This window comes from Planococcus citri, chromosome 4, assembly GCF_950023065.1.
Source record: "Planococcus citri chromosome 4, ihPlaCitr1.1, whole genome shotgun sequence".
NCBI lineage: Eukaryota > Metazoa > Arthropoda > Insecta > Hemiptera > Pseudococcidae > Planococcus > Planococcus citri.
In genome coordinates this window covers 50,427,406-50,664,893 of record NC_088680.1, presented here as the reverse complement: position 1 = coordinate 50,664,893, position 237,488 = coordinate 50,427,406, and the positions used below count along the sequence as shown (strand labels likewise).

The window sequence follows — 237,488 nt, the reverse complement described above, 5'->3', positions numbered from 1 at the left end:
ATTCTGATCAAATATTTGTCGATGTTTTCGATTAATGTTTTTCTTGTGATTCCGGCTCTGGATAATGAGTTAGTCCTCCATCTTTTTCTTCTTTCTTGATTATTGGTAATCGCTAAGTCCACTAAGTCATGTACTAGGCCATCGCCCATACACATGACGCCGTTTAGGAAGTAAGTCGTAGTACTGCCAGATGGCGAATTTGCTAAATATCTCGTAACGTAAGCGTAATCGTGATCTCGTTCGAATGAGTTGGAATCCAATAACGTCTGTGGTATTTTTGTACAGATATGTAAATCCAGTTCCCGGATTACTTCCATTACATTACGTAAAGTTCTTGGTAAGAAATGATGGCAGTCGGCAAGTACGTCACGATTGTCACAGGGTCTGTTTTCGTTACGTTGTGTCCTCGGTGCTTCTATTGACAATTGCTCAATCTGGAGTCGCAATTCGTTAATCGTATCAGCTTCTCTACGTTCAGTAAGTAAGTTTCGATGATTAGCTTCGTGAAGCTCTATCATTAGTTGACTTCTCTCTCTGCGGATGTTTGTATGCTCAACATGTAGTTCAGACAGTTGTCGCTCGAGATCTATCATTCTTTCTAGGTATTCCGATTCGTCAATCAATAAAGGAAACCGCTGTACAGTGAAAGTCACTGGATAAATGGTTCGATCGTCCAGCTGCCCAGTGCACAATGGGACCATACACGGCGTAGGAATGCGGAACTCGGGTCCGAAATCGTAAATTATTTCCTTACGGCAACGTTCATGGAGCACATGTGAGCACGATGAAGTCCTGACGAGGGCTTGAGTTGGCAGAAGGGCAAATTTACAAATGCCACATGTTGGAAGAGAGATAGAATAATCATTCGTTGAGTTGTCAGCCATCTGTAGATTTACACATGTGGTCAGATTTTCATAACGTAATTACAACGATGATAATTATATGTATGTGAGATTATGTTACCTTGATATTGCTGGAACAATTTACGCAAATAATAACGAACTGGAAACTGGAAGACTTTTACGCAAGCGAAATTTAACACGTTCAATTAGTATTACGTAAAGTGAACTTCGAAACAAAATCAATCTTGAAAAATTCACTCAGGTTTTCGCACAGACGAATATAACTTGATGAAATTAGTACGTTGAGTGTCAGAGAGGATTTTCACAACGAGATAATTGATAGCTAGGAACCGCTTTCTGTATTGTTTGGTTGAAACATGCGCAATACTCTCATCATAATTTAGTCTCTTATTCCGCTTTCGTAGATTGTATCTCTGATTAGCAGTGGATTTGATCAATTCTCGTTCTGTGTCGTTTTTTACAACTTCTTTCAGGATTGAATCGAATTCAGTTTGCTTATCAGTCGCCAGATTATTACGTAAACTTCTTTTTATCATTTTGAAATCATCGTTGTTATCGTTGTCTTGTTTGGTTGGAGATTTGGCAACAAATTCTTCGAGAAGTTCTTTCTGGTTTGTAAATTCCAGCATTTTTTGTTCCAGCGTTCTGTTGTTGAACTTTGAACGAAGTTTTGGCTCTTTACGCAGCATCTCTTGTTGATGTAACGTTAGGTAAGATATAATTTGTCGAACGCTTATCAGTTTCTTATCTTCGCTAAATTTGATGTGTACTAATTCATAACAATTTTTTCCAGCACGTACGACGATCAGATATGGACCAGAACGTTTTGTATACAATTTTTCGGTTGTTCCTTTATCCGATGAAGATTGCTTGTGATTCGTGATCATCACCAGTTCACCAGGTTGGTGTAATCGTAAATCTCCTCGTTTATCATTGAACTTTTGTTCTTCTTGTTGTCGTTTTAATTTACGTTTTTCTGCATTTAGATTGATTAATGCCTGATGATCTGTCATTTCATCAATCCTGGAATCGTCAAAATCATCTGTATAGACGGCTTTACGAGCCAACTGATCAGCTATGCAATTTCCGTAGTCGGTCTGTCTTGCATACGTGTGATGGAGTTGGAAATGTTCAAATTGTATCTTTAATGCTACGATTTCTTCAAATAATTCTTTATGATACACAGGTTTGTTTGACGAATTTTTCCATTGATTAGCTTTCCATTTATTGTATTCTGTATTGATTGCAGTAGTAAGGTATTGCGAATCCGAAAATATCAGTAGTTTGGTGACTTTATTACGTAACATTATTTCCATAGCAGTTTTGAGTGCTATTAATTCGGCTAAATTGTTCGTATTGATGTATTTTTCATGATTGATTCTTTCAGATACGTTTTTGGTGCCTTCTGGATGCCAGCAAATTCCGATACCAGCTATTGCGTCTTCGCTTCCGTTATCAGCGCAAGCTCCATCCACAAAAATCCACACATATCCATCGCTGGCAGTGTACACGTCGTTTAGCATGTCTAATGGCGTTTCCATGAGCTCATCACTGGTTACCGAAGGTAATATCTTTTCTTTAATTTTACATCTGGTTGCTTTTAATTCAAATTTGGCATTAATTGGTACATAATGTACAGGTAAACCGGTTTCAAATCCTGGTAATTGCCACAATTCATCTGGGATTATTTCAACTTCATTTGGACGATGGTTAATTTCATTTTCGATGGTTTTGATATGCTGGTGCCAACCATGGTGAGTATAAGCTCCATCACTATCAATGTTGATTTTTACTCGAAGATGTTCTCCAATTAACCTCATCGTTCTTTCTACAATATTCGATTGAGGATTGTATGGAGTTGATTTTCCATTTTGTATACGATAACGTTTGAGTAACTTCTTCCAAATGTTGTTCTTGAATTGTACTGCATTGTCAGTGTTTACTTTTCGTATTTTATGTCCTAACGTTATAATTTCTTTGATGACTTCCTCCATGGTGTCCGCTACCGCTTTTTGTTTGATACTAATCAGTAAACGTAACCATATTTTTCCAGAGAAAACGTCTTTAGCTACGAATACATATTTTGGTTCGTCAGACTCGTTCGCGATAGGACCTAATAAATCAACTGATAAGACGTCTGCTAGTCGATATGCATTCACGTAAGCAAATTCAATTGGTTTCTTCATACCATAATTTTTATTCGCTTTACAGTATAAGCATGCACTAGTGAGATAACGTACGTAATGTTTTGAATTCGCAGAATAGTACATTCGTCTGAAAAGAGTATCCAATTTATTCGCACCTACATGCCCAAATACTTCGTGTAAATGTGTCATCGTATCAGTGAAAAGTTCATCGGGAAGAACTGGAACTACTGTTTCATCTTTGTTATTGAACATCAAGATTTCTTTGCCGTTTTGAGTATGTATTGAAAATCGCAGAGCTAATCTTTTCTTAGCTTCTAAATCACGTCGGTTTAATCTCTCATCAGGGACTTTTAATCGATACGTTATTCCTTTGCAGGTTTTATCCTTCTTTTGGAATTGATCAATTTTACGTAAGCTTGATATGAGACGTTCTCTGATTTTATCTCCAACATTTTGTTCGATGGATACTAAATTGGCAAAGTTGCAGTAATTTAACGTAATTTCAGGAGCTTGAATTCCAAACCAGCGTTTATGTTTCTTACGTAAGTCATAAATCAAATTGTAACAGTTCAGTTGCGTAATCCAAATGGCCGCTTTTCGGTGTATTTCGGCCATTACTTCAAAATTGGCTACGATTGATTTTAAATCACTTCTTACATGGATTGTTCTTCCATGTAGCCACAGTTGGAGTTTGCGAATTGTTTTTGTTAAATTATACATCTCACGTTCGATTAACGTATACGATTTTTGGTGTTCCTTAAAGCTGAAGCTTGTAAACATAACAATCTCGTCTTGACCTTCGACAGTTTGGTATAATACTGCATTCATTGCATCAGATGACGTGTAGGTGTCTAGGTATAAATCGTACCCTTTTCGAGGTGAAATTAAAACAAAGTCCTTGATGTATTCTGCTCTCAATTTTTCAAAAGCTTCTTCTTGATCGGGTCCCCAGACGAATACTTCCCCTTTTTCGGTTAGTTTGTAAAGATTACGTAAGATTTGCTGATAGCAAGGAATGAAACGCCTGTAGAGTCCTGTTAATCCAATTAGTTCTAGTACTTCGTTGGCATTTTTCAACTCAAATTTACCGGTCTTTTTGTTTGTATGTTTTTCGACATATTCTAAAAATTTCAATATTTTCTTCGATTGTTTCTTGATAATGCCTGGTTCCAAATCAAATCCTAGATGATCCGTTGTTCTTCTGAAAAATCTGGATTTGGTGGCGTTTAGTTTGAGTCCATTCTTACGTAATATTTCAAAGACTTCAACCAGTAATTCCAACATCTCCTCGAAGGTATCTGCACGAAGCAAGATATCGTCGACGTACTTGGTTATACCCTTTCTGTCTGGAATGATATCATTAACGAGATTTACGAACAACGCTGAAGATATTTTTAGGCCATACGGGAGTCTTATGAATTGATATACTCTACCATCGATTTGGAATGCGCAGTATTTACGAAAACGTTCCTCAAGTACTATTTGCCAAAATCCAGCAACAAAATCTAATGTGCTGAAAAATTTGGCTTCCGCGTATTCCGTTATAATACGATCCAAAAGACCTGCTTCATTGTAATTTTCGTTTAAAATTGGATTAAGATCCACCGGATTTAAACAGATTCTCATTTCACCGTTCTTTTTTATATTGATTACAATAGGATTGATATATCTTGAATTGGAGGGTTCTATTACGTCAATTGCTAGCATAATTTGTATCTCACGCTTAACAGCTTCCATCATTTTTTTAGAAGGGTTGTATTTTCCACACTTGTAAATGATTTCTTTTTCAGGTATGTTGAATTCCAATTTCTCCTTTTTTCCTTTGAAACGACCTGGAAATTTGCTGAAAATGTCTTTAAACGGAGCTAAAATATTGTACGCATAATCCGCTTGTTGAGGAGTAATTCAATTCTCAGATACAGCTTCATCTAAGTCAGCTCGTAATCGATTAAGATAAATTTCTGGACCTGTATCAGTAACACCCTCAGGCAGTTTGTAATATTTTCGTAACGTATTGGCTCGATTCAATAGCATGTAAGTATCTGGAAGATGTGACTGTTGGATTGATACATGATTTAATTTCAATTTCGTAACGTATTCTTCTGGTTTTAGAAAAGGTATTGAATCAATATCGTGTTTTGGTGTAGGCTGGCAGTAAGCTACTCCTTCGTGTATTCTAGGATCAATCCCGAGTTGAATCATCGTTTGCATTCCAATCAAGAATACTTGATTACAATTTTTCATCACGTAAAAGGGAATTTTCAAGGTGTGTTTGCCAAATCGTAAGGTTGGTACCAATGCGTAATGAGCAGTTTCTACGATTTGTTCATTAGCTAATACACAACTCACTGGTTCGGATAATGGAATGTAATCCATATCTTCGGAGTGGTTTTCCATCAAATACTTAGCCGTTTCTTCAGATATTACGTTAGGGGTTGCCCCAGTGTCAAGCTGTGCTGGATAAATACCTTTTCCAATGCCTACACTGACTACTGTTGTTTTGATCTCTACTTCAGTTCGGTCCAGTTGAGATAACACGGATTGATCATTTTGAGCACCTTTTTGGGTAATATTTAGAATATAATTGATGTTCGAATTGCGGTAATCTAACGTGTGTTCATTATGATTTTTCCATGGAATTTGTCCATCACCTTTTCTAACGCTACGATAGTCGTGAATTGTAAAGTTACTCGTTCGTTGAATAAATGATGATAACAGATCTTTAGAATCAACGGTATGATAGTCCAATTTTTTACGATGTCTGCTTAGCGCTACTATTACGTGAGATAAACTTTCATAAACGGGATTGCGTTGTTTATTGAGGCGTACGATAATTACGTAATCATTTTGTTTACCTTGATACTCGTGTACCGTATTAACTTTGAACTTTCTATTTTCCAATATAGATTTTTCGTATTGCGTAAAAACAAGATATTGTGCTCCAGAGACCCGTGGAATAGTGTCTACTGAGTAATAGTCGAAGATCTCCATCTCAGAATGGACCACAGATGTTGAATACATGCCGCCATCGTATAAATCGGTGAGTAATTTAGCTGTAGTAAGTGTACATCGGTAAGATGTTGATAGATGTTCTTTTTCATCAATTAATTGATCGGGTATTAATTGGTACTGTGTTTTTCTCAAAGGTGAACGGTTAATGTATTTAATTTGACGATCATCTCCTATCAACACAGCACTTTTAGCTCGTGACTTCATCATAGCAAATAATACGGCACCGTAATGGACTAATAGACCTTCATCTATGAATATACGTTCATACTGATAGTCGTTTCCGTGCATTAGATACGAGTCAATCGTTCGATAATTACGTAAAAGTTCAACATCATCACTTGACAGTCCTAGTTTCTTAGCTAAACGTGTACGGAAGTCAATAGCTGCTTCTTTTGTTGGAAAGAGTACTAAATCTGATCCATTGTGGCGAATATTGTTTAAGATATATGTTGTTTTGCCACAACCTGCTACTCCTTGAACCAGTTTAGTGTAAGGTAATTCAAAGTCGTTGATATCGATATTTTTACACCTAAGATACAAATCATAATCGCTTAAAACTCTTGATTCCTTCGTTACGATTAATGTTTCAGATGCTGGTATTCGCTTGTTATCCTCGAGATCCTTAGATTTGATGAAGCGTTTTCCATCATGCTTGTATTTGTGATCAATTACGTTAGAAGAAGGTACGTGTTTGAAGAAACCGTCATAATTGTTATAAATACCAATTTCCAGATCATCGATATCGACTAGCTTTTCAATATCATTTTCATCAGTGTTAATTATTTGATTATGGATCCGTTTGGCATTAAGATGTGCTGTTTTATACGTGTGGTACCAAATTGCTAATTGTTCACGTGTTGAATTGATAATGTAATCAAATTCATACTCAGGTTCTGGTATAGGTGGTCGGAAATCAATCGTGAAAGCATCAACTGGTAAATCAAACGTTGGATCGAAGTTATCAGGTTTTGAATAATCGTAGTCATTAACTCTATTAGCTTCTATTAGTTCTTCGTTGATAGTTTTGCTTTTTTCAGAAGTTTCCTTTGATTTGGGACGAATATTGATTGGACTGGAATCGGAAGTTACATCAGTGAAGATTTCCTTTAGTTTATCATTCAACCGTTGAATTGGATAATAAATACCTGCATTGTTCCTGAAAAATTTTGTTATGTCTGGTTTTACGTTACCGTTCATATCTTCATCAACAATATAATTACCATCAAGAGAAGGATGTGGATTAACTGAAGTGAATATTAACGACGTTTCAAAAACAACGCGTACGTTACGTAATTTTCCCAGAACTGAAAATAATTTTTGAAATGCATGCCACCGTGTTGTTGGTACTTTATGTAGGTCGTTCTTCGGGGGTAATACTAATGGAAACAAAACGACGATATCTTTGAATTTTTTATCTATGAGAGCTTCCATTAATTGATCTGCGAGATGAGTAAATTGTCTGAGGTCCACCCATTTGCTATTTAGTTCGCGTTGACCAAATGAAATAATAGCGTGTTTTTTATCGTATTTATGATTCTTTATTTGATGTAATAAATCGCGGAGTGCAATATCGTTACGTAAATAAGTAGATGGTGCAATATCACAGTCGGCAATTTCAGACAATTTTTGTGCTAAAGAATCCCCGAAGAACTCGTATTCCGAAAATGGGAATTCTTTTCTCTTACGTAACTTGATATCTACTCTTGATCGTTGTTCCCCGTCCCCTCCTCTGCGTCGGAGGAGTCGGAGTCTTCCCCGTTTTTTGAACTTTCGTCATTTTGGTGCTGTTGGAAATCATCACCGTCATTTTGTTGAGAGGATGATGGCTGGGAGATTTCCGTGTGATTAACTTGTGTTCGAAACGATTGAGTACCAGAGTTTCCTGCTGCTGGCTGATTGGATGCCCCAGTGGTGTTCTGATTAGGTTTGGAGTTAGTTTGTGAACCTTTGCCAAATTTGTTGAATTTTTTATTCTTTTTAACTGGAAGAATTGGAGTGGATTGATACAATAACGAATTAGGTTGTCGTAACGATGTAGGCAACTGTCGAATAGTTAGATCTCGGATACGTTTTTCGAATGCTACTCTATTGCATGTGATTTCAAGACCAAAATGATGTTGCATATTGTTAGGTACAACTGAGTGTAGGGTAGAAATAAGATCATCATCGGTCATATTAGTATCTCCCAAGATAGTGTACCATTTTAAGAAATCTAAAGCCCAACTCTTAGTTGAATCAGTAGCCAAATGGATCGTACGGAAGTGATTTTTTGCGCTTTCGTGTTGTTGTTGATTCCACATGGTCAATATGAACGACGTACGATGATTATAATAAAAAGTGAACTGTCGTTTCAGTGAATCTTTCCAGTTGATCGCAGCCTCACTGATCAAGAGTTCGTTAAAAAATTCAATATATTGAGAATTGGAAGCACCTTTATTGCACATTTGTTGTTCAAATTTGAGGACAAATGAAATTACTTCAAATAGGTTAGTGTTGGTTAACCTGTGTCTATTGTCAAAAATATTCTTTGATTTCAATTTGTAATTGTTTTTCTCTGCGATGTCTAATTCATAACTTAATTGCCGTTGCCTGGGATTAGCATCAGGTGTTTTCATTAGATGATTCGTTCCAAGCTGGAATTCCACAATTTGCTCTTCTCCATTAGATTTTTTATAAATTAATCCCGAATTATTAATCATACTTTCCATGACTTCCTTAGTCTGAACTAACCTTCCACTTTCTTTAATGATTTCGACACCTGGTGGAGTTTGATCTTGGGTTAAATCAATTAGGTTGTTGGTGATAGTAACGTTATTAGGAGTTGATACATTTGTAATATTTGGCATGGCATTCGACGTAACGTTAGAAGTTGTATTGTTCGGAAGAACTGCATTATTTTGCACTGGAGGCGGTTGGGGATACATAATTGCTGGAATCGTCGGATTCGTAATCTGAGGTTGAGGAGTAATTGGTGGTGGATTGGGTATGCCATTACGTGTAAATAACGGAACTTGAGCAATTTCATTGAAACGTTGTATCATGGGCTGAAGAACCTCATAAGTTTCAGCTGCAGCATCCAATAAATCTTCACACATAGGTCTGATCTCAGCCAATTCGTCAGTAGCAGCAAGACCCGTTCTCATGCCATTTAATGCTATATGGTTGATGTATTGTGTCTGTTTATACGATTCGTGAAATAGATTCTTTATTGTTCGAGTATCTTTAATCATGGCTTCGCGGAAATATAAAAATCCTCTTTCGATCTGGGTAGATAATCTCTTATAGACATCTTTGATATCCTCTCTCGTATCTGACAGTTCTTTCTCAAGGGAACGTATTCGTAATTGCATATCTTCAGTGGATTTGATACGGTCATCATTACACTCTAGGGACCATTTGATGTGATCTTGTAGATCAGTATTCTCAGTCGGAGTTGGAACCGTTATTTCAACACCATCGAATCCTAAAGAATGATCCAGAGCATCAAAATTATATACTCGACGAGCTGCCTGACCTTCTCTTCTAGGGGGATCAATAATCGCAGCTATTGATAAATTTTTGTTGGATACATCCCTGCCTATGTTTTCACATGCAGCTCTATTATCAAAATCGCACCATTGTAAAGTTTGCTCAAGAGAAAAAGCTTCTTCTTCTCTTTCCTCATGTATGGGACCGGAAACATTAGGGGGTGGCGTAGCTTGATGTTGCTGAGGAGATTGGTTTTGAGTATGTCTGTTCATAGACTCGTGTAATTCATCTAGTAATCTGTTATGAGCTTGACTAGTGCGAGATTCCTCTTCATTATTACGTAAGTTAATAGCTTTAGAAACGTTTTTGCCTATTTTATACCCTCGAGCTGATACGAACCTAGCACAGGCTTTTACAACTGGAAGATCTTTAGTTTGATTGACAGCTCTTAAGTCTTCTCTATATTTGGAGAAATTACGTGATTTAGGATGGAAACTATGACCTTGTCCGTCAATTATGCGTTGAGGGGTTGGTTGAGGTTGAGTGGCTTGGACTACACTTGTATTCTGCCCCTGAGTACTCGAACTCGTTTGTATATTTTGAGTTGAGGTACTAGGTTGAGAAACGGTAGGATTCGGAATTACTGTGGTATTTCCAGTTTGATTGCCATTTGAAGTAGTCGAATTATTGGCTTGGCTCGGAGTTTGGCTCGGAGGATTAGATTGAGCAGTACCTTGAGATGGCTGGACCGACTGAGGATTACCTTGAGGAGGAGCCATGTATTGGATCGGTTGAGGTGGACCATAAACCATAGATTGATTCGGAAAGTAGAAACCAGGGGTTCCATATGGCACCGGAGGTTGACCATTCGGAGGCATAATCTGAGTGGAACTCGCAAAGTATTGAGGATGAGGCCACTGAGTCACGTTTGGATTGTAAACTTGAGGTTGAACATAATATCCAGACTGATTTGGATTGGCTGGAACCATGCCTTGGCTTTGACCATTGGATTGTCCGTTGACATTTCCCACGTTATTAGATTGGTTGGAATCCATTTCAATAAATTGAACCGTTTGACAGGGACTGGAATTGAACTGGAACGCAATTAATTACGCAAGAGACACAATGTATCTGTAACAAAACTAACGAAAAACGTAAGTTTGGAAGTATAACGAAAGCAAATGCTAAGTTACGCAAAGTGAAACGATATTGAGAACTTCTTCATACGAGAGAAATAGACATAATGATTCGAATATTGTATCGATTGCTCGGAGCTCCGTTGAAAGTGAGAGATAAATTATCTCGGAGGTGGGGATTATAGGCCAGAGTACAATGCCTGTAGAGTTAGTATTTTCCCATAAAAACTTGAACACAATTTCTATTGTATTAAATTCAGCAAAAATCACGTTCCTCCGTTATCATGGTAACATGTTTGAACGTAATTCCGTTGTAACAATGCTGAATGCTCGAATGTAATCGCCGACTCGTAGGTAAGTACCTACTTCGCGTTGTTGAACACATTGAAATAATGTAATGTCAAAATCCCCATCTATTTATAGGTCGAAAATGTTCGTGCAGTAAAGTGCAAATATGAAACTTGTATTTTACTGCCATATCACTGCTTGATAAATAGGTAATGAACTCGCATTCCTATCTTCTCGAAACATGAACTTTTCTCGAACTGATGAAATAACTGGTTCATTTTCCATTACGTAAAAATACATATGAAATAAATGCGAACCATAAATGATACCATATTTCCATCCATTGACTGCTGGATCAAATCCTTACGTAAATGACTTCTTTATGGTGATTTATGGTCCAAGAATCTTATTGAATAACATCTTATGAACTAAACACACACATGTGAAAAGTAGGTATGGGTGTTGAAGTTGACCTTGGTTGATGGTATTTGGTCCTTGGATCTTCGTGATTTCTATGGAAATTTTATGGCATTTATGGCACTCGGGCCCCACGTTGGGCGCCAAATGTAAAGACAGTATTTACTTTTTATCCGCACCTATGTGCTACATGTCTTACATGGTCTAACTTCACCCTAACGACCTAGTTAGACCTATACCTAGTGCTATGCACAGATAGGCACTGGCGATTTACCGCCTCGTATACCTACTCTTCGGAGATAAATATGAGATGAGAAATTATACACATAGAATAATATGAATAAAATGAATACTCGGACGACTATAACGTTACATTAGCTTTATTGGTTATTAAGCATTATATGTACATAGTCTGATTATATTACGTAAATAGAATTACGATTTGATTTAAAGGAAGCGAGTACATGTAGTCGCAAATGTGTGTTAAAAACACCACCCAGGGACAAGGGCATTCATGCCGGATAGGGCAGGTCCAGTATGAATGACTCTAAGAAGAGAATTTAGAGATGCTGCAGTTCATCTCTTGAGTAACCACGATCCGATCCGATAGTCCATTACGTAAAAGATATTCCATATCCCAGTAATTATAAGGTGGAAAGTACGTGCTCCATACGTCGAACGTACTGATAGGGCTCCGCACCTCGACCTATCTATCGAATGGAAACTAAGCTCTCGCTTAGTGAGTCCGTGATTGACTGAAGTTGTGATCGGATAACGTGAAACACTTCACTAACGCGAACTAAACCGCTAGATAGCGTGGTTACGTAAGAGAATTGAGCGAAAGGTAGAAGGAGAACAATTTTCCCTCACCTAAGCGACGGAAAATGGCGCAATTCCTCCCTTTACAAACAAATCCAGTTTTAAATCAGCTGCGGTGCAATCTTTTGCGATTATGACGCGGATTATAGGTGCATACCTACGTACATACGAGATCCAAAATAGCCAATTGACGACAATATACATACAAAGTACGTAAGTAAGAGTACTCCAATACGTCTTAACACTCGCAAATCGTGTATGAGGCGATAAAGATGATAAGACAAAATATTTAAAGCATAAGTATAAAATGTAGGTGACTGAAAAAATTACAACAGAGTTGTTTCATGTGTATGTACTTAAGTTCATAGTGCAGTTAATTAATTGACATTTTTTTTTTTTTTAGTAAGATGTTCGCTGAAACTGAAACATTTCATCAAATTTTAGCCATAATACCAGGTTGGTATTTAATACACATACCTATGGTAAATCTCATTATTATTGTATGTACCACTACCTGCACAATTTTTTCTCAGAAAAAGTAAATAATTGATGTCTATGGAGCAACATATTATATAGAGGTTAAAATTAAACGTTTTTGATCGAAGGCAAAAATCTGATCCAGAAAAATGAACGAATCACTAATAAATCAAATCAGATCAAAGATTAAATAGGTACTCGTACCATAAAAACTAGATGTAAAAATTCATAAACAATTGAGTGGAAAAAATCAGGGATGTTGGCTTTCAGCTTGAAATTTCAAAATTGAAACTTTTGGCGTTGGCTTTCAGCTTTTTTGATCTTTACGGCTTGCTTTAGCTAAACTTTTGGCTTTCAATGGCTTTCCCACATATTTTCTATTTAACAGCTTTCAGCTATATTTCATTAAGCTTTTAGCTTTAGGCTTTTGGCTATGCTTTTAGGTTTAAACTTTTAGCTGATTTGCTATCAAAACTTATGAAAAAAGCATCAACTTTTTGGGATTTCTGTACCAGAGAACTGTGATTGCTTGATTAGATTAAATTGATTTCATAATTATGTAGTGATAGTGAAGAACATTTATTATTTAGGGTTAATTTCTTTCTTTTTTTTCAATTTTTCATTTCAGTAAATCGCATTAAAACAAAATTGAAAAAAAAATATATTTTTTTGTTTCTTCTGAATTCAAAGAATTCAAGAATTCAAATTTGCAAAAAAGTCTTTGAAAAAGCCAAAAAAAATGAAACTTTTGGCTAGCTTTCAGCTTGGGAAAAATTAAACTTGCAAACTTTTAGCTTTTGGCTCAGTGCAAAAATTTCCCCAGCTTTTGGCTATTCGGCTTTAAGATTTCAGCTAGCTTTTCAGCACTGGAAAAAATGAATCATTTGAAAACGTCCAAATAACTTGGTAGGTATTTAACCTATCAAAAAAAAATTATGAATGATTTATTCGCGAACGATTTGCTCATAGGAGAGAAATCGTTCGCGAACAAACAAATCACTAGAAAATCAAATCAGGTACCTACAATTAATAACATAACGAAGTTCAGAATTTTAAATCGTATCGTCAAAAATCTCATTCAAATCGTTCGCGAACGATTTGCTCAAAATCAATAAATCATTCGAGACCGACTGAATTCACTTTCACTATAGTGGCAAAATTCGAATTTTTCAAATCCACCGATGAGAACTGAAAATGATTCGTTCGCGAACGACTCGATCAAAAGTGAAAAAATGATCGAGAATGAATGAATAACTAAACCAGATAAAAGATTAGATCGTAAAACATGTCATTACAAATCAATTTGAAGTATCAACAAAAATTGGAGTTGATTCGCGACGAATTAGATAAAGATGACAAGAAAAAATTTGACAGTTTTAATCTCATCACCAAAATTGCACTCAATTTGTTCGCGATCGATTCACTTTTTGATATTTCAACAAGAATGCGACCCCCCTCCCCCTCCACGGTCTTCCATCATATGTTTCAACTTTTTAATTGTTTATTTGACAGCTAAAGCATTAAATTATAACGTCATTCATAAATCAACATAACTTATCTGCGAACCATCATACCAACTAATCTTTAATAACTTTGCAGTGTGCTACAATGAATTCACAATGGGAATAGGATATGGCTGGATAGCGCCAATACTCACCAAGCTGCAGAACAGTGAATATTACAACCATGAAGAGTTATCATGGATCGGCTCGATTCACGAGTTCGGCAGACTCATCGGGCCATGTTTCGCAGTCGTGCTTTTAGATCGAATCGGTCGCAAAAAATGTCTCATCATATGCTCTCTTCTATTTCTAGCCAGTTGGTTCGGTATTATTTTTTTGAAATCTGTTCTCTGGATATCCCTGTTTAGATTAATTTTCGGTATCGGAAATGGGATCAATGACGTCACCTCGTCCGTGTACCTGGGTGAGAATTACCCCGCAAACGTCAGAGGTATATATTGCAGCGTCGTCACAATATGTTTTTGTTTGGCCGAATTGCTGGTACATATTTATGAAAGCATCTTGGCTCGACTATCGAGTAACAGCCATAATCAATTGTTCAATCGCCTTCATCGGTGTCCTGGGTTGCGTACTGTTGAAAGAAACTCCGCAATTCCTCCTCATGAAACACAAACCCGAAGAAGCGTGCGAAAATTTCACTTGGTTGCGCGGTGTTCAAGACTCCACCGAAGGTAACAACGAATTTGCAAAAATTAAACAAAACATCGAAGAAGAACGCACGAAGAAAGCATCTTTCAAAGACCTTTTCAAAGCTCGAGCTAATTATAAAAGTCTCATTATCGTCTTCATGTTGAACGTGTTCACTATGGGTACAGGATATGCTGCAGTTTTATCCTACATAACTATGATTTTTTCAACATCTTCTGGTGTATTTTCCGAATATGAGTTCACGATACTGTATGGAGTCATTCAGTTGATAGCTAGTTCCGCCACATCTTTACTCATTGAACGATTCGATCGAAGGGTACTGGTACTTTCATGCTACGCATCCACGGCCGCTGTACACACTATTACTGCGATTCTACTTTACGTCCAGCAAAATGTAACTTCGATTGAGTACTTTTCCTGGCTAATTTTCAGTACAGTCTCCATCTATGGAGCACTTTACGCGATTTTGTTTCCTGTCGTGCACATGATCCGGGGTGAATTATTCCCTCAAAGTATTAAAGCTATAGGAGGCTTTGTTGCTATCACCACTCATTCGCTTATGGCTTTTATCACAACTAAGATATTTTTATTGTTAGCCAATAACTACGGAACGTATTCTAATTTCTTACTGTATGCTGTGTTGAGCTTAATGGCGTTTGTGTATAATTATTCCCAACTACCCGAAACCAGAGGTAAACTGTTGGTAGATATACAAAAACATCTAGAGAAGTGATAAACCTCTCTTTTTAAATAGTAATGCTTTAGACGCTTCCAAAGGGCGTAAGTTAAAACTGCTTCGAAATTTGAATCAATAAAGGGTTGGAAGGTGGAGGGAGGGTAGGTCAAGAATAGAATGCATGTACATGGTATCTAACAGAATTCTTTTTGAAAAAACCACTACTTTTTCACTACTTTTTTCACTACCGTTCTTCAACCAAATGTTCAGAAAGTTCTCGACTCGACCCCCCCCCCCACACACTCAATGAACAAGATCAACTTTTTCACATGAAAATTTCCAACAAAAAAATTGAAATTGGAAGAAAATTTGTATACAAAGTATTTTTTAATTTCAATCAATTTTTTCAATAATTCGAATATCTTTGTTGGTCGTTTGAAGTTTTTCATTTTTTCACTACCTTAAATTTCACTACTCTCACTACCCATTTTTGAAATCACAACTTTTTCACTACTTTCACTACTTGTTAGATATCGAAAGAAAAAATACGCCAAAGTAGGTAAATTGAAGGGTTTTTAGTTCAGAAAATCCGCCAAAATATACTCGAAGGCTCCAAAACAGCCTGACACCCCCTCCAATCGATTCAGCATATTATTAAAAATGGGGTACTCGGTAAATTTCATTTCAACAACTCAATCGGGTAAAATGTTATGGAAATTTCAATTTTCAAAAATCTGCTAAGGTGCTCCGGAATTACCACTCAAAATGGTTCGAAACCGTTTCCAATCGATTTGGAGGATCGAAAACAGGACGCACGCCAAATTTTAGCTTTCTTGGTCTATTTGGTAAAATTTTAATTTTTTTCCCATTTTTGACCCGAGTTTAATTTTTTTAAAATTCATTAAAAATCAAAATCGTTTGTGAACTGAAAAATTCGATCAACTGTTTACAAAATCGTATTCGGAAAATCAGATCACCTCAATTCAAACCTGATGAACAATATTATTTCAGCTAATTTTCAAATTCCGTGATTTGACTGATTTTAGAATTTTTTTTGACTTACCATTGAAAATAAAAGGACACAGGTGTAGAAGCGACTTAAGTAAATTTTCTAATAAGGATTTTAAAATTACTTACTTACTTATTCTCATACGCGAGTTCATATTCTATCATTTTTGGAAGGAAATTTGTACTCACCTGAAACAAATTAAAATTAAGGTGGATTAGTTAATTATAAAATTATTAATAATAAATCAAAAATTGATGAACCACTAGAAAACGAGAAAAATTTCAGAAATGCCTCATTTGGGTAAAATATTGCAAACACTGCTTAAGTGCTTAGATTACTGAAAAATACCAATAGAATTAATCGGAAATTCTCAAAATTGAATGATGATTTGTAAAAATTGCAGAAAGTGTCATAAAATGTTGTCAAATTGACCCCCCTCTCCATAATTGAAAATTACCAGAAGTTGAATTCGTAGTAAGTATCTAACGGATTTTTTTTAAATCACTACTTTTTCATTACCTTTTTTCAACCAAATTTTCAGAAAGCTCTCTACTCGAGCCCCCTCTCCCACACACAATAAAAATTAACAAAATCAAATTTACACAGTTTTGATTGGACTCAAACCTCGTCTCTCAAGTTTCTGACAAACATCCAATAAATTAGACATTAGCTATAGCGATAGCCCACCTTTAACACTTTAACTACTCCCAATTCAACTCAAATGATCAGCGCTTTGGGGAATTTTTTCAATTTTTTGTAAGTTATAAAAAAAAACATAGATACTGGTAACTTCAGTTTTTCCAGGAAATGGGAAGGGGTAATTTAATAGGTATATTAGAAATCGATAAACACCCAGTTTACATGTAAGTACAAAGGTGCAAGTGTATCCACTAACACTTTTCCTAAATTTTGTCGGTGGGCCGCGGTTAAAATTCTGAGAAATTCATAGAAACGTTGGCAGATTTAGGTAATATATTTATAAAATAAATACTCAAATGAGTTTAGTTCTTACTAGAAATTGGAAAGTACTTTTATTTCTTGTTTTGGTTGTTTTTGTTTTGTTGAATAATACATTTTTTCATGAATTAGATGACTAAGTATCTATCTATACTATACCTTTAAGCTTAATTCATAGACCTATCATTTCATCATTTTCCAGGGGAAAATTATTAGTCTGCCCAAATACCTACTTAGATCTGATCAGGTATGAACAGATCTGATTCCATAAAAATTTTGATCTGAACAAATAAGTCAAATAGGATCCATGGAATATCCGGATATGATCAGATCCAATCATTTTCCTCTGGGTCACTAGCTCACTACTTTCGATTTCGATTCTAAAAAGGGAACTTTTCGAAGTGAGAGTATATGGTCTGAAACCTCCATAACCAAGTTGCACAAATGACGGAAATTAATCCAGAAACTATATTTATATCAGCTACCTCGAACCAATTTTCATCATTTTTAGCCATTTTGGAGCCTCCAGCGCGATTATTGATTTTTCCACAATTTTCAAATTTCTCCAGCAGATCCGGAAATTAATTTGGGTTGGGTCTCTTTCGAAAGAGTAAATTCTTCAGATTACGAATCCACTGCCCCCTTTAAAAAGACATTTACAGCTCTTTGCAAAATTTTCAAATACAAAAATCTCCACCCAAATCACAAGAAATTGACCAAAAATTCTTCAGAAGGTCTGAAGAGTTCAGAGAATTTTTAAATGTTCCTATTTTCGAAAACTATTTTCACAAAAATCAGAGTCTTCTTCCTCAATGAGAGCAAATTTTTATGCTTACTTTTTATGGACCATCAAAATTTCAAAAATTAAGCCTATATTCGAAAAATCTCGGCATGAATGACGTCAGTAAGTACATATATTTTCAGGACGCTGTTTCAATATTTCTTGCTACCAGAAAAGATAACAGTCGCGTCTACACAACACTCGAGAAATGATCCAACTACATACACACCTACATTCGTCCTTCATTATAAATTACATATGATAAAAAAAAACTTCACTAGCGACACTATAAAACGGGATTTTTTTCAAGTCGCCAATAAATTACACGATACGACCGAATGAAGCAGGCTATCAGCATTGCGAAAAGTTCATGGATACGAAATAATTGTATCTACGTTTCGTGTTGCGGTAGAAGTGCACTTCTTAGCTCTGAAATTGTCAGTTTTTTAAAATGTCCAACTATCGCGCTATTTATCATCAAACACTATCTACAATACCAGGTAAGCTCATTTCAGTTTATTCTTATTACAATACCTATTTCTAGAAAGAAATGAAATCTCAAAAAAATCAATCCCTTGTGTTTTCCTTCTAGTATGTCTGGGTGAATTTTCGCTGGGTCTAGTTTGCGGATGGATAGCTCCAATGATCAAAACATTCTTGGAAGACCCAGACTCCGAAGTCGTAGCAACCGAAGAAGAATGCTCGTGGATCGCCAGCTTGACTGAATTTGGACGAATATTCGGTCCTTTGTCCTCGTTGTTACTTCTAGACATCATAGGACGAAAATCCATGCTACAAATCTCATCGATTATATTCTTCGTCGTATGGGTAGCTATTCTATTCACTCGTTCTCCGATGGTCTTATGCGCGACGTTTTTCGTTTTCGGATTAGGTGTCGGTATTTGCAACTCGGCATCGGCAGTTTACCTTGGAGAGAATAGTTCTCCAACGCTTCGGGGTATTTTTTGCAGTATCACAGCAACTGCGTTTTACGTAGGTGTTCTAGTCCAGTACATAATCGCTGGCTACTTATCGTATCACAATTTGTCAGTTGCGAATATAATAATGGCGTTCGTTAGCTTAGCTAGTACGTTGTTCTTAGTCGAATCTTCTCAATTTCTCATGCTAAGAGATCGCTTCGACCGAGCCGAAAAGAACATGATGTGGTTGAGAGGAACCAGCAACAAAGAAGACATTATGGTAGAATTTGAAGACATTAAATCGAACATAGCGTCGGAAAAATTGAAGAAAACATCGTACAAAGAGTTATTCACATCAACGGCGAATTATAAAAGTCTGATTATAGTCTTGGTTATGAATATGGCTCATGCAGCGACTGGAAATGCAGTCATGTTCACGTACATTTCGGTTATATTCCCAGAGAACGATTTCTTCACGTCGAATCAAGTAACCGTGTATTTTGGAGTCTCCCAGATGACTTTATGCCTCTTAGGGTCGCTGATCATTGAAAACTACAATCGCAGAACACTGACGTTGCTATGTTACGCTATATTTATTTTATGCCATGTAATTGCATCCTATTTTTTGTACGACGCTGTCAATAATGAAACTCCTGTGACATACGGTGTGTGGATAGTATTCGCATCGGTGTGTATTTTTTCTGGATTCAGCGCTGTTTTGGATTCTGTGATACATATACTCAGAGGAGAGCTATTCCCTCAAAGTATCAGACCGATTGGATCAGCGTTGTCGATATCAGCGCATTCTTTCATAGAGTTCCTAACTGTCAAGATATTTTTGTCGATAAAATCGCAATATGGCACCCATGTGAATTTTTTGGGGTATGCTGTCGTCAGTTTAATTTCCTTTTTATTCAGTTATTTCGCATTACCAGAAACTAGAGGTAAAACTTTGATTGAGATACAGAAAATGCTGGAAAGATCAAAATAGTTTGTATGAATATATTCGCATGCTGACATTGCTTATCAATGACCATTTGAAACGTACGGTCGGTTGAAAATATGGTAAGGGGTTTAAATTCTCAGAATTCTCAAAATCAGTACCTACTTCATTTTCATACATTCTGTTACCACATGTGGACACTTCATTTAATTCAGGAAAAATTCAGGTGCATGAACTCTCAACTTCAAGTAATAGGTACCAAGTCTCTCATGCTCCAAATCAGGGTGAAATCATTATTGAAATTTTAATTTTACCACCTTCGAAGGAAATGTTGTTCATTTTGGAAGTCATGTGAATTCCAAAAAGTGACTTCTACTTCAGTAATTTGGAATATAAGTGAACTGGGCATAAGATAAACGGCTTCGTCGAATCAATAAAGGGTGTGAAGGAAGAGGGGGCGGGGTCAAGAATGGAATGCAAGTTCATCTAATAGGTAATTTCATTTTTTTTCTCATCTTCAGTTTAGTTGATGAGTAAAAATTGCTCAAAATCCAAAAAACGCTCTCCATGATTCAAAATTCCAGTTGATAAGAAATCTTTCTATACCTACACTCTTTTTGACCAACACAATTCTGATTGGACCAACACTTTTTTCCTATTCGGATAATTCTCTTGTTGGGTAAGCTACTTGCAATGAACTTGTTTCTCAAGTTTCTGACTAAAAGTCAATAAATTTGCATAAAAATTAGACATCGGTATGAATGGTATACATCTCTGGCTATTGCTTATCTTTGCTCCCATTTCTACTCAAGTATTCAGCCCTTTGGAGAATTTTCCCCGCAAATTTACCAATTTTATATCAGTTGGGAAAAAAAACATAATAACTGGTAATTTCAGTGAAGAGTTTGACTTTTTCCAGGTGAGAGGGAGGGGAAATTTAATTTAATAAAAATCCATAAAGACCCGGTTTATTTGCAGATTTATGTAATATCGTTATAAAATAAATACTCAATTAAGTTTAGTTATGACCAGAAATTGGAAAGTGTTTTTATTCCTTGGTTTGGTTGTTTTTGTTTTATTGAATAAGTAATAAATTTTTTTTATGAATTTAATGATTATGTGCCTATCCTCTATTTAAGTGAGTTTGGTCTAATTATTATAATTTTATTATTTTTCAGGACAAAATGATTGGTTCTTATAAGAATTAGGTCTCTTAACAGGTCTCATTCGTTCAGAACTCTGATCTGATTCTTTTCAGAAAATGTATACGAATATATTCATTTAAACTGACGGAATTAATCCAGGTAAAATATGCGTACCTACACTAACTACCCCGAACCAAATTTCATCCTTTTTTAGCCAATTTGGAGCCTCCAGGGCAATCCAGAATTCCAAAATTTCTCCACAAGACGCGAAAATCAATTTGTAGCCTATGTATTCTCGACCTGTTCAACGAGTTTATCTACATTTGGACCGATTTCCACACGAACACCAAATTCTGAAGGAATCCAAAATCCCACTAGAGGCTCCAGAATGAACAAAGATGCTGAAATTTGGTTCCAAGGGTTTAATTTTACAGGGCTCGTACTCAATTTTTACCAAAAAAAAAGTAAGTTTAAGGACCAAAAACGTTTAAAAAAGTAACCAAAAAATTTACAGAACGTGAGCAAAACATGTTAATTGAAAATAACTTTTCGACAATAAAGCAAGGCTTTTTAGTAATTTTCAACACAGAAGTAAAAATTTTTGACATTTTTAGCAAAAGGCAAAGTTTTTTTTTTTTGGAAATTTTTGGCAAAAAAAAACGAGACTTTCAAGCAATTATTGGAAACAAATCTCTCCTGTACTCCTGCACTGTGTAGAACGCATATATCAGACCATGATGGGGTCATCCTACATCTAAAACTTGACCAACTCAAAACTACTCCCCCTACATCCCATTTACACCGCAAAATTACCCCAAATAGCATGTTAATGTTTATTAATTCCTTACAATCACAGGAATGGGATATGCTACTATGTAGCAAAGATGCAAACCTAAAATTTCAGTACTTCCTAACAATTTTCTTAAACTTATATACCAGTATATTCCCTCTATCCAAACCAAAAACTTATGCTGGAAGGAAAACACCATTTGCTCTCCTCAATACAAAAATCTCAAAACTCAAAGGGGAACTTCGAAATCTATGGGACTTCTGTAAAACATTTCCAACTTCCATATACTTTAAGGACAAGTACAAACAAAAAAAGAAGGAATATTCAATTGCCATTACTAATGCAAAAAAAACATATAATGCCAATAAGATACAAAACTCATCCAATAAAAATAGAACTATATGGAATATAATTAATGGTACCAAAAATAAACCCTTGATTGGCGAGCTAATGAATAGGACAACTGATGAGAAATTAGCCAATGATTTCAATAGGTACTTTACCCACCTTCCCCAAGACACCTCTAAAAAACTAAACTCTCCATGTACCCCTCTTTCATACCTACCTGAAAAGGTGCAAGGCTCCATATTCCTCCACCCCACCACACCTATTGAGGTGTGTAAAACAATAGAAAATTTAAACAACTCAAAAGCAAAAGATATATACAACATAGATGTAAAGCTGGTAAGGGATGCCAGATATGCTATTTCTGAGGTTCTTTCTTCACTATTCAATGATTGTTTAGCACAAGGGGTCTTCCCAGACTGCTTGAAACATAGCATAACAACCCCAGTATACAAGAACAAAGGTCAAAAAAATGATATCTCAAATTTTCGGCCAATATCTATAATACCAGTCTTTGCCAAAGTTTTTGAAAAAATCATCTATACACGAATTTCATCTTTTGTCAACTCCAAAAATATTCTAAACCCAAATCAATTTGGATTCAGACCAAAACTTGGCACTTCAAATGCCATCTATGAACTAGTCAACACGATTTCTGACATGCTACAAAATAATGAAAAACCTATTGGCATATTTTGTGATCTCTCCAAAGCTTTTGACAGAATAATACATAATGTCCTTGTGGCTAAATTGGAACATTATGGTATTCGGGGTGTTGCAAAAAAACTTATAAAATCTTACCTATCCCAAAGGACTCAAAGGGTAAAACTTGTTTCAAAAGAAGGGATCGCAATATCTGACCCAGAATACGTTACAACGGGAGTACCACAAGGATCAAATCTAGGGCCATACTTTTTTCTCATATATGTAAATGATTTTCCCCACTGCACAAAAAATAAAACTATACAATTTGCAGATGACACCACAGCAATAATAAAAGGAATAACTTGGACCCTAGCATTTGAGGAAGCTGAAAAAACCCTCCTAGAAATGCAAACTTGGTTTACAGTCAACAGCATGGAACTAAATCTAAATAAAACAACAATTATGCCATTTTGTTCAACTAACACCCAACCCTCAACTTTTATCTCCCCAGACATCTTAAATTATCTTGGTCACACCCATACTTCAGAAAATACCACATTCCTTGGCACTGTAGTTTCTAATAACCTAAGGTGGACAGTGCAAACTGACAAGCTAGCAAGTCGCCTCTCCACAATATCATATATCATGACCCAACTGCGCTATATCACATCAACTGAAACAAGAAAAATTGCTTATTTTGGACTATTCCAATCCGTTGTAACTTACAATTTGGTGTTTTGGGGGGGTTGTCCCAACCTGTTGAACAGAATATTCCTAATACAAAAACGAATTCTACGTAATATTTATGGCCTAACTTGTACTGAAACATGCAAAGATCTATTTTTGTTAGAGAAAATCTTAACCCTTCCCTCGTTATACATTCTTGAAATGGGAGTCATGGTGAAGAAAAAAACAATAAAAACATCCACAACATCCCATCAGTACCCCACACGAAATAGAAACAACCTTACAGTAAATTACTTCAAAACAACAACTTTACAATCCAACATTGACACCATGGCAGCAAAAATCTTCAATGCTTTACCGCCTGACCTAAAAACCATCAATTCTACAAAAACATTTAAAAAATATCTGAAATCATGGCTAGAGACGAAGGCTTTCTACACAGTGCAGGAATTTCTTGAACTTTGTTAACACTAAGATTATAAGTTTAAGATGCATATGTGTACCTACCCACATTAACTTGTACAACGCCGAAAGGTGACAACGTACGCAATAAATAATTGAATTGAATTGAATTTTTTCCCCCAGAAAAGCGACAATCAAGTAAAACTTTATACCAATTTTTAGCTAAAAAGTGAAATTTTTAAGCAATTTTTTTGACATTTCTAAGTAAGTACATAAAAAAGCGACTAAGTAGGTATTTTAAGCAATTCGGTTGAAAGGGATGAATTTTTGTCAATTTTTGGAAAAAAGCAAGACCTTTTGAAAATTACTGGCAAAAAAAGACGTACTTACTTTTTTACATTTTTTGTCAAAAAAGCGATGCTTTTTGTAATTTTTTGTTGAAAAAATAATTTTTTCACAAATGTTCAAAATTTGATAAGACTTGGACAATTTAAGCAAAAAAGCAAGGATTTTGGCAGCAAAGCGAGACTTTTGGGTAATTTTGAAAAAAAAAATGAAATTTGTCGTCAATTTTAGCAGCAGCGAGACTGGGAAAATTTCAGCCAAAGGCAAAGCACAAAATCGTGACGCTGAAAGAGCAGTGTAACCAACTTAAAAAGAATTTTAAAAAAGGATAAATTGTCAAAAATTGTTCACATGTTGATATTATCAGCATTATTTTTTCATTTTTTTCTTCAAGAAATGACATAAAGATTTGGGAAAAATGAACTTTTGAAAATGTTTAAAAACGTAACTTAAACAGTCAAAATTTCAAAAAAGTCTTGGTCACTTGAAAAGTAGGTACCTATTCAAAACTGATTTCCATCATTTTTACTGAATAAGCAGGTTCAACCGGAACTGCATTTCTGTAATACTTGAAAGTGTTCAACTTTTATATCCTTTTTGAAGTATAACAATTTTTTTGCGAAAGTTGATTGAGAAAATTGCTAAACAAGTTTAGAAAAAAAGGAGTGAGGGAAATTTTGATACAGTACATATATCGAACGAGGTGAGAGCAAAAATAGCATGTTGAATTTTTGTGTTTTTTTAGCGATTTTTTTATGGTTTTTAACCTTAAAATCGCTATATCTTCGTCAGTATTATTTGAGCTAGAGAAATGGGCGGAATCTTATTCGAAAGAGTAAATTCTGCACAGAAAAAGCTTTGTTTTTATGTTCATTTTTATGGCCCCTAAAAATGTTTTATTCAACGCTCGAATTCGGCATGAATGACGTCAGTAAGTTAAGTATTTTTATAGGCACTGATTCAATATTTTTTGTCACCTACCAACATTTTTCTAATTGACACGCCTCCCTTGTCAGCAAATACGCTTGCTGAGGAGGCAATTTTCGCAACTCATCTTTATGTTTATTTGTATACATAACGCTTATTTATTTGCCTACACGGAATGAACAAAAGGTTTCGTTGTTCTATTACACCTTCAGCTTGTCGATGAATTTTATATGACCAGAAAAGATAACAGTCGCGTCTACGCAACACTCGAGAAATTAATCAACTACATAAATATCTACCCATGTCGTTCCTGGTACGAGCAATCCCAACTTGAAAATTTCACGTAATCCCACTTTAAATTATGATAAAAATGATAATTAAATCATTTCTATATTTCACCAGCGGCAGCACAGAACGAGATTTTTTCGAGTTGCCAATTAATTACACCATATGACCGAATAAATCTGCCAGCATTGTGAAAAGTTCATCAATTTGAAATTGGATCTACACTTCGCGTTGTGGTTAAAGTGCTTTTCCGTGCTCTGAAATTTTCGGTTTTTTAAAATGTCCAACTATCGTGCTATTTATCATCAAGCAATATCTACAATTCCAGGTAAGCTCATTTCACTTCATTCTTATTAAAATACGTATTATCAGAAATTCAGAAAGGAATAAAATCTCAAAAAATCACCCCCTTGTGTTTTTTTTTCTAGTATGCCTGGGAGAATTTTCAATCGGTCTAGCTTTCGGATGGGTAGCTCCAATGATCAAAATATTCTTAGAAGATCCAGAAACCGAAGTCATAGCAACCGAAGAAGAATGCTCGTGGATCGCCAGCTTGACTGAATTCGGACGAATATTCGGTCCTTTGTTCTCGTTGTTACTTCTGGACGTCATTGGACGAAAATCCATGCTACAGATCTCATCGATTATATTCTTCGTCATATGGTTAGCTATTCTATTCACTCGTTCTCCGATGGTCTTATGCGCGACGTTTTTCGTTTTCGGATTAGGAATCGGTATTTGCAACGCTGCATCAGCAGTTTACCTAGGAGAGAATAGTTCTCCAACAGTTCGGGGTATTTTTTGCAGTATCACCACAACTGGGTTTTACGTAGGTGTTCTAGTCCAGTACGTAATCGCTGGCTACCTGTCGTATCACTATTTGGCTATTGCGAATATAGTAATGGCGTTCGTTTGCTTAGCTAGCACATTGTTATTGGTGGAATCTTCTCAATTTCTCATGCTCAAAGATCGCTTCGACAGAGCCGAGAAGAACATGATGTGGTTGAACGGAACCAGCAAAAAAGAAGACATTATGGTAGAGTTTGAAGACATTAAATCGAACATAGCGTCGGAAAAATTGAAGAAAACTTCGTACAAAGAGTTATTCACATCATCGGCGAATTACAAAAGTCTGATCATAGTACTGGTTCTGAACATGGCCCATGCAGCGACTGGAAATGCAGTCATGTTCACGTATATTTCAGTTCTGTTCCCAGAGAACGAGTTCTTCACGTCGAATCAAGTGAGCGTTTATTTTGGACTCTCTCAGATGACTTTCTGCCTGTTTGCTTCGCTGATCATTGAAAACTTCAATCGCAGAACACTTACTTTGCTGTGTTACGCTATATTTATTTTATGCCATTCGGCTGCATGTTATTTCTTGAACGATGCTGCCAATAATGAAACTCCTGTGACATACGGTGTGTGGATAGTATTCGCATCGGTGTGTATTTTCTCTGGATTCAGTGCTGTTTTGGATTCTGTGATACATATGCTCAGAGGAGAGCTATTCCCACAAAGTATCAGACCGATCGGATCAGCGTTATCAATATCGGCGCATTCTTTCATGGAATTCGTAACTGTCAAGATATTTTTGTCGATAAAAGCGCAATATGGCACCCATATGAACTTCATGGGGTATGCTGTCGTCAGTTTGTTTTCCTTTTTATTCAGTTATTTCGCGTTACCAGAAACTAGAGGTAAAACCTTGATTGAGATACAGAAATCGTTGGAAAAATCAAAATAGGAGGTTCAAAGTGGATACAAATAATGATCATGTTGACATTGCTGACGAACAAAAAGACACCTTGAGATGGTGTGAAACATGTATAAGTTTTACGAGTGATACTCGAATTATTAATTTACGTCAATACCTATCTGTGCTAATAATAAGTTCACTCAGGTGCTTATGAGTTCATTTACAAGTGCTCAATAAAAAAACAACCGAGAATTCATAAATAGAATGATTAGGCATCTTATGATGAGATGATTATCCACACAATGGAACTAGAAGTGGAATAATTTTATGCAAATAAATGGATATTTTTTTTGTTGCACCGACTTTCATTTCAATAACCCTCCGTACTCTTAAATTATTCCAAGATGCTAAAAAGTTTTAAAAATTGAATAGTTTACTGAAGGATAGGTTCCAGGAGAGGTGACATTTTTTCACAAAGCAAAACTCAGGATGCCGGACCATAAAATAATAAAAGTCACAATTCTTCATAAAAATTTTCATCAAGAAAAATAAGTATCTAAAAAATCAATCATTTAGACAACTTTTAGGAACCTTCTGGGAAGTTTCTACTGGGTGTTCCTTAAAATGTACCTATCGCAAATTACCTAAAATACAGCAACCTAAATGTTTGAAAATTAATATTTCAGAAATCTTTGAAAATTATGCCATCGCTCTTCAACTCAAAAATGAATTAAAAATACATCAAGAGCAAACCTGAAAAAATAATAATTTCAATTTCATGAGGACTCATTTTAACAGATTCATACGCACCATAAAAACTCAACTTCAGGCAATGCCAAGTCTCTCATGCTCTAAATCAAAGTAAAATCATTAAGTAATGAAATTCTAATTTTTGAAATTTCTTAATTTAAAGGCCATACAAACTCCAAAAATTGATTTGAATTTTCGTCAAATTAAAATTTCACTGTTTAGCCTGTCAAGATTGCCTATCTGGTCTCTTGAGGTCGTTGACTCATTTATCAGGCTTCTCGAAGTCGTCTGTCTGTCAGACATTTTAGAGTCACTGACCTCCAGTGTCTGGACTCTAAAGGTCACTGACCTTATTGTCTAGTCTTTCAAGGTCGTCTGATTGGCCTCTTAAGGTCATTGACCTGTCAGGATGGCTTCTCAAGGACGCATGCCTGCTAATCTGACCACTCAAGATCATTGACCTCTGCGTCTAGGCTTTCATCAAGGTTGTTTGTCTACCTGTCTGGCTTCTTCAGGTCATTGACCCGTCTGTCAGGCTTCCTGAGATCGTCTACTTGCCCGTCAGACTTCTTTAGGTAAACTGGCTGCCTGTCTGCTCTCGTGAGATCACAGACCCATCTGCCAGGCTTCCCGAGATCGTCTGGCTGGCTTATCAAGGTCATTGACCCGTCTGTCTGGCATCTTACAGACACTGCCTCTCCAGCTTTCCATCCACGAAAGTCTTCCATAGCTACCAATAAAACAGTACAAAATCCCAATATGCCCTCTGATTTTTTGAAAAATGGAAAATTTTTCATTCAGTTTGCCTCTTTAAAACAATCTCAAAAATATGATATTTTTTTCAAAATTTCAAAAATTTAAAGAACGTTGAAAAATTGTACATTTTACATTTACTTTACAGAATCTCGTTTAAAAATAGAAAATATTTCGTCTCTCGAGTGCTCCTTGAAAAAATTTGTAAACACTTCAAGATTCTAGACACCTGTAAAATTTATTACTTACGTATTACGTAAGTAGGCACTGATAAAAATCTGCCCACTTCCATCGCCTCAGTATATCTACACATGAATCACGTGACCGTTGGGGTGTTTCAATTTCTTGTAACAAATTGCAGTCTCATATATTAACGTTATGTGAACGAGGGAAACATTTCGAGCTAATTTTTTGAAAATGAAAATACATTTGTCACAAAGCAAAATGCAAGCGCTAATGCTTCAATTTATGAAATGAGTTCCTCAATGAATGATATGTTTATTACTATCCACTGCTATCCACTTAAGTACACTACCTATTTCGCACTCGTATAATTTTATTGAATTGTTCAATGAAATCCCTATGTAAGTAGATTGCAGGTGATGAATTTTCGAAAATTTTCAAGTAACGAGACAATTTTCAATAGTTCAATACACCTATACCTACCTACTCTAACGAGAATTTTCCACACAAATTCACGCGCTAGGCAGCTTTTCGACTCACTCTCGCAGAAAGCTAGTCACTTGATGTGCACGATGCTTATAAAACATGATAACATCAGTGACAATTACAGCAACATATCAATATCTTCATAAAATGGAAAATGGTAACACCGTTTTTTTATCAGACAAGCCTCAACCATAATCCTTGGTAAGTTGAAGTACCTTATCTGGTGCGATTACTAACGAGGATTTGCACAGAAGTGTTGCGGTTTTGTCCCTTCATATGTATTACTCGTGCAAGATAAAAAATTGATTGCACGTCATTATAAAATCACTTCAATATTTTCCCCAATTTTTAACTTGTAACCACAGAGGCAGGAAAGGAGGTGGGAGATGATCGTTTCAGTACATCTATGTGAGAAACCTTCCCAACAGATCAAGATTTTGGAATTTTTTTTGTACCCACCCCACCTACTATTGATTCTCATGATTACGAAATATTTCATCATCTCAATCTCAACAACTTTTGAAAAACATTAATTTGATAAGGTAAGATATCCCCCTATGAGTTCATAGGTAAAGATACCTACATCAAATAAAAAAACCTAATCTAAGGTTTAAAGCATTCAAAAGTATAGGTATTATAAAGATCTAGATAGGTACAGCAAATACCACGGATTAAAAGACAATAAATCATGAAAAACTGATGAAAATCTGAGTACTTTAATGACGTCATTAGTCAGTTAGGCTTTGCGATTAACACAGCGAAATTAAATACTGCAATAACTCGACACCTAAATGCTCCAAAATTTCCCCATAATTAGTTTGCATTTGTATTAGCCATTTTTGAGATCTAAAATAAGCATAAACAACATCACGTAGATGAGTGCTTCAATAACACTCCACTTTCAAAAACTGTAAATCGTCGATGAGACGACAAAAAAGATAAGACAAATTTTAACATGAGCTGAAACTGAAAAAAATTTGTTCACTTCGTTTGGTGCAGAAGTTCATAGTCGAGAGTATAATTGAGAATTTTTTTCCCCGGTAAAATGTTCGCTGAAAGTGAAATATATCGTCAGATTTTAGCTGTGGCACCAGGTAGGCAATGCATTCTTTGAACCTATCTAGCATAAACAATTTTACCCATACTACACATATGGCTTGATCTCGATCTCATCACCGAATTGAAAAAAAAATTATAAACGTCTTTTTTTCAACCGAAAATTTAATTTCAACATCATCACTTTTTTCAGCTTCCAGTCAAATTTTTACCGTATTATCATTTAGAAAAAAAATTTCCAGCATTGGATTGTCCCTTCTCTTGTGACTCTCGTCAGCAGTTCAACTTATTGAAATTAAACTAGAATTTAAACGCTCAAATTGATGGCTAAATAAGTAAATAAAAAAAAAATTATCATCATTACCTAATTCAAAAAAAAAAATGAATAATAAATAAATAAAATTTAAAATAAATAGGAAATGAAATTCTAAAAGTAAAAAATGTATTCCAAGTGAGAAAATTTCAAAAAAAATTGAATTCGTGAATTTTTACGAAATCTTGTCACACAAAATTGATCTACCACCATAAATGATAGCACTTTTCTGCACACCGTGTATCGTCAACCAACTAATCCTCTAATATACCTTCACAGTGTGCTACAATGAATTCACCATGGGCATGGGATACGGCTGGACAGCTCCGATTTTGACCAAATTAAAAAACAGCGGATACTACTCGGTTGAAGAACTATCATGGATTGGCTCAATTCACGAGTTTGGCAGGGTGATCGGACCTTCCCTAGCTGCCGTGCTTTTAGACCGAATCGGTCGCAAAAAATGTCTCATCATATGCTCTCTTCTATTTTTAGCTAGTTGGTTCGGTATTATTTTTGCAAAATCTGTCCTATGGATATGCCTCTTCAGATTAATTTTCGGTATTGGAAATGGCATCAATGATGTCACATCTTCAGTCTACCTGGGTGAGAATTACCCTTCACACGTCAGAGGTATATTTTGTGTCGCAGTCATCGTGTGTTTTTGCGTCGGCGAATTGTTACAATTTGTCTTAGCTTCTTGGATCGATTATCGAACCATAGCCATAATAAACTGTTCAATCGCCTTCGTCGGTGTCCTGGTTACCGGTCTGCTGGTAGAAACGCCTCAATTTTTATTAATGAAAAACGAGCGCTATGAAGCCTGCAGAAATTTCTCTTGGTTACGCGGAGTCCACGATACTTGCGGTGGCACCAACGAATTTGCTAAAATTAAACAAAACATCGAAGAAGAACGCAGGAAGAAGGCATCTTTCAAGGAGCTATTCAAAGCTCGAGCTAATTATAAAAGTCTGACTATCATTTTCATGTTGAACGTGTTCACTATGGGTACCGGATACGCTGCGGTTCAATCCTACATGACCATGGTTTTCTCATCTTCGGGTACTTTTTCCGAATACCAGTTCACAATGATGTATGCTGTCATTCAATTGATAGCTAGTTTTTCTACATCTTTACTCATCGAACGATTCGATCGAAGGGTTATGGTGCTTCTATGCTACGCTTCCATTGCTGGAATCAACACCATTACAGCGATTCTACTCTACGTGCAACAGAATGTCACCCCAATGGAGTGTTTTCCCTGGCTCATTTTCAGTGCTGTGTCCATCTATGGAGCAATTTACGCGGTTTTGTTTCCAGTCGTGCATATGATCCGGGGAGAATTATTTCCGCAAAGTATTAAAGCTATAGGAGGATTTGTAGCCATCACTACTCATTCGATTATGGCTTTCGTTACAACTAGGATATTTTTATCGATAGCCAATGATTACGGAACGTATTCTAATTTCTTGCTGTATGCTGTGATGAGTTTGATGGCGTTTGTGTATAATTATTCCCAGCTACCCGAGACCAGAGGTAAACTGCTGGTAGATATACAAAAATGTCTAGAATGATAAATGACCTGGTAAATTTTTCAGGACTGATGTAGGTAGGTACTCATGTAATTACACATTCGTGGATTGAAAAGTGAATTAATATTTCGAATGCAATTAAACGTACCTAAGTAAGTAAGATAGAGATTGAAGATGGAACATGAAAATACTGAAAAACTATGAACAATATTGTAGACTGAGAAAAATAAATATTTTAAGCTCAGGATTACTCTGAAAAACAATCCTCACAAGAGAGGTATTCCAACCATCATTTTTTTCTGTGTTTCTTGAAAAAATGTACCTACTTGTTTGAGCACAATTTATCTAAATGTTGTATTTTTTTTTTTTAATGAAATATTGCTATGTACTTTATTGATACCTAGTAAAACAATTTTCGTCAAATTTCTATCATTTTTAATGGTACCCTAATTTTTAAAATCTTTTACCATTTTGTGAAATTCTTAAATTTTCGAATAAAAAATTCTAACATCCAGGCTAAGAATTATCGAAAAAAAATGAATTACCTAATTAAGTAAATGAGAAAAATAATTCAAAGAGTTCAGCCGTTGGAGGAGAAAAGTTCCTATCCTCGGATTTTAAAATTGCTTAAAGGAAGTTTATTCATATAATATGGTCTGAAAACCCGCAATTTCTGTTATACATACAAGTAAGTTGACATTATTTGACGGAATTGATTTTTTCACGATTCTTCCCTCACAAAGTAGTCAGATCTGGGCAAACAAATATTCTATCACAGAGCATCATTCATAAAATAAGTATGTATTGTATGTAGTGTACTTACAAACTCCTGGAGAGTAATCAATCAAATTTCAATTTTCAACAAATTGTCTAAAAACGGAAAATGAACCAATTTAATCGAATTTACCTGATTGCTCATTTCATCATTTTCATAGAAAATTCCCATAAAAAAAGGTTCATTGCTTGGTAAATCTATCACCAAGAAGTGACCTGACAGTGAAATTTGAATTTTTCATGTGTCGGTGAGTTCTTGGTGTCAAATTCACCAGAAGTCATCATTTGAATTATTGACTTTTTTCAGGTGGATTTATGATGAAAAATCACGAGGATGTCCTCAGAACCGTTGAAAATTTTTGTGAATGCCCAGTGACTCCTTGGTGGATTCTGGTGAATCTGTCACCAGAAATCACCAAGTGAGTTTTTGACTTTTTATTAGGTGTTTTTACGTTGAAAAAATAACGAGCATGTCCTCAGAGCCTTTGAGAATGTTTTTGAATGCCTGGTGACTCCTTGGTGACTCCTGGTGACTTTTTTGACTTTTTTAAAGGAGTTTTTATCATGAAAAAATCACGAGGATGCGAATTGTTAGTTAAAAACCACCAGAATGTCCTTAGAGCCTTTGAAAAATTTTTTGAATGCCTGGTGACTCGGTGGTGACTCCTGGTGACTTCTGGTGTATCTGTCACCAGAAGTCACCAAGTGAGTTTTTGACTTTTTTTTGATGAAAAAATAACGAGGATGCCCTCAGAGCCCTTGAAATTGTTTTTTGAATGCCTGGTGACCTTGGTGGATTCTGGTGACTTCTGGTGACAGAGTCACCAAGTAGGTTTTTGACTTTTTTTTGAGGTGGTTTTTTTGGTGAAAAAATCACAAGGATCTCCTATGAGCTTTTGAAATTTTTTTAAATGCCTGTTGACTTCTTAGGGGATTCTGATGACTCCCGGTGACAGATTCACCAGAAGTCACCATGTGGGTTTTTGACTTTTTTTATGGCGAATTGTTAGTTAAAAAACCAATAGAATGTCCTCAGAGCCTTTGGAATTTTTTTTGAATGCGTGCTGACTCCTTGGTGACTCCTGGTGACACGATTCACCAGAAGTCACCCATTGAGTTTTTAACTTTATTTGCGGTGTTTTTATGATAAAGAAATCATGACGATGTCCTCAGAACCTTTGAAATTTTTTTTTTGAATGCCGGGTGCTTCCTTGGTGGATTTTGGTGACTTCTGACAAATCTGTCACCAGAAGTGACCAGGTGAGTTTTCAACTCTTTTTGGGGTGTTTTTACTATGAAAAAATCACGAAGATGTCCTCAGAACCTTTAAAAATGTTTTTGAATGCCTGGTGACTCCTTGGTGAATTCTGGTGACTTCTGATGACAGATTCACCAAAAGTCACCAAGTGGGTTTATTGTCTTTCTTATGACGAATTGTTGGTGAAAAAACCACCAGGATGTTCTCATGGCCCCTAAAATTCTTTTTGAATGGCTGGTGACTCATTGGTAACTTCTAGTGAACTTGTCACCAAGCGGTCACCAGGATTCACCAAGGACTACCAGACATTCGAAAAAAATTTCTAGGGTCATGAGCACATTCAGATAGTTTTTTCACCATAAATTCACCTAATAAAAAGTCAACAACTCACTTGGTGACTTCTGGTTCGAAAAAATTTCCAAACTCTCTGAGGACATCCTTGTGATTTTTTCATAATAAAAACGCCTCAAAAAGAGTTGAAATCTCACCTGGTGACTTCTGGTGAATCTGTCACCAGAAGTCACCAGAATCCACCAAGGAGTCTCCAAGCATTCAAAAAAAATTTCAAAGGTTCTGAGGACATCCTCGTGATTTTTTCATCATAAAAACATCCCAAAAAGAGTTGAAAACTCACCTGGTGACTTCTGGTAACTAAGGAACTAAATACCAGGAAGTTCCCAATTTATTAATAATACCGCGCGCCAATTTACGTTATTTTTTTACTTCATATTCATTTCAATATGCAAAATAGACATTTTCCCACCATTTTTTGGATTCCATTTCATTATATTATATGACTGAAATGAAAAAATCACATCACCGTCAAAACTACGAAATCTATAACCAAAAATGGCGTATTTCCATACCTGGTATTTAGTTCCTTACTGGTAACAAATTCACCAGAAGTCACCAGAATCCACCAAGTGGGTTTCTTGTCTTTTTTGAGGCGAATTGTAGGCGAAAACCCCACCAGAATTCAGTCACAGACTTTGAAAATTGTTTTGGATGTCCGGTGACTCCTTGGTGGATTCTGGTGACTTCTGGTGACAGATTCACCAGAAGTCACCAAGTTGTATTTTTGTGTCGAATTATTGGTGATAAAACCACCAGCATGTCCTCATGACCCTACAATTTTTTTCGAATGTCTGGGACTCCTTGACGAATCCTGCTGACTTCTTGGTGACAGATTCACTCGAAGTCACCAAGTGAGTTGTTGAGTTTTTTTTAGGTGAATTTATGATGAAAAAACCACCAAAATAAGTATGGCTTTTTGAAATTCTGGATGGTTTTCAAACATTTATAATTATATTCCTCGAGATGTACAATTAGACATAGACATACCTACTTTTCATATAAATCCAAGTTTTTTTTTGAAACGAATAAAATGTCTACCAAGGAGTTTAAAATTCACCTGAGGTTTTAAAAAAGCTCAGAAATGTATTCAATGAATTTCGAAGGTCAAATTTTTTTCAAGATCAAGTATAAATAATCTTCTTCAGTAAATTCTCACAAACACAATAATCGTAAAAAAAGATCTGAATTCAGGCAAGTAGGTAAATACTCAAACATTGACTTTACGTATCGTGGCTAATGTTCTCTAAAGTAATTAATTGTAGGTACGAGTATATAACATCCATGCATTAGCCTACCTTACATCATCACAATTAAAAGAATCTTATCTTGCAGAAAAATTCACAATGTAAATAAATACACACGTGCAAAATATACTGCCTAGTGCCTACTCGTCTTTGAAAAACAATTTTACCCAATCAACTATTTCATCTAGATCCTCATATTTCAAACTACATACGTCATCGGCTCAAAAAATTAAGCTTTTACTCACACCACAACAATGCTTCGATAGAAAAAATATTTTTCGGGTGTGTACCTACTTTTAGTTCACAATTCGCACGTCAAAAGATTACCTACGAGAGATTTCATCCAAATAGTAAATCATCTTGACTTATAAAAAAATTTTCCAAAAAATGTACAGCGCTACTTGAAAATTAACTGTTGCACAATGAAAGATTTTAATTAAATTATGATGGGGTGATTTTTTTTCTTCTCACTTTACTATGTAAGATAACAGTGACTTGCCGAACGTACTTATAAAACAACAATTAAAACAGTACGCCAACTTGTCAAGTTGTTAGTGATTATTTAACGTCGAACACGAAGTATAACAAAATTGTTTTTATCGTGTCGCGAGTTCAATGATAGAATATGGCAGAAACGATTGGTGTATTACGATCGAATTCTTTCATATTATCCGGAACGTAATGATTGATGATTTGAAAAAACCAGTATTTTTGTTGAATTTTATAGCTGTAGAAAATGATCCTGGTGTAGTGTTGTGTTTATATGGTAAAGTGGAATAAAAAATGGCACCGTTTTTGGAAACTTTTCATCAAACGCTGGCTATTGTGCCAGGTGAGTAAATTGATCACCTACCTAAATTAATAACGCAGGAGTTCATTCGGTACCTAATTTTATTTGGGTGCCATTTAATCGCACGACCAAAAAAACAAGTATCACGACAAGCGTTTCAAAGTTTCACGGCTGAAAAATGCATTCCCGACCAAAAAAGGTTTACCCGACCAAAAATGGTTTCGCACGACGAGATAAGTCATTCAACAACAAATAAATAAATTCACGACATTTTATTACTTTCACCTGTCATTTAAGGCGAACAACGACGACATTTCAAAGTCAGAAAAATACATATTACCGACGAAATTAAAAATTTAAAAAATGCTAAAATTTGATTGGAAATACAAAAAAAAGGTTAAAAAACCAAGTACGAATAAATATTCATTGAAGTAGAAGGGCTTTTGTAGCCTTTGTGGGTCGGCCCCTCTTCCTTTTCTGCCCCAATGGAACGCCTATTATTTTTTTTCAAATTGGCATTTGAAAGTTTCGATCCAGATTTAAGGTACTTGAAATTATTTTTTCGAAATTTTGAAAATGTGTATTGAAGGTCCACATCAGGGTCTCGGAAAACATTTTTATCATATTTTTAATTTTAAGTCATTCCCTTTTTTATCCATATGCATTTGAAAAAACAAAATTATAAGACCTTTTTGCAGTGACTTTTTTTTTTGCGTAATTTTGGTCAAAACTAGTCAAAACAGCTGGAAATAATTATGTGAAAAATCATATTTTTTCCAGTACTCTTTCAAAAATGATGAACAAGTTGAAGAAAAAGACTGAAACTAGTACATTTTCTCGCCAGATGAGTAAAACAAAGACTAAAATTGGAACATTAAAATTTGCGGGAGGGAAAATATTTTAAAAATAGCAGTGAATTGGGTTTTCATCTCTTGAAATCATGATAATTTGGGTGAAATTTTATTATTTTTTGTTCGTCGTGAATAATGTTATGCAGTCGTGTTTATTGTTATCTCATACTACATCCTCCGTCGTTCCTACCTACTTTACTGTCGGGCTTTATCCTGGCGTGAAAGTTGATATTTGATTGTCGTTCATTCAGCCTTTTTGGTCGTTACGTATGCTCGTCGTGATACTTGTTTTTTTGGTCGTGCAAAATATTAGTACCCATTTTATTTTAGATAGGAATATTTAAAAATGGCAAATTCATTTTTTTATAGCCATTTAATATAAATAGGTGGGTACTGGGTAGTATTTAATGGGTTGGAATATACCTACGATAATTTGGCTCTTGACATTGTTCAAGAACGCAATAATGTAGATATATACTCAAAATTAGCACACATGATCTCAAGTGCCATATCGAATTGTACATACATCGAAGAAACCCTTTCCAATGTGGTTCTTTGCAAATAAACTCAAAACTAATAATAAATTAAGGCTAATCGCCCATGGCTCATTTTAATTGTTTGTATTTCAATTTCAGTCGGTTTCAATGAACTAATAATGGGCTTCGGATTTGGCTGGTCTGCCCCAACTCTACAAATACTCACAGATTCCAATGGACCAAAACCACTCACAGTGACCCCAGAACAAAGCTCCTGGATAGGATCCCTAATGGACTTCGGTAGAATCTTCGGACCTCTGATATCTGCTGTTCTGCTAGACAAGCTAGGTCGCAAATTACTACTGGGTAGCTGTACTGTGATATTCTGCATCGCGTGGCTCATGATCATACTTTACAAAGAGGTCTGGGCTATTTACACGATGAGATTGCTATTTGGCATCGCAATGGGAGTAAACGACGTATCATCGTCTATCTACTTGGCCGAAGTTAGTTCGCCTAAAATTCGAGGCTTTTTCTGCGGTGTAACGATGGTTGCCTCTTACAGCGGCGAACTATTCGAGTTCATTATAGCGACGTATTTTTCATACAACGCTGTTGCCATTGTGAACGCAGCTTCGAGTTTCGTAGGCGTCTTGTCCACATTTCTATTAACCGAGTCGCCTCAATTCCTCATCATGAAAGGGAAACTAAAGAAGGCCGAAAAAAACTACCTCTGGTTAAAAGGTACCAATAAATGGGACGAGGTGAATTCAGAATTCGAGAAGATACGTCAAAATATCGAAGAAGAAAAAGTCAAACGAGAATCGTTCTGGAAGCTGCTGAGCGATAAAGCGAACAGGCAAAGTTTAATTATAACCCTGATATTAAATTCGTTAACCATGACTACGGGATTCGCTGCCATAACGTCTTTCGCATCTTTAGCCTTTTCATCTTCGGATATCCTGACGCCTAACGAGTTCACTATTTTATTCGGCGTAGTCCAAACCTTGGCTTCATTCGTAGCTATGCTGATTATAGACAGATTTAACAGAAGAACGTTGATTCTAGCATCTTACGCGTTATGTGTATTATCTCATATTGCCTCGGCAGGTCTGTACTTCGTTCATGAGAAAATCACCCCCATAGAGTATTTCCCATGGTTCATTTTCGTCTCGATTAGTTTATACGCCGCTGTATACGCTTTACTCTATCCAGTGGTGCATATAATTAGGGGAGAGTTATTCCCACAGAGTATTAAGGCTATAGGGGGCTCGGTGGCTATAATGACTCATGCTTGTACGGGTTTCATGACAGCTAAAATGTTCCTACAGGTGGCCGAGCTTCTGGGCATGTACGCTAATTTTTTATTTTTCGCCTTAATTAGCATAACCGCGTTATTCTACGCGTATTTCAAGTTACCAGAGACCAGAGGTAGGACTTTGGTAGATATACAGAAATCTATGACGACGTAGTTCTCATCTGAGTATTTGTACTTTTCCGCAGTTAGGTACTCTTTAGTTGGCACGAACAACACGAGGATTTATTCGACTGCATCTTTCGAATCCATTTTCAAGGTGATTGATTCAAAATTCGTACTTACAAGTCGTAGTTTAGGTACTTAACTTACCTTCACTAAAAGTTACACCTGCTCTAGGAAACTTGGTGATGATACACGATTTATTCATCTGAAAAAATAAAACGAAAGTGTGATTTAAAATTTCAGACAAGAAAAATGCAGAGGTAAATTATTAAACAAGGTGTCTCAGCATGATATCGCCATCACAAATTATTGAAAAAAAAAAATTAAATCAAACACGACGGAAAATTTTTAAAATAAAATACATACCTAGGTATTTTTTTGTAACTGAAAATTCATTTGGAATAAAAATATTTTCGTTGAATTCAGCAGTTCATTTATTTGTATGTATTTAAGTTACCAAAGAGGGGAAATAGAACGAATTAGAGGCAGATACAAGACGTCATTAGAACTTGAGACTCGCTGTTGAAATTTTTGAGTTTACAATCAACTTTGGAAACAAGGGTGGCTCCTTGTCTACTTTTTTTTCTTCTGAAATTTGATGGAACTTGGCAAAAAAATCTGACCAACTTATCTCAACAAGACATTTAAAAAAATTCAAATTTTTATTTTTCAGATCAATATTCAACTTTTTCTCCACTCAAAAAGAGATTAAAGTTGGAAAAATTTGGACAAAAAATTATTTTTAATGACTCAAGAGAACTTTTCTGAACTTGATAAAAACAAACTTTGAGTTTTCACATTTTTTGGCTTTGATCCATAAAATTTGAAGAAAAAAAACTGAAAACATCCCACCCGATTGCACACTTTCTTCTCCTCCTTTTCCTTTCACAAAAAGGTAATTTATCTTTTTGAGCCAGTGTCTGTATTTTTCAAACAGAATATCGATTTTTTCCATGATTTTTTAAAACTCTCCCTAAGAGTTGGAAATTGATCGACTTGAGAAGCTGGAAATTTTAATTGCAATCAAAAATCTACACGTTTTGAACTGCTGACGAAATTCTCCACATAATCTTTGAACTTTTTCTAAGAGCAGTGACTTTGACGGATTTTGGTGAAAATTATGGTCAAATAATCTTTGACAAGACAAAGAAAATATTTTAAAATTTCAATTCCTCCCCTGTCCCCTCGCCCTGGCAATAGCTTAAAACTTGAAAAAATAAAAAAAAATTATTTTTACTTGTGTGAGAAAAAGTTTAATTTTTGTTGTTGAATTCTTATTTTACATTTTCTCGAATGGAAAAACACCGAATTGCCAATTTTTTGAATGACCACTTCCCCGATTCCACATTTCGTAAACAAACCCTGTAACCTAAAATGTACAAAAGTTGTCAAAATGTTAATCATTTTTTTGGTCAAACTTTTCAAAAAAAAAATGTTCTGCAAAAATTAGAAAAAAATCCTACTTTTTTGTGAAAACTGTAAAAAAGACTCGCGTTTGATTAGAATTGTCAAAGTCGAAAATTTCAGAAAACACTTTTTCAGTCATTTTATTTTATTTTTTTTTAATTTCATGGATCAAAACAAATAATTGTGAACGCTCAAAGTTTATTTTTATCAAGTTCAAAAGTTCTCAAAATAATCTCCTCAAGATGGTATAATATTGGAACTTGGCGACCAATTTACATTTATTTGTGATAGTAGACATCAAAAGCTCTACTGAGGCATAGAAAAAATGATTTTTTCCTAAATTTTTCAAATTTTGACCTCTTCCTGAGTGGGAAAAAGTTTATATCTACATATTGGTCTAAAAAATAAAAATTTGAATTTTTTAAAAATGTTTCGTTGAAATTTGTTGGTCAGATTTTTTGCCAAGTTTCATCAAATTTCAGAAGAAGAAAAAGAGACAAGGAGCCACCCTTGTTTCCAAAGTTGATTGTAAACTTGACAATTTTTTTGCTTTTTTTGGTCGCAAAAAATCGAACTTTCAATAAAATAGGTAGGTACTTAACAAAAAATCTTACCAATTTTTCCAAAATTTCAAAAAATCCTACTTTTTTGTAGAAATTGTAAACAAGACCCATGTTTGGTCAAAATTGTCAGACAAATCCTAGCAGGAAAAACAACTTATTTTTTGGTCAAAATTACTAGAAAATCATGCTTCTTTGTTCGCAAAAAACTGCTTTCTTGACAAAATTACAAAACAAAAAATAAGTTTTTTTTTAAACAAAATCAGCAAGAAATCTTACTTTTTTGCCAAAATTGAAAAAAATCCTACTTTTAGTCAAAATTGCAAATGAAATTTTTTTTTAATCAAAATTATTAGAGAGTCTTATAGATTTTTTGTTGCCAAAATCCTAAAAAGGTTCTTTTTTTCTGATCATAATTTTTTCTTACATCTTGTAAAGGTCGTTTGGTTATAATTTTTTAAAAACGTTCCACCAACTTCAAAAAAAAAAAAAAAAAAAAAAATGGAAAAAGAACTAATTTTAGTAGACATTTTTTAGAATGAAAATTGCCCTTTTTTTGATGCTCTAACGGGTACCATTTTTTTGATTTTTATACTGCAAAAGACTTACAATTTTTTCCAAAGATATCTCACATCTCTCTCCTTGTGTTTTCAACTTCTACATAAATTAGAGGTACCTAATGTTCGAACGAACTACCCCTAAAAATCGGCTGGTCTGATTTTATAGTTTTTTTCTTAAATTTCCTAATTTTTTATAATTTTTATTTGAAAATGTATTCAGATTTTTCAGCCTTTCTCCTCAACTAAAAATTTAGCTTGAAAATAAAGTTCCTAATTATTTAAATCTACTGCTGACTTTCAAGAAGTACAAAATTTAAATTTTCAATACATTTTGAAAGCAGTAATTTTTTACCATTGGCCATTCATTTCTAAAACCAGACCTCCGAGACATCAGGGTTAGTTTCAAATTTCATCTTTTGCCCCTCCCACGAGTACATAGACCTGCCCTCAGAATCAGTAATCAGACTATTCCATGCATCTCCTCCCCTCCCCAGCAAAACAAGTGCGATAAATACTCGTTTGGTAGCTTTCCCTACTCATATGTACCACACAAAACAACTCAATTCACCCAACATAACCCCTTCACAAATCCAACATACGCAACCCAAACAACACTACAAAGTATATTTAGCCATATCTTGGCCACATCAAAATACTTCACCGCATGCAAGTAAGACGATCGAGTAGAACATACACAGAACAAACGATAAAAATTATTATTCTATTGTTTCTCATTTTAAACAAAATATTCTAAAAATATTAACAGCACTTGACGCGCATTAAAAATTCATTATACACGCGCGTATTGCGCTTTACAAGGTTACAAAAAAAAAAAAAAGAAGCACATATTGCGCATAAAAACACGAATAAAAATATGTAATACAAACGGTATAAAAAATTATTAAAATCTATATTTATAAAACAACGAAGCGTCGAAATGCGAACACAAGGCATTATCTACCAGACAAATCAGCTCTACAATGAAACTTCGTTGTACTCGTAAGGCTTTTTTTTATTCTCGAGTTGATCTTGTATCTCTATAAGAGATTTATTCCTAGTCTCGGGCAATGTGAGATGCACGAATATGGCGCAAAGCACGCAAACTACAGCGAATGCGACGAAATTCACGTGAATACCCCAAGTTTTATTAATGAGCAAATATACCTTGGTGGTTACGAAGCTCATAGCCGAATTGGCGATCAAAGAGGCACATCCGCCCGCTGCTTTTATACTCAACGGGAATAATTCGGTACGTATTAAAAATATGGCAGGATACATGAATGAGTAAATGCTCGCAAATAGAGAAATACTACCAAATATAAGCCATGGGAAATAAGGCAGTGGGGTAACATTCGCATTCACATAGTACAGTGAAGCGGTACAAATATGAGTCAGAGCAATTAATATAGAGCACGTGATGATGATGAATCTACGATTAAAGCTACTGATGAAAAAGGCCGCCAAAATAGCGACGATAAATTGCAACAAACCGAATAATATGGTGAATTCGTTCGACGAGATGTGCTCAGTTTTAGGAAACAGTGAAGTAGCAGCGTAAGAAGAAATAGGACCAAAACCCATAGCTCCCGCTAATAAATAAGTCGTAACTACGATTAAAAAACTCTTGTAATTAGCCGACGAAGTGACTAGATCGTTAAACGAGGACTTTTTGGATTTTTCCAACATAACGTTCTCTTTAATATGGTGTAGCTCGACTTTAACTTTATCCAAATTGTCTACACCCTTCAACCATAGGAAATTCTTCTCGGCTTTTTCATATTTACCTTTCATCATTAAAAATTGAACCGGTTCCTTTATCCAAATTATCGACACAACTGTTAAGAATCCGACAGCTGCATTTATAGCAGTGTATGTTTGGTATGACAGATACGTGGCGATAATGTATTCGCCAACTAACGCTCCGTAATAGCAGATTGATCCTACGGTACCAAAAACACCTCGAAAAACTGGCGATGTATTTTCTCCAACGTATACAGAATTCGTACAGTCGTTCATTCCTTTAGCTACACCGTATAATATACGTACTATGTAAATTACCATTACCGAACTGCTGCACAGAATTGCCAACCAGATGAGAAAAAATATCACGGCGCAAGTGCTAATCATTGATTTACGTCCGATGGTATCGATAAACATCGCTGACAATATAGCACCTAGAATTCTTCCTATACTGTCTAGAGAAGCGATCCATGACATTTGATTACCAGTGACTCGTACGTGCGATGAGGAGCTATTGAAGTACTTCAGTACTGGAGATGTCCATCCGTCGCCGATACCCAGATCCATTTCGTTGAAGCTGACTGAAAATTCGTAGAATAGGTTCTAGTTTTAGTAGCCATCGAAGTAATGAAATGCAGACTTGGTTGCTGGTAATGCTGGTATGTTTCCCAAATATCAATAGGTACTGTATCAATAATCAATTGCCATAGACAGGTGGGAGATACCTATTTTCAATTTATAATCATTTGTTTTGTTGGAAATGATGATTTTTCTTTGAAAGCTCAACTTTCTTGTGATTTGGCTAATAGGGTAGGGTATCCTGTTACACTCTTCGAAGCAATTTTTTTCCTTCACATGGAAACCCAGAGTATTTCCAAAGCGTAAAAAAGTTGAACAACATATTTAAGAACTTTTTGATTAAAAAAACAAGTTTTTTTTTTGAAAATTTTTGGTAAGAAACGAGGCTTCTGAACAACTTATGAGGAAAAATTGAAACCTATAGGATGTTTTTGCAAAGGACTCGCACGAAAATTTTTGAACTGTACAAAGGTAGATTGGAAGAGTAGGCAAAAATTCATCACCTGTCAAAATTTCAAGTGCTAAAGTGATTTTTTCGATTTTTGGTAAATTTTCAAAAATCAAATTTTGGCCAAAAATGTGGGAAAAAAATTAAATTTTACCAAGTTTACCTAGAAAGCTGAAATTTGAGATATACCCTATTTTCGACCTGCCAAATCGATTGGAATTTGTTACAAACCGTTTTGAGCAGTTCTGAAGCCTCCAGTAAATTTTTGAAACTTTAATGGAGTTGGAAAGCCGAAATTTAATCTGCACTCCAATTTTAACACCCTCTGAAGACAACTTCAGGTGGGTTCAAATCATCTTAGAGCCTCTAGTGCCTTTTTGAAAGATTTCATGGCGCATTTAGAAAAATTGAAATTTCCAAAAAGTAGCTGGAAGCTTCAAAACTACTTGAAACCACCATGCAGTCTACTTCATATTGTATTGAAATAAGTTTGCAGAGTAAATTTCGGCTCTTGCTAACTCCACTTGATGAAATATTGTGAAAATTTCAAGTTTTAAAAATCTAATGAAGGCTCCAGTAATTTCCAAAAAATCGCTGGAGGCTCCAAAACGACTTGAAATTCACTTGCAGTCGACTTCTTAGCGTATTGAAATTAGTTTGCAGAATGAATTTCGGCTTTCCAACTCCATTCAATAAAATGTTTGGGAAATTTCAAGTTTCAAAAATTTACTGGAGGCTCCAGAACTGCTCAAAACGGTTTGAAACAAATTCCAATCGATTTGGCCGGTCGAAAATAGGGTATATCCCTTTCAGCTTTCTAGGTTAATTTGGTAAAATTTTGATTTTTTTCCACATTTTTGGTCAAAATTTGATTTTTGAAAATTTACCAAAAATCGAAAAAATCACTTTAGTACTTGAAATTTTGACAGGTGATGAATTTTTGCCTGCTCTTCCAATCTACCTTTGTACAGTTCAAAAATTTTCGCGCAAGTCCTTTGTTAAAATGCAAAATCTGCGATTTCGGCTCACCGGTCAATCAAAATGGCTGCCATTTTGTAAGTAGGGCTACCTTTTTTTTGAGGACAAGGGCTAGAAATGTTCTTTGGCAAATTTCTGGAAAAAAGCGGGACTTTAGGGTAATTTTTGAGGAAAAAGATGAAACTTCGTAACATTATACGTAATTTTTGTTGGAAATATGAGGTTTTTTGCAACTTTTTTGTAAAAATTTGAGACTTGATAGTAATTATTGAAAATTTCTGTCAAAAAAACACGACTTTGTACAATTTTGAATAAAAAATAAATTTTCAGCAATTTAGCTATAAAGCGAGAATTTTTCAAAATTTTTAGCGAAACAAGACTTTTGGCATTAATTTTAGTCAGAAATAGTAAAAAATCTCGCCTTTGGAAAAAATTGTCAAAAGTTTCGTTTATTACCAAAAATTGTCTGTTTTTTCGCAAAAATTACCCAAAATGAGAAGTCTCTCGTGTTGTTTTATTAACACAGAAAATTGCAAAAATTCTCGTTTTAACATAAATCGCGACAAAATATCATTTTTTCAAATCAATCATTACCAAAAAGTCTTCTTTTTTGGTTGAAATTTTCAAAACCTGTTTTTTCATAAAATTTTTTCATTTTTGCTACTAAAAAGTCTCATCTTTGTTTTCGAAAAATTACTCAAATCTTTCTCTTGTTTACAATAGGGTCCAAAAAGTTCGTGTTTTGAAGTATGGCCTTGCGCCAAAAATCGTCAAAAATTCTCGCTTGTCCAAAAATTGACAAAAATTTTTGCTTTTTCAGAAAAATGGTTAAAATTTTTCATTTCCAAAAAGTTTCAATAAAAAATTACTTTTTTCCAAAAATTGTCTGGAAGTCTCGCTTTCTCGAAAATGGTCAAAAAATTGCGCTTTTTAGAAAAATGGCAGGAGATTGCCCTTTTTTCAGAAAATTCCAAAAAGGCCCAATTTTTTCCTGAAGTTCTCCAAAAGTCTCGCATTATTGTTTGACAGAAATTGGAAAGAATTATAATTTTTTCCCAATAATTTACCAGGAAGTCCTGCTTTTAGGTTGAATTGTCAAATTCTTGCTTTTTGCCAGAAAATGTATATAAGTAAATTCTCGCTTTTTGGGAATATTGCTGGAAAAAAGTGTACTTTTTTCAAAAAATTACGCAAACAAAAAGGTTGCAAAATCTACAATAATTGCGAAAAAATACCAGTTTTTCCACCAGTATAGTAAAAAGTCTTGCGTTTAGCTAAAATTGTCAATATCTTGTTTTTTGATAACAATTTTCAAAAATTCACAAAAATGTTTGCTTTTGCAAAAAAATGGCCAAAAATTGCCGTTTTTTGTATAAAATTACAAAAAGTCTCATTTTTTCCCCCAAATTGCCCAAAGTTTCGATTTTTTCACAAAAATTGCAAAAAATCATATTATTTTGCCAATAATTATATCTAAGTATCATTATTTCCAGTTTTTTTGCTGAAATTGTCAAAAGTTGCACTGTTTTGCCAGCATTTGTGCCGAAAAGCCTTCCTTTTCGCAAAAATTGATCAGTTTTGCTTTTTAAAAAATTAAAAATGAAAAAAAAATTGTTTTTTAGCAAAATGGCAGTAAAAATTTCCAAAAAGGTCTCGCACATTTTCAGAAATTGTGGGAAAATGTTATTTTTTGGCACATGATTACCTCCATTTTTCAAATTTTGAGTCTAGAACCTATTTTTGAAAATACTGTTCTCCTCAATCATGTAATTGTGAACCCTCCAGACTTCAGTAGACAAAGCTTCAAGCAGTTGATTCAAATTTGGTAATTTTCAACCTCAAAAAATGTGCGTTTTTTTTAGATAGATTTCGCCAAATTTCAACTGAATGAAAATTTGATAAAATTTTTCAAGGCTACGCATACAAGTAGGTTACTTACAATGCTGGTCATAAATTGATACTTGAGCATTCCAAGATTACGAATCATGATTAAAATAAAGAGGAAAAAGAGCACAGAAGCTCGTTTCCACACATGTAATATGTACTAAAAAAAAACTGATAAGAGGAGAGAACACTTGATAGATAAAAATGCATACGTATCTCTACGTATTCAGTAATACATATGTATCAGCAGAACAGACACATAAATCAAATACAAGATACCGTATTGTTTCATTCCTGATATTATACAGACCAAAACGATTTCAATTTCTACCAAAAAAATGGGTAAACTCATTCTTAAAAAATCAAAATTGGGAAAATATCGATAAAACACGATATGATATTTGGAACAGTACCAGCAACACAAACTAAACCTTCGTGGGCTCATTACATAGTACATGCAAAACAAAAAAATCGAGTAACTACTTCTCAAGTAGGTAGGTATAGTAGTAGGTACTTATTATTTTAAATCATACAAAAAAAAGTAACATAATAAGCAAACCAAATTATAAAACAATCGATACCTGTCAGCACAGCCAACGTTTGATGAATAGTTCCTGTCATGCCCATGACTAACGAATGTAAGGCACAATGTCAAATTGAATTATTTCCTACAACAGTAAAATATAAGTTATGTAGAAGTCGGTACATAATATGTAAATTTACATACTTCTAGAACGCAAGATTTGGCAAAAAAAAAACACACAGTTGAAAAAAAAAATCGTTAAAACGCAAACGAATTATTTGCAAAATTTACCTATAATATCTTTACGTTCAATCGATCAAAAATGTGTATTAGGTAACAGTTGACATTCAGAAAGAACAGAACACGACGCTAGGTGTGATCTGCGTCTATAAAACTACCGGCGAAATACAACTAGTAAAACCGGTATAGCACTTACCTGCGAAATAGTAACTGCGTCGTCAAAGCCGAATACTAAATTAGAATAGAATTAATGAAAGGTAGCTATATTTGAAAAGCACCGGCCACTTGTTCACTTCACACCAGATGTTGGTTCACACCATCGATTACAATGACATCAAACACATGGATATTGAAAAATCTTTCGACGAGATCTAAATCGAATATTCAGCTCGACTCGAACACGTTTATGAACTCGGGCAATTTTATTTCGCGGTCGCGGTAGCCGGTAAAATAGTCATATCTATTCGTCGTTAGACAAACATAACATAACTTATGGATGAAGGTACGAGATCTAACCTTTACCGCGCCATTATACTTAGATAGCGAAGCGTGGTGTGAGATGTGAGATTTACATTATCAAAAAAAGAAAAAAAAACACGCTGCACTTCGAAATCGAAAGTACACAGGCACACATAATCGCATGAAAATACATAAAATATCGTAGCGTAATATATTAAAATGATTTTTTTAACCTTTTGTTCCCCCGCTCGCGATTTTAATTAATCTCAATCTCACGTACGCAGAAAATCATTTCATTAGAAGCGTTAACGCGGTTGAATTGCTAATTAACGCGGAACGATATGTTAAAAATTGACGCGAGGTGTAATTAGATCGATTACAATATTACGTCTAGCGTTTTAAAAAAATACTCGTATGTATTAAATGTTCGTCGAAATTAATCATTGTTATAATTTTCTTGCATTATTTTTTGGCGCGGAAAATCGTCGATACGTAATATAATTTCCATGCTATGCATATAATTTTAGATTGATATTCGTAGTTCAATAAAATGCATGATTAAAGTATGTAGAATAATCTCAGAAAGAGGAGACATTTTTCACGATGAAAAGCCAGAATCATATCAGGGTGTGCACTGTGTACTATTTTTGGCAAGTCATTTCCCCGACTTCTCCAGATTTTCCAGACCAATTTTCCAAACCATTTTTCAATTTTCTATACTTACAACAAGGGAATCTCTTGAAGCGTCCGGCTTCGATTTGAAGGGGGACAGCGATTTTTAAAAAAAGCATTTTCTAAAACCCCCAAAACCGAATTTTCAGCTGCACAACTTCATTTTTCGATTTTTGGCGAACTATGAAAATTCAAAATTGACTGTTTTTGGTGATTTATGCTTTTAAAAAAAGTACATACTTGATCAGTAAAAATGATCAAAATCTGCCCTAAAACTGATATTAATTCCCCTAATCTAAATTTTACGATTTCCAGCCATTCTGGAGCCTCCAGCGCGATTTTCAATTTCTCCAGAATTTTGAATTTGCTCCAGAAGGTATGAATATGATGTTGGGCAGTTAAAAACCGACCTGTTTAACGAGTTTACCTACATTTGAGCCGATTTTTGGAGGGACATCTCAAGAGTGGTTTTTTGATCAGATTTTTTCATACTTAATAAAAATCAAAAAACCACTCTTGAGGTGTCCCTCCTATAATCGGCTCAAATGTGGATAAACTCGTCAAACAGGTCGGTTTTTAGCTGCCCAACATCATATTCATACCTTCTGAAGCAAATTCAAAATTCTGGAGAAATTGAAAATCGCGCTGGAGGCTCCAGAATGACTGAAAATTGCGAAATTCGCCCTCGAGGGTTACTCATGGACAAAATACAACGATTCGTGCAAATTTCGAAAATTTTCTCGCAAACGGTAAACTTTTGATTTTATGGATATTTTTATCATGAAAAAAGCTGGTCAAAAAACCACTTTTGTGGTGTCCCTCCCAAAATTGACTCGAATGTGGATGAACTCGTTAAACAGGTCGAGTACAACACACAACTCGATTTTTAGCTGTCCAACATCATATTCATACCTTCTGGAGCAAATTCAAAATTCTGGAGAAATTGAAAATCGCGCTGGAGGCTCCAGAATGACCGAAAATTGCGAAATTCGCCCTCGAGGGTTACTCATGGACAAAATACAGCGATTCGTGCAAATTTCGAAAATTTTCTCGCAAACGGTAAACTTTTGATTTTATGGATATTTTTATTGAAAAAAGCTGGTCAAAAAACCACTTTTGAGGTGTCCCTCCCAAAATTGACTCGAATGTGGATGAACTCATTAAACAGGTCGAGTACAACACACAACTCGATTTTTAGCTACCCAACTTCGTATTCACGTCTTCTGGAACAAATTCAAAATTCTGGAAAATCGCGCAGGAGGCTCCAGAACGGCTGGAAATGGTGAAATTTGGATTTGAGGAATTACTGAACAGTTTTAGGACTACTTTTTAAAAAATGTCAATGACATGCAAGGTGTGAGACTTCGGTACAAAAATTCCGAATGAAAATTCAGAAAGGTGGCGTCAAGAACTGATGAGAGCACGAGGCCAGATATCATGTTGGGCCCCATTTCTAAAGTAGAAGCTATTTTTAGGTTTTTGAAAGGTGATGGTGTCGAATGAAAATTTGTGGGTTGATGTGGTAGAAAAACATCAATTTTTCCAATCGATACTCGTATACAATATTCATATGATTTACCTATGAAAATTGTTCTTTCCTTTTTTGGATCTTTGGAGGTCTCAAATGTGAAATTTGCTTATTTGAAAATTTCGCGAGGGCGAGAAATTTTGAAAATTTGTATTTCGAGAGGCATAAAAAACAGTTTTTTTCAACGCGAGGACGAGTAGTTTATTTTTTGGTTTTAAAATTTTAGAATTTGAATGATGATTTTTTTGAAGAAAGTTGAACAGAACAGACCTAAGCGAGAGCGAAAGCTCAAGTATTGTGAGGAGTTCATTTTTTGGCTTCAAAACTTGATTTTTATCATCTAGAAATTTTCATCTGGCATGTGCTTGAAAAAGAAAAGAAAACAAGCCCGAGCGAAGCGAGGGCAAAAGCTTTCAAAAATTTGTGTTTTGAAAAATAAAAAATAATAATGTTTTTCTTTCATCTCAAGCCCTTAATAACAGAAATTTGCAATTGATCGTTTTTTTTTTTAAATTCCAGGGATTTTGCGAAAAAATTACGAAATTCTCTGACTATTCCAGATCGACCAAATTCATTGACTTTTCCAGATTTTCCAGATTTTCAGGAGTGTGGACACCCTGAATACGTATGAACAGAAAACATATCTTGACTTTTACCTTCTTCCTCCTCACTCACAAATAATTTTTTTTTAAACTTCAAAACAAAACTTCCTAAAAAAACTTGTAAGAGTAAAATTTCATGCTTTACAATTTTGCACCCTCAAATTCTTTACGAATGACCTTGAATTTTTTTCAAATAATCATTTTTTTGTTTTCAAATTTTTTGTAAAAGAATTAGGATTGGGGACCCAACGGGGAAAAATGAACAGAAAATGAATTATATAAGGGTTGGAAAAAATCTACTCATCTGTAAAAAAAAAAAAGACCTCCACTCACCTATGGATAAAAGTAATTTTTAAAATAAGTATCAATTTACATCAAAAACATTCAAAAAATGTTAATGGAAAAGGCCTCCTCCCTCCAGATTACAGCACTGTGGGACAGACATTTATCACATATCGAAAAAAATTGAAATCAAAGGAAAAATTTAAAAATTGTTACAGAACTTAACACTCTTTACGTCTCGTTGCAAAGTCAAAAAACTCGGCACACAACAAATTACGAGTAAATCAACAACCAAAAAACTTGATATTGGATTTGCATTTATTTCAAAATTCAATTCCTAAAATCAAAAAATGTAGTTCAAAAAAATATGCTGGGTGTCATTTTAAATATCAGAAAATTGAAGGATGAGAAATTAACAAAATTTTCAAGCTCATTCCATCCATTTTCTCGTACAATTAAATCAATTGAAGTATTTACACAATTCCCTGTTTTTTTTTTCAATTTTTACACTAAATTTCTTGCAAACGACGCGACATCTACTTTACAACAGAAATTTTTAAGCTCGATGAGAAAAGAATGAGACGGGCCTTGGGGCCTTCAATTTGCTAAATAATGAATTGAATCGCAAATTTCATGAATGACGAATATATTTTTCTCATATTAGAGAATGCTAATTACAAATCAAGTGATGTTAAGTTGAACGAAATGAGACAGAATTTTATTTTTTGTAATTCAAGAGCTACTCAAGTAATTATAAGAAATAGGAATTGAATTTTGAGTATTTCAATACTAAGGAGCGAGGGGGTTAAAATCCTTATACACTGCTCCGACCTTTTTTTGGTAGGTACTCTCTGGTTAAATTAAAAAGTAGTCGTATCTACGCAATGTTGAGACACATTCTCATAAAAATTCATTATCATTGACTATTTCAAAGTACATTTATGTACATACAAATATGTACAATTCAACAGAACTGAACACTCATTGAAAAAAACCCCAGCTTTGAATCGCTCACTATATAGACTAAAGCGAAAAGCAAACCCAAAGCAATTAATGGAATGAGAATAGCTGGACGACAACTGCAACATTGCTTATATATATCGTGGTATTTAACCTCGACGACTTTTAACCCGATCTTCTTCATCGTATGTTCAGAGAGACTCGAATAGATGTACTATAATACGCCAAGTATGTCATAAATTAATAGTTTAAACATCGTGTAAGTAACATAATTGTCTCCTACATCGTTACATAGCTGAATAATGTAAAATGTGTTCGATTTTTACTTAAAATTATAGGTATAAGGTGAAAAGTAATCGTTAAATTGAGTTTATTGATTAAGCATAATAAAATGCCAAAATATGCGGAAGTGCTTCATCAAACACTGGCTGTAATTCCAGGTAGGTAATATTCAGATTAATTTTTTTCTAAATTGAGGTCCTACTTCCCTTTACTTCCTCCAATAGGCAAAATTGATTCAAAGTTGATAAAATTGGATTCTGAACAAAAAATTTAAAAATGTGATGACCGATGACCTTTTATTAGAAGAAAAATTGCATACAATTTTCAATATTTGACCCCTCCAATAACTCTTCTTTGGGTCACTAGGTTTCACGTGGACTAGGTTGGACACAGAAATTAGGCAAAGTCAATAAAGTGAGGCAGGGCAGGAGCTTGGTGGAGACACCAATAAGTAGGGTACCTCTGGCCTGGTGTCTCAAGTGACTTTTTTGACGATACTATATTTGAAAGTAATTTTCTTTCGCAAGTATCGCTGATTTACTGTATTTTTTAAATTGGAGGCTCATCAGATCTTTTGATCCGAAATCCAAAATGAAATTCACGTTTAAAAACTTCCTCTCTTAAGGAAATACTTGCATCAATCTTCAATTCATTTTCTTCGAAAATTTAGCGATCAAATGTGCCAGTAAAATACATTTTCAAAATTCTTTTAACCCTCTCATTTTGATCAGTTTGCCTAGATGAATTCACAATGGGAATCGGATACGGCTGGCTGGCCCCTACTCTGCGCCAGTTGGAACATAATTCCACCTCAGTCACCTCAGAAAGCCATTTTTTCCTGACAAAGGACGAATGCTCGTGGATAGCATCGTTACACAGCTTCGGCCGAGCTATCGGACCGATTCTTTCAGCCTTCTTGGTGGATATCATCGGTCGCAAATTCATCCTCATCGTTCACGCTGTCGTGGCATTCCTGATGTGGCCATTTCTACTCAACAGATCAGTATACATCATTTACCTAGTCCGTATAATATTCGGTATAGCTTTAGGAATGTACGAGGTAGCGAATACCGTGTACATAGGAGAAAATTGCTCGCCTAAATTACGAGGCATATTGGGTAGCATAACCGCTGCCTGTTTTTACGCCGGTGTCTTCGTCGAGTTCATTCTAACATCGTATTTATCCTACGATACGGTGATAATAATCAACACGGTTATAGGCGCTCTATGCCTAGCTTCCATATTACTGCTGAAAGAACCAGCTCAATTTCTTCTAATGAAAGATCGCGAAGACGAAGCTCTAAAAACCCTAATGTGGTTAAAGGGTACCAACGACATGGCCCACGTTAAACCAGAATTCGAACGAATCAAACAAAACGTGTACGTCGAAAAGTTGAAAAAATTCTCTCCAAGAACCATCTTCTTATCGAAAGCTAATTATAAAAGTATCACCATCGTGTTGATTATTTACCTAATAACCGCATCTACCGGATACGAGGCGATAACCGCGTTCGCTTCGATGGCATTTTCGTCATCCGAAATGCTGACTCAAGACGACTTCACCATATTATTCGGTCTATTGTCTTTAGTAGCCGTTTGCATATCGTCGTGTATTATCGAACGTATAGACAGAAGATCTTTCATACTGATTTCGTTCTCGTTTTGTACGCTCGTATTGTTATGTACGACTGTTTTATTTTACCTTCACGATAATAACGTCACCGAAATCGCCAATTTTTCGTGGCTAATATTTTTTACCATTACGTCATACGCGACGATTTACGGCGCCGCTTATCCGGCCATTTACATTATTAGAAGCGAATTATTCCCCCTTAGTGTGAAAGCCATAGGTGGATGTTTGTCTATAATCGGTAATTCGGTTGTAGGGTTCGTAATATCGAATATTTTCTTAGTTGTAGCGAAGGATTACGGAATGTACGTGAATTTTCTCATATTTACCATTTTCAGTTTAATTACCGTGATTTATATTTATTTCGTGTTACCAGAAACTAGAGGGAAAACGTTGATCGAGATACAAGAGTTGCTCGAGAAATAGATCTGAATGTAAGGGAGTGGGTGTCTGAAAAATTGGAACCAATGGGTGGTATAGGGGGGGGGCTAGTGAGTTGATGACTGCTTGCCTGTTTGTTAAACTAAAGGGGCAATGGGAATATTTTGAACAATTTATGGAGGGTAAATCACTGGTAAATGCGAGATACGAGACCCCTTCAATTTCAACTTTAGACAAATATCAATACATCATCCTCATCCAAAGACTCATTTAGTATTCAAAGTCTATAGATAAATTCTATACCTTCCCATTGTCAGAAACTTTGTATGGAATCAATTCTTTTCCAAAAGATAGTCACACACTTTCTTCGAATTTTTTTTTCTTGAAAATAAGATACCCTCTCTCCCTTTCCCTTCCACCAACAGCTCAAAGTTTCAATTATTTTGAAAAACTAGCCGCACACAAAAATTAATCTAATATATGAACATTTTTTGCTTAAAATTTTATGATACCTATGAAGAACAATTTTTTGAACAAATTATAATTTTTTTTTGATACTTATTTTCAAGGAATTTTTGGTCTCAAAATTAAATAAAGTCATAAATACATTCAACAAGTCTTGCTTCCCCTATCTTTTTTATCTACAAAATTGATTTTATTTCAATTTTTAGAGAAACAGGGGGGTTTTCAACACACTTTTTGTAAAATTTTTGCACAAAAAAATTCATCGAAAAAAAGGGGCCAAAGTTTTGAAACACTTCGAAGCATCAAGTTGAGATAAAACTCAACCTTTTTTCAGCTTTAAATTTTTTTAAAGAAAACTCATGGCAAAAACAAAATTTTTAGTTCCAGAAATTCTAAATTTTTCAAATTTTCGATGAAAACTTGAAAAAAAAATCGTGCGTTCAGTTTTTTTTTTACGTAAAATGCTTCTTTTTAGTTTTCAAATTTGAAAAAAATCGGTCATTCATACGTACTCAATTTTTTCCAAAAAAAAACAGCAACTCAAGCAACCAAAAAAGTTCTAAAAAATATTCAAAATTACTGCCAAAAAAATATATTTTTCTAAAATTCTGTCAGACAAGTGAGACTATTTTGTAACTCTTAGGTAATAAAGCAAGATTTAGTTTAATAAAATTTGATGAATTTGAGCATAAATTGCAGAAAGTATGTTACAACAAAATCAATTCTTAAAATTCACCAAAAAATAACGAAATTTTACAATTTTAGCAAAAGGGAAACCTTTTTTGGCCAAAAACGCGAGATTTTCAAGTAGGTACCTAATTTTTGAAAAAAAAAAATCGAAAAAAGAGGCTTTATGAAAACTTTTGGTAGTTTTAGAAAAATAGTGGCATTTTATAGCAATTTGGTAGAAAGCGAGGATTTTTTCCAATTTCTTTCAAAAAGCAAACTTTTTGAGAATTTTGCAACTTTTTAATGAAGAAATTGGCTTTTTTAAAAATGTTGACAAAAAGCAAAACTGACGATTATATCAAAAAAGAAAAGCATTTTGGAAATTTTTGGCAACAAAGCGAGAATTTTGGACAATTTTTGAGAAAAAAAGTGGAACATTTGAAATTTTTGGAAAAAAATTGCAAAAATGAAGGCCTTTTGTAATTTTTTGGTAGTTTTTGTAAAATAGGGTCATTTTACAGCAATTTGGTAAAAAGCAAGAATTTTTGTCAATTTATGCCAAAAAGCAAGATTTTTTGAGACTTTTGCAACTCTTTGATGAAAAAAGTTACTTTTTGAAAATGTTAACAAAAAGTAAAATTTTGACAATTTTAGCAAAAAAGCAAGGTATTTTAGCAATTTTTGGCCACAAATTGTGATTTTTGGACAATTTTTGAAAAAAAAAGTAGGACGTACATTTAAAATTTTTGGGAAAAAATCGAGAATTTTTGTCAATTTATGCCAAAAAGCAAGATTTTTTGAGACTTTTGCAACTCTTTGATGAAAAAAGTTACTTTTTGAAAATGTTAACAAAAAGTAAAATTTTGACAATTTTAGCAAAAAAGCAAGGTATTTTAGCAATTTTTGGCCACAAATTGTGATTTTTGGACAATTTTTGAAAAAAAAAGTAGGACGTACATTTAAAATTTTTGGGAAAAAATCGAGAATTGTTGTCAATTTCTGCCAAAAAGCAAGACTTCCTGTGATTTTTGCAACTTCTTGATGAAAAAAGGTGACTTTTTGAAAACGTCGACAAAGAGCAAAACTTTGACAATTTCAGTAAAAAGCAAGGAATTTTGGCAATTTTTGGCAACAACTCGAGACTTTTGGACAATTTTGTAAAAAAAAGTGAGACGTTCTGAATTTTTCAGAAAAAAGCGACGATTTTCAGCAATGTTTGGCCAAAAATAACCTAGCTGACTAAATGCGACAGTTTTCTGCTTATTGTGCAAAAACCAAAATTATGGATAGGTAATCAGGTACGTACGGTTTGCCTAGTTATGGCACAGATAGTTTTAGCGAGTGCTTGACTTTTTTGTGCGTGCTCAAGGAACACATATCAACACTTCACAGGAAAAAAAAGTTTTGGGGATTCATTCGAATTGAAATCCAATTTGCTTGAACCATCCCAGATTTTTTCAAGCCTTTTATGAAATTCTAAAAACCAGAATAAATTCACTCATGGATCGTTACGTATTTTTGAAAAATGCTGTCGCCCTAATTTTCCAAACTCAGACGCTCCACACACATCATAATAGCATACATAGGTCTAAAAATTATTTTAAATTTGTTCATTTTTCCCCAGAAAGAAGTACCTAACGAAATACAAAGCTACCTAATTAATTAGGTATATCGATATTCAGCCACGAAATAAATTACCTATTTTTTAATCAAACCGTTCCGTCAAGTTCCACATCATTAATATTTATGATGAGCGATACATACAGATAAATACACATACGTTCAATTTCCACTTACCTTGCCCAATATTCTGTTACCACGAGAGCATCAACGACTTTGTCTAATGTCTATACTCTGATGAAAAGTTCATTGTCAAGGTTCCACTTTGAAGATCACCCTCTCAACCTCACGTAAGCCGGGTTTTTTTATCCTAAAAACAGAAAAAAATTCAAAACTCGTCAATTCCATGTTTATTTATATTTTTTCGTAATTGTTTTGTAATTTATTATTTATTACGTATTGTTTTATATGTATATTATTTTCAAATAAATTTTCTTAATCCGATTTTTTCTTTTTTTTTATGAACCTCATAAAACATCATTCCCATAGGCAAGTGTACGTAATTATGTACTTATTTACTCAAAACACTTGAGGCAGGTTAGCTCAAGACATGATGAATACGAGTAAATGTGTACCTAATTCAAAAAACACCATAAATAGCATTGTAAAATTTCAGTAGGTAGGATGAAAAAAGTTTTGAACTTGAAAGATAAATCATCGTACACAATAAATTTACTCAGCTCTCATCGATAACAACGTTCACGATAAAAAAATTACACCTAGCTGAATTTAATTATTCAGGTATGTACTTGGTTTTTGACACACGTAGGCACTTATTGTTAAAATATTCACGTCGAAACAGTCGTCAATTATTGTGAAAATTTCAGCGTACAAAATATGATTAATCAGTAATAATTTGTTCAAAATGTAATAAGTCGCAATCGACGAATTTTAAGTATAAAATTGGAGAAGTTGATTTTTGAATTAACGAGTAACTAATTGAAAATTGTTCGCAATGCTTCTTTTCAAGGAAATACTCCATCAAACACTGGCTGTGACTCCAGGTATGATAATTTATTAGCATGTCGTTGCACTAAAAATTCGTCATCCCTACTCAAACCCCTTGCAATATAAGTATAACGTTTTGTTGATTTGCAGTAATTTTTATATTTAATATTTTCAAGTCGTCTTTAAAACGATGTGTTAGGTATGCATTTTTCCTAACATTTTGCCTATTTAACCAAAATGTCTTCAGTTTGAGGTAATTTTCAATGATTTCAAAGTTGTTTTTTTAAAAAATACATAGGTACTTATTATTTTTCTACAGGTCTTCAAAAATTTTTAACGGAGTTTTTGTCAAATCAACAAAAATTTCGCCGGTTTCTGATGATTGGTTTTCAATGTAGCCTATTACCTATTCAGTGTTCTAAGATCGTTTTAACGACGATTCGCCCAATTCCCCCCCCCCCAATTTAGACAACATTTCTGACAAATTTGGCAATTTTCACTGATTTTAGTGATTTTTTTGCTTCTATTCATGTTTTCAAAATTTTTTATACAATTATTTTTGACAAATTCAACTACAATTAGTTTTTATTCATTTTTAAGTAAATACATTTTATCAAGATTCACTAAAAATTTCACCATTTTTTGGTACTTTTCAGCGATTTTACCCAAAATTTCATCATTTTTCGTTAATCATCGAATTTAATGTTTTTTAGCGGTTTTTTTTTATATAAGGTAGGTACGTAGATGCATAATACAAATAGGCATTTCAAAGGAATTTTCACCAAATTTTTCTGAAATTTAATCAGTTTTTGGCAACGAGCCAACGATTTTGAACTGCTTGAAAGGTGTGCCCAAAAGTGCCATTAAGTGCCATTTTAAACTTCTTGAAAAACGCGAGCAATGCCTTTCACAAAAATTTCGTAGTTCTCTTCACATTTTTTCAAATTTTATCGTTTGTTCAAGTTTTACTGATTTTTATTGATTCTAATGGTTTTTTGATATTTTGAAATCATTTGAACACAATTTCAATACTTTTTATACAATTTTTGTTCTAAAAAATATCGACTCACTCAAAAATTGACTGAAATTGACCTTTTAGAATTCTCAAAAAATTGCAAAGCATTAAATATGAGCTTCAGCAATCAATAGTGAAGATCGGGGACTGTTTTGATATGCCCTTCAGATCACATTTCTGCTATTTAAATCAATTTGATCATCACGTGACCTCACCATGTGCGCTTTCAAATCAACTGTCAACGAAAACACTGATAATTTCATTAGGCACATATCAAGTATCGTGTGCACTGTTTGTACACCTACCTAAAATCCCAAAATCTTCTCCCTTTAATTCAAAATAAAAAACTACAACAATTCTACAGATTTGAAATCTACATAATAAATATGGCGAGTTATCTCGGAAAAAATCCACAACATTTAATCCGTAATTTAAAATTTAAGAAAATCAAAGATCATTTCTTAAAAAGTTAGTTACAAATCCAGAAAAGTACAGTTTTTTTTTTGGAATTCAAGTTCAAAAGTTTTACAAAAATGCTCAAAATAGGTTACACAGCTTCAATTTTGAAAAAAAAAATACACAAATCTGAAAAAAGGAACGATCGTAGCGAAAAAGTGATAACAGAGAAAGGAGGCCATAAAAGGCTTTAAATTCGCATAACTACCAGATTTAAACCTACTCATGAACTGAAAAAAAACACACCCTTCCAGCAGTTTTTTCAGCTCATCTCAAAATTTCCTAACTGAGGAGGTGGATAGCAAAACGCAATAACTCCAAAATTACGAAAATTGAGTTTGATATCTATCCTTATGTAAAATTCAACGGGGAATCCATTCCCGGTGTCAGATTTTGTCCATCAGTTGAATATCATAGCGCAATCGAGGAAAACAAGTCTGATTTTAGAGCTAAATGCATTGAAAAATGAGATTTTGTTTGCAAAACGCAATAACTCCACTACTTTTTATACATTTCAGTTGCGCAGATGTGGTAACACTGTTTTTTTTCATCGGGTGGGTACTGAAAATCGTTGGGTAGGAGTTACTTTAAAAAATGGTGCTTTCGTTGTCACTCTCTGAATGCCATATCACACACAGGAATTAATTGAATTTCACATTCCAGTTTTTTAATTGTTTTTTATCGAAAATTCTCGATTAAACATCAATTTTTTCAAATAAAAAATACGTTTTTTTGCTGAAAAACACCAAAAAAAAAAATTTTGCGTTCACAACGCAATAACTTTTTTTTCTTTTCCTCACTGTGCTTACCCAGGTGACCGAAATTTTGAAATTGAGTGGAAATTTTATTTGTGGCACCTTCCCCTTTCATTTGACACCAATTTCGAAACTCGACCCCCCACCCTTCCCCTCCTGACAATTTTTCCTAATTTCCCAAAAAAACACAAAAATGGAGTTATTGCGTTTTGCTATCCACCTCCTCAACTGTTGACTGAAAAAGTCACGCTCATCTCCACTGCTTTCAAAAATAAAGCCAGACCTTTTCATTATTTTCCAGCAAAAAAAAAAAAATAGGCCTAAATTTTCATCAATTGCGATTAGGCAACTTTTCTCCTTCGCTCGCTTTGGACTAAAACTACTAGACCAATAAATGTTCGTTTTCTGATTCGGTAATCGGTATCATGGAAATACTCGCCATATCACACTCGTAACATAAGATAAGAGAACATTCAATTGCGTTTAAAAACAACGGACTCTTTCATACTAATCAAAATAAACAAACATGTGCCCAATTAACATCACGCCATAACACTGATTATACCTTAACAAAATAATTATGTGGCCACACAAAAATTTCTACAACTTTACCACACACATACACAAAAAAAATCGTACAAAAATACACACTCCTGAGTGATCTAAAAAGAGCATCAAACTCTCGAGTAGCTCAAGTGGCTCTATGTGTTTTTGAACTTCGATCACAAATCGTAGTAACATGACGTCCAAATCTTAAGTACCTACCAACTGATAGTAACATACTTGAGAATAACCCAACTAACTACTTCAATTTTAATAATGATTATTTTTAATAATTTGCAGTGAATTTCAACGAATTCACAATGGGTTTCGGGTACGGTTGGATTTCACCAACGTTGGAAACATTGAGCCATCCGGACAGCGTGATCCCTCTGAACACCGAACAAAAATCATGGATCGCTTCGTTGCAAGAAATAGGTCGAACTGTAGGTCCCCTTCTGTCACTCCTGTTACTGGACACGATCGGTCGCAAGAAATCCTTGATGATCAGTGGAGGTGTATTCTTCTTACAATGGATGATCATCCTATTCACCAAATCAGTTTGGGTAATAGGCGTAATTCGACTCCTGTTCGGCATCGCTATCGGAATAAACGACGTCACATCGTCGATTTATTTCGGCGAAAACGCCACTCCGAGCATTCGAGGCATATTTGGCAGCGTTACGGTGTCATTTTTCTATTTAGGAGTCCTGCTGGAATACCTTTTCACTAATTACTTTTCGTATTATACGGTAGCTTTGATAAACGCCATTCTCAGCGGGATTGCTCTAACGACAGCCGTTTTGCTACGAGAATCTCCTCAATTTCTAATTATGAAAGGTAAACTCGACCAAGCCAAGAAAAATTTCGAGTATTTGAAAGGTGACAGAAACGACGAACACGTCCAACGAGAATTTTCCGATATCAAAGAAACATTCATCGAGAACAACAACGTAAAGAATCGCTAGCCAAGTTACTCTCGACGCCATTCATTTATAAAATCATTTTCATCGTTTTCATCCAATACACTCTAACTCAAGCGACAGGATTTTCAGCTGTTCAATCATTTGCCACGGTTTCTTTCCCAAATTCAGGATTTTTCACCAAAAAAGAATTGACTATTTTGCTCGGCTTGGTTCAACTTATAGCCGTGTTTTCGTCAGCACTGTTTGTAGAACGATTTCCTCGTAAAACAATGATGAGAACGTTTTACGGATTGGCAGCTTTGGTGCATTTATGCAGCGCAGTGTTGTTCTACACCCAGCAGTACATCTGCCAGGTACCAAATTTCTCCACTTATATATTCGTAAGCATCGCTTCGTATTCGGCCATCTACGCTGTGGGAATATTGCCGAGCTTTTGCCTGCTACGAGGCGAACTGTTTCCACAAAGTATTAAGGTGATAGGAGGATGTATATCTATAATTGGCAACTCTGTCATGGGTATATTCATCAATTATATGTACCTGATTGTAGCTGAAAAATATGGCATATACGTGAATTACGTATTTTTTTCCGTTTGTAGTTTCGCGACAGTATTGTTTGTACATTTTAAAATTCCAGAAACTAGAGGTAAAACTTTGGTAGACATTCAAAGATCCATTGATAAAAAATCAATCAAGGTTAAGGATGATAAGAACCCTGAAACAGTTTAAGAGTTGAAATAATACATTTTTTTCGAACTCACTAGGTTTCATAAAAGCTTTTCCCCTTCAAGTTCTCAACACACCACCGCGAAAACTTGATCTACTGAAATTGGAATACATAATTTCGAACAAATTTTCAATCAAATGGATTGGGAATAATTTTTAAAACTGGATGCAAGTATCTATTTCAATCCAAAATTTTTTGTTCAAAATCAAATGGAAAAACAATTTCCTTTCAATTTTGAAGTTAGGCAACATGTCTTTATTTAGCGTACCTACCTATTTTTCCTGAGGTATCCGTTTGGGAAATGGGGCATTTTCGCTGGTTTTTGGTCAGTTTTCCAGGTCAATATCTTCAAATTTCAGATCTTTAAAATATGAACTACCTACAAAATAAAAGGAGTGGGGGGAGGGGGAGGGGGATCGTAAAATTTTTCCATACGTCCTCAGCAGTTAATTTTGTCAATTAATTCGTACCACAGATTTTGCCGAAATTTTATGAATCTAAGATCACAGGAGAGAGATTTTGAGAAATCAATACTTTTTTCATTTTGTCCATGCGTTGATCTTTTTCAGCTCCAATAGGATTGTGTGGTGCCAAAACATGTTGAAAAAATTTGGAAGCATTAAAATTGTACGAATTTTCCAGTTTATTCCCGATCATTCGTGATGAGAGAAAAAGTCAATGAGATGACAAAATGTTCGAAAATTGAGGAAATACCATTAGTCCAGTCATTAAAGAAATTTTTACAGGAAAAATGAATATCAAACAGATCTTTCGCAGATATTGTTCACAGTGGTCCCCTCAACAACATACTAAAAGTCCCTGCCCCTACGGGGTCCGGAACCCCCTTAAAGGGGGGTGGGACCTCCCCCAATTTCAGTTTTTTGCCATTTTCTCCCCCCGCATTGCATTTTAGCGAAAAATATGCAATACATAAAAGAATCTACGTCAAATTTCCGATCTAATGACGTATCAACTTTCCTTGTAGGTTCAAGGGGGGTGGAACCACAACCATTTGAAAAAGGGGGTTTCCTGAAAAATACATAAAGGATATAGGCGCCTATGGGGGGTGAAACGGTCCCCGAAAGCGTTCGAGTTGATATTAGCATGGAAGGTGTATAGCATTGAGAAACTTCCGCGTGAAAAATTTCAGATCCACACCCCCTCCCCTTTTTGGGGGACCTCCCTTTTTTGACACTTCAATAACACTTTTCTCAGCCCCATTTTAACCGATTTTGAAAATTTTTCAGTATGTTATGTACATATATCCTTATTAGGTATCCCCACAAAAATTTTCAACCCCTTCCCCTCATATTTACCCCTCAAAATGGCGTTTTTTTCATTTTTTTATGCCTATTAAGAATCAAGATTGCAAGGTACAATTTCAGAAACACGTTTTTTGGATGTATTTTTGACCCCCAAACATCATGTACTTTTTTCGAAATTTTTGCTTTGGTGCGCCGCGCTGAAAAGTTGAAAAAATGTGTCTTAACCGGTTGGGGGGGGGGGAGGTGAAATGAGAATTTTGGGAAACATGAATATCAATGAGTAGGGTGTCGTTTTCTTATGATTCGATACCGCTGATCACGAATATGACGTAAGATTTTGTTTAACACTCACACAGCCCCTCCGGAGCCCTCAGCCCCCACCACAATTTTTGATATTTTAAAAATAAACTTACTTTGATGAATTTGGTGTCGTTTTCTTACGATTCGATACTGCTGAGTACGAATATGACGTCAGATTTTCTGCTACACCCACACAGCCCCTCCGAAGCCCTCAGCCCCCTCCTGAATTTCTACTATTTTTGAAGTTAGGCTAGTTTAACAACACTAATTATTGCTATTTGTGGAGGGGTGGGGGAGGGGGGTCCAGGGGCAATAGTGCGGGGGATTGAATTGAGGCCAACACTAGAAAAGGGATGTGGGACACTTATGCAAATGATTCCCACTTGAAAAAAATGATTTTTGTTTTTCAAAATTATGGATATCAAAACTGACCTTTTCTTGAGAATTACCCATTTACCTATTTATAAACTACAACCAATTCCCTCAAGTTTTTTTTAAACAGTACGTCATATTCCATATGTTGTTATTGTTAAAATAGCCTAACTTCAAAAATAATGGAAATTCAGGAGGGGGCTGAGGGCTCCGGAGGGACTGTGTGAGTGTTAAACAAAATCTTACGTCATATTCGTGATCAGCGGTATCGAATCATAAGAAAACGACACCCTACTCATTGATATTCATGTTTCCCAAAATTCTCATTTCACCTCCCCCCCCAACCGGTTAAGACATATTTTTTCAACTTTTCAGCGCGGCGCACCAAAGCAAAAATTTCGAAAAAAGTACATGATGTTTGGGGGTCAAAAATACATCCAAAAAACGTGTTTCTGAAATTGTACCTTGCAATCTTGATTCTTAATAGGCATAAAAAAATGAAAAAAACGCCATTTTGAGGGGTAAATATGAGGGAAAGGGGTTGAAAATTTTTGTGGGGATACCTAATAAGGATATTTGTACATAACATACTGAAAAATTTTCAAAATCGGTTAAAATGGGGCTGAGAAAAGTGTTATTGAAGTGTCAAAAAAGGGAGGTCCCCCAAAAAGGGGAGGGGGTGTGGATCTGAAATTTTTCACGCGGAAGTTTCTCAATGCTATACACCTTCCATGCTAATATCAACTCGAACGCTTTCGGGGACCGTTTCACCCCCCATAGGCGCCTATATCCTTTATGTATTTTTTAGGAAACCCCCTTTTTCAAATGGTTGTGGTTCCACCCCCCTTGAACCTACAAGGAAAGTTGATACGTCATTAGATCGGAAATTTGACGTAGATTCTTTTATGTTTTGCATATTTTTCGCTAAAATGCAATGCGGGGGGAGAAAATGGCAAAAAACTGAAATTGGGGGAGGTCCCACCCCCCTTTAAGGGGGTTCCGGACCCCGTAGGGGCAGGGACTTTTAGTATGTTGTTGAGGGGACCACTGTGAACAATATCTGCGAAAGATCTGTTTGATATTCATTTTCCCCGTAGATGGGACAAAATTGGTCTTTAATGACTGGACTACATGTTTGAAAATTTCGGAAAAGACAACAAATTACGTAGGTACTTACCCACCAAATTAAAAATTATAAAAATTCGAAAATATGACACAAATTTTAAAATTTTTTAAAAATTAAAAATCAAAAATATTTGGGAAAAATTTTACCAAAATTGCTGAAAATACCAATGAAAACAATTTTTAAAAAAAATAATAAAAAACAGTTTAAATAAATACAAATTATCGAATCAAAATTCTCGTAAATTCTGACAAAAATTACATAAATTGAGGTTTAAATTTAAAATTGACTAAAAACTGATGTAATTTTATAAAATTACACCCCACCTCGTTCAAACATGAAATTTTTTAATGAAATTTCACCAGTTTTCGATGATTTTAAATAATTTAAGTGATACATATAAAAAAATATTTTTAAAAAACAATTCAATCAAATTTTGATCATTTTTATGGATTTTAATGCGTTTTGGATTTTTCGAAAATGGAGTCCTTGAGGTATGTTGTAGCCCACATTTGGACGAGCATTTTCGTAAAAAGAGAGCTCGATTTGTTGGTTCATCGTCCGGTGTATGCGAAACACTAAAAGATAAAAATTTTCTCATGCTTATTTATTCCTTCAGTTGGTACATCTTCTGTTCCCGGACATTAAGCGCTCTACAGCCAGGGTTCGTCACCGAATCTGTACCATTCCAAATTTGGTGCAGACCCGGCCAAGGAGTTATACATACTATTGATTTTCGCGAGAAAAAATGTTTTAAAATTATTTGCCAATTTTCTGTTTATTGGCTCTCCTGAAAATTTGATTTTGCGACTTATTGTACCTTTTTGCTTGGCGCATCACATGCGATACTTGATTATTTTCAAATACATTTTCTTGATCCGATTTTTTCTTTTTTTTTTTTAAATGAACCTCATAAAACATCATTTATATAGGGAAGTGTACTTATGTACTTATTAATATTTACTCAAGACACTTGAGGGGAGTCAGCTTAAGACATGATGAATACGTGTAAATAAATATGTAATTCAAAAAACACCATAAATGGCAATGTAAAATTTCAGAATCATCGTACACAATGAATTTACTCAGCTCTCATCGATAACAACGTTCACGATAAAAAAAATTACACCCAGCTGAATTTAATTTTCGGGTACATTACATATATGTACTACTCGTACATATGTACTTGGTTTTTGACACACGTATATCTACGCACTCAAGTATTGTTAAAATATTCACGTCGAACTAGTCGTCAATTATTGTGAAATAAATCAGTAATACTTATTTTATTAAAAATGCAATAAGTCGCAATCGACGAATTTTAAATTATAAAATTGGAGAAGCTGATTTTTGAATTCACGAGTAACTATACATAATTGAAAATCGTTCGCAATGCTTATTTTCAAGGAAATACTCCATCAAACACTGGCTGTGACTCCAGGTACGATAATTTATTAGCATGTTGCACTAATGAAGCTTATTCATCAAATTTTTCAAATTTATATTTACATGTTATCAAGGTAAGATTTCGAAACGATTTAACAAAGAAAGCAATGATATAATAACTGCATAAGCTCAAAGACATTTTCGATCAATGAGGGGTTACTGAATTCTAAGTCTAAGATCCCGGACGAACGAGGAACGACCATTGAGCCCGACAAAAATTGGTCATCTCCATTCAAAGCCCTTGCAACGCAACATAGATAACGTTTTGTTGATTTGCAGTAATTTTGATAATTTATATTTTCAAGTCCTTTTAACGATGTGTTAGGTATGAAATTTTCCCAACATTTTGCCTATTTTACAAAAATGTCTTCACTCTTCAGTTTGAGGAAATTTTCAATGATTTCAAAAAGGTTTTTTCCCCTAATACTTACATATTATTTTAACATGTTTTGAAATTTTTCATGCCATTTTTGTCAAATCAACTGAAATTTCGCCAGTTTTTAATGATTGGTTTCGATGTAGCCTATTATTTGTGTTCTAAAATCAATGTTAACGACGATTCACCCAATTTTCTCAATATTTCTATTGGCGATCTTCACTGATTTAAATGATTTTTTTGTTGCTTCATTTATATAGTTTCAACAACTACGTTTTCAGCATTTTTATACAATTTTTGACAAATTCAACTAAAATTTTAATAGTATTTGGTTATTTACAAGTTTCTGTGTTTCATGTAATTTTTTAATACCTACATTTTATCAAGATTTACTTTTTGGTACTTTTCAGTAATTTCAATGTTTTTTTGATGTTTTGATATCATTTTAACACGTTTTAAAACTTTTCGTACAATTTGTGCCTTTAACCAAAGTTTCAATAATTTTTGGTGATTCAAAGAAAAAGGGTGTGATTTATCGGCACGACAGAAAAAGGCGTTTTCACGACGAGAAAAGGGCATTTTAACGACAAAAAAGGACATTGCACGGGAAAATAATCATTTCACGACGAAAAAAGTTTTCAAACGACGGTAAATGAATTTGAACGACGATGTAAGATATTGCCCGACAGAATAATTTATTGCACGTCTATATAATATATTCAACGACGAAATGTGCACGACAAAAAAATGTAGAAATGAACGACAAAAAAAATGCAAGTTTATAGGAAAACGAACGACATGAAAAATTATAAAAGCACGTCACAAAAAATTAAAAATAAAAAGTTCGTCTACTGAACCAGCAGTGCTTTTTTTGATTTCGCTGACCTTCCAGAAGAACGAAGTATGAAGAATAGGGAATTTGTATAGTGTATGTACCTGGGTAATTCTCTAAAAAAAAAAGTCAATTTTGATATGGTGCGGGGTAACATTTCTATGAGAACAGTCAACCAGTCCTGCCACTTACCAGAAAAAATGTCAGATTGGGAAGCTAGCAAAAATAATTAAAAATTGCTCTAAAATTGGCGCAAAAAGTGTGTGACAGTTTTCAAACCTGTGTGTTCTATGATAATGGGAATATGTCAATTTTTCCCCCAAAAAAATGAAGTTCATGACACTTTATAACATTTCTTTTCAAAAACATGGCGTGTGACAACCAAGTCCAAGGACATTTGGGGTATAAAATTGAATGCACACCAATGAAAGGAGGGGCTAAAAATCTCAATACCAAATGTGAAATGTGTGTGGGGGGGGTGATCCTTCAATGGACCAGAAAAAAAGAAAAATTCATGCTAAAATCTCTGAGAAATTTGCCATGTATACGAATTTTACCTTTTTTTGAGAATTACCCACCTATATATACCTAAATAGTCCCTCGGTGGCGTAGTAGGTAGAGCCGCGGACCTCCGTTCACGAGGTACCGGGTTCAAACCCAGCTACAGAGGCAAGCTTGTGCGTGTAATTAAAAATCTTTCGTGCAATTATCAACATTACACGCCAAGTACTGGGGGACTACCAGTTATTAGCCGAGCTAACAGATAATGCACGCCATCTGTTAGCAGAATCAAAAAGCTGAAACTGGTTCGAGCGTCTATAGAGGTCAACACTGAGGAGCTCAGGGTCTCTAAACTACCCGGCTAGCTCCAAGGTGCTTGTGTAGATGTCACTAGTAAGCAACGGGAAACTACTAGTGGAAGCTCAAAAATAAATTCCCATGAGATACGTCATCAACGCGATAGAGGCAACACCAACATAAAGGATGTTAGCCCAAATACCCAATTCGGCATAAGGGTACGCGTTGATTTGTACGCGATACCACCACGAGCGGTTATACGACTCGATGATGATGATATACCTAAATGTATGATGGGACGCGACGAGGTGGAAAGTTTCACAAACGTTCTCTTCTCGTAAATTCATGTTTACAAGTTGTTTTTTTTTTCAAAAAGAGTAAATTTTTCGAATTTTTTGTTTGGCGGGGAATAATTTATTTTCCCGGGCAATTACTTTTTAGGCGGGCAATAATTTATTTGGATGTGGATTACATTTATTTCGTCGTTTGTATGAAATCAAATTGTCGTTCGTATTACCTAACTTGTCGTGCTGAACTGTCGTTAAAAATCGTCGTTGAAATAGCCTATTTTGTCGTTCAAATGTCCTGTCGGTTGAATCACTTTTTCTGTCGTGCCGATATATATTTCCCAAAGAAAAATATACTGAAACCATAGCAGAATATCATGAATTTATTTTATGCTTCACAGGTGGTTCTAAAAATGAGCTTGAATATGCAGGCTATTATGATTTTTCTATTGATGATAGAATTACCAACTTCACAGCTCACAGATATTCTTCTATTTTCGATTTAGAACTTCCTGCCAATAAAAAATTCCTGATTCAATCAGACTCGCTTTCTGCTCTTTTATCAATTCAAAACAAATTTTCAGAACATCAATTTGTTCATAAGAACCATCAAATCATTTATTAACTTCAGACTACTGATAAAATTATTAGATTCATGTTTGTCCCGAGTCATGTAGGCATCGAAGGAAATCTGGCAGTAGACGAGTCAGCTAAAACAGCTGTTACTCCCTCTAAAATTTTCTCTGTGACCCTGGCAAAACCTGTGGAACTCAAAAAACAGATCATAAATAACTACTTGCCCATAAAAAATCAATCCTTCCTTGGAAACACCTTCATCCTTTAAATCGATCAGAAGAAATACATATAATCACCCGCCTCAGAACTGGCCACACCAAATTAATCCATAACCATTTGTACACCAAATCACCTAAAACCACCTGTCAATTCTGTAACTCTGAAATAATCTCCACTCAACACCTTCTATTTTATTGACCCTCCCTCAAAACAAAACGCCAATCCTTAAACATTTCAGACCTTGACCATACAATTCCTGACAACATCAAACAGATGGAAAACATTCTTAAATTCATCAAAGATCGAAATCAATCTTTCGAACCAAATCTAGATTAACCCCTCGAAACTGGACGTAAAAATCCTGCCAATAACACAATGATACATATACGCCCAGTATAAAAAAAACGTTAAAAAAAGATGTTATTGGAATTTAATTATTATTAGTTGAAATATTTTAATCAAGTGTTAAGCAATTTTCGCATAATTTTATTTGATTTTATTGACATTTCTTCAGTTTTTGAATTTTCATAGAATTTAATGTTTTTTTGAGCCTCACATATTATTTTAAAAGGTATTTTCACCTTCTGAAATTTCATCAGTTTTTGGTGATAATTTTGAACTGCTTGAAACTTCAATAATGATTATTTCTGATCATTTGCAGTGAATTTCAACGAATTCTCACAGGGTATTGGGTACGGTTGGATTTCACCAACGTTGGAAACACTGAGCCATCCAGACAGCGTGATCCCTCTGAACACCGAACAAAAATCATGGATCGCTTCGTTGCAAGAAATAGGTCGAACTGTAGGTCCCCTTCTGTCACTCCTTTTGCTGGACACGATCGGTCGCAAGAAATCATTGATCATCAGTGCCGGTGCATTCTTCTTACAATGGACGATCATCCTATTCACCAAATCAGTTTGGGTAATAGGCGCAATACGACTCCTTTTCGGCATCGACGTTGGAATAAATGACGTCACATCGTCGATTTATTTTGGTGAAAATGCCACTCCCAGCATTCGAGGCATATTTGGCAGCGTTGCGGTGTCATTTTTCTATGTAGGAGTCCTGCTGGAATACTTTTTCACTAATTACTTTTCGTATTACACGGTAGCTTTGATAAACGCCATTCTCGGTGGGATTGCTCTAATCACAGCTGTTTTGCTACGAGAATCTCCTCAATTTCTAATTATGAAAGGAAAACTCGACCAAGCCAAGAAAAATTTCGAGTATTTGAAAGGTGACAGAAACGACGAACACGTTCAGCGAGAATTTTCCGATATCAAAAAAAACATTCGTCAAGAACAACAGCGCAAAGAATCGCTAGCGAAGTTATTCTCGACACCGTTCATTTATAAAATCACTTTAATCGTTTTTATCCAATACACTCTAACTCAAGCGACAGGATTTTCCGCTGTTCAATCATTTGCCACGCTTTCTTTCTCAAATTCTGGTTTTTTCACCAAAAAAGAATTGACTATTTTGCTCGGTTTGGTTCAACTTGTAGCTGTATTTTCGTCAGCATTTTTTGTAGAACGATTTCCTCGTAAAACCATGTTGAGAACGTTCTACGGATTGGCAGCTTTGGTGCATTTATGCAGCGCGGCGTTATTCTACACCCAGCAGTACATCTGCCAGGTACCACATTTCTCCACTTATATATTCATAAGCATCGCTTCGTATTCGACCATCTACGCTGTTGGAATATTACCGAGCTTTTGCCTGCTACGAGGCGAACTGTTTCCACAAAGTATTAAGGTAATAGGAGGATGTATATCTATCATTGGCAACTCTGTCATGGGTATATTTATTAATTATATGTACTTGATCGTCGCCGAGAAATATGGCATATACATGAATTACGTATTTTTTTCCGTTTGCAGTTTTGCAACAGTATTGTTTGTACGTTTTAAAATTCCGGAAACTAGAGGCAAAACTTTGGTAGACATTCAAAGATCCATTGATAAAAAATCAATCAAGATTAAGGATGATCGAAACCCTGAAACGATTTAAGGGTTGAAATTATAAATTTTTTCGAACTCAGTAGGTTTCATAAAAACATCCAAAATATACTTTCGATAACTTTCTCCCCTTCAAGTTCTTAATAGACTACCTACCACGATTTTCGCCAAGTTGAGTCAAATTATACGCAGATAAATTTTTGAAATTCGAGTTTGAGTAAAAATTCTTGGATAGTTTCCAGGGGTGAAGTTTTGAATCTCATCAAAATCGGTTCAGCCGTTCCTGAGAAATTAATTTTTTCATTTAATGATTTTTTCATATGCCATTTTACCACATGGAATTTATCGGTTTTCGTAGCATTTCGAAATTCGAATATACGCGGATGGATTTTCGAAATTCTAGTTCGAACAAAAATTCAAGGATGAATCATTCATGAACGAATTGATGAATTTTTTGAAATAACTATTCGACAACGGCAACGAATTTTAATCAATTCTTCAATTTATGAATCAATTCGTTCACGAATGAGTCACTTATACGAATGGATTCGTTCGCGAACGAATCACTAATACAAATCGATTCGTTCGCGAACGAATCACTTATACAAATCAATTTGTTCTCGAATGATTCACTTGTACAAATCAATTCGTTCGCGAATGATTCACTTGTACAAATCAATTCGTTCGCGAACGATTCACTTGTACAAATCAATTCGTTCGCGAACGATTCACTTGTACAAATCAATTCGTTCGCGAATGATTCACTTGTACAAATCAATTCGTTCGCGAAAGATTCACAAAAAAGAATTCAATCCGTTCGTGAATGATTTACCAAAAAGCAAAAAACAAAAATTGAGCAAATGAATCAATTCGTTCGCAAATGAGTCACTAATACTAATCGATTCGCTAGCGAATGAATCACTAATACGAATCAATTAGTTCGCGAATGATTCATCAAAAATTGAGTAAATGAATCGATTCGTTCGCAAACGAGTCACTCATACCAATCAATTCGTTCGCGAACGAGTCACTTACACGAATCGATTCGTTCGCGAACGAGTCACTTGTACGAATCTATTCGTTCGCGAACGAGTCACTTGAACGAATCTATTCGTTCGCGAACGAGTCACTTGTACGAATCGATTTGTTCTCGAACGAGTCACTTATACGAATCAATTCGTTCGCGAATGATTTAGTAACCATTGATCAACTCGTTCGCGAATGATTCACCTACAAATCAATCGAATGATTCACCAAGAAATCAATCAATTTATTTACCTACTTAATCGCAAATTGTTCGTAAATGATTCGATTCGATTGTAAAGAGATCAATTGCTGTAATAATGTTTCAAAAAAGTGAATCAGTTCGTTCGTAAAAATTTTCATTTAAAGAAAAGTCGCTCTTCTTTAGCGTGAGATAAAATTCATCTTTTGAGAATTCTTTTTTCCTCAAAAGTAGTCGTGTTTTTTTGAAGGAAAAAACGAAAAAATTTCAAAAATCGTACCAAGGTTTATTAAAAATGCTAAAAAAACGAAGAAAATTGCTTTAAAATACGAAAATATGCGCTAAAAATGTTGAATTTATGACCTAAATATACAAAATATGCAAGAACAAATTCGGCTTAATCAACTCTAAATCGTATGAATCGCAAACATTAAAGTGATATGCGCAATCATCTTTGCAGTATAAAAATTTGCAATTTCATAAAAATCCGTTCTCTAATAATTATGAATCAATTGGATTCAAACATTACCTAATGAAGCTCGTGTGGAGAACTATGATTCCCTGCATACCTACTCGCCTAGTAAAGCAAAAATATTAGTGAAAAAAAACAAGAGTAAAAAAAAAGCATAAAAATTCTGATTACTGATACGAGTAAACACATTTCTGTAATAAGCGAAACGAATTAATCGATGATACGTGAATGACGATTTTTGAGAATGTATCAATTTAAATAGGTACTGGCAGGATTCGAAGCATTACATACATACAACAGTTCAAATCATTAGGTATCGTTTATAGTTTCGAGTTTGATTGGAAATGTGCAGTTTTTCGAGAAAATACTTAATAATTTATGCAAAAACGTACATTAACCTTAAACCACTCTACACCAACCTGTAATCTACCTCTTTATATCAGAAAAACACTGAAAACGTCAACATTTTCAAATCTATAGCAATTAGAAAGTAAAAATTATTGGCTATGCACTTTTTGCATGTTTATTTATGCCTGATTTGTTGAAAAAATAAATTTAAAAAAAATCAAGATAAGAGCGATTTATTTTGGAAACACTTCCGTTATTCCTTTTCGGCTTTCAAAAATGAGATCGACACAATGTAGAAGTAAGCTAACTTTTATAATTTATTAATGTACAACACACGTAGGTAGCAGGTACGTAAGTTGTATCTAATTTCGAAAAAATATACTTATTTTTACATCGACGTCAGGTTTTAATTTCTTATCGAGAGAAGAACAACTGTCAAAAACTTCGAGAAAACTCAACCCAAAAGAGTGGAAAAGTTTACCTACACTTGAACGTAGTACGAGTACATCACGAGGTAACAAGCGAACCTAAACACGCGTGAATAAATAGCTACATCAATCTAGATACAAAGCACGCATGTAATTTTTTTTTTTTTTAGCTCTACAAACGAGTAAATCCTATTGTTCGAGGTGTTTATACGTAGATAACCAATTGATAAATCAATGTCAACCGAAAGACGTATTCAATTTGGCGATTACCATGCCTATTAGCATGAAAGAAAATCAAAGCTTGTCTTATCGACAGAGAAGCTCGAGTGCGAACAGTTAGCTCTTGGAAACCTAACCTACTCGAGAGTGTAATTACGAGTATAAAAATAAATATCGTATAAACGATCATAATCGATTGGAATGAGTGAGTTGTTACAGTCGCAGGTACTTTTCGATTACCTAACGTGAAAAGTAATGCTGCTTTTATCTAAAAGTTTACAAAGACAGACAATCACTATATTCTCATGTACGTATTACACCTTTTTCAATTATCTCGCGATGAGCTTTACCTACTTTAGATAAATCGCAATCCAATTAATCGATTTCAGGCGGTTTAACCAATTTCGTATTCGGATTAGGATTCGGTTGGATAGCACCGGCCCTAGATCACTTGCAATCTGACGCGAGTAGTTTTTTAATCAATGACGAAGAATTATCATGGGTTGCATCGACGTATTTCGCTTTGGAAATAACATCGTCGATCGCAGCCGGCTTCTTTTCTGGTTTTATTGGTCGAAAACCATTGATTACGATTGGCACATTCTTGCAAGCTTTATCATGGGTGATATTGATCGTAGCCAAATCCGCAGCCATGGTCGTATTAAGCAGAGCTATTTTAGGAATAGCTGCCGGAATATTCGATATTACTTGGAGCATTTACCTGGGAGAGATAACTACTCCCAGCGAAAGAGGCATTTTCGGATCCATTATGATCGTGTTGGTAATCGGAGGTCAAATGATTGAATTCCTGTTGAGCTTATTCGTTTCTCACGTTTATCTTTCCGTAATCCCTTTGGCAATATCGGTGGTGTCGTTCGCCATGTGCTTCCTCATGGTGGAAGCTCCGCCATTCCTCGTAACTCGAGGGGAAAATGCATACGCTCTGAGTAATCTAGCCTGGCTGCGAGGTAAAGACGACGTCAAAGAGGTCCAACTGGAATTCAACGAGATGAAAGATTACATCGAAAGTGTACAGCAGAGGAGGCACGTACTATGGAACGTTCTCAAACATCCAATGGGTAACCGAGTGTACATATTTTGTGTGCTAATTTTCGCCTTAGCTCAACTTACCGGGTATATGGTAGTTGTATCGTATCAAGCTGTTGTATTGGCTCAATACGACGATATCCCCGATGGTAAATACGTCACGTTGATTTTCGGAATCTCGATTTTCGTTTTTGTCCTCGTTAACATAGGCTTCATCGAAACAATCGGACGCAGGACCTTGCTACTCGTTGGATTCGGCGCATGTGCCATAATTCAAATCTCAACAGCTTTTTCAATCTATACTCAGGATCATAATATTTTTAATGTATCGTTCATACCTAAAATTATCGTAGTTTTGTTCAATTTTTACGGTATTATTTTCATAATGTGCATTTTGCCGACTATTTTCGTACTTAAATCCGAACTATTTCCTCAAGAAATGAAAACGGTCGGCAGTGTGTCATCAACAGTGAGCAATGCTTTTGCCGAATTCGTAGTTACTAAATTTTTCGTATTTGTTTGGTATAAGTACGGACTTTACGTTAATTTCGCGTTTTACGCGATCGTCGATATTGTTTCTGTAATATACGTGTATCTTCTAATACCCGAGACCAAAGGTAAATCTTTGGTACAAATTCAAAATGAGTTAGCTATTAGGAAAAGTTCTGAAGTAGGTTTTAGTCCTTCCAGCACTACCAGTAGGTCTAGGTACGTAAGTTCGCCGGAGTAAATGTATTTAAAGGGTGCTCGAAAAATTGTGTGTTTCCCGAGTTTTTAGTTCTGCAACGTTGAGTAGAATTGCCAACCTCACTTCGTGTTACAAAATCTCAACAAAATGTGCTGGAGGGGGGGAGGGGTCTGAAGCACAATTTTTAGGGCACGACGTAGGAAATCGAAAAGTGTAGATTTTTACATAATAATTATAAGAATCCTAAAATTTTAAGAATGTACATATAACTTGAATAAATGTTTTTTGAGGTAGACATTTTACATCAGAAATTTTTTCAACAACATTTCAACAGATAAATGATAGAATATAATTTCATCAGGAGATCACTCGAAACCACCACAATCAAAATTTCAATTGCTCAAATTGATTTTTCGATTTTTGGAAAATTTTTAAAAATCTAAAATACACCATTTTAGACGAAGTATGCATTAAAAAAAATGTATATCCAGTAAAAATGATGAAAATTAGTCTTGAGCCTTACATCAATTCTCCTGAACCGAAATTCACCATTTCCGGCCATATTTTTAAATTCCTTCAGGAGGGGCAGAAATTGATTTGGGCAGCTAGAAAATCATGCATTTGTGACTTATTCTCAACCTATTCAACGAGTTTATCCACTTTTGGGTCAAATTCCCAGCGATCGTCATCTTTTTTTTTGGTAAAAAAGTAATAACCAAAAAAGCTCGAAAAAATCATTAAAAAACCAAAACTTTTAATTTGTAATTAAAATCTAAAAAAAAAGGGACAAGATATAAACTTGTACAATTTTAGCAATTAGTACCAAGAAATGATACTTCTCTGTAATTTTTGTCAAAAAAATTAATTTAAATTTTTTGATTGAAAAAAATGAAGATTTCTGCAATTTTAGGGCAACAATGAGAGAATTTTCCAATTTCTGGTTAAAAAGCGACACATACCTACAAATTATGACCAATTTTTGGAAAAGAGTGAGATTTTTTGGAATTTTTCGCAAAAAAACACAACTTTTAGCAACTTTTGGCAAAAAGCTACAATTTTTGATGTTTTTGGCAGAAAACAAGACTTCGACAATAATTTTAGTAAAAAGCTGCGCTATTTCAGCAATTTTAGGCAATTTTTTTCAAAAAGCTGGAATTTTCAACAGTAAATTAGCAAAATAAAAAAAGTTGACAACTTTTACCAAAAGCAAGACTTTTTGAGAATTACAGTCAAAAAAGTGATACTTTTGGAAATTTTTAGCAAAAAAGCGAAACTCTTAGGTAATTTTTGGGGGAAATAAACAAAATCGATTAAAGGTCATTCCATGTCAATTGCACCAAAAAAAATCGATTTTGAAAGTCATCCAGCACCTCCCCAAATGGGGTAAAAGTTCAAAATAGGTTTTTTTTTGTGCGACACATCGAATAGTATGTTTTTGGTGACGCTGAACACGAATATGACGTCAGATTTTTGATTGGGCCCATCCACGGCCCCCAAGCACCTCCCCAAGGGGGGGACCTAAAAAAAAATGGTTTCAATCGTGTGACACATGAAATATATAGTATGTTTTAGATATCGCTGAACACGAATAGTTTTTCAAATTGACCTCACCCATGGCTCCCAGAACCTCCCTCAATTGGTAAAAGTCCAAAAAATTGGTTGGAGGCCATAGATGGGGTCCAACCAAAAATCTGACGTCATATTCGTGTTCAGCATCACCAAAAACATACTATTCGATGTGTCGCACGAAAAAAACTCTATTTTGAACTTTTACCCCATTTGGGGAGGTGCTGGGGGCCGTGGATAGGGTCCAATCAGAAATCTACCGTCATATTCGTGTTCAGCGTTACCAAAAACATACAATTCGACGTATCACACGCCTCAGATTTTTTTTTGATTGTTTTGCCTCAAATTGGGGGTCGGGGTGCTCCCCTTCAATTAAGAGATCCCATCTCGAAACTTGAATATTTCGAAAAAGCATCAAAAGGTACGTCTATGGAAATTTTTTCAGAATTTTAGGTAAATGGTAGCTCCCACATACAGCGTCATTTTGAAATTTGAACTGAAATTTTGAAAATTTCAAAATGCTTAAAAAGTTCAAAATTCAATACTCTTTCGAACTGTGAAATCAGTTTTGATCAAAGTATCATAGTTTTGGAGGAATGCGCTGCTGAAGTTGAGTACCTCGAGACAATGTGAAAATAATGGAAGCCCCCCCCCACCCGCCCCCTGAGGGCGCTGGGACCAAACTGATTGCGGGTGTCTTATCTACTGGGTGGGTAGATATTGTAAAAAAAATTCGAGCGAAATCGAAAGACATGACTCAAAAACGTTGGTCGAATTGACATGGAATGACCCACTGTAGTTGAGTAGCAGTCTTGCCAAAAAGCGAGAATTTTTGTACAAAGGAAAGTCTTTAGACAATTTTAGCAAAAAACAAAACTTTCCACCAATACTGGCAAAAAGTGATATTTTTTCGAAATTTTTGTCTGAAAAGTTCAACTATTTTGCAACTCTTTCGCAAAAATCGGGCCTTTTTGGTAATTTTATGCAAAAAAGCTCAACTTTGAGGTGCTTAATTTGGGAAAAAGCGTGAGTTTTCAGAAATTTTGATAAACAGTGAAACGTTTGGTCAATTTTTGACAATTTCTGCCAAAAAAGCGAAACTCTGGGGATTCGTTTGAGGAAAAATGAGATCTGAAGCAGAAACCACGAATCAAGGGATTCAGAACATTTCTCAGTTAACATGTTTTCAATGGCAAAAAAAAAATGAAAAAAAAAACCAGACAATCCAAAATTTGCGTTCCTAAACTAATTTTTAACAATAAAAGTGTACTTGAACGAATCGATCAACGAACTGAAGCCTCTGACTCAACAGAATACTCCTAATCGACTCTTTATAGGCAACCAAACGTACAGCAAAACCTAACAGATGGGTATCAAGTTCAGGAATAGAATTCTCAATAACATTTTGAAAAACAACGTGAACGACACAGCGGCGGCTCCAATTAGTTTTGATTAGTTTTTTCGTGCAAGAACTCGTGTTACAATAATCTCTCCTAAAGCTGATACTCTGATAAAAACACTTTATTCGCATTTCGCACCCATAAATAAATCACCTCTCTACAGTAAGCAGAAGTGTCAACAAAAGGAGGCTGTCAGCTTCGCGTATTGCCCGTCAACAGTTGGTCGATTTCCACGACGTTGTCGGGGTAAAATTTTAATCAACGTGCTCGCAGAAGCATCTATTTTTGTTCATTACATACATCAAATTTTCAAATCTTTGGTCTTACGTCTCATTGGGTAATTGAAATTCAACTTTCAAGTGTGGAAAAGTTTACCAACTTTTTGATAAGTACACCAGTACACTACGAGTTAGAAATTGTCGCTAAATGCGGATGAATGAATGCACTATTCTAGTTCTGAAGCACCAATGACTTTCAATTTTTTTGGTAGTACTAAATAAAACGAGTAAGTAGGTAGGTAAATCCTGTCACTCGAGGTGTTTATGCCAGATAACTATTAGTTGATAAATTAATGTCAACCGAAAGACATAGGTATTCATATGTATATGTACCTACAATTTTACGATTACTATTTACTACAGTCGACCTCTGAAGCTGAAGCACCGACTTTGGTTCTTTGGATACATACTCAACTGTATTCACATAAAATGACGATCGTAATTGACTGAAATTATTAGTGTGTTGTTGAACAGTCTCAGGTGTACGCGTATTTTTCAATTACAGTGAACAGTAATATGCTACTTTCATCAAAAAGTTTACAGAGACAGACAATCACCGTATTTTCATGTAAGTATCACATCGGAGGCTCATAATAAATTTTTTCTAAAATCTTTTTGGCAATTTCTGGTGAAAAGCGAGACTTTTAAGCAACTTTTGGAGAAAAAAAATCGAGTCTTTGGCTTTAGATTACAGTTTTAAAAATGACAATTTTCAGACATTTTTGGCAAAAAAGCGAAACTTTTAGGCAATTTTTTTAGCATTTTTAAATAGAAAAGCGAGATTTTTTCGCAATTTAATAAAAAGCAAGAACTTTTGTCAATTTGAGACATTTAGAATTTCTTGCAAACAAACGACAATTTTTAGCAATTTTGTGGCAAGAAACAACATTTTTTGAAAATTTTGATGAAATCTGAAACTTTCTTTCATTTTTGGCAGAGAACCAGACTTCGACAATTTTAACCAAAGACAGATCTTTGCAACCGTAACGCTGAAATGAAAAAACAGTTTAACCAGTTCGAAAAGGATAAAAAAGTGAATAGGTACCTAGTACCTACTTTCATACATTAAGATTTTTTTTTTGAAAAAATACCTACTTTATGACCAAGATTTCAAAAAAAATTGAATTTTTAAAAATAAAAAAAAAAACAACTTTAGGAACCAAAATTTTGAAAAAGTGACCAATTGGTAACCGAGTACGATTTTTATACGAATCACGTAAGCAGGAGGGTTCGTTTGAATAAAATCTCATCAATCAATTTCAGGTGGTTTAACGTGTTTCGTATTCGGATTAGGATTCGGTTGGGTAGCACCTGCGTTAGATCATTTATCATCCACCTCCAGCACTTTTCCAATCACTGAAGATGAATTATCATGGGTGGCATCGATGTATTTTGCTCTAGAAGTAATCTCGTCAATCGCAGCTGGCTTTTTTTCCGGTTTCGTCGGCCGTAAACTAATGATCACCATTGGTACATTCTTGCAAGCTTCATCATGGGTGATACTGATCGTGGCAAAATCTGCAACAATGGTCGTGCTGAGCAGGGCAATTCTAGGAATAGCCGCCGGATTATTCGATATCACGTGGAGCATTTACCTGGGAGAGATAACCACTCCCAGCGAACGAGGCATTTTCGGATCCATGATGATCGTGTTGGTAATTGGAGGTGAAATGATCGAGTTCTTCTTGAGTTTATTCGTTTCTTACGCCTATCTTTCCATAATCCCTTTGATACTTTCACTGGTATCGTTGACGATGTGTTTCGTCATGGTCGAAACTCCGCAATTCCTGTTCACTCGAGGTAAAAAAACACAAGCTTTGAATAATTTAGCTTGGCTGCGCGGCCAAGATGACGTTAATAAAGTACAATTGGAATTTGACGAAATGAAGAATTACATCGAAGGAGTACAGCAAAAGAAACATGGCCTATGGGACGTCTTCAAATCTCCAGGTGTCAGCAGAGTGTTTGTAATGTGCGTTATAATCTTCGTTTTAGCGCAATTCACTGGGTATATGGTAATTATATCGTATCAAGCTGTCGTCTTGGATCAATACGACGATATTCCCAAAGGTAGATATCTGACTTTGATCTTTGGCGTCTCGACGTTCATCTTTGTTCTGGTCAATATATGTTTCATTGAAACCCTCGGACGTCGGACTCTGCTACTAGTAGGGTTCGTCTCATGTGCCGTAGTTCAAATCTTGACCGCTTTTCTGATGTACTGTCAGGAGCATAATACATTAGATACAACCTGGATACCGAAAATTATCGTCGTTTTGTTCAATTTATACGGTATCATTTTCATCATGTGCATTTTTCCGACTATTTTTGTACTTAGATCCGAACTATTTCCTCATGAGCTGAAAACTATCGGCAGTGTATCTGCAACGGTGAGCAATGCTTTCGCCGAATTCCTCGTTACTAAATTTTTTGTATTTGTTTGGTATCGTTATGGTCTTTACGCGAATTTCACTTTTTATGCGATAGTCAGTATTGTTTCCATCGTGTATGTATATTTTCTGGTACCGGAGACTAAAGGTAAATCTTTGGTACAAATTCAAAATGAATTGGCGATGAAAAGTACCAAAAATTCACGTAATCTTTCAAGTGCTACTAATATATTAAGTTCATCTGAATAGATAATAGGTAAGATTTGCAAACTTATGTACATATAATATGTACTCTGACTGTCCTATACTCCTAAAATATAAATAAAAACAATTTTTTTTTAAATTAAAGAATACTATAATTATATGGATGTTGGAAATTATTTCAAATTTTAATAGGTACTTTCAAGTTTCAATCAACATCGTGGATTCATTACTTAATCCATCAACTTGAAAAAAATCATCTATATTCGTAACTTCGAAAGAAAAAAATGCAATAAAAAATCACTCAACCACCGAATCACAATTTTCAATACATTTCAGATGCATTTTGCAGGTCAGAATCTGCTCCTGTACAGGTAATATCTTCACATCAGCACGTCAAAGAAATAACAGATATTCTCTCCATGCACATGAATCTCCAATTTAAACGTAATAAATACTATATTCAGAGCGTTAGTAAAAGCATCAAATAACAGAAACAAGAAGTTAGTAACAAGAACAGAAGTACAAAGATACAAACACCATCACCAAAAACAATGAGATCTGTTCACCGTAAAATTTAGGTAAAATTCGTAACCTTTTGAACAACTACGGCGGCTTCAAGTTGCTGATTTGTTTTTTCATGTAAGAATTCACGTCACAGTAATCTTTCATTGTATTGGTAACAAGTTCGTACATGATAGGTTTCCATTCACGTTCCAGTTTACGAAGTTTCAAGACCATATTGCAGGCACTTTCTAACGCTGATCTGAGAGCTTCGCGACCTTTCTCACAAGACATAATCTCACTCTGAAAAAAAAATCAAGTTGGTAATACAAAAAATTCATAGAGTTTCAAAGATTACAAATTATGATGGGTCGTCTTTGAATTTTTTTTTGAAAATTTGAGGGGAGATTCGATAAAAAGTTATAGGGGGGCCTCAAAGATTGCAGAAAAAATTTTGGATTCTTGGTTCGAACAATCACTTTTGTACTGGGACTTCAAATTTTAAAATTTTAACAAAAAATCAAGAGTTTAAATGAATGAAGAAAAAAAAAAGGCAATACTTAGTCGATTATGGTTTACTTTTAATTTTTTTCATCTTTCCACAGGTTTTGCATGACTTACAAAAATTATACGAATTTGGACCTATTCAAAAGTAGTGTAAAATGACCTAAAAAAGTGAAAAAAATCATCACAAAAAAAATTTTGATTTTGAATGTAAATTTGAAAATTTGAAAACCTGGTAGAAAAAAGTGATGGTCTGTGCCAGGGATGTATTCTCGCAGTCTTTTGAGGTCCCTCCAACTTTTTATCGAACCCTCTCCTCCATTTTCCAGAAAAAATTCAAAGACGAACTACCTATCACGAATACGAACTTGCGAAAGAGATGATGCAGATCTCCATTGAAGAGCTTCTTTACAAATGACACTACGTAGGGCAGGATCTGCTTTGTACAACCATTGCTTAGCACTCACATTGGAATTTATTTCCAGTCTCAGCTTGTTCAGCAGGGGAGTTAATAATGATTCAGGTAAAGACCATAAGACCATTTCACTCAAGCCTTTGTATTCTTCTTTGGCTGATTTCACTTCGTCATCTGTAACCTGAAAATTGACATTTTTTTCAGCTCTGTGTAATTTTGATACAAAACAATAGGTATGTACATAATTCTGCCAATACCGGAATATTATTGATACACTGAAGTCCCCAATGATGCAGGCGATAAATAGCGTAACTTCTCCAATTTTTCGTGAAAATAGCATTTCGTTCGGGTAAAATTTCAATCGAAGTTAGTCCTTGAACATCAGCTAAAGCATTCAGCTGACCGATGAAATTGAATTCGCATTCGCAGAAAACCAAGTGTTCGACGTTGGGAAAACGGAATTTAATTCGATTAAAAACTGGAGTCAACGAATTGAATAAAACGCAGCTGAATTTGATAGTCGTGACGTCATTGGCTTTCTCAACGCTCCAAGCCTTGTCTATGTACTTCGCACTGTTTTTACCGGTAACCATCAAGTATCGTCCAGAAATTTGCACTAGGTAGTCACCACCTATATGAAAAATCACATAAATAGAGATTGAAAAAAAATCATTAGATTAAAGCAATTGTATTTCAAAAGTCGAATTTCTGGTTACCTTGTTCTTTTGTTTTTTCATTCCGACTTGGTATTGATTTCTGTGGTTTGATAATCTTCGCATCGGAAATGACCGGAGTTTTGACTTCCGAATGCAGTTCTTTTATCAACGGATACTTCTCCGTATTCGAAATTTTCTCCTTCTCAACGCTGACAGGATTCGAAACCGCGTTATTTTTTATAGCAGGAACAGAATCATGATTGACGTTGGGAACTTCAGGTTCCACCGAATCGTCACTCTCGTCATCAGATGAACTAGAACTATCTGTCGATTTATCGAAACTCGACGCGCTTTCGCAACGTACACTACAATAGCTTTTATTCGATTCCAAAGACGTGTTCGGGTCAGCATTCATGACGACGTTACAATCATCCAAAATTCCCAACGAAGAGGTCAATATGGGCGGCAGACGAATATACTCGATGCTGGTTTCGCTGCCGTTACACGAGTCAACCGAAACTGTTTTACGTTTAGTGAAACTCGCACGTTTCAATTTCGCGTTTCTGTCGAAGTTTCTTACAGGTTTGGCCGAACAGCAGCCGGATTTATTCACGTACTTACTGGATGAATTTTTAGAATCAGGCTTCAGTCTGCTGAATTCGGAGTTTCGTTTACGTAAATGCGATATTCTATTTTCGGAAGCTGATCGAGCTCGTTTCAAATCACATTCTAAAGGTTTGTTTAAATTCTGACCGAGTTTTGAAACGTCGAACGAAGCGGATGTTTTTTCGTTGAATTCGCGTCTCAGACGCCATACTTTGGCTACTTTCTTGATATCGTCGGTGATTTTAGTTTGGCCGAAAATCAAAACGCTGGGGATGTACGAGATGATGTAAAGAATACAGTCTTCCGAGCTGATAACAGGATTTCCATCTAAACTCAATTCTTTCAGTTGACGAAGTTTTCGTAAACCACCAAGTTCATCAATTCTGAGAAAAAACACGATATTAGAAATATTGAAACACTTACAGAAAATAACGAAAGTATCAAATATACTTACGAACTGACATCATTATTGCTCAAAAATAATTTAAATAACTGCGGTGTTTCATCAAATCCAGCCAATTTCTTGATCTGGTTTCTTCTCAAGTTCATTTCTTGAAGAGTAGAGAGCCCTTCAAGATCGCGAATACCGATACTTTTGATTTCATTTCCGGCCAAATTCAATACCTTCAGCTCTTTCTGGCTTCTCAGATCTTTAATTTCACTGATACGATTTCCGTGCAAATCCAAAACTTCCAATCGATTCATATTCGAAAGACCTTCGATGGTCTTGATCCTGGAATCAAAATAGCACATTGCTTATCTACAGAATAAAAATATTACGTCAACTTTACAAACAAATAGAATATACCTGTTTTTGCCCAATAACAAAACTCTGAGATGATGTAGACAATCCAACGCCGCCATGTTTTCGAGTTGATTATTGTAAATGTCGAGAAAAACCAGATGAGGTAAACACAATAACGCCATTCTTTCCAACTTGGTCAGTAAGTTATGTTGTAATGATAACAGTCTTAGTTTCGCTTCGCCAACTAATATAGGAAATACAGTCAATCCTCGCCTTCGAAGAACAACAAAAAAATGGTCATCAAAGTGTGCACCTTCATCAACAAGAAAAATATAAACAATGACAACATACCTATCTAATGATAATCTATCAGGATTCCTTTCTCTTTCCTTTTGAGTTCGAGAAACTTGTATTTTACCATCGACAGTAGTTTGGAGGATGATCGTATTACATGGTGTCATGATTACATCTTCGGTATTGTTCATGATATTCGAACTACAATAAAAATAACAACCATAGAATATATCCTGCACTAGCAAAAATAATCGTAAGAATACCATTACTTATTCGGCAGTCTTTTACTGGAAGGTGGTGGTTTCGGTGCGGACGGAAATAATGGAAGAACTGAGCAGTGAGTTGGCGTCGGAATTCTATCCGCTGTACATGCCACAGAACAGCCATTAACGTCTAAGTAATTCTACAACATACAAATTATATCAAAGAGATGAAGAATTTTCAACAGCAGAACCTGGCAGAACCAATGGAACATTACGAGAAGGAAAACTCAAACGGTGAAATACGTTACCTTCTGTCGAGGCTTCATTTACTCGCAGATTCATTCCTGGCCATAAAATCACATCTTGAATATCACTAATATCGAAAAAATAATAATTTAAACGAAATTACACACTCGAATTCATTTTATTGATCACACAAACATGTCGCTATTCGCGAATCCGCGTTCTCTCCTTTGAAGTTTTCAAAAATGCCGCATTGCGTTCGCAGTGTTTCCACTACACCGAAACAAAAAAACACGTGGAATTTAAAACGAATAACTCACCTTGAAAAGACGAATTGTGTTTTTTGATAAGAAATTGGGGAAAAATACCGATAAAACGAGTGAAATGTATTTGAATTGAGTATAAATGATGCAGAATTAATTAATTTGAATCAATTGTTTTATAATCAACATGTTTTCTATAATTAAGACCGCCTGTAACACTTTGTACAGTGTTTCTACTCGACCTCAACTCACCATTACTCCACTTTCTTCTGTGTTATCAAGATCATACGCCGAACCAGGTAATCATCTTATTACATATAGATTTATTTCAAATAAATTTCGTTCTAATAATTCTTCTCGGTCATTAGGAGGAGGAGGAAAAAGAGGAAAACCCAGTGCCGGAGGTAAAATCAAGGAGTTTCCAATTGAAACAGATCCTCACAAACTTGTCAACTACTGCTGTGGCAGTAATATCTATAAAGAAGGCGAAGATATTCAATTAAAACCAGAAAGTGAATATCCAGATTGGTTATGGAATATTCGGACAGGTACAGGTACTTTCATTATCACGTAGAATATATTTTACTATCTATAGCGCGAGTGTTTTTCAGGTCCGGCTCCTAAGTTAGAAGATTTGGATCCTAATTCCAAAGAATACTGGTTGAAGGTTCGTGTTCTTGCTAGAAGAAGGATGAACAGAATGAATAGGTTAAAGTATAGAATTCTTAAACAGTTTTAGTCTGTCAGAACGCTTGATTATTTTATTATGGAATAAATGTTTTTATTTATGGTTAATCGTCGTTTTAATTTTCATACAATATTCCTGTATGGTTGAAATTGTTCGTAGATTTTTATGACTTACGAAGATTACATCAAATCCATTGAAATTTAAATGTTATTGTTTTCAAAAATGCATCCAGAATTCAGCTTCGAGAGAAGGAATCATTTTTATAAAATTTGAAGGGAGAATTATTGATGATGTTTTGGTCATCGTTTCAGAAATGCAACGAAACAGGGTTCTCAAAATTGTACTTCTTCCATGAAAATATCATTTTTAGGAAATAGAAATAAGTTACAGCTTTGATAGTCGATGATTTCAGGTAAATCGGTTGCAAGGGACTAATTACCCTCTAAAAAAAGGGCAGTCTGAGCCTTGAGTTTTGCTCCTACTAGGTCAATTCTTATGAAGCTGTAATACCTCTCAAATTTCAGCAATTAAAAAAATCTTTAATTCATTGTCTCTAAACAAGCTTTTCAACCCTTCAAATCTCACCCTTGGGCAACTGCTCGAATATCTTCTCTTTCAAGCAATTCCTTGGGATCCAATAAAATATGTAGGATTGTAGGTCTAGGTACATCTCAAGAGTATTCCCAGTGAACTGAATGAATCATCGAGACAAACGTTTAATTCAAAATGTATTTTAATATTACCTATAAAACGTAATATAACAATAAAATATCATGCAACAAATTAAAATATCTAGAACAATATTTTTTGAGTATTTAAAATAAAATAAAATTTATAATAACAAAAATATTGCATAAAGCGTAATACCGCGAAGGTAATGATAGTACTAATATTCACGTAGCTAAATGTATTGCGTAGCTGTTGAATAAATATTTTACATATTTTCATCCAAATTATTCATCGTTTCTTACAAAATAAATATAATCATTCAATAAATAACTAAAAATTTGTAAAAATAATTTGGTAAAGTGAATATATCTTCCACATTAGGTATAACAAAAATTGCTTTATCGTAAAGTACAAGTAACTCGCGATCAGTAATAATAAAACCCTTAAAATACCAACAAATCATCCATCCTTCTAACTATCCTATACAATTTTTTCCCCTCGAATAACACGTTATCACAACTAAAAAAAGGTAGCTTTTTTTTAAAAATCAGAGATAAGCAACGAATTAAAATTTTCAAAGGTAGGTATTGGATACCATAACACGTTGAGGTATTGCTCGTATTATACACGAATTGCTCTCCGTCTGTGTTTAAAAATGGTAAAGCATGATTATACGAGTTGGTTAGAATTTTTTTCAAGATATGTACTTCAATAAACTCGACGTCATACGGCACTTTCATATTTCCAATACAATGAGAATAAAATTTGAAAAATGAAAGTCGCGTATTGAAATGAAACGAAAAAGAAAAAACAACAACGTTCAAATATTCGTAACGTGAAGTGCTCAAAACAAAACATCCCTTAACAAGAAAACATTTTTAAAAAAAGAAAAAAAACATGGAAATTAAATTCGAATAATAATGTTATGGTGTATTTGTAACGTACGTAACAAATTATCTAAAATATATCTCACAAATAAAAGCGCACTGGTAAAAACAAAGTAGCGTGGTACTGACAATGAGATTAACTTTTTTTTTTAATTCTTCATTTAAAACAGAGGTCATTTTTACGCCGAAATCCATTAGATTTCGAATTTCGACGCAGACACATCTGATTTTTTGCAGACAAATATCACAGCAGTAACCACCCACAGAAAATGTACGAATAGATGATGTTATGACTTAACGTTAAAATGTTTAAATAACCATTGAATCTATAATCCGTAATGTAACATTATAATCAACTAGAAATAACAAACAATTTAAAAAAAAAAAGTTTCACAAAACTTTTATAATTTAATTAGGTAAACAATGTTCCCAAAATATCGCCTTTTAACTACAATTTTATCACTTTAAAATTTAAAATACTATTTCGAAGATTTCTTATCTTTAAAGAAAAAAAACCATATAAACTTACTGTAAAAAAAAGAAATAAAATAAATTAACAAAAGCTAAAATTGTAACGGTAGCTCAAAAAATTGCGCAAAATTCAAAAATAAAATTGTTCGATTAACGAAATGGAAATGAAATTTTGATTTTTTACAAATTACTGGGAACGTAGGTTACAGGGTAAGTACGTAAAAATAGGTATAAAGTTGGTATAAAGGCATTTGTGTGGTAAATCTAGTCACTATCGAAGCTAAAGCATTATGAGAGCTTTAATAGGTACGAATAAAGGACTATTATTATGCAAAAAAATATTGTACCAGACTAAATTTTTATAATAAAATAAGACATTAAGGAAATAAAAATAGAGAAACGGCGAGAAACAAAAAAAAAAAGATGGAATCTAAAATTATTTCAATAAATCATGAGCGCGCTGGTTCGCAGATGCAATTCGAGACTGGTTTGAATCACCCTGAAAAAATGAACACGAAATGGGTTAATTTTGTATCACAAATTCAACGTTAAAAAAAAAAAATAAAGGGTATCTAAATAATTGCTAGGTTACCTTGCGATTAATCCTGTCGATTTGTGAGTTTTGATTTTGTAACTCTGAACCCATGTCTAATGCCATATTTCTTAAATTACCAACCATTGTGTTTACTTGAGACATGTTATCTTCCATTTCATTTTCACGAGCATCGTTTGTTATTCTGAAATTAAAAAAAAAAATATCAGATGAGAATTGATACATTTGAAATTTTCCATCTAGGGACACGATGTCATTTTCAATTATTGCAAATAATGGGATATTTTACTCAAAAATTTCCATCAAGTTATCCAACCTTTTCTTTTAATACTCTTCAGTTTTGAATTTAAAATCAATGAATAGTAAATAGGTACCGAAAAAACACAAGAATAGGGTACAACATCTTTCCCTACCGAAGATGTCTTAATAAAGTATGCACAAGTTATTAAGGTTAATCTGACTAGTAAAGAGATGTTTACCGAAATGATTTAGGGAATTTACCAATTAATTCCAAAATCTCTTAAATATGGAATAAGACACGAGACGAACAAGGACAGTTGTTTATTTTTCATATCCCTTCGGTAATTTTTTTTTTTTTGGAAAATGGAAAACTGAGATTCACATTCCACATCCAAGTTCTTTAATTTTCTGATCTTTTCTCATTTTTTTTTTCAATTAAAAAACAACATCTTCAGGATGAAGTGGTACCTAATTTTTATTTTATTATTTTAAGCTACCATCATAAATGAACTTGAGAGTAAAATTTCTAAAGAACCAGAAAACAAAATTTTCATTTTGTACGTTTGAGGGAGAAATTCAGAATTATGTTTCCATCACCGAAAAACAATTTCATTTTTTTAAATGAAAACTTTTCGACAACGGATGTCAAACTTGAAAATAATAAGTATTAAAAAAGTAAGCTTACGTCCCTCGTCCTCTAAAAAATCAAAAAAATAAATTTTTCACACAAATAACATCGGTAGAATTTTTGTTGAAAATTACAGAAAAATTCTTTTAATCCATAGAAAAATTTAATTTCTCAGAAATGTTTCTTTAAAAATTCAGTTGGGTACAATTTTTTAGGATAATTAAATTATTAAAAAATATATTCTCCATCATCTTAATAGAGAGAATCAGTTTTTGGAGTTTTTTTTACTCGATAAAAAATCAGTTTTTATTCGATTCCGAATTAAATCGCAAATTTTTGAATAATATTATCATTTTTTCCAAATAGGTAAATAATCTTGAAGAGGAGTAGAAAACATTTGAGGTAATCTATTCAATATTCATGCTCTTCCCTCTTCGCAGTAAAAACAAACGTTTTTTTCAATTTGTGAAATGAATTTTGAAAAAATGTTTAGAAAAATAATTTGTGCAAATTTTTTGTTGAGTTGTTTTTATTTTAATTTTCCTCGTGATGTTAAACTTGATATATTTTCTTTTTACGGATTTTATGCCCCCACCTCGCAAAATCTGTAAAAAATTTATCCCCTCCCCCCTCCCCCCCTTGGAAATGAAGTCGTGTCGAGAGTCTGCTGAAGTTGAAAAAAAGTAATAAATACGTGAAAAAATGTTTCTACACAATTTTCAATTTCTGCCCTCAAACTTTTATGGAAAAACATTTAAAAAAAAAAAAAAAAAAAAAAAAAAGTTTCTCTCAGTCTCTTAAACAATAATTTTGGTCCACTTTACAGAGCTTCCTCATGGCTCATGTTGAAAAAAAATCAAATAAGGGAAATAAAATGAAAATGAAATTGCTGATCCCTTCGTATAGAGCCCTAAAAAGTTGAGAATAATCAAAAAGAATGAAGCAACGGAATTACTGAAGGGGCCAGATGAGATTTTATCTTGAAAAGGAGACATTTACAGCAATTTTGAAACAGAAATCAGGCATTTTGAAAATTTTCTGCTATTTTATTTAATTTTTCTCATTTTTTCATTTTTTTTTTTGGGTTTCTATACAGCGGTTAACTGATTTGTTTACGTGATTTCATTTTTTCCAAACATTGGGAGCTTCATACGAAGGGTCCAACAATGCTCAGTGATCTGCAAGAGATCTTTTGTTGAAAACCAGGATTTTTTCAGTAGAATTTTGGCGCGAAAATCGAGAATTCCCTACAAAATACTTTTCGCCACCTAACTGAATTTTTTTTCTATCGGGAGAAGGAACTTCGAGCACCACTTTTTTCAGAGCAAGGGGAAAAATCGAAAAATAGAAAATTATTTCATCATAAAATTTGACAATTTCAGATGATACATATAAGTATAAAAAATTGAAAATTCAGAAACAGCATTATTTTCAAACAGAATGTTTTCCTAGTAACAAAATCAATTTTTTGACTTTTCCCTTCCCATCCCAATTTTTCAGCTATGTAGACCACTCGTCTCCCCTCAAAAAACCAATCATATTTTTTCTGAATGTAAAAAATTTCATAACATCTTCGAATTCGAAAAAGATACCATATTTAATTTTATTTGTATAAAAATTAATCCAATTTTTTGGCGATCAATTTTTTGGCGAGGGGGTAAGGGAAGATGAAGATACGACAAAATCATCCCAACAAATAACGTGTTTATTTTTGTTTTTACAAAAATTGATCTAATTTTTTTGGAGGGGGAGGGGGAGGAAGCTGAGAATATGAAATATTTTCGATTTATTTTTAAAAATCTCTGAATTAAGAAATGGCATTTTTTGCGATGAAAGAACTAAATTTTTTTGATACTTTCCCATGTTTTTTTCACAGTCAATTCAAGTAAAACTTCCCTTTTTTAGCTCAAAATATCGAAGAAACAAACGCCTCCTAGTCCTAGCAAAAAATGAATCACATTTTCAGATTTAAAATTTTAATCTGTCTTCAGTTTCTTTTCATTTTTAATTCGTCAGTAGATCTCCTTTTTCATAAAAATTGATTTTTCGTGAAAGGAAAACCAAACAAAATTTAATTTTTCATATCAAACAATCCATTTAAATTGAATCTGACCCCCAGAAAAATAAAATAAAATAAGCAAAAAGCAAACAGAAGTCAGGTTGAAAGACCTCATGTAAGTATACTTGCCCAACACCACCCAACACTTCATCGAACGTATCCAAAAGTTTCCAACTTTCAAAACTTCAGCATTCGATTCGAATACTTTTCAGTATAATTTCCTACGTACCCCTATTACATTTGACGTCACAGTATTCGAATCGAATATCAGCGACAATTTTCATCCCACAATATTATCGAGACTCATCATAAGGGAAGTGAGAAGCTTTACATTAAAAAAAAAACCATTAGCAAAATACTTTCAGACGACTCTACGAGCTCAACATTGGTCTAAAATTATAGAAAATTTTCTCGCAATTTCATCCCTTCGGAACATCCATTAAGAAATCTTAACCAACGACACGACTTTAAAATTGCAAGTTTCGGGTATACTGCTACATAGAGCTATCGATTAACGGCCGATAATTACTTGGCTATGTATCCGCTAGCCGGTCCAAGGCCATTACGTTCGTCCATTACACGTTGAGGTTGATTATTAACTACTTTACCATCGTCGTTGCCTTTCCATGTACCTTCGTCTTCTTTAAAACTTGATGACCTATGATCAAACAAACACACGTAAACGTTAGTAAGCTTTAATTAAACACAGACATCATCCTCTAGGCATATACGATTTCATAAAAATAGGTACTCGTTATTTAACGCCGCGGTTTCCGCAACCTGCCCATATCATATCAAAACGAATAAAATATAACATTTTTCACTTCTCACACATTCTCACTCCCAAAAAACTGTATTAAAAAAAATAAACGTAGGTTTACGAAGCTTTTTATTGGTGTTTGGAATCGTCTACCTACGCTCGCAATTTTATATCGCTTGTTTCGAGTTTGTTGAACAAATGTACTTTTCCACACGTCTTTTGAGCCTTTTCACTCTTTTTTTTTTTTGTTATTTTGTTTTATGATTTTACACGTAGGCCTACCTATAGAAAACAAGTGTAGGTAGGGTACGTAGGTATTAATAATATAGGTATAAATAACAAAAGAGTGAAATTACTTGTTACACGGAAGAACACAAATACCACAACATTTTTCCATTCCAGTTAAATTTTTTTCAGCTTCTCTCATATCGGCGTTAATTTGATCCATTCCTTCTTCGATCCTGTCCAGTTGTTCTGTTCGAAGAGGAGAAAAAACAATCAATTAGTAATCAATCGACGATCAAGTTCAAGCACATGAATATAATTTAAAAAAAATGAATATTAGAACCAATTAAACCTCCTTTATACCTATTTACCTCCAATAACCATGCACAGAATATAAAAAAAATTCAAGAGAGAATGAACATAAGAGAATAAAAAATAAGCACCATTATGCCAAAGATAGATTATTAGTATAAAAAGCGCAGTTTTACCGAAGAAGGATAGATTCTGAGAAGTTGAAGTTTTCAAGCGATTAAGAAAATTTTCGCACAGGAGTATAGGTAGGGTACACATAACTACATTGAGATGGCAGAGGCTTCACCCTTAAAGCTTTTCCTGTAAAAGTTTTGATCCGGCGGCATTATACGATGTTAATTCTATACCCAGAAAGGGAAGCTCTAAAGGTTTAGGTTGGTTTTTTTACTCTTCAACTTTGCCAAGTTTCGAGAGTCGATTATATAGTACTACGAAATGAGATGGATTGCGAATTAACTTCTCACTGCGTGGATTCGATTAAACAACACATGTCAATTTTATACAACGGAAAAGGTCCCCAGTGGATGTGCATAATTGCACGATAAATTCGACGTTTCTATATTATATAGGTACCTACTACAACGTGGAATCTACAGAGGGTAATCGATACTTTCCGGCCGCCTATAGGCCTATCGTAAGCGGTAATTGACAAGCCAATACATCGAGCTATATAACGTTGAAAAATCACGCCATTAGAAAATTTCAAATTACATCGCAAATCTTTACCCCTCGTTTGTTCGTCGGATCCGATACCCATCCCCGATGAATCGTATAATATAAAAGTGTACGTTATAGGTTTAGAAAATATTAACCGAATCAATTTCGTTTCGGGAAATAAAAATAGTCCTTTGAACACGTCCCAAGCGTGAGATAAATTTTTTCATCGTCAATGGGACAGGCGACCAACGTGAAACGTTCGAATTTTCACTTACGTCATCGCTGTTCGAAAGAGAAAAAACACCGGACAAGATTTGGGCAACAAATTAGGTGAAAATTTAGTCGCGAAATTTGGCAAAAGTTCAAAATTTTTCCACCACAAAAGACCATTTATACGAGTAAAGGTAGAACGGTATGTTTATCCTTGGTCAATAACGAGAAAAATATTCAATGCCATTGTATGTGTACTATTTCGACCTTGGGAAAGTTTCACGCTGCACGACTTACGTTTAGCGAAAGGCTCGAAGCTGCTGAATCAATAAGCCGAAGCATTGCTCATTGGAAATTCACATCATCTCTCCTTTAGCCTTTTGTTGTATAGCTCATCGAATTACTATATCGTTTGCGTTTACGTATGTATATATGCTCGAGTCTCGAGATTCGATTGCATTGCCTACAGTGATTTGCAACTTTTCTCTGACAGCTTGAACTCTCTTTCTCGGTGGGGTTTATACGAGACGACTCTCCGTTTCAACCAGGCCCGTCAACAAATCGACAAGCTGCTAACTGAACTACCTATAGCGAATCTCTCAATTGTTTTATTAGTTTATCGTACCTACTACGTATACAAAACGATTCGACGGTTTTATTAAAAGCTCTCCGCGAAACGTTCCGTTTTCTTCTTACGTTCTTTTGAATTTTATATCACGTATTTTCGTCTCGAGAGGAAACTCCCCATCGATAACCGGAGTCGTGATGGTGCAGACGATAAAATATTCAAATAAATTACAACCAAAATAACCTATTTTGAAATTCTCTCAGACTTCAATCCTACAACGACGTTGACGTCAACAACAAAAAAAAAAAAAACATCAAAATCAGCCTACATAGTACGTGTTTATACCGGGTGTCTGGCTTGTGAATGTCAAATGACGAGATTTGAATAGCATATTCTCACAAATCTGCAGGAGGAAAAAGTTGCATGAATATATACCACCCATTAAATGAATTGAAAGGGGGAAATGACGAGAAAAAATTACAAACCAGTTTTAGGACATTGAATGGTTAATTTCAAGAGGCTGCAAAGTGTTTTTGAAGAAAAAAAAAAATGAGTAAGTAATTTCTTCAAGAGAAAACATTTTGTGACTTAAGGGAAAAACGATTCTAGCCCGAGGGAAATTAATCTTCTCGTATCTATTAATTTATACAGGATGTCCTAGCAGAAACAAATGAAGCCTTCCCATCAGTTACAGGAAGATTTGTGAAATATCACAGAAGCATCAATAAAACAACACAGAAAAATACTTGGGTGAAAATTCACAGGAAAAGCAGTGAAAAGTCACAGAAAAATCAGAGAAAAGTTGTAGAAACCTCAATGAAATGTAGCAAAAAAAATTGGTGAAAAGTCACAGAAAAATCAATGAAAAATCATTGAAAAGTCACAAGAAGCATCAATAAAATCGGAAATGTAACAGGAAAATTGGTGAAATGTCACAGAAAAATCGATGAAAAAGTCACAGAAAAATCAGTGAAAAGTTGTAGAAACCTCAATGAAATGTAGCAGGGAAATTGGTGAAAAGTCACAGAATAATTAATGAAAAATCGGTGAAAATCACAGAAAAATCAGTGAAATATCACAGAAAAATTGGTGAAAATTCACAGGGAAAGCAGTGAAAAGTCACAATAAAATTAGTGAAAATTCAGTGAAAAGGTCACAGAAAAATCAGTGATAAGTTGTGGAAACCTCAATGAAATGTAGCAGGGAAATTGGTGAAAAGTCACAGAAGCATCAATGAAATGTAGCAGGAAAATTGGTGAAAAAGTCACAGAAAAAGCAGTGAAATATCACAGAAAATCATTGAAAACTGAAAAGTTACAACTGTCACAAGCAAATTAGAGGAAATTCACAGGAAAAGCAGTGAAAAGTCACAGAAAAATCAGTGAAATGAAGCAGGAAAATTGGTGAAATGTCACAGAAAAATCAGTGAAAAAGTCACAGAAAAATCAGTGAAAATTCACAGGAAAAGCAGTGAAGAGTTACAGAAAAATCAGTGAAAAGTCATAGAAACATGAATAAAACGTCACAGGAAACTTGGTAAGATGTCTGAGGAAAAGCAGTGAAAAGTCACAGAAAAACCTGTGAAGAGTCACAGAAACATCAATGGTAAAATGTCAGAGGAAAATTAGTGATAAGTCACAGAAGAATCACCTTAAAAAAAGTCATAGAAAAATAAGACAAAAAGTTATTAGGAACACTGATTGGTGAAAAGTCCCAGGAAAATTAGTGAAAAATCACAGAAGAATCAATAAAAAGATCACAGGATAAATTAGTGAAAAGTCACAGGAAAATCGGAGAAATAACACCAGAAAATCACTAAAGTTTTCACTGATTCTCTTGTGACTTTTCGTGATCGTTTCTCCAGTGACTTTTCACTTATTTTCTGGAGACTTTTCATATTTTCTTTTATGATTTTTTTATGATTTTCCTGTAACTTTTCACTGTTTGCCTTGCCATCTTTACTTTTCATCAAATTTCTATTAACAAATTTTTCCTCGGATTTTCCTGTGACTTTCCACTGATTTTCCTGAACTTTTCACTTATTGTCTTGTGACTTTTCATAAACTTTCCTATGGCTATTTGCTGATTTTCCTGTGATTTTTCAGTTTCACTGATTTTCTTATACTCAACTTTTTTACAAACTTTCCAACAACTCTTCATTAATTTTCCTGTGAATTTTCAATTATTCTCTTGTGAATAAAATACCTAATATTTGATTTTCCTGTGATTTTTCACACATTTTCAGCCAACTTTTTATTCGATTGTAAGGACATTTTGATCCTCAAATGTTATTAATGGGATACTGATTTCAAAATTTTGGAATTCAATGAGAGTTTTGGGTCATGGTTTCTAAGATAATTTTTGAGATAAACAAAAAACGTTCCAGACATAATAAAAATTTTCTAAATGAAAAAGTACAAGTCTCCAAAAAATGTTAGAACTGTGAATTTCCTGAAGTTCAAAGCTCCAAACACTACCTTCAATTCTACTTTTTTAGAGCACTGTTGAGTAACATCAAAATTTTTTGGAGTTTTATTCATTTTATCAAAACTGTAAACACTTTTTGGAGCATATAGATCCAATGAGCAATCCAATTTTACATGATTTAAAGAGCCCAATATCTGAACCGATTGTTGAAGCTTTCTTTAAGAAGAAAAATAACAGAATTATTCGATTACTTATTGGGAACATTGAAGAATTTGAGTTGACAAGGTGTTGCTACCTACACAATTTCGCACCATTTTGCTGAAAAGATTTTTTGAGAAATTCAAGGTTGGGTACAGAAGGAAAGAACAAAAATCCTAACGCGGAGATAGAGGAGATGCCTGTTCTTATGATAGTCATTTTTCAATATCATCATTTATCTAAAGTTTTCTCCTAATCCAACTTACAATTCTCGAAGCTTGACATCCACTCACCAGACATCATATTCAAAAGACAACCTCCTACACACAACCCTACGTCAATTTATGCACCAATTCAGACAACGATTTTAGAATTTATTTTTAAAAAAACTACCTAAAAAACTGTACGACAATACAGAACAAAAACAAAGACGTCTTACCGCCTTGTTCGTCCAACATGACTAGCGTCTTCACTCCGACCTGATGACTCTATAAAAAGAAAAAATAATATGCAAAAAATCAGCTATAGCCATGCCACCTGACATGAATAAGGCCCCTCTTTTAATCACTCCAGTCGGCATACACCATAGTACGTATAAGCTAAAGAAGGGTGCAAAAAGCCACTAAACAATTCAAAGGTGATCAAAAGCTCGAAGCGAGATTACCAAAAAAAAATAAAAATAAAATAAAAATAAAAACCAAAACCAATTAAAATACTTACCACCGGCAGTTAAAATGCAATTAAGTATAGGTACAGAAAGGTTAAATAATACACACACATAAAAAACACACACAACAAAAAACAGAGCAGAAAACATGCGTCCATAACCCTTTTTAATAAGAATTTGTTTCAAGTAATTATTTTAACCAAACCAAAGACTATGATAGCCGTTAGTACACCGTAGATAAGTTATATAAGAGGAAAAAAAAAGTAAGTATTAGTAAAATCCCCACATGCAAATGGACAAAACATAATAATTCCTTACCCCCTTGATCGTGTAACATTGATAGCGTTTTAGTTCCTGCGTCTTCGCTCTAAATAAATAGAAAAATCAAAATTTAAAATTCTCGTTTAAAGTACATAAAATGTAGGTATATTCGTTTTGCGTTATAAAAGTGTGATTTTCGGTGGTGATTTTTCGCGAATGTGCGTGATCGCGTTATCGATTTTACGAGTATTTTTTAAAATACAATTTTGTGGCTGATTTATTTTTTGCTTGTCGTTATGGTTATTATTTTTTTGTATATATCGAGTGATCGAGTGCTTTATAATAATAACAACACGTGTGTGGTATACAAATACTGTACTGTAATACGTACTAAATTATACTATGATTCAAAAAAGCTCGTATATGCTAAGTTTCTGTTTGCCTAAGAAGCTTTGTCAACTACTTATGATACGTTTTTACAAACTAATAACCTAGTTTTATATACCTATACACATGATTAATATTGCGTTAAGCGTCAATGTCTAGATAATTTCCTAAAAAAAAAATTGTAGTATGAACGAAATGATTGGTTTCTTTTTGATCAGTTTGAAATGAATCGTTTGCCAGAACCAAGGGATTTTCAAAGCAAACCCTGATAAAACAGTAGAATTAATTTTAAATCAAAATGAATCAATCGCGATTGACAACTTTATTGTAAGTGATTCAAATGAGTCACGGTTCGTTTATAGATGATTCGTTCGAGTGATGATGAATAAAAATCGATCATTCGCGAACGATTTGGTCGAATAGTCATTGATTTGGTCGTTCGGGTACGATTCTTTAAAATGTTGGATCATTCGTTCAAATGAATCGTTCGCGAACGATTTTTCGAAATATTGAATAATTCGTTCAAATGAATCGTTCGCGAACGATTCTTCGAAATATTGAATCATTCGTCTGAATTACCCGTTCGCGAACGATTCATTGAAAAATTGAATCATTCATCTGAATTAATCGTTCGCGAACGATTCTTCCAAATATCGAATCATCCGTCCAAATAAATTGTCTTTAAACGAATCTTCAAAATATTGAATTTTTTGGAACTAATTCGTTCACAAACGATTCTTTGAAATATCGAATCATTCGTTCAAATTAATCATGTGCGAACGATTCCAATGAACAAATATGATTTGAAAAGAATAGTATATTATGCAACTAGGGAGATAATGTGATCTCCCCAGTTCCATAAAATATTTTACGTTTTTTAGGGAGAGAATCGCTAATTTGTCCGCCGAGCGATTAGCGAGCGGGAGATAATGTAGTAGATTATCTCCCTAGAAACGTAAATAAATTTACATTTCAAGGGTAGATTCACGAACGAACGATTCATCAGATACCGAAATGAATCATTCTGGAATAAATGATTCGTTGTTCAAATGAATCATTCGCGAACGAAAAAACGCGAATTATATAGATTGATTGAATTGTTCGCGAAATGATGAATTACCAGTCACACAAATCATTCATGAACGAATTGACCATAATTCGAGCGAATCGTTCACGAACGAATAATTCATTCAGTGCTGAAATGAATCACTTACGTAGATGTGAGTGTGAACAGTTGATTCTTAATTTCAACAGATCATTCGCAAGAAACAGAATCGTTACAACTGTTTCAACAAATCATTCGCGAACGACTGAATCATTTTTCGAAAGAATCATTCCCAAACGTCAGAATCATTTAATTTTTCGAATAACCTAATGAAAATCTTTTTCGAGCCCATTCCCATACCTTACTACCGAACGACTGAGGAATTTTTATAAGGTACGTGAATCATTCACGAACGACATCACACACGAGTGCGATTCAAAACCTGCACGAAACATTGAAAATAAAACACGGTTAAAAAATTTTCATTAAGAATCGCATCAATATTCGCGTCGTTGGATTTTAACCAACCAACCAAGCAGCCATGAAGCCGTCCCGCGGCACTCCTCTAAGGGTGAGTGGAAAGCCTATACACGATACCCGAACCCGACCCGACCCGTAGTCGAGAAATATTTTGCAACGTAATTAATTAAATTCGCGCCGCGTTCGTCGAGAATATATAGCGCTTGCAGGCGAACAAACTTAATAATTGAAAAAGGCATCACTCAAATAAGAAAACTTTCATCACATCCAGCTAATTTTTACCAACTATCGGAAATTTCAATTATCAAACTTCTTGAAATACAAGTGCTAGGGGTCGAGGACGAGAGACAGGGGAAGCTTTGTTTTTGGCGCGAGCGGCGAACCATAAGGTATATAGTACAGTTGTCTCGCATAGTCGCAGCATTTCGTTCATACTACATTTAAAACGACAATGTGTTCCACTCGAGTGCTCTGCTATTATCTGCTTGGTAAATAATTCGAATTCCGAGTAAGAAGACCGTATACAGAAAAAAATTTAAGAACAAAAAACAAAATTACAAAAACTATATAGGACTACCTAATTCTCTGCAAGAATACGCCTAATACTCCTCTTCTTTTTGCTTTATTTTTCTATAGGAATTGGGAACCTTGCTATAAAGGAGAGGATTTCGGGTTCTATAGCGTTATAGGAAACATATCGTATGAAAAATGCGTGTGTTCTGAGATGTTCTGGTATATTATACAATGTATTGAAAAAAAAATAATATACATGTTAAAAAATTAGGTACGCATGTAATAAAAAAAAATCAAACTACCAACAATTCGAAATATTTTAGACATTCCCATCCCACCCTTTGGAAAAATCCATAATATGAGTCGATGAGTCGATCATCAATCTAGTCCTTTCTGTAATTCACACATAAGGGAGAGATTATTATTTGAATATAAGACACGTTTTGCCTTTACAAAGGCATCATTTTATATACACCTTTGAAGTACTAAAAGAACTTAACGATAGTTGGAAAAATTACTCAAATTCGCTACCAAAAGATAAAGAACATGCAATTAGATCTACCAAAGGCTATGCTGTGTTTCGTCGAATCAAATTACAGACACGAGTATCACGTTCATCGAACGTTTATACAGAAATTGTGCACGTGAAGTCTCATGGTGATCGTTGGCAAGTAAACGGTCCATAAGAAAGAATCAAATTTTGATGGCTTAAAATATTCATTCAGAAGGCGCGAACTCGATCATTCAATCATTTTCTAGACACATGGGCAAAATATTCATCACCAAAGGTCACCTTTTTCATTTCAAAATACAAATTTAATTACCTAGCTACCCTTTCTGTTCGGTACTACAGAAAAAGCCCAATCAGTCAAAATAACTTTCGGCTGAATGAAATAAGGACATTCCAACACACCTAAAACTTTCAATCTACATACAAGGTGTCCAAAAAATCTCAAAATACATTCAGCTCGAGAATTCATTTTTTGAAATCAGTGATCCATTCCCCCAACTCCTCCTCCCAAACTCGGTATGCCACAAAAAAATAATACACACGAAGAAATGGACAAATTTTCCAGCTAAAAAATTATTTTTATCGCCATCAGAGTGAAAAATTCTATCAGAAATACTCAAGAGTAAATTGTAAAATATGTGGGAAAAAACGTCGATCAAAACAAGTTTTTTGGTTTTTTACTTTTTACAAAAAAATCGGAAACAGAATGAGAACCACTGAACCAGTTTCAAATATCAATATTCGCTAAAACTGCTTCAAAATGCACCAGCACCAGCACCACTTTGACAAAAAATCAAAGGGCCCATTTAAACAAATTTCTCAATAAAAAAAAAGTTGTGAAAATTTTTGGGACACCCTGTGTACAAGTCTTAAACGTCGAACAGACAAAATTGAGTAAGCTTATCATACAAAACACAACTTGGTTGAAATTCGTCAGGTTCCACTCACAATACATCAACTCAATTTTTCGAATTTCTCCAGAAAAAAAACATGTTCTGAGATTTTTGGGACACCCTGTACACACGTCCAAAATTGCAAAAGGGTCAAAATTGAGAAATTTTTCATCATAAAAAACACACCTCGGTTGAAATTCGTGATCACTTTCCACTCACAAGTAATTTGGACGAGCAGAACTTTCGGATCATACTGTAGAAAAGACAGGGTGCACAACTCGTATCATTCCAACTTCCAACCATAGTCGTGTGACATATCAAATTCGAATGAAATTCAGCGCTGAATTCGAAACTACCGTTGAAAAATAATTTTACCCACGCTCTTTCACAATTTCGTCCAATTTACCTACACCATGTTGATGAATTTTTCAACAACGGGGAAAAATCTCAATCAAACCCGTAATTTCGAGCTCTTACGCAATATTTTATTTGTAATGCATACGAAAACACAGCTATAGCCGAATCTAAACCATTAATATTTATAATACGCACTGTATGTGAATCGCACACGTTCATATACGACCGTATTTTCAACCCTCTTTAAACCCAATTCGAACGTGCATTTTTGGTGTACACGTACGTAACATGGGTGTTCCGGTGTATATTGATGTGTTGTATACGTTTCATGCTATTATACGAAAAATTTTACTAAAATGAAAATTTTTATGTAACCTGAAATGGATACTCGAGCTTGCGATGGATATAAGAAAGAAAAAAAAATAACTACTTAAAAATTCTATTACGTATTGCAAGTGAAAGAAAAAAAAAAGTAATTTGGTGCATAGTTCGAATATGAAAAAATAATCTCAAAAATTCTCATTAATTTACACAATAATATGCGTAGAACTGCGAATTGAAAGTAAAAAAATAAGAATAAAACGAAAAAATTGAGAAATCATAAAAAAAGCAAAATTCTTGGAGGTAAATAGTCTGGCTAATTTATTCTAATTGAATATAATCATTCGTATACAAATAAATAATTATTCTACGAACATATTCAACATTTCGGGAACAAGGAGATATACTAAATGTGTGAGAGAAATTTCACTGGAAATATGGTAGATAATTTTGAATCGAGATAAATCGCTCAACTATACCTAAGTAACAAGACCATAATAATTCGGGATCCTACGAAGTAGGTATAAATACTTTCGCAGGTTGTACATACAATATGAAAAACACGTGAAAATTTTCACAGTCCTGTTTCAGGTTACATAGGACATATTAATTGCCCTTTATTTTGTACATTATGTATGTATTTACAATACATAAAACAAAACCAACAAAAAAATTACAGGTACGATCGTTTGGAAAAAAATTTCTCAAATTTTTATCACAGAAGATAGAAAAAAAAACAAAAATAAAACTTATGTTAATGTGTGTGCGAATGTTATTATGGTTATGTTACTTATGTGGTTGTGTACGTGAAACTCGGATAAAGGTAATGTAGCAGGTATAACAGGATTAAAGGAAAGGATTACACGGTAAAACGAAAACGTAAAAAGGACTCAAGATAAAATTAACTCACCTCCCTGGTCATCCAGGGCAACCAAAGTGCGAATACCGGCTTCTTTGCTCTAAGCACGCAGCAAGAAAACACAAGACAGAAATGACAATTTCTTTAATTTTCTTTCTTTTGTATTATTTTATTGCGTTTTTAAGACCGTCAACAACCATAAAAATCGGATGACTTTTATTTTTTTCCAGATTTAGATAGGTATGTACTTTACTTTCGTTTTTTTTTTTTTTAGCTTTTCTTTTTCTATACAAAGAATTATAAGAATCCCAAGCAGATGTAAACAGACTGTGTTTGGTGCTATTTTATAACACAGCTAAAAACAATATACAATATTTATTTTCAACGGTTTTTTCTGTTTCGAGTATTCTTGGGTGTTTGAAAATTAAGGTGCTTAATCAGCTCTTTGAAGCGTTTACTTTTTCCAGCATTTAACTCGATCGAAATCTCTCTCCGTGTTTCTTTTTCTTTTTTTTTCATCGCCAAAGAACTGAGTAAGAACCTTAATATATTTGTATGATGTGTTATCGCCTTTTTTTTTCGTCATCAAAAACGTAGGTAGATACGTATATTTCTCTTTTGCGAAATTGTTTCAAAAAAAATAATAAATAAAAACAATTGAAAGGCAACATCAACACATATCATGCAATTAACATTTACAATAATACCACTCCGCAATAAAATATCTAGCGAATCTGTACACTATTCAACATAAATAACGTAATAACGAGCGAATATAAACGAATTTTCCCATTTCAAAGAAATACCTAATTTTGATCGAAAAGGTCGAAAGAATCATTTGCCATTCATATTCTCTCGTTTGAGTATTATTATCTATTCGTTAATTTCTAGAAAGTAAATCTAGATTTGTATTTATAATTATTAATCGTCGTGTAAAATAGACGTCACGTTAATTGTGCGAACTAATTATTTTTTTCCTCCTGAGAAAAGGTCAAGAGGTGAATTTTAAATTGAGAGTATTTTTCATTTTTCCCTCGCCCCTTCACCCAGGAAGTTCAAATACGTCTACAAATTTATCAATTGCCCAGGCACGGAAAGTTTTGGTATAAGAACTCAAAATTGGTGAAAAATCCCCCCTCTCTCCTCCGAAAAAAATAGGTAGTAAATCTATCAAGTTTTGCTGTTGACAGCTTTTTACCTTTTTGGTATTATTGTTAGATAAAATTCCGTTTCCAAAAATGCGTTCACTTTTAAAAATGTACCATTCAATGTTTAGATCATTTTTTGAATTACAATTTTTAAAAAAAATCTATTCGTAGCCCTTTCAATTTGCAAGTTGTGCAAAAAACTCGAATCATGTAAAAAAAGGGGCGAAGTCTCCTCTGCAAGGAAAACTTCAAACTTGATGATCAAAATGTCACTGATAGGAGCCTTTTTAACTGCCAACTGGCTCCCTCTGATTTAAATGAAACCAAGCTGGGTCGAAAGAGCATGTCCTAAAACCCCCGTAATCAAAGTTTTGGACCATGAAGTTCATTTTTGGATTTTTGGCGAATTTTTAAAAATCCAAAAAAAAATTTCAATGGCACTTTTTCAACTTTCTCATGAAATGAAATTTTTTGGAGAAAAGTGAACCAATGTGAATAATTCTTCCGATTCAACTTCCAAACATCAAAATCCAGCAGTTTTGAGCTATTCTGGAGCCTCCAGCGATTTCTCAATTTTCTACAAAAAAATTCAAATTGATCGAGAAAGGCCAAAAATGAACTTCAGCACCTATAACCTTGGTCGAGATTTACTTGACACCCTATTGACTATTTTAGATGGTTATCACGAAATTCCAGGAGCACTAGTTCAAAATTGAATTTTTGATCAATTTGTAAATTCCAGAATGCCAGAAAAAAAATCAAATTTTCGAGGAAAGTAAAAAACGAGCAGTTTTTTCGTTGAAATATTACCTGTTGAAAGGGTTTAGGAGCCAAAGTTCATTTTTGACCGTTCCACAGGCGATTTGAAAATTTTGGAGAAATTTGTACAACTCACTGGAGGCTCCAAAGAGGTCAAATTGCGATCATTTTCGAGTCGGGTGATCGTGTAGATACACCAGACGATATCTTGCCGAAAAACTTGCTCGTTCTATGAAAATTTACTCAATCATTTTTTCACATGATTATTTTGGAACTTACAAATTGGTCAAAAATTCACTTTTTAACTGGCACATGTGGAATTTCGCAATTACCACTTAAAACGGTCGAAAGGGTGCCCAATCAGCACCAACTCAAGTTACAAGTTCTAAAGTTCATTCTTAGCCCCTCTAGAGCGATTTGAAATTTTTTGGAGAAAATTGAAAAATCGTTGGTGGCTCCAGAATGGCTCCAAATCATGTATGTAACTGTTGATGTGTGGGAGTTAAATTGAAGAAATCATACACATTGGTTCACTTTGCTCAAAAAAATTTAATTTCACGAAAAAGTTTAAAAATTGCGCTAAGAACAACTTTTTAAAATTGTTTACACTTTCAAAAATTCGCTAAAAATCCAAAAATGAACTTCAAGAGCCAAAATTTTGGTTACGAGGGTTTTAGGACATGCTCCTTTGATCAAGCTTAACTTTATTCAAATCGAAACGTGTCAGTTCAAAAAGTTCACTTGTAAGATTACAGGTGATTTTCTGAAAGTAGCCAAAAATTTACAGTGATTTACCAAATACGATTTTTTTTCAATTTTTGAAAATTATGCTACATTTTAAAATAATCCAGTGAATTTTTTCTGTACATTTCAATCTGCAATTTTTAACCCATCCATCTTCCAAAATGATAACTATAGGTAACATTGAAAATTAATTTTTCCTACGAGGGGCGAGGGAAGGAAGAAGTCAAACATTCGTTAGATAGAACATAGTACTCCACCTCTGAAACACCTTGTTGATGCAATACAAGTTGCCTATTCCCATCGAACAAGGAATGAGATCTTTTCAGAATGACTTTACCACTAAATTAATTTCTCATGTTCAGAACACAAAAGAGAAAACGGAATAGTTTACGACTGGCGTTATTTTGAGATACCCCAAAAAGCTGATTCACCGAGCGATATACGGTACGTTTTGAATTAAACCCCTATTTATATATTTTTTTCACGACACAAAAACATACTTTTGTCACAATGTCTTTTTCTTTATAGTATCTTTTTTCTGCTCATTTTTACGAAGCTATATTATATCGACTCGAGTCGCACTTGAAATAACGACCTATTTTATAATACGTGTACGTCACAAAACACGGCGATATTTCAACCGTAACTCGCTATATAGCAATAAAATGTCGTAATTTCGATGATTTTTCAACTTCGTATCACGTTTTGACGTTCAAATTGTGGGGAAAAAATGTCGATATATTGAGCCAAAAATAAAATTCGTAAAGGCCCGAATCGACACTTGAAAATTTTTCACCAATAAAACCAAAACTCGAGCGATTGAAAATCATCGAAATTATACCTAAATTATTCGCTAGTAAACGTAAAGAATAAAGTATGAGTAGGTATACTTAGGAAATGGTACTTGAAAAATACCATTCAGACTTATCGTGTAAAATAAAACTAAAAGGTAACATCAGAGAAGAAGACGAAATTATATTCTAAATGCCTTACCTCTTCGCATAATGCTAACATACGTCGGGTACTTTCCAATGACTGAAAAAATGAAAAAAAAAGACAAATTAATAAGATATATATTACGTATACATACGAGTACATGTGTAATATTACTTGTAGGAAGGTATAATATGTAAAATACAACACCGTGTAATTTACAACCCTTAAGTATCTTATTTATGTAACAAGTTGACTGATTATACCATTCAAACGACCTGTAGGTATCGATTTTCTATTCAATTTCAAACCGCTCATATTAGTGAGTAGATTTACACAATAATTTAGGAAACAATTTTGTAAAAAATTACGCAGAATTTGCCAACCTAATGTACTACAAAAAATGACGAACGTCGAACGAGGAGGCTTTTATCGTGCTTTTAAAATATCGTTCTATTTCCAACGTGATACGGATCAAATAATACAAAATCGTGTCATCGCGTCGAACATGAAAAAGGTTAGGGAAATTCGACGTCGAATAATTAATAGCTTTTTAACCCGGGCTAGTAAAAATCGCGGACAATTACGCTGGGTCAGGTTTGCCAACTTTCTTGGAAGTGTGTTTTTTTTAAAAAAAACAAAACACCATCGTGTATATTGATAGCTTGATACTAATTACAATGACATCAGATCTTTAAGAGTACCGTTCACACACATGATTTCATGTTCATGTGAATCACGCTCTTGGTAGGTTAGTAATTAGATAGGGTTTTTTCTTTTCCATTTTTTCAGCGAAATATTTACCAAACCCTTTTTTTAAAACAGATACCTTCTTCAACGTAATTATACAAACGAACATATACGAGCATTGATAAAAACTCATAATACACAGTAGTATCACTGAATTCATTAACAGCTGTTCCTATACGTCTACGGTATACTCGGATAGAATATTAGTAACGTAAAAAGTAAACAATAACACTCGTGCATTAGACTAATTGTATGTAATGCTCTACGTAGAGGTATTCATTACGTCAGACACCTCTCGCATTATGTTTAACGTATGGAAATAACGGTTCAAAAAATCGAAACTATTTTATAAAAGATGGTTTATCGAATCGAAGGTCAAAACGAAATCAATTCATATTTTCAGTCATTTTTCACGTCATTTTCAAAAAAAAAGAGAAATATTAAAAATCGAAACAAATAATTCTTGAGAAAATTTCACTTCTGAGAGACGCGAAGAGCATAACTTGAAGATAGAAGAAGACGTATGAAAAAAATTAAGAATGGAAAATTTGCTTGAAAAGTTGACAATTCTGTTTAAAAAAAAATAACAAAAATTGCTCAAAAAATTTTTAAATAAAAAAAAGTTACTGTTAAGTATGATAGAAATCCAATTGAAATCATTTCAAATTTTAAAAAAATACGAAGGTAAATTCTAATAAGTCATACTGCATTGAAATAATGAAATGAAATAGTACCTAAAAATGAATTGAATTGTCCTTTTTTGCTTCTCGAAAGGAAAATTTTTTGGTCATATTTTTGGATAACACGTGAAAAAATTACGCATTTCAATCAAATTTTTAAAAAAATGTTCAAACTTTTGGACAGTTCGACATTTTTTAGATCTATTTTTGTGATTGAAATTTTTTTGAGTTTCATATTTTTCTCAATGTTCAATAGAAAATGCTATATTTTTCGAACTTTTCAGCAAGATACAATATTACTTAAACATTTTTTTTCTTAGTAGGTAGGTACGTAGTTGTTCTATGCTTTAAAATTTTTAAAAAACATTTTCGATTATTTGCGATAATTTTACAGAACATCAAAAAATGTGAGATCACAGGAAGAATATTAAAAGACACTGCAGAACGATTTTCTCCAAGTTGCAGCAGTTTCGACTAAATGATTTCATTTTTTCATTTTCTTTCACAGATATACATTTTAAAAAATTTGGTTACTTGATTTTCTATTTTTATTTTTGAAAAGAAAAAAAAAGGACAGAAAAAACACATACCAAGGTGTCTAATAAACAAGAGTACTCGTACGTGCTAAAGCAAGACAAATGTTTCAATTTGAGAAAAATAAGAGAGCACGGTTTAAATTCATTCATATCCAGAACTTTTGGGGTCAAAAAGAACTCGAAAAAATGAAAAAAAAATCGAAAATCCGAAAAAAAAGAATAGATGAAAAACACAATGAAAAATCAGAACATTATTAATAATGTTGCCAAAACAGTGAAGCTTTTATTTTAGTAATTTTGGAAAGCAAAAGCAAGATTTCTTACATTTTGTCAGACAATGTGATCTCTTTTTGGCAAATTTGGCAAAAAATAGAACTTTTCAAACAGCTGAGGAAGAAACTGTTTTTTTTTTCAAAGTTTTGGCAAAAAGCAGAAATTTCTTGACATTTGACAATTTTGGCTTTTTATGGCAATTTTGGCATCAAAATAAGACCTTTAACCAGCAATGAAAAGAAATCAATCCTTTTTGGATGTTTTGGTAAAAAGCAGAAATTTCTCAACAATTTTGGTAAAAGAAAAAACTGTCCTAGGTAGGTACCTTTTTTGAAATTTTGGCAAGAAATTTGACTTCAACAGAGTACCTCGATCTTGACAATTTTGGCAAAAATAAGATTTCCTGACAATTTTGACAAAGAAAAAAGAGAACCTTTTCTGGAAATTTCGGCAAGACTTTTTGACAATTTTGATAAAACATGATACCTTTGGCAAATTTGAAAAAAACAAAGTTTTGACAATTTTGGTAGAACATTGAACTTGCGTGACAATTTAAGCAAAAAAAGGGACTTTTTGGAATTTTTAGAAGAACATAACTATGACCTTTTTTTTATAGCAACTTTGGCAAAAAAAAACTGAAACTTTTAGGCAATTTTTAAAAAAAACATAGGACTTCTCAGGCAATTAGGGCAAAAATCAGGATAACTGCATAGGTATTACAAAAAAATAGATAGCACGCTTCAATTTTTAAATTTTCAGGGTGTCTACCAAAATTTAATTTTCAAAAATAGCGACTTTTCGCGACTTTTCGCGACTTTTTTTCAGTTAAAAGTACCCCCCCTCCAAAAAAAAAATTTCCAACGAAAAAATGTTTTTTTCAACAGTTCCCACACCCAATTTTTCAACAAAAAAAAATGGGATTTTTCAATAGTTCCCATGTAACATGAAAAAAAAATTTATGAAGAAAACTTCATTTTATTTCGCGACCTTTTTTCGCGACTTTTTTTCAGTACCCCCCCCCCCCAATTTCCCAACGAAAAAAATTGGGTTCTAATAAAGTTCGCACTTATTGGGTGGTGGGAGGGTGAGGAGGTTTGGACAACTTTCAATAGTTTCCATGTGACATAAATAGTCATCCAAATTTTTGAGCTTTTCTTTTTCCTTTTCCATCTACTTAACTTTCTTCAGTTCTAAAATTTCAATTACTGCGATTGTTCTTTTTCTAGTCATTTCAACCACTAATTTTTCTTTTTGTTTAAGCGAGAAGTTCATTCTTTCACTTTAATACTTTGAAAGTTAAATGATATTTTTTCAGAAATTTCGATGTGCAAAAAGAAAAGAAAATTAAACAAGCCCGAGCGAAGCGAGGGCAAAAGCTTTTGAAAATTTGGGCCCTTTTTTTGTCGGACCCTCCAGAATGAGCGAGTCCGGGATAAACTCTCCTCTTTTCCCTCTCTCGACGGTCCTGCTACTCCAACAATCTAACAATAATTTCCAAAAGATTACAATAGGTATTTCTAAAAATTACACATACATGGTCCGTACGAACCGAGCCAACTGAGGGCAAAAGCACTGATAAAACGAAAATTCACGATTCTCCAGAAGTGAAAAAATATCATTTTTGATGTGAGAAGTCAATTTTTCTATCATCAAGAATCAACTTTTGGTTAAAGAAAATAAAATAATATGCCCGAGCGAAGCGAGGGCGAAAGCTTTTGAAACTTTGAATTTTTATGATTATTTAAAATGCTAATTTGGCAGTAGCATTAACATTGAATAATAATACGAAAAGTTTTTAAAATTTGAAGTTTGGACAATTTATAGCGACTTTTTGGTATTTTTGGAGAAAATCGCGACCTTTTAGCGACTTTAGCGACCTATTTTCAAAATCGCGACTTTTCGCGACTTTTTACGCTATAGCGACCTGGTAGACACCCTGATTTTGTGGACGGGTATGAGCCCCTTCTCTCGGGTTTCGCATTGAATAATATAGAGAAATGTAAAATAATATTCATCTCAGACTACTCGTACATACAAACAGGCTAATGAAAAAGAAAATATTCTATAATGAAAAAAATAAACCACGCTCTGCAATAAAGAAAAACATGTTCTTTAAAACTCTTTTCATTTATTTTTTTTTCGGAAGGCTTGTTTTCTTCTTCAACAATTGACTTTCTTGTAATCAAAAAATTGAAAAATGCTGTTCTCTTTATTTTTTTGGAGGTTCTTCGGGTTTTTCAAAAACATCAAAAGAAACATGTGTTACAATAAAAATATTGTCTTATAGCATTATTTTTCAAATAAATAAAAAAAAACATCATGCTTTCAATTTGATTGCTGTAGGTACTTTTAAATTGTGAAGTTGCTAGTTACATTTTTAAAATATCAAAGATCTTATCACTTTGTTTTTGTTTTGTTTTTTTTTTGCGGACCAAACTTTGAATTTCGTTTTACTAAGGATTGAAAGAAAGGAGAAAATATTATTTTCAAAAAGTGAAAAGTCTGAAAAAATTTTCAAAATGTCATTTGAAAAATCCCAAAACATTCAATCACTTGTTTTGTGTAAAAATACAGATTCATAGTAGGTACCTAGGGACAGCAATTTTACGAAAAAAAAAAAAACAGAAATTATGATTTGGCAATTTTTTTAGCAATTTTAATACTGAATTCACACAAAGAAAATATTCCTTTTGTTGCATTTTTTCATAAACTTTTCATTCATGCTTCATTGGGCTCAATATCTTTGAATAATTTTACAAAATGTGGCAATTTTTTAGAAATCATACCAAATATTTTCGAAGGGTAGGTAGGTGCATTTTTCAAGGAAAAGTTTCCTTATTGACTATTCTCTTGATCATTGATCAATTTTGATTTCAGGTATTCCCTTTTTCAAAACAAAGACCAACATGTTCGAAGGGGCAACGGTTAATTAATCGAACCGAGCAATCAATTTTTCATTTTTGAAATATTCCAATAGAGAAAATTCAACTCTGAAATCTATAAAAAATTCAAAACACCGAATTCGTATCATTACACCGACTCCATCAGCCTTTATCGTCATTCCACAATGACTGCTCCGATCATTAAAACACCATCGTCATCGTCACGGTCACATTTCCAATACGCGGATAAAAACACCCTCCAATCTTACGCACACCGGAACCGAATCATATCCGGCTAAAGCTGCCCTATCAATGGAAATTCTCTCGTATATCGGTGTAGGTATATTATAAAAATAAAAACCCACTCATCAATCATTTGGCGAGTAAAAATTAACGAATGAAAGCTTTTAAAAGCCGCGCCAAAAGTTAACATCCATATAACGGGTAATAACTCGGTCACAGCACCGACTATATTTCATGACTCATAAGGCTTAAAAATTTCGCCAAAATAATCTCGCCCTATCAAATACCATAAAACTTTACGTCAATACAATAAACCGTAATTTTTCATTTTCTGCAGTAATAAAGGCAGCGAAACCAACCAAGTATATGTGAACTTTAGACGATACGAAAACGTGAATTCGCCTTACGCCAAGAAGAATTCTTAAAAACCGACGAGATTTTATCCTTTTTCAAATGCTCGTGCAAAAAAATGGATAAATTGACATTTTGTCGCCACTTCCGTATATAAAGTACATACACGAGAATACGATATGCAATCAATACATAAACATCGAATTTCTCCTAGCGTTTTGTTTCCATTGGTTAATTCGACTCTAAATAAATCTCGGCACTTGAAAAAAAAGGACCTTTTTCTGTACAGGATCAAGTCCGATATTCCAAACGTATAAGGTATTTTTTTGCTGCAGCTTTTTTCCGGTTTCGATATATACGAAGAAGGAAAAATAATATCTGAATCATTTTCAACGGGTCATTTATTTTCAATCCGAACCGTTGAAAAAATAAAGGTCCTGTGGAAATCTATCGAGCGTGAACTTATCAAATCGTGAGACAGATTTTAAAATTACAGGGTAGGTAATACTCGTACTCGAGTATATTTTCAATGCGAGAAAAAAAAATATTCTCTAAAGTACTCGAAATTCGTATCGGTAAGGCTTTTACATAAAAAAAAACAACGAAGTCTAGTAACCGAGAATCATCTAGAAATCGATAACCACTAAAAAGGGTACTTGAGAAAATAATTGTTTACGTCGAAATACAACGCGTAATTAAATTTTACAACCATTTAAATCCGATTTACCATATTAATTATTCGGTCGAGCCAGCCCCGAAAGGATTAATTTTTAAGAAAAAATTTCGCTCGTTAAACAGTTTGGAAGGCACCTTTTCGACGTATCCATTTTGAAATTAATCCCTAAATTAAATATTTACCGCGTCTCTAAGTATAATCGACAAGTGTTAGCGGAAAAACAAATAAACGTGAATTTTCTTTACGAAATGTTTATCGAACGATCGTCTAAACACGATACGCGTAAGTAATTTATATTCATCAGTTCATCACCGGTTGATTTACTCGTAGTAAGTCAAAATATAACAATCTTTCATCAATTAGAAAAATACTCGTTCTTCGAGACCTACATAGAAAAAGAAGACGATTAATTAATGAAAATCGAACCAATTTCTTTTCGATTTCAATTTCAAAGTCGACGTAATTTTTTTTGAAAGAAATGGATAAAAAAAACAACTTATTACTAAGTATCGAGAAAAAGCGTTAAGGTGAATGGAAAAGCCAAGAATTCGACAAAAGGATAATTTTAATCTCGTTAGTCGTCTCATTAGTGGAATTACGCTACGATGAAAAAATATTTACTTCATATTTTTTCTTTTCCCTTTTCTCATATTCTTCGAGAGGATTTAATGTGTTACTGCAGAACGAACGTTAAAATATCAATTAATTACTTTTACTCGAGAAAACCCCCAACGAAACGAACGAAATGGATTTTTTTTTTTGCCAAAGTACGAACTTTAATTATCGATTATAATTTATTCTACGAGACTAACAATTTCGAAATTTCTTACCAAGGTAAAACCTTAAACCTTTCCTTTACCCTTAGGAAAATTTCTCACCCACGGTGTGACCTTTTCAGCTGGCGACTTCGTAGTTTTGAGAAGAATAAAATTCAACATTTTATCGAAGTAGGTAAGACTTAATCCAGCTTTATCCAATTCAAGGACTTTGATTCATTCTTCATTGTGTAGAGCTACCTATAAGACATTTCGTTTTTCCTTCGCCCTACAATCCTACATGGTATTAATTTCACGTCTCGACACTCTTACGTCAAACTAATCGAAATTTTACTTTCATCTCACCTTACTGAAAACTACGGGCGTAAGGTATTTTCATGTTCGGGAAATTCAAAATTTTTTCAATTTTCAGAAGAAAGAGGAAAAGCGGGGAGGAGGAGTGCAGATATGTATTTTTAATCATTGGTCTTCGTTTCTTTTTCAAATTTTCCAATTATTAATTGCTAAAAAAAATTTCCACGTTCATGTTTTGAAAAAATTCTCATCGATTTTAATTCAACGAGAAGTAAGACATTATGTATGTACATATTTAATTTTTTTATTATGATGGAGAGGAATGAGTTGACGTTTTTCTTGGTCATTTGTCAACTTTTTGAAGAGAACTGAAAAAAGAGCAAAGTTATTTTAAAATTCTGAATGTTTAAAAAGGGGAGGAAAAACACGACTTTTTAGAAATTTTGACAAAAATGGAACAAATTCAATAAAATTAGGCTAAGAAAACTGTTAGACACCACTGTAATTAAAATATAGATTTCTTGATAATTAAAAAAAAAAATCAACAGGATATTTCCATCCACTCCCCCACTTCAAAGGTATCCTTGTTCAGCCTAATGCAGATTTTTATGCATACCAGAAATTTCGAAAAACAATGCATATAAAACATGTACATATTTAATTTGGCCAAAATGAATTTGCAGGAACTTGAAATATCTCAGTAAATCGAGTAAAAAAATATTTGAAATGAACCATTTCATAAGAAAAATTGAATAAAAATAGTTTCAACTTTTCCCCTCAAATATTGAAACATTTTTTCATTTTTATTTGGGGGCGGGGATCAAAAACTGTTTTTGAAAGTAGATTTTGGTAAAATTTGGAAAATATGCACAAACACAAGAAAAATGGAGGAAATATGTCGAAATGCGCACTTTAAAGGTCTAAAATATGTCATTCGTATGCGTTTTAACCCAAAATATGCAAAATAAAATCGGACTCAATAAGCTCGAAAAATTACGAATCGCAAAGATAAACTTGATAAGCAGAAGCACAATCATCTTATGGGGGAAAAATGCAAAACATGAAAATCTGCACTTTATATACCGGTATATCCTACTGGAGAGATGGAAAAGATTTCGAATTTTACACAAGTGCTTAACCAAATAAAAAAAGTCAATAAAATTCGATATTTGTAAGTCAGAAAAATAAAAATGCATAAATGAAATAGTTAAAAGAGTTTCAAAAACATCAACTTGAAAAAGAAAAAGAATTTTTTCAAATGCTGAATAAAAAATCCAGAACTTTTTCCAATCAATTTTTCATTTTTACAGCAATTTTGTCAAAATGCATAATTTTTCAGAGCTTTTGACGGTTTAAGATCTGACACTCTAGATTATACCTTTTTTCAATTTTTTCAAGTAAAATAATTTAAAAATTTTGATGTTTTGTCCGTTTTTTTCGATTTTTTTCAAAATAATTTTGTAAAAATTTTGAATGACACTCATTTTATGATGCCAATCTTTCCCTTCCACGTTTATTTCATCTTGATTAGGAAAAAGTTAGGCACTTTTGATGAGAAAAATTCGGGTGTCGAATAGATTTTGAAAAAAATCATGTAATCAACAATTTACTCATATTTCTCCATAAAAGTGGAAAATTTTAAGGTCAATAATCCCCCTCCAATGTTTCCCCAGGACTCATAGTTTGTCATGAAAATTTGAATTTTCAAAAGTTTTTTCGTCACTAAAAAAATTAATTTTTGAGATAAAACCGAGGCTCTTCCTACTAAAGAAAACAAAGAGAAACAAAATTGTCTCATAATTTTTCTCTAGAAAAGACTCTATTTTCAAAATAGATCCATTTTTCATGAAGAATATTTTAAACAATCAACAATTCGAGTTGAATTTTAATTTTTCTCTAGAAAAGACTATTTTCAAAATAGATCCATTTTTCATGAAGAATATTTTAAACAATCAACAATTCGAGTTGAATTTGTCAATATTTGCTACATAACACTTTAAGAACAAAGTTACTCAGAAAAATTATAAACCATCACTTTGGAGGCAGAAAATTCTACACTCCACAACTTTGTTTCTCTTGGATTTTTTTTTAGTACTCTATAAAAATAATTTTTTTAAAAAGGGTCAAGAATGTCAAGATTTATAAAAAAATTTTTCATCACAAAAAATGAAATATTTCTTGGTTGGTATAAAAAAAAAAAAGAAAAACTAAACCGGAGAGCAATATTTTGAAATTTGGCCCCACATTTTTGGCAATTTTTTTCCATGAATAGTACTCAAATACGAGGAACAACCTCTCTAATTAAGATGAAAAAATTTAATTCATGCTAATGAGAGGTTCAGAGGACAATAATATTGAAAGATTTTTACCTGAAAAAAATAAAATTTGTAATTGGTTAGGTAGTAGATTTCTTCTCGAATTTCTCAAATTTTCTTTTCTGTGAGTAAACTTTTAATTTTTCGTTCGTTAATCATGTGTCAATCAATATGACATGGATTAAAAATAACGATTTTTTAAAGAACATTGAAATTAAATGAATCGATCAAGAAATTATTTCTTTCTCCGTTTCAAAAAAAAAAAGGAAAAAAAAAAGGAGCTCAAAACATAAACCCCAAAAAAATATGTAAAAGAGGTAACAACTTTCAATTCAAAGAAAGACTAATTTCAATCAAACTGCATTCAAATGCATTCAAACCTGCATACAATTTTCAGGCCACCTCTTCAATAAAAATCAATCCACCTACTTCACGAATAATTTTATCGGTTTTCGAACAAAAGATTGACTTTACAAAATTATACACCCTCAAGGATAAGAACTTTCGCCAAAAATTTCCAACTAGAAAGAAACTTTTCGCTTCCCTTTCATTGAACGATTCAACCACGTAGCTATTAAAATACACCAAACTTCCACAATCAAATTTCTCAACTAAATATGTACGTACCTTCAAAATTCAAATTTTCGAATCCTCTCTCAACTTACACGTATATAGGTTTTAAACGAATCACACGAGTTTAAAATCCGATTCAAATCACGTATAATATAAGTAAATATAACTTCATCTTCGACATCACGTAGTATAGCCTTCTATCGCACGAGGACTCGCTATATAAAAGCGAAATCTTCAAAACCACTAATTTTAACATTTTTGCTCAACACGAGCGTGATAAATTATACCGCAAAATCTAATACGAGAATAAAGAGGTTTGGTTTTAAACTCAGTATTCCTTGGAAAAATGGCTCGTCGTTGATAAGTAATAAAGGAATCAACTGCAACGTTTACTTTAAAACTTCGAGGTCGACTTTAACGTAATTGGGCAAAATTCTCCATCATATCAGGTTAGAAAAGGCTACCTCTTAACAACAAGCGATTCATTCGAGGAAAAAAAATGAAGAAAATAAATTTTAATTTCTCAAAATTATTAGGCTCAAACACTCGAGGAAATTCATCTCCACACCTACTTGAATGTTTTCGAAAAATAAAACCCACTTCAAGTGGTGTTTATACTAAGCTTGTTTCGAAATTACATATTTCACCTACTACTCGCGTTTTCTTCCTGTGAAAGGGTATTAAGAAGCATCTCAATCTATACAAACGTTTGAAAGATTAACGTTGATTATTTTCGTGTATTTTTTTCTCTCGTCTACTCCGTTCTCAAACGAGGTAAATTAATCCGGGCAATTTTTTGGCTACGAATTTTCCTACACTTGTAAAATGAAAAACGACACGAACGCTCGTAGGCGTGTATATAAGATCAAAAGGTGAGACAAATAATCCCATCTTAGAAAACCTTTTTTTCTCTCTGTGACGTAACACCGAATTGTTATTTTTTCCGTTTTATTTTCCAACTTTCTTCAAACTCGAAAAAGAACCAAAAAAAACAAGCAGATTTATCACAAGGTATAAAGACAAAAAGAAGAAAAAAAAAACAAGCGACGCCTTTGAGAAATCAAAACGTGGCCGATAGCTTTAAAAAGATGCATCGTCGGTCGTCGACCAGTTGAAAATACCCGAGAATATTTTTGTAAAACAAAAAAAAAGTCAATTTCTCTCCAAGTATCCTGCAGGATTCGTAACCGTTGAGGTGAAAAATTCACGAGTCATCAATTCGGGTAAACATTACCTACATTTACTTCATAGAACGCTTTTTACGAAAACAAACATAACTACCCTATTTATACAAGATGTACCAGTATACCTAACTCGTTTTTATTCGCTGCACGATGAAAATATGGTACATTTGATAGGTAATTTCATCCATTAAGCTGGCAACAAAACTTACATTGTAGATAAAATAAAAATGATGAATAAAACAACAACAACAAAGCAGCTGTAATCCGCGTCCATCGGCGGTAAGCATCGCCTCCTCTGGTGTTAGGAGCCAGACATAGGTTATACTCGTATTTTGCATACAACAGAACCACTCGCATCATCCTCGTACTATCCGCTTTTCATCCCTTAACCCTGTACCTCGCTTCGAACCTCCCTATCCGCCGTATTATCGATCGAGTTTCCTTCGCTTTTCCAACTTTTCCTATTGTGGTTCATTTTACACCTCTCCTCAGCACGTCTACGACCTTCAGTCACTCTTTCGAAATATAGAGTAGGTATTCCTAGCTCTCTGTGCGTGTAGTGTGCTATATATACGCGAGACTTCTTGCTCGGTACCCGCTTTAGGTCCCCCTGGTTCCCCCTTCGTTTTTCTTTTTAGGCTGCACAATCCTACCGTACGTCAGAATGGTACACTCTCTACTCTGGTACACACGACACAGCCAACTCTAAGCTACGATACGAGTACGAGTACTATATTTATACATACTATACAGCCAAGCCGTTTTCAGCCTTTTCGTCCCCCTTTAATGCGCTTTTACGTGGCCGTTGTTACCAGGCGGCGGTATAATTTCGCGTAATCATATCCCATTTCAGCTTAACCGCCGGTTTCAAAACAAACCATGACGTCACGAATTTAAACGACAACGTACAATACGTTTACGTATAATACAATGTACATTGTATATAGTACCACAAGTTATTATATATGTGCAAACAGGGCCAAATAAAACGTGTTGCATGATCGTTCTACTACCAATGTACTACACTACTAATAATACGAGTAATTTTTCATTTTCTTAAGTACATCCTAAAAAAAAAAAAAAAAAACATCGATGGTACAACAATTGGCTCGTAACTTCGAGAGCGTCGTTTTATTAAATTTTCAACGTAAAATGAATGATGAGTTATATGCTCCCATATCTTGGAATGAAATTTTAATTTTCCAAGATTGCATTTTCTAAATCCTGCGGAATACCGCGAGCCAAAAACTTGCGTAATTTCTGCAGGTAAATAACGTGAGAATCTTTTCTGTTCATATTACGAACGCTGTGGTGAGTTTTGACTGAATTTTGTGGGCTGTTGGTGGGTAAATTTAAGACTTTAATAACGATTAAGCACAAAGATAAGACGTCGAAATTAGGAAAAAATAATAAAATGAATTTGGCAATAGATTATGGCGAGAAAGGAGGGAGAGGATCTTCGGTTATCTGAACAGCATTGGCAGGTACAATACAGCACGTAAAAATTCTTGGGGCAAAAACAGAACGCATTTCCAATTTTTGAGCCGGAAATTTTTTTGGGGGATTTTTTCAAAAACTGTAAAATCCACAATTTTTGGAGTGTTCAGAATGGCTGAAAACCTATCAATTGATTTAGAAAATAAAAAATGAGCTTTTAAATAATTTTAATTTCAAAATTTTGGGTTTTTAGGGAGCTTTTAAAAATGATTCAAGAAAATGCCATTTCATCTATGCTTTTCTGAAGTAAAAAATAATATTTTTGACTTCCTAAATCGATTGATTGTGGTTTTAAGCCGTTCTAAACACTCCAAAAAATTGTGGACTTTACAACTTTTGAAACCCCCTCCCTCAATGCTCGAAAGTTGATTAAATAAAACTTCAGAAATGGGATAAGATGCCAACTAAATTAAAAAGATCAAAAATTCATCAAAATTCAAAAACTGAAGTTCAGTGTTAGGTACCCCAAGTACTGTATCGTGATGTATTTTTAGATTCTGTCTAATTTTTTTTTTTTTGGGGGTGGGGGTGAGAGAAGATGAAGTTTCACAAAATTTCTACCCAGCCAACTAGAACAATTGTTTGGTTTGAGATACATGTACTTTTGTCTTATAGTTAGTTATATTTTTATGCATGTTATATGATTGTGAGGGGAATTGGAGAGAGAGGATGCGATATTTTTTAACAACTGAATCCTACAGACTAAACTTTTTTTTATTGGAACACAAACTCATTGTTTCAAAATTAGCCCTCCTACCTCCCCCCCCCCCGCTAAAAACAGTTCTATGGGATTGTTCTTGATGATAAAATGAAACTTGAGCAAGCTTTTTTTTTTATCAAAACTTACAAAAGTTCCATTTTTGCCAAACTTGTCAAAAATTTCATTTTTTGCCAAAATAGTCAAAATGTACTGATTTTTTTTCTAAAATTGTAAAAAAATTTCATTCTTCGTCAAAATTGTTAAAAAGTCTTTATTTTTGCCAATTGCTAAAAAAAATTCCTGCTTTTTCGCTCAAATATTCAAAAAGTACTAATTTTGGCCTTTGCTGTCCAAAAAGTCCTGTTTTTTTTTTTTCAAAATTGTCAAATAAATAATCTTGTTTTTCGACAAAATCACCAAAAGTCTCCATTTTCGTCAAAAAAGAGGTCTGTTTTTAGCCAATGGCCAAAAAGTCATTCTTTGCCAAAATTGGTAAAAATTGATAGTTTTTTTTGTCAACATTGTCAAAAGGTTCCGTTTTCTACAAAAATGGAAAGAAAATTTTTTTGTCAGAACTGTCATAAAAAGTGCTGTTTTCTGCCAAAATTGCAAGTTTTGCTTTTTTTCATATCCTCAATCCAGAACTTGAGAAAAAACCTGTTGACTTTTCAACATTATGTCAGACTTTTTAAAACTCGGAAAAAAGATTGTTGATTTTCTGATATTTATGTAAGACTTTCAAAAACATGGAATCTTATGATTTTCTGACGTTGTCTGACTTTGGGAAAAAAAACTCAATGAATTAGGTACCTACTAAAATTGTAACTATCGAACTTTCAAAACTGAATAAATTGAGTTAACTTGAGCAAAAAACATATCCATGATTTAAAATTTTCTTTGGAGAGGAGACTTTACAGTAATTTTTCCAAGTTCTCTTCGAAAATGAAAACATTCTGACTTTTAAAAATTCTGGCTTGAATTTTCGAGCCCATTTGGATTTAAAATTTCTCCGTATGAGGTTGAAACCAATTTCGACAGTTGAAGAATTGACCCCAATATCACAAGTTTAGCATTTCAAGTCGATTAGAAAAAATGAATCGTCGATCGGAAGTCATAGCTTCAAAAAAATAAATCAAAAATCTCAAATTTTGAAAAAATTTTCAGAATTATTGTATATTTTTGCAAAAAATTATAATTCAGAGTTTCCCCTACCACGAAAAGTCAACCCAACGAATCGATTGAACCGGACCCTCAAGCGGATCTGCAGCCTCCAGCAAGTTGACGATTCTCAAGCATACTAGAAATCGTATATGAATTGACTACAAAAATTGGTGATTTCTTTTTATTGATATCTCGTCGATTATTTGAGTTCTAAATTTTTCAAAGAGGGAAGGATCAGGAAATTTTCATAATTGAATTTAAATTTATTTTGTGGACTTTGAGTCTTTAATATAAATTCATTAAAAAGTAGTTGGGAAAGATAGAAAATTTCAAAGAAAACCCCTATGATTTACTGAAGATAAAAATTCAAAATATTTTAAAGATTTGTGAATACTACGCAAAGGTGTGAAAATTTTCTCGATGAGAATTTCAAATTTTTAGTGCAAAGCTGTGATTATAGTAAAAGTGTGTTTTTTTTTACTTTGGATTAATCTTTTGATTCGGTAAAGAGACAAAGTAGGCAAAATACGAAAATGATTTTCATACAGGAAGCCGAAATGCGAATAAATTAAAGCCAGTTTCTTCGACTTTTCAAATTATACTCGACGAAACGAGCCCTTATCTCGTCTAATTTAGTTCGCGTATTCGAGAAATAAAATAAATAAAACGCATCGTAGTCTACGATAATACCAAACACGTGATACTTTCACGCCGCCGTGAAATTTCCTACAAATTCATCCAAGCAGGAAAAATATTTTAACATGGTGGATTTGCCTGAAATAATCCACACAACGTTACTCGAAACTGGCAAAATAATATTTCATCCGATGAAATTCGTCAATCTCGTAATCCCGCAAAAAGAACTATTCTTCTCCGTTTTCCCCCTTTCTTCACTTTTCCCTTACGTTTCTCATCTTAAGGCGAAATATTAATGCGAAAATTTATTCTTAACAATTTAAAGAAAAAAAAAATCTACCCACTCTTTCGAAACGTCGAGCGTTTAAAAAAAGTACTCGTACACTGGGAAGTTTTCAATTCTCCTGCAGCTAAAAGCTAAACACGACGCGGTGGCGTTAAAATTAGCAGACGAGAGAGAAAAAGGATCAAGGTTGAATTTTTTTCCTGTGTAAGAATTTGACGGTGTTTAGAGAGGTGAATAGAGCGAAATGACACGTTTATTTGGCATTCGTTAGCGAACGATCTCCGAAATGCCAATGAATATGAAATAAAATTTTTAGAAAGTTGCGAAATCGCGCCTTATTGGAAAAAATTGTTTATTCTTTTTACGTCGTTATCGTCAAGATGGCCGGCGAGAAAGAAAATTAATGCGGTCCATTAAGGGCAATAAAGAAACGACGGAATCTAAATTAAAATACCGACAGCCGAGGAGCCGTTGCGAAGCTGGAAAAATTTGTAAATAAATACAATAAAAGCGTATACTTTTTTAAGGCGCTGAAAACTTGACGTGAAACTTTGACGTAGTTTTTTTCTTTGTTATCCTCCAAACAAATGGAACAAATGAATAATTTATGCTACGACGAATTTCTTCATGATACATTGAAATAAAGCTCCGGTTACTTTATCGCGAGTAGGTATACGAAAAAAGGAAAGAAAATCGAAAGGTTTTCTTCGTGCTTTTTTTCATCGAAATTGACCATCTCGTCCAGAAAGATTCGGATATAGGGTGAAGAAAAAACCTCGCGTCGTCAGATTATATAAAAATCTAACGCATTGTAAATACACGCACGAACGAACGGATTTCTAAATAAAAAACCCCTATACACTTTGCCTATTTTACGCTTTCATCGACCATTATATAAACAGAATTTTCTTTTTTGAGACCGATACATCTATGATATAGTCTACCTTACATCAGTGCCCTGTATTTCTACGAACACGAGAAGAATAACTTTTTCCGAATCAACGCAAAAGCATGCTGGAATTTCGTCGGCCAAGATTTACTGTATCTACCGAGGTCGGCCTACATCGACGGTCACAAAAATACGTAATAAAAAGCTACCCTATATATATCTACCATGTGCTTCGCAACCTTCAAAGATACATACTTTCACTCGGTAGCTTTTCTACATATTCTAGCGGATAGAAAATTTCATCCGTAGAGCTAGACGTCCGGAAATTAAATTGCAGAATGTTATCAGCTATGAAATGATTTTGAAAATTTCAACGCTATGTTGCTAAAAGAGTACTTCTTCTTTTGCACAGAGCTGAATAATTAATGAGTTGAAAAAACGTGATTTGGTATATTTTTTTGATAATGTCTGGCTCGAGAAAATTTCAAGAAAAAATTGACGAACAAAATAAATGTTAACGATAGTTATTCATCTCAAAATTAAAAAAAAAAATATTCAAGTAAAATTCAAAATTTTACATAATTGTCAATTGAATAGGTACCTCTACCTACATAGTTGATTTTATCAAATTTCTTGATTTTGGAGTGAAAGTTTAAGATTTCTCAAATTATGGAAATATTGGGGGGGGGGGTGTTTGTAATTACTTGATTATTACACCCATCGTGTGAGATTCTATATCGTTTGTAATTACTTGATTATTACACCCATCGTGTGAGATTTTATATCGAGTTGGTGAGGTCAAGTTTTTTAATTAGGTCTAAGAATTTTTTAATTTCGGAAGGGTCGTCTGGTATGAATAGGGATCTTTCATCTATTTGTAGGGATAGTCTGTGCTGATGTAAGGAGAGACAGTGAAACAGTAAATGTTGGAAAGATGGAAGTTCTGACAGGCAGAACTGACATGTGGGTTTGTGGGCCTTTTCATAGAGGTGATTGTGGGTGATTTTTATGTGGCCAATTCTCAATCTGGTTATAATGATTTCTTCAAGTCTATTTAGTTGAGATAGGTTTTTCCAAGGCTGAGTAGTTTTTTTGTGGTGAAAGAGCTTGTTTGATGTTTGGAGGGACCAAAAGTTTTGCCATTTCTTAAGTGTGCTTTGGTTGAAGATAGATTTAAGGTTGTCAGCTGTGATAAATGTGAGAGGAGAAAGAGTTGTGGCGGATTTTGCATTTTTATCTAAAATTTCATTTCCTGTGATTCCAACATGGCTGGGTACATACATAAACTGGATGGAGTAGTTTGAATTTTGTAAATCAAATAGAGTTTTATGAATAATATTTTGAATTAGGGGGTGAACAGAAAACTGATTTTGGATAGCAGTTAGTGAGCTGAGGGAATCACTCTGAATTAAGAAAAGACTTATTTTCTGATTCATAAGTGAATATATCACAGAGGCAGTGGAAAATAGCTGCGAGTTCGACAGGGTAGATTGAAGAGCAGCTATGGATTTTAAAATTTGAAATTTTATCATTAATAGAGTAGGCATACCCTGAATGAAGTGTTGGTATTTTTTATCCATCTGTAAAGCAGAGATTGAATTTTTTTTTATTCTGATAAGAGTTCAAGATAGTTTTGTTTCATTACTAGTGGAGAGTGGCTATTTTTTGAGTAGTTAATAAGTTGTGTATTGACTTGAGGAGGCCTGAGGAGCCAAGGGGGGTATAATAGTTTTTGGATAAGTGTTTTAGGATTGATTTGAAGATCATTCAACATTGTGATGAAATTAGAAATGGGTCTTTTCTATATGATCGAAATGTTGGGGGTTGGGTGGGTTAATTGAGTTTATGGAGTGGATGGGAAGGGTTAGTGGATGCATTTGTTTGTTATGAGAGTTCTTCTAAAATCTTGGGGGTAATTCTGCTGCTTCACAATAAATGCTATCTATTGGAGAGGAATAGAGGGCTCCTATACGGATCCTTAGGGCTGAATTTTGAATTGTTTTTAGGATATTAGAAGTTTTATTTGAGATATTTGCAAAACATGGGCTTCCATACTCAATTTTACTGCAAATTAGACATTTATACAAGTGAAGTAGGAGTTTGCAAGATGGATTATACTTAATATTTTTGATTATTGTCAACAGATTTAGGTGTTTCATGAGATCTGATTTTACTTTTAGGAAATGAGGAGTCCGATTTAGTTTTTTATCAAAAGTTAAGCCAAGAAATTTAGTAGTGGTTTTGAATTCTAAAGAGTGTCCTTTGAAGTTGACAATGAGATCGGGAGGAATCTTTTTTTTTTTTTTTTGGTGAAAAGTATACAGCGGGTTTTTGACTCTGAGAAGGTTAGATCATTAGAATCTGCCCATGATTCAATTTTTTCAACGCTTTCTTGAATTACATGAAGAGCTAGTTGAATATTATTTGAACGAAAGGAAATGTTTATATCATCAGCAAAGATTCTCAGAGAAATGGGTCTAGAAACAACATTGGAAATGTCATCAATCAAAAATATAAATAAAACTGTGCTAAGAACTAAACCTTGGGGAACTCAATTTTCAATTTCAAAAAATTCTGAGTATGTATTGTTAACATCATTAAGTTTAATTCCTAAAATACACACCTTATTATTTTAAAATAAAACAAAATCCTCGAATTAAAATATTATCTTAATTGTGAAATGTGAGGCAATTTTGAACAAACATATTCAAATTGAGGAGCTCATTGCAAAAATAGCTCTTGTCACATCGCCACTTAGACCCTATGCACTCCGTTGCACCTATAGTGCCAACTGCGGGGATCATGTTGTGATGATGAAATGACCATCAAGTTGGTCTACCCTGAGTAGCCCAGAGAGGAATTTCGTTAGAGAGTTTACATTCATGATACTGGGTACACTCAAGGTTCTAAGAGGTTATGTGACAAGGGCTGTTTTTGCAATGAACTCCTCAATTGCTATTAAACCCATACAACAATGGTCGAAGTCGACATTAACATCAACTATATTTCTTTCTATCATAATGATGGAAAATGATCTACACTAGTCCCCGCTTAATGAAATCAGTTTGGGCCGAGGTACTTTTAATTCTATTAACCAGGATATTCTAATAAGCAGTCCACTAATAAAACGCAGAAAAAATTTCAAAATATGTATCCTGTATCTTTACTTATAGCATTATAACCTTGTACTACGAAAATCCTACTCTTATTTGGGCTTTCCCTTGGTCATAAATAAGCTTGAGACTTCCTTCAGCATAATTTTCATCATTTTCACAAACAAATTTCCAATGTCTACTCATACTTACTTATTTGAATCGAGTTGGGAGTGGGTATGTTTCATTCTATAAACTAGAGGAAGCTGAAGGATAAAAACACACAAAATTCCAAATTCTGTTGAAATTTCGTCACTTTTTGATCTTTTTAGGAGTCGATTTCAGTACTTTTTTGGTTGTTTAGTTAGGTACATTTAGTCTTTTAATATCTTTTGAACACTTTTTTGGACTATTTTTTTTAAATTTTACAAAAATTTCATCATATTTTTTGCCAATTTTCACTCATTACAAAATAATCTTCATTTTGTGTTTCTATGTCATTTTAACATGTTTAAAACATCATCTTTTTCATCCACTTTTAGTTAAATTTTGTGGAATTTCCATGATTTTCTCCAACTTTTGAAAATTAACCAATTCTATTAACCGAACTCGATGCTATTTTTCACTACAATAAGCGAAAAAATTTACATGCAAAAAGATGCAAGCGTTCCGGTCCCAACCCATTTCGATTCCATTATCCAAATTATTCTATTAACCGCGACTACATTAAGCGAGGACTACTGTATTAGTTATTTTGTAGGAATTTTCTGTCCATAAAGAAGCCTGGTTGATAAAAATTTTCAAAATTTTCTGTTTATTTCCGATACGTTGACATGCCACCTCGACATGTTGACTGTAAAATTTGAGCCTCGAAATTTACATCTACAACTATGTTGACCAATTTTTCAGAATTAAAATCCCTGTTCCAGTAAGTATTTAAAAGTTCAGTAAAAATTTAAAAATATGATCTTATTCAAAGAGGAAAACAAATTTTTTATGGTATTGATAAATGTCAATGAGAAAGTTGATTGCTCACAAATACCTCAACTCAACACCAACTTTAACCGAATTTTCAGAGATTTCTCAAATTCAGAAAATGATGTTGATATTGTGGATGGTTAAAACTTTAAAAAATTAGGAAAAAATATTTAAAATGATGTAAATTTAAAAACCAAAATTACTTGAAAATTAAAATGATACATTCAACCTCCTGTGCAAGAGAACTGACTTCCGACAACACAGAGCAAAAGTACGTATAATACGAATATTGCCTGTATAACAAACGCTGAAAATAAATCTGCAATTCTACATTCAACATCGATAATCACTCAACATGTCAGCCAGTGTCAAATCGATGACAAACTTGCCACAGGCAATTATCCATATCTAAAATAATACATTTCCATCTCGTCTACAAAACACAGTACATATAATAAAGCTTTAGAGGAAAATGCGAACGTAGGAAATTCAAAAGCTAGACATACTAGTATTTATCCATTAAAGACGATACATGCAGATTAAACCCGAGTAGATAGGTGGCTCTTTGTAAATATGATTAAAAATTTATAAACAGGCCCGGTAAACGTTTGTTTATTTTATTACACCGTTAACAAAGTGTTGCATGTCAGAGAAAATAAGGTTAACGAAGGAATGACATTTTTCACGCCGCCACCACCATCATCATCATAACATTCTACGTGAAATTTTTACTTTCAGCGGTGTAAATTTTAACGTGCACTTTGACAAATACAATTTTAGTTTACTTATCTAACAAACTCTATACGAGGATATTATATTTTCCTTTGAAAAGTTTTACGCTTTTACAATGCTGTGTGCTGAAAATGAAAATTTCCAAACGGTTGCGAGATACCGCGTTTCGATTAGTATTTTGGCAAATTTCCCATCAAGTTTTCCATTCCTGTTATCGGTTCGTGTAAAATATTACCATTTGAATCAGCGCATGCATAAAAGCAATCGAGATAATTTTTTCACCCGAGTTGTACTGTACCCTCTCGATGAATTGAAAAGTGTATATTGTGTGACGTAACACGTAATTTCGTTTGGAATACTGCATGTAATATAATAAAACGAACTTTTTTACGTACTTTCTATAATATGTGATTCTTGAAATGAAATAAATCATTTGAATTCATTTGCCTTCACTTATTTTCTTTTTCAAAATACGTTCTTTGCTCTGAATGTACCGGGAAAAATATTTAACATTTTTCATCTCGAAAACGAGTTTTTTTTTCTATAGCTGAAAGAAGCCACTAAATGAACGTGTAAAAGTTTGAATTTTACCAACAAACTGATAATTTTATACCCTTGACCCGAGCTTAGAATAAAATCATGTAGTACTCATACTGCAGGTATATGTTCAAAGATTAACTAAAATACCCTTAGGGATGCTGCGAGTACGAGCATACCAAATACATGGTAAAACATTGTATTCATTTTACCTACCTGCGAATTAATCTTTTGAAAATTATTACTTTTTTCATTAAAATTTAACTTCATTAATAATATGAAGTGAAAAGACTTTATAAAGCTTACATTTTCTATAAAAAATGTTTTCCTAGTAATTTTTCATTTTTGTTTTTTGGTTGCATTTTTTATGTACCTGGAATCACCAAAACTTTTTTTTATGAGATTCTTATTTCTAATAAGGTTTGTACTTTATTGAAATCCAGAATGAGTTTTTTCAAGTTTTGGGCACTTTTAAATATTAAAAAATCAAAATAAAAAACAACAACAATAACGAATCTCATAAATATTAAAACCTTTTTTCAACATATTATTAGTGTTTCGATGTTTTTCAGTACTATTATAAAAAACCTTCTCCCACCTTCTTCCGCAAAATTCTATCAATTTTCCAGCCATCCCTTCATAATCCTACGTAAGAACTTCCCTCAAAACCCTCGGATTTTTTCATAAAATTCGAACGACTTGAGAAATGAAAACCTTATAAACGAAACACGAACCAAACGAAAAGTGCTTACGATTTGATGTAGGTCTACGCAAAGCGAAGGAAAATTACCTACACTTTGAATAAACTAGAACTGACGCTGACTTATAAAAAATGCTAAATAAATTCCTACTGGAAAACTTAATCTTTTAAATTACCAACACCTAGCGCACAACTTGAAGTTTCCAAGAGACAAAGAGAGAGAGAGAAAAGGAGGTAAATAAAATTTCAACAAATTTAATCTTCTTTTGAACTGTGCAAAAGCTTCATTTCTTAGGCAAGAAAACACTCGAGCAAAACGTCGAGTCGTCCTATCGTCATTTCCCCTTTACGTAAGAAGAAAAATAAGCATGTTAGAAAGCAAAAGAAAACACCAGTAGGGCAAAATCTTTTAAATTCGTTTTAGAAAATTTTCATCTTAGTCTAATGGCGAGTACAAAACAAGCCTCTCATTGGAAATTTCAGTATTTTTTTTTTCGAGATCGTTCACATTTAATACACAACCACTTGGCAAATCAATCTGCTGTCAAAGAGCTGGAAATTTTCGATATTTGTACAAAAATACTCGTATCAAAAAGGAAGGTCCTGTTTATACTTGGTTTCCATTCGACAAAAACCTACAAGTGGCTGTACCTTTTCACTCGACGAATTTCATTTTAATTACTTTTCCGACGATTAATTGATATTTTCGTTAGCAAATGGGACTGGGTGGGTTGAAGTAGGTAGAGGTACCTGTGTATACAACGCATGCGACCGATATCGTTTATTTTCATCGCGAATATGCCAAATCGAAGGCGTTACTTTGTAGACCCTCTTCCTCTTTTATATGATTTTGAAAAATTACAAAGCTGACAGACGCGATTTACTTTGTCACTACGGAGCACGGACCGCACCACGAAAGATACGCTTGAAAAATAAAACTCCCAACATTTTGATTTATTCGTAGAAAAAAAAATAAACGAAATTTTAATTCCGTCGAGGGTTTTTTTTTGAAACGCCGCGAATTGAATATAAAAAAATCTAATTCCAAAATAAATTCCACGAATAAAAAAACAACATCTAGTTAGAAAAAAGGTATCGTGCCTGATGTAGATACATTTTCAGCTCCAGAGAAACCAGTAAGCTTAATAATATTCTCGGGATATTTTTTTTTCGCTCGAAAATTTATACGTGACTGTGTTGTTTGCGTTTGAACAAAGCACGTCATTAAAATATGAAATTTTTATTTCCAACTTGTACAACGTACGGATAATTTTATCACAATCCTTTGAAAATTTTCTTACGTATATTCGAATTATTATTAAAACTTGGAAAAAATATATGTGTTTCAGAATACATACTTGGGTACAGTTATACCCCCCAGAGGCACAATGGGGGTGTTTTTTTTCCTATTTTGCAACATTACTTTAACCACGTGTGGTAAATTGTACGAGAAAAAATTTCAACCTTTTTTTCTCTCTTTTTTTGGAGAACAGATGTAGATAAGTAAATCGCATACAGTGACATTAAGCTTTGGTTTTCATTTAAACAAGATAGGAAGAGAAATTATTAAAAAGTTGAACATGTTGCATGAAAATAACCGAGATTTTCGTGTTTTAGATTTACTTTTTTTAGCTTGACTTTTTCTGTCATTTATTCATTTGATTTCAAGGAAAATACTCGTAGAATGAAACATTCAAAATTTTGTGAGCAAACTGTTTCACGGTATTATTAAAAAAGAATAAATAGGAATTTTAAAATCAGTAAATAAAATTAGACAAGCTTGGATTTGACCTTTCAAGATGAAAGTTCAACTTTTCATGATGAATGAGTATGCAGAAGTTGAAAGTCACTTTCTGAAAATTTGAAAAAATTACTGCGAAAACACATTTAATATTCCTTGCATAGTAAAATAATTTCAAAATTCAGACGTAAACAAAAATTTGTAACGAAATTTCACTGACTGAAAATTTTTCAATTCACTCTTCCTCAGTTTTTCAAGCTACACAAAAGAAAAATTGAATACCCCAAAACACAGAATTTCATTTATTCCTCTTTTTAAAAAAACTTGAGATAAGTTGCAAGAAAAATTCTCACATCGCAAAAAAATTGAGAAAAATGGATCGGAGCAAAATGCGATGGAGGTTTTTGACTACGAAAAAAATTCATTTTAAAATTCGAAATTCAGAAAAAATTAGGTTTGATAAAAACTCAACTTACTTATTGAAAATCAAAATCAAATTATTTAAATTTTGAAAAAATTCCATTTTCAGTTGAACAAGAATTTTCATAAAAATCAAAAATTGCAAAAATTGAAATGAGAATTTTGATGTAGTGGAAACGAAATCCGAAAGAAAAATTTGAAACGTGCGAAGATTACATTCAAAATTTGACCTCAACTTCCAGTCAACCAGAAAATTTTTTCAGTTGTCCAAAATTTCAGGGTTGAAATCAGTCAATTTTATGGGACTTTTGTAATTTTTGAACCTGAAATTCCGAAATGATTTTTTCGTTTCATTTCAAACACTCACAACATCTTATCCCAATTCATTCCTATATTGTGACATGAAAATTTATTTTTATGAATTAATTATTGATGTTTTCAGAAGGGAATGAAATGATGCATTTTCAGACATTCATTCAATTTTTCATATGAGGGACTTGAAAACTTTTCAGGTGATGAAATTTCATTACGAATTGTTAGAAATTTGAACTTTTGCTTGAATTCTCAATTCAAAATTTTGCTTTGAAAATCTACAAAATCATTTTCAGAAAATTCCTAATTTCCAAAGTGTCAGTTTTTTTCTTCAAAAATCACAATCTAATTTTTTAGCTCAACAGTTTTGCATGAAACCTTTTGAGGATTCGTTGAACTTCTTCGACACATAAAAGAGCTAATTTTGATCATTTAAAAAAAATCAAAAAATAAACGTTCAACTCGATGGTCACTGAAATCGCAGAATTCGACGCGATCTATCAGACTCCCCTCCCCTCCCCTCCCCTCCCAACTCTTGAACATGATCAAAATGCCAGAAAATGGAAAATATTGTCTACTGTATCGTTTGGCAGATTTTAGAAGGTCAGTTTAAATAATATACTCTCTTTTTTCGAATACGCCCTCTCAATGCCTTTCCAGTCTCCAAAGTCGAAACTAATTACGAAAACTTACGAAAATATCAGGATGGATTGTGACTATAATTTGAGGTCCTTGAATTCGAATATTATTTACTTGTATTTATTTTTTTGATTCTGCCCTCGATGTACCCAAATCCCTGGCTATTTTAAAAATGGGAGAAAGGTTATTAACCAGATGAAGATTTATGAAAATAAATTTGATTATAAAAATAAGTTCAAGACGAGTTTCAAGTTACCCCACAATTCGATTAAATTGATTTTCAACTCGTAATGCATAATTGGAGGGCAATTTGGCAACAAATGAAGAGTAAAAAAGTAAAAAAGAAGACTTCGAATTAGGTACGATAAGAACATAAAATAATACGAAAAAAAAGTGGTTCTAATTTGAAAAGTGGTTTCTCTCACATAGTCACTTTTCGATATCATCTAGTTTGGTAATAAACTGAGAAAAAAAAATTAAATAAAAGTGAATAAGGTTGCCAACTCACTTCATCTACAACTTGTCCGGATTTATACTGTAATTCTTGCAGTTCGGTCCTCGGAGGACCAGCGCCTTCGACGGCTGGCGGAGCTGGCGCCGGCATTTTTTACCCTGAAACAAAACACGAATCGAAATTTAATATCACATACAATATAAAGATATGGGTATCTAAAACTAAATCAACATTCCCTGCATTTTTCACGAGTAAAAATGCTTCAAAAACCCTCTCTACATTCATTTTTTGCACGGAAAATACGCTACAGATAATAAAAAAATATCATTTAAACTTTACATATGTTCAGTACGTATATGGAGGAAAAATTCAAATTTTCATCTTGTTCAAATTCCAACTCTATAGACCAAATACAACACATACACTCTGATAATCCGCTTCGAATAGCAGAAAACTTGATGGTAAAAATTTTCAAATTGAGTCGGGTACATTTTGTTTTTAATAAAATCGTACCCTGGTACTTCTATAACTTTATCTTATATAAAAAAGAAAAAGAAAAAATGCACACGACGTTATTTTATTTAGTAGATGAAAAAAACACGAATTCTTTAAGAATTCCTCAACAGGACTCGCAATTTCCACTTAAACGATATTATTATACGTTGGCGTGTTTTTTCCCCAAACATAGTAAAAAAATCTTCCTGGACGAGGTAACCTTAAAACAAATTATTTTTTTCACGACTCTCGTAGAAAAGATGTAGGTGGATAGGTATGATTCGTCTTATTGAAGATATGACTTTTTAATTAAAACGTAATATTAAATTACGTTTCAAAAATCGCATCTTTTTGCCATTGAATTCAATTGAAACTTTCTCACAACCCTTGGCAAAGGTTGTAAAAAATGAGAAAAATTTTCATATTCTTCGTATCTTTTTACCTAATACGAATCTTTGTATCGTGTGGGCATCTGCAGTACGTACAGAAGATGGGCAACTATACGGAATTGAGATGATGTCGATTCGACTTCACACAGACACAAGCACACAGCTGTAGGATAAAAATCAAGTCAAACTAGTTCTCCATCGGAGAGGAATTTCGTGAATATAAACGGATACCGCTTATATTCACGTAATAATTACGATTCAAGGTTTCATCATTACAAACCAGAAAAATATTCGCGACCAAAATTGCCTATCGCCGATAAATCGAGTACTAGTCCGTACAATAAAGATACCCAAAGCTGTAAAAACACTGTCAAGGTCGTCGAAAAAAAAAATAACCTGCAGCTTTACATTTTATTCGTCACATATCGAAAGATGCGTCGTTATTTTATTGATAAATTCGGAATTCTACGTCAATTTTTACACCTTTTATTGATGGAAAAAGTGAAAATACGAAAAAAAAAATCATACGATGCCGGTATGAGGCTCTAATCGTTTAATTAACACGGGTAAAAAAAACGATATCAGCGATAATTACACGAATCGATTACCTCGGTAAACCTGACGAAAAAAAACGCTTACCGAACACTTCTTAAATTATTGATAACTCGGTTAAAATATTTCAAAAATGTAACGTAATCAAAACTTTCGTACTGTTTGAAAAAGTATTTTAAAAAAACGAAATTCTCGTTAAAAAATAAGCTTACTTTGAGGTTAAACTCGGCCAAAAAAAATAAAACACCCTCGAACCACAAAACTCCAAAAACGAACCAAACTCAAATACAAAGTCGCCACATAAATACACAAAAAACGAATAACAAAAGCAAATTGGGAATTCGAAATATTAAAACAAGTAAAAAAACAGACACGCAAAAACACACCTTCTGATACTGGTCGTTTTCAATGAATAAACCTAAACCTAGAGAAACTATTCGGTGTGATATTCGCGCGAAAAAAACGAGTCTGCGCCGTTTTTCCGCTCACATGCATCGATTCGGCATTGTAATGTGGATGTAATTCATTCGCCATAACATAAACAAAGTTTTTCTTATGTGTATATGTATACGATAAAAATCAAACTAGTAAATCATGCGTTTATTAACTAAAATCCTTCGATATAAATCTCACACTTTATGAAGATTTACTGTGAAATTAGACTGGAAAAAATAAAACTACCCTTTGCGATTTTCGTTCTCTTTTTTTTTCATTGTCAAAAACAGCATCGTAAATTGAGTAGGGTAGTTGAAAAACATACAAATGAGCCCTGGGGATAGTGCTAGTAGTATACCGAAATGTTTAAAAAGAACTCCGAAATTTCGACGAATTTAAGAGCTAGCTGTTTTTTAAATAGTGGTTTTTTTTCTCTATTCGTTATAATTTTTGACAAATTCTCAGCAACGAACCTATGTAGATGAAAACGTTGACATATTTTTTAAATTAGCTTCCGAAATTTAGCTGGGAAAATTTATTTCATATCCACGAGGTACGTATGGAGTTTTTAACCCTGAATAAGTTATATACGGTATCTTATGGTTTAAGTTACGAGAGTGATGAAAAAAACCATTTCTTGAGGGAAATATCATCGGATGACAAAAAAAGTGTAGCGAATTTCCCCTTTATTTACCAACAAAACGAATAAATAAAAATAGATTACGAAAGTTTTAAAATTTTTTTAAAAAGTTCAACACGAAGGAATTTCTTTACTTATTTTTATGTACAGGGTGCTTCGAAAAGTGTTTTGAAAAAGCTCTACAGGAGATTATCATTGAAGACGACGTATTTTCTAAAATTAAACTATTTTTTAATTGAATACAATTTTTTAGGGGCCCATTGGCCCAAAATCGAGAGTGGTAATTGTAACGAAAGAGTCACTTGATCTACATTCCCCAGGATCATCGTGTGTTGAATCGACATAGGATTCTAAAAAATTTTTGATGAATAGCATGAAACTTTTTTGTACTGTTTTGAAAGTCAACATGAATGTACCTATGTACTTATGACTTACCTAGGTAAAGGGTAGCCCCACACAATTTATCTAATTCATCTTACGATATAAAAATTTGCCTAAAAAATTTTTGAATATTTTTAAGCGCCATCTTGGCTAATTTTTGATCAAATTGTACAGTGCGAAATTTAGAATGCATGTAAGAAAGGTTCCCGCCAAAAATGGTCTCAATTTTTTCATTTTTCATTTTTTTTTTTTTTTTAGATTTTTTGACTTTTAAAATTGATTTTGAAATTTTAAAGATGATCCCAATGCCTTCCTCCAATTATGCATTTACAAAAATTTTGTTTTTTTGCAAATATTTTTACAATTCCCTACCATTATACAAATTTTTAGAACTTTTATTACAGCTTTTCAGCTCTAGAAATGACCTCATTTAGTCGAAAAGTCAACATGCTCCGATTTTCATTCTTCTCGATGATGATTTAGCTGAACTTCAAATATTTATTTTTCACTTCGAAACATGCAATTTTTCATGAAAAATTTAGTCAAAAAATCATAATTCCAAAAACTCACTTTTCCACTAATGAGTCTCGGATTCGTATTCAGCAAACTGAATTGTGCCAAGCTACACTTGTTTGCAATTATTTTGCTCAATTCTTCAAAATTTGATTTTTTTACTCGATGAAAAAAAAAATCTTGAACTATTTCATCAATTTCTAGTGGTTTTTGGTGGGGGGGGGGGGGGTTTGTAAGCACGTTGTTTCGTTGTTTTCAATTCATTTTCATGTCATTTTAAGAAGTTTTGAAATTCTGCAACTTTGATTAATTTTTGTCAAGTTTTGTTCGATTTTATTGGAATTATCAACTTTTTGGAAATTTTCAGAGACTTTTATGCTGATTTTACAGTTTTTCATGATACTTGAACTTGAAGTGCACTTCGAAAAATTTATTTTTTGTTAATTTTCGACATTTTTGACATTTTTTGCGAGGTTGTGCTCAAATTTGGTAATATTACATCAACTTTTTTTCATCTTAGAAGTCAGACATTTTCATGATATTTTAACAAGTTTTCAATTTTGGGCTATTTTTGTCAAGTTTTACTCAATTTTACTGACATGTTGGCTTGTTGGCAGTTTTCGGCGACTTTCAGTGGTTTTTATTTTCAAATTAATTTTTTCATGAATAATTTTCTACAAATTTTATTCCAATTTGATAATATTTGATCAATTTTTTGAAATTTTAGGCATTTTTTTTGAGAGGTTGTGCTAAGATTTTCTGATAAGTTATTATGCATCAACTTTTAATCACTTTCAACAACCTCAATGATATTTTGCCAAATTTTTTGTCGAATTTTACGTTTATCAATTTTGAATTGTTTTTAAAGTGTTTGTTGAAATTTTAACCAGTTTTGACGAAGTTTTCAGTAATTTTTGTCTTTCACTCAATTTTACCAAAATGTTATTATCAATTTTTCATTTTTTAGACTTTTTGGGCAAATTTTACAGTTCTTAATAATTTTTACTTGTGACTTTTTCAAACTTTCAATCCTCTGATTGATTATATTTTTAACAAATTTTTGGTATTTTTCAACGACTTTTATCAAAATTTCAGACCATTGTCAACTGCTTTCATGAAACTTCAATGAATGTTTAATCGACTTTCGCAATATTTTTCTAAATTTGACTAATACTTATTTTGTAGGTTACTCGCGCTCATTCTGTTTCAAGTTTTGGTAGAGCATTTACAAAATAAATTTTATTGTATTTATATTACATTTTAACATGTGATGATAAATATAAATTGCTCAAATTTGGGGGTTACACTTTTGAGCTAATTGAAGATGATTTAGAAAATAAGAATGGAAAGAGAGGAGGGAGCAAATAAATGTTTTTTTTTTGCACTCCAACTTCAAGGATAAGTACATAATTTTTCCTATACTTCTTCATTTTAAAAAAACGAAAAAGTAGCAATTTTGCTGTCTTTGGGGGAATTTGAAAAAATTCAATTTTTTGGCCACTTTTTACTACAAAAAGTTACTAAAAACAGTCTTTAAAAAAAAAAAAAAGTTGAATACGATGCCTGTAATGATGATTAAAACTTGAATATTGCTTGCCTTTGATGATTTTTTCCATTCAGTCATGTGGTCTACCTTTTTTTCGTAACATTTTTTCAAATATTTTTTGAGCGACGCCCCCTCTTCCTTTACCTTGCATAAGGAATACCTATCCATTCTAAAATTGAATCTGAACCTTAAATACCCAGACGAAAAAAAGTGAATCAAAGTATGGGAACCCCAACTTATCAAAAATGGGCGAATATTTTAAAAATCATTCAAGTGAAAAAAATTCGTTCGGGATTTGAAATTTTGTTTTTGAAAACCAGACGTTAAATCAATAAAATAATCCCCCTCTCTGTTTAATTGAATACTACTGCAAGATGTAATTTTTAAATATCGTCAGGTTTCTTCAAAATGAATAAATGGAGAGGCAAAATAACGCGGGTATTTTTAAATTGTATGGAAAGTCTACTCCGAATTTCTTTCATAGCCTGCAGGGATGGAATTAATGTTCGGATCGTTAATTTTTTTTCACCAAAAGCAATGAATTTTTACTTACCTACGTTTTGTTTATTTTCTTTTATTTTGAAATTTTAATTCCCGTTTCGTAAAAAATTTTTAATCTCAGTAGTTTAATTTTAGTTGACCTCTTTACCAACTTCTCTGATTATCAAAATGTACTCAAAAAATAAATGCTCCTTCAATTTCCAGAGATGCAAACCAATTTACGTATAGTTTCAGTTACTGCATCAGAAGGCAAATTACAAATACATATGTGACATTCATTAAGGAACACACGGTGCAGCGAATAAAATGCAGAGAAGCAATTTGCAACGTAAATTTTTCAAGCCCCATCACTAAAGCCTGAGCCGTGAGACCGTGGCATTTTAAAAAATGGTATTCATGAGCAGTTTCAACATTCAACATACTTTCATGTACCACGCAACAGCACGTGTTACTGAAGGGGAAAAAAATTAATAAACGCGAAATCGCGTCAAACGATATTGAAAGCTGCGAAAAAAAAATCATTCGAAAAACTGCCTTTCGACAAACAAAAAATTAAATTCATAATAGAAAAACTCTCATTCGCCGAATAAAATTTATATTTTTTCATTCGCGTTATTTCCTATTTTTCTGCTCGCGCGAATCATTCAAAAATTGTTTTGAAAAAAGCAAAAGCAAAAAAAAAAGTTCTCAATTGGTCTGAGTTTTTCTCCATTTTACAGTCAATTGTCGGTCCGCTTGGAATTTCATTTATCGTAATTTTACTTAAATGAAAAAAAATCCGTCTTTTTCCCGCTCTTTTTATAGAGAAACGAAAAATACGAGAATTGCTTCTTAATATTTGGCATCGCTGTCTTTCTCGAGGGTATTTGCGATCGGTTTTTCTCTCGTTTTGTTATCCTTTTGTAAAAAAAAAAAAAAACGAACTAACGTAAATTATTCGAAAAGAATAAAAATTGAGATATATACGTAACGCGATGCGAATAAATTAAAAAACCAATTCAACGAGATGATGGATACAGAAAGTTTCCACTTGAAACATGACATCTCATTTAAAACTCTCTTTACTGTACTTGTAAAGTATTAGACATATAAATGCACGAGCTGGCTTATATATTTCAATATAAACGATTACTTTTTGAACAACTTCATTTCGTTGTGTAGTTTTTCCATTCTACAATGTCAGAATAAAATGCCTAGAAAGTAGAAATTCGAGAGAAAAAATCGTTGTAATACTTCGCTGTTGGAAAAATTTAGCTCAAAAATTTTTCAATAGGGATGAAATTCGATTTTAGGATTTATTAATTTGATGTGTTTGCATTCGTCTGTTTATACCTATTACCTATATATGGCACGAGCATTCGTATATTATCGAATGATGACGTAAAATAGGTAGAAAAAAAGCTCAAAAAAAAGTTCATTGTTTCGTTAAAAATAATGTTCTGTGCAGGTGTGGTTTTTTTTCATTCTTTTTTTTTTTGTTCGTATTGTTATAAAAACGTAGCTGTAGTTAATTTACTTAATTACCGGTATACTCGCAGGTTTTTCCTTTATGGTAGGTATTTATATTTTGGTCGTCGTTTTATTTACCGTACATGTTTCCTCATCGAAGTTTTTTGTCGTCGTCTTTGAATATTTAAAAGATTACATTTTGTATATGCAGAAAGGAGGCTTTATTCGAATATGAATTTCGTGTATAAATAAACACGACGAACGAACGCTTTTAATGTTTGTATAAAAGTTTCATATAAAAGCTTCGGATTAGTGTACAATTACGTCGTACATTAACCGTGATAAATAATTTTGACGGAATTGCGAAGAAATTGCTCGTATGTTGGCTTTGAGTTGAGCTCAACCCGTGGTGTATCTGTAAGCCTACGTTTTCCTTTTCCTTGTGTTTGATTTCAACATATGCGACTACATACATTATATATTATGCCTAAGACGTGTGTTATCTTTTGATACGAACTCGTTGTCTATGGATTTACTTCCTTTAGTAGTTCAAAATTTCGTATTCATATTGATAAATTGTTCGATTATGGGGAAGCACTTTTTTTTTTTGAAAAATATACGAGATAAAAATAGTGTTTTTTTTGCTTCGAATTTATCGAATTTTTTTTTTTACCAAATTCGTCGACCTAAATGTAAAAAAGTTTGTAATGCAGCGCGAATATTATACTAAAATATTCATTTTACTCGTTCCTTTTTATCGCGGGTTATTTTTTCCTTTCAGTAGGCCGAAGGTTCGGATAATGGTGTACTAAAGCAAAACGAAAACTTGTTTTTACCCATTTTTTCCCCCTATAGTATTTTTGTAAAAAAGTTTCGAAAATACAGTGAAATTATTCGAATATGGCTCGAATGTCAAATTTTGAAATACAAAGTTGTTATTTTGGAAGTACAGCCCCCAGGAGATTTTTTTTTCTATTTTCAACCAAGTCTTATGTTCACTCACCGAATGCCCTCGATGCGAAATTTATTGGTTTCAAATATCCTTGGTTTTGAAGAAATGAGAATTTGAATTGGTAATTTGTGTACATCGTTCTTTACTCGAAGAAAAAACAAAAACTTGAATGTAACTTTTTTTTTCTTCAACTATGCGTTGTGCTTTTACTATGTATACACATAGTACACTTTCACGATGGATTTTTACCTCCCACATTGTGCTTTCTCTAATACTAACTCATTAACTGATTTTGAGAACATCAAGCAGTCCGGTTGAACTGGCCCGAAAAGGTAGAAAAAAAATTAACATAACAATTTGATAAACGTAACAAACAAACAGAACGAAAATGAAACAGATTTACCACTACTGCTATTAACTTTTGGTATATTCTGCAGTCTGTTTACTAGTAAATAAAGTCGAGAAATCAAATTTTAGGTTGAAAAAATTGTAAAAAATTATGTTTATTTTTGGATCTTTTCACCATAAGGTACTTTTTCATTCTCAAAAATATCAATAAATTGTTTCAATTTTTTTACATGTATCAAGAGTTAGATTTACTTTACTGGAACAAAAATTTCTAGGTTAAATGAATGATCGTTTAGGACTGATTTCTTCCGCATGAAAGGAGAGGGAGGAGGAGGGGTTGGATAAAATCACAAAAAATACGATTCAAATCACAGATCACCAATCACAGATCCAAAAAGTAATTCGTGGCGTTCAGGCGTAAGAATAATCTTAAAGATGAATGCCTGTTTCTTCCTTAATTTTTAATATTTTTGACAAATTTCATTTGGTATAGGTATCTAAATTTAAAAAAAAACAATTAATGAAAAAGTTGGAAAAATGTATTGTAAAAAAAAATGATAACTGAAGACAAAATGATCAAAAATTGTTAAAATGTTACACAATTTGGGAAATTTCGGATCCATTGTTCTGATTATTGAAAATTAATTACTTAACATTAATAAGATATTCTCAAAATTGAATGATAATTTGTCGAAAATTCAGAAAATATAACAAAAATTATCAATAAATTTGGCCTTCCAGTTATTGAAAATTATAATAATAAATTAATAAAAAAAGAACAGCATAATTCAGAAAAATTGCTTAAAAATTTGGTGAACATGTGGTAAAAACAGTTGAAAATTGACTGAAGATTGATGAAAAATTGTAAAAGTTGAACAAAACATTGAAAAAATGATGAAATTTTTTGAAAAAGTTGTTACGAAAAACTGATAAAGTGCCTACTGTCAAAAAGGAATAAAATTGTAAAAAAATTCCAAATTGAAAAAAAAAGGAAATTATTGACATGGAAAATGAAGTTGAATGTTATTGAAAGTTGGAAGAATTTCAGTGAAACTGCACGAAATTTTGCAACAATTGCTTGCACATCGCAAACTTGTTAGAAAAGAATAAAGAGATCTAAAAATGGCCAAAACTTGATTAAATATCTCAAAATTTGAGAAAAATCTCATAAAAGTTGCCCCTAGATTAATCAAAATTAATGTAATATTCTGAAAATTGAATGAAAATTCATCAAAATGGCAGAATGTATCACAATATTCGTCAAACTGATTTCTCAGTTCTTGAAAATTACCATAAATTGGTGAAAAATCAACACAATTTTGAGAAAACTGTAGGAAAATTGCTCAAAAGTTGACAGAAAATGCCATAATAATAGTTGTAAGTAAATGACTGTGAAATTGAATAGAATATTTTGAAATTTCACGAAAATATCGCAAAAATGGCCAAAAATCATCGAACAAATTGTAGAAAATCATAAAAAATTCATCAAAAATACGATGAAAACTGCATAAATGAAAGTTTGCAAAAACTACTTGAAATACTCATCAGAAAAAGTGTAAAATTTGCACAAAAATTTCAAAAAGTTTTACCAAAAAAATTAATGAAATGTTGAAAAATTCAGTAAAAAGTGCATAAAACAGTGTTAAAATTTGTAAAAAAAAAAAACGAAAAAAATCAAAAATTACCAGAAATTGACGAAATATCTCAGAATTTGAGAAAAATTTCGTCCAAGTCACACAAATTATGAAACATACAATTAATTAGAAAATTTCTAAAAAAATCATAGTTGAATAAAATTTGGCAAAAAACATGAATCAATTTAAGCATTACAAAAACTGCAAAATATGGGCACGAAAATAACTAAAAATTGCCAAACATTGATGAAATTGGCAAAAATTGCTTAAAACATCGTTCAAAGTTGATTAAGTATCTCAAAATTCGAGTAAAATGTTGCAAAGATCAAAAGTAATGTCAAAAAAAATGATTCGTGAACTTGATTCTTGGCTTATTGATTATGATTATGAATCAGAATCACAAATCACAGCCAAAAAAATAATTTGAATTACGGATCATGAATCGCGTCTGAAAAAATGATTCAAATCACGATATTTTTAATCCGAATCGAGATTCAAATTGAATCATGATTCGAACCGTCTTAACCCTGGTTTGCATCAAGAAAAAAATACCCTTTAAATCGAGATTCAATTTTCAGAATCTTCAGAGTAGCTACTCAAAATTGTTGAGAAATTATTCTCCCTGACTTCTGCCAGTCTTCAAAACACTTCAAAAAAATTCACCACACACAAAATAGTGGATAAAAAAGGAGAAGAGGGGGAGGGGGGTTCAAATTTACTCAAAAATGCCTTATCCATAAAGTTGTTTGCTTTCCTTATTCATTTGAGAAAAAAATAAGTTTTCTTTGGAGAGGAGAGGAAGGGGGGGGGAGCTTGAAAAATCATCAACTACACATGATGAGGTGATTTCCACAAAAATTGAGGTTTTTACACAAAAAAAATCTTGATAAAATGCAAAAAAGAAAATTTCAATTCCTTAAATGAATGAATTTTCACATAAATGTACATACTTTCATTGTGGCTTGATTTTTCGATTTTTCGAACTCATTTTCTTATTTTGCAATCATTCTATACTTCTCACCTCCCCTCCCTAAAAAACTCGAAAATACTCGCAACTGTCAACTCGACTATACCAAGAGAGAGATCCATTCGCGTCTCTCAACCTTATATAAATCGCTCTCTACGTAACATAAATTCGTCACCTTCTGTTGGGCGATCCTTAATTACGAGGTTTTCCACTCGTGAGCTTTCACGTCATACACGAGTATGGCGAAAATTCGTTAGAAAACTCGCAAAAATAGGTCCGAGGAGGGTGTCTTTTTCCATCAGATAAGTACAGAATGCTTCGCCTTGTAAAATAAATTATCGTCGAGCTCGTTCTAGTCATATACAAGACGCAATTTTCAACTCAGCCATACATAAACATTATAGAGAGAAAGACTCGGGTAGTCCATTTAGAAGCAACTTTAATTAACTACCCGGTGAAACACATCAAGTATATAATACAGTACAAGGCGTAGGGCCAAAAGTATAAACGTATACGAATTCGTCCACAGTAATTTCAAATTACTATACCTACTGGTGCTTTGCTTTCCATTCGTACATATAATATTGGAAACGTCGATACGAGAGTTTCGTTTAAAAGTAGGTATACGTTTTTGGGAAATACGTCACTGGTAAAATTAATTTATACCGGTAATTTAGCCAAATGGTTTTCGTTTATTGGTGTGAAATAGTATGGTACAACGAAAGGAAAGTCAAAACGCTACCAACGGTGGTATTATTATTAGACCTTTCAAATTTCGTCGCACGAAGTCGAATGTATCCCTTCATCCCCTCTCCCCACCATTACGCTGCCGGATTTCCGCAACATCGCAACACTCAACCCCCGTTGTCTTCGAGACTCGGCGAAGGGAAGATAATTTCCATCAATTGAAAAGTGTTGAAGACTACTGAAAGAAAAAATATATTACGATGAGTTCCAGTTGGTGGTATATTACGCAACGTGTTACGCTTTTTGACGTACGACTACGAGTATCCAAAAGGAAGAAAAGCTTATATTTATGTATACTCATAAAATTTTCAGTTAGAAAATTTTCTCTCGCCTATATTCGTGAATAAAAATCGAACAAGTGCGAGGTGCTGGGTGCGTGTCGTGCTTGGTGTTGAATGTTACTATACGTCAGATCGATGCGCGCGTATAGTAGAAAAAAAACCCTCGCGCGTCGCATCAAAATAAATTTTTCACCGCATAAAGATAATTTTTCCAAGTTGTCGCATATAACGCCGCCACCAACCGACGTCACATCATACGAAGTGCACAGGCACAGGCACAGGCACACGATGTACTGCGAGGAGAATAAATTACTGCGGTAAATTTTACCCACGACTAACAGATCACATCGCAGGTTTCACGAGCTTTCGAGCTAGCTTTGGTAAAATTTTATCCCTTTCGTTTATGACGTCGACGTCGTCGTCGTTGTTGGCGTCGTCGTCGTCGTCAACGACACACGCTCTTCTACAAAAGCTAACATAATATGGCAACCCTTCTCTCCAATCATAGCAATCCTTCGATACCGATAAATCTAATCCAATTTAATCCCACGCCAATAATTCTACGAGATCTCGCCTCGATGCTACTTGTTAGCTTATACATGTATCTATACCTACTGTAAACTCATACACGCATAGGATACAGGGTGTTTGAAAATAAACTAACAACCCTAATTGCGAAATTATATTCGAGAAGCACCCTCCTGCCTTCGGTTGAGCTGCGAGCCTCATAATTAAATTCGAATTTGAGCTGTCAAGATGAAAACTCATTGTACGTATTGGTATAAAAAAATTTGAAAAAATTATGGTAAAGAAACTTTTCGTGGTTTTTGAAATAAACTAACTTTTGATGGAATGGAATTTCAACACTCTTTACGTACAAAAAAGGCATTCGAACCCGAAGAAAAATTTCGGATCCAAACAAAGGTAGATCAAAAGAACACGCTAAAAAAATTTCAGACAGTAATGTTTATTTTTTGATTTTTGGTAAATTTTCAAAAATAAGATTCGGGTCAAAATTTCAGGCAAAAAAACATCAGAATTTAGCTAAAATCTGGTATGAAGTACAGGGACTTTTGACCTCCAAAATCGATTGGAACTTGAAACCGGTTTGGAGCAGTTCTGGGATCTCTATCAAATTTTAGAAAATTATACAATACAAAATTGCTTTACAATTACATTGGAAAACTGAAATTTAATATTAAATGTACCTACAGGACTCGTACTCAACCAACATTTTGACGTAGAAAAAATCACAAAAAAAAAACGAAAATCGCAGAACAAAAATTTCAGATTTTTTGTTTTAAAAGTAGCAAGGCTTTTCAACAATTTTTGGCAACAAAGTAAAAATTTTGCAATTTTTGTTTGGCAAAAAAAATGTTTGCTAAAATTAGACAACTTCAATAAAAAGAATCGCTTTTTGGCAATTTCTCGCAAAAAACGAGACTTTCGGTCAATTTTTGAAAAAAGTAAAACTTTTTAGAATATTTTGATAAGTTTTAGAAATTTTGTTCACAAGCGGGAAATTTTCAACTAGTTTTGGTAAACGACAAGATTTTGACAATTTTAACAAAAAACAGGACTTTTTGGGCATTATTGGTGAGAAAGCGACTTTTTGAACCCCCTTTAGATAATTTTTGAAAAAAGTGAAAATCTTTCGAAATTTTTTGCCCAAAAACGAGAAGTACAAAATTTTGATAATTTTAAATTTTTTTAAAAAGTAAAGACTTTTCTGCTTTTTTAGGTGAAAAAAGGACGCTTCTTAGTGATTTTTGGTAAAAAGGCAAGATTTTTCAATTGCTAAAAAGCTAATTTTTTGGGCAAGAAGCAAGACTCCAGGACAATTTTTGAAAAAATAAGAGTTCTGGAACTTTTACAAAAGCGAAAATTTTGGCGAAATTTCGAAAAAACGAGGATTTTTGAAATTTTTTTAGCGAAAATCAGGACTTTTCGGCAAGAATTGGCAAGAAAATTACACTTTTTCGTAATATTTGATGAAAATGGGACACTGGAATTTTTTGCAAAAAAGCCACATTTTAATAATTAAATTATTGAGTCATTAACTTGAAAAGTAACCGAGTACAAGCCATGGTTGTACATACCACAGATCTACTGAAGACAGTTAGAGAGAATTGATTCTCATTTTCTTAAGTGGATGATCGATCGCATTTTTTTAAATCGAATATTTTATGGCATTTTTCGGAAAACAGGATACTCCAAAATATCACTGGAGCCTCCAGAATGACTCGAAACTGCTTTCAGTCATATGCGAGATTGAAGATGTGGCACATACTAAAATTTCAACTTGATTGAGCTGCTATTTTGTAGAAATTGTAATTTCCAAACATTTGCTGGAAGCTCCAAAACTGCTCGTAATGGCTTGAAACTCCTCCCAATCGATTTGACAGGCCAAAAATGAGATACTCAAATTTTGGCTTTATAACACAATTCACCATAATTCTGATTTAGTTTGTTGCCTTTTTGGTCCAAATTTGATCCTCGAAAATTGATCAAAAATCGAAAAAAGAACTTTAGCACCCAAATTTTTTGGTCATTTTGTATACCTCCTTTATTGGAGGCACATCAAGTGTCCACTCTTTTGAAGAAATGATTTTCCCCGACTTTTCCCGGTTTTCCAGACCAATTTTTCCAATTTTCCAGACACTTCAAATACTCGCAATTACACTCAAATGGAAAGGGGAAGGGAAGGGGGTTCGATTTGAAAGAGAAGGTTTAAATTTGTTCAAGCCTGAATTTTTCAGGGTCAAAATGCTTGACTAGAAAAAATAAGGAGAAAACTAAAAAGAACAATTTTGAAAAAAAGAACGTTTTTTTAACATTTAGGCAGAAAGCAGGAATTTTTGATAATCTTAGTAACAACAGGATTTCTACTTCGAAATTTTGGAAATAGAGAACTTTCTGAGAAAAACTAGGACTTCTGGAAACTTTGGCAAACAATTACTCAAAACATTTTTACAAGTTTGAGGAAAAAATTATACCTTTCTCGACAATTTCGACGAAAGACAGGATTTTTTACAACAGTCTAGAGAGAAAATGGAACTTTTTAGAGCCTTTGAGCAATTGGTAAAATAATAATTCTTGACCATTTTGGAACAAAGCAGAACTTTTTGGCATTTTTAGAAACCGGGACCTTTATTTGGCAATTTTAGAAAAAAGCACGATTTTTCGACTAAAATTAAAACTGCGATGACAATTTTGACAAAAATTAGGACTTTTCGACAAACTTTAACAAAAAATGGAACTCCCTGACAATTTTGACAAAAATTCGAGACTTTTCCGGCCTTTGGAGAAAAAGATTCTTCTTTTGGTAATTTTGGCAGAATATTGGGCTTTTTTAGAAATTTACTCAAAAAACAAGACTTTCATTCGGAAATTTTGAAATTAGAAGTACAAATAAATTTTTAAAGATGTTTTGAAAATATCAAGAGAATTAGTTTAAAAACCCAAAATTCACACTTCACCAAAATCACAAAAATTTCGCTCGAAAAAAAAATCAAGCTCTTACTTGAGCTCGATATTTTCGAACACCCGGTACATCCAGGTTTATATAATACCTAGGTAACGTATACAGGACGCAACGCGATGTTCAAAAATATCGCATTTTTTTCCCTCCCCAACATTACTTATACTACATTCAACCTGTAGCATGCCAGCGATCGTTTTCGCGTGTATGGCGCGATAGCGTGACAGATATTTTCAAAACTAATCGAACAATGTAAATAATAATTTAATGCTCGATTTATCCCTCCCTTCGATCGCAGGCGCCTTTTTTGTCAATATATACGAGAGCTTCGGGTAACATGGCCCAACCTAACAAACACGTGAGCGAAATGAAACGAAAAAAAAAGTATTCTGCTAGGTATAGCTTGTCAATGAAAGTGACATTTTTATAATACACTGAAGTTTACAACATGATAAAAAATATCATGTTTTTTTCTCAGAAGTATACCTTTTAAAGGACTAATTTATTTCATGTTCAGGCGTACGTATATCAGTGTGATGGAAAGTGGGAGCTGCTGGAATATCGATTTTTTTTAGCTTTTGAATGATTTTATTATTGGGTTCTAATGATAGGTACAATTTCTCACGATTTTCACCTTGTACATACGAGTATATGGAAAAATACACAGTTCCGAACCAGCAGAAATCGGTTTTGGAGAAAAATTGAGTAATTAGTCAGGATGGGTCACTATCGAGCTCAATTTGGGGGATTTTTATAGCACTTCCTAAAAATCTGGAAATTCCAGAAATATAGCTGGAGACTCCAGAACTACTTGGATCTACTTTCAATCGACTCTGAATGTGGAAATTAGGGTATGAAGTGAATTTCAGCTTTCCAACTCTACTTGGGTAAAATGTCGTGGAAATTTCAACTTTCAGAAATGTACTGCAGGAGGCTCCAGAACTACTCAAAACAGTTTGAAACTAGTTTCAATCGATTAGGGGTGGTCAAAAATAGGGTATAAGCCAAGTTTCAGGTTTCTAGGTCAATTTTGTAAAATTTTGGTTTTTTCTCATTTTTGGCCATTTGATTTTCGAAAAATTCACCAAAAATCGAAAAATACACTTCAGCTCCATATATGTATCTGCTTGGTCTTTTGATTTAGCTTTTTCTGGTTCACAAATTTTCTGTCTGTAGAGATATACCTCTCGTAAAAAATGTTACCCCCCCTCCCGAATTTTGTTTCACATAACCCCAGATTTTTTCAAAAATTGAATTTTTTGGAAAAAAACTGAGGGTTTTACGAAAAAAAAATAAAGATGAACAATATTACAGAGCATAACATTAAAATGTGATTAGTTTTTTCTATAAAAAGGTTCATGTTTGGCACATTTTTAGCAGGAATTGGTAAGCTCAAGTTCACTAGACAATTTTTTGGAACTTACAAATCCATCCAAATGCATCAAATTCATTTTCAACAAAATTCCAAGGTCAAATCTCTCACCACAAACTCAGCTTCAGACACAACGAGATTCCAGCCAATTTTCTTTCCATATTATCCAGTGTTATAATATTGAAAGAAAAAAAAACTCGAATGCCAGAGATGATTTAAAATTTTCCTAAAAAACTTTCGCACATTTTCCCTTCAAGTGCCGATAACGTGAACCTCTGAACCAGAACGAGTCGAATGTTTTTCAAGATAATACAACCATCGAAAATATAAAATCTGCTCGCGTCGAGAATTTCGCAAAAAAAAAATTCAATCTACGATAAAGGTAAACAAAAAGTCATCGACTCGGAAGAAGCTCGAACTTTCAACTTGAACCTATACACGAAACGATTAGGTACACAAACGAGCAACTCGATCAAGTACCAACACTATGGAATGGCATGGCACGCTGTACCTTGGAGATTTAAAGTATCAGATTAACGATGAAACTTACACTAAATAGAAAATTTATCGGCTCAACAGAGGGATGAAATTTATCGCGCGAATTTTACGCCTGGTAACAGCAACAACACCCCGTAATATTGTCTAAGTAACGTACGTCTTCAGCAACAAAAATTAGCTTAATCCAACAGCTCGACCGACTACATCAAAAAACGTTTTACTTATCTGACGAAATTTACGAGAAACGGAAAATCCTCCAGATTAGAAGGAAATAAAATTTCTCACTCGTTGATAATACGAACGAAACCGAGGCAAGGTTAAATTTCGAGATCAATACGTGGGTGTAAACCGAAAAAAGACCAACCGACTAGAACGCAAGCAAACCACCCACCGACTATACGATGAATTTCGCCAGCGAGCGCATCGGTTCTCTCCGGGCAAAAGAATATATAAGAGGCTAACAAATCTATACGTAAGAAAGAGGTGACGACGCGAATGCGAACCAGGAACAGGGTTCTTCGTAGTAGGGTACTATGGTGGCTAATTTCGAAAAACTTGCGAAACTTACAAGAAACTATAAAACCCTTTGCGATGTGAAAACTAATCGTATACTCTCGCAGCAGCGTCTCTCTAGTAAAATTTACTTTAACCACGAATCTACGTACGTGATGTCCACCAAATAAGTAATTTTCTGCGTCGTAATTTCGTTCTTTTTCACTTGGCTCGTGTTGACCCACTCATATAGTCAGTTGGACGAGGAACGAAAATGCCAAATGAAAAGCGACACCGATAAAGTACATTTTAGGAACCGAGTCATTAATAAAATACAGACCGCGTTAAAGCTCCTGAGAATTTCCAGCTCGAGATTTCACTCTCATTTTCGACATTTTCCTCCTTCTTCGTGGTACGCATTCCTTTCTCTCGTACCTTTTCGATTGTAAACTTATCTCACCTTGTTCGTTTTGCAACGTTTAATTTTTTTTCCTCTCTATATAAACCTTCGAGCAATTTGTATTCGCCTTGGGCGAGTTTTCATCGCAGTAAAATACAGCAGGCCACCGATGGGGGTTTGTTTAAACGAGCTTTTCTTCGGTGTCAACAAATTGGAAAAAAATTAATGTACTTTTTTACGCCTCAATTTCCGTTTATATCTATACTGGTAACAAAAGTATAGTATAAAGTATGGACTTCCGAAAGGAATAGAAAGAGGTACGTGAAACCTTTATTTTCATTATTTTACAAAATTCAATTATCTTTCTATAAGTATTGTTTTATCGTCATCACTTCAGTTTTTTTTCTCAAACTGATCGAGGGAGTTTAAATTTGAAAGTAGAAAACTTGGAAAGGAAGGGCAAGCAAGAGAGTGATGTTTCCACACAAAATTCAAGGAGGTTTCGATTTTTGACCAAATGTTAGAAAGAGAAAAAAAATCCAATCACATTTTTCTTGAGGAATGCACTGAAGAATATGAAGCATTTTGAGAAAATTGCCAAGGACATGTAAATTTGCTTGAAAATGAGAGGTGATATAAAACATAAAAAATCGTTCAAATAAAATCGAGTCTTTTAAAATTTTTGCTAAAAATTTCTCAAAAACTTGGAACTGACTTTTTAGAAGAAAAATTTTATGTTTAAGGGAGAGGAGGGAATTTTCACACTTTCAGCTCATTTTTGGGCATTTTTTTGTAAAATGGTACGAAATTGGATGAGCAAAAAAGGTCTTTGTTACAACTGTCATCGATTTTTTTTCAATCGATTTTAAAATTTTGAAAATGACCCCCCCCCCACCTCTGATTATGAGTTGACAAAAATTTTATTTTTTACACGGTACGAAATTTCATGAGCAAAAAAGATCCTTGTTACAACTGTCCTCAAATTTTTTCAATTTTTTCAGTTTTTTCCACCTCCAAAATCGATTTTAAAATTTTGAAAATGACCCCCCCCTCACCTCTGATTATGAGTTGACAAAAATTTTATTTTTTACACGGTACGAAATTTCATGAGCAAAAAAGGTCCTTGTTACAACTGTCCTCAATTTTTTTCAATTTTTTCAGTTTTCCCCCTCCAAAACTGATTTAGAAATTTTTTAAATGCCCCCCTCTCTCACCTTTGATTATATGAGTTGACAAAAATTTTTTTTTTTTTTACAAAAAAAAACCTTTTATGCCGAAATTCAACAGTTCTCGAGTGTTGGACCCCTCCTAACCCCACTCCCCTCTTCTGAACGATCAAAAAAGCAAGTTTTGAGAACATTTCCTACCCATGGGAAGCTTCTTATCGCCAAATCTGGATTCAACGAGTCAAATCAAATTACACTGAAAGGTTCACGATAATTTAGCTTTTTAAAAAAATATTTTTTTCGTCCGAAATTTTATTTTATGTAAAAAATTTGGTTTAAAAAATCGAATCATAACGATTTTAAAGAAATAACCCAGAACGAGCGTATTTCAAGGCAGATTATCTCACAGGAGAGGAATCTGCGATTTATAAATCCAGTTCCCGCCAGGAAAATGAGAAATTTCAATAAATATGTGAATATTTTTGCACATTGAAAAAAGCAATACACGATCGTAGAAACAGTAAAATGGACATTAAAATTTCTAAAAATGTTTAAGACTCAATTAAAGTTGAATAAAATTGCTTAAAAATTGGCAAAAATCGGTTGAATCGTCGTTATTGTTAAAATTCGTTGAAATGATTAAGAGATGATAAAATGTCCAACAATTTTAAGCAAATCTTACAAAAATTGAACTAAATTCGTGAAAATGAGAATCAGTTACTAAAAATTGACATAAATTGATAAAAAATTTAAAATCTTGCAAAATTTTGAAAAAATTGATCGAAAATTTGTCAAAGTTTCAAGAAAACATCTGAGAAGAGAAACAAATTGATGAAGTATTGCGAAATTCAAGTAGAACCCCGCAAAAATGCCCAAAAAATTTTTAAAAAAGTTGTTGATGTGAAAATGATATGAAAATATGTAGTTTAAAATTTAATGCAATAAATATCGCGAAAATCGACAAAAAATTTGTCAAAACATCATAGAGCTGAAAATGGGCAAAAATTGAGCTATATCTTTGCAAAAATTTGAGCAAATTCGTGCATAAAATTTCTTAAGCTATGTAATGAAATTTGGTGAAAATTCTTGAAATTTGATGTAATATTGCTATAGAGAAATAAAATTCAATTTTTTAAAAATATGATGAAAAATTTCAAAAAGTTAGTTGAAATATTAATAAAACAGTTGAAAATTGCCAAAAGATGATGCAACATTGCATCTGCCCAAAATCTCACAAAATCTCTCAAATATTAATAAAATTCATTGAAATTTATGAGAAATCACACGAAGTATCATAAAAAAACTGTAACATAAACCAAAAAAAACTCACTGAAAAATATTAAAAAATTTACAAAATCCCAATAAACATTGAGTGAAGTTCGTCAAAACTTACTCAAAACTTCGTCATAATTTGTGAAAATTACGTAAAAATGATTAAAAACAATGAAAAGTTGATAAATCTCCCAAAAATTGATGAAAAATGTTACAAAATATGATAAAAGTTTGAAATGTCCAAAAATTGAGTTGACATCACGAAAACTTGAGCAAATATCTAGCAAAAAATCCATAAACTATTCGAAATTTGCAAAAAATTCGAAAAATTGATTAAAAATACTGATCAAAAAAGAATAAAATTTGTTTTAAAGTACCTACATACCTACTTGATGTAAAAGTATCAAAAAGCAATAGACTTAGCACTTTAAAACTTGCTGAAATGTTATAAAAACAGAAAATGACTAAAATTTGATGTAACATTGCAAAATTTGCTCCAAATCTCTCAAAAATGCTTTCTTCAATATGAAAATAGCGTTGATAAAAATTATGAAAAATTCACGAAATATCGAAAAAAGTTGAAGAAATCTGAACAAAAGTTGCCCAAAACATCGATAAAACTTGCTAAAAAGAAGAAAACAATTCATCTAAAATTATTTCAAATCTGATCACCGAAAATATGAGCATCAAAAAATGTAGGACACCTTCAAATTTCGTCAGAAAAAAAATAAAGATAATGAATGGCGACCTAACAGTAAATTTTAGGAATCGATGCAACGTTCTCATTCCAAGATGAAAATTACGACTTGTTCTGTAAAAAAATGATGATAGATTTTCCTCCACAAAAATTCATTTCACATCATTCAAATTGAAAAAAAAAATAAAAAATAAAAATCAAAAAACTTTTCTGCTCCAAACAAGCCTCACGAAGAAAAAAAACAAGTACATAAAACAAACTGTTTACACGTTCCTACAACTTGAAAATTTTCATGCCACCTACGATACACTTAAAAACAGTAATCTTCGAATTTTCAATATCAAGTCTCGCCCACTAAATTTACACAAAAAGTTATCAACGACCGAGAAAAACAATCCCTCCAAAAAAAAAACTTTCAACAGATGAAACTTTTTGATAAACGAGCGACAAATTTATTGGGAAAAATATAAGCAATCGCGCGTATCAAATAAAACATATAATACGGTATTTATCTCCCTTTTAACATGTACAATGTACATTACACCCACATAATTCCTCAACCTACGTGTAGTGGGTGAACGAGCGATGTTTGATAAATTCTCACCCGAAAATTCGAATTAAAAATTGAATTTGAGAGAAATAACGACAGACGAAATATAATTAAACTCGACGCGCTAAAGAGATGTTTTTTTATCCTGCTTAAGCTTGTATATCGTCGAGTTGGCAAAGTACATTCAACTCTGCAAAGGATAAAAGCTCGCCCACAAATCGAAAGTTAAACGGGTGTTGGAGCTTAAATATTCAGATGTTTGGGTAGGAAGGTACAACATTAAATGGAATGACGTAAACTCGGAAATCAAGTGGTGCTCTAAGCTCCATTTAAACAGTAGGAAAAAAATGGGAATCGAACGGAATCGATAATAGGATAATACGCCTACTACTGTGCAGTTTTTTTTTACTACTCGTTTTCTCTCAATATAAAACATCACGGCGGATAAATTGATAGCCATTTTACGTGAAGTGTTAAAATTCGATTAACAAACGACAGGCGTTCTGGCAATGAGATAATATTTTAATCGTCATTCGAATGTGAAAATCTACACTGTTGGGTGATCATGGACCAAATTCGGTGCAGTGGAACGAATGCAAAAATTACACGTTTCGTTCGTATTGAAAATTCGTTATCAGTGATTATTTTTTCTTCGATGTTTTCAAATAATCAGGAATTCAGATAATGTAGTAATTAAACGAGCCTGTAAACGATCGAAATAATTATACAACTTTCACCTTATCAAAATGAAATTATAACTTTTTTTCCAACTAACTAAATCGTATCAAATTGCAAAACACTACACACCCAATTTGTTCGTGACTTTTTCGGTTCGATGAAAATTATTTTTGGTAGAAAACTGATAAGCTATTGAGTAACAAGCAAAGAATTTCGATAACAAGAATTAGAATATGGACATAGACGGTTGTGCCGGCCCTGACGATACTACACAGTACACGAATTTACTAGAAACAGGACACGGATGGTCGCGTAAGTGACACATTCCTGATGTGATAACAATGAGTGATGATTCATTTTCATTCATCCACATCATTCATACGAGCTGTAATCCTAATCAATGAGCTTTCGTGTACAGATAAGAAGATTTTATGAGATAGTGAATTCTACAAATTTACAATACGTTGAAGTAAGATTACAAAATACAGTGATGAAGAAAGTGAATACACATTACTTTGAATAGATCCGAGCTTATGAAAATCGTGAAACAGAAGCTTCGTCGATGTTGAAGTTTATAGCATCAAAAACTACGAAAAACAAAAATATAAATTAAATGCAAGAAATGAATAAATGCAGTAAAAATGTTGTTGGAGATGGACTTACCCTTTTGAGAGAAAGCTAGACTCGATGCAAAAAGAGGTACACCCAATACACGAAACGTACTATCAATTCGTAGAATTTCGAACCCAAAGCACGTAGATGTAATTAATGATCACCAATTAAAGAAATTTAGATTAATCACACAATTTAAAACATAAACGCTTCGATAGTAACTAGGTAACAAACCGATACAGAACTTGCAGATTGCAAAAAGTACACAAGAAATTTAAAAAAAAAAACAAAAATAATTAGATTGCACAAAACAGTGCAGCCAAATTAAAAAAACAAAAAACTCGAAGAAAACATTTTTATAGTTATGATTTTATCCGCTAGATGTCATGATTTTGCTGATAAGAAAATGAAAAGTCAATAAAATTTTTTTTGAAAAATGAAAAGATGCCCGCGAAATTTTCAACGCTCATTTTCATCTCTTGATCAATTTATTTTTCAGCTTTATTGATTAAATTTATGAAAAAATTGTAATATTTGAAGAATCTCCCAAATGCTGAAACACCAACAGATCGTTTAAATCATCGAAACCTCTACCGGCATCTCGTCTTCTCTTCTGGAATACAGGTTGGTAGTTTTGTCTGTCATGTTTTTTCTTCTATTTTTTCACTCATATGTAGACGTATTATTAATATTTGGCGATGTTCTTTCAGTGATATTATTCATCAGTCATGGAGATAGAGGACGATTTTATGGATGATGAGTTGATGAATGTAGATATACCCAATGCTGAAGATGTAAGTTATCGTGCATTACTTGTGCTTTATCTGACTTGTATAAATGATTTCGTTTGTCTAATTTTAGTTGAAACCTGAATGGAAAAGACCCCCACTAAGAAATTTCGATCCTGATAAAGATGCAATCACATTCCAACAACTTACCATCGATCATATCCAAGGTACAGAACGTTAATTTCATCTAACCCCTTTTGTAACTTCATTTGCTCAATTTAGTATTCTTGTAGGTGATTCGTACCCTGGAATGCCAGGTCCTCAAGACAACAATGTCCCTATTTTCAGAGTATTCGGTCTCACAATGGATGGAAATTCAGTCTGTTGTCACATCCATGGATTTTCACCCTACTTCTACGTAGATGCTCCTTCCAATTTCAAACCCGAACATTGCCAGCCGTTCAAAGTAACTATTCGATCTGTTGTTTCAACCTAATGACTTCGTGCTGTAAAATAATCAATTTTCAGAACGCTTTGGATTCTCAACTATCTAAAGAAATCAAAGATTGCAACTCGGGAGCAGTTCTGATGGTAGAAATCGTACAAAAGAAGAGTTTAGTCGGTTATTGGGGCGATAATTTCGATAATTTTTTAAAAATCACCGTCAAATTGCCGAATTACGTAGGAATAGCTAAACGATTATTTTCAAAAGGGCTTTCAATGCCTCCGAGTCCTCATCATCAGTTTGAATGTTACGAAACAAATATTGATTTTGATATCAGGTATGTCTATGTTGGTTTATCTGTTTGCTTTGATGTATTCTAGGTTTCATGGTATGGGTTTATTTCAGATTCATGGTGGATTCCGATATTGTGGGATGCAACTGGATAGAATTACCAGCTGGTAAATGGTTCATGAGGAAATTCAATACAAAACCGAAGAACACTTCGTTGTGTCAGATAGAAGTTGACATATCATACGAAAATATTATATCTCATGCTCCCGAAGGCGAATGGAGTAAAGTGGCACCTTTTCGTATTTTAAGTTTCGATATCGAGTGTGCTGGACGTGCTGGTATGTTATATTTTATCGAAATTTCGACTGTGAAGACATAAATTATGATACATGCGTTTACTTAGGTGTATTTCCTGAACCGAAATTCGATCCTGTGATCCAAATCGCGAACGTAGTCAGCTGTCACGGTAAAGCTGAACGAATTATCACCAATGTTTTCACGTTGAAGTCTTGCGATCCTATTGTTGGCTGTGATGTAATTAGTTTCGAGTCTGAAAAGGATATGTTGAAGGTAAGATGTTCGAGATGCTTCGAACGAAACAAGTTTTCTAATGGAATATCATTGCAGAGATGGGCTGAATTCGTAAGAATTGTAGATCCGGATGTAATAACAGGATACAACATAAACAATTTCGATTTACCTTATTTAATCGATAGAGCGAATCACATCAAAGTAGACGATTTCACTTTATTGGGCAGAGAAAGAAATAAAAAGTAATACGATATTTTAAATATCTTATTGAAACTTTCATTCGCTAATTCTTTCTTTTTCCTGTTTGAAAATACAGATCCGTCGTGAAAAGTCATACTATTCAGAGTAAACAAATGGGAAAAAGAGTAATTAAAAGTATCAACTCCGAAGGAAGAATGGTTTTTGATTTATTTTTGGTAAATAAATATCTCAAATCGTAATTGTGAAATCTCGTAAGACCTTTCTGTACAATTTTTTTTAATTCGCAGGTCATTTGTCACGAGTATAAATTACGTTCATATTCTTTGAATTCGGTCAGTTCACATTTCTTAGGCGAGCAAAAAGAAGACGTACATTTCAGCATTATCACAACATTGCAAAATGGAAACGCTCAAACCAGACGAAGGTACCACAAGTACATATTGTGTTTCTGACATCTGTACGGATTTTTTCATTTTCGATTTGTTTCCAGGTTAGCAGTCTATTGTTTGAAAGATGCTCAGTTGCCCTTAAAATTAATGGAGAAGCTGATGTGTTTCATTAACTACATGGAAATGGCTCGTGTAACCGGTGTACCTCTTGATTGTTTGGTCACACGGGGACAACAGATTAAAGTTGTTTCTCAGTTATTAAGAAAAGTGAGTGCGGTATGAGAGAAATTTTCCTAAATAAAAGCGTCGCTCATAAAACAATATTTTTTAGAGCAAAGAGAAGAACTACGTGATGCCAGTCTACCACAGTGAAGGAGGAACCGATGAACAATTCGAAGGTGCAACCGTAATCGAACCAATCAGAGGATATTATTCCCAACCTATCGTCACCCTAGATTTTAATTCTCTGTACCCGAGCATCATGATAGCTCATAATTTATGTTACACTTCGTTGATCAAACCTCACGCTAAAGATAAATTAGGGTATGTTGATTCAACCCTTTCATAATTTTCACCATTATTTTGATTGTGTTTTACACGAATTCGTTGTTTTTGCAGTCTGAATCCGGATCAAATCACTGAAACTCCGGCAGGCCATCTATTCGTAAAAAGTTCAACTTTAAAAGGCCTCCTGCCAGAAATCTTGGAGGATTTACTGAGTGCTCGTAAAAAAGCCAAGTTAGATTTGAAAAACGAAACTTGTCCTTTTAAAAGAATGGTTTTAGATGGTAGACAACTTGCTTTGAAAATCAGCGCCAATTCCGTCTATGGGTTTACCGGTGCTCAAGTTGGAAAACTCCCATGTTTAGAAATTTCAGCTGTAAGATTTTTGAATGAGATTTTTTTCGAATAAGAATTTTTGATGAAACTAATTTCATACCTTTTTCAGAGTGTGACAGCTTATGGTAGAACTATGATTGAGAAAACCAAGCAAGAAATTGAACATCGTTACCGTATTGAAAATGGTTACGAGCATGATGCTACGGTATACTTTCAGTTCGTAGAACTATTTCAAAACGTAAAAGATGATGTGACTAAAAGAAAATATTTTTAGGTAATTTACGGTGATACTGATTCGGTAATGGTGAATTTTTATGTGAATTCGGTCGAAGATGGTATGAAGATAGGAGCCGATGCTGCTGCATTCGTCAGTGAGAAGTTCATAAAACCGATTAAAATCGAGTTTGAAAAAGTAATCTTTTTTTACTTCCTCGAAAGAAAGCATTTTACTCCAGTTTTATGTTATGATTTTTTTAATTTCCAGGTCTACTTTCCATATTTATTAATTAATAAGAAAAGATACGCCGGTTTGTACTTCACCAAGGCTGATAAATACGATAAAATGGATTGCAAAGGATTAGAAACCGTAAGACGTGATAATTGTCCTTTAGTAGCCAATGTAATGAATACCTGCTTGAATAAACTCCTCATCGAAAGGTACCTTTGTATAATCCATTTTTCCACGGTTATTTTTATTTTTCTCGATGTTAACATTAATCTTTTTACAGAGATCCTGACGATGCTTTAGCTTACGCTAAACAAATCATTACTGATTTATTATGCAACAGAATAGATATCTCACAGTTGGTCATCACGAAAGAGTTGACCAAGAATGAATATGCTGCCAAGCAAGCTCACGTAGAATTGGCGAAGAAAATGGAGAAACGTGATAAAGGTACAGCTCCGAAGCTCGGTGATCGTGTACCTTATGTTCTTATCACTGGTACCAAAGGTACTCCTGCGTATATGAGGGCTGAGGTGAATAGAGTATTTTCAAATTTTGAATTATTTGCTTTCAAAAAGTACAACGATTACGTGTTTTTCTCTCTAAGGATCCCATTTATGTGTTGGAAAATAGTATTCCTATCGATACGACTTATTATTTGGAAAACCAGCTATCGAAACCATTGTTGAGAATATTTTCACCTATTCTGGGCGATAAAGCTGAATCTCTTTTGCTGAGTAAGTTCGAGAAAACAGGCCGAAGGAAAGCTAGATATTTCCACTCATCTGTTTTATTTACTTGTAGGAGGTGACCATACGAGAACAAAGACTATCGTAACGTCACGAGTAGGTGCTTTATCTGCCTTCACGAAAAAACGAGAGGTTTGCATCGGATGCAAATCTATTCTTCCAGTTAATTCTCCGCATAGTGCTCTTTGTCAACATTGCCTTCCCAAAGAGTCAGTTTTATATCAACAGGAAATGAAAAAGTAAATATGGTTTCATTTTTTTGATGCTCTCAACCTTCTAGTTTACTCGTAGATCGAGATTTTTCACTTAGAAATGTGTATTTTTTCAGAATGAATGATTTGGAAATATCATTTTGTCGTTTATGGACACAATGTCAAAATTGTCAAGGAAGTCTTCACGAGGAAGTCCTTTGTACCAGGTAACATTCCACTTACGAAAAAAGAAATTCAGCACTTATTCTTGAATTTAGATTATGATTTCCTAATACTCTGGTTCTTTATTGTTTTTAGTCGAGACTGTCCCATATTTTACATGCGGAAAAAAGTTCAACTCGATTTGGCAACTCAAGATAAAATGGTTCAACGTTTTGGAAATCCGTAGTGTGTTCTTTCATGAAATTTGTAATTCAATTTTTTCATTTTTAAAAAATATAGGTACATCATGTGTTGCAATACACTGCCTCATAACTGTTCAAATATAACATTTTTTATAAAATGGCGATGATTTTCTTTATGTATCTGAAAAAAAAAAACTGACTACGAAAAAAAATTTATCTTTATATTTTGTAAACAAAAATATACAGAGTAGTATAGGTACAAAGACTTCGGAACACCGAAAAAAACACTCAGTCATTAGAATAAAGTTAATCTATTGTTCAATTAAAATGAATTTCTAGGTCTTTTTTTGCACGAATAGATCCAACTTCATTTCGCAATATTTTCTCTAAACTGAAATAGAAATACGTGGTAATAGCTATAGTCTCAGTGGATTTATTCAACAAAGGAAATGATACTCACTACAACCCGAAATATGAGGCTGCATAGCGGAAGAAGGTAGCAATTTTCGATCGAATTTGATCGGAATTCTGCTCTCCTGCTTCAAGAAACATCTGGATTTGGTCATTAGGGATTCTTATTGTTCTGCTACAGCGCGAAGTTTCACACTGTTGAAAGATTATAGTAATTAAATTACAGTTTTGTATTCTTAAAATACCTATAAAAAAATGATACCTACTGATAGTGTGATCCACACTGCATTAAAAACAGAATGTACGAAAAATAAAACCGCAGGGTAATCGTTGCCCAACAGAAGATATTTAGTATTGTTGGTATCCTCCATGAACAGCCATTCGTCACTATAATCCATGCCCAAAGACATTACGCCACTGAAGTATCCAAATGACAGTAATTTGCCAACTGTCAACCTTCTACGAGCCAGATTTAAACCAGCATCTTGAGGCGGGTTAATTCGCAACATCAATTCAATAACCAGAATTGCTATTGCTGAATCTACATTGGTGAATAAACAATAATCAGATGATCGAAGATAATGATTAGAAAAATGTATTTGTAAAACTAAATTACCTGTATCCATTAGTCGAAAAATTAATTCGACCTCTTCTGGATCATGGTTCACGTCTTCTAGAATGAGTTTTTTAAACGATGCGCTCAAACTGTTCATGTTATTTAAACTTTTACTTCAATTTCATCTGCATCAAAATTGCTAGGTCCGAATAGTCCGAATTTTGTACTTTTTTGCAGGTCTTATCCAAAATAATGATAACACTGGAGTAGTGTGAAAACTACGGGCGTCTAAAGTGTACCAATGGAGCACAAAAAGAAAAATTTGACCCGAGGCTGGAACTTGAGGAGAATTTTTTAAATTGAAAATTCGCAATTTTTGGGATTGACCTGCTTTCATTTTTGAAGGATTTATGCAACTTCAAAGTTTTAAAACAGATAAATTTTTGAAAATTTTCAAAAAAACTAGAAAAGTTTCATCAAAACACCCTGCCTCCTGACTGGTTTAAAAGAATAAGAAATAATTGTAATTTTATATTGGTAATAAATTAAATAAATGTGTTTCATGATGTAATTTAAAATATTTATTCCATACTGTACATTGAATTTAACGTATAAAAATTAATATTACAAAATCCTGCTTCCTGCAAGTGCGATTCCAAGTTTTGGTTTAAATAAGATCAGCAACTGTAACGAAAAAAAGAAAAAAATGAGCAAAAAGCATACAGATTTGATCATAACGTAAAGCTAAAGTAATCTCACCGTTCATCGGCATTTCATCGATCTGTGTAGAATAGTACTGTTCAATATCTCTTAAAATTCTAATATCGTCACTTTTAACGAAATTGATCGCTACACCTTTACGTCCAAAACGACCCGATCGTCCAATTCTAGAATAAAAATCAATTTTTAATAACCGTGTAAATGAAAAAAAAAACCTGAATAATAAAAAACAATTCTAACCTGTGAATGTACAATTCACGACTGTTCGGTAAATCGTAATTAATTACTAGAGAAACTTGTTGAACGTCAATTCCTCGAGCCCAAACATCGGTGGTGATCAGAACTCGACTGAAAAATTGAACATAACATCGAGATTAATATTCAGTTCAAACTTCAAAGAAAATGAAAAATAGTTTTGAGTTTCATTTACCTTTGACCGGAACGAAATTCTTTCATAATGGCATCTCTTTCTTTCTGAGGCATATCTCCATGCATGGAACTAACAGTGAAGTTGGCTTCTCTCATTTTTTCTGTCAACCAATCCACCTGGAAATACAACAGACATGAAATATCAACATACTCATCGTGAATATCTGAAAAAATCGAATTCACTTACCTTCCTTTTGGTATTGCAGAAGATTACAGCTTGTGTAATAGTTAATGTATCGTATAAATCGCACAAAGTATCGAATTTCCATTCTTCACGTTCAACAGCGACGAAAAATTGTTTGATACCTTCTAAGGTCAATTCATCACTGAAATTAAAAATATTCATTAGTATTGAGAGGTATTTCATTCGTCAGAAACCACTTTTTTAAAGAATACGTACCGTTTGACTAAAATTCTAATAGGGTCTGTCATAAATTTACTGGTCATCTCTAGAATTTCGTGAGGTAATGTAGCAGATATCAGGCACACCTGAATAAAATATCAAACTTCATTAGTAAAATGAGCTTTAAAACGAATCAACACAGAAAATATAATCAAACCTGAGTTGCAGGCGGTAAATATCTATAAACATCGTAGATCTGCTCTTTGAATCCCTTGTTCAACATTTCGTCAGCTTCGTCCAATACCAACATTTTAATATTTCGTGTTCTCAATACACGTCGTCTAATCATATCTACACAAAACGACAATTTATTAGGTATATTTGAGAACTTGAAATTATTTTATCCAAATCTAAACCATCTTACTCACCAAAAACACGACCGGGAGTACCAGATACGACATGTTGCCCATAATCAAGTTTTCTTAAATCTTCTCCCAAAGCGGTACCACCGATACAAGCATGGCATTGAACATTCATGAAATCTCCGAGGGCCAAAACTACCTATAAACATGACATTCAAGTTTAAATCTCTGCAAATGCAATTTTCCAGTAATAGATAACAAATACAACATACGAACCTTTTGAATTTGACAAGCGAGTTCTCGGGTAGGTGATAAACACAATACTTGAACATCTCTCACTTGCATATCGATTGACTGCAGAATAGCGATACTGAAGGTGGCGGTTTTACCAGTACCTGACTGAGCTTGGGCGATAACATCTCTTCCCTTGACGATGGGTTTGATAGCTCTTTGCTGAATAGCTGACGGTTTTTCGAAACCTACGAAGAACAAGGTAACACTATAGCGATGTATTTTTAATTAATTTACGGTATAAAGTTTCTGATTCTTACCATATCCGTAGATACCGCGAATCAAGTCTTCGCGAAGGCCCATTTGATCGAAAGTTGACAGAACTTCAACATCTTCACTGGTTTCGAATTCGACATTTGACAGATCTTCTGTCATAGGACGTTTGGCCATCATTTTGATTGTTGGTAATTCACTTATTCACTTATTTAAATTAAATATTCTTTTAATTAATCAATTTTTTTTACATAACATGCTGTAAGTAAATAAAAAAACAGAAAAGGAAACAGCAATGGAGATGGCACAGATCAAAACGTGCAGAAATTCACTTTCACAGATTTTTTTTCAATGTTCGATGAGTAGTTTAATTTTTCTCTTGTAGAAGCGCTAGTGAACTTTTACATTACAATGTTTTGAAAAAATTTTCTTATCAATTTTTGAATTTTTATCATTTTTTAATTTTCAATATCATTTCGATAAATTTAGAAATGGTAATCTTTTTCGGGTTAAATTTAATTAAAAAATACAGTAGAAATGTTCGCGTTATAAGTGAAAATTTATTGAATATCATTTCTGCTGCAGCAACCAAACCATATTCCGTATCTAGTCGATTGTTTTATTGCGAAACACCCATGAATACTTCGATGTCTTCGACTCCTATATTTAACTTTAGCACGGATCGTTTTCAAGGAGTAACTGTCAAGGATGAAGCCGAATTCTCATGTGATGTAGAACAATTTTCAAATAAACTAAAACATTCGTTAGATAAATGGGTTTGCGACGGTATCAGAACAGTGTGGTTTTATATATCTCTTCAACATTCCATGTTCATACCAATTCTGACTCAAAATGGGTTCGTTTTCCACCGAGTGAATGATGCCTCAGGTCAAACACTAGTCTTAAGCAGATGGCTACCGAAAGATAAACCAAGTACGATACCACCTTATGCCCATACTATGGTCGGTGTTGGAGGAATAGTCGTAAACAACAAAGACGAATTGTTGACCGTGTATCAAAGTTATGGAAAATATGAAACTTGGAAACTTCCCGGAGGATACGTAGAGCCTCGTGAAAATCTAACCGATGCGGTTATACGTGAAGTTGAAGAGGAGACCGGCATCAAGACGAAATTCCAGTCTTGCGTATTGTTTCGACATACTCATCAAGCTAATTTCGATTGTTCCGATCTGTACTTTATCACAGTTCTAGAACCTCTGACTGAAGAAGCGAGCGAAGATTCGGAGGAAGTTTTGAAAGTCCAATGGATGCCGATTGAAGAATTTCTCAATCATCCTCATGTTCACGAACTTAATAAGTTATTCATTCGGATATATTTGCAACAGAAAGAGAATAAAATATCGATAGAGAAACACGATGGCATTCATCCGGTTACCAAGAAACCGTATACTCTTTATTACGCTTCTGCGAATGATCATTGTTTGTAATCGTAAACGGTGTTGTTGTATAAATGACAATTTAAACACTGCCTATTGAGTCGAGTTACCATAAATATTAGGGATAAATTATTTTAAATATGGAACAAGTAGAGGTAGAAGAACAAAGTGTATCTTTAATTGAAAGTATTTAAAAATGTTTTCATCTGTAAAAAAAAGTTCTGCTGGAAGCGAACGGATTTTAATTTATTAATTTATATCATGTTACGGTGTGTTGATATTAGAATTAAACGCAAGAAAAGAAATACTGTATCACTGTTTCATTTGCCAATTATTAATCGTGGAAATATTTATTGAAAAAAAAATATATATAAATTCTTATGCAGATGCCAAAGATGCTTTTTTATAACCTAATTTATCTAACAAAATATCATCTTTTATCGGCGCTGGATTATTCGACGTTAATAATTTCTCTCCGTAGAAAATGGAATTAACTCCCATCAAGAAACACAAAGCCTGAAGTTCTTCGGACATATTCTCTCTACCGGCTGACAAACGAATGTACGATTTTGGCATCATAACACGAGCAACGCCTATGGTGCGTACAAATTCGAAAGGATCAATGTCATCAACATCCTCCAACGGAGTTCCAGGAATTTTCATCAACTGGTTAATAGGAACAGATTCTGGCTGAGTTTCAAGATTAGCCAAAACGACCAACATTTTCAATCGATCTTCCGTCGTTTCTCCCATTCCAAGAATACCTCCGCAGCATACTTTTATGTCAGCGTTTCTTACGTGTTCTAAAGTTTGAATTCGATTCTCAAATGTCCTCGTAGTGATAATTTTTTCATAGTATTCCGGAGAAGTATCGATATTATGATTATAATAATCCAATCCGGCGTCTTTCAAAGCGACAGCATGTTCTTCTTTCAGTAATCCCAATGTCACGCATGTTTCCATACCTAATTTCTTCACTTCTTTAACCATTTCGCAAACTTGAGGCAGAGTTTTTGATGTTGGACCCCTCCATGCAGCTCCCATACAAAATCTCGTACTACCGTTAGCTTTAGCTGCTTTGGCAGCCTCTATTACTTTCGAAATATCCATCAATGGTTCGCTTTTGATGTTAGTTTTGTGATGAATCGATTGTGGGCAATAGGAGCAGTTTTCCGGGCATTTTCCTGTTTTTATACTCAGCAAAGTGCTAATTTGTATGGTTTCGGCGTCGAAATTTTCACGATGGACGGTTTGTGCTTTATAGAATAATTCGGGTAGGGAGAGATTGAATATTTTTGAGGCCTGAACTACGCTCCATTTTCCGGACATGATTACGGTTAGGTATTTGAAAAATTCTGAAATAAAAATGAAATAGGTAGAATTAGAAGATACGAATGACCAACTTATGAAACGTATTCGCTAAACGTCGATCAATTAAAAATTGTGAAATATCTTCTAGATCGTTTTGACCTCATAAACAATTAATTTTTTTCATATCAGAATAAACATTTTTCCAAGAATATTATCGTAGAAAGTATTTACAAATCAATGGAAGAAATCTCTCATTATTCGAGCTCATCTTTGAAAAGTACCTACGAATATCACTGAATAAATTTCAAATTACCTGCAGATTTTCTTCTTTATTCCGGCGTAAGAATAAGTCCCATGAAGTGATAATACAACAGGTGGATAACTATTTAGAAATGAAACTTTTTTAAAAAATTAAACACCATTTCAAAATAAGTCGAAAGAAATGCTCAAAGCCTACCTTGAAACTGGTGACTTACGATGAAGTCTTGTATAAATTTGATTTCAGATTATACATTTACTTTTTATTTTTATCACTAAATTTCGAATAAGTACCGTTGTATAACCTCTAAATTATCATAACCCGTTTAAATATCGTCAAGTACTTTATCGGGAAATATTGTAGCATCGTAAACGTACAGATAGGGTAATTGGGTTAGGTACCTCCAGAAAAATCAGATATTTATACCTACTATAAATTACGAGCAGAATTTCTAAAAGCATTTTCATTAATCATACATTGTTGTTGTGTTTAATATTTTGGTAGAGGAAACGAAACGTGTGACGAATATTCATCAACATGTACAGTATAATGACTAATGAAATGTATGGTGTAGTTCGTGTGACAGTGGCAAAGTTGTATTCGTTAATTATCCATAATTAACCAATCACAGAGTCGACGATTTGAATTGTATAATTAAAATGTAATAATTTTGAGATCGATTCCACGAAGCGAATATTCTTCGCTATTGATGAGATCTCAATTTTATAATAGGTAATCAATATTGATTTAGTTTCAATCTGATTGTGGCTATACATATACATCAGCTTCGCGTTTATCGATAAATGCTTTTTTCTTAACGATCCATTAATAACAAGTAGGTAACATTTTCTCGCAGACTTTGACTGCACGTGCATTTACACGTACAATTTAGATATCTAATTGAAATCATATAGGTACTTATTAGGTCTATGTGTAACATCGTAGAAGCACTTGGCATTTGTAAATAAATACATATTTAATATTGCTTAACATTGTGGATAAATTTTAATGTGAAATCGATGATAGGAAAAGTTATATTAATTTATGGGCGTATATTTTATGAGTCTTCGAAGAAGAGTTATCTTTTTTATACGGGTACAAAATATGAATGGAAAAATTTTCCAGAAATTTATCAAGTATTGAAGCATCTTGAAAGCTTTCGTGTTTTTAAAAGCATCAGTTACCAACTATGGAATTTTCGATAAAAATAATTTCATCTGGATTTATTTTAAATTACTAATATTAAATTGCAATAAAAAAAAAATTAAAAAAAAACGCTCTATGCTTCATTTTGGAAAAATTGTTACTTTTCTGTCCAATGTTTTGCCTAATCTGAAATTTAAGGCAAAATTATTTGGTAGGTTTTGTAAGTCACGTTCAATCAATGCCAATGTGATATTAATATTTTGAAGCAACGAGACTCAAAAAAAGTGGTTCGTCGATGTTGATACTTATTGATATGTAATCCAACCATGTATGCGCTGCTTCGTTGAGCGTCCGAATTATGAAATTTCTGCATTTTCTGACCAATTTTAATATCTATTCAAACGACATCTAACCCAAATCTCAGAATTTACTAAACCCAACTGGGTAATTATAAAATTTAAGAACGAACCTACTCAGAATTTCTGCGTTTTCCAGACTTTACAAAATTTAAAATGAAGCACCTACCAAAATCAAATCAAAATTTTTGCAAAATATGTACAGAGAAAATTCGTACGTTTAAAATTTAAAAAAATCAACGAAACAATAATTTCTTTCAATTAAGAATTTCAGTATTTATTTTTCTCGACAAGGTTTCATTCGAAAGTACTACCTTCGTACTGCATTTGTTTTTTGGTGTATTTTGAAATTGACGTTTTTTTGAACGTACTCATCAATTGAATTCCTCATCGTGAGTGATTATTTAATTTTAAAATTAAAACCAAACCTAAACTTTCCTCCAATTGAAATGAAAGCTAAAAGTATGCCTGAATTTTCCAAACTAATTCATCAATTTTAACCTAAACGAAATCTGAATATTTCAGTCCCTAATTTATTAAATCCAGCCAATTTTGAAATGAGAACAAAACCTAAAGAACAGCTTAGATTTTTCTTAGATATTTTGATACATAAGTAGAAAAAACAAGACTTTTTGGAAAGTTGAAAGTTTGATTTAAAAAAAAAACACGGTTATTCCTGCAATTCTGGCTAAAAACTGAACTTTTGCCCAGTTTTGTGCATTTAGGATATGATGAGATTCGGTTTTTCACCTTTTTTATTTGGGAAACTGTACTCGGAGTAATTTACATCAGCTTGCAAACGAGTCCTCAAATTACACACTGATGTCAAAAAATGTCATCATCTGAATTTCTGGAATTGACTCAGGACAGATTATGCAATATGCATGTTGCAAAACGAAGTATATCTAATCAGTTATCATGAATTTGATAGAGAGATTGCATTATCTACATTACATCTCCAGTAGACTCATACGTATTATGTAGGCTTATTTTGCATTTTCCTTCCTTGGATAATTCGTGTAATATATTTTATTAAACGAGAATGATTTCGTCATTATTTTAGAGTACCTAATCGACGATCGCCCGATCGGTACTAATAAAAGCAAAATTGATTGATTAGATTCTCAGAAATCAACTCGGCACAGTGAAAGAATTTGCAAGCTACAGAGTTAATTTACAGCTGGCGAAGAACAATATGTTGAAATCTAAATCAAACCTAATAGTCTAGACTTTTACATCATCAAACCTATCTAATTTCAGTCAGCATTAAAACCAAATTTACCTAATTCTAATCCAAATTTCTGCATTCACCAAACCCATCCTATTTTAAAATCTATACTATTAGGAAAACGTACCTGTACTTATACCTACCTACCTTATTTTTAATTTGAAATCAAACTATTCCCAAATTTTTACATTTTACAAGAAAACAAGCTTAGATAGATGTTGTAAAACAATTGAAAAAAATCGAATATGACCCGATGAGATCGAAACCTTGATTAAATTTATGTAAGAAGGTAAGTAAAGGTGTAATAATTTGTGGTAAATTAATCAACTGATATTTGACAATTCACTAATTTTTTTTTACTTAAATTCTTGCCCATTTTCAATTTAAAAAAAAAAAAATTAAAAAAATGTTCACCTCTTTTTAAAATTTTATGCGTACCTTTTTGCTTCGAGGAAAGAATTCATTCCGAATAAAGCAACCTGGCAAAGGTTTTTCACATTTAAAATATACTTGAGTCACGTTGTCGAATTAAAAACGTAATTAAATTCAAAATGCATAGTCTTAAACTACAGCTACGTCTACTTAGCTTAGCTTTTAGCTATACGTAGTCGTAAATAGGATTACGTATACCTATTTAGGTTCGTAATAAAACATGTAAAGCCATTGATTCCACGAAAAGATTCCTCCTTTTTCATAAATTTACTACATTTACATTCAAACGAAACTTTGATTGTAATTTGTGCGTAGTTATCATACCTTATATGCGTTTATTTACCTACCTAATAGAATTTTATTACGATGAAGAATAAAAAAATAAAAGTTAGGTATCATCAGGAAGAACTTTGTGAATGATTTTTACTCGTAATGTAAAAGTGATAAGAATAATTGAAATTATTATTTTTTAATTTTTAATTTTACGATCTTCGAAAGAGATACGTCTTGGTTGCAATTTAGTTTCCGATGAATTTTAATTTCCATTTCTTAGAATTCCTCTCGAGGGTAATTGAAAGAATTTTCATTTCGAAAGTGTTTAGTAATGGTATCTTTACCTTCGCGTAATAGTAAATAAAAATATGTATAGGTACTTGAGTTGGTAGGTATGCGAAATATTATGTTAGGAATTTATTATTACATATTATAGGCACCCATTTATTATAATTCTTTCAAGTTAGGTATAAAACCACGTTATTAGGTATGCTAAAAACCCACATTGAAAAAATTACAACACCAAATCTAATTCTTCTACTTCTTCTGGATTTATTTTTACCGAAGAAAATATTTAACAGGCAGGTGTTTACAAGATTCATCTGTCAATCTGTACCTCATCAACAACAACATACAAAATTATCATGTAAACTTTATTAGTACAACTAAATTTTTAAATGTTTACTTCTGTGTGTACTTTAACAGAATAATGAATGAAATAGGTAAACGAAGAATTCAAAACAAATTCTCTTATCAGGGTTATTTTTAACAATGACAAAACATCTTGAGGAAGAACGACTTATAGGGAAATCCTCTTTAGCTATGAACACAATAATCATTCGAGTACTATAGCCTAATTCCTTGTTTGCGTAAAATGACATTAATCAGGTACTTTAAATCATTATCATTACCATAGAAGATGATCGGAGAGTACAATATCCGGTGGAATATATTTTAGAAACGTGTTTGCGTTAAGATTACCTACCTATTTAGTTTAGCTTGAGCATATACTACAGACTGAGACAGAAAAAGTTCACAGTAAAGTTCTTCAGTTCTGATAAATGGTTTGCCTATAAAGTGAACTTGAAGGCATCATTCTCATTCATTAAACTTAATCTTTACGTTCATAATGATAAGAGTTCCTACAATTACTCATACGTTGCACTTCAAAAATGAAAAATAATTAAAGACTTTCTTAATCTGTGGCTTGAATTTTTCGAAAGATCGTGATTGATCAATGTAATTCCAACAACTGTCATCGAGTTCGAGTTGATATTAAAATTTTTGGAACATTACCGTGAACTTGTGAATGAAAACAATAAGCTTTTGAATACCTACAACTTTCAACGTGTACTACCAACTGTACGTAGTCCTAAAGTATTCGTCGAATCTAAATATAAAGTTCGTCTGTAACATCAACATACCCACGTAGGTACTTATAGGTCTACAGTATAGATTATTATTAGATGTCTACACGAGACACAAAACAGCCAAAATGTGCAATAATTTGAAAAATACCGTGTAACTCATCAAATGCACCCAGGTGTATTTTTCCAATCATATTCTAGGTATAAGATTGAAATTGAAATATAACAAGCTCGATTCCTCGCATACATAATTTCATACAATTATGCACCTTTCAAATCTCATGATGTATTACACCTCTATACACATACAGTATCCGGAGGCAATGTCTTTTCTATTCTTAGATTCATTAATTAGGTTATAAAAGCCAATATAAGGGCCATGCACGTACCTACATACAGTAGCCGATTAATTGTCATTAATTCGAACGAATGAATAATGAACGGTCGGGTAGATGAATTACTAAAGAGAGATTCTCAATACCCTGCGATGAATTTGAAAAGCTCCTGGGCTAATTCTTTGTTTTAAATACTTTGAGAATGCGGCCTTCTTATTATTACAGTCCTATAGCTGAGGTAAACATCGCATATAGAAACTGGTAAAAATTATGGAATTAATGGAACAGACATACTTTGTGAAACCAGTTATACTCACTTTATGAACTAGTATTGCAATTTTATATATATGTACCTATCTAGGTACCTACGTTTCTGACGTGTATGAAGATATTCGCACAGCTCGCTGAATGTTTACACATGCATGGATAGATGGAAAGTGTAATTTAGGTTTTATTATTTTATAGAGGTTTATTTGTAGGTAGGGTGGATATTTACCTACTCGTGTCGTCAATCGTGTAGGTCTGGATATAAAAATAGAGTTTAGTGCTCTTTTTAAGGCCTGGGTGTTTTTATTTTGTATAGTAAAATTTAAATCAGGTTTACTGACTAATGTGCTAAGTGAAGAAATATTGAAGTAGACAAATTTTTGAATTGGGAGCTTCCCCCTGGCAGGAATTTTAATATCAGTTTCAAAACAAATACCGAGTCGCTCGCTGATTCTTGGAAAATATTATGATATCCAGCTACAAATCAGTAAAAGACGAATTGATTTGGTAATGTAAGATAAATAACTCACTATCAGAGCAAAATGTATTCCTAGATTTTCAGTTGAGATTATCTGATGAATCAGCACTTGGGAAAAGTACCTATAGTCCATGCTACCTTTTTGGTTATTTTTCAATATCTACGTCAGTGGTGTAGCCAAGGAGGATGTAATTTCCGGTGAAAATTTAAAATAAAAAATACAAAAATGTTTTTTTTTTTTGTTTTTCGAAACAAATTTTTCAAAAAAGTAATTATTACTTCATTTTGGCGATTCGAATTACGAATTGCAAATAATAATGCACGATACGGAAAACTTACAAAAATTCGTCAAAAATCGATTGGTAGGTACCTACCTAAGTCAGCTTCGACATGCAGCTTAAAATATGAGTTTGAAAAAGTACATACATGGCATGTTCTTTCAGCGAGCTTAATATAATCTTGATTGAAGTTGCAAGAAAGGTAAAGATTTCCCTTTAAGGACTTTTTTTTTTTTTTTTTTTTTTTTTTTACATGGGTTTAAGTGCAAAAAAAATCAACATCGATGTAGATATTTTCAAATTGACACGTGAACTTGCTTATATGTAGAGAATTAGAACCACATACTTAATATGATCGTTTTTGATCGTTTAATAGAGATTATGTTCAAAACACTCATAAATCATATCTATTGCACAAAGTTGTGAAAATTCCAACTTCACCCCACTCCATCACCATGTACATAATTATTTTCTCAATTTTTTAAAACTGATTATCGCAGCAAACAGCATGTTGAAAAAAAGCCAAAATAAATTATACTTAGTTAAATTTCCTATCGTGTAACAAATTACTTTCATTTTAACATTGTCAAAGCAGCTGAAAGAAAAGAATTCCATCTGCTGCGTACATTTTGAGTATAAAAAAACCTTAACGATAAAAAAATAGAAATGAGATGAACCAATAAAGCTATATACGATTTTCCTAGAATTAATACAGCCTGCTACTTATTAGTTTATATTCAGGCGAGAGTTACAAGCGAGTAACATTTTATACAGTATTTCTCGAACACAGAACACACGTAGAGGTAGGTATAGATACAAGGTGCCCAGAAATATCGAGCACCCCTCAAAAAGTTTTCTACTAAATACTTCGGTTGGTCACAGTGAATGATAATAATGATAGCACATGATTGGTTGTTGGACTGGAGAGATAACATTCCACCAATCATATGAATCTATTTCACGTTGCCAACCTATATTTTTAATGAAAAACTTTTTTAGGGGTGCTTGATATTTCTGGGCACCCTGTATATAGACGTAAAAATTTTAAAAATACTTGAATTTCAAATAAAAATTCACCCCTTTATTTGGTGGAAATTTGAATCAATATGGAATTTAAAATATTAATCAATTTCTAAATTAAGTGGATGAAAATACTTACTTAACTTACGTACATACAATTAACTGGCCAAAGAAAACTTTGATTCGATTTAAATTTTAATTGAAAATTTCCCTTCAAATTAATTTACTGAAAATTCGATTCGATTTGCATTCGAAATAAAAATCTCCTATTTCTCAAATTTCTCGAAATTCGACGTGATTTGAATTTCAAACAAAAAAATATTCATCCTCTAAATAAAGACCTTTTTAAAATCACAAATTTTATTTTTAGGTTAAAAAAATGCATACGAGTGTATTTTTTTAATAATTTAAGTCAGAATTATTTTGTATATCTGTCCAGGTTTTAAAAATTTTCTCCAAGGAAAAATAGTCTGAAAGAAGGAATTATCCTGACTCTGCGCAGAGTCACCATAAATACTTTAACATTTCTCGAATTTTTTTTTTTTTTTAAACAGCATACTCGTATGATTGATGAAGTGAGGTAGAGGTTTGAATCCTATTTTTAAAATCGTTTAGTTCTACACTTAGCCAAAGATTTTACCATAAAACATTGAAGTTTATACTTATCTCAAATGTATAGGTAATTTTTATCTTAGAAAAAATCAAGTCGACAACCGATTCCGCAAAACTGATTCCATAGTCCATAAATCAACTCAAACTAAAAATGAAGCCAGTTGTTCAATTTTGCTATTTTTATGAGTTCACCATCTAATTCATAGTCATGGTCTGTAGTAATAATAACCACAGATAGTTTAAAGCCAACCTGGAGCCTCCGGTTATATCTAAAGTTGATTTGTGTATGTTTTTATGACACTTTTTTAAAATATGGAGTTCCAAAATTGGCTGGAGACTCCACTCCAGAATGGATGAAAATCACCGTTAATTGACTACTCAGCATATTGTTGAAATGAAAGTACAAAGTAAATTTTACCTTTTGCTTTATATAATTCCAAAATACTTACAGCCAATATTCCATTTTACTCTTAGCTTTTATCATTTTTTTAATTTCAGAATTTAATTAACATTAAGGGACTTTATTGTACCCTTTAGAAGACATGAAATCCTATTCTGAAGGATCGTTGTTTGAGAAGGAGATGAAAAAGGTCTTCATACTGTAATGTTTTTAACTTTTTCAATCATCTTCATCATGAAGATTTACTCAAGCTTTCAGCTAGAAAATTTAAAATTTTGAATTTGAATTTTTTATTAGATCATTCTGCTGAAAACCCTTTCTTTTCATTGCTTACCTATCCCTCAAAGTTCAGACAGGGCCCGAAAAAGTTTAGTGCTTTAGAAAAAACCATAAAATGTATGAAAATTACGAGCTCTCGCAATTACCAATAATGGTAATCGACTCAGCATGTTGAAATAAGAATACAAAGTAAATTTTAGTTTTCCAATTTCAGTGGGTGAAATTTTGTACTTGGAAATTTCTGCTTTCAAAAAATTTCTGAAAGCTCCAGAACCACTCAAAACGGTTTGAAATCATTTCGCATTGAGTCATTGATTAATAGAGAGGTAAAAAATAGGGTCCTATACATACCAAATTACAGCATTCCAGCGCAATTTGGTAAAATTTTGATTTTTTTTCGCATTTTTGGACCTTTGATTTTCAAAAATTTATAAAAAATCAAGAAAATGCACTTCAGCGCCTGAAATTTTGTCTGATGATGTATTTTTGTTTAAAAAATCTGAATTGAAGTGTTGCAAGCTCTTTCTTTCAATTCAGCATTGAAGAACGGAGTGTTCAGGAATGAAAACTAAAAAATTTGGCCGACTCAAGATGATATTTTTTATACTTTTTTTTTAATAGACTACTAAAATATAAAAAAGAATCAAAAAAATATCCGAATAAATATAAAATGGCCTTGAAAATGCATCATTTTTTTCAAATTAAAAAAAAATCGTACCTAGGTAATAAGTAACTTTATTATGTAAATTGAACCTAACAACTTTTTAATATCAAAGGGTTTTGATTTTGTTCAATGTTTACACAAAGTTTCCATTTCTATGTCAAAATTTATTTTACTAAAATAACCCAATTTTGAAAAGAAAACCTCTTTCAGCCTTCCTAAACAATTGGTGCCATTGTATGGAGCCTCTCAGAATCTAAAAATTCGGTAAATGAAATAAAAAAGTGAAGTTGGAAAGATTTTCTTGAAAATTTCTCATTTCAGTTCAACATTTTTCTAAATAGCACCTTTCTAATAAAAATCTCCCGTCCACCTTCCCAAAAATACTTTATAGGATGCCTCATAGAAAAGGGTACCAATGTTGATTGAAGGACAGGGGAAAAGAGGGGTTTTCTTGAAAATGGGATTATTCAGAAGAATTTTAACGCAGAAATGATTAGGAAATTTTCAAAAAAAGGGTACAGGCTGCAACTTTCCATTCATTTTGGGAGCTCCATAGTCCATACAAGGGATCATAACACTGTTTGAAGAACCGAGGAAAAATATTTCCCTGAAAAGGAGATTATTTAGAATTATTTTTTTTATATATAAATTGTATTTTGAAAATAACTTTCGAGGGAGGGTGGATTTCTGGCACGACTAAAAAATTCCAAGTTGGAGGGCTAATAAATATTCAGGGTATTTTTTCATCGTAAAAATTACAATTTCTGAAAATTTTTTTACAAGTACATATGTAGGTAGGTATCAAGAAGAGCCACTTTAATTTAGGGTTCGACATTATAGAAATAAGTAAGATCTGAAGTTTCTCACAGGCGGTTTCGAGTTGCTTCTTGCGGAGTTATTCGTAATTCGTAAATGTAGGAGTGCACTCACAACTGTTGTGATTTCTAGGAAATCACCAGATATACTCACCACGATGCTTACCTACAGGCTTTATGTTTATTATCCTTTCAACCCATCCGTACGATATTTACATACAATATTTTCACTTGTAACCTTCGCCTATAAGCGCCATGACCAAGACAAAGACAGCCTACACAGCAAACGCGACCAGTAAATCCCTACACGTTAATTTTCTCGCACGCTGAAAATTCTCAGAATCACAGAATTCTCTACTGCCAGAAACAAACTCTACCAAACAAGTTTAAGTTACGTAGTATTTATCAAATTCATGTACGTAGACGAGGAAAAAAAACAAGATCTCATAAAAACCTGAGATGTGACAATTTGCTCAGCGCTCACTTTCGACTTCGGCTTCGGCCATTTTAACAGTTTTATTGGTCAAATTACACCTCAGCCTCCAGCTGAGATGAGATCAAAAATAACCAGAAAAATTATTTAATCCTCGATGTGAATATACTTTTTGAAATCGTTTATAATCCTTTGCAAGCAGCGGAATATAATAAGATTTAACATCGAGAAAAATAAAATCCTATTCCGAGAGATAATTTATTATCTGTCGTATAGATTCGCTTCTTTTTCCAATACAGCCTAGATGATTGCAATGACATGCTACCGAAGATTTTACATTTTTTATTCCGCGTTTTTGATTACAAAATACCAATCAGACTGGTTTTTTTCCTTTCTCGGATACGTACGTACGTACGTACGAGGCGATTAATTACGAAAATAAACTCGTAGCCTATATGAAAAATCTAACAAAAAAGCAATAAATTTCAAATTCTACATTTCCTTACTCTTATACTCGTATACCAGTACTTTATAAACTCGATGAAAATCTTTCGCAGCGATTAATTCACCTAGTTTGAAATAAAACATACGTACTCTATAATTCATCTCCTCGTTCGAATCGTATATTTAAAAATACTCGTGTATAAAAATTGAAAAAAAAAAAAAAATTACAATGTGTATTACTCAACAAAACTAAGTATCAAACAGAAGCATAGTTTTTTTTCTCAATATAAGCGTATTGTTATCAAAATGTACACAATCGATAGTAAATAACTATACACAATTAAAACTAAATAACGCCAAACTTACAAAATAATTTGAAAGTTCAATAAATAAAAAAGGTAAGAAAAGAAGAATCGAAGTAGGTATTTTTTAAATGCTGCTAATGGTTCAGGCCAAAAAGAGTATTTTGCGATTAACGAAAAAAAAAAAAAAAAAAAAAAAAAAGTGATCAGAAAAAAACTAAAAAATTGCAACAGTACAAAACACTGTTTAAAAAAAATAACATTTCGAATTAATTTTTCAAACACGAAACGATTTTTAAAAACATTTAAAACGAAAAATTCATAAATCAAGTAAAAAAAAAAACAAATTACAAAAATACAATAATAAAAAACAAAACACAGGAAATTAAGTATTAAAAATATGGCACATAAAGACGAGTCTCAACGTCTCAAATCAAGTGTATCAAGCCTTACTAGAGTATTCACTGATTCGATGATACAGAAACGATGTATCGTTAAAAATACTGGATTTTTTTTGGTCATTTCATTTCCATTTTCCAACAAAATATAGAGGTAGGTTTTCGTAGATTAGATCACAGACCCCGGGTAATTTGGTAAAATACGCGTATAACAGTTCAACTCACGTTTCACAACAACCGGTAGGTTGACAGAAATTCGAGGAAAAAGACATCGAGTACCTAATAACGATGCTATCGTAGGACATCGTGATTAAATCTATAAACAATACATCATTTCTGTGATTTCAAAATACAAACACTAACAACTAGGGTCGAGTTCACGAGAAAAAAAAAATGCGAAGACTGATTTTAAAGATAATTATGTACACTGTACAGTACATCGTAGTAAAAATATCATATTTACAATTTTTTATCACAAAAAATATAATAACGAGTCGTAATTTCAGAATAGCCTACTTCAAAAAAATACCTTTTTTAACACTTTCGACGAAAGCGAGAGTGCAGAAAGAATTGGAAATATTTTGAAAGACATTGTAGTTGTACAAAAAGAAATGCCCCAGGATATCCACCAAGAGCAGGATATAATTGCATACTACAAATACATTCAATTCGAATAACAGAGAATAGAAAAATGGCAACAATGGATGCTCGAACAACAACACCAAACAGGCCATACCAAATCACACCACGAAAGGCCATCGTACAAGTTGCTAAATGGTACAATTGCACACGATGATCGAATGGAATCTTCTTCGCATACTTATTGTAACTTTCCACACAATATCCAATTTGTATTAAGTAGTTCAATTCCAACGAGGAGGAAAAAACCTCGATGGAAAATTAACTCGAATTTTCAGATAACGTCGAACGAGTTGAGAATTGGGAACAAAAAATTGAAACAAGTCACAAGTGGAACAAGCTAAGTTCCTGATTCAAAATAATTTGCAGAAAGAATTCTTCAAATTGAATAAATGGTCAATGGTCAACAGCTAGTCGAAGCTTTCTCAATTATGGAGCAAAAATGAGCAAAAATTGCACGAACCTGAGATAAAATCAATTAAAATTTACCTCAAAACTTGAATAAAGTCTCGTAAAAAATACATCGAGTATTACAAAAAAACAAAACAAAACTTAAATCTACGAATAAAAAATAAAAAACTACACTGGAGGCTCAAGAAAGACTGGAAATGATGGAATTGTGGTTTGAGGAAATCGATATTTAAGCTTGAAAACTAATTTTTTTCATTTTTACTGAACAAAAAGCAGTTTTAAAAAACAAAAAATATAAATTTAAAATTTCTGGAGAAATCAAAAATCGTGCTGGAGTCTCCAGAAAGGCTAAAAATGGTGGAATTCTGTTTGAGGGAGCCTATTATAAGCTTCAAAACTGATTTTTATTATTTTTACTAAAAGAGTACAATTTAAAAAAAAACAAAATATGCAAAAAAAATCAATTCTGGAAAAATCGAAAATTGTGCTGGAATCTGTAGAATGGCTGGAAATGGTAGAATTTTGATTTGGGGAGTTTATAAATAGCTCCCAAAATATTTTTTTTTTCGAGAAAAACAATTTTTTTTAAAATCGTCATTTTTTTTACTTTTTTAAAATTACAGGTAAAAGTCTTGTATTTTTTTTTAAATTTGATTATTTTTCTAAAAAATTTTTTTCCTGAATTAGCAGCACTGATTGGAATCGTTTTAGAACAATCGTCTGGAAACGAAAAGAGAACTGCTGCACAATTTGTTTTTTTTTTTCAAAATCAATAGACTTTTATTCCCAAATTCAAAGGTACCCATTTTCAAAATCAAAGATGCTACAGAGGCTCAGATTTTCCAGTGAACCCCAAATCATTCCAATAATTCTTTAGCCTTTAGTGTTCTCAGGTTTGAAAATGGGATATTTTGGTAAAGAAAAATTTTGTAGGAAAATGTAGGAAAATTTTACATATTTTTTGGGGATTTTCCACAAGTTTCAACTCTTTTAATTCCAGATATTGACTATTTTGTGATAGATGAACCTTTTTCATTCATCTTCAATAGGTTTAAATACCTCTGAATTTAGGGTTCAAAAACAGAAAATAGTGAATTTCACATTTTTTTAGAAAACGTTGAATTTTTACAATTTTTTTTCACAATTTTCAGCTTGTTCCGATATTTTTAATTTTGAAAATAGGCCATTTAGTAATAGAGCTTTGATGGTCGACTTTCAAAAAATACATAGAAAGTTATGTTCAGAATTGAAAAAAAAAAATTTTTAATTTTTCAGAAAACTGGAATTTATTTATTTTTTTTTACGTTTTTTACCACTTGCAACTATTTCAATTTTAAAGATATTTTCACCTTCAAAAGTTGCTTGGAAATTAATGTATAAAAACACAGAAAAAATTCAATTCAAAAATTTTTTTCAATTTTTTCAATTTTGGAGATAGGATTAAGACCACTTCGTTACAGAGCTTTATTTGTTCGCATACACTCAAAAAAAAAAAAAAAAATGTTACACAGAAATTGAAATTAAAATGTCATTAAAAAAATTTCTCAAAAACTAGAACTTTTTTTCATTTTTTGAAAATTTTATTATTGAATAATTTGAAGCAGTAGCTCCTTTAATTACCACAATTCCCTTAAATGACCCTTGATGGGTCCAACACCGTTACAAATTTCAAAGAAATCGATGGAAAACTGCCACAGATATGAATTTTAAACAAAAATTGCATTTTAAGGCCTTTTAGAGGAGTTGGGAGGGGAGGTAGCGATCTAAGAATATAATCACTGGGATCTTGAAGACAATCAACAACTTTCACTGGGGGTTTCAAAATCTGAACAGGAGGCCTTTCTACAGTAAATCAACATCAAGGACCAATTCTAGGCTTTTATTGTGAATTTTCATAAAAATCCAAAGTTCATCCAGATAAGTAAATTTGAACGAATACGAAATCTGATCGAATAATGAATGGAGGAAGGGTGGTAACTTCTCGTTTATAAAAGTATAATTTTCCAATCAAAAGTTTGAAAAAATCATAGAAAAGGTTTTAAGTCGAATCTAAATAAATTTAGATACATTTTTGATACCTATTTCCTTTCACGAAGCTATCTTGAAGATAATGACGTTAGTTCAAAGTGCAAAGACGTCATCATCATCATAATACTCAACTTTGATTTCGTTCATTTCAAAAAACCTTTTCAAGATGCATTTTCGTCATCAATTTACGTAAGTAGGTAAGGTGCCCACCTACCTAAGCTACCCACAACAATAATACCTCAGAACAACGCAGACAACGTACTTCAAAACTAGAATAATATTTTTCTCCAAAAAAGTTTTTTTTTCTGATTTTTTCAGAGCCATAAACGAGTTGATTTTGATTCTGAAAACGATCACGATCGATTCCAATTCCAATACACTAGACTACTTATAATAAATTACGACTCGTTATAAAATTTCAAAATGGACACGACACGTTGCGATGCATTGATTAGGTCAAAAGTCGACGACGATACGTCAAGCATTATCAAATTAACAATTAACAAATATAATATAAAAAAGAACCTTACACTATATACATGTACAAGCGTATATACAAAATACTTGACATAATCACAAACAATTAAGCTCGAAATTCAAACGTAATCTCGTACTCGAGTATTGGATTTTTTTTCTAAAGCACATATCAAAAAGATATGGGTAGAACTGGGTGGTACTAGCCTTTCAATATACAACAGAGACATCGTATTGAAAATCACGTGATGTTCCATGGCAGGCACTTGAAATAATATCGTATTTAATCAAATACTTAGTCACTTTCATCGCGATGATCGACATCGACATGTATCGGAATATTTTACACAAGAGGCTATAGTATTTTAATCGTGTCCTACAAAAGGGCTGGGCAAAAAAAATCAACGTGTTTTACTGGGATAGAGAAAAAAAAAAAAACACTTCGAGTACTTCATCACATCATCACAGACCTCACAGGGGTACATAATTTTTACAGAAGGCACTTCGTAAAGCTCATAAATATACGACTTATTGCTTAAAAATATTTGTAAAATTACATTTATGTACATACAATGATGAGGCAATGAGGGAAAAAATACTTTTAAAATGTTGATTAAAAAAACTGATATGTTATGTTAAAATAAAGGCACAAATTAGAGCATTAGAAATATCGTACTATAAACAGCTCTGGGCCGAAAAAAATTTATCACAGAAATAATTAAGTAAGTAAATAGGTTAAAATTTAGAAAAACGTACCTATTTATTAATAAAAATGGTTAAAATGTAAGTAATTATTTTGCAATGGTGATAACTCCTCAAAAATCTAGGTGTATTTCGATTCCCATTTTATTACACGTAAAATACTTTTAATGAATTTCAGTGACTAGAAAAATTTTGAAAACGAAGAACTGAAATTTGATCGAAAATATTACAGTTATTTTTTTTTCTAGATAATTATTCATTTTAAATATCGAAAAAATATTATTCTTAATTTTTTAATCGCGGTTTATTGAAGTACAGGGTGTTCAGAAAATCATAAATCGTAATTTGATTTATTAAAAGAAAAAAAAATGAGTAGAAAAGGTTTTCCTCATTTTTAAAAAAAAATTATAGAATATTATTTTGAAAGCCACACTCGAAAAATGTTCACTAAAATCACGAACATTCAATTTTTATGGCAGAGAAGAGGAAAAAAATCACTTTTTTGATGAAACTGAATTTTTAAAATGTCAATTTTTTTACTGTCCCAGCAAAGAATTGTGTAGCGAAAGTTTCCAATATATTTGAACTTTTTTGGGATCAAATGCTGTAAATCATGATTCAATCTATGAAAAAAATCACTTCATTATCAAAACCAAGCAATTTCCAACAAAATTTTTTACACGTAGAGAAAATATTCGAATTGTTCCCTGAAAAAAATCCTCAAGTAAAACAGCCTGCACTTTTCCAGCAAACGATTCGTCAAAAACCGAAAATCAAATAATTAATTTAGACGAATGAAAGAATGCAAATCACATTTCGAGTCAATCGAAGATGAAAATGATCACGTACAGAAAATTTAAAAAAAATTGAAACGTTAATACGTGATCGTTTTCTCTTTCAATCAAATGACTTCGTACAATATGAAACATGTTTCGCAATATTTCATTTAAATGTTTCAAAAGTAAAGGTGTAATGAGTCGAACGTTTAGATATAATAATTATAATTATTTGTTTCATCACGTGGAAAAGATACGTATCAAAGTCGAATTTTTCCCCTTCAATAACAACTTGTTTCGTCGCAAAATTTATTCCAGTTTTAAAATAGGTACCGATTAGATTGAACGACAGTTTACAGCACTCGAAGTGAAACGAGTTGAAATTCATGCTTCAGAATTCTTACTTGGCGGTTTATTTTCGTGGGTCGAATTCAAGTAGTATTATAGGACTAGATATAAAAAAATATTGATTCTATATGAAAAAAAATCAACTCCTCGAGTGAAAAAAATCATTGATATAAATTTGAATTTTTTTTTACTACAAAATTTTTTCAAAAAAAAGTTCACAGATTTCAACTCTCCTGGGCCAAAGTGAACAATTTTCATCTTGTTCATTCAAGACCAAAATATTCGAGCAGGCTGTCAAAAAAAAAAAATGATGAAATCGGATCTTTGAAGTAGATATTTGGGCAAAAATTCTAATTAAAGTGACCTATCCAAATTGAATTTTTTTTTCTTTTTGGATAGGTGAATATTGCACACAAAATACAACATGGAAATGGAGAGGGGAAGATCCGCCTCTTTCAGCCCACAAGATTTTCTGGCATCTCATGCAAAATACCAAAGTAAAAATTACAAGATTTCAGTCAAGCATTAATTACAATTTTCTTCAATTATTCGGTCTGAAAAATCGAAAAAAAATTTTACCCATGAAAATAAACTTTGAAGTCGAAGGAGTCATAGATTTGGAGATGGGAATCTACAAGCCACGTATAATATTCCAAATATCATTCATGAATCTTGATCATGAAATTAGGGACAGATAACTGGGCTGATAGCTTCCTCAAAACCTGACTACCGAAGCTTCAAAATTCGTTTAATTTGTTCATACTCCCCTTCCCCCACACCAATCTTCGAGATCAAAATAATTGACGTAGAAGTGATCTGCCGATCTATTAAATTTTGTTCAACAAGTTTATACGTTGAATTTGATGAAGATTGTGGCAGGGTTGAGGGGCCTGAGTCACTATTCAACGATTGATGCCCCTCTTCTAATTTTAAAGATCAAAATAAACGATATCAACCTGATCTGGCCATTGAATTTTTTTTATTTTTTATTCAACAGGTTTTTACGTTGAATTCGATGAAAATTGTATCCAGGTTGAGAAGCTTGGACCTCCCAAGTGACACGATTCGTTCATTTTTTATGCAATATTCACTGGGGGAAAAAAGTGGAAAAAACAACTGGCAGTATTTCCTACGAAACACCCTGTACTAGAACAAACCGAACTATTCAGCTCAAAAAGTAACATTTTCCAAAAACTTCAGTTCTTCGTCTTCAAAAAAGCACCATAAAAGTTTAAAAAACAAAAAACACCACTCGCCCTTCGCTCATTTCAGAAAAAAATTCGTATAAAAATAAATCGATCTCGTTTATCGATAAAAAAAAAATCACGAAAAAAACTCGTCGATAATTAAAAATCGAAATAACGATTCCGACGAGTATTTTAATATCATTTTTCACGAGTCGAATATAACGTACTATCGTTTTAAAAGAAATCATAAACGGAGGGCAAAAAAATTCAGGTCTACATAATCATTTTCCCAATAGGTCAATACAGACAATTCGTAAGTGAGTGAATTTATCGCGCGAAATTTTCGGAAATTAATTTTACTAAGAAGCGATAAATGATTCGAACAAATTAGCATTTAGACGCTGAAACAAATTATGGTGCGATACGCGCGGTGGTAATTTCGTTAATGATAGCAGATAAACTAATTAAAAATAGTAAAAAAAAAAGTAAAACTTTCATCAAACGTACTCGTATCCAAAACGAGACGCAACGTCGAGCATCAAAAAGGTCAATAACTAAAAAGAAAACTGGGAAAATTTACGTCTTCAGGTGAAAATATTGTAAAAAAATCATTAAACCTGGGTATATCCTTAACTCGTATAGCATCCGCTACTGGATCGGCTAGTTTCTCTGTCGGTATCCACGTCCAAGTCGATACAATCCATACTGCTTTGCTCGGCATCCGAGAGCTTGTTCAAGTGATCAATTTCATTGATATCGGTCCACGATTTGATATCGATCTGATAAGTTGTATCTTTCACGTCGTTTGGGAATATCTGCGGTATCGTGAATTTGGCTGGTAAAACGACTTCGACTTTTTTCATCTGTTGACACTTGTAGAATCCTTTTTTACCAACGAAACCGAATATCGAACCGAATAACGTAATCAGGAACACTGCTATCATTATTTTCCACATGGTGGATAAGCTGCTGGGATTCGCGCAATCGATGGTGTATGCGGTAGTCCAAGGCCCGTAATACTGAATAGGGTCGCTGGCATTTTTATCGTTGGTATTTTTAGCTCGTACGAAGAACGTATACACAGCTTGGGTGGGTTGTTCCTGTTTACAAGGTGATTTGACCACAGCCGATGTTTCGGAAGTTTCGAATTGGTCGAACGTGGAATTCGATTCGGGATCGTCTAATTGTATTCTAACATCGTACTTGGGATTAGGCCCGCCAGGAACCGAAGGCTGTGACCATTTCAATTTGAAATGCACCGAGTTGAGCTTCTCCGTCGATACCTTCTGTACTTCGGATGGAGTTCCTATGAGCGTATTGAACGTTAGCTCATCGGTTCTAGCGCAGACTGCTGTACAAGCCACTACTCTGAGTTGGTAGGGTTCGTAGCCTTTCAATCCGGTCAATACGACGCTTGTACCGTTCACGATCATACTTTTATCGTTGTAGATTACTTCGTAATGATCGAGAGGTCCGTTGAAATTGGCAGGAGGGTTCCATCGAATAACAGCTGACGAAGCTGTGACGTTGCTTATTTCTATTTTGATGTTTTTCATGTCTGGAGCTCCGTCCAAGGTACGGTTGTATAAATACTCGCTCGGAGGTCCTAAGGCTTTATCGGTGAAAATGGATACGGACATTTTGTACGTGGTGTACGGCATTAGACCGGTGATGTTACCGTGATTGGTGGTCACGTCGCCGTAAACTAGGTAGGATTTCACTTCACCGACGCATTTATGCCGGTGAAACTCGCTGACCGGACAGTACGTTATATTGTAGCCTTTGATACCTTCGACACGTTCGGCGCATTCTAATTTCCATCTAAAATCTATATAGGACGAGCCCACTTTACCGATCCAAACGTTTCTGATTCTATTGACTTGGTTATGGAGAACGGTACATAGAGCCCATGACATACCGCTGCTGGAGTTGATCGAGTTAACGCTGATGGCGAATTGGTAACCGATGTGCTTCTTCGCGGTGAAATTATGCTGAAATGTACCGGCCGTCAGATGAGTCCAGTTGAGGAAACTGTTACAAGGATAAGGATAGTCTCGATTGCTTTCGCACCAGAAAATAGTATAATTGGAGATTTTGTCAGTGGTCATGTTCGCTAGCTTCCACGAAAGTTCGTAAGAACCGTCTCCAAAGTCGACCTTGGTGAATAACGCCGGTTCGGGTAATATCTCGTATTTTCTAGGCACATACACGACCGAAGACTGCGGAGCTGTACCGTTCGCGTTCGCTGCTCTGATAACGAATCGATACGCACCGAACGAGAGACCGGTGTATTTAGCGCACGTATCGGTTAACGCGACAGGTGTAACGTTAACTGCGATATCGTTTTCAAAAACTGAAATCTCGTATCGAAAATCGTCTCCGTTATGTTCTTCGTTCGGAATATGTTTCCAATATATAATCACGTCTCGATGCAGGTGCTCGTTATGGATCTCAAAACCGCCTAGGTCAGTTTCCGGCGACTTGTAGGGTGCACAAGGGCTGGTTTTCAAAACCACCGCAGTTGGCTGCGACCAACCCTCTTCGTCGGCCACCGACGATTTCATGAAAATTCTGAAATCGTACGCCATATTCGGATACGCCAAGCCAGTAACGTTATATTTAATGATATCTTTATCCCTTTCGACGTCTTTGGCGTTCAGCTCGATTACTTGCCAAACATCCGAACGATCCCAAGCGTACTTGATTCTATAAGTCAAACCTTTCTCGAACACCTCTAACATACCGATGTTCCACTGCAGGTAAATACTATTGGAAGTTTTATCCAAACACATCAGGTTTGTTGGCGGTGACGGTATCACATGAGCGTAATTATGCCATTTGAAATTCTGAGTAATATTACCGAACTTATTACTGCCGTCGATTTGGAAATAAATGTACTCGAAAGTTCGCCTATATGGAGGATTAGTGTTCGTAGCCCATTCGCAAAATCTCTCTTCGTGACTCGGACAACCGAACAACTGATTTCGGCCAGCTCTTCGAGGTATCACGTAATAAATCGAATAATTGGTCTTGATACCGTTCTTCGGCTCGACCCACGAACAATTCAATATTTCCCAGTTGTGACTAATGCAGGTAAAATTCATCACTTCTTTTGGTTTACTGCCGACGACGACCGAATTCAAACAAATCAACTGTTCTTTAGGCTCGTTCGATATCGGTGGCATTTCCAAGCTGCTAGCAGAGTAAGTCAAATTTTCGCTGTTGTTGCCACCGCTTAGATTCAACGAGCAATAAAAAATTTCGTTGTCGACGCTGATAGGTAAATCATCCATGTATAATCTGGCTGTCGTCGAATTAACCACCGTTACGTATTTGTCGTTGATTGTCTTATCGCCTCGTTTAAATATTATATCTTTGGAGGAGTAACCCTTGGTCTGGTTACTAGTCGGGTCCAACATACAGTGGATCTCTAGCGGTGTTCCAACTTCCAGAACGATGTCGCCTTTTGGAACCGTCCATCCTGGAGTGAACACTCCGCCGCCTACACATCCTGGGTTCTGGTTCGGGTTCGGTTCTCCGACAGCAAATCCGATGATCAGGATGAGCTTTAGAAAGCACGAATGAACACTTATCGTTCGGTGTGGCGACATTTCTATTCTATAACGGTTTCGTTTCCATTTTAGTAAATATTATCTCGTCAACGAACGGTTTCCTGAAACAAATAGATAAATATGGTGAGAATGGTGTGATTACGAAAATCCCTGTTATTGTAATAATATTATGATCGTGATAAGATGACAAATCGACATTAATATGATGTAATTTTGACACTTCAAACGACTGTGTAAATCGACGTGGGTAGTGGGTAGTCCCTAGTTCGATTTTCTGTGGGTGTTCGCATTGGGAATTTCGAATTCGAAAGGAAATGAGTGAAATTTAACGTTATCAGATGTGAAAAATGATAATGAAACGACATATTTTGTAGGGTATTTATTCAAATTACTCTTCTCATTCGATATTGATCATTTTGCAAGATACAAGGATCATATTAGAGTACCTACTCTAAAGGAAGATTTCTCACCGAATTTTTTTCCTTAGTTCATCAACTTCAACCTCAATTTCTTCGACTAATTACTGTTCAAAGCGGATGTTTACAATAATAATACGTGTAATTTAACTCGACCAATGTATAAAATTGTCCATAAAACGAATCAAAAGTCACTGATAAGCGTACATTCCGAAATTGAATGAAACAATCAACAAATATGCACGAAGAGAAGAGAACCCAGGTAAAACGTTATCAACGATGAACAATACAACTTATTTTTACCTTTCAACATCACACAAAGGAGAAAAATATGAACTCTTCGAACGATTGCAGAACACTGACTGATAGAACCGAAATAATTCGCGTATTCATCGAACTAGGAAGGTTATAAAAAATCTCAACTATAGTAATAAGAGAATCACAACCGCCAAAACTAAACGACAATTGAAAGTGAATTTCTCGAAATCAATACAATAATGCGAATTCAGATTCTGTTTAAATTCAATTATAAAATGAAACCTCGAATGCAAATTTTTAGCACGCGATGTTACTATTACATCAATAATAAGAGAAGAAAATCAAGTCGTCAGCGATGCTCATTCTCTGTTTATTAAAAAATTCAAATTCCTGGAAGTAGAGAACTACATAGTGTTACACTCACACATAAATACTACTAAACAGCCTTCGGAGTGTTTCAATTCTCGAATAAAAAACACGTTTTGGCTCACCGAAAATTGTTGTTTTTCTTCAGTTTGAAAGCTCCATGGTTCACTTTTTTCACTACCGAAACAATAAAAGTTTAAAATACGAATTTCTAAACCGTGAAATTTCTATCATTTAAACGTAAAACACGACTTTGAAAATCAAAATAACATCGGACACAAACCAACACATACGTTTATCGAATACTGAATGTGAATGTGAAACTACTTGTTTAATTTTTCATTCGTGTTTGGAGGTAGAGTGGTGGTATGAAGTCGATTCTCGCTCTAAGTCGTATATCGAACGAATCGATAGATCGTTTAGTGACCATGTAAAGTAACGGAATGGATATTTTTCCATTTCCATCCATTTCGACGACATATTATTTGATGGAACTTCATTTATTGAAGCTACGATACTGATGAATCCTTCGTTGAAGTTTTATTTGAATGTAATAATCTAGATTACCTGAAAATTAGAAATGTTTAAACCCACGTCCATCAAGAAGATAGAATTTCAAATCCTTTCAATATAATTTTTTATGAACACTGAGCAAACTTTATCACAGTTTTTCGAAGTAGAAAAATCTGTGCCTTACTACTAGGTACCATCTCAAAGGCCATAAACATGAAGCGAATAAATTTTGACGTTCATTTTCAGTGATTAAATTTTCAAATACGTCTCGACAATTTTCCACCTCAATTTTCGGTTCATCGATTATATATTTACTCACGTCAGACGATAAACCTAGAATTAAGACAAGAATAGAATTATTAATAGACTATACAGATAGTTTTCTTTTGAGATAAAAAAACACGATTTTAATACATTACGAATAAATACAAAGAATGACTTGTACAATAAAATTCATATAAACAAAATTCTTCACCAGCCAGTTAAAATTTAAATTCTTTATATTTCTTGGTGGATTTTTCTTGGGTTGGAGGCTTCTTTCTTTTAGCCTAAAATAAAATACAAACAAAAGTTTTAATAATTTTGATATATTGAGATTTAGAAATGAATTACTCTTATTAACGAGAATTACCTTCTGCCTTGAAATATGTTCAGCAACGACATCAGATAAATCTTCTTTAATCAATTGAGACTGCTGTTCTTTGATTTGTTCTTCGTAACGAGCAGCCATAGCTTCAGTATCAACCAAATCCAATTCGGATGGATCCAAAGCCAATTCAATGGTTCCAGGTCCATCAGGACGTTTGGTACCGATGGGTCCACCAGGTACACTAGGCACATCGTAGATGTGGGTAGATCCCATCATACCGCTGACTTTCTCTACCTTCTTCTCAGGTAAGACTTGATAGAGAGCAGGCGTATCTCCTCTGCAAAATGAAAATCAGAATTATGAATGACATTCTGAAGAGAAATTAATTATTTGAACGGATACTAACCCTTCCATTTCACTTTCGATTTTACGTTTCCTCAATTCGATAATATCGGGCGTATGAATACCAGCAGTAATGGATGCAATGCCAGAAGGAGTAACGAGACCTTCGGCCGGAGTGGCCATTCCAGTTTCGTCTTGTTCTTCTGCACCTTCACCTTCCTCTTCCTCTTCTTCTTCGCTCTCTTCTTCTGATTCTGATTCTAATTCGCCCCAGATCGATTTGTCAACTTCGTATTCTATTTCTGGTATCTGTGAAAATTTTCACATTATGATAATATACTGTGCTCGATTGAAATAAAATTCAAAACCTTCGAAGAGATACCTTTTGAGAAGATGTCTGGATACCGAATACATCTCCGTATAATGGTTTACCAGTCTCATCAACCGGAGGTTTTCCCCATCCACCGGCGTGATAACCGAAAGAGCAACCTTCTGGAATGGGTGCGTTTAAACCGGGGATTTTTAAACTAGGGTACGACGGTGGAGGTCCATATCGTTGCATAGCAATTAGCCAAGGTGGTGGTACCTGTGAAAAAATAAATCAAAATAATCTGTTTTCTAGCAGAATCCTGAGACGAAAGAAAAAAAACAACTTTGAAATTGGAACGAAAAATCATACTTTATGAGCATGTGGTCCTACAGGCATTCCTAAAGCTGTACGTAATTCGTCCGATAAATCACCAGGTTTTTTCTCTCGAAGTCTAGTTTCATATTCTTTTCCTTCATAATACAAATCTCCATGGATAGTTAACTTGGGTTTAGTTTGCCACCTAAAATCAACATACGAGTATGAGGTTGTGTATTCACGTCGAAATCAGAGTGAAAAAATGAACACGGATATAATACACACTTGAAAAACGCGTCGTGCAATTTCTGATAATCGATATCAATTTTTCCTAATTTCGGTCTAGCTTTTTCTCTCATTTTCGCTTTCAAAGCTTTCCCATCGTCTTTTTCAGTTAAAGCGGAACGCATCTCCATTATACCAGTTTTTTTGATGAAGTGAGGTAATTCGAAAGGTGGTTTTTCAATTCCTCGTTTCCCTTGAAGATACTAGAATCAAACGCAGCGAGTTTTAAATCTTAGAAAACTCAAAAGACAAAAAAATATGCCAAAGAATAATTACTTTTCGTTTAAAACACCAATGTCTGGGCACCGGTACGGTATTTCTGTGAGCTTTCAACTGCACTAATAATTTAGGATCTCGAGCAGTAACATCGTGCATTTCTACCACATCGGGTCTGCTCACTAGCTGTTTCAATTCAGCTACGCTCAGTCGAGTAAGCTTTTTCAGTTTTCGTTTGGATAATTTTTCTTTCTTATCGCCGTCTTGTTTACCCTGAAAAACACAGTTTTACGTTTCGCATCGAGAATACGTGTAAAATTCAGATTTCCACCGAATTTATTCTCAAGCAAACTCGAATTTGGTTACAATCAACTCACCTCGTCGTCGTCGAATTCATCGGGTAGTTTGGGAACTTTCTTGAATTCAGTTAGTTCTTTACTTTTAGCACCCAGCTCTTGAGCTAATCTCATTTCTCTAGAAATATCTACAATTGGCTGTGTTTTCATCTCGGACTCTGGGATTTTGAAATGTTCCAGGATTTTAGCATACTGACGATATTGAGGATGCAATTGATTCATATTTACAGTTTCTTGAACATATCTGAAAGTAAACGATGATCAGTATTTCGACGAATTTTTCATTTTTTATAAAATATAATGAATAACTAACTCGACTTCAACTTCTGGATCTTTTTCTTTATCCTTATCTTTATCTTTCTCTTTTTCTTTGTCTTTATCCTCGGATTTATCGTCACCGTTGATTACATTCTCTTTATTTTGCTGCTGCTGCCCATGACGTTTCTTCTTCTTTCTTTTCTTCCTTTTACGTTTCTTATCTTCTTTTTTCCCTTGGGTTTTAGATTCAACTTTTCTATTCGCTTCTTCATCTTCTATTTCTTCATCGTCGTCTTCATCTTCGCCATCGCTGTACATACCAAGTGGTCGTCTTTCATCGTCTGTATGAACTAAAAACAGTTCATATACGTAAAACACAAATGTAATCGAATCCTACAATATTTTAATAAAAACAACCGAGTAAATTACCATCATTCAAATGATCTTCGTCGGCGCCAATCTGTTTGGCACGTTCGGATTTCAGATCAAGAGCTTTCTCTAAAGCTACCGGAAAACGAATCTGGGAATCGCCGGGTACACCTTCTTCGTCAGTTTCAAACTCCGGTCTTCTGGGTGGTTCTTCGAATTCTTGAAAATGATGTTGCTGTTGTTGTTGCTGTTGCTGCTGCTGCTGATGGTGTTGCTGATGCTGATGCTGTTGTTGAAGGTGGTGATGATAAGCTTCAGGATCGAAGAGTTGTTCTTCCATCATTCCAGGAATCGGATGCATTCCCGGTGGCATTCCAGGAGGCATACCATGCATCCCTGGCATCCCTTGCATACCTGGCATTCCTTGCATCCCTGGAATCATTCCGTCCATGGTGCTTCGAGTGAACGATCTTCGGTAAAAAAATCAATTAAATTTCACACTGAGTTAAATTATCAAAAAATCCATCGCCAAACGTCGATTTCATTTTTCCTGTTTTCGTTTTCCAAAAAAAATCGCCGATTCGCAGCACAGATAATAAAAACACCAAGATATTTGGTCAAGCACCCGGTTCTTCGACTCTTGGCTTGGCCTTTTCAAAAAAATTGTGTGCTGCGATCTAGCGGAATAATTATGCAACCAATTATCAAACAACTTTCGTTCCGGGCTAAAAAGCTAACCGCGTTTATCCGGTGATCCGCATCTATCCTTTTCGCCTATCGGCAATCAGCATCCACATTCTTTGTGATTTCAGCCAATCAGGAGCCGAGAAATTGGCACTCTAACAAAATGCGTTCGAAGGAAATGCGGCCATGTTGAGTAGGACTTTAACAAAGCTACAGGAAGGTTGGAAACATCAGTTTGTTGGTTTTAACACCTTTTACCATCAAGAAAGGACGTCATGGCAGAGCCGGCAACAGAAAAACAAACGGAAAACCGCAAACCTGTGCCGAAAAAACCAGTTATAGGTAAATTTAATCATTTATTTGTAAATAATTCGTATTGCTAGTATTATGTGATATAAATTACCGTACTCGCTGCACATGTGCTTTATTACGTATTATCGGCTTTTTATCGCACATTATTTTTCGCTCGAGTTTAGAACGTAATTACGATATTTCCGAGTATTTATTTGTGTAAAGTGTCGAAATTGTGTATGTTTCTTTTCGCCGGATGATTGTCTCGTACTTTCCGTTATTCGGACAAAGGCGTGCGGCGTGAATAATACGATAGCACGAGTGTTGTCTTAGTAACGTTCGTTATTCAATTCGATCTCTTTAGGTAGTAATCTCTTGAGCTTTTGATGAGTGTTTGCCTCATCTTTGTTCATCGTACCGTTTTGGTCATGTATTAATTGGTCATACCGCAAGTTCGATGAACTCGCGGTGAACTTCCTGTGCTGATTATACGGGTGGTGGTCTGTTGTTTAATTCTCTGCATTATGTCCTTTCGTGTTTGTTTTAAGCTATACGTAACTTGAAGTATACTTTTCACTAAAATCTGATGTAATTTTCAGCTGAAAAGGTCACTGGTATTGTAAAATGGTTTAACGTCAAGTGCGGTTACGGCTTTATCAATAGGTGAGTCGCATATTATCGATTTTACGTTATTAGATTATTAGAATACTCCGTTTCGAATTCGAACTCATCGTATCGATGTTTATTTGTTTCAGAAATGACACGAAAGAGGACGTATTTGTTCATCAGGTACGTTGATCCATTTGATTGAAATACAGCTGTGTAAAGCGAAGTTTTCGCCGACTAAACCGCCGCTAATTTCGCTTCTCAATCAACATTAGAGAAAAACTTGTTCAATTCAACGTTGATTAACGCATGATTGGATTTTCAGACGGCAGTCATTAAAAACAATCCGAGAAAAGCGGTGCGCAGTGTTGGTGACGGCGAAGTTGTCGAATTTGATGTTGTCGAAGGCGAAAAAGGACACGAAGCGGCCAACGTTACAGGACCGAACGGCGAACCAGTAAAAGGATCGCCCTACGCTGCGGACAAACGACGTGGTAATTATAGAAGCTGGTTTTACCGCCCAAGTACTAGAATCCCCCCTAACCAAAGAAGACCTCCAGCAGCTCCTAGAGAAGGTATTCTCTATTTTTCTCAAGTATCTGCCATTCTATTGAACGGTGTATTATTTTTTTTTTTTTTTGGTTTATTTTGCAGTTGAATACGACGGTTATGAGAACAGGGGAGAAGAGCGAGGAGATGCTGGCAGCCGCCCTCCTCCGCAACGTTTCCGCAGACGTAATTATCAGCCGAATTATTATCGTAACGGTGGCGGATTCAACAGCTATAATCCTGGACGCCCTCGTCGCCCATTCCCTCCCCCCGCACCTCGCAATGAAGAAGGCAACGTAAGCGAGGTTTGGTGTTCGGTTAAATTATGACGCTAGTTTGATCTCTTCGTACTAACAATATCTTTTTTACAGGGAGATGAATATGCCGGTATGGCACCACCTCCCTTCCGTGGCCGTGGAGGACCATCTCGTGGATTTTTCAATAACAGAAGGAATTTCCGTAGAGGATTCCGGCAAATGCCAAGACGTCCGATATCGGAATATCAGGTATATATCGTCGATAATGATAAGTTCGTTTTAATTGAAATGTTATCTTGGTTGTTAACTTTTCTACTTGAAAATTTTAGGGTGATGGCAACGAAGGAGGAGATATGGAATCGAGACGACCACGTTATCGTCGTTTTAATCCGCGTGGCGGAAGATCAGATCGCCTTCCACGAAGCGTCAGCAGTGGAAAAAAAGTAAACATGTTTCCTCTATGATGCGAATTATTTATCCTCTTTATTATTGGTCCGATCTAAATTACGATTTTGATTTTCCAGCAGGAATCGCAAGAAGGAAATGCTGAAAGCAACACTGAAAGTAGCTCTTAAATAAGAATATCAAGATGCAGCTTTGTATTATTTACTTTACTTTTTTCTCTTTTTTAAACAGAATCATTTCCCATCATTCTGTATTTAATGCTTTGTTTTACTTAATTTATTTTCGTTTAGTTTAAGAAATACTATTTATTTGCGAAGCTAGTTTGATTTTTTCCTTCTGCTTTTTCTCTTCTTTCCGGCTATGGTCATCAAGAAGGTTACTTTTTATTTACGCTAATAAAATCCAACAAAAAAAAAAAAAAAGAGTACTTCAGTTGAAAATCAACATTGTGTGCTTTTTTTCGTTTTTCTCTTCCCTGTTTATTTATTATTTTTTCCTTGTATTACATCAAGTCGAATATAATGTAAAATGAAAAGAAGTCATGAATCTTTATCTCTATTTTTGCTGCAAAAGCGATTATATTTTTATAATGGAAATTTATCCGATGATTATAATATTCAGCCTTCTATTGATTTACAACTTAATTTTGTAATTGATTTTTAAAATCGATAAATAGGATTTATCTCATTTTTGACAGACTTTAACATGTGCATATATAACAACATAAATTATGTAGGTATCCTTTGCATCCTCTTTGTGAAAACAGTATTTTTGATTAACGTAATCGCGTAACGAACTACATATCAGGATATTTATTGTATCGGTAGATGAAATTATACTGTAATGATCTTGTATACTGAACTCTGATAATCGAAATTGTTCTATTTTCTAAACAATGAATATTTCATCAAATTTGTTGATAATTTTTTTCCGAGCACTTAATGTGTATAACTATAATATGCAGATGTAAATGAATAAATGGCGCTTGTTTTCATAAATGTAATCTGTTTGCCGACGAAGTTTTTTATCATTGAGAAATTTCGTGGTGTTCGTGAAAAATTGTAACTTATTTGTTAAATTATTTTCTATTTTTTATATTTTGAAAATTTTCTACCAAATTTGTGAGCAAACGTTTACATTCTATTGGACAAGTAGCAATAAAAATTTGTTTACTTTTATTTGTGTTCGTATTGTTGACGTTGAGTCAGTTGAGTGAAAGGTTTTAGTAATTGGATTGGTTATTAGAGATGATTCATAATCGTTTGTTGATTTTTCGCACAGTATGTGATTGAAAATTGGACCAACTCGATCGTACGAAATCGATCTTTCTTTATGAAGCTAGATATTTCTTTTAAAATTTAATCGCAGGATAGAAAACCATTTTTGTTGATTGGATTGGCTTCATTCATTCTTTTGAATCAAAAATGTGTATTACTCATCGTCGGTGGTTGATTTGTGCAAATCGATTTCAGTATTTTTAAATTTTTCAATGATCTATTGGAATCCATTGATTCCACTGATTCAATTATCTCGTTGGTACTGTGTTGAAGGTCTTTTAAATTTCGTATTGCAACTCAGCATTCAGAGCAATTAATTAGCCCAAAATGCCCGAAACGAATTGTGTTGATGGATTTTAAAAGCGCTAGCCTACATTATTTACCTATATAGGCTAAAGAATGCATGGTAAAGCCAAATTCTAGGCTTCTAGATTATTACGTTCAAATTCCTCTAGTTTTTCCCACTTCTTCCCTGCTATTTCCTTCACGATTAGGGGAATTCCCTCAATATCAGAACACTGGCAAAAAATCTGTTTTTTTAAATTTTTACAAAGAACGAAAGATTCAACCTTTTACAATATTCAGTTTATTCTATGAATTACATTGAATTTGGATACATAATAACAACAGTGTTCGAAATAACGTTATTTTCACACGTACATTGAATACCGAAACGAAAAACTCTTCCAATTACCAAAATTTCCACCACGGGCCCTGAAACAACAAAAATGTGAGACGCTGTAGTCTAATATATTATAATCGTTGTTTTATTTATGCGTTAACACACAACTTGGTTATTACACAAATGATAGAAAAAATGTCTACCTACGTAAGCATCAGATAATACGTGTTATTTACCTGAGACAGCAGTTGATCAACTTTACTTTGAAGTTGTTTCTTCTCCATCTCGAGCTTCTGTTTCGCTAACTCGAGTTCCTTTTTATCCTTTAATTCTTTCTCCATCGACTCGATTTTACGTCTTTGTTCCTATGATGCAATATCGGATGACTTGTAATGATAAATAATCTCTTTAGATATGAATTGGTGAGTAAAATTCTCTACTTACTTCTACTTCAATTTTCAACGCCAACATCTTCTGAGTTCTGATGATACAAAATTACTGGAACAATCGTTACGGAACCTTCTCGCAAATGTATGTAACGTAAGTGCACTGGGCACTGGGGCTTGTTCGAAAAGTAAAAGTATTAAAGAATGATGAAATTCTCGTTGATCCGTGTAATCCGGAGTTGGATTGGATCGGACACGTACATTTAAAATGTACAGGAAAAAGTGAAGCAAAAAAATCAACCAATCCTGAATCGCGTAGGCCACGTGTTTCTCCGGGGGTGAAGGCTCTGATTGGTCAGTTGCCTGAAGGTAGTGGAGGTGAAAACTCTGATTGGTCGAATTTCTCCGGAGGTGAAGAATTCTGAATTTTTGCTTCACGAGTTTCCTATCTTGTTTATATTTATATTTATGTCCGGAGCAAATTCAAAGAATGGCGGATTTGGTTTTGTTTGGTCCTTATCCAGGGGTTGAAACTGGATTCCTGTTCCTGTTGCAATGCAATTTTATTGCTGATCTGGAAGAATAATGCAAAATCTGTTTTGAATTGAGCTGCAATGCTGCGATCACTCCGTCACCGTCACTCGTACAGTACAGGAAATCGTAGCTTTGTAGCCAATCACAAATCATATTCCTAGGGGTTGAAGACTGTGATTGGTTAGCTATCGGTGGATGAAGGCTCTGATTGGCGATGACTGTTGATCTAGTTGTCTTAATTCGGAGGGTGGATGAGGCACGGGGCACGGTTTGGTTTTCATTCAATTTTCATTTTCATTTTTTCATTTTTCGTGAGAAAAACGTCAACGATTATGAACGATTACGATATTTTCATTTTTAACTTTTCAGAGACAGATCTGAGATCATGCGATACTTTTTTCAAAATTTGAAAGGACCTTGAAGTTAAATTTCTCAGCTGAAACCTGAACTTTTAAAAAAAAATTAAAAAGGAAAATATTATTGATAGGAAAAGTTGAAAAGGAACACCTACCAACTACCAACTTGCACTACTAGTGCTAGTGCCAGAGCTTTGATGCGTAGGCCAAAAAATACTGCCTGAACGAAACTTTATTTCTGCAGGTGCCAACTACATGGAATAAAATTCAGTCAGCAGAAAGATAATTTCCTCGATAATAATTAAATTTGAACACGAAAATTCAAATTTTAAAATGCAATTAATTTGATGTAACATTACAAATTTGGTTATGTAAATGATCTACAATCAAACGTGCGTTTCAAATCGTGAAATTTCATCTTGTGTCATTAGCTAGTCAATTTGTACGTAATTAAAATTCGATCTCAATGGGTAATGGTGAAATCCTTGCTTGTGTTTTATAGTCACATCACATCTATCAAGACGTAAACATCATTTTTATAAAACATAATCACCATCATGGATCAGGGTAACTGTCTAGATCACACTTACAGCCGAGGCCCTGACGATACATCTGTAAGTAATTCTACCAATATCTTTTTCAATATTGCAATTTGATGTTATTCTGATACATTTTTCTGAAATTTCAATCACTCTAGGCTTGCGACTTGATAGACTCCAGTTTCAACGACGATTGTTCCGACGATTCTTCCTCAGTCGTGTACAGCACAGAAGAAGAGATGGAAACCCATAGCAGGAACGAAGGTCTTCAATCAATGCACCTGGAAAGATTACGTTTAGCCAGTGACGAAGCTAACGCTAATAAAAATGGATTATGTGCATTCGACGACGTAAGTTGTACCCTGAAATTCGTTCACGTACCGTCGAAGATATCTTTTCACTGATATAATACTCGTTTACAGGCTAACGCAATGAACGGAGACGTTCTACGTAAACACAGATCCGGCGAACAAGATGAATTTAAAGCTGAAAATTCACCTCCCAGTGGTACTGCCCCCATACCGATACAGATTTCTAAAAATCCTGAATTATCAGCCTTCGTTCCTTGGAAACGCACGAAAACCGTAGCTGATTTCGATAATCCTAAGAAACGAGACGAATCGAACCTTAGTGAGCAAGATGAGATCTCATTATTCGGCGACTACGTGGCGTCCGAAATACGCAGCATGAAAGATAAATATCATCAAACGCTGGTGAAAAAGAAAATTCAAGATGCCATTTTCGAAACAAAAATGATGTGGCTGAAAGAATGTAATATCAGAATGAATAACGGTGCGTCGAGCTTGCAGTAAACATCGAACTGGTAAGACTCTGTTTTACAATCGTAATTGGTTTATTTCATAGGCCTAAAGTATTTATTTTAATTTTTCGTATTTTTCACGTAGAATTATTTGGCGTAAAAAGTGCCATCGCGAGATGAACTGGAGTCCAGGTGAGAAATGCTCTTACCGTGAAGTATTTTGGTTGCGAAGATTCCGAGCCGAATGCATTATTCGTCTGTTCGAATATTGCTATTGCGGATGTAATATTGTACGCATTCTACGAACCGATCGATGATTCTGCGGAGGAAAGAAGTAATTTCGGATGGTTTATGAAATCTACCTCGTTTGTTGTTTATTTACTAAATTTTCTAAGATGAAAATTTCGTGATATTTTATTGTGATAATCGTTTTAATTTTAGGTTTTTGTTACGATGTAAATAAACGTCTATGTGTTATTATTAGTGTTGTTTTTCTTATCAATAAAAAACAAATGCATGCGATAATTCTTTTTTTTAATTTTTGGGATATCTAAATGTAGATCAGGTTTTATTATTACTAAAAAGAGAGGAACTTTAGTCGAATGAATTAATAACACAATCGTTTTTTTCCATCGATACTAACGTGCTTTTAAGATCAGTTTGATCGATATTACCTACCGAGCTCGAAATGAATCATAAAGTTTCACCCTCACACAATCAACCCCTTTTTTTAACAGGTAGCAATTCACGAAGGTGTCTGATATTGTTGTAAGTCTAAGTATGCAAGACTACGAAGTTCTTTTTTATTCTCGTCATAGACATAGTTGATTCACGTTCACACTCGAAAATAATCATAATGAGTAAAAGGACATCTTGGAGGATTTCATGTCCATCGGAAGTCAGACTCAATCAAATGATCGCTTTAGAAACTGAAACTTTTTTCGTATTGCGTCAAAATGGACCGTTGGCTTTTACTGTTCAAGATATACATCATGAGAAACCTTACGAAGTGAGTATTATTATTCGCTGATTTTATTTTTGAACAGTTTTGGCGCAGTGGAAATATTGCTTTATTTCTTTTTTGAACGGAGGGAAGAAGGTAGGAAGAAAATTCAAGTCATTTTTCTCTAAATTAAAAAAAAAAAATGAATCAATGAAAAATTTTAAACAAAATTATTCACATTCGAAAAATTTAAAACAATTTGAATTTTTATATTAGTTGTGTACTTGAATAATTTTTTTTACATATGATGTCAAACTTTTTTTTTTTTTTTTTTTTTTAATTAAAAATATTACCTATTACTTACATGTTTTTATGTATTTATGCAGGTACGTCTAGGAGACCCTCATTTGTGTTCTTGTCGATCGTACAAATTAAGTCAAGATGTCTGTTGTCACATTTCTTGGATAATTTTGAAAAAATTCAAGATCAGCTATAAGGATCCGTTATCTTTCCAGGTAGATACTTGAATTAATTACCAGATATTCCCAATACCAGTCAAAAGGGCTCTCTAGAAAAATCACCCTGAAATGAGAATTTTATGAATCTTCTCAAATCTATCAAAATAGAGAAAAATTTCGCCTCCAACTTTAAAATTACATTTTTTTGGAAATTTTTCTTTCTTGCTGCAACAAACATTCATTAAAGACTCCAAGAGCAATGACACTGTTTTATTCCAATTTTTTGTCCTGCAATGCCCGAAGCACTGTGCAGGGTGCCTAAATTTGGAAAAACTCTCAGAACAATTAATTATGCTTACAATTTTCAATATGTTTTTTCATAAGTAATATTTTTTACAGAATTTTTGATAAAAATGCTAGGAAAAATGGAGAGGGAGGGACCATGGTTGGAATTTTCTTTCAAATTTACTCAGTATGTGTAATGAAAAGTTGATTAACATTTTTTGAAAAATTTCAATTTTTTTGGTCAGAAAATTTCGACCCATTTTTTAAGAAAAAAAAACTTCCCCATCCTCAAAAAATATTGGTACTTTTCGTGGAGAGCCTTCTCAAAAAAATCTGTAAAATATTTCAATAATCACTGTAGGTAATTGAAGTCTGCAAAACTTTTTTGAAAATATTTCATTTCTGATCAAAATCGGTCCAAATCCTTTTATTGATCCCCATACTTCGTTTTGAGAATAGGAGAAACATTGCTTGAGGGACTGAGATTTTTTAAAGAAGGGAGTCACTCAGTGAAATTTGGGCACAGAAATCGAAGGTTTCATTCGTAGCATTTTTTGCCTCCTTTTTTCTCGCTTCGAGGGCTCCCATCCTGAGGGATCAACCCTACTTGGGAGATCGAGAGAGGTTTTTCCAGAGAAATATTTCTGAAATAATTAAATTTTCGAGCAACGTAAGGTATGTACCTACCTACCTACGTCAAAATACACAAAAATGTCAAAATACATAATTAGAATTTCGAGTTCGAATTTTCGAAATTTTAGAAAATCTTTTGAACCGGACAAAGCTTGACTTTTTGAAAATTTTTAAAAATTGAATTGGGACTAAAAATGAGAAAAAATTTACTACAATAATTTTAGAAATTGAAATTTTAATCTACCTACGTATCCTAATTTCCACCTGCCAAATCGATTGGAAATGGGTTCAAACCACTTAAAGCAGCTTGAAAACCTTCAGAAAATTTTTGAAGTTTGAAATTTCTACAAAATTTTATTCACAGAAATTGGAAAGCTAAAATTGACTTTATATCCTAATTTCAACATGCTGAGTCCATTGTAAGTGATTTCAAACAGCTCTGAAGCCTTCACTTACATTTTGGAAATTTCATATTTTCGAAAAAGCCTCGTAAAATCTGCACAAATTAAATTCAGATTTGAGGCTCCAGAATGGCCTGAAACCACCTTTAATCAACTTACGAGGGAACCTCTTGAGGTGTCACACTCCGATTTGAACGGGACTGCGATTTTTTGAGAGAGCATAGTCTAAAACCGCCAAAACCAAATTTTCAGCTGCCCAAGTTCATTTTTCGATTTTTGTCGAATTTTTGAAAATTCAAAATTGACTGTTTTTGGTGATTTATGCTTTTTTTTTTAAAAGTACGTACTTGATCAGTAAAAATGGTCAAAATAAGTCCCAAAACTAATATTAATTACCTAAATCCAAATTTTACCATTTCCAGTCATTCTGGAGCCTCCAGTGCGATTTTTCAATTTCTCCAGAATTTTGAATTTGCTCCAGAAGGCGTGAATATGCAGTTGGGCGGCTAAAAATCGAGTCGTATGTTACACTCGACCTGTTTAACGAGTTTATCCACAGTTGAGCCGATTTCGAGAGTGACACCTCAAAAGTGGTTTTTTGACCAGCTTTTTTCAAAATTAAAAAATCTAAAAAATCAAAAGTTTCCCGTTTGTGTGGAAATTTTCGAAATTCACGCGAATCGCTGTATTTTGTCCAGAACTAACGCCCCGAATCCAAATTTCACAATTTCCAGCCGTTCTGGAGTCTCCAGCGCGATTTTTCAATTTCTCCAGAATTTTGAATTTGCTCCAGAAAGCGTGAATATGCAGTTGGGCGGTAAAAATCAAGTTGTGTATTACACTCGACCTGTTTAACGAGTTTATCTACATTTGAGCCGATTTTGAGAGTGACATCTCAAGAGTGGCTTTTTGACCAGCTTTTTTCAAAATTAAAAAATCAAAAGATGACTGTTTGTGAACAAATGTTTGAAATTTGTGCAAATCGCTGCATTTCTTCAAGAAATACCCCCCCGGAGCGCGAATTCTGCCATTTCCAGCCGTTTTGGAGCGAGAGTGGCACCTCAAAAAACCATTCTTGAAGTGATACTCTCAAAATCGGCTCAAATGTGGATAAACTCGTTAAACAGGTCGAGTGTAATATACAACTCGATTTTTAGCTGCCCAACTTCATATTCACGCCTTCTGGAGCAAATTCAAAATTCTGGAGAAATTGAAAAATCGCACTGGAGGCTCCAGAATGGCTGGAAATGGTAAAATTTGGATTTGGGTAATTAATATTAGTTTTGGGACTGATTTTGACCATTTTTACTGATCAAGTACGTACTTAAAAAAAAAAAAAAAGGCATAAACCGCCAAAAACAGTCAATTTTGAATTTTCAAAAATTCGCCAAAAATCGAGAAATGAACTTGGGAAGCTGAGCATTTGTTTTTGGCAGTTTTAGACTATGCTTTTTCAAAAAATCGCAGTCCCGTTCAAATCGGAGAGTGACATCTCAAGAGGTTTCCTTGTCAGTATGCTGAAATTAGTGCATAGGTATAGAAAATTTTAGTTTTCAAATTTCAGTGAGTAAAATTTTGTGGAAATTTCAACATTCAAGAATTTGCTGGAGGCTTCAAAACTTCTCAAATCCCTCAAAACCGTTTTCAATTGGTTTGATAGGTCAAAAATAGGAATCATACTCAATTTCAACTTTCTAGGTCAATTTGGTAAAAAATTTGGATTTTTTAAAAATTGTTGTCCCAAAGATTTTCAAAAATTTACCAAAAAGTTGAAAGATGTCATTTACGAGTATTAGCACCTGGAATTTAAATTTAGTTTTATCTAGTTCTTGGTTCCATTTTTTTTTTTTTTTTTTTTTTTTTGGAGAAATGCTCCATACCTACTTCCTACTTACCTATTGGATTATTTTTTCAGAGTTGGGAAATACTGAATAAGTATAAGCATATTTTTTTTTTTTTTGTTGAGAAAATACCCATAAGTATTATTTGATTTAGGAGGAATTTCTTAAAGAATTGTTTTACATTGCGACTGTTTTTTTTTACGCGAGTTTTGTCCAATTCGGTGAGAGAATCGATTTCACTACTTTCCTCTTATGAACGCTCATCTTTTCTGCTCTTGAAGAAGTTCACAGAATTCACCTTCCACTGCCTATTTTACGGTTTGGCATACCTGAGACTTGATCATCGTGATTATTGTAGAATATAATATTCAATTTGTCTGAAAAATTATCATTTTTTTTTGAAACTCGCCACTGGCCAATACCTGGCATCATCAGCGCAGAACAAATCGAAATCCACCTAGTAATAAGAATACACCGTAGATTGCACCACATTTTCTTTTTTCCTTCTTTTCTTTTTTTTTTTACGTATGAAAAGCAGGATTACATTTTGAACGTCGTAACATCTTATTACATACATTCGATATCGTACCGAAACTTCGCAGCTTCCAAGTACTATAGAGGTTATGTACCAAGTTATCGTCGAAATATAATCCTTACATAATACTCGAGTCCGGTACCTACGTTTGTCGCGAATAAGTATCTTCGCCACAGGAGTATAATTTCCATGTAACAACATGTACGCTATATTTACGCGTCATTTCACGTAGCGAAATCTCGGCACCATGCATCGTGGTTTTTGCCTTATATACTTACTCGTATAGCTGCTGGACAAAAAACACAACGAACGCAAGAAGCACCGGCACACGATGAGAAATTGAGAATGAACGAGAGTACGAGAGAGCAAGAAGAGCAAGAGCTGCCGCCGGAGCCGTGACTGGTGCGATAATTTTGTCCATTTTAAACGGTCGTCGACAAAAAGCGCATTCATAATAATTGTTGGTTTCCCAGCAGAGTCGGAGTTTATGTTAATGTTTGCAAATTTGTCTAAGTTTAATTTAACTTAAAGTTCGGACCAGAATTAAACTTTCCAAAAGCTAACTTCATACTTTAACTTAATTCGCGTGCTCCAGTTATATGAAAAGTTTGCCATTTTTAACGAATTCTGAATTTTTATTGCGTTAATTCGCGCCTTATATTTTATCATTCTTCTTAGCTCATCGTGCTCGTATATATTGCGAAGGCTCGATGATGTCGTCGTTTATGGCCTCCTCTCATTCGCCAAGTTTAGAAATTTTTTTTTTTTTAAATTGATATTTGCGATCTATCAACAATTACTGAAATTATTCATCATTGGAAAACAAACAGAAAAAAAAAAAAAAAATGTCTCCCTCACTAAGAAAAATTTTAAGCCATCGATATGTTTTCTGCTCAAAGAAATTCCAAATAAAAAACAAAAGTTTAAATATCATAAAGTCACTTTGTCTTTTTAAAAGTCCGATTTGCAATTTACCTAAATGTGTATTTAGGTAAAAATTTCAAAATTTTTCATTTTTTTCAGTTTTTAAAAATTTGACATATCGTCATTCATCAAGAATTTTAATGGGGATTTTTTCCTAAATATTGTCTAAATGGGTAACTATACTTACCGTTGGTAATTTTTTTCAAAGTTTTCATAATGTGTTTCATAAATCGTAATATTAGAAACTCAGTACTTAGAATTTTTTTCGTTGAAGAAACAATGGTTAAATTTTTTTTTCTTCAAAAATACAAAACCTTCAACTTATGAACACAATTTTTAAAAAGCTGAGATATGATTATACATATGTTATTTACATCATTTAAAAATGCATATTTTTTATAAACAGAACAAAAGTTCTTTTTTTTTTCAATAGACGGCGATATAAGTACGTCCATGAGCCAATTAGAATCGTCCAAATTTTCTTGTGTGGTTGTCTGTAATTTTATGTTTAGTTGCAATGACCATTTAACTAATAAAATAAAAAGCAAAATAAATTTGAAATATAGGTATTTATGTATACATTTTTTTTACATTTTTTCAATAGATATTATCGATCGAAGAAATCTTTTTACAAATAATCTCATATTTTAATTACGAGTACTATATCAGAAATAAAATTACACGCACTAATTAAAAACGTTTGAAAACTTAGTTGAATTGAAAAAAAAATTATTTTAATACAGCAAGAGCGAAGCAATGAGGCTCGAATGCCTGCACGAGCTTCTCAGGTACCTAATAATTCTAACTAATCGTCGATATAAAAAAAATCACTAGGTAGGTAGGTACTTATTTGAAAAAAATCATCACTAAAAATAAAAACAACTGACGATATATTTTATAGCACGAAATTACGAATATGAAAAATAACGACACGTAAAAAAAAGAAAAAAAAATCATTTGACAATGTTTACCCTGATATATGATCACACTGGGCACGTTTCTAACCAATTTTAATCCAACTATCGTAATTCGAAGATGTTTACTATTAATATTGTGTTTGTAAAAATATCAAAATGATAATTTTCTCAAATTTTCACTTTTTTTTTTAAGCATTCTCCTCTCGTAAGTAAAGTAGGTAAAGTAAGTAATTGACAGTGAAAAAAAAAAATACAAAACCGTGTTAAAAATTTCAGAAAAAACCAATTAAGAAATTCAAAATTAAACAAACGATCGATTGAGAAATTATAAATTAAGATAAAAAACATAATTAACTGATGAGAGTGATGAGTTATACAAATATACATAATTGATAGTACTCTTTTATTGCTTCTTACTCATTAGTTCTTCCACTCGAATAAGAACTAGCTCTATTAATTCTTCAAGTTTAATCATACCCTTTTGAATTTCAGCGACTTTTCTTTCTAGTCTTGTTATCCCCGCTTCAATCTGAAAATTTAAAGAAAATGTAAATATTATGCCAAATGATGAAAGATCCAAAAACACAAAAATTTTGATTAAATCTGTCTACCCGGTCTTCTTGTGATTCTTGCATCTCTCTGTTGTTATTCCTCGAGTCCGTCATCGTCCTTTTGCCAAATATATCACTAAATTGAACTTATTATGTTTTTACTGTGTTCAACGCGGATATCCAATATTTTATAACCGGCTGTCTTTCGAATCCAAGTTATACTCTTCGATCGCCAACATAATCAGGAACAACCAAAAAATGCAATTACATAAAAAATATGAACATAAAATGAAAGAATATAATATTTTTAGTCTGATAAAATATATACTTACATATCACAACATCAAGAAAACTCAACACAAGAGAAACCTTAGGAGTCACTATACACCAGTAGACGTAGACAAACCAAACTAAATCATTTGACTTGTAGCACCCAGGCTACTTCTCGTCAGTACAATGAAAGGAGAAAAAATGATAGGGAGAGAGATCGCTATGTGTATGTATTGGTGTAGGACTGCTGGACTCGACCTAGTGCATCTTTATACGAGTGCAGTTTTTGCATAGGTACTGCAAGGCAGGGAAGGAGGGAAGGTAAAACCAGGATAGAACAATAGACAGGAAAGAAAGAAAGCAGACGCCAAACATAATGACAAAGTTCCTGGAAAGAACATGGCTATTGTTTAGACAGAAGCCAGACTACTAGAAGACAGGATCACGAGCTCCGCATGGCTCTCCAGTCTCCACTTGTGACAGCGAGAAAAAAAGAGAAAAAAAATGAGAGTTTAGGACACTACAAGTGTTGCCAACCTTTTTTTTTCAATTCGATTCTTTTTGTTTAGAGGACCAAAGGATGCTGTTTGGGTGCCCAAATTGAAAAAAAAATATGCTACATCGAATTTTTCGTTTTTGTACCTTCATTTCAGAAGCATAAGTAAAAAAATGGCCTCAAAGTCAATTTTTTGGGGAGAGGTGGTAATTTTGTTCATTTTTCAAAGTACTACCGACCCCATGGTCAAAATTAGATTTTGGCTCTTGGATTTTGAAAACGTATTTTGCCCCTTCAATTTTCAAAATAGGCAACTTGTTTAACTTACTTTTTTTTTACTCATACCCGGTTGAATACAAATCTGATGATAAAAAAATAAACTTGACTTGATTCTCGTATCTTAGACATTATGGCAAAATCACCAAAACAAAAATGCATGAAAAAATATATATTTAACTTCTAAAAACGATATGTACAAAAACACACATCAGAAATAAAATTACACGTACTAATTATAACGTTTAAAAACTCTGCTGAATTGAAAAAAAAATTATTTTAGTAAAGCAAAAGCGAAGTAATAAGGCCCAATATGCCTGCACGAGCTTCTCAGGTAAAAATAAATAATTCTGACTAAATCGTCGATATAAAAAATTACTAGGTAGGCACTTATTTCAAAAAATCATCACTAAAAATAAAAACAACCGATGATATTTATAGTACGAATATGTAAAATAACGACACGTAAAAAAAAGAAAAAAAAATTAATTTGACAATGTTTGCCCTGATATGATCATACTGGACACGTTTCTAACGAATTTTAACCCATAATATTGTGTTAGTAAAAATACCAAAACGGTAATTTTTTCAATTTTTTTTTTGAAGCTTTCAAACAGCCTTATGTAAAGTAATTGGCAGCCAAAAAAGAGAGCAAAACAGTGTTAAAAATGCCAGGAAAAAAATACAAAATCAAACAAACAATCGTTCGGGAAATTAAATTAAGATTGAAAAAAATGACATTCACCAAAAAACATAAGATGATTGGAGGAGAAAAAGGGGGAAGGTACAACGAATGTACCTAATTCAAACATCCTTATACTAATGAGTTATAAAAACAAACATAATTGATATTACTCTTTTACTGCTTCTTACGAGTACTATAGTATACGCTCTAGTTTTTCCAGTCGATTAAAAACTATCCTTAATATTTCTCGAAATTTAATCACTTCCATTTTGAGATCAGCGAAGTCTTTTTTCATTCGCCTTATCATTGTATCTTCAACCTGAAAATTTAAAGAAAATGTAAATATGCAAACATGCCGAATGACTGATTCAAAAACACAAAAATGTTGATTAAATGTAGGTACCTACCTCGTCTTCTTGTGGTTCATGCTTCTCTCTCTTGTTCCTTCTCGAGTCTGTCATCCTCCCAGTTGCGAAATGCATCTTTCTAAATTGAACTTTACTGTGTTTAACACGGATATATCCAGTAATTTTATAACCGCCTGTCCTTCAAATCCAGGTTACACTCTTCGATCACTATAACACAATCAGGAATAACCGAAAAACGCAATTACGTAAAGAAATGAAACAAAAGAATATAATATTTGTCTGACAAAATTATATACTTACATATCACCAACAACAAGAAAACTCAACACAAGAAAAACCTTACGACTTGGAAGATGTAGTTAAAAAAGAGTGCTCATTCACTATAGGTACCCTTAGATAAACTGAAGTGTACGTATATTACTAGACTTGACTTAGAACATCTCAAATAGGTAGTTACAATCTACACAATGTTTGCATTTCGTAAGGCAGGGAAGCAGGGAAGGTAAAACCAGTCTGGAACAATGGACAAGGAAGAAGGAAAGCAGACGCCACACGTAAGTTAGGAATGAGGATGCAGGTACACGAGATGACAAAATTCCTGGAAAGAGGCTATTGTTCAGAAAGAAACGAGACTGCGAGACAAAGAAGACAGGATCGCGAGCTCCGCATGGCTCTCCCTTGGTGACAGCGAGAAAAAAAAAGAGAAAAAAATGAGAGTTTAAGACATTACCAGTGTTGCCAACTTTTTTCCTCAATTGAATGCTTTTTGTTTTGAGGTCCAGAAAATGTTGTTTATGGGTACCAAAATCTAAAAAAAATATGTTAGATTTAAGATTGGATGCTAGACAAGATTTTTCGTTCTTGAACCTTCATTTCAAGAGTGAGTATATACTTAAGTAAAAATATGGCATCAAAGGTCAAGTTTTTGTTCGGGGTGTCCGGGGAGAGGTGGAACAAACTTCAAATTTGGATATAACCGGGTACGAGTAAAAAAAGGCAAGATAAACAAGTTGCCTATTTTGAAAATTGAAGGGAGAAAATACGTTTTCAAAATCCAAGAGTCTAAATCCAATTTTGACCATGGGGGTTGGTAGTATGTACTTTGGAAAATTGACCAAATTACCTCTCATGACTTTTTGCCCAAATTGCAAATTGAAGGGGGTATAAATAATTTTTAATTTCAAAAAATCGCGATGAAAAAAATGAATGCTACCTACGTCAAAGTCAAAAAATTAACAAAAGCTTTTTAAATTTTAGAGAATGAAAAAAAATTATCATAACAAAATTTGTTTATTTTTTGATGTAGTATTCATTTCCGAATTTATTTTTTTCATTGCGAATTTTGAAATCAAAAATCATATTTGTAGCCCCTTCAATTTACAAGTTAAGCAAAAAGTCATAATAATGTAATTTTGTTCATTTTTCAAAGTACTACACGACTCCTATAGTCAAAATTGGATTTTTGGCTCTAAGATTTTGAAAACGTATTTTCCCCCTTCAATTTTCAAGATAGGCAGCTTGTTCATCTTACGCTCCGCCGCTCCGGACACCCTGTACGAGTATGCTTGGGTATAACCGTATATATAAAAAAATAAACAAATAAACAATTAAACATGGTAAGGGAAGAAATTATTCATAAGAATTTTGGTAGCATATTTTTGAAAATATCTTAAAATGATTAAAAAAAAAACAAAAACAATTTAAAATTCCGGCAAAATCACCAAAACTTGGCGAAACTTGAGGAAAATCTGAATAAAAATTGTATGAAAAAGTGTATAAAACTTCTAAAAACGATTAAAAAATTAAAATTCCCGGCACATTGCTAAAAATTGGAGAAATATCAGTAAACTTTGAAAAAAAATGCATGAAAAAGTGTTAAAAATCCTTCAAAATTATATCTACAAAAACATGTAAAAATATTAAAATCGCAGAAAATCAAAAAATGACAGTAAAATTTCGCAAAAATAGCATGAAAATGTGTTGAGAAAACGTGTTGAAATGTTATATTTAAAAACGATGAAAAAAAACTTTATGAAAGTTGCATGAAATTTCATAAAAACACGAAATAATAATTTGAAATTACAAAAAATATTCAAACCCCCAAAAATTGCCAAGAATTGATGAAATTTCAGTAAAATCCAATTAAAGTTGCATCCAAATGAGATAAAAACATTTTCAAATTATACAGAAACATAAAAAAATATTAAAATTGGAGAAAATCACAAAAAAATTGACAAAATTTTCTGTAAAGTTTTCCGCCAAAATTGCGCGAAAAAGTGTTAGAAAAGTACGTCTTAAAATTATGTTTATTTCGAAAATTGGTGAAATTTTAAAGAAAATTTGACAAAAACTTGACAATGTTTATATCATATAAAAACATGAAAAACCCATTAAAATAAAATCATGGTAAATCACCAAAAAATGATAAAAATTTAGTGAACTTTGACAAAATGTGTACCTAGTAATTTTTACAGATTTTAAAATAACACTTTTCAACTTTTATATTCAAAAAAAAAAAGAAACTTGAAAAGTTGAGTTTTTTTTCAGTTTTGAGACATTATTGCCCCTTTAAATTAATGTTTGTTGTTTTGTAAAGAAATTGCAAGTGCATGAAAATTTCACCAAAACACAGAAAAGTCATATTTTATCCCCTGGTGACTTTTGGGTGACAGATTCACCAAGCTGTGACCATATTTGAGCAATTTTGTACACCTGATGACTTCTGGTGAATCTTGGTGACTGATTCACCAGAATTAAACGGAACACAGAAAAGTCATATTTTATTCCCTGGTGACTTTTGAGTGACAGATTCACCAAACAGTGGCCATATTTGAGCGATGTTGTACACCTGGTGACTTCTGGTGAATCTTGGTGACTGATTCACTAGAAGTTACCAGAATTCACCAGAACACAGAAATGTCATATTTTATCCCATGGTGACTTAAGGGTGACAGGTTCACCAAGTTGCGACCACATTTGAGCAATTTTGTACACCTGGTGACTTCTGGTGAATCTTGGTGACTGATTAACCAGAAATCACCAGAATTCACCAGAACACAGAAAAGTCATATTTGTGACAGATTCACCCAGCTGTGACCATATTTGAGCGATTTTGTACACCTTGTGACTTCTGGTGAATCTTGGTGACTGATTCACTAGAAGTCACCAGAATTCACCAGAGCACAGAAAAGTCATACCTATTTCATCCCCTGGTGACTTGAGGGTGACAGGTTCACCAAGCTGTGACCATATTTGAGCAATTTTGTACACCTGGTGACTTCTGGTGAATCTTGGTGACTGATTCACCAGAAAGTCACATTTTATCCCCTGGTGACTTTTGGGTGACAGATTCCCTCCCCCTTTCTCACTTCTGAAGGCCATAAAACCAGTGGAGAATGAAAATAATAGTAGAGGAGAAGGTACAAATATGGACCCCCTCTAGCTTTTTGGCTTTCCAGGGTAGAAAAAATTATCAAATTTTTTTTTCGAGTATACCATTTAAAAGGCCAAAGACTCTAGTATATTGTGTAAAAAAATTTATTTCTTTTGTTGAAAACTCACGGAGAAATTTGAAATTTAGAAAAGTGACATAAAATGGTACAAATATGGACTCGGGTACAAACATGGACCCCCCTCAAAAAATGAATAAAAAGTTCAGAAAATTGAACAAAAATTTATTTAAAGCTGTTTTTCGATGCTTTGGACTTGTCTTCTTTATTAATAACACTTTTCTAGGTATTCTAAAAACCATTGAATCAAAATTAGATGAAAAAAAATTAGGGGTCCATATTTATACCCATGCAAAAAATTGGCCAAGTTTATGAAAAATGAAAAAATCATGGTTCCATTTTGACACTTTGGACTTGTCTTCTTTGTTAATAACACTTTTCTCGATATTCTAAAAAATATTGAATCAGAATTAGGTAAAAAAATTTAGGGGTCCCATAACTATTGACGGTATTCGTTTCGTCGTCGATTCAGGAAAAGTAAAAGAAATGAGTTACGACCCAACTTGTAAACTGCAAAGATTAAAGGAGTTTTGGGTCAGCAAAGCGAGTGCTGAACAAAGAAAAGGAAGAGCTGGTACGGTTTCATTTTAAAATACTATTTATACCCATGCAAAAAATCGGCTCAGTTTATGAAAAATGAAAAAAATTATGAAAATCAGTTGAAGTACAGAAAAATATGAAAGTATATTTTGAAAGTACACAGTGTAAGCTACTTACTTCGCTAATAATTTTTTTTCCAAACTTTATTTGAAGTTGATGAATTACCAAATGAAAAACTTGTAAAATTTTCCATTGGCAAGAAAATAATGCGCAAAGAAAAACAATTGCTGATGAGAGACACCCAAGTTTGCATGGATCCGAAATAAGTACATGGATCATCGATACTACACTACTAGTATAATTTTTAGTACCCAGCATGACCGTAGCGCTAGTGGTTGTACACTAAACCATGGGGGGTCCATATTTGTACCGGGGTCCATAATTGTACCTTCTCCTCTATTAAATGAATTTTATGATCGCGCAAGTAATTTAACAAATTAATTTGTTTTTCAATTGATAGGTATAAATTTATCATTTTAGAAATTTAAAAACAACGTTGCCAAATTTGATAAAATTTATCAAGCTCAAAAGTTGATAAATTTGATAAGGTTAGATGAAAATCAATGATTTTTTTTTTTTAACACAACAAGTGAAACAATGTTCTTGCAGCTTATTTCATCTGCACCACCCCCCCCCTCCTTCAAAAAACTGCTTATAAAAAATCCAAATTCGTTGGAAATATGAAAGGCGATCGTTAATGAAAATATTATCGAATTCAGAAGTGAAAGTTGAACGTATTTATGTGTAGAATACTTGAAATAAAAATAAAATTAAAAAACAAAACTTCATAATAATCGTCTCATCCCCTCTCACAATACAGAATAACTTGAAATTCACCCAAACCTCCATTTAAAGCCCTTTCTGCGTCAATTTCTAGTAGGTACCTATAACGCATTTATCGACCATAAAGGTAGATATAGGTATAATTTACCCATAAAACTTGAAAAATCACCCACACAAGAGTAATCTTTTTTCACGGCTACGAAATCGAAACAGGATTAACATTGAATTCGATATCGACAACGTACACTTTTAATCCTACGCCATCATCATAATCATCACCAATAGGTACCCTAAAAATCTTCAAACTAAAATAAAAAAAATCATCAAATTAGCCGCGAGTTCAACGACCCACTTAATCAATCTAATTATTCGCGGCTAAAGTACCTTACCCTCGAAGAGCCCTCGAATTTCACTTTCGCGGCGAGATTTTCAAAGATCAGCCATTCAGATCTCATAAAGAAGATCCATTTAAAAAGTGTTGAGGTCGGTTATGGCTTAAAAACACTTTTACAGCAATTTACAACGGGAATTTATGTTGTAAAAAGGATACTAAAGACCGGGAAGTTATTTAAAAGATTTTTGTCCTTTTTTTTTGCGTGCTCTTTTCTTTTTCTTTTTTTCCCTCTCGTTCTATGTTGCGCTCTCTACTACACATCCGCCTGAGCCCGTTGAAATGAAAAGGATATTCAACAGGTGGTTCAAAAAGATCCAACTTAAAAGGATAAGATGAGAAAAAAGGCCTCCACTTTTCTCTTTTCTCTTTTATCGCCCGTTTAAGATTATTTCTAAAAGGTTAGACGGCAGTAAATGCTCTGACGGTACTTCAGCTTAAGGAACTTTTTACCAGAGGCGAGAATGCTTTTGGAGATGTTTCGTGTGTAGTGCGAATTATGGGGTTGTGGTTTGGGTTCAGTTGGTTGTGGGGTTTCTTTCTGAATTTTAAAAGCAATTTATTTTAGGATCGAAATAGGTACTTTGATCTTTTTATTTAAAAGAAGAAAAATAACATGAAAAATAATAAAACGATTTAGGGCTATTCATCTTGTTAGATGGTTTTTATTCTAATTGATTTAATATTCTTGTCGTCAAAATTATTACTTAATTTATGGGTATATTTTTCAATATCTTCAGATTTGAAAGATGCATTTAAAAAAATTGTTATAACTCTCTAAGCATTTTTATTTATTTTTTTTTTTTGTGTGTGGAAGTGGCAAATATCTCAACAAAAACTCATCGCTAAAAATACTCTTCTTTGAAAAAAAATTACCCTTCACATAGATTCGACAAAACGAACACGCCAGACTTGCACAGTGTAAATTCACCTTCACAACTAAGACCGTGAAAACAGCCAAGAAATCAACGCGAGAAAAGATAAAAAGAAAAAAAAAAATAAGAAGGAAGAGAAAGTTTATTACTCGGCTACAACTTTTGCCCTGTTATAAAAATATTACCCTCGTAAAATAAATAACCTTGTAAACGGAAATAATATCTGCCAACAAATAAAAACCCCCTAAGAAATTTCAGATTTATTTTCCTCCGGCAATAAGAGAAAAAAAGAAAGAAATTTCAACATTTAATTGCGCCACTTTCTCTAACAGATCTACTAACCTGGTTATGATTGATGATTAAAATCTCGACGCGTGAAATATCGGCGCGACTTGTCAGCTCGAATGAAAATATGAATTATTTAACGAATCAGTCAGCATAGCCTAATAAATTCTTTATTTTTTTTTCACAGCGCGGAATTAAAGCTCAAGAAATCGGCAATTTGTTCGTTGAAAGGTCGAGTCTTACTGCACGTGTGCGTAAGCTGCCGAAAATTCGCCGTCAGAATCGTCCGAGATTTTGTCCGGTGCCGAAGAAACGTCTCGGACCTGAGGATACGTGTATTATATGCCTGGAACAGTTTTCGAGTCAGGATGGAGGTAAAATTTAAATTTAAATTGACAGAAAAAGTGAAAATAGTCGATCAAAATCGTATGTGGCCATCGCAATAGAAGAAAATAGTTTTGATTTGCCTTCAAATTACGTGAAAACCGGAGTATTTACAGATGTTAATAAAATTGCATAACCAGTTTGCCGTAAATACACGAATTTATTCTTTCCTGATTTCTTTTATGATAACTTGAAGCAAAAAAGAAGTTTAATGCCCTGATTTGAATGAGTTTTCTTCTATGGGCTCAATTTTTAGTCAATTTTTTGAAATTCAAGTTTAGTTCATTTTCTACATAAATATTTCTCAAATTTTGATCAAATTGACGTTAAAAGCTGTTCCTAATCTGGTTTAAAATACATTTCCGCTCAGTAGATTTTCTTGGGGGGGGGGGGGAGTGAAAAAAACATTAATGTTCAATTTAAACACTTCAGGTGTACCATTGACGTTGAACAGATCACAAAAAATTCACCGGAGTATTTTTTTTAAATGATAAAATATTGTAGGTATTTTTTCAGTCACTTATTGCAAATACAGCTGTGGCAACGTGGTTCACATCAGATGCATTCAAATGCTCATGAAACATACAGATATTGAAAACCACAACGACAGCAGCATCAGCAACGCAGAAAGTGATCCTCAAATGTTAAAATGTCCTCTTTGCAGGTATTCTTCATAATTACTTATTATTCAGTGACAATTTTTTTAAAATTGAAAATAGGTATACTTATTGGTTTTTAGAAACAAAAACATAATAAACAAATTTTTTTTATTCGCAGGGGAAATTTCAATACGTTATCAGATTTGAAAATAATTATGCTGAAAGAGTCGAGAAAACCTTCGAAACCACAACCTCCTCCAGAACATCAAGTAACCTGTGCTTTTTGCCGATCAAAACCAATCCGAGGGAACTTATATCGTTGTTTGGATTGCGACCAGGTTTGTGTGTTAAAATCTCATAATGCATTTTAGGTTTTGCCTTATTCTAATTTTGGATGGAAAATGCAATATGGGCATTGATTAAGTTTCAAAGGAGCCGATCCTGTTTTGGAATTGTGTCCCCCCAAAGTATCAAAAGTTTGGAGCTCAAAATTTTGAGAAATGCAAAGTTCTAGATTTTTCCAATAATTCTGATTCTGAAATTTTTTCATCTTGATATGTAAACTAAAATTGAGCACTCAGAGGAGGATTTTGATCCCAAAATTTTGAAAATAAGTGTAATATGGGTATCGAGTTACAGGTTTTTGAAAACGCTGATTCCGATTTTGAAATTCATGATCTCAAAATCAGAATAAAGCCTCCTATGAAGAGCTTTGCAGCCAAAATTTTATTTTTTTAAAAAAATGTTTGCCTCCAGCTTTCCTTTGAGTGACTCAAGTTATGTTTTGAGGTCAAGTGAGTCTTAATCAGCGCTTTCAAAAACCTACATTTCAATACCTATACATATTACTTAAGATGCTTCTGGGAGAGACGCCGCCGCGCCGCAGTGGGAGAGATGCCGCATCATTTAAAAAAACTCTGAAAAATACTTCAATTTAATATGTAGACCAATGAGCAAAAGAGTGAAAAGAGCATGCATATGTGTCACCACTAGAGCTGTGGGACCGAAACGATATTGGGATTGGATTTCGGTGTCGAGATTGAAATTTATTCATTTCAGGATTGCAATTGTTTCGGGATTTGTTCTTCTAAATTTTCATTTCAGATTTGGGATTTGTTTCGGGATTGAAAGGGATGAATCGGTTCAGGTTTCTGGATTTTCATTTCAACCAATTTTAAGCCTAAATTGGCAGATGGACCAGGGCGGCTGTTATTACAAAACTGCAATTTTTTTCTTTGGACACAAAACGAGACACTGACACAAAATGAAACGGATCAAAAAAAAACTATAGGAAACGCAACCTGGCAACTCCATTAAAAAATGGTGTTTTATCCTACTAGCGGCCTGGCATGTACATAACTAAATTTTACACACGCATCTGATTTGCTGATTTGCGCGAGATTCAAACCAGTTATGAACCAACCAATCAGAGCATTTTTGATAAGAGTTAGTTTCAGTCCAGGCCGTTCAGATCGCGCTTTTGCTACGACAAAACGCTCAATGTATTTTAAATGGAGTTGCCAGTATTGTTAATTGATAGTATTTGTTGTAATGAAACAAACCATTTTGAACGTTTTACTGTTTCTTCTATTTTTGGCTTTTCATGGCAGTTTTTCTGTAAATTTCGACTAAATTTTGTCAAATTCAATTCAATCAAACATCCATCTAGAGGTTTTCTTCTCTGCATTTGTTAATAAAAATGTCTGCTTTTCTCACTTTTTTGCCTTTTTTGGCTGAATGAAACAAAATGAAACGAAACGATACGGGATTGGGATAGCAAAACAGTTTGGTTCAAAGAGCACAAACAAAACGAAACGAAACGTTTCATGTCTAACACAACAGGCGTGTGATGGACCCTGCAAGGGGTCTAAAAATGGGATGTTTTGACATGACAAATCCAATGGTGTGATTAGTTAAACGTTCTAAATGCATATTTTGCTTAATTTGTCAAGTAATTTTTATCATAAGCTGAATAAATGACGATAATACAAAGCTGTGGGACCGAAATGATTTTGGGATTGGATTTCAGTTTCAGGATCAAAATTTGTGTCATTCCATAGGTAAAGGGCCCATTTGGTCGTTTCTATTTAACAAAATAATCGTGTTTTTTGTGAAAAAGTTGAAAAAATCGAAAATCGAAGTTTTGATGGATTTCGATGTAGAACGACTATCTCGTGTCGAAGTATCAAGGCCGCAGGTGCGCCCCAAGCGGAGAAAAACGGAACTAATGTTTTTCTATAAAGGGCCCATTTGGTCGTTTTTGTTTTTTTGCGGTAAATTCGCGTCCAAAAAAATCGATTTGTGTTGGTGCAGCGTTAGCTGTGTGGCACTGATAACGGATTGCGGAGCAGGAGGTCTGGGTTCAAATCGCACCCGGGGAAGAAATTTTTTGAAATTTTTTTTTCATGATTTTTATTTTTACAAGTTGAATTTTGACAGAAAATGTAATTTAATAATTTTTTTTTGCTTTTGAACAGAGTAATGAATTTTTATGCAAAATTTAAATTTATTAATCATTGTTTTTCAGGCTTAAAATACTCATAAACATGAAAATATTGAGTAAAAAAAATCGCTATTGCAGGTGGGTAGTAATATTTGACATCAGAAACAATAATCTTCAATTTTAGGTATAAAGGTTTTCGGATTACGTGAAATTTCGTTTTTTTTTAGAAAAAAAACTTTGAAGGCGATTTTCTCAAAATTTGAGTTTTTCAAATTTTTAATTATGGAATTTTTTTGGAGTTTTTTTTTGCACTTTTTGGGCTTCTATCCAGCTCATATGATTGCTCCGGAGGTCTACTTCACCCCCCCTAACTCAATATCGACCAAATGGGCCCTTTACCTGCGGAATGACACATTTATTCATTTCAAGATTGGAATTGTTTCAGTGTCGTTCTTTTAAATTTTCATTTTGGTTTCAAGATTCGTTTCGGGATTGAAAAATTATTTCAGTTCCAAGATGAATCGGTTCTGGTTTCAGGATTTTCATTTCAATCAATTCTAAGCCAAAATTAACCAATGGACCTGACAAGGGGTCTTAAATTTGGACATTTTGACATGGGGGATTCGATGGTGTAATTAGTTTAATGTTTTAAATGCATATAGGTATTTTGCATTAATTCGTCGAGTAATTTTTATTACCCAGTAGCCATGACATAGCAGCTTTAGGTTGACTTAATCTCAGTTAGTCAGTTCTCGTTCTGGGATTTTCATTTCAACCTATTTTTAGCCCAAATTGATCAATGGACCTTGCAAGGGGGTCTAAAAATGGGACGTTTTGACATAGGGAATCCAAAGTGTAATTATTTCTTTTCAATATGGGTTCTCCATGTAAGTTTTCAGTCTAGGTGCGCATACCAAGGTATTTCATGCTTGGTTATTCAGGTATTATTTGCCCATTTAGGAACACAGGTGTGTAACTGATGTTTCGATTAGAAAATATTACATGTTCAGATTTGTCATTGTTGATTTTCCCTCCCCATCTTTCTGTCCACAAGTGAATGTCATCAATGACACTTTGCAGTCTTTTTGTACATAGCAACAGCCAAATCAGAGTGTGAGGCAACTAAAACAGTGTCATCTGCAAATGAGGCAGTTGGTACATCGTTGTTTGTTGGCAAGTCAGAAGTGTTTCACACATATAAGAAAGGAGCCAAAACGCTTCCTTGAGGAAAATAAAAAAAATGGGAAATGACTTACGTATAGGTAATATGATTGAACCATAAAAGAGGTGGTTTTCGTGTTTTGCATGATTGTCATTTGAACGATAAAAAGTGGTCCAAGAATGACAATTTAGGTGGTAAGCACAGCATTTTTAAACAATAGAAAAAGACGTTGGCTGTTGGCATGATATTTTTCATTGATAAGGCAATTAAGGCATTGGCACTGCAAATTTATTCTTTGTGAGATAAGCAGACTCTCTTTACTTTTTTAGTCACTTCTTTTTCAGGAGGGCACTAATTCTCTAAAGTTGTAAGTCCATAATTTTTGTATCCCCTCCCTTCCCACCAAATTGATTTATGTGTTTAAAAAGTCCTCTTTTTGTTCCAAAATGGTCAAACAAAAGTCCTGTTTTTTTGCCAAATTCACCCGAGTCAAAAAGCTTCTATTTCTGGACAAGTTGTCAAAACGTGTCAATTTTTGGAAAAAACTGTTAAAAAGCGTTAATTTTTGGCAAAAGTACTCAAGTGGTGCTCATTTTTAGCAAGTTGTTAAAAAGTGTCCATTTTTGTCAAAATTTTCAAAAGCGTCCATTTCTGGTAAAATAATCAAAATGGGGCCAATTTTGGCCAAAATTACTCAAAACAATCCTGGTTTTGCTAAAATTATCAAAAAGAGTCAATTTTTAGCGAATTGATGAAAAATTGTAATTTTTTTTTTGTTGAAAAATTCATTATTTCTTTGGCGAGTGGATGTTGAGAATGATGATGCGGATCCAATAGGCAGTGAAGTGCGCTAGCAGAATCAGTAAGAATGAGAGATTTAGGTATTTTGCATGTTTGAAGTTTGTTGAACTGCTAATTTGATTGCAAATAATTCAGCAGAGAGAATAGAGTAGAATGATGGTAGTGAATAACAAATAACATCAAAGTTACATATCACTGAGCACTACACATCCAACAAATGAGCCATATTTTGATCCATCTGTGAATATTTTGACACAATTTTGGTAATTATGTATTAGTTCTTAATAGGCTCTTTTAATTACATCACTATGTTGGTTTTTCCCTATTGAAATATATTTTTTATCCAATTTTTAAAAAAAAATATCATTTTGAAACAAAAGATGACTTTCAAGTACCAAACATCGATGAAATGTATTTTTCAACATTTTAACAAAAAATTATAATTGTGAAAAAAATAAACACGATTTTCCAATTGAAAAAACGACACAATTAATCTCCAATTGAAATTCGATTCCTCTCCACTCTCAAAGTTTTGAGAATACCCTTTGTAATTCTATCGCTAGAGTTTTCTCGTTCGTCTAATTTCTTTTCCAAATTTTGGAACCACTGTCCCTTCAAACACCAAGATAGGCACTAAGCTCGTCTACCGTACCCGCAAATATGAACTCAATGTGGCATATTCATCGTGTTACTACAGTACCTATCTACTTAAACCTATGGCTAACATTAAACGATTAACACTACATATTAAATACATGAAATTATTTACATACGTTAAAATTCAATTAAGAACCTAATATCGTCGAGAAAAATACGCTACGAAAGGGCCAATTTTACGACGAGAAAAAAATTCAAGTCGTTCGAGATATCTGAAGAATTTACACGTTGTACGCTGCAGCTCGCTATACTCGTTAAATTCTTTCCTCTCTTAACGATGGTATTTGCAAATTAATTAAACAACACAAAGTTGCACATTTTTCCTCAATTTTTATACCATCGATCGTGGTCGAATTTCTCTTACTTTACCTCATCGCTCGAATTCTAATAAAATGCATTTTTACATGTGTTGTTGCAGATATTATTATGTGGAGTGTGTCTTAAAAGGCAAGATTTTCTCGTATACCATCAAACGCACGATTACGCTGTTAAAAAGGTACGTAGCATTATTATTGACTTTAGAGTTACCTACTAGGTACATATATTAAATTGTATAAAAAAATGCATAAACACATTGGTGGAAATTAATTACGAAATATTTTTATATTCGTATACAATTCATAAATAGCTTACGTACGATTTTTATTAATAAAATTCCCGTTTTCTTGAATACCTATTCGCGTCCAGCCCCCACCCTTCCACCCCTTCATCCATCCCACGAATTCTTTTTTTCATTTACGTATATTTTTTACTCGCGCATTTTTTCCATCCTACCCCCTTCCTGCCTCTTCATTCTCAGCCCCGTATTCTTTTTCGATACAAAAATAGTACGAGTAAAAACGAATCAAACGTTATAATATTGTATCGTTCTGTTTAAAAACGAATTTTCGCTGCGAAAAAAAAATTACACAACTCGATTATAACGCTTGAAAAAACAGCAAATCAGATTTGGTAATATCTGTTCGAAACATTCCGGGAATTATTTCGCCGCTACACTAAAATCATCAGAACACTGGTACAAAGTTGGGGGTTTTGATAACTCTTTTAATTTATTTCGCAAGATTCCCGAGCTTTTATATAACTCAAATTATGGTTATTTTTTCGTCCCTCTTCTACTCTGCGCTGCTCTAACCTATTCATAATTCCAGCTTAACTATTTTCACGTATATATATTTGTAAGAAGCCGGGGAAGGGTACAAAAGGAGAAAAAATTGAACCATTTAAACGAGTACCTAAATCAAACGGTGGTATTTTTTTGTGTTTTTTTACACAGCGATTCGTTATTATATTAACTCCATTTTAAAATACTTCAAAGAAAGATTCTTCGTACGCGAATAAAAAGAGTTTTTAAACGATAATGAATAATTTTACGCGCCAATTTAGACGCTCGAATAATAAATTTTTCTAATTATTATACTTTTTTGGGGTATATAGTCAGGCAGAGGGAGAGAGAAAAAAGGAAACTCGCGTAGAGTATTTTTTTTTTTTATTTAACTCGACGAAATCTTCCGACACAACTACAAGTATTAGATATACTTACGTATTTCAAGCAAACTCTTAATTCGACCAATTGAGGTTACACTCGAAGGGTTTCCAGGCAGGCCCAACTTGTAAGCCGAAAAAAATTATAAATAATCCTTAAACGTTGGAATTCTGCCCGACATCTTTTCAACAACTGCGGTTTAAATAAGGAACCTAATTTGACACCTGGACCAGGAGATTTCAAATACCTTACACGAAGTTTCTCGTTCTCCAATCGTACTGAAGCTTGACTTTCGCTCTTTTTAAAATTGAGGCGCTTTAATGGCGTGATTTGGCTGTTTGATACGATTTTTTTCCCTCACATATTCGATGAACCTATTGATTGTGCTGTGTGCTGCTTATGTGTTCTTTGAGAGAGAAAGAGAGAGAATAAAAAAAACACTCGAATTATCGGTACCATCTTTTCGACTGACGGTGGTTGAGGTGTTATCTTATATGTATAGGTGGCCTGTTGTTTAGAATCATTATGGTTATGGGGTTTTTACCGGTGACGATTTTTTTTTCACCTTTTATAGGGTGTTTGCAAAGGTTAAGGAAGTTATATTAACATGGTTTTTAAGCCTGAAAAATTTTCTTTTTTTTATCTAACAATAAGTTGGACTAGAAAAAATGTCTATAGTGTGAAAATCATTGATAGAAATTTCAGAAAATTCGTTTAAATGTCATCATTTTGAAAATTTGGAAGGATCTTCAGAAATGTGAGGAAATTTTTTTTGTGAAGTTGTTGGTTTCTAAAACCTATTCATCTAGGTATTTGTTTTTTGGATCCGACCTCTCATTTATGAAATATTCCAACCGACAGGAAACAATTTTGGGTTAGCAAGGAAAAATACGGAGGCCATCCAAAAATACTACAACATTAAGCCGAATTTTTGAAGCTGAAATTCCATTTTTAAAGGACTATTTCGTCAAGAAAAAAAATCAAAATTTCATAAAATCCTGGCAAAAATCTGAATTTTTATTCTCGTGCTGTATTTTACATCCTGAATAGATTGGCGATGGTTTCAAATGTTTTTTTCTATTTTTTTTTTGGAGGGGGAAGAGAAAAATATTTTATTCACGAGCAGAATTTTGGAAATTTGGATATTAAATCGATCTGAGAGGTCAGAAGAACAGTGTTGAATGCTGAAATTTCATTCTTTGCCTTTTAATCAATTACTAATAAATCTAAAAATTTTAGCTGAAGACATTAAAACGGCTAGAAACGAACACCAATCGCTTTGGAGATGGAAATGAAAACCAAATTGAAACTTTCTATACCAACGTCTTCGTTGGCGTAAAATTTTTCAATTTTTTTCCTTCAAAAATTATCCTAAAGAGGAAACGATTCTGAAACTTTTTACTTAGACCACTCGAAAGGGTAAAAAGATTGTAAGTTCAAGTTTATAGACTCTGAATTCGAGTTTTTTATGCCAATTTTTGCAATATCGAAAATTTCAAAAATCCACTAGAGATTCCAGAAAGCTTGAAATGATTGGTAATTGATTCAGAAGTCAAAAAATGCATTTAAACCAAATTGCATCTATTGCATCCTAACTTCAATTTAATCAAAATTTGATCGTTTTTTTCTATGTAGGTATTAGAAAATAGATTAAACTCAAATTTCAAAAAATTCACCTAAAATTGAAAAATCAAATTTAGCAGGTAAAATTTGGTCTAATAATGCATTTTTGAATTTTATTTCGATGTTTTCATTGTCAAGTCTAAAAATATTTCTGCTTTCAGCTTCTTCCATATCCTTTAGTTTTTTGAAATAATCATAAGGGGCGGGAGAGATCTAGGAAAGGCCGAATTAAAGAACAAACCTATGTTTTGAAATCATTGATTTCGAATTACTCTATTTCTTGTTTTTCCAAAACTCAAAAAGAGATTAGAAGGATGCTGGTGTAAGTTGTACCCAAAAAATTGACAAATATTCAAAAAGACAAGAAAACATTTCGAGATGCCCGTTTCTGAATTGAATGAGACTGCAATTTTTGGCAAAAGCATGGTCTGAAACCCCTATAGGCAAAATTTCACCTGTCAAAACTGATTTTTGGCGAATTTTTAAAAATCCAAAATTGACATTTTATTCAGTAAAAATTCTGAAAATTAGTCCTAAAATTTATATCATCTCCCTGGAATCCAATTTCACCATTTTCTGCCATCCTGGAGCCTTGAGCACGATTTTCAGTTTGCTCCAGACGACAGGAAAATTAAATTTAGGTATGCTAGAAATCACATAGTCGACGTGTTTGCCTGGAAATGAGCTCAAATATGGATAAACTCATTAAACACGTCAATAATACTCGTAAGCCACAAATTGATCTTTATAGCTGTCCAAAAATTAATTTCTTCATCATTCTGGAGAAATCGAAAATCACGTTGGAGTCGGAAATGGTAAAATTCGGTTCGGGGAAGTTTGCCAAAAATCGAAAAGTCAATTTGGTCAGCTGAAATTTCAGTTATTGGGGTGTTAGACCATGTTTTTTTTAAAAAAAAACCGCAGCTCTGTTCAAATCGTATGCTCACACATCAAATGGTTCTCTTATCACAATATCCTTTCTAAATTTTCATTAATTTTATGACGTTTTTATAACTTTCAAGGGTCCTGGATGGGGAGAGAGGGATTTAGAGAGATTCGATTTGAAAAATTAAGCCCATATTTGAACTCAGCGACCTCGAATTAGTAATATTCAACATGTCACACCACATTTTTATATTTCTCTTATTTTTTTCAAAATTAGGGACGAGGGGAGTGGGAGAGTACTGAGAAATTGTACTTAAAAAATGAGAGAATATTCGAACTCAGTGCTCTTGAAAACCTATAACTAATGACACGACACACGTCATTTTCATTTTTTTTTTTTTGGTATTTTGTCCCTTTCCACGAACACTGCGGAGGAACAGAGCAATTCAGGGGGCTTTTAAAACACAAAAATAAGCCAATATTCGAACTCAGCGTCTTCGAATTAGTTAAAATCAATATGTCACTTCATTTTAAAATTTTTTTTGAATTTTGGTCAGAATTTGGGGCTCTTGTGCCCCTGAAGTGTGTCGAGATCGTCTTTTGAAAATCAATGCGTTAAAAAAGGGGTTTGAAAAATGGTCTTCGCTGTAATTTTTTAAAATAACAATTTTCAACATGTAAATTTATCACAAATGTTGAGCTTTTACTGTGAAAGCTCAATTTCAAAATTTTTAAACCATAATTATCAATTTGAATCTCCAATTTATTTTTTTTTTTCAAAATCCTGTGAACAGAATCACTCCAAGTTCAATCGGTCTTAAAACATAAGCCTTTAAAGTATTGACAGTTCGGTAAAAAAATCGCAAATGCATAAAAATTACAGTCCTCGCTCTCCCCCCTTAGGGGGTTTAGGAATTATGAAAGTTATTTTACTGAACAATAGAAGGAAACTCATTCATAAGACTCGCCAAAACTGGGCATTGAACTTAATTTTTGGTTCAAGTTTTTATGAAAGAAATCAGAAAAAATGACCTTGCGTATTTACGGCAAACTGGTTATGCAATTTTATTAACATCTGTAAGTTCTACAGTTTGCACGTATTTCGAAGGCAAAACAATACCGCATTATTTCTTCTATACCTTGGTCGAGTACGATTTTGATTCAATATTTTCACATTTTCTGTCACTTCAAAGTGTCGCATTCTCAAAAATCGACTTTTTGACGAATTTTGGCCCGTCATCCCCTCCCCCAATTTTGGGTGAACATCGAAAAAAGTGTCGTAGTCGTGTGATGATATATCGATTATTACGTTTTCAAAGACGCTGAACACGAATATGACATTAATTTTAGGATTCAACGCTTACTACGTGCCCCTAGTGCTCCTTTCATATGAGACAATGCTTTAAAAAATTGACAATGTAGTAGATACCAAATGGCACGTTTTATTGTTTTCGAAGCCAATCACTTTCGCATGGGGTCCTCAGCTAGAAAAATGAGGCAGAAAAACAAGATGACAATATGCAAAATTTTTCAAAATTTGTCAAATTGAATTTAGCTTTTGGAAGTTTTTCTGGTGATGTTTTTCAATGTTCTTTTGATTTTTATTTTATATAATGACTCCCTTGTTCAGTCACTTTGAAAAAATCACGAGATATTTTATGATCCTAAAACTTGAAAGAAACTATCATTATTTTTTTCTAGCCTCCAAAGACTCGCAAGTGATTCCCAACTTTTAATAAAATTCAAGAAAATTATCTTTTTGATCCAACTCTTCCTCCTTCTCCCTCTCCGCCGATCGCGATTATCACTTTTTACGTTAGTTCAAATTGTTGTATATCTACTCAACTTAAGCACTTTCAAGAAAATGGTGCCGGGCAGGGCACTGCCTCATTCAGTTTTGGGGCAAAATGGAAAAAAATTCAAATGTTTTGTGGTATATCGAATGCTATGTTTTCGAGGGTGGTTTTTATTTTTTCGATCTGACCCTCCCACACCTCCTCCATTCAGGTCAATGGACTCAAAAAAATCTGTTTAGGATATTTTTCGAATTGAAATTTTCATCGTGACATCGAATCAAACTAGACGAATTACCAATAGGTAATTTTCAAACAATACATCCAAATTGGATGTAATTTAATCACATACCACATATGTACCTACCTACTTTTACGACGCACGAAAAAAGTCAACATTAACATCAAGTGGTCGCTGCAAGTACAAGAATTCAACACCGTCGTCGTCGGCTTTACACGCATTTATATACCATCATAGGATGAGAAAAAGCGAAACAACAACAAAAAGTTGATACAAAAAGCCTTCTAAAACGACCAAAAGTGTATCATGTAATACAACTATAAGACAGGCGGAGAGTGAAACAGAGAAAGACAAAATAAAGGGTGAAAACTACGAGGAAAAAAAATAGAAGAAAAGACTCGGGAAAAAATAAAGAGAGACAGACAATAAGCAAACCGACAGACGGGGATAAGAAAACTCAAACACGTAGACGAAACGGAGACGGCGGTAGATAATAATGGAAAAAGGTCATTTAGAAATATTTTTAAACAAGTTAAAAATACACCGACTGAAGTGAAGCGGAAATTTCGTCTTTAATATTTCTCAAAAGCTTAACATTTAAGAACTTACAACGTGTTTTTTTTCCTCGTTGGTGAAAATTAGCGGGTATTTGCAAATTAAAATTTCATCAAAAACGATCGTATAGGATTAATGTAGGCATTTTACGAAGGAGCTCCTCGACTATGATCAGATTTGAGGTAATAGATAAGTATTATGATTGATTTGAAATTCTGAATTTCAAGGGAGCCATCTTCTTTGACTGAATTTGAGGCTTGTATTGAAAAATATTCCTACATGTTTCTTCATCAATTTAAACCATTATCCATTTCCTTCATTCAATGCACCGATTCTTCGAGGAACAAAATCACTCACTTATTTTTTTTCTAATCTTTTGTTTCGTCAAATAAACACAGACCAATATAATACGTAACGTTCGCCTGTCGATCTCGTACTCTCCGATATTCTTCGGCACCCAAACTAACATCCCACCAGACAAACCTATTTTAAAGGGCAAAAAATTGTCAAAGAATAAAAGAATGCCTTCCGACAAGACGGCGATAGGCTACGAGTCCATTATGCGCACATGACACGAACAATACATCAGGGATTGGATTGTAAATTATCGTATTATCAACCTGCTTTCTCTTTTTCAAAAAATCCTTTCCAACATACCGCCGCCAAAACGAAGACATACAAAAGGACCAAAAAAAACTGGTTCAAATGCAGTTCGCATCCTCGTGCGAGTCTACAAAAGTACATAAAACTGGTTTCCGCGTCAGACAAGTGAATGGTTGTAAATTTAAAAAAAAAAAAAGTAAAACGTCTATATTGAAAGACTAATAAAGAGACTTAAAGGACTCTGTCTATTGAAAGGCACTCGTTCAACAATTGTTTGGTTTTATTTACAAGTTACTTACATTACATGTTATAGTCTACTCGGAATTGTATTTTGGCTATTTCTGTCCATTTGCACTGGACTATTATTCGAGTTCGGATCATTCTTCAGTTTATGAATGAAGAAAAAATGTGTATAAGTTACGTGAATAAAAAAAAAAAAAAAAAAATACAAAATTAGAGACAGCTTTTTCATCACAATATGACAATATAGACTTCTTCTCGCCATCAGATACCTACGTACAAACAGTCCGTGTATGTAGAATATTGTAGATGTTGTATCTTTCAAACGCTAAATTTTAATTCAAAATTCTGGATATTTTCTCTCGATATATAAAAAACGTACATAGTCGAATAGCATTCCCACACAAATATGCATCCTAAATGAGCACAGAAAAAGAGGCAACATGTACAATAAGTAATAATACATGAGCATTATACTCGTAAGTAGGTAGATACCTACTACCTAGTACCTACATACATAAGCAAGAAATTCTCGACAATTCTATGATACCTATACTCAAATATCAGACACAGTGCCCCAGGACTCGCCATGTACATTGTACATTCTTTGATATTATGCGGAGAAGTCGATATTTTCTATGTATAAAAAAAATTGCATACATTTTTTAACGAAAGGAAAGAATTTCTATTGAGAATGTCCAAACTGAAAGTATTCGCTTTATTGGAAAAATAACTTCGAATATTTTACTTATATTTTTTGAAGCAGCAACTGCGTTTCTAATAAAATGTTTCACTTAAACGAAAAAAAATTAAAGAGATTTTGAACTGTACTTACTGTTAGTACCTACTTACAATTTACAGTGCCTATTTTTTAAATTTATGCTGTGAATTTTGGGTTATTTTCTGGTATTCAAAGTAGTGAGATCGACTGAAGCATCTTGTGATGTGGATTTAGGAATCTAATTTTGTTTTATTGTTTCAAGAATTCTTGGCATTTTTTCAATTTTTGATCAATTAATTTGGATTTACAAAACCCCTCCCTTTGAGATTAACTTGGATTTTTCCTTCTTAAGAATGACAAATTGGTACCCCTGATGAATGTTTCACCTTCGCTCTTATTTTGAAGCTTTGCTTTTATGCGCTTTTCTAACCCCCTTCCTCCTTTCCAAGTTGTTGGATTTCATGAAAAAATAGGTTTTCTATTTTTAAATTTTCCCTTCGAGTTCAAAAGAAGTTGAAAAATATTCAAATCATACAAATCAATTTTAATTTCTGGGTCTGAATTCTTCTAATGGTGTCTTTTTTGATAAAAATATTCTCCAATAGAGAATTTCTCTTTATGGAAATTCCAAGAAAATTTTTTCCTTGACTCCTCAAACAATGTAGATTTTTTTGTAAGTGGGTAGATATGGCATCCTAAAACAAGGAAAACATAAAAAATAAAAAATTTTAATCTGTAAAATTATTTTGAAAATTTTTCATTAGAAATCCTTCTGGTTGAACACTTCTTTAAAATAAAAACTGAAGGGTTCCATAAAAGGCACCCAACCAATTTTTCTGGGGGGGGGGGAGGTGAGAAAAGAGGATAGAGGGGAGAGACCATTTTCTGGAGACGATGAGAGTTCTTCAGAAACATTCTCAAAGCTTCCAAGTTTATCGAGTGACAACATTTTTTTTCTACATTTTATAAAACTCATCATCTATAAAACGGCTGAATCAATTTCTTGAAATAACCATTCGCCAAACGCCAACGAATTGATTAATTCTTTAATTTATGAATCGATTCGTTCGCGAACGAGTCACTTATACGAATCGATTCGTTCGCGAACGATTCACTTATACGAATCAATTCGTTCGCGAATGATTCACAAAAAATAATTCGATCCGTTCGTGAATGATTCGCCAAAAATTGAGCAAATGAATCGATTCGTTCGCAAATGAGTCACTAATACGAAACAATTCGTTCGCGAATGATTCATCAAAATGAATCGATTCGTTCGCGAACGAGTCATTTATACGAATCAATTCGTTCGCGAATGATTCACAAAAAATGGTTCGATCCGTTCGTGAATGATTTACCAAAAATTGAGCAAATGAATCGATTCGTTCGCGAACGAGTCACTTATACGAATCAATTCGTTCGCGAATGATTCACAAAAAATGATTCGATCCGTTCGTGAATGATTCACCAAAAATTGAGCAAATGAATCGAATCGTTCGCAAAAGAGTCACTAATACGAATCAATTCGTTCGCGAACGAGTCACTTATACGAATCAAACCGTTTGCAAACGAGTCACTTATACGAATCGATTCGTTCGCGAACGATTCACTTATACAAATCAATCCGTTCGCGAATGATTCACAAAAAAAAATTCGATCCGTTCGTGGATGATTCACCAAAAATTGAGCAAATGAATCGATTCGTTCGCCAAAAGAGTCACTAATACGAATCAATTCGTTCGCGAATGATTCATCAAAATGAATCGATTCGTTCGCGAACGAGTCACTTATACGAATCAATTCGTTCGCGAATGATTCACAAAAAATGATTCGATCCGTTCGTGAATGATTCACCAAAAATTGAGCAAATGAATCGATTCGTTCGCAAAAGAGTCACTAATACGAATCAATTCGTTCGCGAACGAGTCACTTATACGAATCAATCCGTTTGCAAACGAGTTACTTATACGAATCGATTCGTTCGCGAACGATTCACTTATACAAATCAATCCGTTCGCGAATGATTCACAAAAAAAAATTCGATCCGTTCGTGAATGATTCACCAAAAATTGAGCAAATGAATCGATTCGTTCGCACATGAGTCACTAATACGAATCAATTCGTTCGCGAATGATTCATCAAAATGAATGGATTCGTTCGCGAATGATTCACTTACAAATCAATCAAATGATTCACCAAGAAATCAATCAATTTATTTACTTAATCGCCAATTGTTCGTAAATGATCCGATTCGATTGTAATCAGATCATTTGCTGTACAAATGTTTCAAAAAAAGTGAATCAATTCGTTCGTAAAAAATGTTTATTTGAAGAAAAGTCGGTCTTCTCACGCTAAATGCGTGAGTGTTTGTTCTTCTTTCTTCTTAAATTGAACGTGCCGGGAGGGGGATGAGGAGGACGAGGAGGAGGGGAGTATGTCCACCCAGACGATTCTTATTTGTACTTGTAACACCCCCTAAAGATGTTGGTTTTTTAAAAAGAAAAAAAATCTTCAAAAATTTTATCCTCTTACCCAACTGAAAATTATGAGTTTTGGAGCCTCCACCCGAAAATTAAATAAGTAATGTAAAAAAAAGTTGAATAACAAATTTTTAGGTATATAAAACTATTCATTTTTTTGCGTCAGAATTCTTTTAGAATAACCCCATTTTTCAAGGAAAAAAAACATCTCGCGGGCCCTCGAGCAATTTCGTGATCTTCCAGTACGGAGCTCAAATACGTAAAAATCAAAAAACTTTTTTTTTTGGGTGTTTATAATTGCAGGATTATTACACCCGTGGATAGGAGGGTTTAGATTTGGTTTATTAGGTTGGTGTTTTTTTAGTAGGGTTATAAATTTTTGGATTTCAGAAGGGTTATCTGGGATGGTCATTGAATTTGGGTCTATTTGGAGAGAAAGTCTTGTTTGCTGTAATTTAGGACAGGTGAATAGTAAAATGTTGAATTTTTAATGTCTCGCTTTTGTCAACATTAAAAAAAAAGTCACATTTTTACCGAAAAGTGTCAAAAAAAGTCTCCTTTTTTCAGCATAAGTTGCAAAATAGAATTATTTTTCCAGTTATTTCCAAAAATCTTGCTTTTTACCAAAAGTTGATGAAAATTTCAGATTTTCACTAAATTGTTAAAAACTTTCTTTAGTTTCACTCAAAGATTGCTAAAAGTCTCACTTTTTGCCCCAAAAAATCATTTGAAAGTCTCATATTTCTTTTCGATAAAAATTGCCAAAAAAGATCTGTCGTTTGAATTGTCGAAATTTCACTTTTTTTTGGCCAAAAACTGTCAAAAATTGGCGAATCTTTTTGCATTATTATCGTTGGGGCTAGTAAAAAGTTGCGAAAAAAAAATTGGAAAAGTTGGATATGATTTTTTTTGCCACTAATTGCCGCAAACAGTCCTGATTTTTGGCAATTAGTATCAATCGAGTTTCGTTATTAGATTTTAATAAGAATATTCATCGTTTTTCTGGTCTTTTTTGAATTTTTTTTTCTGCATAAAAATGTTTGTCCATCTCTTGTAACTTTTATGGTTATTTAAGACCAAGTTTTTTTGGAAGAAAATTGAGTATACGAGCCCTGCATGGAGTGTAATTTAATTACAATTTTGTGACATTTACCTATTTTGACCAGCTTTTGAGCACACTGAAGGTAGGAATGTGGAATACGAGAAGTCAGATAAAAAAAATTAGCCAACATTCCAACTCAGCATTTTCTGTGTGTGTGTTTTTTTAAAAATCTATAC

At 33.6% G+C, this 237,488-nt stretch overlaps 21 protein-coding genes, 3 long non-coding RNA genes and 2 pseudogenes across 38 annotated transcripts; 15 read left to right on the top strand and 11 right to left on the bottom strand.

The window, feature by feature from the left end:
- The first annotated feature begins 13,543 nt into the window (after nt 1-13,543).
- On the top strand, nt 13,544-17,573 carry LOC135842585 (facilitated trehalose transporter Tret1-like; annotated as a pseudogene).
- An 822-nt stretch (nt 17,574-18,395) lies between these two features.
- LOC135842584 (facilitated trehalose transporter Tret1-like) lies at nt 18,396-21,196 on the top strand. Its single transcript, XM_065360108.1, has 2 exons — nt 18,396-18,721; nt 18,814-21,196. The coding sequence occupies exons 1-2, from the start codon at nt 18,673-18,675 to the stop codon at nt 20,130-20,132; spliced, it is 1,368 nt and encodes a 455-aa protein (XP_065216180.1). The 5' UTR covers nt 18,396-18,672; the 3' UTR covers nt 20,133-21,196.
- A 4,407-nt stretch (nt 21,197-25,603) lies between these two features.
- Nucleotides 25,604-27,709, top strand: LOC135843735 (facilitated trehalose transporter Tret1-like). 2 transcript variants are annotated; one of them, XM_065361712.1, is made up of 3 exons: nt 25,604-25,683; nt 25,773-25,983; nt 26,084-27,709. In XM_065361712.1, exons 2-3 carry the CDS (start codon nt 25,935-25,937, stop codon nt 27,400-27,402), a joined length of 1,368 nt encoding a protein of 455 aa, XP_065217784.1. In that variant the 5' UTR covers nt 25,604-25,683; nt 25,773-25,934; the 3' UTR covers nt 27,403-27,709. The 2 variants fall into 2 exon arrangements, with proteins under 2 accessions (XP_065217784.1, XP_065217783.1); XM_065361711.1 differs by lacking the exon at nt 25,604-25,683 and having other exon boundaries at nt 25,690-25,983.
- A 287-nt stretch (nt 27,710-27,996) lies between these two features.
- Nucleotides 27,997-32,850, top strand: LOC135843489 (facilitated trehalose transporter Tret1-like). The gene is made up of 2 exons (XM_065361402.1): nt 27,997-30,620; nt 31,175-32,850. The coding sequence occupies exons 1-2, from the start codon at nt 30,572-30,574 to the stop codon at nt 32,467-32,469; spliced, it is 1,344 nt and encodes a 447-aa protein (XP_065217474.1). The 5' UTR covers nt 27,997-30,571; the 3' UTR covers nt 32,470-32,850.
- Nucleotides 32,851-36,519: 3,669 nt separating this feature from the next.
- LOC135845946 (facilitated trehalose transporter Tret1-like) lies at nt 36,520-40,075 on the top strand. Its single transcript, XM_065364840.1, has 2 exons — nt 36,520-36,889; nt 38,334-40,075. Exons 1-2 carry the CDS (start codon nt 36,841-36,843, stop codon nt 39,644-39,646), a joined length of 1,362 nt encoding a protein of 453 aa, XP_065220912.1. The 5' UTR covers nt 36,520-36,840; the 3' UTR covers nt 39,647-40,075.
- Nucleotides 40,076-42,883: 2,808 nt separating this feature from the next.
- LOC135845943 (facilitated trehalose transporter Tret1-like) lies at nt 42,884-49,200 on the bottom strand. 2 transcript variants are annotated; one of them, XM_065364837.1, is made up of 3 exons: nt 48,770-49,200; nt 48,392-48,478; nt 42,884-44,502 (listed from the first exon to the last, which is right to left on the bottom strand). In XM_065364837.1, the coding sequence occupies exons 2-3, from the start codon at nt 48,435-48,437 to the stop codon at nt 43,157-43,159; spliced, it is 1,392 nt and encodes a 463-aa protein (XP_065220909.1). In that variant the 5' UTR covers nt 48,438-48,478; nt 48,770-49,200; the 3' UTR covers nt 42,884-43,156. The 2 variants fall into 2 exon arrangements, with proteins under 2 accessions (XP_065220909.1, XP_065220910.1); XM_065364838.1 differs by lacking the exon at nt 48,770-49,200 and adding an exon at nt 48,625-48,762.
- A 4,011-nt stretch (nt 49,201-53,211) lies between these two features.
- LOC135845945 (facilitated trehalose transporter Tret1-like) lies at nt 53,212-58,567 on the top strand. Its single transcript, XM_065364839.1, has 2 exons — nt 53,212-53,516; nt 54,090-58,567. The coding sequence occupies exons 1-2, from the start codon at nt 53,468-53,470 to the stop codon at nt 55,412-55,414; spliced, it is 1,374 nt and encodes a 457-aa protein (XP_065220911.1). The 5' UTR covers nt 53,212-53,467; the 3' UTR covers nt 55,415-58,567.
- A 242-nt stretch (nt 58,568-58,809) lies between these two features.
- On the top strand, nt 58,810-64,326 carry LOC135842490 (facilitated trehalose transporter Tret1-like; annotated as a pseudogene).
- Nucleotides 64,327-67,537: 3,211 nt separating this feature from the next.
- On the top strand, nt 67,538-75,486 carry LOC135842487 (facilitated trehalose transporter Tret1-like). The gene is made up of 2 exons (XM_065359967.1): nt 67,538-67,990; nt 71,745-75,486. Exons 1-2 carry the CDS (start codon nt 67,942-67,944, stop codon nt 73,094-73,096), a joined length of 1,401 nt encoding a protein of 466 aa, XP_065216039.1. The 5' UTR covers nt 67,538-67,941; the 3' UTR covers nt 73,097-75,486.
- A 150-nt stretch (nt 75,487-75,636) lies between these two features.
- Nucleotides 75,637-77,758, top strand: LOC135842486 (solute carrier family 2, facilitated glucose transporter member 6-like). Its single transcript, XM_065359966.1, has 2 exons — nt 75,637-76,043; nt 76,126-77,758. The coding sequence occupies exons 1-2, from the start codon at nt 75,992-75,994 to the stop codon at nt 77,511-77,513; spliced, it is 1,440 nt and encodes a 479-aa protein (XP_065216038.1). The 5' UTR covers nt 75,637-75,991; the 3' UTR covers nt 77,514-77,758.
- A 3,326-nt stretch (nt 77,759-81,084) lies between these two features.
- LOC135843145 (facilitated trehalose transporter Tret1-like) lies at nt 81,085-83,471 on the top strand. Its single transcript, XM_065360906.1, has 2 exons — nt 81,085-81,283; nt 81,979-83,471. The coding sequence occupies exons 1-2, from the start codon at nt 81,232-81,234 to the stop codon at nt 83,352-83,354; spliced, it is 1,428 nt and encodes a 475-aa protein (XP_065216978.1). The 5' UTR covers nt 81,085-81,231; the 3' UTR covers nt 83,355-83,471.
- Nucleotides 83,472-83,897: 426 nt separating this feature from the next.
- LOC135843143 (leucine-rich repeat-containing protein 49) lies at nt 83,898-87,789 on the bottom strand. The gene is made up of 9 exons (XM_065360905.1): nt 87,542-87,789; nt 87,300-87,433; nt 87,088-87,231; nt 86,800-87,009; nt 86,446-86,724; nt 85,446-86,374; nt 84,987-85,360; nt 84,683-84,910; nt 83,898-84,113 (listed from the first exon to the last, which is right to left on the bottom strand). The coding sequence occupies exons 1-9, from the start codon at nt 87,557-87,559 to the stop codon at nt 83,913-83,915; spliced, it is 2,517 nt and encodes an 838-aa protein (XP_065216977.1). The 5' UTR covers nt 87,560-87,789; the 3' UTR covers nt 83,898-83,912.
- A 3-nt stretch (nt 87,790-87,792) lies between these two features.
- Nucleotides 87,793-88,534, top strand: mRpL54 (mitochondrial ribosomal protein L54). Its single transcript, XM_065360920.1, has 3 exons — nt 87,793-88,038; nt 88,108-88,287; nt 88,351-88,534. Exons 1-3 carry the CDS (start codon nt 87,927-87,929, stop codon nt 88,476-88,478), a joined length of 420 nt encoding a protein of 139 aa, XP_065216992.1. The 5' UTR covers nt 87,793-87,926; the 3' UTR covers nt 88,479-88,534.
- Nucleotides 88,535-89,138: 604 nt separating this feature from the next.
- On the bottom strand, nt 89,139-158,791 carry LOC135843149 (synaptosomal-associated protein 25). Of its 6 annotated transcripts, none has more exons than XM_065360917.1 (9): nt 158,576-158,791; nt 158,427-158,499; nt 135,531-135,634; nt 109,230-109,271; nt 99,731-99,779; nt 95,051-95,168; nt 94,464-94,592; nt 91,047-91,191; nt 89,139-90,953 (listed from the first exon to the last, which is right to left on the bottom strand). In XM_065360917.1, the coding sequence occupies exons 3-9, from the start codon at nt 135,624-135,626 to the stop codon at nt 90,891-90,893; spliced, it is 642 nt and encodes a 213-aa protein (XP_065216989.1). In that variant the 5' UTR covers nt 135,627-135,634; nt 158,427-158,499; nt 158,576-158,791; the 3' UTR covers nt 89,139-90,890. The 6 variants fall into 6 exon arrangements, with proteins under 6 accessions (XP_065216989.1, XP_065216985.1, XP_065216987.1 ...); XM_065360913.1 differs by lacking the exon at nt 99,731-99,779 and adding an exon at nt 105,637-105,685 and having other exon boundaries at nt 158,576-158,790; XM_065360915.1 differs by lacking the exon at nt 99,731-99,779 and adding an exon at nt 100,277-100,325 and having other exon boundaries at nt 158,576-158,790.
- Nucleotides 158,792-158,953: 162 nt separating this feature from the next.
- Nucleotides 158,954-163,861, top strand: DNApol-delta (DNA polymerase delta). The gene is made up of 21 exons (XM_065360904.1): nt 158,954-159,148; nt 159,235-159,318; nt 159,386-159,479; nt 159,546-159,718; nt 159,781-160,034; nt 160,103-160,326; nt 160,392-160,558; nt 160,616-160,761; nt 160,836-160,935; nt 161,008-161,144; nt 161,211-161,376; nt 161,441-161,652; nt 161,728-161,989; nt 162,059-162,154; nt 162,224-162,361; nt 162,434-162,606; nt 162,678-162,927; nt 163,002-163,131; nt 163,199-163,382; nt 163,472-163,561; nt 163,653-163,861. Exons 2-21 carry the CDS (start codon nt 159,253-159,255, stop codon nt 163,741-163,743), a joined length of 3,153 nt encoding a protein of 1,050 aa, XP_065216976.1. The 5' UTR covers nt 158,954-159,148; nt 159,235-159,252; the 3' UTR covers nt 163,744-163,861.
- A 38-nt stretch (nt 163,862-163,899) lies between these two features.
- On the bottom strand, nt 163,900-164,957 carry LOC135843151 (uncharacterized). The gene is made up of 4 exons (XM_065360919.1): nt 164,727-164,957; nt 164,377-164,651; nt 164,160-164,305; nt 163,900-164,090 (listed from the first exon to the last, which is right to left on the bottom strand). The coding sequence occupies exons 1-4, from the start codon at nt 164,821-164,823 to the stop codon at nt 164,018-164,020; spliced, it is 591 nt and encodes a 196-aa protein (XP_065216991.1). The 5' UTR covers nt 164,824-164,957; the 3' UTR covers nt 163,900-164,017.
- Nucleotides 164,958-165,224: 267 nt separating this feature from the next.
- LOC135843146 (eukaryotic initiation factor 4A-III) lies at nt 165,225-167,320 on the bottom strand. The gene is made up of 10 exons (XM_065360907.1): nt 167,072-167,320; nt 166,797-166,999; nt 166,587-166,719; nt 166,376-166,509; nt 166,216-166,304; nt 166,003-166,141; nt 165,817-165,932; nt 165,627-165,734; nt 165,426-165,553; nt 165,225-165,350 (listed from the first exon to the last, which is right to left on the bottom strand). The coding sequence occupies exons 1-10, from the start codon at nt 167,202-167,204 to the stop codon at nt 165,334-165,336; spliced, it is 1,200 nt and encodes a 399-aa protein (XP_065216979.1). The 5' UTR covers nt 167,205-167,320; the 3' UTR covers nt 165,225-165,333.
- A 178-nt stretch (nt 167,321-167,498) lies between these two features.
- Nucleotides 167,499-170,579, bottom strand: LOC135843148 (biotin synthase-like). 3 transcript variants are annotated; one of them, XM_065360911.1, is made up of 3 exons: nt 170,190-170,516; nt 170,046-170,130; nt 167,499-169,776 (listed from the first exon to the last, which is right to left on the bottom strand). In XM_065360911.1, exon 3 carries the CDS (start codon nt 169,748-169,750, stop codon nt 168,800-168,802), a length of 951 nt encoding a protein of 316 aa, XP_065216983.1. In that variant the 5' UTR covers nt 169,751-169,776; nt 170,046-170,130; nt 170,190-170,516; the 3' UTR covers nt 167,499-168,799. The 3 variants fall into 3 exon arrangements, with proteins under 3 accessions (XP_065216983.1, XP_065216984.1, XP_065216982.1); XM_065360912.1 differs by having other exon boundaries at nt 170,046-170,114; XM_065360910.1 differs by having other exon boundaries at nt 170,046-170,579.
- LOC135843147 (uncharacterized) lies at nt 167,516-168,806 on the top strand. Its single transcript, XM_065360908.1, has one exon. The coding sequence runs from the start codon at nt 167,516-167,518 to the stop codon at nt 168,470-168,472; it is 957 nt and encodes a 318-aa protein (XP_065216980.1). The 3' UTR covers nt 168,473-168,806.
- A 12,685-nt stretch (nt 170,580-183,264) lies between the features above and the next one.
- LOC135844574 (cytokine receptor-like) lies at nt 183,265-193,437 on the bottom strand. 3 transcript variants are annotated; one of them, XM_065362804.1, is made up of 2 exons: nt 192,821-193,437; nt 183,265-191,756 (listed from the first exon to the last, which is right to left on the bottom strand). In XM_065362804.1, the coding sequence occupies exon 2, from the start codon at nt 191,692-191,694 to the stop codon at nt 188,713-188,715; it is 2,982 nt and encodes a 993-aa protein (XP_065218876.1). In that variant the 5' UTR covers nt 191,695-191,756; nt 192,821-193,437; the 3' UTR covers nt 183,265-188,712. The 3 variants fall into 3 exon arrangements, with proteins under 3 accessions (XP_065218876.1, XP_065218877.1, XP_065218878.1); XM_065362805.1 differs by lacking the exon at nt 192,821-193,437 and adding an exon at nt 192,375-192,747; XM_065362806.1 differs by lacking the exon at nt 192,821-193,437 and adding an exon at nt 192,126-192,326.
- A 150-nt stretch (nt 193,438-193,587) lies between these two features.
- Nucleotides 193,588-196,847, bottom strand: Sf3b2 (splicing factor 3b subunit 2). The gene is made up of 10 exons (XM_065362807.1): nt 196,309-196,847; nt 195,935-196,229; nt 195,643-195,865; nt 195,326-195,538; nt 195,050-195,252; nt 194,819-194,969; nt 194,522-194,725; nt 194,204-194,448; nt 193,840-194,134; nt 193,588-193,756 (listed from the first exon to the last, which is right to left on the bottom strand). Exons 1-10 carry the CDS (start codon nt 196,697-196,699, stop codon nt 193,691-193,693), a joined length of 2,286 nt encoding a protein of 761 aa, XP_065218879.1. The 5' UTR covers nt 196,700-196,847; the 3' UTR covers nt 193,588-193,690.
- Nucleotides 196,848-197,095: 248 nt separating this feature from the next.
- Nucleotides 197,096-200,218, top strand: yps (ypsilon schachtel). 4 transcript variants are annotated; one of them, XM_065362811.1, is made up of 8 exons: nt 197,096-197,274; nt 197,823-197,886; nt 197,979-198,012; nt 198,155-198,323; nt 198,484-198,683; nt 198,750-198,884; nt 198,965-199,078; nt 199,160-200,218. In XM_065362811.1, exons 1-8 carry the CDS (start codon nt 197,208-197,210, stop codon nt 199,208-199,210), a joined length of 834 nt encoding a protein of 277 aa, XP_065218883.1. In that variant the 5' UTR covers nt 197,096-197,207; the 3' UTR covers nt 199,211-200,218. The 4 variants fall into 4 exon arrangements, with proteins under 4 accessions (XP_065218883.1, XP_065218881.1, XP_065218882.1 ...); XM_065362809.1 differs by having other exon boundaries at nt 197,097-197,274; nt 198,155-198,404; nt 199,163-200,218; XM_065362810.1 differs by having other exon boundaries at nt 197,098-197,274; nt 198,155-198,404; nt 198,484-198,674.
- A 662-nt stretch (nt 200,219-200,880) lies between these two features.
- LOC135844580 (uncharacterized) lies at nt 200,881-201,586 on the bottom strand. Its single transcript, XR_010558571.1, has 3 exons — nt 201,384-201,586; nt 201,176-201,304; nt 200,881-201,031 (listed from the first exon to the last, which is right to left on the bottom strand). It is a non-coding gene; the product is annotated as an uncharacterized LOC135844580 (long non-coding RNA).
- Nucleotides 201,587-202,453: 867 nt separating this feature from the next.
- LOC135844579 (uncharacterized) lies at nt 202,454-204,003 on the top strand. The gene is made up of 4 exons (XM_065362812.1): nt 202,454-202,829; nt 202,913-203,104; nt 203,177-203,577; nt 203,660-204,003. Exons 1-3 carry the CDS (start codon nt 202,773-202,775, stop codon nt 203,564-203,566), a joined length of 639 nt encoding a protein of 212 aa, XP_065218884.1. The 5' UTR covers nt 202,454-202,772; the 3' UTR covers nt 203,567-203,577; nt 203,660-204,003.
- Nucleotides 204,004-210,088: 6,085 nt separating this feature from the next.
- On the bottom strand, nt 210,089-211,540 carry LOC135845273 (uncharacterized). Its single transcript, XR_010558716.1, has 3 exons — nt 211,335-211,540; nt 211,063-211,225; nt 210,089-210,980 (listed from the first exon to the last, which is right to left on the bottom strand). It is a non-coding gene; the product is annotated as an uncharacterized LOC135845273 (long non-coding RNA).
- A 661-nt stretch (nt 211,541-212,201) lies between these two features.
- On the bottom strand, nt 212,202-213,855 carry LOC135845353 (uncharacterized). Its single transcript, XR_010558734.1, has 3 exons — nt 213,398-213,855; nt 213,137-213,304; nt 212,202-213,048 (listed from the first exon to the last, which is right to left on the bottom strand). It is a non-coding gene; the product is annotated as an uncharacterized LOC135845353 (long non-coding RNA).
- Nucleotides 213,856-237,488: the final 23,633 nt, after the last annotated feature.

What these genes read in the sequence shown, in the direction of transcription:
- LOC135842487 (XM_065359967.1), top strand. Translation starts at nt 67,942, where the DNA reads ATGCTTATTTTCAAGGAAATACTCCATCAAACACTGGCTGTGACTCCA. An exon ending in AACACTGGCTGTGACTCCAG is followed by an intron (nt 67,991 to 71,744) that starts GTACGATAATTT and finishes GATCATTTGCAG; the next exon opens with TGAATTTCAACGAATTCTCA.
- LOC135845946 (XM_065364840.1), top strand. Translation starts at nt 36,841, where the DNA reads ATGGCACCGTTTTTGGAAACTTTTCATCAAACGCTGGCTATTGTGCCA. An exon ending in AACGCTGGCTATTGTGCCAG is followed by an intron (nt 36,890 to 38,333) that starts GTGAGTAAATTG and finishes TTTCAATTTCAG; the next exon opens with TCGGTTTCAATGAACTAATA.
- LOC135843151 (XM_065360919.1), bottom strand. Translation starts at nt 164,823, where the DNA reads ATGAACAGTTTGAGCGCATCGTTTAAAAAACTCATTCTAGAAGACGTG. An exon ending in CAGTGTGGATCACACTATCA is followed by an intron (nt 164,306 to 164,376) that starts GTAGGTATCATT and finishes ATCTTTCAACAG; the next exon opens with TGTGAAACTTCGCGCTGTAG. An exon ending in GCCTCATATTTCGGGTTGTA is followed by an intron (nt 164,091 to 164,159) that starts GTGAGTATCATT and finishes TTTCTATTTCAG; the next exon opens with TTTAGAGAAAATATTGCGAA.
- LOC135844579 (XM_065362812.1), top strand. Translation starts at nt 202,773, where the DNA reads ATGGATCAGGGTAACTGTCTAGATCACACTTACAGCCGAGGCCCTGAC. An exon ending in GAGGCCCTGACGATACATCT is followed by an intron (nt 202,830 to 202,912) that starts GTAAGTAATTCT and finishes CAATCACTCTAG; the next exon opens with GCTTGCGACTTGATAGACTC. An exon ending in GATTATGTGCATTCGACGAC is followed by an intron (nt 203,105 to 203,176) that starts GTAAGTTGTACC and finishes ACTCGTTTACAG; the next exon opens with GCTAACGCAATGAACGGAGA.
- LOC135842486 (XM_065359966.1), top strand. Translation starts at nt 75,992, where the DNA reads ATGCTGCTTTTATCTAAAAGTTTACAAAGACAGACAATCACTATATTC. An exon ending in GACAATCACTATATTCTCAT is followed by an intron (nt 76,044 to 76,125) that starts GTACGTATTACA and finishes AATCGATTTCAG; the next exon opens with GCGGTTTAACCAATTTCGTA.
- LOC135843489 (XM_065361402.1), top strand. Translation starts at nt 30,572, where the DNA reads ATGTTCGCTGAAAGTGAAATATATCGTCAGATTTTAGCTGTGGCACCA. An exon ending in GATTTTAGCTGTGGCACCAG is followed by an intron (nt 30,621 to 31,174) that starts GTAGGCAATGCA and finishes ATACCTTCACAG; the next exon opens with TGTGCTACAATGAATTCACC.
- LOC135843147 (XM_065360908.1), top strand. Translation starts at nt 167,516, where the DNA reads ATGGTAATCTTTTTCGGGTTAAATTTAATTAAAAAATACAGTAGAAAT.
- mRpL54 (XM_065360920.1), top strand. Translation starts at nt 87,927, where the DNA reads ATGTTTTCTATAATTAAGACCGCCTGTAACACTTTGTACAGTGTTTCT. An exon ending in AAGATCATACGCCGAACCAG is followed by an intron (nt 88,039 to 88,107) that starts GTAATCATCTTA and finishes CTCGGTCATTAG; the next exon opens with GAGGAGGAGGAAAAAGAGGA. An exon ending in GTTATGGAATATTCGGACAG is followed by an intron (nt 88,288 to 88,350) that starts GTACAGGTACTT and finishes AGTGTTTTTCAG; the next exon opens with GTCCGGCTCCTAAGTTAGAA.
- LOC135843148 (XM_065360910.1), bottom strand. Translation starts at nt 169,750, where the DNA reads ATGTCCGGAAAATGGAGCGTAGTTCAGGCCTCAAAAATATTCAATCTC.
- yps (XM_065362808.1), top strand. Translation starts at nt 197,208, where the DNA reads ATGGCAGAGCCGGCAACAGAAAAACAAACGGAAAACCGCAAACCTGTG. An exon ending in AGGACGTATTTGTTCATCAG is followed by an intron (nt 198,013 to 198,154) that starts GTACGTTGATCC and finishes TTGGATTTTCAG; the next exon opens with ACGGCAGTCATTAAAAACAA. An exon ending in AAGAAGGCAACGTAAGCGAG is followed by an intron (nt 198,684 to 198,749) that starts GTTTGGTGTTCG and finishes TCTTTTTTACAG; the next exon opens with GGAGATGAATATGCCGGTAT.
- LOC135843149 (XM_065360917.1), bottom strand. Translation starts at nt 135,626, where the DNA reads ATGCCGGCGCCAGCTCCGCCAGCCGTCGAAGGCGCTGGTCCTCCGAGG. An exon ending in CCGGACAAGTTGTAGATGAA is followed by an intron (nt 109,272 to 135,530) that starts GTGAGTTGGCAA and finishes TCATTTTTTCAG; the next exon opens with TCATTGGAAAGTACCCGACG. An exon ending in CATGTTGGACGAACAAGGCG is followed by an intron (nt 95,169 to 99,730) that starts GTAAGACGTCTT and finishes CTCTTCGAACAG; the next exon opens with AACAACTGGACAGGATCGAA.
- DNApol-delta (XM_065360904.1), top strand. Translation starts at nt 159,253, where the DNA reads ATGGAGATAGAGGACGATTTTATGGATGATGAGTTGATGAATGTAGAT. An exon ending in AACATTGCCAGCCGTTCAAA is followed by an intron (nt 159,719 to 159,780) that starts GTAACTATTCGA and finishes ATCAATTTTCAG; the next exon opens with AACGCTTTGGATTCTCAACT. An exon ending in AGCTGAATCTCTTTTGCTGA is followed by an intron (nt 163,132 to 163,198) that starts GTAAGTTCGAGA and finishes ATTTACTTGTAG; the next exon opens with GAGGTGACCATACGAGAACA.
- LOC135843145 (XM_065360906.1), top strand. Translation starts at nt 81,232, where the DNA reads ATGCTACTTTCATCAAAAAGTTTACAGAGACAGACAATCACCGTATTT. An exon ending in GACAATCACCGTATTTTCAT is followed by an intron (nt 81,284 to 81,978) that starts GTAAGTATCACA and finishes AATCAATTTCAG; the next exon opens with GTGGTTTAACGTGTTTCGTA.
- LOC135843146 (XM_065360907.1), bottom strand. Translation starts at nt 167,204, where the DNA reads ATGATGGCCAAACGTCCTATGACAGAAGATCTGTCAAATGTCGAATTC. An exon ending in TCGCGGTATCTACGGATATG is followed by an intron (nt 167,000 to 167,071) that starts GTAAGAATCAGA and finishes TGTTCTTCGTAG; the next exon opens with GTTTCGAAAAACCGTCAGCT. An exon ending in TCTGCAATACCAAAAGGAAG is followed by an intron (nt 165,933 to 166,002) that starts GTAAGTGAATTC and finishes TTGTATTTCCAG; the next exon opens with GTGGATTGGTTGACAGAAAA.
- Sf3b2 (XM_065362807.1), bottom strand. Translation starts at nt 196,699, where the DNA reads ATGGACGGAATGATTCCAGGGATGCAAGGAATGCCAGGTATGCAAGGG. An exon ending in TTGCACGACGCGTTTTTCAA is followed by an intron (nt 194,970 to 195,049) that starts GTGTGTATTATA and finishes TGTTGATTTTAG; the next exon opens with GTGGCAAACTAAACCCAAGT. An exon ending in TAGGACCACATGCTCATAAA is followed by an intron (nt 194,726 to 194,818) that starts GTATGATTTTTC and finishes ATTTTTTCACAG; the next exon opens with GTACCACCACCTTGGCTAAT.
- LOC135845943 (XM_065364837.1), bottom strand. Translation starts at nt 48,437, where the DNA reads ATGGGCATGACAGGAACTATTCATCAAACGTTGGCTGTGCTGACAG. An exon ending in AACGTTGGCTGTGCTGACAG is followed by an intron (nt 44,503 to 48,391) that starts GTATCGATTGTT and finishes ACGAATTTTCAG; the next exon opens with TCAGCTTCAACGAAATGGAT.
- LOC135845945 (XM_065364839.1), top strand. Translation starts at nt 53,468, where the DNA reads ATGCCAAAATATGCGGAAGTGCTTCATCAAACACTGGCTGTAATTCCA. An exon ending in AACACTGGCTGTAATTCCAG is followed by an intron (nt 53,517 to 54,089) that starts GTAGGTAATATT and finishes CATTTTGATCAG; the next exon opens with TTTGCCTAGATGAATTCACA.
- LOC135842584 (XM_065360108.1), top strand. Translation starts at nt 18,673, where the DNA reads ATGTCCAACTATCGCGCTATTTATCATCAAACACTATCTACAATACCA. An exon ending in AACACTATCTACAATACCAG is followed by an intron (nt 18,722 to 18,813) that starts GTAAGCTCATTT and finishes TTTTCCTTCTAG; the next exon opens with TATGTCTGGGTGAATTTTCG.
- LOC135843143 (XM_065360905.1), bottom strand. An exon ending in GATAGATTATCATTAGATAG is followed by an intron (nt 87,010 to 87,087) that starts GTATGTTGTCAT and finishes TGTTCTTCGAAG; the next exon opens with GCGAGGATTGACTGTATTTC. An exon ending in CTGCATCATCTCTTTCGCAA is followed by an intron (nt 84,114 to 84,682) that starts GTTCGTATTCGT and finishes TTTTTTTTTCAG; the next exon opens with AGTGAGATTATGTCTTGTGA.
- LOC135844574 (XM_065362804.1), bottom strand. Translation starts at nt 191,694, where the DNA reads ATGTCGCCACACCGAACGATAAGTGTTCATTCGTGCTTTCTAAAGCTC.
- LOC135843735 (XM_065361712.1), top strand. Translation starts at nt 25,935, where the DNA reads ATGTCCAACTATCGTGCTATTTATCATCAAGCAATATCTACAATTCCA. An exon ending in AGCAATATCTACAATTCCAG is followed by an intron (nt 25,984 to 26,083) that starts GTAAGCTCATTT and finishes TTTTTTTTCTAG; the next exon opens with TATGCCTGGGAGAATTTTCA.